Raw genomic sequence first — 288358 nt, forward strand, 5'->3', positions numbered from 1 at the left:
TGCCCGGGTAGGCCGGGTGCTGACGCCGGCCCTGGGTGGACGCCTCAGAGGTGGGGACGGTATTGTCGTCACAGGGACCTGCCACTTTAACCAACTTAAGACCTTGTGCCTTATTCTCGATGAAATTCTCTTCTGCGGAAAAGAATTATGATGTAGGTAACCGAGAGTTATTGGCCATTAAGCTAGCATTTGAAGAATGGAGGCATTTTTTTGGAGGGGGCGGTCCATCGAATCACTTTGATTACAGATCATAAGAATGTGGCTTACATCGTGTCTGCCAAGAAGTTGACACCAAGACAGGCGAGATGGTCACTTTTTTTCTCACGGTTTCAATCCTCTATTACCTTTTGGCCCGTTTCTAAAAATGTCAAGGCTGATGCCTTATCCCATAGCCTGGACCCGATATCACCTCTGGAACCTCCTTCCTCCATTCGTCAGCATGGTGTGGTTGTGGCTGGGGTGTCCTCGGTGTTGGAACGAGAGATTCATAAGTCTCAGTCTCTTGATCCTCCGTCATTGACTGTTAATAAGCTCATTTAGTTTAATTTCAGGATACCTCAGGAGTTTCATGATTCTGCCCTGAGTGGACACCCTGGAATCTCGGCTACCCATAAAGCTGTTTCTAGGCTTCTTTGGTGGTCCTTGTTGGCTTGGCTTCGGATGTGGTTAAGTTTGTGTCATCCTCTTATGTATCGTGCTAAAAGTGCCTATATCCGGCTGGCTGTAGAATTGGTGCCCTTGCCAATTCCTGATAGGCCATGGACTCATCTATCCATGGATTTTATCACAGATATTCCTTCTTCTAGTGGTAAAACAGACATTTGAGTGGTGGTGGACAGATTTAGTAAGCATGTGCATTTTGTACCTTTGACAGATCTACCTACTGCTGAGACGTTAGCTAAATTGTTTGTTGAACATGTGGTATGGTTGCATGGTGTGCCTGTGAGTGTGGTTTCTGACAGGGGAGTGCAGTTTGTGTCCAAGTTCTGGAGGGCCTTTTGTAAAAGGTTGGGCATCTGTTTGACCTTTTCTTCAGCATATCATCCTGAGTCTAATGGTCTGACAGAGAGAACCAATTAGTCCTTGGAACAAATCTTGCCTTGTTTGACCACTACCTGCCAGGACAATTGGTGTTCCTCTTTGCCTGTGGCTGAATTTGCTTTTAACAATTGCATTAATCAGTCCACGAGTACCTCCACTTTCTTCTGCAATTATGGGTTTCACCCTCATTTTGGGGAGTTTCCCCGACTGGATTCAGGGTGCCCTGGGGTTGATCTAGCTGTGCAATGTTTGGGGGAGGTGTGGCAGGAGGTTCAGAGGTATAAATTATTTGCTGACAAAAGGTGATCTGTGGGGCCAGTATTCCGGGTTGGGGATAAGGTTTGATTGTGCACCAGGAATATTAATATTAAGCTTAAAGTTCCTTCTGCTAAATTGGGGCACAAGTTCATTGGCCCTTATGAGATTGTGGAGGTAGTCAATCCTGTGGCCTTCCGTTTGCACCTTCACCCATGTTTACGAATTGCCAATGTGTTTTATAAGGCTCTTTTGAAACCATTGGGGTCTTCCTCTGGGGAATCTCCATCTCCTCCGCCACCCATTTCGTTGGATGGCCAGAATGAGTATGAGGTAGAATGGATTGTGGACTCTCGCATGGTCTGTCGCTAATTCCAGTATCTGGTCCATTGGAGGGGCTACGGTCCAGAGGACCGGGCTGGGTTCCGGCGCAATTGGTCCATGCGGATCGGTAGGTCTGGACCTTTCATGCTCGGTATCCTGGGAAGCTTGGGGGACCGGTGGCCCCCCTTGAGAGGAGGGTACTGTCATGATCCAGGTCGGGGTTTGCTTTTCTTTCCCCGGCCTGGTCATGGAGGGGTTAACTTTTCCTGCCTCTCTTTGGTTCTTGGGTGGCTATTTATTGGTGTTATTTTTGGTAGTCTTTGCTTTAATGATAGTTCTGGTCCTTGGCTGGAGCACCTGATCCATATACGCTAGTGATCCTTCTGCCTCTGACTTCCTGTGTGTGTGTTTGACCTGTTCCCTGTTCCTGACTCGGTGTACGTTTGGTGATTTCCCTACAGTGTATGACTCGGCTTGAACTCTGAACGCCGCCTCCGATTTTTCTGTCTCTGGTACTGCGTACTGGTACTCTTGCTTTAGACCCTCTGGCTTGTACCTTGACTCCTCTTTCCATCTCACATTTTGGATACCGCGCTCCAATCTGGCTCTGACTTTTGACTCGTCTCTGACCTCGTGCTTTGCTGTGACCTCTGGTACTTCATCTCACTGTTTGTTGCTGACTTCGGCCTGTCTGACCACTCTGCCGCCTCCAGGTGGCGGCCTGCACTTCTGCACCGAAGTGGTTCACAGTAAGTGCAACCCTTTTTCCTGTAACATTGCCCCCTGGTGGTGGCTAGGCGAAACTGCTCCGCAGTTGCATTACAGCAGTATTATAGTAGTTATATTGCGGTACATGGGGGCAGAATTATAGAGACAATTATATAGTAATTATGTTCTGATAGATTGTTGTTATGGACATTACAATGTGTTAATTTTTTTATAAATCAAAATACTATTATTATTATTTATTTATATAGCACCATTAATTCCATGGTGCTGTACATGAGAAGGGGTTACATTCAGAGTTATAGATATCGCTTACAGTAAACACATTTACCATGACAGACTGGTACAGAGGGGAGAGGAGAAATATTAAACTTTGTGTCATGACTCATGATAAATCTTTTAACTATTAAATTGTAAAGAAAATTGCTGTAAGCAGCATGGTTGGCGGTCTGTAGTTAGTAGGTGATGAGGGGGATGGTGCAGCTCTCAAGATTGGGCAGAGGACTTGATTATGGCTGATTTCTGTGGCATGGTCGCCCTCTAGTGGTTTTCTATATTATGCATGTGGTGATGTCATTGGTTGTTGGGGATTGTACATGAGACATGGCATTATCTGGTGAAGGTACCACTGCATCGCCGGTGTCTGCAGCGCATCGCCGGTGTCTGAAGTGCATCGCCGGTGTCTGAAGCACATCGCCGGTGTCTGCAGCTCAGCTCCGGTATCACACACAGAAGCCACAGATCAGACTTCACAACTTGTGAGAAGTAAAGTCCTGGAGATTGTGAACTGCAGAAAGTAATAATAGCACGTCGGATTTACAAACGTTTACCATTTATCTATGGGATATATTGTATACAACTTTACTGTATGATCCCGGGTAGCCATGGGACATACAGTTGTGCTCAAAAGTTTACATACCCCGGCAGAATTTTTATTTTCTTGGCCTTTTTTTCAGAGAATATGAATGATAACACCAAAACTTTTTCTCCACTCATGGTTAGTGGTTGGGTGAAGCCATTTATTGTGAAACTGCTGTGTTTTCTCTTTTTAAATCATAATGACAACCCAAAACATCCAAATGACCCTGATCAAAAGTTCACATACCCCATTTCTTAATACCGTGTATTGCCCCCTCTAACATCAATGACAGCTTGAAGTCTTTTATGGTAATTGTGGATGAGGTTCTTTATTTTCTCAGATGGTAAAGCTGCCCACTCTCCTTGGTAAAAAGCCTCCAGTTCCTGTAAATTCCTGGGCTGTCTAGCATGAACTGCGCGCTTGAGATCTCCCCAGAGTGGCTCAATGATATTGAGCTCAGGAGACTGAGATGGCCACTCTAGAACCTTCACTTTGTTCTACTGTAGCCAATGACAGGTTGACTTGGCCTTATGTTTTGGATCGTTGTCTGTTGTGAATTTACCTTTTGGCTCCCTCTAGTGGCTACTAGTGATTTGACTCTGGGTATGTAATTCATTCCTTGTATGCTCACCTGGGTCGTTAGGTCAGGGGTGTTGCTATATAAGCTCCCTGGACCTTCAGTTCAATGCCTGGCAACGTTAATATCAGAGCTAATCTGTAGTGCTCTTGTCTTCTGATCCTGGTTCCTGCTTGATTAAGCTAAGTCTGCTTCCTTGCTTTTTGCTATTTGTTTTTGTTTGCATTTTTGTCCAGCTTATATATAATCTATATCCTGACCTTGCTGGAAGCTCTAGGGTGGCTGGTGTTCTCCCCCCGGGCCGTTAGACGGTTCGGGGGTTCTTGAATCTCCAGCGTGGATTTTGATAGGGTTTTTGTTGACCATATAAGTTATCTTACTACATTCTGCTATTAGTAAGTGGGCCTCTCTTTGCTAAAACCTAGTTCATCTCTGTGTTTGTCATTTCCTCTTACCTCACCGTTATTATTTGTGGGGGGCTATTATCCTACTTTTGGGGTCTATTCTCTGGAGGCAAGAGAGGTCTTTGTTTTCCTCTTCTAGGGGTAGTTAGTCCTCCGGCTGGCGCGAGACATCTAGCGACCAACGTAGGCATGTTCCCCGGCTACTGCTAGTGTTGGCGTTAGGAGTAGATATATGGTCAACCCAGTTACCACTGCCCTATGAGCTGGATTTTTGTACGTCGCAGACTTACTTGTTTCTCTGAGACCCTCGCCATTGGGGTCATAACAGTTGTCATGTTAGAACATCCAAGTACGTCCCATGCGCAGCTTCCGGGCTGATCAGTGGAAATTTGCCTCTAGTATTTTATGATAACGTGCTGCATTCATCTTTCCTTCAACTTTGACCAAGATTCCTGTGCCTTTGTAGCTCACACATTCCCAAAACATCAGTGATCCACCTCCATGCTTTACTGTAGGAATGGTGTTCCTTTCATCACAGGCCTTGTTGACCTCTCTCCAAATGTAACGTTTATGGTTGTGGCCAAAAAGATCAATTTTGATCTCATCACTCCAAATGACCTTGTTCCAGAAGTTTTGAGGCTTGTCTCTGTGCTGTTTTGCGTATTGTAGGAGAGATACTTTGTGGCATTTGTGCAGTAATGGCTTTCTTCTGGTGACTCGACGATGCAGCCCATTGTTCTTTAAGTACATCCTTATTGTGAATCTTGAAACAGCCACACTGCTAGTGTTCAGAGAGTCCAGTATTTCAGCTAATGTTATTTGTGGGTTTTTCTTTGCATCCCAAACAATTTTCCTGGCAGTTGTGGATGACATTTTTGTTGGTCTACCTGACCATGGTTTTGTTTTTACAGAGCCCCTGATTTTCCATTTGTTAATCACAGTGTGAATGCTGCTGACTGGCATTATCAATTTCTTGGATATCTTTTTGTATCCCTTTCCTGTTTTATACAGTTCAACTACCTTTTCCCGTAGATCCGTTGTAAATTCTTTTGCTTTCCCCAAGACTTACAATCCAGAAACGTCAGTGGCTGGATGAAAGATGCAAGAGTCAGTCTGGATCCCAGAAACTCACTCAGCTTTTATGCACACACAATGATTACAAGCAAACAGGTCACAGGTGAGGATGTTACCTTTAGTAGCCATTCACACCCATCTGTGTCAACTTCTGTGCATGTTATCAGGCCAAAATCACCAGGATTCCTGTAGGATCCTGGGTATCTATGGGATATTACGGGATTCCTGTATGATCCCAGGTATCTATGGGATATATGGGCAGCACGGTGGCGCAGTGGTTAGCACAGCAGCCTTGCAGCGCTGGAGTCCTGGGTTCTAATCCCACCTTGGACAACATCTGCAAAGAGTTTGTATGTTCTCTCCGTGTTTGCGTGGGTTTCCTCCGGGCACTCTGGTTTCCTCCCACATTCCAAAGACATACTGATAGGGAATTTAGATTGTGAGCCCCATCGGGGACAGTGATGATAATGTGTGCAAACTGTAAAGCGCTGCGTAATATGTTAGCGCTATATAAAAATAAAGATTATTATTATATACTGTATATGGGATTCCTGTATGATCCTGGGTATTTATGGGATATATACAGGATTCCTGTATGATCCCGGGTATCTATGGGATATATAGGAGATTCCTATATGATCCTGGGTATCTATGGGATATATACGAGATTCCTGAATGATCCTGTGTATCTATGGGATATATATGAAATTTGCAAATTTGCAAATTGACAGCTGCCAGATGTGAACAAGGGGGACTTAAAGAATGAGAGTGATGGCACCAAAGAGTATGTACCGTACAGTTGCAAAGCTGGGGCCCCGACATGGGATACTCACCACACTCGGGGATATGAACACACACACAATGCGCCACACACTACCACATGCTTGAACACATATACCACCCTCAGCACACATTTCACCACACATACACCAACCTCGCCACATAAAAGTCGAAACACAAAAGTCATACAGGAGGAGATGACTTACAGGTATATACTATATACAGGAGGAGAGGACATACAGGTATATATTATATATAGGAGGAGATGACATATAGGTATATACTATATACAGGAGGAGATGACACACGTATATACTATATACAGGAGGAGATGACATACAGGTATATACTATATACAGAAGAGATGACATACAGGTATATACTATAACAGGAGGAGATGACACATAGGTATATACAATATACAGGAGGAGATGACATACAGCAGGTATATACTATTTACAGGGGAGATGACATACAGGTATATACTATATACAGGAGATGACATACAGGTGTACTATATATAAGGGAGATGACAAACATGTCTATACTGAGGGGAAAATGAGAGGTGTGAGTGAAAAATGAGAGGAGTGAGGGAAAATAGCGGCGTGATCGGAAAATGACAGATGTGAGGTCGAAATGACAAATGTTAGGGGGGAATGAGAGGAGTGAGGGGGGAATGAGAGGAGTGAGGGGGAAAATGAGAGGAGTGAGGGGGAAAATGAGAGGTGTGAGGGAGAAAATGAGAGATGTGAGGGGGAAAATGAAAGATGTGAGGGGGAAAATCAGAGGCGTGATGGGAAAATAAGAGAAGTGAGGTGCTATAACTAACCACAGATATTTACTATGCCCAGGCAACGCCGGGCTCTTCAGCTAGTAGGATATATATACGGTATTCCTGTAGGATTCTGGGTATCTATCGATATATAGGAGATTCCTGTATGATCCCAGGTATCTATGGGATATTATGGGATTCCTATATGATCCCGAGTATTTATTGAAAGAGATGGAAAGAGAGGAGAGGGGAGACAGAGGAGAGGGGAGAGGAAAAAAGGGGAGAAGAGAAAAGAGGAGGGGAAATGTCAAGAAGGGGAAATGAAGTCAACTCCTCATGAAGCTCAGACTTCCTGCAGTGCCCAAGTGACTGAAAGAGGGTATCTACTGTAGGGAGACAGCCATAGATTCTAAGATTTGGGAGGAAGGGAAGTGAATATCTAACACCTTTAGAGATAACTATTGTTACCCTCAGAGGAAACTGGATGTCTGCAACTAGTTCGTTCGGCACTGATGGAAAGTTATTAATATTGGGGTTTGCATAGATCAGATATTGATGAGACATACTGTGATGACACAGCATTTCTTCTTAATTATGCCAGGCGTAACTTGTGTAGGCCCAGAATCATAAACTGTTGTCTGACGTATTGACTCTTCTTGTAGGATGAATATTTATGACTAATATTATCTCCTACAGTAAAGTATTTGCTGTTATCTTTGCAAAGCCGTAATTCATGGCTGCTGAATAATGATGTTTGCTGATATGTTGATTAGGTACAATGTCCATGCCAGTTTGTTTTTGTTCTCCAGAGGAGGAAAACTATGCAAATAGATTATATAATCGAACAATGGAGATTGGCCTCATTCACATCTCTCTCTGACCTCTCGATGCTGGTTGAAGGCCAATTATGAACTATATAAAGCGACTTTTTCTCAGGTGACTCTACAGGATCTCAGCTTAGGGGACTACGGCCCCGGCTGGAAGAACACAAGACCGTCACTGAAACCTCAGAGATGTCTTAAAGAATCCTGGTTGAGGCAATTGGTTCACCTGGCCACATACCTCACTGCACTCGTTTAGCTTCCTAAGCTTGTTGTTACCTCCTCTCTGTGGGGGGCCTGCCAAAAGTGGAGAGCCACTGGTGGGGGTATTCAGCACTGGAAGCAGCTCTAATACTGGCAAGTCAGCGGAAGGTTCAAACTCCGTAATTTGAGGAAACCACCCACTGACCCCGTGTCTCCACACATACATTTTCAACTTCAAGAATAATTGGGGAATAATATGCATATTTTTTCATAACTGTGACACCTGTCTATAAGCCCTAAATTAATAGTGGAGAGATCACTGACAAAAGCGATGCCATGTTTCCGATATATGAAAAGGTAGAATCCCAATAAAGAATATGACAATGATATCAAACTCCTGTGAATGTTGGGAATATCATAATCTTCTTAAGCCACATTCCGTGACTATCCCTGCTATGAGTCTTAAAGGGGAGGTGTGTGGGTGTAACATAGGTGCTGATAAAAAAGCCAAGGTGAACTATGGTCTGTGTTCAATGCTAAGCAAGATATATATTAGTGTAGGCTTGATCTAAGTTAACCAGATGTTTTCAATCAAATTGCTTCCATATGCTAAGCTGAGCCATCTCTGTGCCCAGGGTAGTCATTTTCTCCGTTAATACTGCATATTTTATGTAATTGTATATGCTGTATTGTTTTGTCCTCTTTGTAAAATCTTTTGTATATTTTTCTTCATAAACACTGCCTATTGTTCTGGATTAAATATAACATTTAATAGCTCTGTTCCTTTTGTTCTGTAAACCACACTCCTGAAAGCCATAAGCTACCAGAAACCAGGTGCCCGATCGACCTGTAAAAAATGTTTGGTGGTAGCAGCGAGTAGTTCTTGGCTATTGCGGAGTTAGCAGTGACTGTACAGGGGTATATATATATTCCATGCGTTGGAGTCAAAGGTGTATATACTATACTCTCACTGTAAGTTCTCCAATAACTGACCCATTAGTGGTAACAGCCATAGCCTCTTCCATTGAGCGTCGGTCAATTGTGTAATTGACCTGACGATAAGGGGCAGTAGAGAGCTATTGGTGCCAAAAAGATAACAGTGTGGTGGGTCAGCGTGACCCCCTGGCTGCAATCTTTGACAACTGGTGGCAGTGGTGGGATTTGCGTGATCTGTCTGGTGTCATCCTTGACAGGATGGAAGTGAGGAGAGGAGGGGAGAGGAGAAGAATAGAGGAGAGGGGAGGAGAGAGAAGAGGAAAGAAGGAGAGAACAGAGGAAAAGTTAGCGGAGAGATGAGGGGAGAGGAGAAGAATAGAAGAGAGGTAATACGTGAGGAGAGGAAAGAAGGGGAGAAGAAAGGATGGAGAAGAGATGAGGGGAGAGGTGAAGGATAGAAGAGAGGGGAGAAGAGAGGAGAGGAAAGGAGGGGAAAAGAGAGGAAAGAAGGGGAGAGGAAAGGATGGAGAAGAGATGAGGGTCGAGAAGGATAGAAGAGAGGGGAGAAGAGATGAGGGGCGAGGAGAAGGATAGAAGAGAGGGAAGAAGAGATGAGGGGCGAGGAGAAGGATAGAAGAGAGGGGAAAAGAGAGGAGGGGAAAGGAAGAGAGGAGGGGAAAGGTAGAGAGGAGAGGAGGGAAGAAGTGAGAGGAGGGGAAAGGAAAACAACACAACATCCACTAGGGGGCGCTAGAGTTCAGTCTTCTTCCTCTCTGAAGTGGCTGCTTCCATATGATGGGATTACATGCAGCGACCGGTGTGTAACAGTCACCACACGGGGGAGCCAAATTCATGTTCTTCTGTAACCTACAGAAGGTGCAGTAATGGGAAAGAGCGATGGAAGCAGCGGTGGCCCAGATAGGATCCAGGACCTGAAGTCAGTGCACTTAAAGTGAATGTTGTGCACTTAAAGTGAATATTGTTTATTACAAACATTTATTTTTAAAACAAAATATAATTTACTGCATTAAAAAAGAGAATTCATTTTGTCATCACTTATTGGAGATTCGGTCAGTGTAACGCCTCATTCAGACATGAAGCAGGGACATCGGGATGAGGCGTTACTGCTGCCTGTACAAAGCGCGTCAGAGGAGATGACTGTGTCATTGGCTTCAGTGTACGGAGCGCGGGAACCAGTGACCGTCTCATCAGCAGCGCTCTGCAGAGGCAGACGTAAAGGCTCATCCTGACGGCTGCACTCCAGAGGCATCTGAGTGAGGCTTTACCCTAACTGAGCAGAGCGCAGCTGCAGGGAGCATCTGAGTGTGGGGCAGCTGACATCAACGGAGCTGAGGAACGGCATCAGCAGTCAGTACCACACAGGAGAAGATTAGATACACGGCTCAGCAGTCAGTATCACACAGGAGAGGATTAGATACACAGCTCAGCAGTCAGTATCACACAGGAGAGGATTAGATACACGGCTCAGCAGTCAGTATCACACAGGAGAGGATTAGATACACAGCTCAGCAGACAGTATCACACAGGAGAGGATTAGATACATGGCTCAGCAGTCAGTATCACACAGGAGGGTATTAGATACACGGCTCAGCAGTCAGTATCACACAGGAGAGGATTAGATACACGGCTCAGCAGTCAGTATCACACAGGAGAGGATTAGATACAGCTCAGCAGTCAGTATCGCACAGGAGAGGATTAGATACACGGCTCAGCAGTCAGTATCACACAGGAGAGGATTAGATACAGCTCAGCAGTCAGTATCGCACAGGAGAGGATTAGATACATGGCTCAGCAGTCAGTATCGCACAGGAGAGGATTAGATACACGGCTCAGCAGTCAGTATCACACAGGAGAGGATTAGATACACAGCTCAGCAGTCAGTATCACACAGGAGAGGATTAGATACACGGCTCAGCAGTCAGTATCACACAGGAGAGGATTAGATACACAGCTCAGCAGACAGTATCACACAGGAGAGGATTAGATACATGGCTCAGCAGTCAGTATCACACAGGAGGGTATTAGATACACGGCTCAGCAGTCAGTATCACACAGGATAGGATTAGATACACGGCTCAGCAGTCAGTATCACACAGGAGAGGATTAGATACAGCTCAGCAGTCAGTATCGCACAGGAGAGGATTAGATACACGGCTCAGCAGTCAGTATCACACAGGAGAGGATTAGATACAGCTCAGCAGTCAGTATCGCACAGGAGAGGATTAGATACATGGCTCAGCAGTCAGTATCACACAGGAGAGGATTAGATACAGCTCAGCAGTCAGTATCGCACAGGAGAGGATTAGATACACGGCTCAGCAGTCAGTATCACACAGGATAGGATTAGATACACAGCTCAGCAGACAGTAACACACAGGATAGGATTAGATACACGGCTCAGCAGACAGTATTACACAGAATAGGATTAGATGCACGGCTCAGCAGTCAGTATCACACAGGAGAGGATTAGGTACACGGCTCAGCAGTCAGTATCACACAGGAGAGGATTAGATACACGGCTCAGCAGTCAGTATCACACAGGAGAGGATTACATACACGGCTCCGCAGTCAGTATCACACAGGAGGGTATTAGATACACGGCTTAGCAGTCAGTATCACACAGGATAGGATTAGCTACACGGCTCAGCAGTCAGTATCACACAGGAGAGGATTAGATACACGGCTCAGCAGTCAGTATCACACAGGATAGGATTAGCTACACGGCTCAGCAGTCAGTATCACACAGGAGAGGATTAGATACACGGCTCAGCAGTCAGTATCACACAGGATAGGATTAGATACACGGCTCAGCAGTCAGTATCACACATGATATGATTAGATACACGGCTCAGCAGACAGTATCACACAGGATAGGATTAGCTACACGGCTCAGCAGTCAGTATCACACAGGAGAGGATTAGATACACGGCTCAGCAGTCAGTATCACACAGGAGAGGATTAGATACACAGCTCAGCAGTCAGTATCACACATGATATGATTAGATACACGGCTCAGCAGACAGTATCACACAGGATAGGATTAGATACACGGCTCAGCAGTCAGTATCACACAGGATAGGATTAGATACACAGCTCAGCAGTCAGTATCACACATGATATGATTAGATACACGGCTCAGCAGACAGTATCACACAGGATAGGATTAGATACACGGCTCAGCAGTCAGTATCACACAGGAGAGGATTAGATACACGGCTCCGCAGTCAGTATCACACAGGAGAGGATTAGATACACGGCTCAGCAGTCAGTATCACACAGGATAGGATTAGATACACAGCTCAGCAGTCAGTATCACACATGATATGATTAGATACACGGCTCAGCAGACAGTATCACACAGGATAGGATTAGATACACGGCTCAGCAGTCAGTATCACACAGGAGAGGATTAGATACACGGCTCCGCAGTCAGTATCACACAGGAGAGGATTAGATACACGGCTCAGCAGTCAGTATCACACAGGAGAGGATTAGATACACAGCTCAGCAGTCAGTATCACACAGGATAGGATTAGATGCACGGCTCAGCAGTCAGTATCACACAGGAGAGGATTAGATACACGGCTCAGCAGACAGTATCACACAGGATAGGATTAGATACACGGCTCAGCAGTCAGTATCACACAGGAGAGGATTAGATACACAGCTCAGCAGTCAGTATCACACAGGATAGGATTAGATGCACGGCTCAGCAGTCAGTATCACACAGGAGAGGATTAGATACACGGCTCAGCAGACAGTATCACACAGGATAGGATTAGATACACAGCTCAGCAGTCAGTATCACACAGGAGAGGATAAGATACACGGCTCAGCAGTCAGTATCACACAGGAGAGGATAAGATACACGGCTCAGCAGACAGTATCACACAGGATAGGATTAGATACACGGCTCAGCAGTCAGTATCACACAGGATAGGATTAGATACACGGCTCAGCAGTCAGTATCACACAGGATAGGATTAGATACACGGCTCAGCAGTCAGTATCACACAGGATAGGATTAGATACACGGCTCAGCAGTCAGTATCACACAGGATATGATTAGATACACAGCTCAGTAGTCAGTATCACACAGGATAGGTTTAGATACACGGCGCAGCACAGTATCACACAGGATAAGATTAGATACACAGCTCCGCAGTCAGTATCACACAGGAGAGGATTAGATACACGGCTCAGCAGTCAGTATCACACAGGAGAGGATTAGGTACACAGCTCCGCAGTCAGTATCACACAGGAGAGGATTAGATACACGGCTCAGCAGACAGTATCACACAGGATAGGATTAGATACACGGCTCAGCAGACAGTATCACACAGGATAGGATTAGATACAAAGCTCAGCAGACAGTATCACACATGATAGGATTAGATACACGGCTCAGCAGACAGTATCACACAGGAGTGGATTAGATACACGGCTTAGCAGACAGTATCACACAGGATAGGATTAGATACACGGCTCAGCAGTCAGCATCACACAGGATAGGATTAGATACACGGCTCAGCAGTCAGTATCACACAGGATTGGATTAGATACACAGCTCAGCAGTCAGTATCACACAGGATTGGATTAGATACATGGCTCAGCAGTCAGTATCACACAGGATAGGATTAGATACATGGCTCAGCAGTCAGTAACACACAGGATAGGATTAGATACACAGCTCAGCAGTCAGTATCACACAGGATTGGATTAGATACATGGCTCAGCAGTCAGTATCACACAGGATAGGATTAGATACATGGCTCAGCAGTCAGTAACACACAGGATAGGATTAGATACACAGCTCAGCAGTCAGTATCACACAGGATTGGATTAGATACATGGCTCAGCAGTCAGTATCACACAGGATTGGATTAGATACATGGCTCAGCAGTCAGTATCACACAGGATAGGATTAGATACACGGCTCAGCAGTCAGTATCACACAGGATAGGATTAGATACACAGCTCAGCAGTCAGTATCACACAGGATTGGATTAGATACACGGCTCAGCAGTCAGTATCACACAGGATAGGATTAGATACACGGCTCAGCAGTCAGTATCACAGGATTGGATTAGATACATGGCTCAGCAGTCAGTATCACACAGGAGAGGATCAGATACACGGCTCAGCAGTCAGTAACACACAGGAGAGGATTAGATACACGGCTCAGCAGTCAGTAACACACAGGATTGGATTAGATACACGGCTCAGCAGTCAGTATCACACAGGATAGGATTAGATACACAGCTCAGCAGTCAGTATCACACAGGATAGGATTAGATACACGGCTCAGCAGTCAGTATCACACAGGATAGGATTAGATACACAGCTCAGCAGTCAGTATCACACAGGGTAGGATTAGATACACAGCTCAGCAGTCAGTATCACACAGGATTGGATTAGATACACGGCTCAGCAGTCAGTATCACACAGGAGGGTATTAGATACACGGCTCAGCAGTCAGTATCACACAGGATAGGATTAGATACACGGCTCAGCAGTCAGTAACACACAGGAGAGGATTAGATACACAGTTCAGTGAACTATTACTGTGATCTGAGTGGAGCCGTCATGTCATTGCGCTTGTAGTCCTTAGATTACAGTAGCTACTAGTGACTAGTGAGCGATCGTCTTCTCTGGGTACCAGGGCTGTGGCGATGACTTCATACAGTGGTGAGCACAAGTCACTGAGTGAAATCCTGGATCTAGTGAGCGCTCACCAGTAACGACTGATTTGAACACTGCAGTGACATGACGGATCCGCTCAGATCTTGGTCATTACAGGTGAGAAAGAGAAAACGTAGCTAAGTGATAAAGCAAAAATAACAGTGGCACTATTTAAATTCATTCTCCGACACATTCCCTGTTAGAAATGTGCAGTGTCGGACGCAGGCCACCAGATGGTGCACAGCTACTGTGACAGAGGAGATCCCATGAGTAAGGCTGCTTTCACACTAGCCTCGTGTGTCGTACGTCGCAATCCGTCATTTTGTGAAAAAAACGAATCCTGCAAATGTGCTCGCAGGATGCGTTTTTTTCCTATACACTTGCTTTAGCGACGCATTGCGACGGATTGCCACACGTTGCATCTGTCTGTCGTTTTGGCGGACCGTCGCCACAAAAAAAGTTACATGTAACGTTTTTAGTGCGTCGTGTCCGCCATTTCCAACCGCGCATGCGCGGCCGGAACTCCGCCCCCTCCTCCCTGGACATTACAATGGGGCAGCGGATGTGTTGAAAAACTGCATCCGCTGCCTCCGTTGTGCTTTTATTTCACAGTATGCGTCGGCCCGACGCACTGCGACGGACCCGTACCGTCGCTAGTATGAAAGTAGCCTTAGGATGAACCATGCTGGAGGAACTTATGGGTAAGATCAGGCAGAGCATCTGTTATAACGGGCTCTGAGCGGCTGATGGAGAGGACCCCAAATATACAAGGACAGTGATTCCTACTGAATCCGACCACCTGAGGTCACCTCACACTGCTGACAACCCTCCTGTATACATGTAGGAAAGGTTGTCAGCCTGCCCCCTAGTGGTGACATCACTGATATATTACAATGACGTGCTGCAGCTCCTCATCCTTTCTCTTACCTTCACCAGTGATGGATGTGACTCTCTCCATCCTCTTATACTTCTGGTATTTATACTGAACTCCCCTCTCATCCCACACAAGACGTGTGCTATATTTGGGCAACAATGAGGAGTTACTGGGTGTAATATAAAGCCAATAACAAAATAACACCGCCAAAGCCTGCACCGAGGTCGTCTGCAACCGCCGAGGATGTAGAGAACGGACTGACTGGGTTACAAAAGGTTAATAATAGAAATAGAAGGAGAGGACGACTTCTACATGACGGGCAGTATGATAGTAGTCATATTCTTACTAGATGGTGGTCCGATTCTAACGCATCGGGTATTCTAGAATATGTATGTAATTTATTTATGAAGATTTCAGAATAATGTAATGAATACACAGGAGCCGGCCGAGCGCGACCAATTAGCAAAGCGTGGTTCAAATCCCGCGCAAATTCGAGGCTGGACTGCGTCTGTCGCTGATTGTTCGCGGCCGGCCGGGCGAGACCAATCAGTGAAGCCAGGGCCAGCTCCAGGTTTTTGAGGGCCCCGGGCGAAAAAGACTCACAACTCACGGAGCATATAACACAGCCCATGTAGTATATAGCACAGCCACGTAGTATATAGCACAGCCACGTAGTATATAGCACAGCCCATGTAGTATATATCACAGACCACATAGTATATAACACAGCTACATAGTATATAGCACAGTCACATAGTATATAGCGCAGCCACGTAGTATATAACAAAGCTACGTAGTATATAGCACAGGCCACATAGTATATAACGCAGCACACAAAGTATATAGCACAGCCCACGTAGTATGTTGCACAGCCACATAGTAAACAGCACAGGCACGTAGTATATAACACAGCTACGGAGTATAGTATATAGCACAGGCACATAGTATATAGCACAGCCTACGCACTATATAACACAGCCCACGTAGTATATTGCACAGCCACGTAGTATATTGCACAGCCACGTAGTATATAGCACAGTCACGTAGTATATAACACAGCCCACGCAGTATAAAGCACAGCCCACGTAGTATAGAGCACAGCGATGTAATATATAACACAACCCACGTATTATATAGCACAACCCACGCAGTATACACCACATCCCATGTAGTATATAGCACAGCCCACGCAGTATATAACACAGCCCACATAGTATATAACACAGCCACGTAGTATATAGCACAGCCACGTAGTATAATGCACAGCCACGTAGTATATAACACAGCCCATGTAGTATATAACACAGCCATGTAGTATATAGCACAGTCACGTAGTATATAGCACAGCCATGTAGTATATTGCACAGCCATGTAGTATATTGCACAGCCACATAGTATATAGCACAGCTCACGCAGTATATAACAGCCCACATAGTATATAACACAGCCCACGTAATATACAACACAGCCCACGTAGTATACAACACAGCCAAGCAGTATATAGCACAGCCATATAGTATATTGCAGAGCCACGTAGTATATAGCACAGCCACGTAGTATATAGCACAGCCCACACAGTATATAACACAGCCCACGTAGTATATAACACAGCCATGTAGTATATAGCACAGCCACGTAGTATATAGCACAGCCCACGTAGTATATAGCACAGCCACATAGTACATAGCACAGCCATGTAGTATATTGCACAGCCACATAGTATATAGCACAGCCACATAGTATATGGCACAGCCACGTAGTATATAGCACAGCCCACACAGTATATAACACAGCCCACGTAGTATATAGCACAGCCACGTAGTATATTGCACAGCCTATGTAGTATATAACACAGCCACATAGTATATAGCACAATCACATATATAACACAGCCCACGTAGTATATAGCACAGCCATGTAGTATATAGCACTGTCACGTAGTATATTGCACAGCCCACATAGTATACAGCACAGCCACATAGTATATAGCACAGTGTTATGATCCTAGTGGCAAGGATCGCAAATCTGACTAGCTAAGAAACTGAACCGACAACTAGCTCTGGGGAAGTGGTAACTGAATTGACCGCAACCTGATCCTATCCGCAAACAACTATAAGTAGCCGTGGAACATTACCTGGAAATCCTAGACGTCTCGTCACGGCCTGAGAAACTGACTATTCCTAGAGAGAAAGTAAGTCCTCACTTGCCTCAGAGAAATGACCCCCAAAGATATAGAAAAGCCCCCCACAAATATTAACGGTGAGTTAAGGGGAAAGCACATACGCAGAGATGAAATAGATTTAGCAAATGAGGCCCACTAACACTAGATAGCAGAAAATAGGAAGAGAACTGTGCGGTCAATGAAAAACCCTATTCAAAATATCCACGCAGAGATTGCTCGAGCCCCCGCACCAACTAACGGTGCGGGGGAAGCAACTCCGTACCCCAGAGCTTACCAGCAGCAAGAAATCACATATTAGCAAGCTGGACTAAACTCATCATAAGCAGAAATCATATTGCAGACAGATGAGCAAAAAATAATCAAAAAGCACTTAGCTTCTCATGAAGAGACAGAAAACCAAGATAGTCAGGAGTAATCAGAATAGCACTGAATACATCGACAGCCGGCAACAAGTGGAGGTGAAGCAGAGCTAAATAGGAACCTCCCTAGAGAATAACGAGGCAGCTGATCCAGCCACAGACCCGCAAGATAACAAACAAAGCCACCAGGGGGAGCCCAAAAATAAAACTCACGCAATACCACCTGTGACCACAAGAGGGAGCCCGAAAACAGAGTTCACAACAGTACCCCCCCCTTGAGGAGGGGTCACTGTACCCTCATCAAAACCCCCAGTGCGATCAGGGTGAGCCACATGGAAGGCACGAACCAAATCGGCCGCATGAACATCAGAGGCGACAACCCAGGAATTATCCTCCTGACCATAGCCCTTCCACTTAACCAAATACTGAAGCCTCCGTCTAGAAACACGAGAATCCAAGATCTTCTCCACCACGTATTCCAATTCACCCTCAACCAGCACAGGGGCAAGAGGCTCAACCGAAGGAACCACAGGCACCACATTCCTCCGCAACAACGACCGATGGAATACATTATGAATAGTAAACGATGCTGGGAGGTCCAGACGAAATGACACAGGGTTAAGGACTTCCAAAATCTTATAAGGACCGATAAACCGAGGCTTGAACTTAGGAGAGGAGACCTTCATAGGAACAAAGCGAGAAGACAACCACACCAAGTCCCCAACGCGAAGTCGGGGACCCACACAGCGACGGCGGTTGGCAAAGCGCTGAGCCTTCTCTTGTGACAGCTTCAAATTGTCCACCACATGATCCCAAATCTAATGCAACCTATCCACCACAATATCCACTCCAGGACAGTCAGAAGGCTCCACCTGACCCGAGGAAAAACGAGGATGAAACCCCGAATTACAAAAAAAAGGAGAAACCAAAGTAGCAGAACTAGCCCGATTATTAAGGGCAAACTCGGGCAATGGCAAAAAAATGACCCAGTCGTCCTGATCAGCAGAAACAAAACATCTTAAATAAGTTTCCAAGGTCTGATTAGTTCGCTCGGTTTGGCCATTCGTCTGAGGATGGAAGGCCGACGAAAAAGACAAATCAATGCCCATCTTAGCAAAAAAGGTCCGCCAAAATCTAGACACAAACTGGGATCCTGTGTCGGAAACAATATTTTCAGGGATCCCGTGCAAACGAACCACATTTTGAAAAAACAGTGGAACCAACTCGGAGGAGGAAGGCAACTTAGGCAAGGGCACCAAATGGACCATCTTAGAAAAACGATCACACACCACCCAGATGACAGACATTCTCTGAGAGACAGGGAGATCTGAAATAAAATCCATGGAAATGTGCATCCAAGGCCTCTTCGGGACAGGCAAAGGTAACAACAAACCACTGGCACGATAACAGCAAGGCTTAGCCCGAGCACAAATTCCACAAGACTGCACAAAGGAACGCACATCCCGCGACAAGGAAGGCCACCAAAAGGACCTGGCCACCAAATCTCTGGTACCAAATATTCCAGGATGGCCCGCCAACACCGAAGAATGAACCTCGGAAAGGACTCTACTGGTCCATCTATCTGGGACAAACAGTCTATCCGGTGGTCAACGGTCAGGTCTATCCGCCTGAAACTTCTGCAACACTCGTTGCAAATCTGGGGAGATGGCGGACAAAATCACCCCTTCTCTGAGGATACAAGCCGGCTCTGAATCTCCAGGAGAGTCAGGCACAAAACTCCTAGAAAGAGCATCAGCCTTCACATTCTTCGAACCAGGCAGGTACGAGACCACGAAATCAAAACGAGAGAAAAACAACGACCAACGAGCCTGTCTAGGATTCAGCCGCTTGGCCGACTCGAGATAAATCAGATTTTTGTGATCAGTCAAGACCACCACAAGAGGCTTAGCTCCCTTGATCCAATGTCGCCACTCCTCAAATGCCCACTTCATAGCCAACAACTCCCGATTACCGACATCATAATTCCGCTCGGCAGTCGAAAACTTTCTTGAAAAGAAAGCACATGGCTTCATCACAGAGCTCCAATCTCAGAAGCATCAACCTCGACCTGGAAAGGAAGAGAGACATCTGGCTGACATAAGACCGGAGCAGAAGAAAACCGGTGCTTCAGCTCCCGAAAGGCCTCCACAGCCGCAGGAGACCAATTAGTAACATCAGAACCCTTCTTGGTCAAATCCGTCAAAGGCTTAACAACACCAAAAAAATTAGCGATGAAGCGACGGTAAAAATTAGCAAAACCCAAGAACTTCTGAAGACTCTTAACAGATGTAGGCTGAGTCCAGTCATGAATAGCCTGAACCTTGACTGGGTCCATCTCAATAGTAGAAGGAGAAAAAATGAAACCCAAAAAAGAAACCTTCTGGACTCCAAAAAGACATTTTGAGCCCTTCACAAATAAAGCATTGGCACGCAGGACCTGAAACACCATCCTGACCTGCTTAACATGGGACTCCCAATCATCAGAAAAAAACAGAATATCATCCAGATACACAATCATAAATTTATCCAGATATTCGCGGAAGATGTCGTGCATGAAGGACTGAAAGACAGAAGGAGCGTTAGAAAGTCCAAAAGGCATCACCAAGTACTCAAAGTGGCCTTCGGGCGTATTAAATGCAGTTTTCCATTCATCACCCTGCTTAATACGCACAAGGTTATAAGCACCACGAAGATCTATCTTGGTGAACCAACTAGACCCCCTAATGCGAGCAAACAGATCAGATAACAATGGCAAAGGATACTGAAATTTGACCGTGATCTTATTTAGAAGGCGATAATCAATACAAGGTCTCAGGGAACCATCCTTCTTAGCCACAAAAAAGAACCCCGCACCAAGAGGGGAGGAGGAGGGGCGAATAAGTCCTTTCTCCAAAGACTCCTTTATATAACTCCGCATAGCAGCATGCTCCGGCACTGACAAATTGAAGAGTCGTCCCTTAGGAAACTTACTACCAGGAATCAAATTTATAGCACAATCACAATCCCTATGAGGAGGTAGAGAACTGAGTTTGGGCTCATCAAATACATACTGGTAGTCCGACAAAAACGCAGGGACTTCAGAAGGAGTGGATGAAGCAATTGACACCACAGGAGCGTCGCCATGAATTCCCTGGCAACCCCAACTTGACACAGACATTGCTTTCCAATCCAGGACTGGATTATGAGTCTGCAACCATGGCAGACCCAACACGACGACATCATGCAAATTATGCAGTACAAGAAAGCGAATCACCTCCTGATGAACAGGAGTCATGCACATGGTCACTTGCGTCCAGTACTGAGGTTTATTCATAGCCAATGGTGTAGCATCAATTCCCCTTAGTGGAATAGGGAATTTTAAAGGCTCCAAAACAAAACCACAGCGCCTGGCAAATGACAAATCCATCAGACTCAGGGCAGCACCTGAATCCACAAAAGCCATAACCGGGTAAGATGACAGGGAACAAATCAGGGTAACAGACAAAATGAACTTAGGCTGTAAAGTACCGATGGTGACAGACTTATCAATCTTTTTTGTGCGCGTAGAGCATGCTGAGTTAACATGAGCTGAGTCACCACAGTAAAAGCACAACCCATTTTGCCGTCTATAATTTTGCCGTTCACTTCTGGTCAGAATTCTATCACATTGCATAGACTCAGGTGTCTGTTCAGAAGACACCGCCAAATGGTGTGCAGGTTTGCGCTCCCGCAAACGCCGATCAATCTGAATGGCCAGAGTCATTGACTCATTCAGACCTGCAGGCGTAGGGAACCCCACCATGACATTCTTAATGGCTTCAGAAAGACCTTTTCTGAAATTTGCAGCCAGGGCACACTCATTCCATTGAGTAAGCACCGACCATTTCTGAAATTTCTGGCAATACACCTCTGCTTTATCTTGCCCCTGAGAGAGGGCCAACAAAGCTTTTTCAGCCTGGTTCTCAAGATTAGGTTCCTCATAGAGCAATCCAAGGGCCAGAAAAAACGCATCCACACTGAGCAATGCAGGATCCCCTGGCGCCAATGCGAAGGCCCAATCTTGAGGGTCGCCGCGCAAGAAAGAAATAATAATCTTAACTTGCTGAACGGAATCACCAGAGGAACGAGGTTTCAAAGAAAGAAACAACTTGCAATTATTCTTAAAAGTCAGGAACCTAGATCTATCTCCAGAAAACAACTCCGGAATAGGTATTCTAGGCTCTGACATAGGACTGTGAACAACAAAATCCTGAATACTTTGTACCCTTGCAGCAAGATGATCTACACTGGAGGCCAAACTCTGGATATCCATGTCAGCAGCTGAACTCAGAGCCACACCAAGATTAAGAGGAGGAGAGAGGCTAGACACACAGCAGCTAGACACACAGAAACAAAAAAAACAAAAAAAACTCAAGGCTTCTCTTCTCCTGCTTCTGCCATGCAATTAACACTTTATAGGCCGGCTGTACTGTTATGATCCTAGTGGCAAGGATCGCAAATCTGACTAGCTAAGAAACTGAACCGACGACTAGCTCTGGGGAAGTGGTAACTGAATTGACTGCAACCTGATCCTAGCTGCAAACAACTATAAGTAGCCGTGGAACGTTACCTGGAAATCCTAGACGTCTCGTCACGGCCTGAGAAACTGACTAATCCTAGAGAGAAAGTAAGTCCTCACTTGCCTCAGAGAAATGACCCCCAAAGATATAGAAAAGCCCCCCACAAATATTAACGGTGAGTTAAGGGGAAAGCACATACGCAGAGATGAAATAGATTTAGCAAATGAGGCCCACTAACACTAGATAGCAGAAAATAGGAAGAGAACTGTGCGGTCAATGAAAAACCCTATTCAAAATATCCACGCAGAGATTGCTCGAGCCCCCGCACCAACTAACGGTGCGGGGGAAGCAACTCCGTACCCCAGAGCTTACCAGCAGCAAGAAATCACATATTAGCAAGCTGGACTAAACTCATCATAAACAGAAATCATATTGCAGACAGATGAGCAAAAAATAATCAAACAGAACTTAGCTTCTCATGAAGAGACAGAAAACCAAGATAGTCAGGAGTGATCAGAATAGCACTGAATACATCGACAGCCGGCAACAAGTGGAGGTGAAGCAGAGCTAAATAGGAACCTCCCTAGAGAATAACGAGGCAGCTGATCCAGCCACAGACCCGCAAGATAACAAACAAAGCCACCAGGGGGAGCCCAAAAATAAAACTCATGCAATACCACCTGTGACCACAAGAGGGAGCCCGAAAACAGAGTTCACAACAGCACAGCCCACGTAGTATATAACACAGCCACGTAGTATATAGCACAGCCACGTAATACATTGCACAACCACATAGTATATAGCATAGCCCACGTATATTCTAGAATATGTATGTAATTTATTTATGAAGATTTCAGAATAATGTAATGAATACACAGGAGCCGGCCGAGCATGACCAATTAGCGAAGCGTGGTTCAAATCCCGCACCAATTCGAGGCCGGACTGCATCTGTCGCTGATTGTTCGCGGCCGGCCGGGCGCGACCAATCAGTAAAGCCAGGGCCAGCTCCAGGTTTTTGAGGGCCCCGGGCGAAGAACACTCACAACTCACGTAGCATATAACACAGCCCACGTAGTATATAGCACAGGCACGTAGTATATAGCACAGCCACATAGTATATAGCACAGCCCATGTAGTATATAGCACAGCCATGTAGTATATGGCACAGTCACATAGTATATTGCACAGCCCACGTAGTATACAGCACAGCCACGTAGTATATAGCATAGCCCTTGTAGTATATAACACAGCCACGTAATATATAGCACAGCCCATGTAGTATATAGCACAGCCACATAGTATATAGCACAGGGCATGCAGTATATAACACAGCCCATGCAGTATATAACACAGGCCACATAGTATATAGCACAGCCCACAAAGTGTATAGCACAGCCCACGTAGTATATAGCACAGCGCACGCAGTATATAACACAGCCCACATAGTTTATAGCACAGCCACGTAGTATATAGCACAGCCCACATAGTATATAGCACTTTGCAGGCAGTACATAACACAGCCCATGCAGTATATAACACAGCCCACGTAGGATATAACACAGCCAGGTAGTATATACACAGCCACATAGTATATTGCACAGCCACATAGTATATAACACAGCCCACGTAGTATATAACACAGCCACATAATATATAGTACAGCCCATGTAGTATATAGCACAGCCACGTAGTATACAGCTGTTGTGAATTCCGCTCTTGGGCTCCCTCCGGTGGTTGTAACTAGCACTTTTGTGAATTCTGCTTTTGGGCTCCCTCCTGTGGTTTTGAGTGGTATAGCTGCTTCTTGGATTTAGCATTAGCAGCTGTTTCCACAGATCTTCTTTCTGCTCGGCTATTTTAGTCTCCTTTATCCCTCAATCAATGCCAGTTGTCAATTGTCCTGCTTGGAGGCACGGCTCTTGGATTTCCCTGACTCTCTGACCCGTTCAGCAAAGATAAGTCCTGCTTGTCCTTTTGCAGTCCACTTGTTGTGGACTTATTGTTCAGCACATTTATGTTTTGTTCATTTGTCCAGCTTATCAGTGTTTAGCTTAGCTGGAAGCTCTGGGCTGCAGATTTTGCCCTCCACACCTTTAGTCAGGTGTGGAGATTTTTGCATATCTCTGCGGTGGACTTTTTCTAGTTTTTATTACTGACCGCACAGTGTTTCTTTCCTTACTGTCTATCTAGCTAGAATTGGCCTCCTTTGATAAATCTTGTTTCACACTACGTATGTCATTTCCTTCTCCTCTCACAGCCAATATTTGTGGGGGGCTGTCCTATCCTTTGGGGATTTTCTCTGAGGCAAGATAGCTTTCCGTTTTCTACCTTTAGGGGTAGCTAGTTCTCCGGCTGTGACGAGATGTCCAGGGAGTGACAGGAACATTCCACGGCTACTGCTAGTGTTGTGTTAAGATCAGGAACTGCGGTCTGTATAGTTACCACCTGCCCAGAGCTAGTCGCATGTCGCTCCTAAATTACCAGTCCATAACAACAGCACAGTCACGTAGTATATAGCACAGCGCACGCAGTATATAACATCGCCCACGCAGTATATAACACAGCCATGTAGTATATAGCACAGCCACGTAGAATATTGCACAGCCACGTAGTATATAACACAGCCCATGTAGTATATAACACAGCCACGTAATATATAGCACAGCCCATGTAGTATATAGCACAGTCACGTAGTATATAGCACGCAGTTTATAACACCGCCCACGCAGTATATAACACAGCCCAAGTAGTATATAACACAGCCCACGTAGTATACAACACAGCCACATAGTATATAGCACAGCCCACATAGTATATAACACAGCCACATAGTATATAGCACAGCCATGTAGTATATTGCACAGCCACGTAGTATATAGCACAGGCAAGTAGTATATTGCACAGCCACATAGTATATGGCACAGCCCACACAGCATATAACACAGCCCATGTAGAATATAACACAGCCATGTAGTATATAGCACAGCCAAATAGTATATTGCACAGCCCACGTAGTATATAACACAGCCACGTAGTATATAGCACAGCCACATAGTATATTGCACAGCCCATGTAGTATATTGCACAGCCCCGTAGTATATAGCACAGCCACGTAGTATATTGTAAAGCCACGTAATATATAGCACAGCCCACACAGTATATAACACAGCCCGCATAGTATATAGCACAGCCATGTATTGTATAGCACAGCCACGTAGTAGATTGCACAGCCCATGTAGTATACAACACAGCCACGTAGTATATAGCACAGCCCACGCAGTATATAACACAGCCAACATAGTATATAACACAGCCATGTAGTATATAGCACAGCCACGTAGTATATTGCACAGCCACGTAGTATATAACACAGCCCACATAGTATATATCACAGCCATGTAAGAAATAGCACAGCCCATGTAGTATATAGCACAGCCACATAGTATATAGCAAAGGGCACGCAGTATATAACACAGCCCATGCAGTATATAATACAGCCCACGTAGTATATAGCACAGGCCATGAAGTATATAGCACAGCTCACGCAGTATATAACACAGCCCAGGTAGTATACAGCACAGCCACGTAGTATATAGCAGTCACATAGTATATAGCACAGCGCAAGCAGTATATAACACTGACCATGCCGTATATAACACAGCCCACGTAGTATATAGCACAGCCCATGCAATATATAACAGCCCACATAGTATATAGCACAGCCACATAGTATATTGCACAGCCCACATAGTATATAGCACAGCGCACACAGTATATAACACAGCCCACATAGTATATAGCACAGCCACGTAGTATATAGCACAGCCCACAAAGTATATAGCACATTGCACGCAGTACATAACAAAGCCCATGCAGTATATAACACAGCCCATGTAGTATATAGCACAGCCCATGTAGTACATAGCACAGCCCACATAGTATATAACACAGCCACATAGTATATAGCACAGCCATGTAGTATATTGTACAGCCACATAGTATATAGCACAGCCATGTAGTATATAGCACAGGCAAGTAGTATATAGCACAGCGCACACAGTATATAACACAGCCCATGCAGTATATAGCACAGCCCATGCAGTATATAACAGCCAACATAGTATATAGCACAGCCTACATACTATATAGCACAGCCCACGCATTATATAACACAGCCCATGTAGTATATAGCACAGCCACGTAGTGTATAACACAGCCACGTAGTATATAGCACATCCATGTAGTAAATTGCATAGCCACGTAGTATATAGCACAGCTAAGTAGTATACTGCACAGCCATGAAGTATATAGCACAGCCCATGCAGTATATAACACAGCCCACATAGTATATAACACAGCCATTTAGTATATAGCACAGCCACGTAGTATATTGCACAGCCATGTAGTATACAGCACAGCCCACGTAGTATATAGCACAGCCCACGTAGTATATAGCACAGCCCACGGAGTATATAGCACAGCCCACGCAGTATATAACACAGCCCACATAGTATATATCACAGCCCACGATGTATATAGCACAGCCCACGTAGTATATAGCACAGTGCACGCAGTATATAACACAGCCCACGTAGTATATAGCACAGCCACATAGTATATAGCACTGCTCACATAGTATATAGCACTTTGCACGCAGTACATAACACAGCCCATGCAGTATATAACACAGCCCACATAGTATATTGCACAGCCTATGTAGTATATAGCACAGCCCACGAAGTATATAACACAGCCACATAGTATATAGCACAGCCATGTAGTATATTGCACAGCCACATAGTACATAGTGCAGCCATGTAGTATATAGCACAGCCACATAGTATATAGCACAGCACACGCAGTATATAACACAGCCCATGCAGTATATAGCACGGCCCATGTAGTATATAACACAGCCAACATAGTATACAGCCCACGCAGTATATAACACAGCCCACGTAGTATATAGCACAGCCACGTAGTATATAGCACATCCACGTAGTATATTGCATAGCCACGTAGTATATAGCACAGCTAAGTAGTATACTGCACAGCCACGTAGTATATAGCACAGCCCATGCAGTATATAACACAGCCCACGTAGTATATAACACAGCCATGTAGTATATAGCACAGCCACGTAGTAGATAGCACAGCCCACGTAGTATATAGCACAGCCATGTAGTATATAGCACAGGGCATGCAGTATACAACACAGCCCATGCAGTATATAACACAGCCCATTGTTATGATCTGGTGGCCTAAGAGCAGCATGAGACGTACTCTGGAGAAGGTGGTACCTGTACTGACCGCAGACCCTGAACTTAACACCGCAACTAGAAGTAGCCATGGAATGTACCTAGCACTCCCTGGACATCTCGACACAGCCGAAGGACTAATTACCCCTAGAAATAGAAAAGGGAAAACTATCTTGCCTCAGAGAAAATTCCCAAAGGACAGACAGCCCCCCACAAATATTGACTGTGAGAGGAGAGGGAAAAAACATACACAGACTGAAATCAGAATTTAGCAAAGGAGGCCACTTCTCCCTAAATAGAAAGGATAGGACAGAGTACTATGCGGTCAGTATTAAAACACTAGAAAATATCCACCACAGAAAATACAAAAACTCCACAGCTAACTAAAGATATGGAGGGTATATCTGCATCTCCAGAGATACCAGCTTGGCTAAACAAATCCTTATACAGACCAAGCTGGACAAGACAAAAACATGGAAAAGAACTGAACAATAAGGCCACAGCATGTGGACAGCAAAAAATCAAGGCCAGAACTTATCTTTGTTGAAAAGAACTGCAAAGCAGGAGAGACCAGGCAGAGATGTGAATCCTCCAGGAACAATGGACAACTGGCACTGACTAAAGGGTGAAGCAAGACTAAATAGCCCAGTCAGATTTGCAAAAAGTGAACACACCTGATAAATGCTGCGATTCAGAGACAGCAGCGCTACCACTTACAACCACCGGAGGGAGCCCAAGAACAGAATTCACAACAGTACCCCCCCCTTGAGGAGGGGTCACCGAACCCTCACCAAAGCCCCCAAGCCGATCCGGTCGAGCCAAATGAAAGGCACGAACCAAATCATCAGCATGAACATCGGAGGCAACAACCCAAGAATTATCCTCCTGGCCATAACCCTTCCATTTGACAAGATACTGAAGCTTCCGCCTCGAAAAACGAGAATCCAAAATCTTCTCAACCACATACTCCAACTCCCCATCAATCAACACCGGGGCAGGAGGATCAACAGAGGGAACAACGGGCACCACATATTTCCGCAACAAAGATCTATGAAAAACATTATGGATGGAAAAAGAGGCTGGAAGGGCCAAACGAAAAGACACTGGATTGATAATCTCAGAAATCCTATAAGGACCAATAAACCGAGGCTTAAACTTAGGGGACGAAACCTTCATAGGGACATGACGGGAAGACAACCAGACCAAATCCCCAACCCGAAGCCGGGAACCAACACACCGACGACGGTTAGCAAAACGCTGAGCCCCCTCCTGAGACAACACCAAATTGTCAACAACATGAGCCCAAATTTGCTGCAACCTGTCAACCACAGAGTCCACCCCAGGACAATCAGAAGGCTCAACCTGCCCCGAAGAAAAACGAGGATGAAAACCAGAGTTACAAAAGAAGGGTGAAACCAAGGTAGCAGAACTAGCCCGATTATTAAGGGCAAACTCGGCCAATGGCAAGAAAGCCACCCAATCATCCTGATCAGCAGACACAAAGCATCTCAAATAAGTTTCCAAAGTCTGATTAGTTCGCTCGGTTTGGCCATTTGTCTGAGGATGAAATGCGGAAGAAAAAGACAAATCAATGCCCAGCCTAGCACAAAAGGCCCGCCAAAACCTCGAAACAAACTGGGAACCTCTATCGGACACAATATTCTCCGGAATGCCATGCAAACGAACCACATGCTGAAAAAACAACGGAACCAAATCAGAAGAGGAAGGCAACTTAGGCAAAGGTACCAAATGAACCATCTTAGAAAACCGGTCACAAACCACCCAGATAACTGACATCCTCTGGGAAACCGGAAGATCCGAAATAAAATCCATAGAAATATGCGTCCAAGGCCTCTCAGGGACCGGCAAAGGCAAAAGCAACCCACTAGCGCGGGAACAGCAAGGCTTGGCCCGCGCACAAGTCCCACAGGACTGCACAAAAGAACACACATCCCGTGACAAAGAAAGCCACCAAAAGGACCTACCAACCAAATCTCTGGTACCAAAAATCCCCGGATGACCAGCCAACACAGAACAATGAACCTCCGAAATCACTTTACTAGTCCATCTGTCAGGAACAAACAATTTCCCCACTGGACAGCGGTCAGGTTTATCAGCCTGAAATTCCTGAAGAACCCGTCGTAAATCAGGGGAGATGGCAGAAAGAATCACCCCTTCCTTCAGAATACCGACCAGTTCCAGGACCCCAGGAGAATCAGGCAAAAAGCTCCTAGAGAGGGCATCAGCCTTAACATTCTTAGAACCCGGAAGATACGAGACCACAAAATCAAAACGGGAGAAAAACAGGGACCATCGGGCCTGTCTAGGATTCTGCCGTTTGGCAGACTCGAGATAAATCAGATTCTTATGATCGGTCAAGACCACAATACGGTGCTTGGCCCCCTCAAGCCAATGTCGCCATTCCTCAAATGCCCACTTCATAGCCAACAACTCACGATTGCCGACATCATAATTGCGTTCTGCAAGCGAAAACTTTCGAGAAAAGAAGGCACACGGTTTCATCAAGGAACCATCAGAATTCCTCTGAGACAAAACGGCCCCTGCCCCAATCTCAGAAGCGTCAACCTCAACCTGAAAAGGAAGAGAAACATCCGGCTGACGCAACACAGGGGCAGAAGTAAATCGGTGTTTAAGCTCCTGAAAGGCAGAAACAGCCGCAGAAGACCAATTCGTCACATCAGCGCCTTTCTTCGTCAAATCGGTCAGGGGTTTAACCACACTGGAGAAGTTGGCAATGAAACGGCGATAAAAATGAGCAAAGCCCAAAAATTTCTGAAGGCTCTTCACGGATGTGGGCTGGATCCAATCATGAATGGCCTGAACCTTAACCGGATCCATTTCTATAGATGAGGGAGAAAAAATGAAGCCCAAAAAAGAAATCTTCTGTACTCCAAAGAGGCACTTAGACCCCTTCACAAACAAGGCATTATCACGAAGGATCTGAAATACCATCCTAACTTGTTTCACATGAGACTCCCATTCATCTGAAAAAATCAAAATATCATCCAAATATACAATCATGAATTTATCAAGATAATTCTGAAATATATCATGCATGAAGGACTGAAATGCAGATGGAGCATTAGAGAGTCCGAATGGCATTACAAGGTATTCAAAATGGCCTTCGGGCGTATTAAACGCAGTTTTCCATTCGTCACCCTGCTTAATACGAACAAGATTATATGCCCCTCGAAGGTCAATCTTAGTAAACCAACTAGCCCCCTTAATCCTAGCAAACAGATCAGAAAGCAAAGGCAAAGGGTATTGGAATTTGACCGTGATCTTATTCAAGAGGCGATAATCAATACAGGGTCTCAAGGAGCCATCTTTTTTGGCAACAAAAAAAAAACCTGCTCCCAATGGTGAAGAAGATGGCCGAATATGCCCCTTCTCCAAGGACTCCTTAACATAGCTCCGCATGGTGGTATGTTCTGGCACAGACAGGTTAAAAAGTCGGCCCTTAGGGAACTTACAGCCTGGAATCAAGTCAATAGCACAATCACAGTCCCTATGCGGTGGAAGGGAACTGGACTTGGGCTCATTGAATACATCCTGGAAATCTGACAAAAACTCAGGAATTTCAGAAGAGGGGGAGGAGGCAATTGACATCAAAGGAACGTCACCATGAACCCCCTGACAACCCCAACTAGTCACAGACATAGATTTCCAATCTAATACCGGATTATGCACCTGTAACCATGGGAAACCCAGCACAATAGCATCATGCAAATTATGCAACAACAGAAAACGACAATCTTCCTGATGGGCTGGCGCCATGCACATGGTCAGCTGTGTCCAAAACTGAGGTTTATTTTTAGCCAACGGTGTAGCATCAATGCCCCTCAAAGGAATAGGACTCTGCAAAGGCTGCAAGGGGAAACCACAACGTCTGGCAAATTCCAAGTCCATTAAGTTTAGAGCGGCGCCTGAATCCACAAATGCCATGACAGAAAATGACGATAATGAGCAGATCAGGGTCACAGATAACAGAAATTTAGGTTGTACAGTACTGATGGTAACAGAACTAGCGATTCTCTTGGTACGCCTAGGGCATTCAGAAATAACATGAGCAGAATCGCCGCAGTAAAAACACAACCTATTCTGACATCTGAATCCTTGTCGTTCAGCTCTAGACACAATCCTATCACACTGCATAGGCTCAGGACTGTGCTCGGAAGACAACGCCATGGTGTGCACAACTCTGCGCTCGCGCAAGCGCCAATCAATCTGAATGGCCAGAGACATAGAATCACTCAGACCAGCAGGCGTGGGGAACCCCACCATAACATCTTTAACGGATTCAGAAAGACCCTTTCTGAAGATTGCCGCCAAGGCATCCTCATTCCATTTAGTCAGTACAGACCATTTTCTAAACTTCTGGCAATATGATTCTGCCGCTTCTTGACTCTGAGACAGGGCCAACAAGGTCTTCTCAGCATGATCCACCGAATTAGGTTCGTCATACAATAACCCAAACGACTGAAAAAAGGTGTCTACATTAAGCAATGCCGGATTCCCAGGTTCCAGGGCAAATGCCCAATCCTGGGGGTCACCACGCAGCAGAGATATTAGTTAACCCCTTCAGATGGATTACTTCGTGGGACGTGATAGGACATCAGAAGGTATGTATCTTGTGCGTTTATTATTTTGCCAAGCGAGGGTCTGCAAATGGATTGAGAGAGCAATAAATTATTAAAACAACCGCTGTGTTTATTTCATTAAACTACTTTTTAATCATGTGTGTGTTTGTTTTTTAACCCTTTCCTACAATTGGATTAATAATGGATAGGTGTCATAATTGACGCCTCTCCATTATTAATCTGGCTTAATGTCACCTTACAATAGCAAGGTGGCATTAACCCTTCATTACCCCATATCCCACCGCTACAGGGAGTGGGAAGAGAGTGGCCAAGTGCCAGAATAGGCGCATCTTCCAGATGTGCCTTTTCTGGGGTGGCTGGGGGCAGATGTTTTTAGCCACGGGGGGGGGCCAATAACCATGGACCCTCTCCTGGCTATTAATATCTGCCCTCAGTCACTGGCTTTACCACTCTGGCGGAGAAAATTGCGCAGGAGCCCACGCCAATTTTTTCCGCCATTTAACCCTTTATTTCAGCAGCTACAGCGCTGAAATTTTGCACATACACACTACTAACATTAGTAGTGTGGAATATGCAAAAAAAATGGGGATATGAGATGGTTTACTGTATGTAATCATGTCTCATATCCTGTCGGGTTTGTGCAGGAGAAATGAAAAGCCGGCAATTGAATTGCGCTGAATGAAATCTAAATACAGAATATATATATATGTGTCTCGATGACATATATATATATATATATACTGTGTATATGTTTTCCCGAACATTTGAGCACATAAATCCATTAGATGTCGGTTTTGCAAGCCTGCGCGAAAATCTCGCAGTACGGATGCCATACGGATTACATACGGAGGATGCCATGCGCAAAATACGCTGACACACCCTGACTACGGATCACTATTTTGGGAACATTTCTCCGTATTACGGCCGTAGTACGGACGTATAATACGTGGCGTATTGTCTTACGCCATGTGTGACCCCAGCCTAATCCCTGTGGGTTGCGTTTCTCGGATCAGTCCCTGTGTCATCATCAGTTCTGGAGATGTGAGAGACGCGAGGAATCTGCTCTTTGATTGGTTTACTAAGTGTCAACATTAATTACTTGATGGATATTTTGTGAGATGAAGATTTAGTTTCCCAGATGCCGATCCTGTGAGTCAGTCAGGTGAAAGGGTCACTGTATCCACAATAGGAATAATTCTGAATTGTTACCTGGTTGCTTTTATATTTGTGAATTTCATCTGATGTGCAGAGTGGTGTCAATTATTGTATCTCATAAGACCAGCACGCTGCTCTCCTGAAATACTCTGTGCTGCTGTCACCCTGCTCCTTCCTCCATATATCTCCCTCTGTGACCCCCATAGACCAGCACACTGCTCTCCTGAAATACTCTGTGCTGCTGTCACCCTGCTCCTTCCTCCATATATCTCCCTCTGTGACCCCCATAGACCAGCACACTGCTCTCCTGAAATACTCTGTGCTGCTGTCACCCTGCTCCTTCCACCATATATCTCCCTCTGTGACCCCCCATAGACCAGCACACTGCTCTCCTGAAATACTCTGTGCTGCTGTCACCCTGCTCCCTCCACCATATATCTCCCTCTGTGCCCCCCATAGACCAGCACACTGCTCTCCTGAAATACTCTGTGCTGCTGTCACCCTGCTCCTTCCTCCATATATCTCCCTCTGTGACCCCCATAGACCAGCACACTGCTCTCCTGAAATACTCTGTGCTGCTGTCACCCTGCTCCTTCCTCCATATATCTCCCTCTGTGACCCCCATAGACCAGCACACTGCTCTCCTGAAATACTCTGTGCTGCTGTCACCCTGCTCCTTCCACCATATATCTCCCTCTGTGACCCCCCATAGACCAGCACACTGCTCTCCTGAAATACTCTGTGCTGCTGTCACCCTGCTCCCTCCACCATATATCTCCCTCTGTGCCCCCCATAGACCAGCACACTGCTCTCCTGAAATACTCTGTGCTGCTGTCACCCTGCTCCTTCCTCCATATATCTCCCTCTGTGACCCCCATAGACCAGCACGCTGCTCTCCTGAAATACTCTGTGCTGCTGTCACCCTGCTCCTTCCTCCATATATCTCCCTCTGTGACCCCCATAAACCAGCACACTGCTCTCCTGAAATACTCTGTGCTGCTGTTACCCTGCTCCCTCCACCATATATCTCCCTCTGTGACCCCCATAGACCAGCACACTGCTCTCCTGAAATACTCTGTGCTGCTGTCACCCTGCTCCTCCACCATATATCTCCCTCTGTGACCCCCATAGACCAGCACACTGCTCTCCTGAAATACTCTGTGCTGCTGTCACCCTGCTCCTCCCACCATATATCTCCCTCTGTGACCCCCATAGACCAGCACACTGCTCTCCTGAAATACTCTGTGCTGCTGTCACCCTGCTCCTCCCACCATATATCTCCCTCTGTGACCCCCATAGACCAGCACACTGCTCTCCTGAAATACTCTGTGCTGCTGTCACCCTGCTCCTCCACCATATATCTCCCTATGTGACCCCATAGACCAGCACACTGCTCTCCTGAAATACTCTGTGCTGCTGTCACCCTGCTCCTCCACCATATATCTCCCTCTGTGACCACCATAGACCAGCACACTGCTCTCCTGAAATACTCTGTGCTGCTGTCACCCTGCTCCCTCCTCCATATATCTCCCTCTGTGACCCCCATAGACCAGCACACTGCTCTCCTGAAATACTCTGTGCTGCTGTCACCCTGCTCCTCCTCCATATATCTCCCTCCGTGACCTCCCATAGACCAGCACACTGCTCTCCTGAAATACTCTGTGCTGCTGTCACCCTGCTCCTCCACCATATATCTCCCTCCGTGACCCCCATAGACCAGCACACTGCTCTCCTGAAATACTCTGTGCTGCTGTCACCCTGCTCCTCCCCCCATATATCTCCCTATGTGACCCCATAGACCAGCACACTGCTCTCCTGAAATACTCTGTGCTGCTGTCACCCTGCTCCTCCACCATATATCTCCCTCTGTGACCCCCATAGACCAGCACACTGCTCTCCTGAAATACTCTGTGCTGCTGTCACCCTGCTCCTCCCCCCATATATCTCCCTCTGTGACCCCCCATAGACCAGCACACTGCTCTCCTGAAATACTCTGTGCTGCTGTCACCCTGCTCCTCCACCATATATCTCCCTCTGTGACCCCCATAGACCAGCACACTGCTCTCCTGAAATACTCTGTGCTGCTGTCACCCTGCTCCTTTCTCCATATATCTCCCTCTGTGACCCCCATAAACCAGCACACTGCTCTCCTGAAATACTCTGTGCTGCTGTCACCCTGCTCCTCCACCATATATCTCCCTCTGTGACCCCCATAGACCAGCACACTGCTCTCCTGAAATACTCTGTGCTGCTGTCACCCTGCTCCTTCCTCCATATATCTCCCTCTGTGACCCCCATAGACCAGCACACTGCTCTCCTGAAATACTCTGTGCTGCTGTCACCCTGCTCCTTCCTCCATATATCTCCCTCTGTGACCCCCATAGACCAGCACACTGCTCTCCTGAAATACTCTGTGCTGCTGTCACCCTGCTCCTCCACCATATATCTCCCTCTGTGACCCCCATAGACCAGCACACTGCTCTCCTGAAATACTCTGTGCTGCTGTCACCCTGCTCCTCCACCATATATCTCCCTCTGTGACCCCCATAGACCAGCACACTGCTCTCCTGAAATACTCTGTGCTGCTGTCACCCTGCTCCTCCTCCATATATCTCCCTCCGTGACCTCCCATAGACCAGCACACTGCTCTCCTGAAATACTCTGTGCTGCTGTCACCCTGCTCCTCCACCATATATCTCCCTCCGTGACCTCCCATAGACCAGCACACTGCTCTCCTGAAATACTCTGTGCTGCTGTCACCCTGCTCCTCCACCATATATCTCCCTCTGTGACCCCCATAGACCAGCACACTGCTCTCCTGAAATACTCTGTGCTGCTGTCACCCTGCTCCTCCCCCCATATATCTCCCTCTGTGACCCCCCATAGACCAGCACACTGCTCTCCTGAAATACTCTGTGCTGCTGTCACCCTGCTCCTTCCCCATATATCTCCCTCTGTGACCCCCATAGACCAGCACACTGCTCTCCTGAAATACTCTGTGCTGCTGTCACCCTGCTCCTCCACCATATATCTCCCTCTGTGACCCCCATAGACCAGCACACTGCTCTCCTGAAATACTCTGTGCTGCTGTCACCCTGCTCCTTCCTCCATATATCTCCCTCTGTGACCCCCATAAACCAGCACACTGCTCTCCTGAAATACTCTGTGCTGCTGTCACCCTGCTCCTCCACCATATATCTCCCTCTGTGACCCCCATAGACCAGCACACTGCTCTCCTGAAATACTCTGTGCTGCTGTCACCCTGCTCCTCCACCATATATCTCCCTCTGTGACCCCCATAGACCAGCACACTGCTCTCCTGAAATACTCTGTGCTGCTGTCACCCTGCTCCTCCCCCCATATATCTCCCTCTGTGACCCCCCATAGACCAGCACACTGCTCTCCTGAAATACTCTGTGCTGCTGTCACCCTGCTCCTCCACCATATATCTCCCTCTGTGACCCCCATAGACCAGCACACTGCTCTCCTGAAATACTCTGTGCTGCTGTCACCCTGCTCCCCCACCATATATCTCCCTCTGTGACCCCCATAGACCAGCACACTGCTCTCCTGAAATACTCTGTGCTGCTGTCACCCTGCTCCCTCCCCCATATATCTCCCTCTGTGACCCCCATAGACCAGCACACTGCTCTCCTGAAATACTCTGTGCTGCTGTCACCCTGCTCCTTCCCCATATATCTCCCTCTGTGACCCCATAGTCCAGCACACTGCTCTCCTGAAATACTCTGTGCTGCTGTCACCCTGCTCCTTCCCCATATATCTCCCTCTGTGACCCCCATAGACCAGCACACTGCTCTCCTGAAATACTCTGTGCTGCTGTCACCCTGCTCCTCCACCATATATCTCCCTCTGTGACCCCCATACACCAGCGCACTGCTCTCCTGAAATACTCTGTGCTGCTGTCACCCTGCTCCTCCACCATATATCTCCCTCTGTGACCCCCATAGACCAGCACACTGCTCTCCTGAAATACTCTGTGCTGCTGTCACCCTGCTCCTCCCACCATATATCTCCCTCTGTGACCCCCATAGACCAGCACACTGCTCTCCTGACATACTCTGTGCTGCTGTCACCCTGCTCCTCCACCATATATCTCCCTGTGTGACCCCCATAGACCAGCACACTGCTCTCCTGAAATACTCTGTGCTGCTGTCACCCTGCTCCTCCACCATATATCTCCCTCTGTGACCCCCATAGACCAGCACACTGCTCTCCTGAAATACTCTGTGCTGCTGTCACCCTGCTCCTCCCCCCATATATCTCCCTCTGTGACCCCCATAGACCAGCACACTGCTCTCCTGAAATACTCTGTGCTGCTGTCACCCTGCTCCTCCACCATATATCTCCCTCTGTGACCCCCATAGACCAGCACACTGCTCTCCTGAAATACTCTGTGCTGCTGTCACCCTGCTCCCTCCACCATATATCTCCCTCTGTGACCCCCATAGACCAGCACACTGCTCTCCTGAAATACTCTGTGCTGCTGTCACCCTGCTCCTCCACCATATATCTCCCTCTGTGACCCCATACACCAGCACACTGCTCTCCTGAAATACTCTGTGCTGCTGTCACCCTGCTCCTCCCCCCATATATCTCCCTCTGTGACCCCCCATAGACCAGCACACTGCTCTCCTGAAATACTCTGTGCTGCTGTCACCCTGCTCCTCCTCCATATATCTCCCTCTGTGACCCCCATAGACCAGCACGCTGCTCTCCTGAAATACTCTGTGCTGCTGTCACCCTGCTCCTTCCTCCATATATCTCCCTCTGTGACCCCCATAAACCAGCACACTGCTCTCCTGAAATACTCTGTGCTGCTGTCACCCTGCTCCTCCACCATATATCTCCCTCTGTGACCCCCATAGACCAGCACACTGCTCTCCTGAAATACTCTGTGCTGCTGTCACCCTGCTCCTCCCACCATATATCTCCCTCTGTGACCCCCATAGACCAGCACACTGCTCTCCTGAAATACTCTGTGCTGCTGTCACCCTGCTCCTCCACCATATATCTCCCTCTGTGACCCCCATAGACCAGCACACTGCTCTCCTGAAATACTCTGTGCTGCTGTCACCCTGCTCCCTCCTCCATATATCTCCCTCTGTGACCCCCATAGACCAGCACACTGCTCTCCTGAAATACTCTGTGCTGCTGTCACCCTGCTCCTCCACCATATATCTCCCTCTGTGACCCCCATAGACCAGCACACTGCTCTCCTGAAATACTCTGTGCTGCTGTCACCCTGCTCCTCCTCCATATATCTCCCTCCGTGACCTCCCATAGACCAGCACACTGCTCTCCTGAAATACTCTGTGCTGCTGTCACCCTGCTCCTCCACCATATATCTCCCTCTGTGACCCCCATAGACCAGCACACTGCTCTCCTGAAATACTCTGTGCTGCTGTCACCCTGCTCCTCCACCATATATCTCCCTCTGTGACCCCCATAGACCAGCACACTGCTCTCCTGAAATACTCTGTGCTGCTGTCACCCTGCTCCTCCACCATATATCTCCCTCCGTGACCTCCCATAGACCAGCACACTGCTCTCCTGAAATACTCTGTGCTGCTGTCACCCTGCTCCTCCACCATATATCTCCCTCTGTGACCCCCATAGACCAGCACACTGCTCTCCTGAAATACTCTGTGCTGCTGTCACCCTGCTCCTCCCCCCATATATCTCCCTCTGTGACCCCCCATAGACCAGCACACTGCTCTCCTGAAATACTCTGTGCTGCTGTCACCCTGCTCCTTCCCCATATATCTCCCTCTGTGACCCCCATAGACCAGCACACTGCTCTCCTGAAATACTCTGTGCTGCTGTCACCCTGCTCCTCCACCATATATCTCCCTCTGTGACCCCCATAGACCAGCACACTGCTCTCCTGAAATACTCTGTGCTGCTGTCACCCTGCTCCTTCCTCCATATATCTCCCTCTGTGACCCCCATAGACCAGCACACTGCTCTCCTGAAATACTCTGTGCTGCTGTCACCCTGCTCCTCCACCATATATCTCCCTCTGTGACCCCCATAGACCAGCACACTGCTCTCCTGAAATACTCTGTGCTGCTGTCACCCTGCTCCTCCACCATATATCTCCCTCTGTGACCCCCATAGACCAGCACACTGCTCTCCTGAAATACTCTGTGCTGCTGTCACCCTGCTCCTCCTCCATATATCTCCCTCCGTGACCTCCCATAGACCAGCACACTGCTCTCCTGAAATACTCTGTGCTGCTGTCACCCTGCTCCTCCACCATATATCTCCCTCCGTGACCTCCCATAGACCAGCACACTGCTCTCCTGAAATACTCTGTGCTGCTGTCACCCTGCTCCTCCACCATATATCTCCCTCTGTGACCCCCATAGACCAGCACACTGCTCTCCTGAAATACTCTGTGCTGCTGTCACCCTGCTCCTCCACCATATATCTCCCTCTGTGACCCCCATAGACCAGCACACTGCTCTCCTGAAATACTCTGTGCTGCTGTCACCCTGCTCCTTCCTCCATATATCTCCCTCTGTGACCCCCATAAACCAGCACACTGCTCTCCTGAAATACTCTGTGCTGCTGTCACCCTGCTCCTCCACCATATATCTCCCTCTGTGACCCCCATAGACCAGCACACTGCTCTCCTGAAATACTCTGTGCTGCTGTCACCCTGCTCCTCCACCATATATCTCCCTCTGTGACCCCCATAGACCAGCACACTGCTCTCCTGAAATACTCTGTGCTGCTGTCACCCTGCTCCTCCACCATATATCTCCCTCTGTGACCCCCCCATAGACCAGCACACTGCTCTCCTGAAATACTCTGTGCTGCTGTCACCCTGCTCCTCCACCATATATCTCCCTCTGTGACCCCCCATAGACCAGCACACTGCTCTCCTGAAATACTCTGTGCTGCTGTCACCCTGCTCCTCCACCATATATCTCCCTCTGTGACCCCCATAGACCAGCACACTGCTCTCCTGAAATACTCTGTGCTGCTGTCACCCTGCTCCCCCACCATATATCTCCCTCTGTGACCCCCATAGACCAGCACACTGCTCTCCTGAAATACTCTGTGCTGCTGTCACCCTGCTCCCTCCCCCATATATCTCCCTCTGTGACCCCCATAGACCAGCACACTGCTCTCCTGAAATACTCTGTGCTGCTGTCACCCTGCTCCTCCACCATATATCTCCCTCTGTGACCCCCATAGACCAGCACACTGCTCTCCTGAAATACTCTGTGCTGCTGTCACTCTGCTCCTCCACCATATATCTCCCTCTGTGACCCCATAGACCAGCACACTGCTCTCCTGAAATACTCTGTGCTGCTGTCACCCTGCTCCCTCCACCATATATCTCCCTCTGTGACCCCCATAGACCAGCACACTGCTCTCCTGAAATACTCTGTGCTGCTGTCACCCTGCTCCTCCACCATATATCTCCCTCTGTGACCCCCATAGACCAGCACACTGCTCTCCTGAAATACTCTGTGCTGCTGTCACCCTGCTCCTTCCCCATATATCTCCCTCTGTGACCCCCATAGTCCAGCACACTGCTCTCCTGAAATACTCTGTGCTGCTGTCACCCTGCTCCTTCCCCATATATCTCCCTCTGTGACCCCCATAGACCAGCACACTGCTCTCCTGAAATACTCTGTGCTGCTGTCACCCTGCTCCTCCACCATATATCTCCCTCTGTGACCCCCATAGACCAGCACACTGCTCTCCTGAAATACTCTGTGCTGCTGTCACCCTGCTCCTCCCACCATATATCTCCCTCTGTGACCCCCATAGACCAGCACACTGCTCTCCTGAAATACTCTGTGCTGCTGTCACCCTGCTCCTCCACCATATATCTCCCTCTGTGACCCCCATAGACCAGCACACTGCTCTCCTGAAATACTCTGTGCTGCTGTCACCCTGCTCCTCCCCCCATATATCTCCCTCTGTGACCCCCATAGACCAGCACACTGCTCTCCTGAAATACTCTGTGCTGCTGTCACCCTGCTCCCTCCACCATATATCTCCCTCTGTGACCCCCATAGACCAGCACACTGCTCTCCTGAAATACTCTGTGCTGCTGTCACCCTGCTCCTCCACCATATATCTCCCTCTGTGACCCCCATAGACCAGCACACTGCTCTCCTGAAATACTCTGTGCTGCTGTCACTCTGCTCCTCCACCATATATCTCCCTCTGTGACCCCCATAGACCAGCACACTGCTCTCCTGAAATACTCTGTGCTGCTGTCACCCTGCTCCTCCCACCATATATCTCCCTCTGTGACCCCCATAGACCAGCACACTGCTCTCCTGAAATACTCTGTGCTGCTGTCACTCTGCTCCTCCACCATATATCTCCCTCTGTGACCCCCATAGACCAGCACACTGCTCTCCTGAAATACTCTGTGCTGCTGTCACCCTGCTCCTCCCACCATATATCTCCCTCTGTGACCCCCATACACCAGCACACTGCTCTCCTGAAATACTCTGTGCTGCTGTCACCCTGCTCCTCCCCCCATATATCTCCCTCTGTGACCCCCCATAGACCAGCACACTGCTCTCCTGAAATACTCTGTGCTGCTGTCACCCTGCTCCTCCTCCATATATCTCCCTCTGTGACCCCCCATAGACCAGCACACTGCTCTCCTGAAATACTCTGTGCTGCTGTCACCCTGCTCCTCCACCATATATCTCCCTCTGTGACCCCCATAGACCAGCACACTGCTCTCCTGAAATACTCTGTGCTGCTGTCACCCTCCTCCTTCCACCATATATCTCCCTCTGTGACCCCCATAGACCAGCACACTGCTCTCCTGAAATACTCTGTGCTGCTGTCACCCTGCTCCTCCACCATATATCTCCCTCTGTGACCTCCCAAAGACCAGCACACTGCTCTCCTGAAATACTCTGTGCTGCTGTCACCCTGCTCCCTCCACCATATATCTCCCTCTGTGCCCCCCATAGACCAGCACACTGCTCTCCTGAAATACTCTGTGCTGCTGTCACCCTGCTCCTCCACCATATATCTCCCTCTGTGACCCCCATAGACCAGCACACTGCTCTCCTGAAATACTCTGTGCTGCTGTCACTCTGCTCCTTCCACCATATATCTCCCTCTGTGACTCCCATAGACCAGCACACTGCTCTCCTGAAATACTCTGTGCTGCTGTCACCCTGCTCCCTCCACCATATATCTCCCTCTGTGACCCCCATAGACCAGCACACTGCTCTCCTGAAATACTCTGTGCTGCTGTCACTCTGCTCCTTCCACCATATATCTCCCTCTGTGACTCCCATAGACCAGCACACTGCTCTCCTGAAATACTCTGTGCTGCTGTCACCCTGCTCCTCCTCCATATATCTCACTCTGTGACCCCCATTGACCAGCACACTGCTCTCCTGAAATACTCTGTGCTGCTGTCACCCTGCTCCTCCACCATATATCTCCCTCTGTGACCCCCATTGACCAGGACACTGCTCTCCTGAAATACTCTGTGCTGCTGTCACCCTGCTCCTCCACCATATATCTCCCTCTGTGACCCCCCATAGACCAGCACACTGCTCTCCTGAAATACTCTGTGCTGCTGTCACCCTGCTCCTTCCACCATATATCTCCCTCTGTGACCCCCATAGAACAGCACACTGCTCTCCTGAAATACTCTGTGCTGCTGTCACTCTGCTCCTCCACCATATATCTCCCTCTGTGACTCCCATAGACCAGCACACTGCTCTCCTGAAATACTCTGTGCTGCTGTCACCCTGCTCCTTCCACCATATATCTCCTCTGTGACCCCCATAGACCAGCACACTGCTCTCCTGAAATACTCTGTGCTGCTGTCACCCTGCTCCTCCACCATATATCTCCCTCTGTGACCCCCATAGACCAGCACACTGCTCTCCTGAAATACTCTGTGCTGCTGTCACCCTGCTCCTTCCCCCATATATCTCCCTCTGTGACCCCCATAGACCAGCACACTGCTCTCCTGAAATACTCTGTGCTGCTGTCACCCTGCTCCTCCTCCATATATCTCCCTCTGTGACCCCCATAGACCAGCACACTGCTCTCCTGAAATACTCTGTGCTGCTGTCACCCTGCTCCTCCTCCATATATCTCCCTCTGTGACCCCCATAGACCAGCACACTGCTCTCCTGAAATACTCTGTGCTGCTGTCACCCTGCTCCTCCACCATATATCTCCCTCTGTGACCCCCATAGACCAGCACACTGCTCTCCTGAAATACTCTGTGCTGCTGTCACCCTGCTCCTTCCCCATATATCTCCCTCTGTGACCCCCATAGACCAGCACACTGCTCTCCTGAAATACTCTGTGCTGCTGTCACCCTGCTCCTTCCTCCATATATCTCCCTCTGTGACCCCATAGACCAGCACACTGCTCTCCTGAAATACTCTGTGCTGCTGTCACCCTGCTCCTCCACCATATATCTCCCTCTGTGACCCCCATAAACCAGCACACTGCTCTCCTGAAATACTCTGTGCTGCTGTCACCCTGCTCCTCCACCATATATCTCCCTCTGTGACCCCCCATAGACCAGCACACTGCTCTCCTGAAATACTCTGTGCTGCTGTCACCCTGCTCCTCCACCATATATCTCCCTCTGTGACCCCATAGACCAGCACACTGCTCTCCTGAAATACTCTGTGCTGCTGTCACCCTGCTCCTCCACCATATATCTCCCTCTGTGACCCCCATTGACCAGGACACTGCTCTCCTGAAATACTCTGTGCTGCTGTCACCCTGCTCCTCCACCATATATCTCCCTCTGTGACCCCCATTGACCAGGACACTGCTCTCCTGAAATACTCTGTGCTGCTGTCACCCTGCTCCTCCACCATATATCTCCCTCTGTGACCCCCATAGACCAGCACACTGCTCTCCTGAAATACTCTGTGCTGCTGTCACCCTGCTCCTTCTACCATATATCTCCCTCTGTGCCTCCATAGACCAGCACACTGCTCTCCTGAAATACTCTGTGCTCCTGGGAAGACCCTGCTCCTTCCACTCTGTAACTTGCAGTCTGGGACTTCCCACAAGATGATCACACTCCTGTGCTGAAATACTCTGTGCTACTTTTAAAGAGATAGGATAAAAATGAAACACGTTTATAGAAAATTGCGATATGGAAGAACATAAATTGATTTCCGGTGAAATTGAACACTGATCCTTTCTTTCTCAATCCGATATCTTGGGCTGATCTTGACAATCCCTGACGACCTCAGTTATTCCAGATATGATGCAGCGCGAACTCCCATAATCCCTCAGTGACAGCTATATTGCTTGCTCTGGGGTCTCAGAGCGAGCGGGCAGTGCAGCCCATACATCGGCATCCTATAGCGCCCCAGCTGGGATCTTCTCAGCTGCCCGGCCCCGTACACCACAAGTGGATTAAAATGTCACTATTTTCGTCCTTCGCGGCAAATCGCAGGGTTTTTTCCTACACCCGTGTAGCATTCAAGTGTCGTGGTTAAGCCCTGAGTCATCCGAGCTCCAGACACTTCTCGGGGCTAAATTGAGATCTCTTCTTTGATTCCGGAGAAAATGAAAAAAAAAACGTGAAGTGTCGCCATCTGTTCTCCCGAAATCACGAAACAACAGAACAGGTGTGAATGCAAATGACGAGCGCTCGAGCGTGCTGACATTACAGGAGCCTGCAGTCACTAAAGGGTAAACTTAGGGCAAAAGGAACCAGAACACCCAAGAACCTTTCCCATTATTCAATTGTAAAAATCAGTTTTTCTACAAAAAAAAAAAAAAAAGAATACTGACGCGTTTCGGGTAACAATCCACAGTCCTGGTTGTGACTCAGTACAAGCAGCTAAATGGTCAAAAATTCATAAAACAAAAAGATTTTACTAATTTACTCTGCTGAAGTAAATGTAAGTTTAAGCATCACATCTCTATCGCGTTTTTGATTTCAGTCCTCGGTGAAATTCAGTGCTTCATGTTAAATGGAAGAATTCCCAATTTGTGCTAATCTAATGATTGAGGGACATTATTGATCAGTTCCTCTTCTCTGGAGTAGGAGAGACTGGGCACACTTAAGGCCGCTCCTCACGAGAGTAAGAGAGACTGGGCACACTTAAGGCCACTCCTAACAGGAGTAGGAGACACAGGGCACACTTAAGGCCGCTCTTCACGGGAGTAGGAGACACTGGGCACACTGAAGGCTTCTCCTCATGGGAGTAGGAGAGACTGGGCACACTTAAGGCCGCTCCTCACGAGAGTAGGAGAGACTGGGCACACTTAAGGCCGCTGCTCACGAGAGTAGGAGAGACTGGGCACACTTAAGGCCACTCCTAACAGGAGTAGGAGACACTGGGCACACTTAAGGCCGCTCTTCACGGGAGTAGGAGACACTGGGCACACTTAAGGCTGCTGCACATGGGAGTGGGAGTAGGAGAGACTGGGCACACTTAAGGCCAATTCACATTGGAGTAGGAGAGACTGGGCACACTTAAGGCCGCTTCTCACGGGAGTAGGAGACAGTGGGCACACTTAAGGTCACTCCTCACGGGAGTAGGAGACACTGGGCACACCTAAGGCCGCTTCTCATGGGAGTAGGAGACACTGGGCATACTTAAGACCACGCCTCACGCCTCATGGGAGTAGGGGACACTGGGCACACTTAAGGCCACTCTTCTCTGGAGATGGAGAGACTGGGCACACTTAAGGCCAATCCTCACGGGAGTAGGAGTGACTGGGCACACTTAAGGGCAATCCTCATGGGAGTAGGAGAGACTGGGCACACTTAAGGCCAATCTTCTCTGGAGAAGGAGAGACTGGGCACACTTAAGGCCAATTCTCACGGGAGTAGGAGAGACTGGGCACACCTAAGACTGCGCCTCATGGGCCTCATGGGAGTAGGAGACACTGGGCATACTTTAGGCCACTCTTCTCTGGAGAAGGAGAGACTGGGCACACTTAAGGCCAATCCTCACGGGAGTAGGAGTGACTGGGCACACTTAAGGGCAATCCTCATGGGAGAAGGAGAGACTGGGCACACTTAAGGCCAATCTTCTCGGGAGAAGGAGAGACTGGGCACACTTAAGGCCAATTCTCACGGGAGTAGGAGAGACTGGGCACACATAAGGCCAATCCTCATGGGAGTAGGAGAGACTGGGCACACTTAAGGCCGCTGCTCACAGGAGTAGGAGACACTGGGCGCATTTTTTTAGGCCACTCCTCATGGGAGTAGGAGACACTGGGCACACTTAAGGCCGCTTCTCACGGGAGTCGGAGACACTGGGCACACTTAAGACTGCGCCTCATGGTAGTAGGAGACACTGGGCACACTTAAGGCCGCTGCTCACGGGAGTAGGAGAGACTGGGCACACTTAAGGCCACTCTTCTCCTGAGAAGGAGAGACTGGGCACAGTTAAGGCGAATCCTCATGGGAGTAGGAGACACTGGGCACACTTAAGACCGTGCCTCATGGGAGTAGGAGACACTGGGCACACTTAAGGCTGCTGCTCACGGGAGTGGGAGTAGGAGAGACGGGGCACACTTAAGGCCAATCCTCACAGGAGTAGGAGAGACTGGGCACACTTAAGGCCAATTCTCATGGGAGTAGGAGAGACTGGGCACACTTAAGGCCGCTTCTCACGGGAGTAGGAGACACTGGGCACACTTAAGGCCTCTCCTCATGGGAGTAGGAGACAGTGGGCACACTTAAGGTCACTCCTCATGGGAGTAGTAGACACTGGGCACACCTAAGGCCGCTTCTCACACGAGGAGGAGACATTGGGCACATTTAAGGTCACTCCTCATGGGAGTAGGAGACACTGGGCACATTTAAGGCCACTCCTCATGGGAGTAGGAGACACTGGGCACACTTAAGGCCACTGCTCACGGGAGTAGGAGAGACTGGGCACACTTAAGGCCAATCTTCTCTGGAGAAGGAGAGACTGGGCACACTTAAGGCCAATTCTCACGGGAGTAGGAGAGACTGGGCACACATAAGGCCAATCCTCATGGGAGTAGGAGAGACTGGGCACACTTAAGGCCGCTGCTCACAGGAGTAGGAGACACTGGGCGCATTTTTTTAGGCCACTCCTCATGGGAGTAGGAGACACTGGGCACACTTAAGGCCGCTTCTCACGGGAGTCGGAGACACTGGGCACACTTAAGACTGCGCCTCATGGGAGTAGGAGACACTGGGCACACTTAAGGCCGCTGCTCACGGGAGTAGGAGAGACTGGGCACACTTAAGGCCACTCTTCTCTGGAGAAGGAGAGACTGGGCACACTTAAGGCCAATCCTCATGGGAGTAGGAGACAGTGGGCACACTTAAGGTCACTCCTCATGGGAGTAGGAGACACTGGGCACACTTAAGGCCTCTCCTCATGGGAGTAGGAGACAGTGGGCACACTTAAGGCCTCTCCTCATGGGAGTAGGAGACAGTGGGCACACTTAAGGTCACTCCTCATGGGAGTAGGAGACACTGGGCACACTTAAGGCCTCTCCTCATGGGAGTAGGAGACAGTGGGCACACTTAAGGCCTCTCCTCATGGGAGTAGGAGACAGTGGGCACACTTAAGGTCACTCCTCATGGGAGTAGGAGACACTGGGCACACCTAAGGCTGCTTCTCATGGGAGTAGGAGACACTGGGCACACTTAAGACCGCGCCTCACGCCTCATGGGAGTAGGAGACACTGGGCACAATTAAGGCCGCTGCTCACGGGAGTAGGAGAGACTGGGCACACTTAAGGCCACTCTTCTCTGGAGAAGGAGAGACTGGGCACACTTAAGGCCAATCCTCATGGGAATAGGAGAGACTGGGCACACTTAAGTCTGCTCCTCACGAGAGTAGGAGACACTGGGCACACTTAAGGCCTCTCCTCACGGGAGTAGGAGACAGTGGGCACACTTAAGGCCTCTCCTCACGTGAGTAGGAGACAGTGGGCACACTTAAGGCCTCTCCTCATGGGAGTAGGAGACAGTGGGCACACTTAAGGCCTCTCCTCATGGGAGTAGGAGACAGTGGGCACACTTAAGGTCACTCCTCATGGGAGTAGGAGACACTGGGCACACCTAAGGCTGCTTCTCATGGGAGTAGGAGACACTGGGCACACTTAAGACCGCGCCTCACGCCTCATGGGAGTAGGAGACACTGGGCACAATTAAGGCCGCTGCTCACGGGAGTAGGAGAGACTGGGCACACTTAAGGCCACTCTTCTCTGGAGAAGGAGAGACTGGGCACACTTAAGGCCAATCCTCATGGGAATAGGAGAGACTGGGCACACTTTAGTCTGCTCCTCACCAGAGTAGGAGACACTGGGCACACTTAAGGCCTCTCCTCACGGGAGTAGGAGACAGTGGGCACACTTAAGGCCAATCCTCATGGGAATAGGAGAGACTGGGCACACTTAAGTCTGCTCCTCACGAGAGTAGGAGACACTGGGCACACTTAAGGCCTCTCCTCACGGGAGTAGGAGACAGTGGGCACACTTAAGGCCTCTCCTCACGGGAGTAGGAGACAGTGGGCACACTTAAGGCCTCTCCTCACGGGAGTAGGAGACACTGGGCACAATTAAGGCCGCTGCTCACGGGAGTAGGAGAGACTGGGCACACTTAAGGCCACTCTTCTCTGGAGAAGGAGAGACTGGGCACACTTAAGGCCAATCCTCATGGGAATAGGAGAGACTGGGCACACTTTAGTCTGCTCCTCACCAGAGTATGAGACACTGGGCACACTTAAGGCCTCTCCTCACGGGAGTAGGAGACAGTGGGCACACTTAAGGCCTCTCCTCACGGGAGTAGGAGACAGTGGGCACACTTAAGGCCTCTCCTCACGGGAGTAGGAGACAGTGGGCACACTTAAGGTCACTCCTCATGGGAGTAGGAGACACTGGGCACACCTAAGGCCGCTTCTCATGGGAGTAGGAGACACTGGGCACACTTAAGACCGCACCTCACACCTCATGGGAGTAGGAGACACCGGGCACACTTAAGGCCGCTGCTCACGGGAGTAGGAGAGACTGGGCACACTTAAGGCCACTCTTCTCTGGAGAAGGAGAGACTGGGCACACTTAATGCCAATCCTCATGGGAATAGGAGAGACTGGGCACACTTAAGTCTGCTCCTCACCAGAGTAGGAGACACTGGGCACACTTAAGGCCGCTCTTCACGGGAGTAGGAGACACTGGGCACACTGAAGGCCTCTCCTCATGGGAGTAGGAGACACTGGGCACACTTAAGGTCACTCCTCACAGGAGTAGGAGACACTGGGCACATTTAAGGCCACTCCTCATGGGAGTAGGAGAGACTGGGCACACTTAAGGCCAGTTCTCATGGGAGTAGGAGAGACTGGGTACACTTAAGGCCGCTTCTCACGGGAGTAGGAGACACTGGGCACACTTAAGGCCTCTCCTCATGGGAGTAGGAGACAGTGGGCACACTTAAGGCCTCTCCTCATGGGAGTAGGAGACAGTGGGCACACTTAAGGTCACTCCTCACGGGAGTAGGAGACACTGGGCACACTTAAGGCCACTCTTCTCTGGAGAAGGAGAGACTGGGCACACTTAAGGCCAATCCTCATGGGAATAGGAGAGACTGGGCACACTTACGTCTGCTCCTCACGAGAATAGGAGACACTGGGCACACTTAAGGTCACTCCTCATAGGAGTAGGAGACACTGGGCACATTTAAGGCCACTCCTCATGGGAGTAGGAGACACTGGGCACACTTAAGGCTGCTGCTCACGGGAGTGGGAGTAGGAGAGACTGGGCACACTTAAGGCCGCTGGGAGTAGGAGAGACTGGGCACACTTAAGGCCAGTTCTCATGGGAGTAGGAGAGACTGGGTACACTTAAGGCCGCTTCTCACGGGAGTAGGAGACACTGGGCACACTTAAGGCCTCTCCTCATGGGAGTAGGAGACAGTGGGCACACTTAAGGCCTCTCCTCATGGGAGTAGGAGACAGTGGGCACACTTAAGGTCACTCCTCACGGGAGTAGGAGACACTGGGCACACTTAAGGCCACTCTTCTCTGGAGAAGGAGAGACTGGGCACACTTAAGGCCAATCCTCATGGGAATAGGAGAGACTGGGCACACTTACGTCTGCTCCTCACGAGAATAGGAGACACTGGGCACACTTAAGGTCACTCCTTATAGGAGTAGGAGACACTGGGCACATTTAAGGCCACTCCTCATGGGAGTAGGAGACACTGGGCACACTTAAGGCTGCTGCTCACGGGAGTGGGAGTAGGAGAGACTGGGCACACTTAAGGCCGTTTCTCACGGGAGTAGGAGACACTGGGCACACTTAAGGCCTCTCCTCACGGGAGTAGGAGACAGTGGGCACACTTAAGGTCACTCCTCACGGGAGTAGGAGACACTGGGCACACCTAAGGCCGCTTCTCATGGGAGAAGGAGACACTGGACACACTTAAGACCGCGCCTCACACCTCATGGGAGTAGGAGACACTGGGCACACTTAAGGCCAATCCTCATGGGAGTAGGAGACACTGGGCACACTTAAGACTACGCCTCATGGGAGTAGGAGACACTGGGCACACTTTAGGCCACTCTTCTCTGAAGAAGGAGAGACTGGGCACACTTAAGATCAATCCTCACGGGAGTAGAAGTGACTGGACACACTTAAGGGCAATCCTCATGGGAGTAGGAGAGACTGGGCACACTTAAGGCCACTTCTCACGGGAGTAGGAGACACTGGGCACACGTAAGATCGCTTCTTATGGGAGTAGGAGACACTGGGCACACTTAAGGCCGCTCCTCACTGGAGTAGGAGAGACTGGGCACACTTAAGGTCACTCCTCATGGGAGGAGGAGACACTGGGCACATTTAAGGCCACTCCTCATGGGAGTAGGAGACACTGGGCACACTTAAGGCCGCTGCTCACAGGAGTAGGAGAGACTGGGCACACATAAGGCCACTCTTCTCTGGAGAAGGAGAGACTGGGCACACTTAAGGCCAATTCTCACGGGAGTAAGAGAGTCTGGGCACACTTAAGGCCAATCCTCATGGGAGTAGGAGAGACTGGGCACACTTAAGTCCGCTTCTCACGGGAGTCAGAGACACTGGGCACACTTAAGACTGCGCCTCATGGGAGTAGGAGACACTGGGCACACTTAAGGCCGCTGCTCACGGGAGTAGGAGAGACTGGGCACACTTAAGGCCACTCTTCTCTGGAGAAGGAGAGACTGGGCACACTTAAGGCCAATCCTCATGGGAATAGGAGAGACTGGGCACACGTAAGGCCGCTGCTCTCGGGAGTAGGAGACAATGGGCACACTTAAGGCTGCTCCTCATGGGAGTAGAAGAGACTGGGCACACTTAAGGCCACTCTTCTCTGGAGTAGGAGAGACTGGACACATGTAGGGCATCTTTACTCTGGTGTATGAGAGACTGGGCAAAATTAGGGCTGCTATTCTTTTTAGGTGAGAATGACCGCACGTAGGACAACTCTTCTCTGGACGAAGAGACAATGGGCACATGTAGGACCGCTCCACACATAAGGCCACTTTTATATGTACTAGGAGAGACTGGGCACACATAGGGCCACTCTTCAAAAGAGGGGAGAGACTGCGCAAATGTAAGGTGGCTCTACTCTAGAATAGGAGAGACTGGGCACAAGTAGGGCAGCTATACTCTGGAATAGGTGAGACTGGGCACACTTAGGGCTGCTGTTCTCTGGATGAAGAAACAAAGGGCACACCTGGGGCCACTCTTCATGGGAGTAGGAGCGACTGGGCATACTTAGGGCTGCTGTTCTCTGGACTAGTAGAGACAGGGCACATTTAGGGCTGCTCTACTCTGGAGTATGGGAGACTGGGCACATGTAAGGCCGTTCTTCATGGTAGTAGGAGAGACTCGTGCAGGACCTCTCTACTATGGTCTAGAGAGACTGGGCACAAGTAGGGCAGCTATACTCTGGAATAGGTAAGACTGGGCACACTTAGGGCTGCTGTTCTCTGGAGGAAGGGACAATGGGCACATGTAGGGCCGCTCTTCTCTGGAGTAGGAGAGACCGAGCACAGGTAAGGCCACTCTCTTCTGGAGTAGGAGTCTGGACACTAGTGTTGAGCGATACCTTCCAATATCCAGAAGTATTGGTATCGGATTGGATCGGCCGATATCCAAAAAATATCGGATATCGCCGATACCGATACCCGATACCAATGCAAGTCAATGGGACACAAATATCGGAATGTAAATAAGCCCTTTCTGTCCTTCTACATCCTGTTCTGGAGGGGGGGAAGAGTGTGGGCGGTGCGTGGGTGGACACTGTGCGTGTCTGTGTGTGCGGGCGGGGTCTGTGCGGGCCTGCAGCGGATCTATACGGGCCTCTCGGGGGTCTGTGCGGGCTGCCGGGGGTCCACTGCTAACAATGTGATGAAAACACACACAAGGTTATTGACCTCTTAGTTTACCGCAGGGGCTTATTTTAGTTATCCCACTGCTCTACAATATACCACGAACTGCAGGGATTTATGTATATCCCGCTTTACAGTTCCACTTCAGAACTTGCAGCTCTCTGGTGCCCCCCTTACCCTCAGGTCAGACTAGGTACTGCACCAAATTCGGGCTAGTTGAGACACACAGTTCCAGAGAAATCCGTACTTTGTACCAGTTGGGGTTAGAGGCTCATGCTTACAGTGGCTGACAGATCCGCCGATGGAGATTCGCAACATGGACTTATTATTTTCCTAGCCTAAATCGGTGACCCAATATCTTATCATATTAGAACAAAGACCCTCATGGATTTTGGGAGGCCTAGACCAGTTTTAGCTGGTACAACTGTCTATTGCAGCTACAGCGGTCGTAAAAATTCTTTTGGTAGGGGGAATGAGTAAGTTGCTCAGAACCTGGCATTTCAGCTAGAAGCAATAAAACCTCTTCTACACACACATTCCAGCATGCATAAACACAAGGAGAAGGGGGGTTTTAGCCCACAGCATGGGTGCTAACAGGTAAACTACAAAATCATATTACATTTCATACATTATCGTGACACATACATACAACAAATGTATCAAAAAGCTTGGCACTCAAAAATGCTTATAGAAAATAAAGTCATTTATTTTACATCTGGACAAACAGATCAGCGGTAGCTCGTTTCTTGCTAAACGTTTTCGGTCCTTTGTGGACCTTCCTCAGAGCAAGTTTATCTACTGGAGCATAGGATGTGGACTTATAAGCAGATGTATGAGTATATTGGCAATATATGTGGAGGCAAATTTCAGAGGCAGTAATGGAGACTGGTGACTGTGAGCAGGATAAGCTGCTTGGGCATGCTGTGTGCCCACACTGTGTGCGTTCTGTTGCCTGGAGCGCTGGTGGCGTGCTGAGATGCTGAGTGCATTTTTGAGTGCCAAGCTTTTTGATACATTTGATTTAAGGGGCTGGAAACCCTACTTGAGCACCTCTACTCACAAATTTATAGAGTGCCGTGTAACTTGTTCTTGTTACATACATACAACATACATACTACATACATACAACATACATACTACATACATACAACATACATACTACATACATACTACATGCATACAACATACTACATACATACTACATATATACAACATACTGCATACATACTACATACAACATACTACATACATACTACATACATACATACATACTACATGCATACTACATACATACAACATACATACTACATACATACATACAACATACTACATACATTCTACATACAACATACTACATACATACTACATACATACTACATGCATACTACATACATACTACATACATACAACATACTACATACATACTACATACATAATACGTACAATACATTCATGAATTACATACAATACATACATATAGACATACAGTACATATAACATTGAGTACATACTCACCATTACTTGTCATTTTGATCCCCGAAGCCAGTGTCATCTGTAAAAAATATTAAAATAACAAACAACCAATATACTCCCTGTCCGCAGAAATCCACGAGTGTCCCACGACAATCTCCCATGGAGAACAGTAGCATCAGCTGATGCGACCGCTCTCTAGGGGCTCCAGGAACACAAGCATACTAGCATGTAGTATGTATGTATGTAGTATGTATGTAGTATGCATATAGCATGTTTGTAGCATGTAGTATATATGTAGAATGTATGTAGTATGTATGTATGTAGAATGTATGTAGTATGCATTTAGTATGTAGCATGTATGTAGCATGTATGTAGTATGTATGTAGTATGTAACATGTATGCAGCATGTATGTAGTATGTATGTAGTATGTAGCATGTATTTAGCATGTATGTAGCATGTATGTAGCATGTAGTATGTGTGTAGTATGTATGTATGTAATATGCATGTAGTATGTAGCATGTATGTAGCATGTATGTAGTATGTAGCATGTATGTAGTATGTATGTAGTATGTAGCATGTATGTAGTATGTATGTAGCATGTAGCATGTATGTAGTATGTATGTAGCATGTATGTAGTATGTATGTAGTATGTATGTAACATGTACAGTACAGACCAAAAGTTTGGACACACCTTCTCATTTAAAGATTTTTCTGTATTTTCATGACTATGAAAATTGTACATTCACACTGAAGGCGTCAAAACAATGTGGAATTATATACTTAGCAAAAAAGTGTAAGACAACTGAAAATACGTCTTATATTATAGGTTCTTCAAAGTAGCTACTGTCACGATGATACAAGGAGGGCGAGAGCTAATAACCCGGGCCCCTGCAATTTCCCTCAGACTAGGGAAACCCTGTCTGACCCTCTACCTGAAGTTTACACTGAAGGTGTGCATGTTCAGGCCTCCACCCTCACCCTGACTCCTGATTGAGCCCTAGACTGAACTCCACCGCCCACCACCCAGTGAATGCAATAGACCAATACCCACAGTTATAACAAACAAGGATAAAGGAAAATATACACCACGCCGCAGTCAATCAGGAATACACTATAACGGTGCAGGGCAAAATAAATACAAATATAGGAAGGAGTAAATAAGACAAAGGAAAATACACCACCAGCAACGATTCTCCAACAACCAGCTCTCCACTCCGGACCGAGATAACTACGGATAAGACAGAAGCTATAATCGGCGACGCCCAAAGATCAGGAGAACCATTTAAAGGAAATGGGCATGGCCCAGCTTCCAATCCGAGGATCAGATAAATTAACCCCGGAGCAGCCAGACGAAAACTAGCCGACGCCAATGAGCAAACAGTGGTCAAACGCGGAATTACCGCTGCCTGTCAGACGACCTGGTCTGAACCGTGTCCGACATGACAGCTACCTTTTGCTTCGATGTCTGCTTTGCACACTATTGCCATTCTCTTGATGAGCTTCAAGAGGTAGTCACCGGGAATTGTTTTCCAACAATCTTGAAGGAGTTCCCAGAGATGCTTAGCACTTGTTGGCCCTTTTGCCTTCACTCTGCGGTCCAGCTCACCCCAAACCATCTCGATTGGGTTCAGGTCTGGTGACTGTGGAGGCCAGGTCATCTGGCGTAGCACCCCATCACTCTCGTCCTTGGTCAAATAGCCCTTACACAGCCTGGAGGTGTGTTTGGGGTCATTGTCCTGTTGAAAAATAAATGATGGTACAACTAAATGCAAACCGGATGGAATAGCATGCCGCTGCAAGATGCTGTGGTAGCCATGCTGGTTCAGTATGCCTTCAATTTTGAATAAATCCCCAACAGTGTCACCAGCAAAGCACCCCCACACCATCACACCTCCTCCTCCATGCTTCACAGTGGGGACCAGGCATGTAGAGTCCATCCGTTCACCTTTTCTGCGTAACACAAAGACACGGTGGTTGGAACCAAAGATCTCAAATTTGGACTCATCGGACCAAAGCACAGATTTCCACTGGTCTAATGTCCATTCCTTGTGTTCTTTAGCCCAAACAAGTCTCTTCTGCCTGTTGCCTGTCCTTAGCAGTGGTTTCCTAGCAGCTATTTTACCATGAAGGCCTGCTGCACAGAGTCTCCTCTTAACAGTTGTTGTAGAGATGTGTCTGCTGCTAGAACTCTGTGTGGCATTGACCTGGTCTCTGATCTGAGCTGCTGTTTACCTGCGATTTCTGAGGCTGGTGACTCGGATAAACTTATCCTCAGAAGCAGAGGTGACTCTTGGTCTTCCTTTCCTGGGGCGGTCCTCATGTGAGCCAGTTTCTTTGTAGCGCTTCATGGTTTTTGCCACTGCACTTGGGGACACTTTCAAAGTTTTCCCAATTTTTCGGACTGACTGACTTTCATTTCTTAAAGTAATGATGGCCACTCATTTTTCTTTACTTAGCTGCTGTTTTCTTGCCATAATACAAATTCTAACAGTCTATTCAGTAGGACTATCAGCTGTGTATCCACCAGACTTCTGCTCAACACAACTGATGGTCCCAACCCCATTTATAAGGCAAGAAATCCCACTTATTAAACCTGACAGGGCACACCTGTGAAGTGAAAACTATTCCCGATGACTACCTCTTGAAGCTCATCAAGAGAATGCCAAGAGTGTGCAAAGCAGTCATCAAAGCAAAAGGTGGCTACTTTGAAGAACCTAGAATATAAGACATTCAGTTGTTTCACACTTTTTTGTTAAGTATATAATTCCACATGTGTTAATTCATAGTTTTGATGCCTTCAGTGTGAATGTTCAATTTTCATAGTCATGAAAGTACAGAAAAATCTTTAAATAAGAAGGTGTTTCCAAACTTTTGGTCTGTACTGTATGTAGCATGTATGTAGTGTGTATGTAGTATGTATGTAGTATGTAGCATGTATGTCGTATGTATATAGCATGTATGTAGTATGTATGTAGCATGTATGTAGCATGTATGTAGTATGTATGTTGTATGTATGTCTGTAGTATGTATTTAGTATGTAGCATGTATGTAGTATGTATGTAGTATTTATTTTTATTTTTTTACATTCAACACATTAGCCGGATGATGGGACTACTACTGTCCGATCATTGGCTAATGTGTCAATCACTGTCATTGTAGCAGGCATAGCCCGATGGGACTTGTAGTCCCATCGGATGATGCCTGCACAGAAGCAAAGACCCCTGGCAGCCCGCACAGAGCCCCGGCAGCCCGCACAGAGCCCCGGCAGCCCGCACAGAGCCCCGGCAGGCCGCACAGACCCCCCGGCAGGCCGCACAGAGCCCCTGCAGGCCGCACAGAGCCCCGGCAGCCCGAACAGAGCCCCGACAGGCCGCACAGGGCCCCGGCAGCCCGCACAGAGCCCCAGCAGCCCGCACAGAGCTCCGGCAGGCCGCACAGACCCCTGAGAGGCCGCACAGATCCCCGGCAGGCCGCACAGACCCCCGGCAGGCCGCACAGACCCCCCGGCAGGCTGCACAGACCCCCGAGAGGCCGCACAGACCCCGCCCACACAGAGACACGAAGTCTCCGCCCACATACTGCCCACACTCCAATATAGTGCATCATTGCACTATGGGAACTTCCGATTCCGGTATCCGATATCGCAAAAGTATCGGAACTCGGTATCGGAATTCTGATACAGCGAATATCGTCCGATACCCGATATTTGCAGTATCGGAATGCTCAACACTGGTGATGAACTTTTATATGTCCTTGGTTTTTCGCTATGAAAACATTTTTTTTTTTTTACCCGCTACATGTGCATGTGACGTGGATGTTGGACTTGTTGCTGCTTGCATTATAGTTTTTGCTTTGAGGTCCCAAATATCTCTTCTTTTTTTCCTTTCTCTGCTTACTGATCTCATCTGTCAGTAGAATATCAGCAGCCACGGATTTACACAAGCCCAGTACAACTAGCCCAGGTGTTCAGTGATGATGTGGACGCTATTCCTGATACACCAGGATTAGAAGACATTTTTTCAGAACTCGGATAAGCTTTTTGATCAGGAACTGAAATTAAATTTGAAAGAATTTTTTTTTTCTTTGGATTATTAACTTAAAAATAACTTTTTTTTAAATGTTTGACTGCCATTTTTACTTACAGGTGCCGGGAGCCGCAATGGGCTCGAAATGAACCCCAACCCTGGCCATTTTCTTTTTGGCATGGTGGGAAGAAATGCATATTTTTACCATATTGATAATCCTCTTTTTCATAATATCATCTGGTACAGTCATTATGTGGATGACCTCCTCCTTGTTTGGAGGGAGCACACAATCTGTATTTGGGATTTTTGGATTATTTAAATAACAATTTTTATCATTTAAAATTGACTCTCAATCAGCATCTGAACAGGTTAATTTTCTAGATGTGCTGCCAAACAAAAAACAAGTGTGGGAATGCACTTTTTTTTTGCAATTTCGCCGTACTTGGAATTTGTTTCCCGTTTTCTGGTACACAACATGGTAAAACCAATGGTGTCGTTCAAAAGTACAACTCGTCCCACAAAAGATAAGCCCCCACATGACCATATTGATGGAAAACGGGGCGTTCTCCTCTGCACACTGATCTCTACAGGTCAGTGGCGGAATAGTCCGCAGAATATCCCACTATGAGTCAGTCACTTTATGGTTTGTCGCCCTCTGGTGGGCACATTTCACAGCTGAGGTTTCAGGTCATTGTTACTGCTGTCACATGTGGATTTACAGATCTCTGCTGCCACCTGGTGTCAAGCATACGGGATAGCAGTCCTATGGGAATTCATTGACTCCAGATCATCGAATAATCAATGACATCTTCACCTCGTCCTCAGAAATCAAGACTCGTCCGAGCACGGAGAAGGAGGAATAAAGAAAGTACTGCTCCCGGAAGAAGGAGGAAAATGGCTCGCACATGATGAGGTTAAAGATCTCTGCATGCTGTCACTGAACGAAGCGATGGTCCTATCCTCTGCACTGATACATTGTAACGACCCATCAGCTTTAACAAGAGCAACTGTGGGGTCAGTGATGTGGCTGAGGACCCCTACACCGAGCCCTCCGCATGCACCGTGGCTGAGATACAGATGCTGAGATGCAGCCAGTAATCAGTGATTTCCTCTTCTGTGGGAACAATGGGGATAATTGTGATGATGGCGAGAAATCCTCGTCCTCCTCGTGCCCCCGATCCCCCCGATCCCCCGCTCATATTTATTACTTCGGATTGTTATTTTTGCCCGTTCTCTGCCAACCGGATCCGACGGCCAAAAATTAATTATCAGCTATGGAGAACAAATCACAACATCTGCTGCCGAGAGCGGCGTCAGCAAGTGTATAAATACACCACTGCACTGTATCTAAGCCCGTCATGTGTGATACTGACTGCTGAGCCGTGTATCTAAGCCCGTCATGTGTGATACTGACTGCTGAGCTGTGTATCTAATCCTATCCTGTGTGATACTGTCTGCTGAGCCATGTATCTAATCCTATCCTGTGTGATACTGACTGCTGAGCTGTGTATCTAATCCTCTCCTGTGTGATACTGACTGCTGAGCCGTGTATCTAATCCTCTCCTGTGTGATACTGACTGCAGAGCCGTGTATCTAATCCTGTCCTGTGTGATACTGACTGCTGAGCCGTGTATCTAATCCTCTCCTGTGTGATACTGACTGCTGAGACGTGTATCTAATCCTCTCCTGTGTGATACTCACTGCTGAGCCATGTATCTAATCCTATCCTGTGTGATACTGACTGCTGAGCCGTGTATCTAATCCTCTCCTGTGTGATACTGACTGCTGAGCCGTGTATCTAATCCTCTCCTGTGTGATACTGACTGCTGAGCCATGTATCTAATCCTATCCTGTGTGATACTGTCTGGTGAGCTGTGTATCTAATCCTCTCCTGTGTGATACTGACTGCTGAGCCATGTATCTAATCCTCTCCTGTGTGATACTCACTGCTGAGCTGTGTATCTAATCCTATCCAGTGTGATACTGACTGCTGAGCCGTGTATCTAATCCTCTCCTGTGTGATACTCACTGCTGAGCCATGTATCTAATCCTATCCTGTGTGATACTGACTGCTGAGCCATGTATCTAATCCTCTCCTGTGTGATACTCACTGCTGAGCCATGTATCTAATCCTATCCTGTGTGATACTGACTGCTGAGCCATGTATCTAATCCTCTCCTGTGTGATACTGACTGCTGAGCTGTGTATCTAATCCTCTCCTGTGTGATACTGACTGCTGAGCCGTGTATCTAATCCTATCCTGTGTGATACTGACTGCTGAGCCATGTATCTAATCCTATCCTGTGTGATACTGACTGCTGAGCCATGTATCTAATCCTCTCCTGTGTGATACTGACTGCTGAGCCGTGTATCTAATCCTATCCTGTGTGATACTGACTGCTGAGCCATGTATCTAATCCTATCCTGTGTGATACTGACTGCTGAGCCGTGTATCTAATCCTATCCTGTGTGATACTGACTGCTGAGCCGTGTATCTAATCTTGAGCTGAGCCCTCTCCTGTCCTCCCCGGGTTCCCTCTCCTCCCTCACCTCACCCATCCTCTTGTCTCCTTTCCTCATTCCCTCTCCTTTCCTCTCCACTCCTCGACTGGCTCTGCAGCCTCTTCTCTTTGGGTTCCCTCTTCTCTTCTCCCTGTGTTCCCTCTCCTCTCCTTCTCGGATTACCTCTCCTTCCTGGGTCTCCACTCTTCTCCAATCCGTGTTCCCTCGCCTATCCTTCCCAAGTTCCCTCTCCTCCCTGGCTTCCCTCTACTCTTGTCTCCTCCCCGGGATCCCTCTCCTTTCCTCTACGTGTTCCCTCTGTTATGCTCCCCAGGTTCTCTCTCCTCTCCTTTCTGGGATCACTCTCCTTATTTCTCCTCTCCTCTCATTCACCTCCCCGGGTTCCCTCTCCTTCTCAAGATCCCTCTACTCTCCTCTCCTCTCCGGGTTCCCTCTCCTCTCCTCCCTGGGTTCCATCTTCTCTCCTTTCCGGGTTTTCTCTCTTCTACTCTCTGATTTCCCTCTCCTCTTCTCTCCTCCCCAGGTTCCCTCTCTTCTCCTCTCCGGGCTCCCTCTCTACTCCAGGTTCCTTCTCATCTCGTCTCCTTCTTAGGATCCCTCTTGTCTTCTCCCCGGGTTCCCTCTCCATTGCGTGTTCTCTCTCCTCCCCGGGTTCCCTCTTCACTGTGTGTTCCCTCTCCTCTCCTCTGCAGCCTCTTCTTTCCTCTCATCCCGTTTCCCTCTCCTCTCCACATCAGGTTCCCTCCCCTCTCGTCTCCTCCCCAGGTTCCCTCTCCTTTCCGAGTTCCCTCTCCTCTCCTCCCCTGTCTCGTCTCTTCTCCTGCCCGGGTCTCCTATCTTCTTTTCTCCGTGTTCCCTCTCCTTTCCAGGTTCCCTCTCCTCTCCTACCCGGTCTCGTCTCCTCTCCACCCCAGGTCTCCTCTCTTCTCCTTTCCTCTCCGTGTTCCCTCTCCTCCCCGGTTCCCCTCTCCTCTCCTCCCTGGTTGCCCCTCCTCTCCTCCCCAGGTCTACTCTCTGGGTTCCCTCTTGCTTCCTCCTTGGGTTCCCTCTCCTCTCCTCCCTGGGTCTCCTCTCTTCTCCTTTCCATGTTTCCTCTCCTCCTCAGGTTCCCTCTCCTCTCTGGGTTCCCTCTTATCTCCTCCTTGGGTCTCCTCTATTTTCCTCTCCTCTCCGCGTTCCCTCTCCTCTCCAGGTCCCCTATTCTTTACTCCCCATTTCCATTCTCTTCCCCTCTCCTCTCCTCCCTGGGTCCCCTCTCCTCTCCTCCCCAGGTTCCCCTCCTCTCCTTGTCCCCTCTCTTCGCTGGGTCCCCTCTTCTCTTCGGGTTCCCTCTCCTCTACTCCCCAATTCCCTCTCCTCTCCGGGTCCCCTCTTCTCTTCGGGTTCCCTCTCCTCTACTCCCCGATTCCCTCTCCACTCCTCCCTGGGTCCTCTCCTCTCAAGGCCCCCTATCCTCTCCGGATACCCTCTCCTCTCCGGGTCCCCTCTCTTCCCCTATCCTCTCCTCCCTGGGTCTCCACTCTTCTCCTCTCTGGGTTCCCTCTTCTCTCCTCCCTGGGTTCTCTCTCCTCTCCGGGTTCCCTCTCCTCTCAAGGTCCCCTCTCCTCTTCTCGTTCCCTCTCCTCCTTGGGTTCCCTCTCCTATCTGGGTCCCCTCTCCTCTTTGGGTCCCCTCTCCTCTCCTCGTTTTCTCTCCTCCTTGGGTTTCCTCTCCTCTCCGGGTCCCCTCTCCTCATTCCCTCTCCTCTCCGGGTTCCCTCTCCTCCACGGTCTCCTCTCTTTTCCTTTCCTTTCCATGTTCCCTCTCCTCCCTGGGTTCCCACTCCTCCCCGGGTCTCCTCTCTTCTACTCTCCGTGTTACCTCTCGTCTCCGTGTTCCCTCTTCTCTTGTCTCCCCCCCAGGTTCCCTCTGTTCTCATTCCCAGGTTCCCTCTCTTCTCCTCCCCGGGTCTCCTCTCCGCTCTGGGTTCCCGCTCGTCTCTTACCTGGTTCCCTCTCTTCTACTCCCCGGGTCCCCTCTCCTCTCCACTCCTCCCTGGGTTCTTTCCTCTCAAGGTCCCCTATCCTCTCCGGTTCCCCTCTCCTCTCCTCGTTTCCTCTCCTCCTTGGGTTCCCTCTCCGGGTCCCCTCTCCTCTCCTCATTCCCTCTCAAATCCTCTCTTCTCCTTTCCATGTTCCCTCCCCTCCCCGGGTTCCCACTCCTCCCCGGGTCTCCTCTCTTCTACTCTCCGTGTTCCCTCTCATCTCCGTGTTCCCTCTTCTCTTGTCTCCTCCCCAGGTTCCTTCTCCTTTTCTCTACGGGTTCCCTCTGTTCTCATTCCCAGGTTCCCTCTCTTCTCCTCCCTGGTTCTCCTCACCGGGTTCTCGCTCATCTCCTACCTGGTTCACTCTCTTTTACTCTCCAGGTCCTCTCTCCTCTCCACTCCTCTTTGGGTCCTCTCCTCTCAAGGTCCCCTATCCTCTCCGGGTCCCCTCTCCTCATTCTCTCTCCTCCTTGGGTTCCCTCTCCTATCCGGGTCCCCTCTCCTCTCCGTGTCTCCTCCACAGGTTCCTTCTCCTTCCCTCCACAGGTTCCCTCTGTTCTCATTCCCAGGTTCCCTCTCTTCTCCTCCCCGGGTCTCCTCTCCGGGTTCCCGCTCGTCTCCTACCTGGTTCCCTCTCCTCTTCTCCCCAGGTTCCCTCTCCTTTCTTCTCTTCCCCGATCCCCTCTCCTCCCTAGCTCTCCTCTCCTCTTCTCCTCGGATTCCCTCTCCTTTCCACCCTGGTCTCCGCTCCTCCTCGGGTTCCCTCTCCTCTCTGCGTTCCCTCTCTTCTCTGGGTTCCCTTGCCTCTCCTCTCCGGGACACCTCTCTTCCCCTCTCCTCCCCAGGTTCCTTCTCCTTCCCTCCACGGGTTCCCTCTGTTCATTCCCAGGTTCCCTCTCTTCTCCTCCCCGGGTCTCCTCTCCTCTCCGGGTTCCCGCTCGTCTCCTACCTGGTTCCCTCTCCTCTTCTCCCCAGGTTCCCTCTCCTTTATTCTCTTCCCCAATCCCCTCTCCTCCCCAGCTCTCCTCTCCTCTTCTCCTCGGATTCCCTCTCCTTTCCACCCTGGTCTCCGCTCCTCCTCGGGTCTCCTCACCTCCCTGGGTCCCCTCTCCTCTCCGGGTTATCTCTCTTCTCTCCTCCCTGGGTCCCCTCTCCTCTGATACCCTCTCCTCTTCTCCCTGGTTCCCTCTCCTCCTCGGGTCCCCTCTTTTCTCCTCCCCGGGTCCCCTCTCTTCTCTGGGTTCCCTCTCCTCTACAAGTGCCCTCTCCTCCCCCAGGTCCCTTCTCCTCTCCTCCCTGGGTTCCCTCTCCTCTCCGGGTCCCCTCTCCTCACCTCCCCAGGTCCCCTCTCCTCTGCTATCCTCTCCAGGTTTCCTCTCCTCTCCGTGTTCCCTTTTGTCTCTTCCCTGGGATCCCTCTCCTCTCCGTGTTTCCTCTTCTCTCCTCCCCCTGGGTTCCCTCTCCTCTCCGTGTTCCCTGTCCTTTCTGTGTTCCCTCTTTTCTCCTCTCCATGTTTCCTCTCCTTTCCTCATCGGGTTCCCTCTCCTTTCTGTGTTCCCTGTTCTCTCCTCCCTGGATTCCCTCTCCTCTCCATGTTCCCTCTTCTTTCCTCCCCAGGTTCCCTTTTCTCTGTGTTCCCTGTCCTCTCCTTTCCGGATTCCCTCTCTTCTCCACCCCAGGTTCCCTCTTCTCTCCTTCCCGGGTTCCCTCTCCTCTGTGCTCCCTGTCCTCTCTTCCCTGGGTTCCTTCTCCTCTATGTGTTTCCTCTTATCTCCTCCCTGGGTTCCCTCTCCTCTCCATATTCCCTGTCCTCTCCTTTCCGGGTTCCCTCTTTTCTCCTCTCTGGGTTCCCTCTTCTCTTCTCTCCTCCCCGAATTCCCTCTCCTCTCCGTGTTCCCTATCCTCTCCATGTTCCTTGTCCTCTCCTCCCCGGGTTCCTTCTCCTCTCCTCTCTGGGTTATTATTATTATTATTATTATAGCACCATTTATTCCATGGCGCTTTACATGTGAGGAGGGGTATACAAAATAAAAACAATACAAGTCATAACTGGTACAGGAGGAGAGAGGACCCTGCCCGCGAAGGCTCACAATCTACAAGGGATGGGTGAGGATACAGTAGGTGAGGATAGAGCTGGTCATGCAGCGGTTTGGTTGATCGGTGGTTACTGCAGGTTGGAGGCCTGTCGGTAGAGGTAGGTCTTCAGGTTATTTTTGAAGGTTTCGATGGTAGGTGAGAGTCTGATATGTTGTGGTAGAGAGTTCCAGAGTAGGGGTGATGTGTGAGAGAAATCTTGTATACGATTGTGGGAAGAGGAGATAAGAGGAGAGTAGAGAAGGAGATCTTGTGAGGATCGGAGGTTGCGTGCAGGAAAGTACCGGGAGATGAGGTCACAGATGTATGGAGGAGACAGGTTGTGGATGGCTTTGTTCGTCATGGTTAGGGTTTTGTTCTAGAGTCTCTAGGTAATGGGGAGCCAGTGAAGGGATTGACAAAGGGGAGAGGCCGGGGAATAGCGGGGGTACAGGTGGATTAGTCGGGCAGCAGAGTTTAGAATAGATTGGAGGGGTGCGAGAGTGTTCGAGGGGAGGCCACAGAGCAGGAGGTTACAGTAGTCGAGGCGGGAGATGATGAGGGCATGGACTAGGGTTTTTGCAGATTCTTGGTTTAGGAATGTTCGGATTCGTGAAATATTTTTGAGTTGAAGTCGGCAGGAAGTGGAAAGGGCTTGGATATGTGGTTTGAAGGAGAGATCAGCGTCAAGGATTACCCCGAGGCAGCGAGCTTGCGGGACTGGGGAGAGTGGGCAGCCATTTACTGTAATGGATAGGTTAGTTGGGGGCGTCACGTGAGATTGGGAAAAGATGATGAATTCTGTTTTGTCCATGTTAAGTTTTAGAAATCTAGCAGAGAAGAAGGATGAAATAGTGGACAGGCATTGAGGGATTCTGGTTAGTAGGGAGGTTATATCTGGTCCAGAGATGTAGATCTGTGTCATCAGCATAGAGGTGATACTGAAAGCCATGAGATTCTATGAGATGTCCCAGGCCAAAAGTGTAAATGGAGAAGAGCAGGGGCCCTAGGACTGAACCTTGTGGGACTCCGACAGATAGGGGGCGAGGTGAGGAGGTGGTGTGTGAACGGGAGACGCTGAATGTTCGGTCATTTAGGTATGACGAGATCCAGGATAGGGCCAGGTCTGTGATGCCAAGGGATGAGAGGGTCTGTAATAATAGGGAATGGTCCACTGTGTCAAAGGCAGAGGACAGGTCCAGGAGGAGGAGGATAGAGTAGTGTCGCTTGCTCTTGGCGGTTAATAGGTCATTGGTGACCTTAGTTAGGGCAGTTTCAGTGGAGTGGTGTGACCGGAAGCCTGATTGTAAGCAGTCGAAAAGGGAGTAGGAAGATAGATGGGAGGACAGTTCAAGGTAGACGTGTTGTTCCAGTAGTTTTGAGGCATAGGGGAGAAGTGATATAGGGCGATAGCTAGATACAGAGGATGGGTCAAGAGAGGGCTTTTTGAGGATAGGTGTGATTTAGGGGAAAACACCAGTTGCTAGTGATAGGTTGAAGAGATGGGTTAGGGTTGGGATGAAGACTGTGGCGAGGTTTGGGATGAAGTGGGATGGGATCGGGTCAAGTGCACTGGTGGTGAGATGCGATTTTGAGAGTAGAGTGGAGAGTCGATCTTCTGTAATAGTGGAGAAGTTGGTTTTGGAGGTGGAGGGCTGGGTAGTTGGGAGGAAGGGCTCTGGGGGTTGTCGACTAAAAATGTCTCTGATGTTATCAATCTTCTGCTTGAAAAATGAGGCAAAGTCTTCAGCTGAGATGGGTGGGGAGGGAGGAGGTGCTGGGGGACAGAGGAGATAATTGAAGGTGTTGAATAACTGTTTAGGGTTGTGAGACAGGGAGGATATGAGAGATGAGAAGTAGATTTGTTTAGCTGTGGCAAGTGAGGCCTTGAAAGCAGTGAGGGACTGTTTGAACACGATGAATATGTTTTGTTTTGCACGTATATTTTTTGCAGGGTGCAGTTGGGCCCAAATGGTTCTGTACACTGTGGCCTCTGTTCACACAGGATGCATTTTAGCACTGGGCAGCCCGCCATAGGGCGTCATTAATAGGCTGGAGCCAGATGCTTGCATTCCCTGTGTGAACACGCCACATACAGAGTTTTTATCTTAGTGCACTGGTGTACCACACGGCCAAACCCTGATTGAAGGCTGGCTGTTTCATTAGGTATTGCACCTGTGCATTTGCTATTTTATTTGGGTCCGCTGCACCCTGCTTGTGCATTAGTATTGAGGCCTATTCAGATAGGTAAGCATCTCTACCTGTTTTTGGTGTATTTTCCACAGGTTCCCAAGAGTCTTCCTCAGGGGGATATCACTGCCATCTTATCAGATATTGGAGCCGATTCCTGCGAATCCTGGAATCAACAATTTCCTCCACCACAAATTGTTCTTGCCCATCAATCACCACAGGCTGCAGAGGTGGCACAACACGTCCCTGGAAGGTATTAGGAGATACAGGCTTTAGTAAAGATACATGAAAAACTGGGTGTACCTTCATTGTCCTAGGTAGCTTCAGCCGGCAGGCCACAGAGCTCACAATACCGTTGATCTTGAAAGGGCCAATGAATTTCTGTCCACGTTTTTGTGAAGGAACGTTTAACTTCAGATTCTTAGTTGCTAACCACATGGAATCTCCTACCTTGAACATGGGTGCCGGTTTACGGAATCTATCAGCCGATCTCTTGTAACGTTCTTGCTCTGTGGTCAGGGATTCCTTCAGAATCTCCAGATTTTGCCTCATCGCAGTCAGCCTTTCCTCCACTGCCGGAACCGGAGAATTAATTGGAGACCTAGGTAAGATACACGGATGATAACCCAGATTGGCAAAGAAAGGTGTAAATTTAGTGGAGGCGCTCTGAGAATTATTATATGAAAATTCGGCTAACGGCAACAACTCCAACCAATCATCCTGGAGATGGCTGACATAGCATCTTAGATATTGTTCCAGCGTCTGGTTGGTACGCTCAGTCTGACCATTTGTCTGGGGATGGTAAGCAGAAGAGAGACAGACATTAATATTGAGTGCAGAGCAAAACCCCTTCCAGAATCTTGAAGTGAACTGTACTCCACGGTCAGAGATGATCTCATCCGGAACCCCGTGCAACCGAAAGACATTCTGTATAACCAAGTTCACTGTATCTTTAGCTGAGGGGAGGCCGGTGCACGGAACAAAATGAGCAGCTTTAGTCAGGCGATCAACTACCACCATGATTGTATTCATGCCCCCCGATGTAAGCAGCTCCACAATAAAGTCCATTGATATAGACCCCCAAGGGCGGGACGGAACAGGTAATGGTTGTAGAAGACCCGTAGGTGCCACATGAGGAGTCTTGTAACGAGCACATACCTCGCAAGAGAGAACAGTCCTTGGTATCCTTCTGGCAAGTTGGCCACCAGAAGAATCGGCTCAGGAACTCTTGTGTCTTCTGTACCCCCCTGTGACCAGCCAACTTGGAGTCATGTACCAACTTGAGGATCTGCAGACAGATGACCTCAGGGACGTAGATATGTCGATCTCTGAACCACATGCCACCCTTAAAGACAAGATTAATATCCACAGGTGGGTTGGCCAGAAATACATCACCATCATAGGCCTCCCTGCACTCCTTCCACAAGTCCTGATCGTGTATAACTCCGATGAAATTGGCATTAGATAGAATGGTCTTGGACGGGGCTCCAGGTACGGAATCCGCAGCATGGATTCGGAATAAAGCATCAGCCTTTTCATTACGAGAACCTGGACGGTACGAGATAAAGTTAAATTGATTTAAAAATAAGTTCCAACGAGCCTGACGAGGAGAAAGACATCTAGCGGATCTAAGGAACTCTATAGATTGCGATGGTCAGTTAGCACTATGATCTGTTGTGCAGCTCCTTGCAGATGATGCCTCCATTCTTTGAAAGCCGCAATAATAGCCAGCAATTCCTTGTCTCCCACGTCGTAATTCTTCTCTGCTGAGGTTAGTCTACGGGAAAAGAAAGCACAAGGATGTAGCAGACCCTTCTCTCCAGTTCTTTGGGAGAGAATAGCCCCCAAAGCATTATCAGAAGCGTCCACCTCCACAATGACAGAAAGTGTTGGATCTGGGTGTATCAACAGCGGTGCTGATGTGAAACAGATCTTATGCCGATCAAAAGCTTCTTGAGCCTGTGATGACCACTTAAAGGGCTTTTCCTTCTTTGTCAAGGAAGTAATGGGACGGACAATATCAGAAAAATTTCGAATGAAGCGTCTGTAGAAATTTGCAAAACCAATAAAACGTTGGACCTCCTTAACGTTCTTGGGTACCAGCCAGTCAAGGATAGCCTGAATCTTACCAGATTCCATGTTCAGCCCCTGGGGAGAGATGATATAACCTAAGAACTGTATCTCAGAACGATGGAACTCGCATTTCTCCGGCTTAATATACAGATGGTTCTCTTTCAGACGTCTTAAAACAGTTTTGACATGTTCTTCATGTTCCTGTAGAGAGTCAGAAAAGATTAGTATATCGTCCAAATAGATCACTACAAACTGATCAAACAAATCTCTGAAAATGTCATTAGCAAGGTGTTGAAACGTTGCAGGGGCGTTACAAAGCCCGAAGGGCATCACAAGAGATTCAAAGTGTCCATACCGGCATCTGAATGCTGTCTTCCATTCATCCACTGGACGAATACGCACCAAATTATAAGCCCCACGAAGATCCAGTTTAGAGAACACCTTAGCATGGCGGACTCTTTCCAGTAATTCGGGAATCAGAGGCAAAGGGTAACGGTTTCGTACGGTTACCTTATTGAGTTCCTGATAGTCAACACAGGGTCTCAGGGTCCCATCCTTCTTTTTTACAAAAAAGATCGGTGCCCCTGCTGGTGAGGAAGAAGGACGTATGAAGCATTTGGCCAGATTTTCATCAATATACTCCTTTAAGGCTTGAAGCTCAGGTGCCGCCAAAGGGTATACGTTACCAAAAGGAATGGCTGCCCCAGGAAGCAGCTCAATGGGGCAGTCATAATGCCTGTGTGGAGGAAGCTGATCTGCATTCTTCTTGTCACAGAGGTCAGAGAACTCTTTATATGCTGGAGGTAAAGAAAATACCTGTACATGTGGTTCCGTAGCCGTGGACTCAGGGACAGCTTCTGTTAACGCTGAGTTGCTCCTTGTTGGAAAGATAATCTCCTTGGTCTCCCTAGTTGATAATTGGGTTCTGAGAACGCAACCAAGGAATGCCTAAAATCACAGGAAAATGAGAAGAAATTAGCAAGAAAGAAAGTTGCTCCTGATGATTAGGCAGCAACAAAATTTCAAGGGGTGCGGTCTCCTACAGGCCCAGAAATTAAAGGTGACCCATCCACTGTTTCCATGGTAATTGGAGAGGCTCTTTGCTGAATTTCAATACCATGTTCCTTGGCAAATGCGATATCCATGAAATTGCCACCTGCACCAGAGTCAATCATAGCTGCACTGGAAATCCACTGTCCTGAACACAGGATCTTAATAGGGAGAGAACAGTGAGAGTTCTTTTCCTTCAGCTCCTTGGGGGGTGAAGTCATAGAAAGTGAATGGAATACAGCGTTTAAAAGCAGGCTACATTCAGAGATGTCAGATTCATCATCACAGTTGTCATACTCCCCTACTGCTGCTAGCACCTTGCTAGGCCGTCTAGGACACTTAGGACAATTGATCAAGAAGTGGTCAGACTGGCCGCAGTAGAAACATAGACTTTCACGAAGGCGATACTCCCAACGCTCATTGATCTCGCGCCTCTGAACAGAATCAATTTGCATAGGCACCTCCTCCACCTCCCGAGATGTTTTACCTGCAGGCTCTTTGGAAGGAAGGGAAAAGTTAGAAATACGGTTATAAGCAGCAAACTTCTCCTGCCTACGCTCAGTAAGGCGAATGTCACACAAATACACAATGCTGTATAAATGTCTCTAGCTCTTGTGGTGACTCAGAGCGGGCTACTTCATCTTTTATAATACTAGACAGACCCCTTTTAAAAATAGGCAATTGTGCATAACTGTCCCAATTGGTATCTACCACTAATCTCCTGAATTCAGTAGCATACTCAATAACAGAACGTTTTGCCTGGCGTAAAGACAATAAAGCAGATTCAGCGGTTGCACGGTGATTAGGATCATCAAACATTAATGCCATAGCGGCCAAGAAATCATCCAAGTCATTTAACCGTGGGTCACGAGTCTCAATCATCGGATTCGCCCAGGCGAGCGCTCGTGCGGTCAGCAGCATTACACACAATACTTTGGATCTATCATTAGGAAAACGGTCGGCATGCACATCAAAATATAGCATACATTGATTCACAAAGCCACGAAATTTGTCGCGATCACCATTAAATCTGAATGGGGGCAACTTAGGTGGGCTAGCTGGTGGCGGTTGCCCAGAGGGTAAAGTCACTTGTGCAGCTATTTGCGTGCTTATGTCCTGAAAAGCCCGTCCATACTGGGACTCTATGCCAGCAAGTTTGTTTTCCTGGGCTGCCATGCGATTGCTTAAGTCCTGCAAAGTTTGTCCAAACACTTGTTGATTGTGTTCAAAGCTTCCAAACTTCTTTTGCAGACCTTCCACATCTTTCTGCAGTGATCTAATTATGGAAAACACCTGCTCTAGTCTGCTTTCTGCAGTCATTGTTCCAGCAGTCTCCTTTTTTTTTTAGGCTAGAGTATCCTGTAATAATTATAGGGGATAACTCAGGAGACTCTTTGCGTGGAACAAGACAACTACAGGACACAGTTTTATAAGTGGTAAAGTCTATATTATCACATGGTGATTCAAACAGGTGCAGAGAGAAACTCAAGTCCACAACACTTGGTGCAAATATCAAATGCAGCTCAGCAGTCTATAGGAAACTTCAGAGGAAAATGCAATCATGCAGAAAGTCTATGAAGCACAATTATTCTTGAGGATACTTGACACGAATAAGTCCTTGCTTAGTCCAAAACACAGATAGATATGCTTATAAGGCAGTTCAAATAATATCTTAGCTCAACCAGGGAGGTCTGGGTAATAGTCTCAGGTTCTTGCAAAGCAGAAACAGCTTACATGTCCAGCAAATGCAGATGGAAGTAAACACGAGCAGCAGATGAAGGAGGATTACTGGAACTGGTGTATGCAGCAGGAACTCAGAGCAGAGTAGCAGGATCTCCACACAGGTTCACAGGAGCAGGTGTATAGCCAGGGAGTAATCAGAGGTCAGGAGCTGGATGCAAGGCAGAATACTCTAGCACAGACTGAAGGCTGGGGTGGAGTTTTATAGCAGGAAGACAGTGCACATGAGACCAAAGACGCCATCTTGGAAAAGGGCAGTAATGCACAAAAAGGTAATAAAAAATGTTCAGAGTCCTGACACCTCTCCTCCCCAGGTTCCCTCTCCTCTCCTCCCTGGGTTCCCTCTCCTCTCCGTGTTCCTTTTTCTCTTCTCCCCGGATTCCCTCTCCTCTCCGTGTTCCCTGTCCTCTCCTCCCCGGTTCCCTTCTCATCTCCAGGTTTCATCCCCTCTCCCCGGGATGCCTCTCCTCTCTTTTGTTCCCTGTCCTATCCTCCCCGGGTACCCTCTCCGGGTTCCCTCTCCTCTTTGTTTCCTCTTCTCTCATCGCCGGGTTCCCTATCCTCTCTGTATTCCCTGTCCTCGCCTCCCAGAGTTCCCTCTACTCCCTGGGTTCCCTCTTCTCTCCATGTTCTCTGGGTTCCCTCTTTTCTCCCCTCCGGGTTTCCTCTCCTCTCTGTGTTCCCTGTCTTCTCTTCCCCAGGTCCCCTCTTCTCTCCTCCCCTGGTCCCTTATTTTCTCTGTGTTTCCTCTCCTCTCCGGGTTCCCTCTCCTCTCCGTGTTCTCTGTCCTCTCCTCCCCGGGTCATCTCTCATCTCCGAGTTTCCTCTTTTCTCCTCTCTGGGTTTCCTCTCCTCTCTGTGTTCCCTGTCTTCTCCTCCCCAGGTCCCCTCTCCTCTCTGTGTTTCCTCTTCTCTCCTCCCTGGGTTCCCTCTCCTTTCTGTATTCTCTGTCCTCTCCTCCCCAGGTTCCCTCTCCTCTCCTCCGTGGGTTCCCTCTCAACTCCGTGTTCCTTCTTCTCTCCTCCCCGGATTCCCTGTCCTCTCCTCCCCGTGTCCCTTCTCATCTCCTGGTTTCCTCTCCTCTTCTCCCCGGGATTCCTCTCCTCTCTTTTGTGCCCTGTCCTCTCCTCCCTGGGTTACCTCTCCTCTTTGTGTTCCCTGTCCTCTCCTCCCCGGGTTCCCTCTCCACTCCTCCCTGGGTTCCCTCTCCTCTCCGTGTTCCTTCTTCTCTTCTCCCCGGATTCCCTATCCTCTCCGTGTTCCCTGTCCTCTCCTCCCCGGTTCCCTTCTCATCTCCAGGTTTCATCCCTTCTCCCCGGGATGCCTCTCCTCTCTTTTGTTCCCTGTCCTATCCTCCCCGGGTACCCTCTCCGGGTTCCCTCTCCTCTTTGTTTCCTCTTGTCTCATTGCCGGGTTCCCTCTCCTCTTTGTTTTCCCTGTCCTCACCTCCCAGAGTTCCCTCTACTCCCTGGGTTCCCTCTTCTCTCCATGTTCTCTATGTTCCCTCTTTTCTCCCCTCCGGGTTTCCTCTCCTCTCTGTGTTCCTTGTCTTCTCCTCCCCAGGTCCCCTCTTCTCTCCTCCCCTGGTCCCTTCTTTTCTCCATGTTCCCTCTCCTCTCCGGGTTCCCTCTCCTCTCCGTGTTCTCTGTCCTCTCCTCCCCGGGTCATCTCTCATTTCCGGGTTTCCTCTTTTCTCCTCTCTGGGTTTCCTCTCCTCTCTGTGTTCCCTGTCTTCTCCTCCCCAGGTCCCCTCTCCTCTCTGTGTTTCCTCTTCTCTCCTCCCTGGGTTCCCTCTCCTTTCTGTATTCTCTGTCCTCTCCTCCCCGGGTCCCCTCTCCTCTCTGGGTTTCCTCTCCGTGTTCCCTCTCCTCTCTTCCCCGGGTTCCCTCTCCTCTCCTTGTTCTCTATCCTCTCCTCTCCGGGATCCCTTTCATCTCCGTGTTCCCAGTTCTCTCCTCCCCGGGTTCCCTCTTCTCTCTGTGTTCCCTCTTCTCTCTCCCATGGGTTCCCTGTCCTCTCCGTGTTCCCTGTCCTCTTCTTTCCGGGATCCCTTTTTTCTCCTCTCCGAGTTTCCTCTTCTTTACTCTCCTCCCCAGGTTCTCTCTCCTCTCCATGTTCCCTGTCTTCTCCTCCTCGGATTCCCTCTCCGTGTTCCCTCTCCTCTCTGTATTCCCTGTCCTCTCCTCCTATCTCTCCTCCCAGGGTTCCCTCTCCTCCCCTCCCAGGGTTCCCTCTCCTCCCTGGTGTAACAGGCCAGATTAACCCCCCGCCCAGAATATACCCGGGGTTAAAGTGGCCTAGGCCAGATTATACCCCGGGTATATTCTGGCCTAGCCCAAACTATACCCCGGGTGATATAATCAATAACGGAGCTCCAGGCAGCAAACGGGGCCCCAGGCAGTGCGCAGGGCCCAAGGCAGCGCACAGGGCCCAAGGCAGCGCACAAGGCCCCAGGCAGCGAACAGGGCCCCAGGCAGCACACAGGGGCCTCAGGCAGCACACAGGGGCCCCTGGCAGAACACGGGGCCCCTGGCAGAACACGGGGCCCCAGGCAGCGCACAGGGGCCCCAGGCAGCACAGAGGGGCCCCAGGAAGCGCACAGGGCCCCAGGAAGTGTACGGGGCCCCAGGCAGTGCACGGGGCCCAAGGCAGCACACAGGGCTCCAGGCAGCACAGAGGGGCCCCAGGAGGAGCACAGGGGCCCCAGGCAGCGAACAGGGCAACAGGCAGCACAGAGGGACCCCAGGCAGCACAGAGGGGCCCCAGGAAGTGCACGGAGCCCCAAACAGCGCACGGTGCCCCAGACAGTGCACAGGACCCCAGGCAGCCCACAAGGCTCCAGGCAGCGCACAGGGGCCTCAGGCAGCACACGGGGCCCCTGGCAGAACACAGGGCCCCAGGCAGCGCAAGGGCCCCAGGCAGTGCACAGGGGCCCAAGGCAGCGCACAGGGCCCCAGGCAGCAGAGGGGCCCCAGGAAGAGCACAGGGGCCACAGGAAGTGCACGGGGCCCCAGGCAGTGCACGAGGCCCCAGGCAGCGCACGAGGACCCAGGCAGAGCCCAGGGGCCCAGACAGCACACAGGGGCCCCAGGCAGAGCACAGGGCCCCAGGCAGCACACGGGGCCCCAGGCAACACACGAGGTCCCAGGCAGCACACGAGGCCCCAGGCAGCACACAGAGTGGCAGAGACAGTGCACAAGGGAGGGGGAAGTGACAACGTGCAAGGGGGGAAGAGAGAGTGAACTGGGACCCAGGCAGCACACAGGGCCCCAAGCAGCGCACAGGGGGGCAGAGACAGTGCACAAGGGAGGGGGAAGTGACAGTGTGCAAGGGGGGAAGAGACAGCGCGCTGGGCCCCTGTGCGCTGTCTCTGCCCCGTGCGCTGTCTGGGATCCCATGTGCACTGTCTGGGATCCCATGTGTGCTGTTTGGGACCCCCTGTGTGATGTCTGTGGCCCCGTTCTTGAGTATATTAAAGATTAAAGCATATTAAAGATCAGATTTTTCACGCTTATGAGAACTATTGAGTGATGTACTCAAGAAAGGGGCCCCAAACATCGCCCAGGGGCCCCAGACATCACACAGGGGCCCTAGACATCTTAGGCTAGTTTCACATTTGCGCACGGCTGTGTACGTTTAGTGAAGCCCCGCCCACTGCCGCTCCCGTCAGTTAAGCTCCGCCCAGGTACGCATGCGGCCGCATGTGGCCTGTGTACCCTATCTTTATCATTGGGTACGCAGGCCCTAAGGAAGTTTGCGTTTGCGTCCGCATGCGTAGTTTTGAGGATTCGGTGAACGCAAGAAAATCCAACTTGTTGCCTTCGCCGCGGGTTGCAGCACCGTCAGAAGAACGTGGGCGGGGCTTAACCGGCGGGGCGCAGCAGTGGTCAAGGCTTCACGTACGCATGCGCACGGCTGTACGCAAATGTGAAACTAGCCTTACAGGATTGAGTGATATACTCAAGAGCAGGGCCCCAGACATCGCAAAGGGGGTCCCAGACAGCGTACAGTGGGTCCCAGATAGCGCACAGGGGGGCCCAGACAGCGCACAGGGGACATGCGCTCTGTCTATTTCCCCCCCTTGCGTGCTATCTCTTCCCCCCTGTGCGCTATCTGGGACCCCCTGTGGGCTGCCTGGGGCCCCATGGGCTGCCTGGGGTCCCTGTGCGCTGCCTGTGGCCCCACACGCTGTTTGGGGCCCCTAGCACTTCCTGTGGCCCCTGTGCTCTTCCTGTGGCCCCTCTGTGCTGCCTGTTGCCCTGTGCACTGCCTGGGGCCCCTGTTCTCTTCCTGGGGCCCCTCTGTGCTGCCTGGGGCTCTGTGTGCTGCCTTGGGCCCCTGTGCGCTGCCTGGGGCCCCGTGTTCTGCCAGGGGCCCCGTGTGCTGCCTGAGGCTCCTGTGCGCTGCCTGGAGCCCTGTGGGCTGCCTGGGGCCCCTGTGGGCTGCCTGGGGTCCTGTGCACTGTCTGGGGCACCGTGCGCTGTTTGGGGCTCCGTGCACTTCCTGTGGCCCCTGTGCTCTTCCTGGGGCCCCTCTGTGCTGCCTGGGGCCCCTCTGTGCTGCCTGGGGCCCTGTGCGCTGCCTGGGGCCCTGTGCGCTGCCTGGGACCCCTGTGCTCCTCCTGGGGCCCCTCTGTGCTGCCTGGAGCCCTGTGTGCTGCCTTGGGCCCCTGTGCACTGCCTGGGGCCCTGTGCTCTTCCTGGGGCCCCTCTGTGCTGCCTGGGGCCCCTCTGTGCTGCCTGGGGCCCCTGTGCTCTTCCTGGGGCCCCTCTGTGCTGCCTGGGGCCCTGTGTGCTGCCTGGGGCCCTGTGTGCTGCCTGGGGCCCCGTGTTCTGCCAGGGGCCCCGTGTGCTGCCTGAGGCCCCTGTGCGCTGCCTTGGGCCCCGTTTGCTGCCTGGAGCTCCGTTATTGATTATATCACCCGGGGTATAGTTTGGGCTAGGCCAGAATATACCCGGGTATAATCTGGCCTAGGCCACTTTAACCCCGGGTATATTCTGGGCGGGGTGGTTAATCTGGCCTGTTACACCAGGTCTCCTCTCCTCTCGGTGTTCCCTCTCCAGGTTCCCTCTCCTCTCCGGGTTCTCTGTCCTCTCCTCTCCGGGTTCCCTTTCCTCCCCGGGTTCCCCCTTCTCTCTTCCCTGGGTTACCTGTCCTCCCCTTTCCCTCTCCGAGTTTCCTCTCCTCTTCTCTCCTCCCCAGGTTTTTTCTCCTCTTCATGTTCCCTGTCCTCTCCTCCTCTGGTTCCCGCTCTTCCCTGGGTTCCCTCTCCTCCCCGTGTTCCCAGTCCTCTCCTCCCCGAGTTCCCTCTCCTCGCTGGGATTACTCTCCTGTGTTCCCTCTTCTCCCCTTCCCAGGTTCCTTGTCCTTTCCATGTTCCCTCTCTTCTTCTCTCCGTGTTCCCTGTCCTCTCTGTGTTTCCTCTTCACTCCTCCCCGGGTTTCCTCTCTTTTCCGTATTTCCTGTCCTCTCCTCCCCAGGTTTTTTCTCCTCTTCATGTTCCCTGTGCTCTCCTCCTCTCGTTCCCTTTCTTCCCTGGGTTCCCTCTCCTCTCCGTGTTCCTTGTCCTCTCCTCCCCAGGTCTCCTCTCTTCCCCTCTACTCTCCTCTGATTGGCTGGTTCTGCAGCCTCTCCTCTCCTCCCCGGGTTCCCTCTCCTCTTCTCTCCGTGTTCCTTGTCCTCTCCGGGTTTCCTCTCCTCCCCGGGTCTCCTCTTCTCTCTTCCCCTCTCCTCTGATTGGCTGGCTCCGCAGTCTCTCCGTGTTCCTTGTCCTCTCCTCTCTGTGTTCCTTGTCCTCTCGTCCCCAGATCTCCTCTCCTCTCTTCCCCTCTCCTTTCCGGGTCTCCTCTCCTCTCTTTCCTGGGTTCCCTCTCCTCCCCGGGTGTCCTCTCCGTGTTCCTTGTCCTCTTCTCTCTCCTCTCCGTGTACCCTCTGCTCCACGGGTCTCCTCTCCTCCCCTCTCTTCTGATTGTCCTCTCCTCCCCGGGTCCCCTCTCCTCTCCTCCCCGGGTCTCCTCTCTTCCCCTCTCCTCCCAGGGTCTCCTCTCCTCTCTTCCCCTCTCCTCTCCTCCCCAGGTCTCCTGTCTCCCTCTCTCCTCTCCTCTGATTGTTCTCTCCTCCCTGAGTCTCCTCTCTTCCCCTCTCCTCCCCGGGTCTCCTCTCATCCCCTCTCCTCCCTGGGTCTCCTCTCTTCCCCTCTCCTCTCCGTGTCTCCTCTCCTCACCTCTTCTCTCCTCCCCGGGTCTCCTCTCCTCTCTTCCCCGGGGTCTCCTCTCTCCCCTGATTGTTCTCTCCTCCCCGGGTCTCCTCTCCTCTCTTCCCCTCTCCTCCCGGGTCTCCTCTCTTCCCCTCTCCTCTCCTCTCTTCCCCTCTTCTCCCCGGGTCTCCTCTCTTCCCCTCTCCTCACCTCTTCTCTCCTCCCCGGGTCTCCTCTCTTCCCCTCTCCGCCCCGGGTCTCCTCTCCTCCCCGAGAATCCTCTCCTCACCTCTTCTCTCCTCCCCGGGTCTCCTCTCCTCTCTTCCCCTCCCCTCTCCTCTCCAGGTCTCCTCTCTCCCTCTCTCCTCTCCTCTGATTGTTCTCTCCTCCCCGTGACTCCTCTCCTCTCTGGGTCTCCTCTCTTACCCGGGTCCCCTATTCTCTCCTCCCCGGGTCTCCTCTCTTCCCCTCTCCTCCCTGGGTCTCCTCTCTTCCCCGGGTCTCCTCTCCTCTTCGGGTCTCCTCACTTCCCCTCTCCTCCCCGGGTCTCCTCTCTTCCCCTCTCCTCCCCGGGGTCTCCTCTCTTCCCCTCTCCTCCCCGGGTCTCTTCTCCTCTCCTCCCCGGGTCTCCTCTCTTCCCCTCTCCTCTGATTCGCCAGCTCCGCAGCCTCTACTCTCCTCCCCGGGTCTCCTCTCCTCCCCGGGTCTCTTCTCCTCTCCTCCCCGGGTCTCTTCCCCGGGTCTCCTCTCCTCCCCGGGTCTCTTCTCCTCTCCTCCCCAGGTGTCTTCTCCTCTCCTCCCCGGGTCTCCTCTCCTCCCCGGGTCTCTTCCCCTCTCCTCCCCGGGTCTCCTCTCCTCCCCGGGTCTCTTCTCCTCTCCTCCCCAGGTCTCTTCTCCTCTCCTCCCCGGGTCTCCTCTCCTCCCCGGGTCTCTTCCCCTCTCCTCCCCGGGTCTCTTCTCCTCTCCTCCCCGGGTCTCCTCTCTTCCCCTCTCCTCTGATTCGCCAGCTCCGCAGCCTCTACTCTCCTCCCCGGGTCTCCTCTCCTCCCCGGGTCTCTTCTCCTCTCCTCCCCGGGTCTCTTCCCCGGGTCTCCTCTCCTCCCCGGGTCTCTTCTCCTCTCCTCCCCAGGTGTCTTCTCCTCTCCTCCCCGGGTCTCCTCTCCTCCCCGGGTCTCTTCCCCTCTCCTCCCCGGGTCTCCTCTCCTCCCCGGGTCTCTTCCCCTCTCCTCCCCGGGTCTCCTCTCCTCCCCGGGTCTCCTCTCTTCCCCTCTCCTCCCCGGGTCTCCTCTCTTCCACTCTCCTCTGATTGGCCGGCTCCGCAGCCTCTCCTCTCCTCCCCGGGTCTCCTCTCCTCCCCAGGTCTCTTCTCCTCTCCTCCCCGGGTCTCTTCTCCTCTCCTCCCCGGGTCTCCTCTTCTCCCCGGGTCTCTTCCCCTCTCCTCCCTGGGTCTCCTCTCTTCCCCTCTCCTCCCCGGGTCCCCTCTCTTCCCCTCTCCTCTGATTGGCCGGCTCCGCAGCCTCTCCTCTCCTCCCCGGATCCCCTCTCCTCTCTTCCCCTCTCCTCCCCGGGTCCCCTCTCTTCCCCTCTCCTCTGATTGGCCGGCTCCGCAGCCTCTCCTCTCCTCCCTGGGTCCCCTCTCCTCTCTTCCCCGGGTCTCTTCCCCGGGGCTCTTCCCCTCTCCTCCCCGGGTCCCCTCTCTTCCCCTCTCCTCTGATTGGCCGGCTCCGCAGCCTCTCCTCTCCTCCCCGGGTCTCCTCTCCTCTTCCCCTCTCCTCCCCGGGTCTCTTCCCCTCCCCTCCCCGGGTCCCCTCTCTTCCCCTCTCCTCTGATTGGCCGGCTCCGCAGCCTCTCCTCTCCTCCCCGGGTCCCCTCTCCTCTCCTCTTCCCCTCTCCTCTCTTCCCCTCTCCTCCCCGGGTCCCCTCTCTTCCCCTCTCCTCTGATTGGCCGGCTCCGCAGCCTCTCCTCTCCTCCCTGGGTCCCCTCTCCTCTCTTCCCCGGGGCTCTTCCCCTCTCCTCCCCGGGTCCCCTCTCTTCCCCTCTCCTCTGATTGGCCGGCTCCGCAGCCTCTCCTCTCCTCCCCGGGTCTCCTCTCCTCTTCCCCTCTCCTCCCCGGGTCTCTTCCCCTCCCCTCCCCGGGTCCCCTCTCTTCCCCTCTCCTCTGATTGGCCGGCTCCGCAGCCTCTCCTCTCCTCCCCGGGTCCCCTCTCCTCTCCTCTTCCCCTCTCCTCTCTTCCCCTCTCCTCCCCGGGTCCCCTCTCTTCCCCTCTCCTCTGATTGGCCGGCTCCGCAGCCTCTCCTCTCCTCCCCGGGTCCCCTCTCCTCTCTTCCCCTCTCCTCCCCGGGTCCCCTCTCTTCCCCTCTCCTCTGATTGGCCGGCTCCGCAGCCTCTCCTCTCCTCCCCGGGTCCCCTCTCCTCTCTTCCCCTCTCCTCCCCGGGTCCCCTCTCTTCCCCTCTCCTCTGATTGGCCGGCTCCGCAGCCTCTCCTCTCCTCCCCGGGTCCCCTCTCCTCTCTTCCCCTCTCCTCCCCGGGTCCCCTCTCTTCCCCTCTCCTCTGATTGGCCGGCTCCGCAGCCTCTCCTCTCCTCCCCGGGTCCCCTCTCCTCTCCTCTTCCCCTCTCCTCTCTTCCCCTCTCCTCCCCGGGTCCCCTCTCTTCCCCTCTCCTCTGATTGGCCGGCTCCGCAGCCTCTCCTCTCCTCCCCGGGTCCCCTCTCCTCTCTTCCCCTCTCCTCCCCGGGTCCCCTCTCTTCCCCTCTCCTCTGATTGGCCGGCTCCGCAGCCTCTCCTCTCCTCCCCGGGTCCCTTCTCCTCTCTTCCCCTCTCCTCCCCGGGTCCCCTCTCTTCCCCTCTCCTCTGATTGGCCGGCTCCGCAGCCTCTCCTCTCCTCCCCGGGTCCCCTCTCATCTCTTCCCCTCTCCTCCCCGGGTCTCTTCCCCTCTCCTCCCCGGGTCTCTTCCCCTCTCCTCCCCGGGTCTCTTCCCCTCTCCTCCCCGGGTCCCCTCTCTTCCCCTCTCCTCTGATTGGCCGGCTCCGCAGCCTCTCCTCCCCGGGTCCCCTCTCCTCTCTTCCCCTCTCCTCCCCGGGTCCCCTCTCTTCCCCTCTCCTCTGATTGGCCGGCTCCGCAGCCTCTCCTCCCCGGGTCCCCTCTCCTCTCTTCCCCTCTCCTCCCCGGGTCTCTTCCCCTCTCCTCCCCGGGTCCCCTCTCTTCCCCTCTCCTCTGATTGGCCGGCTCCGCAGCCTCTCCTCTCCTCCCGACACCGCGCTCTCAGTCCTGTGCTGGCGGCTGCCCGGAGAGGAGCTCCGCACCATGGAGGGTTAGTGGGCGGCTGCCCAGCTGCTCCGGTGTCTGCCGGCCGGGGGTCTCCTCCTCCTCCTCCGCCCCGGACATGTCGGCGGCGCTGTGCCGGAGCCTGTACGCCTTCTCCGGGGAGCAGCACCGACAGGGGCTGAAGTTCTCGGCGGGAGAGCTGATCACGGTGCTGCAGGTGGCGGACGGCGGCTGGTGGGAGGGCGAGAAGGACGGCGAGAGGGGCTGGTTCCCGGCCAGCTACGTGCAGCTGCTGGAGGTGAGTGCCCCGAGGGCTTGTCATAGGGACACCATGGACCTGGTGGTACAGTGATGTTTCCGTGTGTCTGCTCACATTGCGTCACCGACAGCTCAATGTCAGGAGGCGGCTGCAGCTGCTGGAAGCTCAGCGTTTGTGTCCAACCATTGTAATGCCTGGGACTCATCAGCTTCTCGCTGGGATCTGTAGTGCCCCTGCTATGATGTGGGCTGTGTGGCCGCTGTCTCCATGGTTTGGCCACCAGGTGGCGATCAGATTTGGAGCAGATGTTTCGGATGATTAATAAGGCAGTGATGGTGTTGGGGTGCCGGGGCGAGTCCCTGAAGCAGTCCCCTGACCTCGGCTCTAATCCTGTCCCTGACCTCGGCTCTAATCCTGTCCCTGACCTCGGCTCTAATCCTGTCCCTGAAGCAGTCCCCTGACCTCGGCTCTAATCCTGTCCCTGAAGCAGTCCCCTGACCTCGGCTCTAATCCTGTCCCTGAAGTAGTCCCTGACCTCGGCTCTAATCCTGTCCCTGAAGCAGTCCCCTGACCTCGGCTCTAATCCTGTCCCTGAAGCAGTCCCCTGACCTCGGCTCTAATCCTGTCCCTGAAGCAGTCCCCTGACCTCGGCTCTAATCCTGTCCCTGAAGTAGTCCCTGACCTCGGCTCTAATCCTGTCCCTGAAGCAGTCCCCCACCTCGGCTCTAATCCTGTCCCTGAAGCAGTCCCCTGACCTCGGCTCTAATCCTGTCCCTGAAGCAGTCCCCTGACCTCGGCTCTAATCCTGTCCCTGAAGCAGTCCCCTGACCTCGGCTCTAATCCTGTCCCTGAAGCAGTCCCCTGACCTCGGCTCTAATCCTGTCCCTGAAGTAGTCCCTGACCTCGGCTCTAATCCTGTCCCTGAAGCAGTCCCCCACCTCGGCTCTAATCCTGTCCCTGAAGTAGTCCCTGACCTCGGCTCTAATCCTGTCCCTGAAGCAGTCCCCTGACCTCGGCTCTAATCCTGTCCCTGAAGTAGTCCCTGACCTCGGCTCTAATCCTGTCCCTGAAGCAGTCCCCTGACCTCGGCTCTAATCCTGTCCCTGAAGCAGTCCCCTGACCTCGGCTCTAATCCTGTCCCTGAAGCAGTCCCCTGACCTCGGCTCTAATCCTGTCCCTGAAGTAGTCCCTGACCTCGGCTCTAATCCTGTCCCTGAAGCAGTCCCCCACCTCGGCTCTAATCCTGTCCCTGAAGTAGTCCCTGACCTCGGCTCTAATCCTGTCCCTGAAGCAGTCCCCTGACCTCGGCTCTAATCCTGTCCCTGAAGTAGTCCCTGACCTCGGCTCTAATCCTGTCCCTGAAGCAGTCCCCTGACCTCGGCTCTAATCCTGTCCCTGAAGCAGTCCCCTGACCTCGGCTCTAATCCTGTCCCTGAAGCAGTCCCCTGACCTCGGCTCTAATCCTGTCCCTGAAGCAGTCCCCTGACCTCGGCTCTAATCCTGTCCCTGAAGCAGTCCCCTGACCTCGGCTCTAATCCTGTCCCTGAAGCAGTCCCCTGACCTCGGCTCTAATCCTGTCCCTGAAGCAGTCCCCTGACCTCGGCTCTAATCCTGTCCCTGAAGCAGTCCCCTGACCTCGGCTCTAATCCTGTCCCTGACCTCGGCTCTAATCCTGTCCCTGAAGTAGTCCCTGACCTCGGCTCTAATCCTGTCCCTGAAGTAGTCCCCTGACCTCAGCTCTAATCCTGTCCCTGAAGCAGTCCCTGACCTCGGCTCTAATCCTGTCCCTGAAGCAGTCCCCCGACCTCGGCCCTAAGCCTGTCCTTGAAGCAGTCCCCAACCTCAGCTCTAACCCTGTCCCTGAAGCAGTCCCCCACCTCGGCTCTGAGCCTGGCCTCCGAACGATCCCCATCCTCAGCTCTAAGCCCTGCCTCAGAGTGGTCCCCGACCTCGGCTCTAAGCCCTGCCTCGGAGCGGTCCCCGACCTCGGCTCTAAGCCCTGCCTCGGAGCGGTCCCCGACCTCGGCTCTAAGCCCTGCCTCGGAGCGGTCCCCGACCTCGGCTCTAAGCCCTGCCTCGGAGCTGTCCCCGACCTCGGCTCTAAGCCCTGCCTCGGAGCGGTCCCCGACCTCGGCTCTAAGCCCTGCCTCGGAGCGGTCCTCGACCTTGGCTCTAAGCTCTGCCTCGGAGCGGTCCCCGACCTCGGCTCTAAGCCCTGCCTCGGAGCGGTCCCCGACCTCGGCTCTAAGCCCTGCCTCGGAGCGGTCCCCGACCTCGGCTCTAAGCCCTGCCTCGGAGCGGTCCCCGACCTCAGCTCTAAGCCCTGCCTCGGAGCGGTCCCCGACCTCGGCTCTAAGCCCTGCCTCGGAGCGGTCCCCGACCTCGGCTTTAAGCCCTGCCTCGGAGCGGTCCCCGACCTCGGCTCTAAGCCCTGCCTCGGAGCGGTCCCCGACCTCGGCTCTAAGCCCTGCCTCGGAGCTGTCCCCGACCTCGGCTCTAAGCCCTGCCTCGGAGCGGTCCCCGACCTCGGCTCTAAGCCCTGCCTCGGAGCGGTCCTCGACCTCGGCTCTAAGCTCTGCCTCGGAGCGGTCCCCGACCTCGGCTCTAAGCCCTGCCTCGGAGCGGTCCCCGACCTCGGCTCTAAGCCCTGCCTCGGAGCGGTCCCCGACCTCGGCTCTAAGCCCTGCCTCGGAGCGGTCCCCGACCTCAGCTCTAAGCCCTGCCTCGGAGCGGTCCCCGACCTCGGCTCTAAGCCCTGCCTCGGAGCGGTCCCCGACCTCGGCTTTAAGCCCTGCCTCGGAGCGGTCCCCGACCTCGGCTCTAAGCCCTGCCTCGGAGCGGTCCCCGACCTCGGCTCTAAGCCCTGCCTCGGAGCTGTCCCCGACCTCGGCTCTAAGCCCTGCCTCGGAGCGGTCCCCGACCTCGGCTCTAAGCCCTGCCTCGGAGCGGTCCCCGACCTCGGCTCTAAGCCCTGCCTCGGAGCGGTCCCCGAATTCGGCTCTAAGCCCTGCCTCGGAGCGGTCCCTAATCTCTAGTGAAATGTTGTGCCCCAATAGACTTTGGTCCCCAGGTTTCCCTCCTCTCCGCCTTCCCAACATCAGGTGGGCTCATACTTATGAAGGAGTCTGGGGGCGGTGATCACCGGACCATCCAGACCCCGCTGTGACTTCATCACCATTAACTATGTACAATTGTCATACAACACGTAAGTACTGCACAACACGCACCAGATACGGCACAGTGTTACACCGCTGTACATCCTGCTGAGCATTACCCCCTGAGCGCTCTAGATCTGCAGAGCGATACCCACTGAGCGCTCTAGATCTGCAGGCGTTACCCCCTGAGCGCTCTAGATCTGCAGAGCGTTACCCCCTGAGCGCTCTAGATCTGCAGAGCGTTGCCCCCTGAGCGCCCTAGATCTGCAGAGCGTTGCCCCCTGAGCGCCCTAGATCTGCAGAGCATTGCCCCCTGAGCGCTCTAGATCTGCAGAGCGTTGCCCCCTGAGCGCTCTAGATCTGCAGAGCGTTGCCCCCTGAGCGCTCTAGATCTGCAGAGCGTTGCCCCCTGAGCGCTCTAGATCTGCAGAGCGTTGCCCCCTGAGCGCTCTAGATCTGCAGAGCGTTGCCCCCTGAGCGCTCGAGATCTGCAGAGCGTTGCCCCCTGAGCGCTCGAGATCTGCAGAGCGTTGCCCCCTGAGCGCTCGAGATCTGCAGAGCGTTGCCCCCGAGCGCTCGAGATCTGCAGAGCGTTGCCCCCTGAGCGCTCTAGATCTGCAGAGCGTTGCCCCCTGAGCGCTCGAGATCTGCAGAGCGTTGCCCCCTGAGCGCTCGAGATCTGCAGAGCGTTGCCCCCTGAGCGCTCGAGATCTGCAGAGCGTTGCCCCCGAGCGCTCGAGATCTGCAGAGCGTTGCCCCCGAGCGCTCGAGATCTGCAGAGCGTTGCCCCCCGAGCACTCGAGATCTGCAGAGCGTTGCCCCCCGAGCGCTCTAGATCTGCAGAGCGTTGCCCCCCGAGCGCTCTAGATCTGCAGAGCGTTGCTTCTTGTAGCCCCTGATGTGTGAATTATCTCAGGCCATGGTCTCTTCTCCTGAATTGTCCTCACTTCTGGGTTGCTGCTTAGCATTGTTCACTTGGCACCGATTGTGATCTGCTGACCCTGGCGGTGCGGAGTCATTGTGTGATCGTGTGTTACCATTGTCACCGGCATCAACTGGAGCATTGTGAGCGGCCGCTGCGTCACCGGCCCCCGGACAATGAGCCGCTCTCCGGTCAGCTGTGACCATGCATTGTGCTAGGAGCCGCCTGTCACCTTGTGTGTCCTGTATGAAATGTCCATCATTGTTCGCTCTTGGTTGACACTTTCGTGGTATCTCCTTGATCTTTAGGTCTTGACCCTCAGATGTTCGCTTTCTATCTCTACATATGTTTTGGTAATACAGTTCTTTGCCCTAATTGCTTTCTTTAGTTGTCTACTGACGTCTGTGTCCTGCTTGTCCTTCTTTGATGATCTTTAGGGTCTCTTCTGTTGACCGTGGCTGTGAGGGTCTCTTCTGTTGACCGTGGCTGTGAGGGTCTCTTCTGTTGACCGTGGCTGTGAGGGTCTCTTCTGTTGACCGTGGCTGTGAGGGTCTCTTCTGTTGACCGTGGCTGTGAGGGTGTCTTCTGTTGACCGTGGCTGTGAAGGGTGTCTTCTGTTGACCGTGGCTGTGAAGGGTGTCTTCTGTTGACCGTGGCTGTGAGGGTGTCTTCTGTTGACCGTGGCTGTGAGGGTGTCTTCTGTTGACCGTGGCTGTGAGGGTGTCTTCTGTTGACCGTGGCTGTGAGGGTGTCTTCTGTTGACCGTGGCTGTGAGGGTGTCTTCTGTTGACCGTGGCTGTGAGGGTGTCTTCTGTTGACCGTGGCTGTGAGGGTGTCTTCTGTTGACCGTGGCTGTGAGGGTGTCTTCTGTTGACCGTGGCTGTGAGGGTGTCTTCTGTTGACCGTGGCTGTGAGGGTGTCTTCTGTTGACCGTGGCTGTGAGGGTGTCTTCTGTTGACCGTGGCTGTGAGGGTCTCTTCTGTTGACCGTGGCTGTGAGGGTCTCTTCTGTTGACCATGGCTGTGAGGGTCTCGTCTGTTGACCGTGGCTGGCATCTCCTGCCTTTGTTTGCCTTTCTGCCTTCTTTAGTAATATCATTATAAGTCCATAATTCCTCAGGTTTTCTTTCATCCATGTCCAGTGCTATGAATCGGTTGTGTAGACCATCCAAACAACTTTAGGTATGTTGGTCAATTGGAAGTTGGAGACATCCAGTTGTCGAGAAGTTCATGATCAGCTCCACAGTCAGTTACTGGCCTTGGTTGTGCGGTAATGATCGAATCCAGGGCTGTGGAGTCGGTAGCCAAACCTCCAACTCCGACTCCTCAATTTTCTTGACACTGACTCCGGCTCCACGACAATGGGCTCCGACTCCACGACTCCAACTCCCCAGCCCTGTCGATGACCTCCATCTTTGACGAGGACATATGTAGTCAATTTGATTCCTATAGGACCCGTTCGGTCATTTGTGATTTTGGAAGAAAGTGGTCATGGTGGACAGATGACTTGTCGTGCAAAAGTCTATGAATCTTCCTCCAGCCTCGCTTTGTTCAACCAAGTCCAGAGTTTCCAACAACTGTTCCCTGTTTGCCGAGGTCCACTTTCGCATTCAAGTCTCCCGTAGTAATGAGTAAGTCTTGGTTTGGTGTCTTCTCGATTTCTTCTTGATGGTAGAGTAGTTCTGCGTCCTCCTCCTCGGCACTTGGTGTGTAGACTTGTAGAACTGTCTGGATTACGTCCATCTTAATTCTCTAATTCTGAGCCTGTTTGACCGTCCCGGCTTTGATAATGTTGAGTTTCTTAGGTCATAATTTGTACATTCCAAGTGCCGAACTCTAAGATATTAAGATATCTCTGCAGCTTTTGATCTTCCCTTTCGACCAAGCGATATCAGCACCAAGGCGTCCTTGTGGTCCATCATGAGCATTGGTCATACTGAGGTTGACCATCGACTCTTCCCCAGTAGCTTGTCGAGTGCCTTCCGACCTATGGGAGCATTGTCCAGCACTATATAAATTTCCATTATTAGATTGGTAATACTTGGGCACTATATGTCAGTATTACATGGACACTGTATATCAGTAATATAGATAGTTACATTCTTGTACATAGGAGCAGTATTATAGTAGTTATATTCTTGTACATAGGGGGCAGTATTATAGTAGTTACATTCTTGTACATAGGAGCAGTATTATAGTAGTTATATTCTTGTACATAGGAGCAGTATTATAGTAGTTATATTCTTGTACATAGGGGACAGTATTATAGTAGTTATATTCTTGTACATAGGAGCAGTATTATAGTAGTTATATTCTTGTACATAGGAGCAGTATTATAGTAGTTATATTCTTGTACATAGGAGCAGTATTATAGTAGTTATATTCTTGTACATAGGAGGCAGTATTATAGTAGTTATATTCTTGTACATAGGGGCGGTATTATAGTTGTTACATTCTTGTACATAGGAGGCTGTATTATAGTAGTTATATTCTTGTACATAGGGGGTAGTATTATAGTAGTTATATTCTTGTACATAGAAGCAGTATTATAGTAGTTACATTCTTGTACATAGGAGCAGTATTATAGTAGTTACATTCTTGTACATAGGAGCAGTATTATAGTAGTTATATTCTTGTACATAGGAGCAGTATTATAGTAGTTATATTCTTGTACATAGGGGCAGTATTATAGTCGTTATATTCCTGTACATAGGGGCAGTATTATAGTAGTTATATTCTTGTACATAGGGGCAGTATTATAGTAGTTATATTCTTGTACATAGGAGGCTGTATTATAGTAGTTATATTCTTGTACATAGGGGGTAGTATTATAGTAGTTATATTCTTGTACATAGAAGCAGTATTATAGTAGTTACATTCTTGTACATAGGAGCAGTATTATAGTAGTTACATTCTTGTACATAGGAGCAGTATTATAGTAGTTATATTCTTGTACATAGGAGCAGTATTATATTAGTTATATTCTTGTACATAGGGGCAGTATTATAGTCGTTATATTCCTGTACATAGGGGCAGTATTATAGTAGTTATATTCTTGTACATGGGGCAGTATTATAGTAGTTATTCTTGTACATAGGAGCTGTATTATAGTAGTTATATTCTTGTACATAGGGGCAGTATTATAGTAGTTATATTCTTGTACATAGGGGCAGTATTATAGTAGTTATATTCTTGTACATAGGGGGCAGTATTATAGTAGTTATATTCTTGTACATAGGAGCAGTATTATAGTAGTTATATTCTTGTACATAGGAGCAGTATTATAGTAGTTTTATTCTTGTACATAGGGGCAGTATTATAGTAGTTATATTCTTGTACATAGGGGCAGTATTATAGTAGTTATATTCTTGTACATAGGAGCAGTATTATAGTAGTTATATTCTTGTACATAGGGGCAGTATTATAGTAGTTATATTCTTGTACATAGGGGGCAGTATTATAGTAGTTATATTCTTGTACACAGGGGCAGTATTATAGTAGTTATATTCTTGTACATAGGGGCAGTATTATAGTAGTTATATTCTTGTACATAGGGGCAGTATTATAGTAGTTATATTCTTGTACATAGGAGCAGTATTATAGTAGTTATATTCTTGTACATAGGGGCAGTATTATAGTAGTTATATTCTTGTACATAGGAGCAGTATTATATTTATACTCTTGTACATAGGAGCAGTATTATATTTATACTCTTGTATATAGTGGCAGTGTGGCCATTTATATCTTTCTCTGGTTTATCTCCTGGTTCCAGTGATTCTCTGATGCTGAGTTTATGGTCGGTGACTATCCTCCTCCCGTGGCGACGTGCTGCGGGTTCGCTGTATATTATGTGGGCAGTGTTGTGCAGTACTTTATGTTAACGGCCTCGTTAATCTCCCGGTGGATCTAGGGGACAATCACCAGGAAGAACATATGTTGTGACTAATAGATAATTACTGGCCCTTCTGGTGATCGGAGCTGGTCCTCACGTGACTCGCAGTCCTGTCATCCATGTTAAAGCCTATAAAATAATATAAAACATTAAGTGTAGCTTTGGGATCTGGTTTTCCCCACAATACCTTTTGAGTGGACGCTCCGGTCCCTGTGACATGTCCCGATGGTTGCGTGCACTTCGTCTCCAGCGGCTCCAGGTTCGCCTCCTGATAATGCCGCATTGTCACTTGTATTTCTGATGTCCACAGTGAATCATCTATTTTATGATCTGATTATGTTCCGCTCATGTATTAACTCTGTAGAATAATTAGGAAATTATGGAATTGTCCAGAAATCACCAGGTTCAGTCACGCTCAATATTATGCGTCCAGAGGAACCTCCAAAGAAAGGCCAGAAGCAACCTCACGAGGACCTATAGAGGATAGACGAGTGTCACCTCGTAGGGACCTCCACAGATCTCTACCAGGTCCTGTTCATCCACCTCTTGAAGGCCTATAGTGTCACCCCAGGTGGGAGGAATCCCCTGTGTCTGCACTCGTGGTGACTTCCGAAGGAAGGGTATCTCCGAGAGGAGCCCGATCGCCTCAGAGGGAGGTTACTTTGATGGAAGATATCCTTTGAGGGTGGGATCTCAGAAGGGGAGCCTGACCACTGCCCCAGAGAAGGACCTCTGAAAGGGGGGTGGGCTTCTAGAGAATCCTGGCGGACATCTGAAGGTGGTGCCTCAAACAGGACCCCTTGGGGGTTATCGCCAAAGGGGGGTATCCTAGAGGAGACCAGCCGCCATCCCAGATGAAGGATATCCGAAGGGGGGCCTCCCAGAGGAGCCTGGCTTCTGTCCCAGAGGAAGATCCCCAAAGGAAGCTACCTCTTAGAGGAGCCCAGTTTCAGCCTCAACGGGGGACCTCTGACTCTGAAGGATGCCCTACAAGAGGAGTTCGGCCACAGGTCCAGAGAGAGAACTCTGAAGGGTCACTTAGAGGAGCCCGGTCACCACTCCAAAGGGGTACAGATGCAGGAGGGCTCCCGAAGAGGAGTCCGAATGTCACCCAAGACTGGGTCTCTGAAGGTGGGGCCTCCTAGAGGAACTTGGCCACCACCCCAGAAGGGCTTTGGGGGTGGCTTCCTAGAGGAGTCTGACCTCTGCCCCAGAGGGTGGACCTCTGAATGTGATGCCTAAAGTAGGAGCCCAGTTGTCCTCTTGGAGCAATCTCCGAAGGGGAGTCTGTTAGTACTGTCATCTCAGAGGGGTATCTCTGAAGCGGGAGCCTAACTGCTCTCCCAGATGGGCCTCTTAGAGGAGCTTTGTCTCTGCCCCAAAAGTGGACCTCTAAAGATGTTTGAGGGGTGTTTTAGTGGTGGATGACCTCCTAAAATGGGATGGGAGCACAGCCTCCACTCTTCCGTTCAATGGAGGGGGTGGGTTGGCAGACCTTCAAGGAGCCTGACTGCTGCCCCACAAGGGGTTGTGAAGAGGGTCCTCCAGAAAATTAATATTTCATGTTTGGTATACTGACATTCTCTCGAAGAGACAGTTGGTGAGCTGCAGCTTTGGCGCAGTGTCTCTGATATTTGCGCCGCTCCATCAACCCCAGGGGTTAAGCATGCTCTCAGAAGAAGTGTTTGCGTTCTATTGCTCTATTACGGCTGCATTTCACAAGTTGCAAAGTGACAGTGGTGACGTGAGAAAAATGTCTATTTTAAGGAAGTTTGAAGGTGATAATGGCGTTCGTGTTAGCTGAGGAATCGCTCCATGTCCTGAGTAGTGGCAAATGTGAGAAAACGCTTCCAGCAGAGGAGGCGAGCAGGATCTGAAGGCTGGGAGCACTATAGATAGTCTGCATACAAGCTCCTCCCCTATTTGGGCAGGTTTAGCCAATGAGTGCTGGAATCACAAGGACACTCCCCTGCAGAGCCTTGTTTTCTCCAAAGTCAGCTGGGAGTGGGCGTTATTCTGGCCCCTGATTGGCTGGTCTCATGTTTTCCAGGAAGGATTAATGAGGGTCACAGGACGCACTGTAATGTCCTCCTCCCAATTGGTCAATTTCCTCCTCTGTCCACAATACAGAACAGGCTTTATGGTAATGGAATATTTCACATTCTTGTAGAGACGGGCGATGCTAGTGTGTGCACGGAGGAGTGGGGGAGTGGGAACGGGCCGCCATCATTTCCACGTGGGTCACATGATATTGCCAGGCGAGAATCCTCAGAGATCAAAGCCCCCCCTTATGCTCCGTCTTCTGGGGTTCGGCATCTTTTACTGTTGGTGGTTAATTCAACGAGAAGATCGCGGTTCCTACAAGTCGTAATTATCACTTCAAAGGAAAATTGTTTTAAAATATTCAAATTTTCATTAGAAGGATGTGGGGGATGGGTATTGCTGTATATACAGTGGTACTGCGCAGTGTCCATGTATACAGGTACTGAGAATGACACCCAGTGTAGAGGGCAGGAGAGGTGGCACTGTGCAGTCTATATACAGGAGACGTGTTACTGTGCAGTGTATATATACAGGAGACGTGGTACTGTGCAGTGTATATATACAGGAGACGTGGCACTGTGCAGTGTATATATACAGGAGACGTGGCACTGTGCAGTCTATATACAGGAGACGTGTTACTGTGCAGTGTGTATATATACAGGAGACGTGGTACTGTGCAGTGTATATATACAGGAGACGTGGTACTGTGCAGTGTATATATACAGGAGACGTGGTACTGTGCAGTGTATATATACAGGAGACGTGGTACTGTGCAGTGTATATATACAGGAGACGTGGTACTGTGCAGTGTATATATACAGGAGACGTGGTACTGTGCAGTGTATATATACAGGAGACGTGGTACTGTGCAGTGTATATATACAGGAGACGTGGTACTGTGCAGTGTCTATATACAGGAGGAGTGGTACTGTGCAGTGTATATATACAGGAGGAGTGGTACTGTGCAGTGTATATATACAGGAGACGTGGTACTGTGCAGTGTATATATACAGGAGGAGTGGTACTGTGCAGTGTATATATACAGGACAGGAGGAGTGGTACTGTGCAGTGTATATATACAGGACAGGAGGAGTGGTACTGTGCAGTGTATATATACAGGAGACGTGGTACTGTGCAGTGTATATATAGAGGAGGAGAGGTACTGTGCAGTGTATATATACAGGACAGGAGGAGTGGTACTGTGCAGTGTATATATACAGGACAGGAGGAGTGGTACCGTACAGTGTATATATACAGGAGACGTGGTACTGTGCAGTGTATATATACAGGAGACGTGGTACTGTGCAGTGTATATATACAGGAGACGTGGTACTGTGCAGTGTATATATACAGGAGGAGTGGTACTGTGCAGTCTATATACAGGAGGAGTGGTACTGTGCAGTGTATATATACAGGAGGAGTGGTACTGTGCAGTCTATATACAGGAGAGGTGGTACTGTGCAGTGTATATATACAGGAGGAGCGGTACTGTGCAGTGTATATATACAGGACAGGAGAAGTGGTACTGTGAGGTGTATATATACAGGAGGAGTGGTACTGTGCAGTGTATATATACAGGACAGGAGGAGTGGTACTGTGCAGTGTATATATACAGGACAGGAGGAGTGGTACTGTGCAGTGTATATATACAGGACAGGAGAAGTGGTACTGTGCAGTGTATATATACAGGAGGAGTGGTACTGTGCAGTGTATATATACAGGACAGGAGGAGTGGTACTGTGCAGTGTATATATACAGGACAGGAGGAGTGGTACTGTGCAGTGTATATATACAGGAGGAGTGGTACTGTGCAGTGTATATATACAGGAGGAGTGGTACTGTGCAGTGTATATATACAGGAGGAGTGGTACTGTGCAGTGTATATATACAGGAGGAGTGGTACTGTGCAGTGTATATATACAGGACAGGAGGAGTGGTACTGTGCAGTGTATATATACAGGAGTGGTACTGTGCAGTGTATATATACAGGACAGGAGGAGTGGTACTGTGCAGTGTATATATACAGGACAGGAGGAGTGGTACTGTGCAGTGTATATATACAGGACAGGAGGAGTGGTACTGTGCAGTGTATATACAGGAGGAGTGGTACTGTGCAGTGTATATATACAGGAGGAGCGGTACTGTGCAGTGTATATATACAGGACAGGAGGAGTGATACTGTGCAGTGTATATATACAGGAGGAGCGGTACTGTGCAGTGTATATATACAGGACAGGAGGAGAGGTACTGTGCGGTGTATATATACAGGACAGGAGGAGTGGTACTGTGCAGTGTGTATATACAGGACAGGAGGAGCGGTACTGTGCAGTGTATATATACAGGACAGGAGAAGTGGTACTGTACAGTGTATATATACAGGACAGGAGGAGTGGTACTGTACAGTGTATATATACAGGACAGGAGGAGTGGTACTGTGCAGTGTATATATACAGGACAGGAGGAGTGGTACTGTGCAGTGTATATATACAGGACAGGAGGAGTGGTACTGTGCAGTGTATATATACAGGACAGGAGGAGTGGTACTGTGCATTGTATATATACAGGACAGGAGGAGTGGTACTGTGCAGTGTATATATACAGGACAGGAGGAGTGGTACTGTGCAGTGTATATATACAGGAGGAGTGGTACTGTGCAGTATATATATACAGGAGGAGTGGTACTGTGCAGTGTATATATACAGGACAGGAGGAGAGGTACTGTGCAGTGTATATATACACAGGACAGGAGGAGTGGTACTGTGCAGTGTATATATACAGGACAGGAGGAGTGGTACTGTGCAGTGTATATATACAGGACAGGAGGTGTGGTGCTGTGCAGTGTATATATACAGGACAGGAGGTGTGGTGCTGTGCAGTGTATATATACAGGACAGGAGGAGCGGTTCTGTGCAGTGTATATATACAGGACAGGAGAAGTAGTACTGTGCAGTGTATATATACAGGACAGGAGGAGTGGTACTGTGCAGTGTATATATACAGGACAGGAGGAGTGGTACTGTGCAGTGTATATATACAGGACAGGAGGAGTGGTACTGTGCAGTGTATATATACAGGACAGGAGGAGTGGTACTGTGCAGTGTATATATACAGGACAGGAGGAGTGGTACTGTGCAGTGTATATACAGGAGGAGTGGTACTGTGCAGTGTATATATACAGGACAGGAGGAGAGGTACTGTGCAGTGTATATATACACAGGACAGGAGGAGTGGTACTGTGCAGTGTATATATACAGGACAGGAGGAGTGGTACTGTGCAGTGTATATATACAGGACAGGAGGTGTGGTGCTGTGCAGTGTATATATACAGGACAGGAGGTGTGGTGCTGTGCAGTGTATATACAGGACAGGAGGAGTGGTACTGTGCAGTGTATATATACAGGACAGGAGAAGTAGTACTGTGCAGTGTATATATACAGGACAGGAGGAGTGGTACTGTGCAGTGTATATATACAGGACAGGAGGAGTGGTACTGTGCAGTGTATATATACAGGACAGGAGGAGTGGTACTGTGCAGTGTATATATACAGGAGGAGTGGTACTGTGCAGTGTATATATACAGGACAGGAGAAGTAGTACTGTGCAGTGTATATATACAGGACAGGAGGAGTGATACTGTGCAGTGTATATATACAGGAGGAGTGGTACTGTGCAGTGTATATATACAGGACAGGAGGAGAGGTACTGTGCAGTGTATATATACAGGACAGGAGGAGTGGTACTGTGCAGTGTATATATACAGGACAGGAGGAGTGGTACTGTGCAGTGTATATATACAGGACAGGAGGAGTGGTACTGTGCAGTGTATATATACAGGACAGGAGGAGTGGTACTGTGCAGTGTATATATACAGGACAGGAGGAGTGGTACTGTGCAGTGTATATATACAGGACAGGAGGAGTGGTACTGTGCAGTGTATATATACAGGGCAGGAGGAGTGGTACTGTGCAGTGTATATATACAGGACAGGAGGAGTGGTACTGTGCAGGATCCATAATTACTGAATAGATCCAATTGTTTAACCCTGTAAATTTCTTGGATTCCTTCTGTCACTCGCTCGTTGTCTCTCCGTGGTACATTGTTTCCTTAGGTAATGTGACTACTTTGTCCTTCAGAGATCTTCTTTTTCTCGCAGAGCGAGCGGCTGACGCATCTTCCCCGCACCTACAGCGCAGCCCACAAGTGCCTAGCGATAAACACGGTAAGATCCAGAATATTGAGTCACCCTCTGATTCTGCGGTAATAGATCCGAGGCCGTGTGTACGCTGCAGGGCCAGCAGGGGGCAGAGTCTCTGCGTTGTGTTATATCCATTAATTCTCACAATTCGCCATTATTCACTGTCTCCCACATGGCGGGACTGGTTGTAGTAGGAGTACCTCCCTTTACTTCCTACAGTCGCGTTTGATTAATGTATGTAGCTGGGTTTAGGCCAAGGTTGTGCCCCACCTACACTAAGCGGGGGCGGGGCCTGTGAGAAAATCCAACTTCATGCTGGATGGCACGGGGAGCAGTGGGGCTTTATAGGCAGCCAGGTACCTATAATATGGCAGCGCCGGGTGTGCAGCCGGGCGCCCCTGATGGTGTGATTAGAAATCTGTGATTAGGGGAGGAGTGACTTGGCTCCGCCCCCGAGGAACCATTTTAGTGTTTTTCTCTGTGTTGCTCCTAATTGACGGGTATAATGGTTGTTCTGGGTGTCTGAATCTAATGGGAAGGAGATTTTGCTACATTCCTGCTGTTCTGGTTCCTTGTGACCCGGTGTCCTGACACCGCCTCACTAATGTGCTAATTTATGCGCATCCGTTCATTATCGATTCATAAATAATGAGACCAATGACTTGTGATTGGGCCGTGCCTGCCCCGGGGGATGGGATCTGTACGCGCAGAGCTCGGAGGCGCGCTCCTGGGAATATGGACGCCGAGCTCGGATACATTCCTGGCCGGATGAGATACTGCCCTGACTAATCAGTTTTGGTTGTAGGAAGCCTTGAGGAGCAGACGAGAGCAGGTGGATCCGGTGGTGTATCTAATCCTACCACGTGTGATACTGACTACTGACCTGATGTATCTCAGCACAGGATTAGATGCATAACTCCGCTATTCTCATGTGTGAGACTGCTGAATCTTGGGCATGGGATTAGATACTCAGCAGAGAGTATCACACTTTTTAGGTTAAGATACTGTGGTTTAGCAGATGGCATCACAAGTTTTAGGATTAGATACGCAGCTCATCCTGTGCGATAATGTCTGCTGAGCCACTGTATCTCAGCCTATGATATATACTGAGCTATGTTAGATACTACTAGCTGAGCAATGTATCTAATCCTATCATGTATGTTTCTGAGCTGTGCATCTAATTCTACCGTATGTGATACGACCTGCTGATCTGTGTATCTAAGCCTACGCTACAGGATGAGATGCAGCAGCTCATGATTGGACTGGCAGTATCTGATTATGCTTTTTGCTGACCGGTGTATCTAAGCCCTTCATGTGGGATACCAGGAGTTGCATCTGATCCTGTGTGTGCCGCTGAGCTGCGTATCTAGGCCTCCCAGGAGCTGGATCTTGTTCCGTGCTCATCGCTGTTTGCTTTGGCCATGGCGTTTCTCGTGTTTGCGCCAATACAGGGTCCTCCGGGCGCCGCTCTCCTCGGCTCTGACTGGTGGGATGGAGCGATGAGCCCACCGTGAGTCATCCGGTGCAGCTTCGGGACACGGCAGGGCGAGCCGCCTGCTTACAAGCTGCTTGGGAAAAGTTCAAAAAGTTTGGCACGAAAGTCTGTGGTATGTGGAATAAAGGAGCTGGAATGACACATTGTGACAGAAACCTGACATGAAAGGGAAGATGCAGAAAGTGGGAATCCCTCTCCTAATGCTGATGGCACACTGAAAAACATGCGCCCCGGTGCGGCATAGCCGAGTGTACGGGCAGGCGCCCCGGTGCGGCATAGCCGAGTGTGCAGGCAGGCGCCCCGGTGCGGCATAGCCGAGTGTGCGGGCAGGCGCCCCAGTGCGGCATAGCCGAGTGTGCGGGCAGGCGCCCCGGTGCGGCATAGCCGAGTGTGCGGGCAGGCGCCCCGGTGCGGCATAGCCGAGTGTGCGGGCAGGCGCCCCGGTGCGGCATAGCCGAGTGTGCGGGCAGGCGCCCCGGTGCGGCATAGCCGAGTGTGCGGGCAGGCGCCCCGGTGCGGCATAGCCGAGTGTACGGGCAGGCGCCCTGGTGCGGCATAGCCGAGTGTACGGGCAGGCGCCCCGGTGCGGCATAGCCGAGTGTACGGGCAGGCGCCCCGGTGCGGCATAGCCGAGTGTGCGGGCAGGCGCCCCGGTGCGGCATAGCCGAGTGTGCGGGCAGGCGCCCCAGTGCGGCATAGCCGAGTGTGCGGGCAGGCGCCCCGGTGCGGCATAGCCGAGTGTGCGGGCAGGCGCCCCGGTGCGGCATAGCCGAGTGTACGGGCAGGCGCCCTGGTGCGGCATAGCCGAGTGTACGGGCAGGCGCCCCGGTGCGGCATAGCCGAGTGTACGGGCAGGCGCCCTGGTGCGGCATAGCCGAGTGTACGGGCAGGCGCCCCGGTGCGGCATAGCCGAGTGTACGGGCAGGCGCCCCGGTGCGGCATAGCCGAGTGTGCGGGCAGGCGCCCCGGTGCGGCATAGCCGAGTGTGCGGGCAGGCGCCCCAGTGCGGCATAGCCGAGTGTGCGGGCAGGCGCCCCGGTGCGGCATAGCCGAGTGTGCGGGCAGGCGCCCCGGTGCGGCATAGCCGAGTGTACGGGCAGGCGCCCTGGTGCGGCATAGCCGAGTGTACGGGCAGGCGCCCCGGTGCGGCATAGCCGAGTGTGCGGGCAGGCGCCCCGGTGCGGCATAGCCGAGTGTACGGGCAGGCGCCCCGGTGCGGCATAGCCGAGTGTACGGGCAGGCGCCCCGGTGCGGCATAGCCGAGTGTGCGGGCAGGCGCCCCGGTGCGGCATAGCCGAGTGTGCGGGCAGGCGCCCCGGTGCGGCATAGCCGAGTGTGCGGGCAGGCGCCCCGGTGCGGCATAGCCGAGTGTGCGGGCAGGCGCCCCGGTGCGGCATAGCCGAGTGTGCGGGCAGGCGCCCCGGTGCGGCATAGCCGAGTGTGCGGGCAGGCGCCCCGGTGCGGCATAGCCGAGTGTACGGGCAGGCGCCCCGGTGCGGCATAGCCGAGTGTACGGGCAGGCGCCCCGGTGCGGCATAGTCGAGTGTACGGGCAGGCGCCCCGGTGCGGCATAGCCGAGTGTGCGGGCAGGCGCCCCGGTGCGGCATAGCCGAGTGTGCGGGCAGGCGCCCCGGTGCGGCATAGCCGAGTGTACGGGCAGGCGCCCCGGTGCGGCATAGCCGAGTGTGCGGGCAGGCGCCCCGGTGCGGCATAGCCGAGTGTACGGGCAGGCGCCCTGGTGCGGCATAGCCGAGTGTACGGGCAGGCGCCCCGGTGCGGCATAGCCGAGTGTGCGGGCAGGCGCCCCGGTGCGGCATAGCCGAGTGTACGGGCAGGCGCCCCGGTGCGGCATAGCCGAGTGTACGGGCAGGCGCCCCGGTGCGGCATAGCCGAGTGTGCGGGCAGGCGCCCCGGTGCGCCATACCTGAGTGTGCGGGCAGGCGCCCCGGTGCGGCATAGCCGAGTGTACGGGCAGGCGCCCCGGTGCGGCATAGCCGAGTGTACGGGCAGGCGCCCCGGTGCGCCATACCTGAGTGTGCGGGCAGGCGCCCCGGTGCGGCATAGCCGAGTGTACGGGCAGGCGCCCCGGTGCGGCATAGCCGAGTGTACGGGCAGGCGCCCCGGTGCGGCATAGCCGAGTGTACGGGCAGGCGCCCCGGTGCGGCATAGCCGAGTGTGCGGGCAGGCGCCCCGGTGCGGCATAGCCGAGTGTACGGGCAGGCGCCCCGGTGCGGCATAGCCGAGTGTGCGGGCAGGCGCCCCGGTGCGGAATAGCCGAGTGTGCGGGCAGGCGCCCCGGTGCGGCATAGCCGAGTGTGCGGGCAGGCGCCCCGGTGCGGCATAGCCGAGTGTGCGGGCAGGCGCCCCGGTGCGGAATAGCCGAGTGTGCGGGCAGGCGCCCCGGTGCGGCATAGCCGAGTGTACGGGCAGGCGCCCCGGTGCGGCATAGCCGAGTGTGCGGGCAGGCGCCCCGGTGCGGCATAGCCGAGTGTACGGGCAGGCGCCCCGGTGCGGCATAGCCGAGTGTGCGGGCAGGCGCCCCGGTGCGGAATAGCCGAGTGTGCGGGCAGGCGCCCCGGTGCGGCATAGCCGAGTGTGCGGGCAGGCGCCCCGGTGCGGCATAGCCGAGTGTGCGGGCAGGCGCCCCGGTGCGGAATAGCCGAGTGTGCGGGCAGGCGCCCCGGTGCGCCATAGCCGAGTGAGGCTGACAACCCTCCCAAATTGTCCAATGTTTTGGAAGGTGAACAGACTGGGTTGTCAGCTGTCATGTGATTGATAGTAAAGCTGCTTGCATCTACAGGTCCACACCTACCATGGAGTTAAGCAGTGGCATCTATACTGCCGTCCAGGTGACCTTGCGCACTTCTTATCGACCTGTGATCTATCTGTCATTCTTCCTCAAAGTTTTTATTTATGACCACAGATATCTGGTCATGTGATCTCACTTAACTCCACCCATGAGGAACTCAGAATATTATTCTCCCATATCACAAAGTGACTGGCGTCATAAAGAAACATATATATTTTGTGACACAGAGGCGTCTAGTTCTTCAGGGGTGGGGTTATAATTATACCTGGTCCAGTGGTCAGATTTCATTATAACCCCACCCATAAGTAACTCAGAAGGTGATTTTCCCATATCACAAAGTGGCTGTGGTAATCAGGAAAGCTGTATACTTTCATACAGCGACTTATAAGTTCCTCAGGGGTGGGGTTATGATTATAGCTGAGCTAATTTTACCACAACCCCACCCCTGAGGAATCTAGGAGCGATTTCTCCTTCTGTTACAAAGTATATGTTTCTTTATAACCACAATTGGATATATGGTCATGTGATCACTTAATTACCTTAAGCCCACCCCCGAGGAGCTCAGAAGGCTTTTGCCTCTGAATTACGAAGTGTACATCATCTTATCCTTTATTTCCTGCTACTTTGTGTCCTGCGTTAGTCACACCAGAGATCATTACGGTAAATTAACCTCTTCTCATCTGCCTCCTATATACTAGAACACGCTATTATCATCCATATCCTCGTGCAAATGGCGTCACGTTATTAGCGTTCGTAAATGACCTCAATGATAAGTTACACTGGGCTGGGTTATTGTACAATCGCCCGCTGTTATCTGCCATTAGTCTCTGGGCAAATGTCCTAGAGCAGAGGTTGGACGGGCACCAAAGGGATTCCTGCAGAGAAATGCCAAGAGCAGAGATAAGCGGACAAGGAGCGGTTCTGTAATAAGTCCGTCATCACCGCGTGTGCGCGAAAATAAAGGAGCAGCGCACACACAGTCTGCCATTAATAGGAGAGATGTCTGGTAAAGAGCAGAGATAAGCGACACATTGTAGCGAAGACACATCAGTAATAAACACATAGGAGGCAGTATTATAGTAGTTATATTCTTGTACATAGGGGGCAGTATTATAGTAGTTATATTCTTGTACATAGGGGTAGTATTATAGTAGTTATATTCTTGTACATAGGGAGCAGTATTATAGTAGTTATATTCTTGTATATAGGGGCAGTATTATAGTAGTTATATTCTTGTACATAGGAGCAGTATTATAGTAGTTATATTCTTGTACATAGGAGGACGTATAATAGTAGTTATATTCTTGTACATAGGGGCAGTATTATAGTAGTTATATTCTTGTACATAGGGGCAGTATTATAGTAGTTATATTCTTGTACATAGGGGCAGTATTATAGTAGATATATTCTTGTACATAGGGGCAGTATTATAGTAGTTATATTCTTGTACATAGGGGCAGTATTATAGTAGATATATTCTTGTACATAGGGGCAGTATTATAGTAGTTTTATTCCTGTACATAGGAGGCAGTATTATAGTAGTTATATTCTTGTACATAGGGGCAGTATTATAGTAGTTATATTCCTGTACATAGGGACAGTATTATAGTAGTTATATTCTTGTACATAGGGGCAGTATTATAGTAGTTATATTCCTGTACATAGGGACAGTATTATAGCAGTTATATCCTTGTACATAGGGGCAGTATTATAGTAGTTATATTCTTGTACATGGGGCTGTATTATAGTAGTTATATTCTTGTACATAGGGGCAGTATTATAGTAGTTATGTTCTTGTACATAGGGGGCAGTATTATAGTAGTTATATTCTTGTACATAGGGGGCAGTATTATAGCAGTTATATTCTTTTACATAGGAGCAGTATTATAGTAGTTATATTCTTGTACATAGGGGCAGTATTATAGTAGTTATATTCTTGTACATAGGGGGCAGTATTATAGTAGTTATATTCTTGTACATAGGGGGCAGTATTATAGCAGTTATATTCTTTTACATAGGAGCAGTATTATAGTAGTTATATTCTTGTACATAGGGGGCAGTATTATAGTAGTTATATTCTTGTATATAGGGGCAGTATTATAGTAGTTATATTCTTGTACATAGGGGGCAGTATTATAGTAGTTATATTCTTGTACATAGTAGGCAGTATTATAGTAGTTATATTCTTGTACATAGGAACAGTATTATAGTAGTTATATTCTTGTACATAGGGGCAGTATTATAGTAGTTATACTCTTGTACATAAGGGCAGTATTATAGTAGTTATATTCTTGTACATAGGAGCAGTATTATAGTAGTTATATTCTTGTACATAGGGGGCAATATTATAGCAGTTATATTCTTGTACATAAGGGGCCGTATTATAGTAGTTATGTGTTGTACACAGAGGGTAGTATTATAGTGTTTACAGAGCTCCTACAGTGATTTCTCCTGTATTTGGGTGTTTTCTCGCTTTCGCTCATTTGCTGACTGCCGTGACCTTAAACACATTTTTTTCCAAAACAAGATGCATAACAAGCTGTTGCTGCCAACTTTTGATTTTACACAGGGAGGATTGTTTGTGGGATGAATCACTCGGGGCCGTTTTATCTTTATTTTGGGCAGGGGAAGGGTGCCGTATTGGGGGTATGGGTATTACGTTGGACGCACACATTGCGGGTCGCCTCTGATTTGTCGATCCGGCAGCTTTTTCGGATAATGGATATATACGGTTTCCTCCCCAGCTCCACCCCAGGATTGTTCCTGGACGGGTCGGTGTGAGGATGACCCTGGAGGGACGGTATGTTAGCACTCAGTGAGTGGTTTATTACTGCGTGGTATGATGGCTTTATTTGGGTATTGAGTTGTAGTGGTATTGTGGTGCAGATATCTGTGTTACTCATTGTATGGCGGTAATATTTGAGTTTTGGGGGATTTTTTGTCATTGTATGTACGTTTTTTATTTCGCTGTTGAATTGAAGTATTGTGTGTTAAATATACAGTATTGCTGTGTGTGCACTGTATGGCGGTTTTATGTGTGTACTGTGTGGCAGTATCATGTGTTCACTATGGCGGTGTTATGTTTTCGCGGTACTAAGTAGGCGCTGTATGGCGGTGTTATGTTGTTGTACGGCAGTATTATGTAGGCGCTGTACTGAGGTATCATGTGTGCCACTGTATGATGGTATTACGTTTTCACTGTATGGCGGTGTTATGAAGGCACTGTATGGTGGTATGTAGACGCTGTATGGCAGTATATAGGTGCTGTATGGCGGTGTTATGTAGGCACTGTATGGCTGTATTTTGTTGGCACTGTATGGCGGTATTATGTAGGCACTGTATGGCTGTGTCATGTAGGCGCTGTATGGCGATATTATGTAGGCACTGTATGGCGGTATTATGTAGGCACTGTATGGCAGTATTATGTAGGCGCTGTATGGCGGTATTATGTAGGCGCTGTATGGCGGTGTTATGTAGGCTCTGTATGGCGGTGTTATGTAGGCTCTGTATGGCGGTGTTATGTAGGCACTGTATGGCAGTATTATGTAGGCGCTGTATGGCGGTATTATGTAGGCGCTGTATGGCGGTGTTATGTAGGCTCTGTATGGCGGTGTTATATAGGCACTGTATGGCGGTATTATGTAGACGCTGTATGGCGTTATGTAGGCTCTGTATGACGGTGTTATATAGGCACTGTATGGCGGTATTATGTAGGCGCTGTATGGCAGCATTATGTAGGCACTGTATGGCGGTGTTATGTAGGCACTGTATGGCGTTATGTAGGCGCTGTATGGCGTTATGTAGGGGCAGTATGGCGGTGTTATGTAGGCGCTGTATGGCGTTATGTAGGGGCAGTATGGCGGTGTTATGTAGGCGTTGTATGGCGTTGTTATGTAGGCGCTGTATGGCGTTATGTAGGCACTGTATGACGGTGTTATGTAGGCGCTGTATGGCAGCATTATGTAGGCGCTGTATGGCGGTGTTATGTAGGCGCTGTATGACGGTGTTATGTAGGTGCAGTATGGCGTTATGTAGGCACTGTATGGCGTTATGTAGGTGCAGTATGGCGGTGTTATGTAGGCGCTGTATGGCGGTGTTATTTAGGTTTTTCATTACACCCTCCTGATCTCACAGATTCATTTTCATAAGATTTTATTTCTGAATCTCCATAATGGGTGCAGCGGTTTCCTCGGCTTTTTTCTCAGATGATGATTTCTCTGCCGCTCATGAGGAAGTTTCTCTGGCGGATACTAAGAATTTGGGAAGGAAGTCAGTGGCCGGCGATGGTGGAGGCCGAGCTGCTGCTGTCATAATCCTCATTCTGAGGTCTGTTCTTGGTGACCAGAACAGGAACCATCAGATGGAGGAGACAGTCAGGAGGTAGGAGGGGCAGGGGTCCGACATCTCAGCTATGAGGCCCCCTCATAATCCCCCAGGGAGAGCACAGAACAATCACAGCAGGAAGCAGCGCAGGTTATAGGGGCGAAACCCGAAAATGACCCCAATGTCATCTGTCACTGCTCAATGGCTACATCAGGGGACCAAAAATACCCAGAATCCCCCACTGAGCCGTGTATCTAATCCTACCCTGTGTGATACTGACTGCTGAGCCGTGTATCTAATCCTATCCTGTGATACTGTCTGCTGAGCTGTGTATCTAATCCTATCCTGTGTGATACTGACTGCTGAGCCGTGTATCTAATCCTATCCTGTGTGATACTGACTGCTGAGCTGTGTATCTAATCCTATCCTGTGATACTGACTGCTGAGCCGTGTATCTAATCCTATCCTGTGTGATACTGACTGCTGAGCCGTGTATCTAATCCTATCCTGTGATACTGTCTGCTGAGCTGTGTATCTAATCCTATCCTGTGTGGTGCTAACTGCTGAGCCGTGTATCTAATCCTATCCTGTGTGATACTGACTGCTGAGCCGTGTATCTAATCCTATCCTGTGATACTGTCTGCTGAGCTGTGTATCTAATCCTATCCTGTGTGGTGCTAACTGCTGAGCCGTGTATCTAATCCTCTCCTGTGTGATACTGACTGCTGAGCCGTGTATCTAATCCCATCCTGTGTGATACTGTCTGCTGAGCCGTGTATCTAATCCCATCCTGTGTGATACTGACTGCTGAGCTGTGTATCTAATCCTATCCTGTGTGATACTGACTGCTGAGCTGTGTATCTAATCCTCTCCTGTGTGATACTGACTGCTGAGCTGTGTATCTAATCCTATCCTGTGTGATACTGACTGCTGAGCCGTGTACCTAATCCGTGTGATACAGCTGTGACTTTGCACCTTGTGGTTGGGAGGATGAGGCTTTTGGCCTCGGTGATGCTGGGAGTTGTGGTTCTTCTCGCTCTGACGTCACTTCTGCCTTTTTCTGATTTGGGCTCTATTGTTGCTGAAGGGAAAACGAGAAGGTTCAGACAAAAGTGAAATTCTGAGGTCGTATCACCCCCGGAGCGTTATAAGAGGCTGATAAGTCATACAATGCCTTGAAAAAGTTTTCACACCCTGTGAACTTTTCCACATTTTTTCCACTCATAAACTTAAATGTATTTTTGTGGATTTTCTGTGATACCGACACAAAGTAACAAGTACGTGACATGTAAAGGAAATGATACAGGGTGTACGAAATATTTTACCTTTCTAAATCTGAACATAGTTCTGTGCATTAGTATTCACTCCCTGTAGTCTGATGCCCCTGAATGAAATCCTGAATGACCAATCGCCCCCAGAAGCCACATCATTAGCACATTGCGTCCCCCTGCGTGTGATTCCTTCTCAGTATAACTACAGCTGTTCTGTGATGACCTCAGAGGTTTGTGTGAGAACATCAGGGATCAATCACCATCATGAAAACCAAGGAGCTCACCAGTCATGTCAGGGATAAAGTGGTGGAGAAGAGGAAAGCGGGGTTAGATTGTGGAGAAGAGGAAAGAGGGGTTAGGTTATGGAGAAGATGAAAGCGGGGTAAGGTTATGGAGAAGAGGAAAGCGGGGTTAGGTTATGGAGAAGAGGAAAGTGGGGTTAGGTTACGGAGAAGAGGAAAGTGGGGTTAGGTTATGGAGAAGAGGAATGCGGGGTTAGATTGTGGAGAAGAGGAAAGCGGGATTAGGTTATGGAGAAGAGGAAAGCAGGGTTAGTTTGTGGAGAAGAGGAAAGCGGGGTTTGGTTATGGAGAAGAGGAAAGCCGGGTTTGGATATGGAGAAGAGGAAAGCGTGGTTAGATTGTGGAGAAGAGGAAAGAGGGGTTAGGTTATGGAGAAGAGGAAAGTGGGGTTTGGTTATGGAAAAGAGGAAAGCCGGGTTTGGTTATGGAGAAGAGGAAAGCGGGGTAAGGTTATGGAGAAGAGGAAAGCGAGATTAGATTGTGGAGAAGAGGAAAGCGGGGTTAGGTTATGGAGAAGAGGAAAGCGGGGTTAGATTATGGAGAAGAGGAAAGCCGGGTTTGGTTATGGAGAAGAGGAAAGTGGGGTTAGGTTATGGAGAAGATGAAAGCGGGGTTAGATTGTGGAGAAGAGGAAAGAAGGGTTAGGTTATGGAGAAGAGGAAAGCGGGGTTAGGTTATGGAGAAGAGAAAAGCGGGGTTAGGTTATGGAGATGAGGAAAGTGAGGTTAGGTTATGGAGAAAAGGAAAGCTGGGTTAGGTTATGGAGAAGAGGAAAGTGGGGTTAGGTTATTCAGAAAAGGAAAGCGGGTTGGGTTATGAAGAAGATGAAAGCGAGGTTAGGTTATGGAGAAGAGGAAAGCGGGGTTTATTCATGGAGAAGAGGACAGCGGGGTTAGGTTATGGAGAAGATGAAAGCGGGGTTAGGTTATTAAGTAGAGGAAAGCGGGGTCTGGTAATGAAGAAGAGGAACATGGGGTTAGGTTATGAGAAGAGGAAAGCAGGATTGGGTTATGGAGAAGAGGAAAGCGGGGTTAGGTTATGGATAAGATGAAAGCGGGGTTAGGTTATTAAGTAGAGGAAAGCGGGGTCTGGTAATGAAGAAGAGGAACATGGGGTTAGGTTATGAGAAGAGGAAAGCAGGGTTAGGTTATGGAGAAGAGGAAAGTGGGGTTAGGTTATGGAGAAGAGGCAAGTGGGGTTAGATCATCAGCTCGGGGAGAATCTGTCCAGAGGACGACTATTAATCATATACTCCACAAATTTGGCCTTTATGGAAGAGCGACCAGAGGAAAGACCTTTTTGAAAGCAATATGAAGTCCCATGTAAATGGGACATAGTGAGCATGTGGAAGAAGGTTCTCTGGTCAGATGAGGCCACAGGAGAACTTTTTAGGCTAAATGCTATGTGACAGAAAACTAACTCTGCACATCACCCTGAAAACACCATCCCCGCCGTCACACATGGTGGAGGCAGCATACTGCTGTGGGGAAGCTTTTCTTCAGCAGAGGCAGGGAAGCTGGTCAGAGAAGACGGATGGAACTAAATACTGGACAATCTATTAGGAAAGCCTGATAGAAGGAATTTAAAAATGTGGAAAAATTTCACGGGTGTGAAGACTTTTTCCGGGCACTGTATGATCTGATGTCCGGAGGTTGTAACAGGGGCCGGTGACTATAATCTTGGTTGTATTATATGGGGGAAACTATTCCGACAAACAGGAAGAGGAAACATATTTCATTGTATGGCCGTATTGTATTCTTACTAATGCATTAACGCAAGGACCGAGTCGCCGTCCTATGGAATATCCTGAGCCGAGATTTACATCGCCACCTAGTGTTACTATGTAAGAACTGCACAACGCTGTGAAAACTCACAAAAAGGGTCTACAATGGGGGGATTTAAAGAAAATGCCATCATTTAATAAAGACTTGTCACCCCGCTTTCCCAGAAAGGTGTTACACAATTCTCAGCCCACGGTGGAGTTCCCCTTTAAGCGAGGGTAAGGTATGTGAGATGACACCAAAAGGACTGATTGCAATACCATCAACGGACAAGGGTGGAGCTGCCTTTGGATCAAAGCGATTTTGTTTCTGTAATCTGACACTACCCCTTTAAAAGGAAGCGTGTGGAGTCTTTGCTGGTTTGAGCCCCACTTTAATTCCAGTAGTAAATCAGTCCTGATGTGAGCGGCTGCTTCCTGTCCTGCTGTGGTGGGAAGTTCAGGGATCACTCCAGGCCCAACATCATGTGCGGATCCAGAAATATCTAGCTGCTGTCCTCTGTCGACCCCTAGATAGAGGTAAATAATAATAAAGGGCTTGTAACAATTGTATCCAGTGTAGACCATGCTCTGTGAGCTGAAGATTCAGGGAAATATATTGTATCCATGGTAAACAATGCTCTGTGAGCTGAATATACAGGGAGATACATTGTATCCATGGTAAACAATGCTCTGTGAGCTGATTATCCAGGGAAATATATTGTATCCATGGTAAACAATGCTCTGTGTGCTGAGTATACAGGGAGATACATTGTATCCATGGTAAACAATGCTCTGTGAGCTGAAGATTCAGGGAAATATATTGTATCCATGGTAAACAATGCTCTGTGAGCTGAATATACAGGGAGATACATTGTATCCATGGTAAACAATGCTCTGTGAGCTGATTATCCAGGGAAATGTATTGTATCCATGGTAAACAATGCTCTGTGTGCTGAATATACAGGGAGATACATTGTATCGATGGTAAACAATGCTCTGTGTGCTGAGTATACAGGGAGATACATTGTATCCAGTATGAAAAATGCTCTGTGAGCTTAACATCTAGGAAGATACATTGTATCCACTGTAGACAATGCTCTGTGAGCTGAATATCCAGGAAGACACATTGTATCCAGAATAGACAATGCTCTGGGGGCTGAATATCCTGGAAGATGCATTGTATCCAGTGTAGACATTGCTCTGTGAGCTGAATATCAAGGGAAATATATTGTATCCATGGTAAACCATGCTCTGTGAGCTGAATATCCAGGGAGATACATTGTATCCAGTGTGAACAATGCTCTATGAGCATAATATCTAGGAAGATAACTTGTACCCTGTGTAGACAATGCCCTGTGAGCTGAATATCCAGGAAGATACATTGTGTCCAGTGTAGACAATACTCTGTGAGCTGAATATACCGGAAGATACATTGTGTCCAGAGTAGACAATGCTCTGTGAGCTGAATATCCCAGAAGATGCATTGTATCCAGTGTAGACAATGCTCTGTGAGCTGAATATCCCAGAAGATGCATTGTATCCAGTGTAGACAATGCTCTGTGAGCTGAATATCAAGGGAAATATATTGTATCCATGGTAAACCATGCTCTGTGAGCTGAATATCCAGGGAGATACATTGTATCCAGTGTGAACAATGCTCTATGTGCATAATATCTAGGGAGATAACTTGTACCCTATGTAGACAATGCCCTGTGAGCTGAATATCCCAGAAGATATTGTGTCCAGTGTAGACAATGCTCTGTGAGCTGAATATCCCAGAAGATGCATTGTATCCAGTGTAGACAATCCTCTGTGAGCTGAATATCTTGGAAGATGCATTGTATCCAGTGTAGACAATGCTCTGTGAGCTGAATATCTTGGAAGATGCATTGTATCCAGTGTAGACAATACTCTGTGAGCTGAATATACCGGGAGATACATTGTGTCCAGAGTAGACAATGCTCTGTGAGCTGAATATCCCAGAAGATGCATTGTATCCAGTGTAGACAATGCTCTGTGAGCTGAATATCCCAGAAGATGCATTGTATCCAGTGTAGACAATGCTCTGTGAGCTGAATATCAAGGGAAATATATTGTATCCATGGTAAACCATGCTCTGTGAGCTGAATATCCAGGGAGATACATTGTATCCAGTGTGAACAATGCTCTATGTGCATAATATCTAGGGAGATAACTTGTACCCTATGTAGACAATGCCCTGTGAGCTGAATATCCCAGAAGATATTGTGTCCAGTGTAGACAATGCTCTGTGAGCTAAATATCCCAGAGGATACATTGTATCCAGCGTAGACAATGCTCTGTGAGCTGAATATCCCAGAAGATGCATTGTATCCAGTGTAGACAATGCTCTGCGAGCTGAATATCTTGGAAGATGCATTGTATCCAGTGTAGACAATACTCTGTGAGCTAAATATCCCAGAGGATACATTGTATCCAGCGTAGACAATGCTCTGTGAGCTGAATATCCCAGAAGATGCATTGTATCCAGTGTAGACAATGCTCTGTGAGCTGAATATCCCAAAAGATGCATTGAAGATTCAGGGAACTATATTGTATCCATGGTAAACAATGCTCTATGAGCTGAATATCCAGGGAAATACATTGTATCCAGTAGGAACAATGCTCTGTGAGCTTAATATCTAGGAAGATAACTTGTACCCTGTGTAGACAGAACATGCAGGAATGTGAAGAGCAAAGAAATAATAGGAAATTGTTCTCTGTGTTGTGAAATCTCAGGATCTAGAAAGAATGAGCTCATGGGGCGACCGGTTCCCAAACTGCTGCCAGTGACTCACTAGGTAAACAGCGCACCGGCCGCACCCGGGGGGATATGGAGGTGCAGAAATACTGGGGAGACCAGTCCGAGGGGCGGGGCTGACAACCACTGACACATGGATGCGGTCTGGGTGTCAGCAGGGATAGATGAGGGGCTGTGAGGGTCTATTCTGCTTCACCTCAATGTACTGCTGACCCCAAATACCTCCAGAAAGGCCGCCCTCCAAGATATGGGGAAGAAAAGCTCCCTGTCCTCTAGGGATCCTCCTCCTCCACCCTGCAGAGTACCACTCCTCCTGTATATACACACTGCACAGTACCGCTCCTCCTGTCCTGTATATATACACTGCACAGTACCACTCCTCCTGTCCTGTATATATACACTGCACAGTACCACTCCTCCTGTATATATACACTGCACAGTACCACTCCTCCTGTATATATACACCGCACAGTACCACTCCTCCTGTCCTGTATATATACACTGCACAGTACCACTCCTGTCCTGTATATATACACTGCACAGTACCACTCCTCCTGTATATATACACTGCACAGTACCACTCCTCCTGTCCTGTATATATACACTGCACAGTACCACTCCTCCTGTATATATACACTGCACAGTACCACTCCTCCTGTATATATACACTGCACAGTACCACTCCTCCTGTCCTGTATATATACACTGCACAGTACCACTCCTCCTGTATATATACACTGCACAGTACCACTCCTCCTGTCCTGTATATATACACTGCACAGTACCACTCCTCCTGTCCTGTATATATACACTGCACAGTACCACTCCTCCTGTCCTGTATATATACACTGCACAGTGCCACTCCTCCTGTCCTGTATACACTGCACAGTACCACTCCTGTCCTGTATATATACACTGCACAGTACCACTCCTCCTGTATATATACACTGCACAGTACCACTCCTCCTGTCCTGTATATATACACTGCACAGTACCACTCCTCCTGTCCTGTATATATACACTGCACAGTACCACTCCTCCTGTATATATACACTGCACAGTACCACTCCTCCTGTATATATACACCGCACAGTACCACTCCTCCTGTCCTGTATATATACACTGCACAGTACCACTCCTGTCCTGTATATATACACTGCACAGTACCACTCCTCCTGTATATATACACTGCACAGTACCACTCCTCCTGTCCTGTATATATACACTGCACAGTACCACTCCTCCTGTATATATACACTGCACAGTACCACTCCTCCTGTATATATACACTGCACAGTACCACTCCTCCTGTCCTGTATATAGACACCGCACAGTACCACTCCTCCTGTATATATATACACTGCACAGTACCACTCCTCCTGTATATATACACTGCACAGTACCGTTCCTCCTGTCCTGTATATATACACTGCACAGTACCACTCCTCCTGTATATATACACTGCACAGTACCACTCCTCCTGTATATATACACTGCACAGTACCGCTCCTCCTGTCCTGTATATATACACCGCACAGTACCTCTCCTCCTGTATATATACACTGCACAGTACCACTCCTCCTGTATATATACACTGCACAGTACCACTCCTCCTGTCCTGTATATATACACTGCACAGTACCACTCCTCCTGTCCTGTATATATACACTGCACAGTACCCCTCCTCCTGTCCTGTATATATACACTGCACAGTACCACTCCTCCTGTCCTGTATATATACACTGCACAGTACCACTCCTCCTGTCCTGTATATATACACTGCACAGTACCACTCCTCCTGTATATATACACTGCACAGTACCACTCCTCCTGTCCTGTATATATACACTGCACAGTACCACTCCTCCTGTCCTGTATATATACACTGCACAGTACCACTCCTCCTGTCCTGTATATATACACTGCACAGTGCCACTCCTCCTGTCCTGTATACACTGCACAGTACCACTCCTGTCCTGTATATATACACTGCACAGTACCACTCCTCCTGTATATATACACTGCACAGTACCACTCCTCCTGTCCTGTATATATACACTGCACAGTACCACTCCTCCTGTCCTGTATATATACACTGCACAGTACCACTCCTCCTGTATATATACACTGCACAGTACCACTCCTCCTGTATATATACACCGCACAGTACCACTCCTCCTGTCCTGTATATATACACTGCACAGTACCACTCCTGTCCTGTATATATACACTGCACAGTACCACTCCTCCTGTATATATACACTGCACAGTACCACTCCTCCTGTCCTGTATATATACACTGCACAGTACCACTCCTCCTGTATATATACACTGCACAGTACCACTCCTCCTGTATATATACACTGCACAGTACCACTCCTCCTGTCCTGTATATAGACACCGCACAGTACCACTCCTCCTGTATATATATACACTGCACAGTACCACTCCTCCTGTATATATACACTGCACAGTACCGTTCCTCCTGTCCTGTATATATACACTGCACAGTACCACTCCTCCTGTATATATACACTGCACAGTACCACTCCTCCTGTATATATACACTGCACAGTACCGCTCCTCCTGTCCTGTATATATACACCGCACAGTACCTCTCCTCCTGTATATATACACTGCACAGTACCACTCCTCCTGTATATATACACTGCACAGTACCACTCCTCCTGTCCTGTATATATACACTGCACAGTACCACTCCTCCTGTCCTGTATATATACACTGCACAGTACCCCTCCTCCTGTCCTGTATATATACACTGCACAGTACCACTCCTCCCGTCCTGTATATATACACTGCACAGTACCACTCCTCCTGTCCTGTATATATACACTGCACAGTACCACTCCTCCTGTATATATACACTGCACAGTACCACTCCTCCTGTCCTGTATATATACACTGCACAGTACCACTCCTCCTGTCCTGTATATATACACTGCACAGTACCACTCCTCCTGTCCTGTATATATACACTGCACAGTGCCACTCCTCCTGTCCTGTATACACTGCACAGTACCACTCCTGTCCTGTATATATACACTGCACAGTACCACTCCTCCTGTATATATACACTGCACAGTACCACTCCTCCTGTCCTGTATATATACACTGCACAGTACCACTCCTCCTGTCCTGTATATATACACTGCACAGTACCACTCCTCCTGTATATATACACTGCACAGTACCACTCCTCCTGTATATATACACCGCACAGTACCACTCCTCCTGTCCTGTATATATACACTGCACAGTACCACTCCTGTCCTGTATATATACACTGCACAGTACCACTCCTCCTGTATATATACACTGCACAGTACCACTCCTCCTGTCCTGTATATATACACTGCACAGTACCACTCCTCCTGTATATATACACTGCACAGTACCACTCCTCCTGTATATATACACTGCACAGTACCACTCCTCCTGTCCTGTATATATACACTGCACAGTACCACTCCTCCTGTCCTGTATATAGACACCGCACAGTACCACTCCTCCTGTCCTGTATATATACACTGCACAGTACCACGTCTCCTGTATATATACACTGCACAGTACCACTCCTCCTGTATATATATACACTGCACAGTACCACTCCTCCTGTATATATACACTGCACAGTACCGTTCCTCCTGTCCTGTATATATACACTGCACAGTACCACTCCTCCTGTCCTGTATATATACACTGCACAGTACCTCTCCTCCTGTATATATACACTGCACAGTACCGCTCCTCCTGTCCTGTATATATACACCGCACAGTACCTCTCCTCCTGTATATATACACTGCACAGTACCACTCCTCCTGTATATATACACTGCACAGTACCACTCCTCCTGTCCTGTATATATACACTGCACAGTACCACTCCTCCTGTCCTGTATATATACACTGCACAGTACCACGTCTCCTGTATATATACACTGCACAGTACCACTCCTCCTGTCCTGTATATATACACTGCACAGTACCACTCCTCCTGTCCTGTATATATACACTGCACAGTACCACTCCTCCTGTACTGTATACATACTCACCGGCCACTTTATTAGGTACACCATGCTAGTAACGGGTTGGACCCCCTTTTGCCTTCAGAACTGCCTCAATTCTTCGTGGCATAGATTCAACAAGGTGCTGGAAGCATTCCTCAGAGATTTTGGTCCATATTGACATGATGGCATCACACAGTTGCCGCAGATCTGTCGGCTGCACATCCCACAGATGCTCCATACAAGGCAGGATGGATCCATGCTTTCATGTTGTTTACGCCAAATTCTGACCCTACCATCCGAATGTCGCAGCAGAAATCGAGACTCATCAGACCAAGCAACGTTTTTCCAATCTTCTACTGTCCAATTTCGATGAGCTTGTACAAATTGTAGCCTCAGTTTCCTGTTCTTAGCTGAAAGGAGTGGTACCCGGTGTGGTCTTCTGCTGCTGTAGCCCATCTGCCTCAAAGTTCGACGCACTGTGCGTTCAGAGATGCTCTTAGGCCTACCTTGGTTGTAACGGGTGGCGATTTGAGTCACTGTTGCCTTTCTATCAGCTCGAACCAGTCTGCCCATTCTCCTCTGACCTCTGGCATCAACAAGGCATTTCCGCCCACAGAACTGCCGCTCACTGGATTTTTTTTCTTTTTCGGACCATTCTCTGTAAACCCTAGAGATGGTTGTGCGTGAAAATCCCAGTAGATCAGCAGTTTCTGAAATACTCAGACCAGCCCTTCTGGCACCAACAACCATGCCACGTTCAAAGGCACTCAAATCACCTTTCTTCCCCATACTGATGCTCGGTTTGAACTGCAGGAGATTGTCTTGACCATGTCTACATGCCTAAATGCACTGAGTTGCCGCCATGTGATTGGCTGATTAGAAATTAAGTGTTAACAAGAAGTTGGACAGGTGTACCTAATAAAGTGGCCAGTGAGTGTATATACACTGCACCAGGGCCGGCCTGAGAGATTACGGCGCCCTAGGTGAAACTATTTTGTTGCGCCCCTACTACTTTTAACATACCTCCCAACTTTTGAAGATGGGAAAGAGGGAGAAAGTTAGCGGCGCGCGAAACGCGTCGCGGCAAATTTTAGGCCACGCCTCTGACCACACCCATTCATAACTAGCCACACCCATATCCACGTCCCAACCACACCCATTTAGCACTGCTGATCACACTGTTTCATAAAGAATAATTATAAACAAAAAATATGGCCACACAGTGCTCCATACTGTATAATGACCACACATGATGCTCCATACTGTAAAATGGCCGCACATGATGCTCCATACTGTATAATGACCACACATGATGCTCCATACTGTATAATGAACGCACATGATGCTCCATACTGTATAATGGCCGCACATGATGTTCCATACTGTATAATGGCCACACATGATGCTCCATACTGTATAATGGCCGCACATGATGCTCCATACTGTATAATGTCCACACATGATGCTCCATACTGTATAATGACCGCACATAGCTACTCCTACACACGCGGCTGCGCTCCGTACGCACGCGCTCCGCTCCATACACCTCGTACACATTTAGCTCCACTCCATACACCTCATACACACACACGACTCTGCTCCGTACACCTCATACACATGGCTCCGCTCCATACACCTCACACATTCAGCCCCGCTCCATACACCTTTTGCCTTTTGAAAAGATTTTTTATAATTTTTTCTATTTTTTCTCTGACGCCCCCTTAGAGTCGGCGCCCTAGGCGGCCACCTAGTTCGCCTATACGTTCGGGCCGGCCCTGCACTGCACAGTACCACTCCTTTTTTGTATAATATTCGGAACATCTTGGAAAATAATTCCAGAAATCTCCTTCTAATTAAATCCATCTGTGTTGCGTCCCCTGGATGATACGGAAGTATCGAGGGTCCGGTCAGCTGGAGGGCAGCCATGTTTCGCAGATTATCATGAGACCGTCTGTTATAAGGAGTAGTTGTTTACAGTGCTGTTACAGTTGTGACTGGAGATGCTGGGAGTTGTAGTTCTCCAAGCTGTATGACCCTTTTTGGTGACCCTGATTCTTGGATCTGAGATCTGGGGAGCTGATACTGTACACGTCTCGGTACAGGACAATGTATACAGCGCCTTGTATCTCGGCTTCCCGGACTGTGACCGATGGGCACTGTTATGAGATGATCTGCAGCGCCATGTAACGGATCAGGAATTCTGGATTATCGGAATGTTCTGCTCTTCTTGATGTGGAGCAAAATTCTCAGGAGTTGACTCTTCCTCCTCTCTTGGCACATGGACATTTTTCCCCCATTAAGGTTTTCGTTCCTGCACAGATGGAGCCCAGCTGCCTATAATGTCAGCCCAACACGGGCGTCTCCCAGTATCATCGGTGAATCCTGAGTGTGCACCAGATCCGACCCAACATCTGTGGCCTCCAGCTCCCCTCCTGTCACCCGGGAGGACCCCAAAATAATCACTGCGAAACATGAGAGAAGGGAACTAACCAGGACATCAAAGGAGTACAGTATATACTGCCTGTATCAGCTGGGGGCACACTACTGAGTAATCCGACATGTGAGCTGTTATAGTACTGCCCCCTATGTACAGGAATATAACTACTATAATACTGCCCTATGTACAAGAATATAACTACTATAATACTGCCCCCTATGTACAAGAATATAACTACTATAATACTGCCCCTATGTACAAGAATATAACTACTATAATACTGCCCCTATGTACAAGAATATAACTACTATAATACTGCCCCTATGTACAAGAATATAACTACTATAATACTGCCCCTATGTACAAGAATATAACTACTATAATACTGTTCCTATGTACAAGAATATAACTACTATAATACTGCCCCTATGTACAGGAATATAACTACTATAATACTGCCCTATGTACAAGAATATAACTACTATAATACTGCTCCAATGTACAGGAATATAACTACTATAATACTGCTCCTATGTACAAGAATATAACTACTATAATACTGCCCCTATGTACAAGAATATAACTACTATAATACTGCCCCTATGTACAAGAATATAACTACTATAATACTGCTCCTATGTACAAGAATATAACTACTATAATACTGCCCCTATGTACAAGAATATAACTACTATAATACTGCTCCTATGTACAGGAATATAACTACTATAATACTGCCCCTATATACAGGAATATAACTACTATAATACTGCTCCTATGTACAAGAATATAACTACTATAATACTGCCCCTATGTACAAGAATATAACTACTATAATACTGCCCCTATGTACAAGAATATAACTACTATAATACTGCTCCTATGTACAAGAATATAACTACTATAATACTGCCCCTATGTACAAGAATATAACTACTATAATACTGCTCCTATGTACAGGAATATAACTACTATAATACTGCCCCTATATACAGGAATATAACTACTATAATACTGCCCCCTATGTACAAGAATATAACTACTATAAGACTGCCCCATGTACAAGAATATAACTACTATAATACTGCCCCTATGTACAAGAATATAACTACTATAATACTGCCCCTATGTACAAGAATATAACTACTATAATACTGCCCCATGTACAAGAATATAACTACTATAATACTGCTCCTATATACAAGAATATAACTACTATAATACTGCTCCTATGTACAAGAATATAACTACTATAATACTGCTCCCTATGTACAAGAATATAACAACTATAATACTGCCCCTATGTACAAGAATATAACTACTATAATACTGCTCCTATGTACAAGAATATAACTACTATAATACTGCTCCTATGTACAAGAATATAACTACTATAATACTGCCCCTATGTACAAGAATATAACTACTATAATACTGCTCCTGTGTACAAGAATATAACTACTATAATACTGCCCCCTATGTACAGGAATATAACTACTTTAATACTGCCCCTATGTACAAGAATATAACTACTATAATAATGCCCCTATGTACAAGAATATAACTACTATAATACTGCCCCCATGTACAGGAATATAACTACTATAATACTGCCCTCTATGTACAAGAATGTAACTACTATAATACTGCCCCCATGTACAGGAATATAACTACTATAATACTGCCCCTATGTACAAGAATATAACTACTATAATACTGCCCCCTATGTACAGGAATATAACTACTATAATACTGGCCCTATGTACAAAAATATAACTAGTATAATACTGTCCCTATATATACATAGGAGCAGTATTATAGTAGTTATATTCTTGTACATAGGGGCAGTATTATAGTAGTTATATTCTTGTACATGGGAGCAGTATTATAGCAGTTATATTCTTGTACATGGAGGACAGTATTATAGTAGTTATATTCTTGTACATAGGGGCAGTATTATAGTAGTTATATTCTAGTACATAGGGGCAGTATTATAGTAGTTATATTCTTGTACATAGAGGACAGTATTATAGTAGTTATATTCTTGTACATAGGGGCAGTATTATAGTAGTTATATTCTTGTACATAGGGGCAGTATTATAGTAGTTATATTCTTGTACATAGAGGGCAGTATTATAGTAGTTATATTCTTGTACATAGGAGCAGTATTATAGTAGTTATATTCTTGTACATAGGATCAGTATTATAGTAGTTATATTCTTGCACATAGGGAGCAGTATTATAGTAGTTATATTCCTGTACATAGGGGCAGTATTATAGTAGTTATTTTCTTGTACATAGGGGCAGTATTATAGTAGTTATATTCTTGTACATAGAGCAGTATTATAGTAGTTATATTCTTGTACATAGGGTCAGTATTATAGTAGTTATATTCTTGTACATAGGGGCAGTATTATAGTAGTTATATTCTTGTACATAGGGAGCAGTATTATAGTAGTTATATACTTATACATAGAGGGCAGTATTATAGTAGTTATATTCTTGTACATAGGAGCAGTATTATAGTAGTTATATTCTTGTACATAGGTTCAGTATTATAGTAGTTATATTCTTGTATATAGGAGGCAGTATTATAGCAGTTATATTCTTGTACATAGGAGCAGTATTATAGTAGTTATATTCTTGTACATAGGTTCAGTATTATAGTAGTTATATTCTTGTATATAGGAGCAGTATTATAGTAGTTATATTCTTGTACATAGGGGCAGTATTATAGTAGTTATATTCTTGTACATAGGGGCAGTATTATAGTAGTTATATTTTTGTATATAGGGGGCAGTATTATAGTAGTTATATTCTTGTACATAGGGGCAGTATTATAGTAGTTATATTCTTGTACATAGGAGCAGTATTATAGTAGTTATATTCTTGTACATAGGAGCAGTATTATAGTAGTTATATTCTTGTACATAGGAGCAGTATTATAGTAGTTATATTCTTGTACATAGGGGGCAGTATTATAGTAGTTATATTCTTGTACATAGGGGCAGTATTATAGTAGGTATATTCTTGTACATAGGGGGCAGTATTATAGTAGTTATATTCTTGTACATAGGGGCAGTATTATAGTAGTTATATTCTTGTACATAGGGGCAGTATTTTAGTAGTTATATTCTTGTACAGAGGAGCAGTATTATAGTAGTTATATTCTTGTACATAGGGGCAGTATTATAGTAGTTATATTCCTGTACATAGGGGGCAGTATTATAGTAGTTATATTCTTGTACATAGGAGCAGTATTATAGTAGTTATATTCTTGTACATAGGAGCAGTATTATAGTAGTTATTTTCTTGTATATAGGAGCAGTATTATAGTAGTTATATTCTTGTACATAGGGGCAGTATTATAGTAGTTATATTCTTGTACATAGGAGCAGTATTATAGTAGTTATATTCTTGTACATAGGGGCAGTATTATAGTAGTTATATTCTTGTACATAGGAGCAGTATTATAGTAGTTATATTCTTGCATATAGGAGCAGTATTATAGTAGTTATATTCTTGTACATAGGGGCAGTATTATAGTAGTTATATTCTTGTACATAGGGGCAGTATTATAGTAGTTATTTATTATATGTCTGTTTTCTATGATATCTGGAGTCTTCTGGTAATGTGTCTTGATCTTTTTTTTATATTGAGTTACATTTAGGAATTTTTCATCTCCATTGTGTGTAATGTGGATTTAGCCGCTGTCGTTGGCTCTGACCTTCGCAGATAACTTTCCGTGAGCCGCTCCTTCTAAAAGCAGGAGGAGGAGAATAACTGGAGCGGCTCATAGCTATATCTATTAATTACACACATTAGTAAGCCATTGTGGTCTATCTTATACAATGCCTGACAGGCTGTGGTACTTTCTAGTCCCTTTTGACCACCCACTATTGTGGGTCTCCGGCTGGGATGTTTCTGCTCGTTGCTCGCAGACCCCACAGATGTTCCTTCTCTCCTTTATCCTCTGATGATGGGACACTGTATAATATGTGATGCATGAAGGATGACTTCGGGGTCCTGTGGTGGGGGGTCTCTCGTTTATGGTTCTTCTCTCCATTCGACAACTTTTGACATTTAGACTATTCCTACTTGGGCCTCAAAGACATAACATCTGGTCATGTGTCTCTCATGGGGGTCTCTGACTGTAGAGATAGGTGGTCTGCATTTGTTTTCTGGATGCTTCTCCGTCATCTATTGATGCCCAAATCGATGATGGACTTTTTTTTTTTTTGAAGAACCGGAATAAACCTTTCAGGAACTTTCCACTGTCCGTGCCATGAGTGTCTGCACCGTGCTGCTGCGTCCGCACCGAGGCTTAAGGGATAATAACCTGTTTCTTTGCCTGACCAGAGGTGCGGGGAACACGCTGATCTCCTCCATGTTTATAAAGCTGTCAGGGTAAAGCTGGCAGAAGCCATTAATGGGAGCTTGTTCTTCTCTCCTGGAAAAATGAACACCTCACATTCCACCTTTTTCACTGTAGTCGCGTACGACCATATACTGTCAAAACTGCGTTCACTGTAGGACACTATGCGAGACTGGGCAGCAGTGGCACAATGATTTCTATATATCCATAGACCACCATGGCCTGTGTAGACCAGATGTTTCCCCGTGCCCATCCCCCTGACCGCTGCGAGTGCTATTGGGAACGGTGTCCTGTCTTCTTTAAGTCACAGTCTATATATAAAATGCCGCTTTCTCGACGTCTCCGCTCAGCGCCACCGGCATTAATGATCTCGATCATAGAAACACAGACGCAGCAACAGCTGAAAGTGAAATTTGCAGAGCGGAAACAGCTGCTCTTGTTTTGTGATAAAATTAAAGCATTAAGTCGGAGCCGCTCTAATGAGCTCGAGAAATTAGCATAAATAAATAAATATGATGACATCACCTCTCTGCAGCGCAGGAACAGAGATGGGACCTGATCTGCGCACAGGAAAGCACTGGGTCCCGGAGCGTGAGACTGATATATCCATGTAGTGATGATACAAGATGGCATCCAGGGCCGGTACCAGCTCTCAGCCAATGGAAACAGCGATTTTATTCATAAAAAATCTTAAACACTCCTTATAATTGTGTTATTTTTAGGTCAATTACAAAGAAGGACCTTAGAACTCTCTTTATTAGAATGCTCACAGCGCCCTGTCCTCTTTATTATAATTAGTGCCCTGTTCTCTATGCTCCATATTGGAATGCTCTGTGCCCTATATTTAATTAGAATGCCCTATGTTCTCTATTAGAATGCCCTATGCTCACTAATATCCCGTGTCTGTTAGAGTGCCCTGTGCCCTACTTTTTATTAGAATGCCCTATGTTCTCTATTAGAATGCCCTATGTTCTCTATTAGAATGCCCTATGTTCTCTATTAGAATGCCCTATGCTCACTAATATCCCCTGTGTCTATTAGTGCCCTGTGCCCTACTTTTTATTAGAATGCCCTATGTTCTCTATTAGATTGCCCTATGCTCACTATTAGAATGCCCTATGCTCACTAATATCCCCTGTGTCTATTAGTGCCCTGTGCCCTACTTTTTATTAGAATGCCCTATGTTCTCTATTAGAATGCCCTATGTTCTCTATTAGAATGCCCTATGTTCTCTATTAGAATGCCCTATGCTCACTAATATCCCCTGTGTCTGTTAGAGTGCCCTGTGCCCTACTTTTTATTAGAATGCCCTATGCTCACTATTAGATCCCCTTGTGCTTGATATTAGAATTCTCTGTGCCTTACATTTTATTGGAATTCCCTATGTTCTCTATTAGAATGCACTATGCTTGAGATTAGAATGCCCTATGCTCACTATTAAAATCTCCTGTGCTCAAAATTAAAATGCTCTGTGCCCTACATTTTATTAGAATGCCCTATGCTTATTATTAGTATCCCTTGTGCTCAATATTAGAATGTTCTGTACCCTACATTTTATTGGAATACCCTATGTTCTCTGTTAGAATGCCCTGTGCTTGATATTAGAATGCTCGGTACCCATTTTATTACAATGCGCTATGTAGTCTATTAGAATGCCCTATGCAGATTCTTATAACCCCTTGTACTTGATATTAGAATCATCTATGCCCATTGTATTCGCATGCCCTATGTTCTCTATTAGAATGCCCTATGCTCTCTATTAGAATGCCCTATGCTCTCTATTAGAATGCCCTATGTTCTCTATTAGAATGCCCTATGTTCTCTATTAGAATGCCCTATGTTCTCTATTAGAATGCTCTATGCTCTCTATTAGAATGCCCTATGTTCTCTATTAGAATGCCGTATGCTCTCTATTAGAATGCCCTATGTTCTCTATTAGAATGCCCTATGTTCTCTATTAGAATGCCCTATGCTCACTCTTAGAATCCCCTGTGCTCGATATTAGAATGCTCTGTGCCCATTGTATTAGAATGCACCATGCTCACAATTGTCATGTGCTCTTTGCTTGCCATTAGAATGCCCAGTGCACCACGCTTGTTTTTTAGAATCCTCTGTACCGTATGCGATTTATTAGAATGCTCTGCTTCCTACACTTTTTATAAGAATGCGCTCTATAAATCCATCATTAGACCATTCTGGTAACAAGTTTATGAAGCCACAAACTTTCCTAATACTGATTCTGTCTTAATGAGCTCATTCTGAAAGTTCTTGGCACCGAGCCTACCAATGACTTATTCATGGTACAGAGACCGCGCTGATCTCCAGCTTACAGCACCGAGCATTCTATGTATTCTAAGCTTCTCAGTCGAGTGCACCCCCGATCTGCCCTGCAAATGCTTTATGCCTCATGAACGGGTAGTTAGAAGAGTCTGTGTGTTGTAAATGATTAGAGTGCCCTTATTATTGCACAGAGGTCGATTTCTTGTCCGGCCTTTAAGAAACAGATCTTTCGAGTGCTCTTTTTATTTCAGCTTTCTTAGAATGCTTTTTATATTGGAGGCGGACAATGCATGTGGAGCATTAGAAAGCTATCTAGATATAGTTTGTTCCATCCAATGTTAGAAACAAAATTAATTTTGTATCACAAACTGGGTATAAAAATGGTCTACCTATTATACATTGATCATTAGAATGCGCTCGTGTTTAGTCTGATCTCTGAAACTTCCATCAGTCCTTAGAATGCTCTGCATCCTTCGCTGTTGCCTGTGAATCAGACCTTAGAATGTTTGTGTCCTAATCTGGCCATGAGCCTGTATTGCTGGCTGCCCATTAGAATGCTCTCTAAATTGTGAAATAAATCTATTGTTACAAGGGTCTGTGTATTGTGAATGAATCGCCTGAATGCTCTCAGTATTGACGGCTGGCCATTAGAGTGCTTTCTGTCTCATAAACCGATCTTAGAGTGCTCTCTTTATCATCATGTTATATTAGAATGCTTTGGATACTGTAAGTTGAGGATTGGAGAGCTGTTGGTATGATGCACAGTTCATAAATAATCCTGGCGCAGTACACGTGTCCCTAGAGTGCTCCGTTTCTTACATGGATTATTAGAATGCTCTCTGGTATTAGAATGTTTTTTCCACTTTGAAGTTATAAAAAGTGTAATTTTATATTGACTATAAGAATGCTTTCTGCTTCATCATCTGGTAATAGATCGTCCTCGAGATCATGGAGTGGTTATTCGAGTGCTCCTTTTAATTTTTTAGAGCATTCTAATTCCAAATTCATTCTATTTTTTTTTTTTTTTTAATAGAGTGGAGCATTTGCCTTTCTATACAGTATGAATATCTGGTGGTGTATGTGTCGTGTACGTGTTTATTTGTAGTTTATACATCTCTTTTCTCTATCTTTGTAGATAAAAATACTTTTTTTTGGTGTCCACTATTTTGGATGAACCATGTGTCGAAAGTAGAACACTCAGTGTTATAAGCTCCTGTCAATTCACGTGTGATACTGTCTTCTGAGCTCCTGTCTGATGTGTAATACTGTCTTCTGAGCTCCTGTCTGATGTGTAATACTGTCTTCTGAGCTCCTGTCGAATCATGTGATACTGTCTTCTGAGCTGCTCTTGAATCGTGTGTGATACTGTCTTCTGAGCTGCTCTTGAATCGTGTGTGATACTGTCTTCTGAGCTCCTGTCGAATTGTGTGATACTGTCTTCTGAGCTTCTCGAATCGCATGTGATATTGTCTTCTGAGCTCCCGATGAATCACGTGTGACACTGTCTTCTGAGTTCCTGTCGAATCATGTGTGATACTGTCTTCCGAGCTCCTGTCAAATTGCATGTGATACGGTCTTCTGATCACCTGTCGAACTGCGTGTGATACTGTCTTCTGAGCTCCTCTCGATTCGTGTGTGATACTGTCTTCTGAGCTCCTGTCGAATCACGTGTGATACTGTCTTCTGAGCTCCTGTCGAATCACGTGTAATACTGTCTTCTGAGCTCCTGTCGAATCACGTGTGATACTGTCTTCTGAGCTCCTGTCGAATCATGTGTGATACTGTCTTCCGAGATCCTGTCAAATTGCATGTGATACGGTCTTCTGATCACCTGTCGAACTGCGTGTGATACTGTCTTCTGAGCTCCTCTCGATTCGTGTGTGATACTGTCTTCTGAGCTCCTGTCGAATCACGTGTGATACTGTCTTCTGAGCTCCTGTCGAATCACGTGTAATACTGTCTTCTGAGCTCCTGTCGAATCACGTGTGATACTGTCTTCTGAGCTCCTGTCGAATCATGTGTGATACTGTCTTCCGAGATCCTGTCAAATTGCATGTGATACGGTCTTCTGATCACCTGTCGAACTGCGTGTGATACTGTCTTCTGAGCTCCTCTCGATTCGTGTGTGATACTGTCTTCTGAGCTCCTGTCGAATCACGTGTGATACTGTCTTCTGAGCTCCTGTCGAATCACGTGTAATACTGTCTTCTGAGCTCCTTTCGAATCGTGTGTCATACTGTCTTCTGAGCTCCTGTCGAATCACGTGTGATGCTGTCTTCTGAGCTCCTGTCGAATCACGTGTGATGCTGTCTTCTGAGCTCCTGTCGAATCGTGTGTCATACTGTCTTCCGAGCTCCTGTCGAATCACGTGTGATACTGTCTTCTGAGCTCCTGTCGAATCGTGTGTCATACTGTCTTCTGAGCTCCTGTCGAATCACGTGTGATACTGTCTTCTGAGCTCCTGTCGAATCACGTGTGATACTGTCTTCTGAGCTCCTGTCGAATCACGTGTGATGCTGTCTTCTGAGCTCCTGTCGAATTGTGTGTCATACTGTCTTCCGAGCTCCTGTCGAATCACGTGTAATACTGACTTCTGAGCTCCTGTCGAATCGTGTGTGATACTGTCTTCTGAGCTGTGCATCTGAGCCAAACACATATTCTATACGGAGACCTTTCCTCTCTTTTCCGCCACTTCTACTGACTCCTCCTCTCCACTTACCACTCCAATTACTGCAATTGTGGGTTTATTTTAGGTATTTCGGGAAACCAAGCAACTTAAGAGCGCTTTTCATCAAAACTGACCAAAAACCTCAGCAATATGGAGAGGAATCTCTGTGGCTTGGTCTTTAAAGAGTTCAATGGCCCAAAGCAAATATTAATGTATAACAATCTGTCACCACCAGAAATATCTAAAAATTACCTCCCCCCCCGCCATACAAACAGAATATCCACGATCCCAACCCTGAATATAGTGTGTAACATAACAAAGTAACAGTTATCAAGGCCGAAAAAAGCCATTTGTCCATCCAGTTCAGCCTATATTCCATCATAATAAATCCCCAGATCTACGTCCTTCTAAAGAACCTAATAATTGTAAGATACAATATTGTTAGGCTCCAGGAAGACATCAGGCCTCTCCTGAACCCCTCGACTGAGTTCGCCATCACCACCTCCTCAGGCAAGCAATTCCAGATTCTCACTGCCCTAACAGTAAAGAATCGTCCGTCAGTCGTCTTTTTTTCTAGACTAAATAATCCTAATTTTGCTTATCTCACTGGGTATTGTAGTCCGCCCATCCCCTTTATTAATGTTGTTGCCCTCCTTTGTACTCGCTCTCGTTCCATTACATCCTTCCTGAGCACTGGTGCCCAAAACTGTACACAGTACTCCAGTGCGGTCTAATCAGGGATTTGTACAGAGGCAGTATAATGCTCTCATCATGTGTATCCAGACCTCTTTTAATGCACCCCATGATCCTGTTTGCCTTGGCGGCTGCTGCCTGGCACTGGCTGTTCCAGGTAAGTTTATTATTAACCAGGATCCTCAAGTCCTTCTGCACAAATAATAAGTCACTATCAAAAGTATTCATAGAGGAGCAGTATTATAGTAGTTATATTCTTGTACTTAGGAGCAGTATTATAGTAGTTATATTCTTGTATATAGGGGCAGTATTATAATAGTTATATTCTTGTACATAGGAGAAGTATTATAGTAGTTATATTCTTGTATATAGGGGCAGTATTATAGTAGTTATATTCTTGCACATAGGGGCAGTATTATAGTAGTTATATTCTTGTACATAGGAGCAGTATTATAGTAGTTATATTCTTGTACATAGGGGCAGTATTATAGTAGTTATATTCTTGTTCATAGGAACAGTATTATAGTAGTTATATTCTTGTATATAGGGGCAGTATTATAGTAGTTATATTCTTGTACATAGGGGCAGTATTATAGTAGTTATATTCTTGTACATAGGGGCAGTATTATAGTAGTTATATTCTTGTACATAGAGGCAGTATTATAGTAGTTATATTCCTGTACATAGGGGCAGTATTATAGTAGTTATATTCTTGTACATAGGAGCAGTATTATAGTAGTTATATTCTTGTACATAGGGGCAGTATTATAGTAGTTATATTCTTGTACATAGGGGCAGTATTATAGTAGTTATATTCTTGTACATAGGAGCAGTATTATAGTAGTTATATTCTTGTACATAGGAGCAGTATTATAGTAGTTATATTCTTGTACATAGGAGCAGTATTATAGTAGTTATATTCTTGTACATAGGGGGCAGTATTATAGTAGTTATATTCTTGTACATAGGGGGCAGTATTATAGTAGTTATATTCTTGTACATAGGAGCAGTATTATAGTAGTTATATTCTTGTACATAGAGTACAGTATTATAGTAGTTATATTCTTGTACATAGGGGGCAGTATTATAGTAGTTATATTCTTGTACATAGGAGCAGTATTATAGTAGTTATATTCTTGTACATAGGGGCAGTATTATAGTAGTTATATTCTTGTACATAGGAGCCGTATTATAGTAGCTATATTCTTGTAGATAGTGGCAGTATTATAGTAGTTATATTCTTGTACATAGGAGCAGTATTATAGTACTTATATTCTTGTACATAGGGGGCAGTATTATAGTAGTTATATTCTTGTACATAGGAGCAGTATTATAGTAGATATATTCTTGTACATGGGGGCAGTATTATAGTAGTTATATTCCTGTACATAGAGGCAGTATTATAGTAGTTATATTCTTGTACATAGGGGCAGTATTATAGTAGTTATATTCTTGTACATAGGAGCAGTATTATAGTAGTTATATTCTTGTACATAGGGGCAGTATTATAGTAGTTATATTCTTGTACATAGGAGCAGTATTATAGTAGTTATATTCTTGTACATAGGAGCAGTATTATAGTAGTTATATTCTTGTATATAAGAGCAGTATTATAGTAGTTATATTCTTGTACATAGGAGCAGTATTATAGTAGTTATATTCTTGTACATAGGGGCAGTATTATAGTAGTTATATTCTTGTACATAGGAGCAGTATTATAGTAGTTATATTCTTGTACATAGGAGCAGTATTATAGTAGTTATATTCTTGTATATAAGAGCAGTATTATAGTAGTTATATTCTTGTACATAGGGGCAGTATTATAGTAGTTATATTCTTGTACATAGGGGCAGTATTATAGTAGTTATATTCTTGTACATAGGGGCAGGATTATAGTAGTTATATTCTTGTACATAGGGGCAGGATTACAGTAGTTATATTCTTGTACATAGGAGCAGTATTATAGTAGTTATATTCTTGTACATAGGGGCAGTATTATAGTAGTTATATTCTTGTACATAGGAGCAGTATTATAGTAGTTATATTCTTGTACATAGGGGCAGTATTATAGTAGTTATATTCTTGTACATAGGAGCAGTATTATAGTAGTTATATTCTTGTACATAGGAGCAGTATTATAGTAGTTATATTCTTGTATATAAGAGCAGTATTATAGTAGTTATATTCTTGTACATAGGAGCAGTATTATAGTAGTTATATTCTTGTACATAGGAGCAGTATTATAGTAGTTATATTCTTGTACATAGGAGCAGTATTATAGTAGTTATATTCTTGTACATAGGGGCAGGATTATAGTAGTTATATTCTTGTACATAGGGGCAGTATTACAGTAGTTATATTCTTGTACATAGGGGCAATATTATAGTAGTTATATTCTTGTACATAGGGGGTAGTATTATAGTAGTTATATTCTTGTACATATGCTTAAGCGGGTCATATATCTACCTCGTGTTTATACTTAAATGAGCACCAATGTCGTGGTGAGCATAATGAGAATTTTGTCGTTCTTCCATGAGGATCATACGGCAAGATATGGCTAGAGATGGTTTTCCATAACTTTGGAAAAGGGGAGTATTCAGCCTCCAAGTGAGGTCGCCATAGGGGGAGTGCCTTGGTTTTGGGCACAAGTATAAGATGGTGAAACCTCAGTTTGCTGCAGTCTGTGTCCAGGGTCTAGCTGAGAGTCAAATCTGTACTGCATCTTAATGTATCGCCCCTCCCCCCAGCCGCATGGTCAGCCATGATATGAAAGAACTGAAAGTCTATTTTCTTCTGTTAATCCCTTTTTATTTGTAATCTTTCTGTACATACGATACTTGTCTCATTTTATAATATCTTTTTACACTTTTGTAAAACGCTGCCTACCTTTTGGAGTAAAATATATAAAATTACTAACTTCGCTCCTCCTTACTCTATAACGTACTGTCACGTCCTCTGAAGTGAATTACGTTACTAATTGTGGGTGGCTCCTGACCCGTTATTAATTAAGAAATCGGAGCTGGTGGCAGCGGAAATTGTCCTGCGCTTTTGGGGAAAGTGGCAGCGACAGACGGCGGAGTTGATAATTATTGTTCCCGCCCGAGTGGGAGTAGTTATATCGCCCTCGCTGCAGTGTGCCCTTAGCCAGTACATAGCAGGCAGCCTTTCTGGTGACTAATTATCCTAGGTGCAGTACCCTGTCTGACCTGAGGGTAAGGGGGGCGCCAGAGAGCTGCAAGTTCCAAACCGGAACTGGGAAGTGGGATATAGATAAATCCCCTTCAGAAAGAACCAAGGGCAACCAAACAGCCCCGGTTCAGGACATATTGCCGTGAGTGGTGGGGATGATACAACTATCTCCCTGTGATTCGTGACAGCCACCATACTTTATTTCTTTATTTCCTTTGTGCGTTTTTTCAGCCTCATCCTTGTTGATCCAGGCATCGTATTGTGTTTTTGTCCCTCGTTACCTTGAGATGATGATGATGGTGGTGGTTGTCGTTGTTGCTTTGTAGCCATGCTCAGATTTATATATAAATTCTTTTGTCACTCGGTGAATAATCTCCATAGTAACAGAAGCCGCAAACACTGTAAGACGCTGCTGAACTTTTGGGCACAGAGATTCACAAAACCATAGAAACCAAATATTATTCTGTCATATATGAACGTAAAAAAAAAAAAGTTACAGGATGAAGAAAGTGTAAAAAGCAGAACATGTGTCAGCTGCACCAAACCGCAGATGTCAGGACCTTAGTCACTTGCGGAAACTCCAGATCTTGAGCCTCTTACACACTCGCCTTCTCTGGGATTCCTGTAAATGTTAATATTCCTGCCAGAATAAGTTGCTGCGTCCAGGACACCACATCATACGTTGGCCTTAAATGCTTTCGTCTAGCTCATTATGCCCTAATTACCCCTGATTACCTCCAGAGCGGCGCTCACACTCCAGTCTCCATCCTGAGAGCTAACAGAAGGGCAGCAGAATTCCTGGAATACAGATCTGATGACGTAGTGATGTCGTGTTCTCTGATGACGTCTCCTTCTGGTCACAAAATTCCACCATGTTGATAGTCACGTTATCAGGAGGACACTTAAAATACTTCCTTCCTTCCTTCATGGTTTCCTTTAAAAGACATAAGAAGGCTATGAGAAGTAAATTCTGTAAGAACTAGATGCCCTCTCTCGAGTCTTAAGAGATGAAAGATGCCATCTTGAACGCGGTTGGTGGGAGATTGGACCTACCTCCAAAATCTTGATCCCTACCTTCTCATTTCAGAACAGAAGGAGTCCTCACAAGTAAATTTCCAAACAAATAGTAATTCAAGGCCACCAACATGGCCAATACTTGATAACTTGCTTGATGTAGGAGTTTTAAGTGATGGCGACAAGTTAAAGTATCTCCAGAGTTTACTGGAGATCGGGGACAGTTGGTCGGATACAGTAGTAGATTGGTTTGATATTGGTCTTTTTTGGTTGCCAAGAGTCAAGGTATCTCCAACCCTAGTCCCCTCCCTCCATCATCACTACATTGAGTGACCATGAAGGTGGTCAACTGGAGAAGGTACTTCTAAGCAACCAACATGGACCATTATCAGACCAATTACCATCAGTTTTGAATCTGAAAATTTCAGTCAATATATCTGTCTTCCTCCATTCTTGCCTCCTAGGTGACCGTTAGGGAGGTCAACTAGCATAATCTCTCTTCTGTTTTTACCCCTTGGGTTGATGGTTCTTAGAGGACTTGTTTACTTGTCAGAGTATGGTCCATTACAAGCTTTTCTGATACTTTTTAAGGTAATGTCTTATTTCCGGCATAATCTTGTGTGGTGACACTACTGACATATTACAGCCTTCATCTCAATCTTGAGCCATGGTGGGATGAATGCTCTGTAGGTAGATCTAACTTGTGAATGCCTAGGTTGGTCCACCAGGGTCTTCACCACCTTTATCTTGATAACTCTGACATCGAATGTCTCCTCTATCCACTTATTCATGAGTCTCCGTCCAAGCGTGAAGAGACCCATGTATCCCTGAAAGTAGGAGTTTAATTTTGTTGGGTCCTCTTTTTAGCCCTCTTGTATTACATTTAATTGGTTTTAAAGGTCCCACCCATCTGTATCGTCTTAAAAACAATACAAGTCCATCAATAGACTGAATTACTTCACGTACTCTCCAAGATCTTCTTGATTCTTCCGAGTGACAAGTTCCTGTATCTTTGTACAGCATTCCTCTTGCTTATAAACATGTCACTTACAGTTCTAGGCTTGTGGTGCTCAAGGAAGGAAACCGGATGGTTTTGTCCAGTGTATGGAAGTCGTCTCCTGTGCCCTTCGGCTTCCTAAAGGCCTGTATTGTGAGCGTCTAATCCTTTCTCACAGCAGGAGGACAATGTTAGAGAGGCGTGCTCCACACTGATACACAGTCCCCTCATCGTTCTCATAGATTATCTATGTCTGAGGCACAGCGGTGACCACTAAACTAGCGTGAGGCTTACTAGCTCCTAGTAAGTGCGTCTCTCCATTTTGGATGTCCCATCCTGACCAAAATCCTGTTAACTCTGTTATGATCGGTCATTTTATTCTAAGGTGGGATGAAGGAGAACTTGGTTTATGGATCGCATGGGTTATGGATCGGAAGATATCAGTAGACTGATGAGGCTGAGATGCTCATCTCCAGGTTGTCACAGACTTAGCCTCTGCAAAGCTAATCAAATAGGTGGGGGAGAGTGGACCTCAAGGAGATGGAAAAAAGATAAGTCTAGATATGGGATGGATAGAGATGGGACAGATGTCTCTGGATAGTGGGATGGATAGTGGGATGGATAGTGTTGGGATGGAGTCTGTATGGGATGGATATCTATGGGCTTGAGGTCACAAAATATGGGAAAGATAGCGATGGGATGGAGATCTCTGGATATGGGATGGAGGTCCTGGATATGGAATGGATAGAGACAGGATGGAGGACTCTGGATATGGGATGAATAGAGACAGGATGGAGGACTCTGGATGTGGGATGGATAGAGACAGGAAGGAGGTCTCTGGATGTGGCATGGGTAGTGATGGAGTAAAGGTCTCAGGACATGGGATGGATAGAGACAGGATGGAGGTGTCTGGATCTGGAATGGATAAAGACAGGACAGATCCCTGGATATGGAATGAATAGAGACTAGTTGGAGGTCTCTGGATATGAGATGGAAAGCGATTGGACAGAGGTCTCTGGATATGGGATGGATACTTATAGGATGGAGGTCAAATAATATGGCATGGGTGGTGGTTGTGTAAGCGCTCTGCCATATGACCTGTGTCTCTGTCCTTCCAGTATTTTGGGGGCCAGATACTGATGGATCTGCCCTGAGGACATGAAGAAGAGATGACCATCCAGACAACAGAGCTGCCTCACATTCCTCCTGATAGGGCTCTTTGTAGATGTGCATGGATTGGGCTCACGTCCAAGGTCATGTACTACAATCCTTTCTTTCTCTTCCCCTAAACTTGACCACAAGTATCCGCTGTGTCCTCCGTATGATCTAACCGGCGGTACAGACTGGAGAGTGTGTAGGGGACGGAAGGAGGGAGGACTTGGTGACTATTTCGTCTTTGCTTTTCCTCTAATTGACAAAAGTGTGAATGAAAGTTTTGAATGGTTGGTGATGGGCAGGAAAGAGTCATCCACATTGCCCCATCCCTCGCCCTTGTGTTACCCTTCTGTTTCTGTAATCACTTCCTGCAAGCATACTGATCACTAGTAGTGCAAGCGGAGACTTCCAGAGCTGCGATCCGAGGAGCTGAGGACACGCGGTAAGGACTGCTCATGGTCCCTGAGGCTTTGAATAGTCATTTTTGTGGGCAACTTTCATAATTACCTCCAAAAACCACAGTCTGCACATACGAAGGGGTTTTTGGAACCGACTAATGTGGACCTATCGGTGATGGTCTGGCTGACCTTTTGGGACCCTGTTATTAACAGGTGTTGTGTGTCTCTCACTGCTGAGTTTTCGGGCATTACCTGAATCCCTGACTGCTTGCTGTACTGCTACCTGGCACTAATCTAAGTTACATATCATAATGTTTTAGTGTCTTTTCCATATTACTTTGGATAAAAATACATTCTAAGGAGCACCTGTCAACAGGTCTGAGCACCTGTCATGTCAGCAGGTCTGAGAATCAGTCACGTCAGCAGGTCCGGGCGCCTGTCACGTCAGCAGGTCCGGGCGCCTGTCGCGTCAGCAGGTCCGGGCGCCTGTCGCGTCAGCAGGTCCGGGCGCCTGTCGCGTCATCAGGTCCGGGCGCCTGTCGCGTCATCAGGTCCGGGCGCCTGTCACGTCATCAGGTCCGGGCGCCTGTCACGTCAGCAGGTCCGGGCGCCTGTCAGCAGGTGAGAAGTATTATTATTTTATTACCATTTTACCATTGATTAATTTGTTTTTTCTTTTCTTAAAAGCCGCCATACGGTTCCAAAGATATGGGAGTTTTTACTTAGCACTACTTTATAGTTATTACTAAGGGGCGTGGCTCAGAGGGTAATTATGCGGTACAGTCTAAACACACGCCCCAGAGGATCCCGTGAGCCACGCCTCCTTTATAAAGGTCATGAAAGTAAGCACTAAATATAAATGCCTATAACTCTGGAACCGTATGGCAGATTTTAATGATACAAAAAATGGAATAATCAGTGGAGCACCAGGAATAAAACAAGATTAGTCACTGGACACTAATGACCCAGTGACAAGTTCTCTTTAAATTCAAGAAGTGATTGTGTTAAGGCTGCGAAACGCCAGAAAGCAGATTGATGGCGGAACGTTGTTGGTTAATAACTCGTTCATCGCTTATTTGTCTCTTCCCGGCTGCATGTGTGACAATAATAGGTGACACGGAGGCCTCTGCCAGTACTGCCACGTAACTCATTATTCTCCAGCACAACAAACTCGCTGCCAATGCCGGAGTGAAAGCGACAAATGATATTCTATCGTGTGTGCAACTGCAGAGTGATTCACATGTTTGGCTCAATTTCATCGATGAGACGTAGGAAGGGTTCTGCAGGAGGTCCGAGAAGGGGCGAATCACACTGGTATAACCTGGGCATGCAACTGGTATAGGTCGTCTTCTATATATGGACTGTACTGGTATAACCTGGGCATCTCTATATATATCTACCGTATATAGTTATATATGTACAGCTGCTATAACCTGGGCATCTCATGTGTATAATATATTTTATTCTATAATATAGAACAGCCTCCTCGCTTTGCTTCCAGTGACTTATTTTCCTATTGTTTTTTTCAGGGTTATTTTTGTGGGTTTTGCTTTGGTGCCGGATGATGACCTGTCGTGTAGATGTATAATTCTGGTTGTCAATGTTTGTGAGGAGGCTAAGAAGTGAGAAGATCTGGATCTCAGAAAAGCTGTGGTCATTGTGAAGACAGACTTCTCGTAACCAGGGTGTAAAGACCCCTACGTAGCAGATGTCCTGACAGAGCTAAGGAAGTGGTATCAGAATTGTGGTAGACGTTTTCAGGTGGGCAACTCAAGACAGTGTTGGATTTCGTGAGAATATGAGGTGTTTTGTCCTTAGTGCTGGAAGGACGTTCTCATCTTTTACACTCTGCTGAGTTCATCTTCTGTTCTTTATCCCCCTTGAGGACTCCCCCGTAGAGATGTCACTGTCAGAGGTTGAAGGTCCATGTCTGACATTCGGTCGCCTCTCGCTGTTGGCTCCATGTTTAAATTCATTTTCCGCTTTCCCTGCTTTTTTTTGTCCAGAACTACGAATACTAAATACCTCCTGTTTTCTTAAAGCAGATAATTTTTTAAGAATTGTCCCATCAACTTAGAGTTATGCACCTCTTCGATAGGGGCCAAGGATTTCTTGAGGGCCAAAAGTTTTGTGGGTTTTTATAATTGCTTTTGAGTTTGTATGATGTTTGAGAAACAACTTGGTCCCGGGAAGCATTGGATCCTGGTGGCCAAGTTGTACAGTCCCTCCGTAGCAGCCCTGCGGTCATGATGTCTTGGAAGAGCTGATGATGACATCTGTGGACCTTTGGTTTTATGATATCCTCCCTCTAGGCTCAGTCAGTCTTTTCGAGCCTAAATAATAATGATGGGGTGGTGTGTTCTCGTTATTTTTCAGTCTGACATTGCAGGCCATGATCACAATCTTTCTCCCACAGAAGACTCTGGATATTTTGAAGGACTTTTTTTATGTGTACCGTAATTGTACTTTTTATTGATCTTCTCTTTAGACAACATTGAGCTGTTCTATAGGTAACGTTGGTGGGAGGTCGGTGAGTTGGGACCTCTCTGTCCCCCCACTTTGATTTCCAAGAAGGCAACTTTTTTTTTGTTGGACAGCATCTCAAAGTCTGATACAAAGTTTTTTCCAGAAGCTCTAAAGTCCATGGAGTCACTGAGGAGTGAGGGTCAAGAAGAAAAGTCTGATAGTTTCTTCTGAAGAGCCCTTGACCTTGGTATAGTCCCACTGTTAGTGTGCTGCCACCATCAGCGGCCCATTGACTCTCGGACTACACAAATCTCTTTCCTCCAAGATGTCAGTGAGCTTTGGATTCACTACCAAGCTTCTTTTCCTTCGCCTTTCTCGAATCTGTGGAATTTCTATCTCCTACCAATGTGGCCAAGAATGGATTTTCTTTCTAATAATCCAGTCTCTTTTCATGTTTCCAGCCGGCGTGGGATATTGCAGTGTAGAAACATCTGGCCAACGTCAGGACCTCCTGTGGCGTGAGATTTGAACGTCTGCTTCAAGAAATGGCCAAGATAATGCTCTGCAAAACGATACAATACCGGGCCACGACGCTACATCCATGCCAACATCTCATCGCTGATTTTTAGGAGGTCTGGACTGTCTCCAGCTCCCCATCATCTAGTAGCCCAGGAGACCTCATTAGATGTTTGCAACTCTCCTAATCGCCCTTTTATCCACCTCTTTCCTCCGAGACACATGGGTCTAATCTGGGGTTTGGCAGCTCGTCTGCCGCGTCTGGCAGAGGTCAGAAGGATTGGAGATGTTTGTCGTGTTAGTTTCTTCTTGCCCGTGTCGGAATGAGAATGGTTTATTGGAGGAACCTTCAGACCTGATTGAGGGACCTGAAGGCGATCCAATATTTGAAGATGAGGAGTGTTGGGAGGCACCACATTATGTGAGGTGCTGACCTGGAGCAACCGTTGAGTCCTGCATCTCCAAACATAAAGACTGAGACATGGAGCCAATCCTGAGGGTCCGGAAACCTCTTCTGCTACGTTCTGCTGTATCTTGAGCTGCTTCTTTAGCAGCAATTGTAATTCTGGAGATAAAGTTGTTGCTGTCATGACAGTGACTGCCGGGGAAATTTAGAAGATACATAAATTCATTGAAGCCCTTAGGTGAAACGTTGCGGTATTATATTGTCAGGCTTTACTTGCAGCTTACTGACATTGACATGAAGCTTTATATATGTGGTTTTCTCCTCGAGTTGGGGCAGCGGTGATTCTCATATTTCCCCATTTTTATTTTTTTTTTCCAAATCCTTTTTTCATTGAGATTCCGTCAACCGTCAGCCTTTACAAGCGGGAAATTCTTTGATCCAGACTTAAAAGGTGCCGTGAATGAAAGGCTTCCCCCGGGCACCCATCGTCTGGCGCGTCCCTTTCTCCCGTCGTTTTGTTTCTTTCCTGCGATTTCACCGATTGCTGTCACCGAATCACAGTAGATCTATCTATTAATGAGCGATATCAAAAGATTCCAGCCTGACCGAGAAACGCGCGTCGAGGATGAGCGTTGTCATGGAGACATACAATGTATCTGCCTAGATACAGAATACTCTCATTTACTGTTTACACTCGCCAGGTTCTCTTCCCTGGTTCCTCAGGAGCTGGAGACAGATCCCAAATGATCGCTGCCTTCAAAGGGGTTATTGGACGACTTTCCACCACTCCTGACTGACCCATACCATCTCCATTATGTGAAGCTGCATCCCCCCCCTGCTCTTTCTTCCATAGCATTCCTCACTGAACAATGTTACAATATTAACACCTTTAATTTATTTTTTTTTTTAAAGTGGTACACACCCAAATATTAGAGACTTAAGTCTAATTTGTATCTGAATCTTCCTGTAACGTCCATCTCCTTGAGATATTATTTTTTTTGTTTTTTTCCTTCCCTTTTGATCGTCCCCGTCAGGTCATTCTCTGACCATAATGTTGCAGAGAGGACGTTCACACTTTTTTTTTTTTTTTTTTCTTTTGCTACATTTTGTTACTTTGTTTATGATTTATTCTTTATTGCTTCCTTGTGTAAATTGATTTCAGCCTCCTGATTCCTGCCCCGAATTTACTTAACCCTCTCCTATCTGGTCCAGCATTTAACGGGAAACTCCGGATTTGGAAAATAATGCTGGTTGCCCATTAGTAAAAACCTCCTTGGCTGATCTGACCCATAAATAGTTAATTTTTGCTTCCGTCCGCAACACTTTCATGTAACGCTGACGTCGTAAGCGAGTGACAATTAAAAAGTAACGCGATAAATCCGGGCAGTGACACAGGTCTAGATACTGTCCACCGGTAGGGCGGAGGTTGACCAGCAGCACAGAGTATTTCAGGAGAGGATGGCGCCGAATTGCAAGTCCCCCAGCAGCACAGAGGATGTTTTGCCCCTCGGCTCACGGGGTGTGTCATGTGGAGGTGTTGGAATTGGGGCTATGTCAGGAATGTGCTCCCATCACACACAATCCTGCATTGTATTCTGTGGAGAATGAGGCCATTGTGCCGGATTCCTGCTCCGCTGGGCGGACGGGAGCGAAGTCCAGGCGACTACAGGCCTCCCCAAAGAAGAAGCTGGCGCTTAAGGAGTTAAATGATCAGACGGAAATGTCTATAATGTACAGATAATTACTGAGGAAACCGAGTATCTATCATAACTGTATCCATCTATGCATCACTCATCGTATATCATCTCACTTTATCTATTCTCCATCTCCCTCTGTTTATCTCTAGATCTGTAGCTCTTTCTATATATTTCTGCAATGACATCAATGACCCCTAGAGGTGTTAAATGGAATAGCAGGACGGCCTCTCCATTTATTGCTGTAACAAGGAAATTTGGGGGAAATATACAGCGTGTGCAACCCTCGGAGGTTGGGTTAGGAGGTGAACTGTGCAGCCCTCGGAGGTTGGGTTAGGAGGTGACTTGTGCTGCCCTGGGAGGTTGGGTTAGGAGGTGAACTGTGTAGCCCTCGGAGGTTGGGTTAGGAGGTGAACTGTGCAGCCCTCGGAGGTTGGGTTAGGAGGTGAACGGTGTAGCCCTCGGAGGTCGGGTTAGGAGGTGAACTGTGCAGCCCTCGGAGGTTGGGTTAGGAGGTGAACTGTGCAGCCCTCGGAGGTTGGGTTAGGAGGTGACTTGTGCTGCCCTGGGAGGTTGGGTTAGGAGGTGAACTGTGCAGCCCTCGGAGGTTGGGTTAGGAGGTGAACTGTGCAGCCCTCGGAGGTTGGGTTAGGAGGTGAACTGTGCAGCCCTCGGAGGTTGGGTTAGGAGGTGAACTGTGCAGCCCTCGGAGGTCGGGGTAGGAGTTGAACTGTGCAGCCCTCGGAGGTTGGGTTAGGAGGTGAACTGTGCAGCCCTCGGAGGTTGGGTTAGGAGGTGAACTGTGCAGCCCTCGGAAGTCGGGGTAGGAGGTGAACTGTACAACCCTCGGAGGTTGGGTTAGGAGGTGAACGGTGTAGCCCTCGGAGGTTGGGTTAGGAGGTGAACTGTGCAGCCCTCGGAGGTTGGGTTAGGAAGTGAACTGTGCAGCCCTCGGAGGTTGGGTTAGGAGGTGAACTGTGCAGCCCTCAGAGGTCGGGGTAGGAGGTGAACTGTGCAGCCCTCGGAGGTTGGGTTAGGAGCTGAACTGTGCAGCCCTCGGAAGTCGGGTTAGGAGCTGAACTGTGCAACCCTCGGAGGTTGGGTTAGGAGGTGAACTGTGTAGCCCTCGGAGGTTGGGTTAGGAGGTGAACTGTGCAGCCCTCGGAGGTTGGGTTAGGAAGTGAACTGTGCAGCCCTCGGAGGTTGGGTTAGGAGGTGAACTGTGCAGCCCTCGGAGGTCGGGGTAGGAGGTGAACTGTGCAGCCCTCGGAGGTCGGGGTAGGAGGTGAACTGTGCAGCCCTCGGAGGTCGGGTTAGGAGGTGAACTGTGCAGCCCTGGGAGGTTGGGTTAGGAGGTGAACTGTGCAGCCCTCGAAGGTCGGGTTAGGAGGTGAACTGTGTAGCCCTCGGAGGTCGGGTTAGGAGGTGAACTGTGCAGCCCTCGGAGGTTGGGTTAGGAGGTGAACTGTGCAGCCCTCGGAGGTTGGGTTAGGAGGTGACTTGTGCTGCCCTGGGAGGTTGGGTTAGGAGGTGAACTGTGCAGCCCTGGGAGGTCGGGTTAGGAGGTGAACTGTGCAGCCCTCGGAGGTTGGGTTAGGAGGTGAACTGTGCAGCCCTCGGAGGTTGGGTTAGGAGGTGAACTGTGTAGCCCTCGGAGGTTGGGTTAGGAGCTGAACTGTGCAGCCCTGGGAGGTTGGGTTAGGAGGTGAACTGTGCAGCCCTCGGAGGTTGGGTTAGGAGGTGAACTGTGTAGCCCTCGGAGGTCGGGTTAGGAGGTGAACTGTGCAGCCCTCGGAGGTCGGGTTAGGAGGTGAACGGTGTAGCCCTCGGAGGTTGGGTTAGGAGGTGAACTGTGTAGCCCTCGGAGGTTGGGTTAGGAGGTGAACTGTGTAGCCCTCGGAGGTTGGGTTAGGAGGTGAACTGTGCAGCCCTCGGAGGTTGGGTTAGGAGGTGAACGGTGTAGCCCTCGGAGGTCAGGTTAGGAGGTGAACTGTGCAGCCTTCGGAGGTCGGGTTAGGAGGTGAACTGTGCAGCCCTCGGAGGTTGGGTTAGGAGGTGAACTGTGCAGCCCTCGGAGGTTGGGTTAGGAGGTGAACTGTGCAGCCCTCGGAGGTCGGGTTAGGAGGTGAACTGTGCAGCCCTCGGAGGTCGGGTTAGGAGGTGAACTGTGCAGCCCTGGGAGGTTGGGTTAGGAGGTGAACTGTGCAGCCCTCGGAGGTCGGGTTAGGAGCTGAACTGTGCAGCCCTTGGAGGTTGGATATTATTTTGGTAGATCTGCTTTCTCTTTTTGATTGTCCGCAGGCGATTCATTTTCGATATGTGCGGTATACTGTATAGTCCACTGTGTATCTGGTCTCCAGGCTGCGTCCCGTCATACAGGAAATGTTTGTTTATTGCATAGAAAAACCACAGAAGCAATAAAAAGATAATCTTATCTCGCTGAACAGCGTGATCGGAAAACTCTGCAGCCGAACCGCCATCATACCCGGATAGTCAGAGGTCATAGATGACGCCGAGTCTTAAAGAGGAAGTACACAAAACAAATAATAGACTGGAACATACCCTGAACCAACGGCTATTACTGGCTAACAATGCCTGAAAATCAGTGCTTATTATACATCATTAACTGGGAAAACTGATATTTTAAATATAAATATATATATATATATATATATATATATATATATATATATATATATATATATATATATATATTTATATGGAATTGCTAAATTTATTTATTTTTTTTCTCACAGAAACCAGGAATGATGAACCCACAGAGAATAGAAGATACAAGCCAAGGCTCTCTACCCCTGGGGTGGCAGTGTTATATGTCCCCACAGGGTCGTAGGTACTATGTCAATACGAACACCAATGGTGAGTATGAGCAATGTCTACTATTAAGTGTGCTACTGTAATACTGCCCCCTATGTACAAGAATATAACTGCTATAAAACTGCTCCTATGTACAAGAAGATTACTACTATAATGCTGCCCCCTATGTACAAGAATATAACTACTATAATACTGCCCCTATGTACAAGAATATAACTACTATAATACTGCCCCCTATGTACAAGAATATAACAACTATAATACTGCCCCTATGTACAAGAATATAACTACTATAATACTGCCCCTATGTACAAGAATATAACTACTATAATACTGCCACCTATGTACAAGAATATAACTACTATAATACTGCTCCTATATACAAGAATATAACTACTATAATACTGCCCCTATATACAAGAATATAACTACTATAATACTGCTCCTATGTACAAGAATATAACTACTATAATACTGCCCCTATGTACAAGTATATAACTACTATAATACTGCTCCTATGTACAAGAATATAACTACTATAATACTGCCCCCTATGTACAAGAATATAACTACTATAATACTGCCCCTATATACAAGAATATTACTGCTATAATACTGCTCCTATATACAAGAATATAACTACTATAATACTGCCCCTATGTACAAGAATATAACTACTATAATATTGCTCCTATGTACAAGAATATAACTACTATAATACTGCCCTTATATACAGGAATATAACTACTATAATACTGCCCCTATATACAGGAATATAACTACTATAATACTGCTCCTATGTACAAGAATATAACTACTATAATACTGCCCCTATGTACAAGAATATAACTACTATAATACTGCTCCTATATACAAGAATATAACTACTATAATACTGCCCCTATGTACAAGAATATAACTACTATAATACTGCCCCTATGTACAAGAATATAACTACTATAATACTGCTCCTATATACAAGAATATAACTACTATAATACTGCCCCTATGTACAAGAATATAACTACTATAATACTGCTCCTATATACAAGAATATAACTACTATAATACTGCCCCTATGTACAAGAATATAACTACTATAATACTGCTCCTATATACAAGAATATAACTACTATAATACTGCCCCTATGTACAAGAATATAACTACTATAATACTGCTCCTATATACAAGAATATAACTACTATAATACTGCTCCTATGTACAAGAATATAACTACTATAATACTGCCCCTATGTACAGGAATATAACTACTATAATACTGCTCCTATGTACAAGAATATAACTACTATAATACTGCTCCTATGTACAAGAATATAACTACTATAATACTGCTCTTACAGTAACCACTTTAATAAGTTCACGTTGAAGGTTCTGTTACTCGCACGAATGATTTTGATGATTCTAGTCTAAGTTTATGAAAATCAGCGACAATATTAAATAATCAGCAGAACTTGAACATCTTGATCCTTTGTGTAAGTGGCGCATGATTAATCCTGGCGTGAATGGCGGCTTTTATTATCTCCAGAAGAAATGTGCTGTGGGGACAGAAATGCAACATCTGCAAGGTTCGAGTGTTGTCAATGGATCGGGGCAGGGAGGGGCAGAGACTCCGTTTTCTCAAGTGGCTCCAGCTGTGAAGTTACAAGGCCAAGAGGCTCTGCGGAAACACGAGGCTGAGACTTTTAGACAGAGTGAGGAGGAAATCATATGTAGTTGATTTTTTTCCCATAACACATTACCATGGGGCCACTTTGCCTACTTTTATATCTGCAGGGGTTTATTTACCTTGAACTATTTAAATTTAGACAGAGCATCTCCTAAATAGAGATTAAGATCCGCCCCCGAGGATCGGTGAATGACTATAAGTGGAGTAAACGCACCTTTCGGTCATGTAATGGGTCCTAAACCAGCCCATTATGAGACAAGCAGAGAGTGACCAATGGTTTTTACTGGTTAGAGGCCGGGATGTTGCAATTAGTTGTAAAGGATTGGATGAGGAAATAATTGTTACCGACATTCTAAATGTTGGCGCTCTCGAACTTCACCCAAGCTTTAATACCTTGAGGTGTGATACTGTACCTCACTCCCTTTTTTTTCCCCTTATTTTGAATGCTGCTCTGGATGTGACTGGAGTATGAACATATCCCCCCGAACTGTTCTTTACTCCCCTGTGTACATAAATATATCCTCGGTGACCTCGGAGTGACAGTTTATGGCTTGGCGCCATTTATGATGGTCACATGGCGGCACTGTTTACACTGGAATGTTTGCAAGCTGTCGGCTGTGTCATCTGATGGGGTCACTTCCAGTTAACTCTCAGGTCACTGTCCTTCCCTTAGGTACTTCATCAGATCCATGCTGTCTAACAAAGTAAAAGTTTCTAAAGAGCCCTTAAATTGAGGAGCCGTAGCTTAATATGCCCCATATTTACTGGAATTGTTAAAGCAGGGGCGGAGCATCATAGTGCTACCAAATAAGGAGAGGCAGGTCCGCCCCTGAGGACCTGAGATTGGAGAAAAGAAGGGCTAACACACGCCTTCCTGTGTTGGGATGGGCAAAGAGTTATGGGGACCTGAACTAATCTCATGAAAAAGAGGAGGGAGAACGTTATAATTGTTGGAGCTTCATCAAATATTATTTTTTTAGGGAGAAATTAAAGGGCATCTCTGAAAATTATAATCATGATGTTTCCTAAAAGGTAGATGAACTGAGATCAGTGAAGTGTGTGTGGTTGGGTTAGTTGAGGAATGAGCCTTTAATTCTGCTTTTTGATGACCAAATAATGTCCGTGAAAGTTATAAAAACAGAGGTCCGTCCTAAAAGGAAATATCCACCATAAAGGGCCTCTCCAGGTAGGATCATGGATGAACCAGTTCAGTGGAGACCTAGACTCTGCAGTGGCCATTTACTAAAAAGTTACTGTGTTTGGTCTTATTGTATGAAAAACTGAGGTTTCCCGAAAACCCAGAAAGAGGTAGAGTCTGTAATGACGGAGGATCTGTGCAGAAACCGAAGAACATCTGCTACCGCCCGACACTCCGCGTTCTCCATGTAACCGTCACTTTACATATTCCTGGTGGACGCAAGCCAAGTCTAATCCAATGTAAGCACAGGAATCCCGCAACAAGCAGAAGTGGACCCAAAATGTGTTTCCTGTTACATCTCACATTGTACTGACTCCCTGTAATTTCTGCCATGTGGGCGGAGGGCGAGGCAGCAGATAATGACTTAACCCGTCATTGTAGGAGAGAATGTCGGCGGAGAAAGCCTGTATATCTGTGGATTACATGGAAACAAGACTACAACTAATATAATTCTGCCCCACATGGATATAACTATAATACTGCCCCTATGTGCAAGAATATAACTACTATAATACTGCCCCTATGTACAGGAATATAACTACTATAATACTGCTCCTATGTACAGGAATATAACTACTATAATACTGCTCCTATGTACAAGAATATAACTACTATAATACTGCCCCTATGTACAAGAATATATCTACAATAATACTGCCCCTATGTACAAGAATATAACTACTATAATACTGCCCCTTTGTACAAGAATATAACTACTATAATACTGCCCCTATGTACAAGAATATAACTACTATAATACTGCCCCTATGTACAAGAATATAACTACTATAATACTGCTCCTATGTACAAGAATATAACTACTATAATACTGCCCCTTTGTACAAGAATATAACTACTATAATACTGCCCCTATGTACAAGAATATAACTACTATAATACTGCTCGCTATGTGCAAGAATTTAACTACTATAATACTGCCCCTATGTACAAGAATATAACTACTATAATACTGCCCCTATGTACAAGAATATAACTACTATAATACTGCCCCTATGTACAAGAATATAACTACTATAATACTGCCCTCTATGTACAAGAATATACCTACTATAATACTGCCCCTATGTGCAAAAATATAACTACTATAATAATGCCCCCTATGTTGAAGAATAGAACTACTATGTTCACCCTCTCCTCTTTGCCTCTTCGCCCCTGGCGATTCCCTCACCTCTGCGCCCCTGGCGATTCCCTCACCTCTGCGCCCCTGGCGATTCCCTCACCTCTGCGCCCCTGGCGATTCCCTCACCTCTTCGCCCCTGGCGATTCCCTCACCTCGTCGCCCCTGGCGATTCCCTCACCTCTTCTCCCCTGGCGATTCCCTCACCTCTTCTCCCCTGGCGATTCCCTCACCTCTTCTCCCCTGGCGATTCCCTCACCTCTTCTCCCCTGGCGATTCCCTCACCTCTTCTCCCCTGGCGATTCCCTCACCTCTTCTCCCCTGGCGATTCCCTCACCTCTTCTCCCCTGGCGATTCCCTCACCTCTTCTCCCCTGGCGATTCCCTCACCTCTTCGCCCCTGGCGATTCCCTCACCTCTTCGCCCCTGGCGATTCCCTCACCTCTTCGCCCCTGGCGATTCCCTCACCTCTTCGCCCCTCGCGATTCCCTCACCTCTGCGCCCCTGGCGATTCCCTCACCTCTGCGCCCCTGGCGATTCCCTCACCTCTTCTCCCCTGGCGATTCCCTCACCTCGTCGCCCCTGGTGATTCCCTCACCTCTGCGCCCTTGGCGATTCCCTCACCTCTTTGCCCCTGGCGATTCCCTCACCTCTTCGCCCCTGGCGATTCCCTCACCTCTTCTCCCCTGGCGATTCCCTCACCTCTTCGCCCCTGGCGATTCCCTCACCTCTTCGCCCCTGGCGATTCCCTCACCTCTTCGCCCCTGGCGATTCCCTCACCTCTTCGCCCCTGGCGATTCCCTCACCTCTTCGCCCCTGGCGATTCCCTCACCTCTTCGCCCCCGGTGATTCCCTCACCTCTTCGCCCCTGGCGATTCCCTCACCTCTTCTATGAGGCATTGTATAGACTTTTTCTCATCTCTGTGGAGTGGACACTGAGGACTTTGTGTGGGTGGTAATGTCTTCACTGCGGGAAGATCTTTGCCAGTGTCTCCTCTCTGGGGTTGATGTCGTGCAGCTGTTCTCGGGCGTCACCCCTTTTTCTTGGATAAATGAAATGCAGATGTCTTCCTCTATCACAGAATATCAGACAATTGGAGGGAGGGTGTACTTACTTTACTCTGCGACCTCGATGACCTAGGAGACCATTTGGAATCTCATGTGCCCCGGACTCTTCCATTGGTCGCATTGTCACTTTCTGAAATTTTCTCTGGTAATTCGGGGCCTAATGGGTCACACGAGTTTGTGGTGGTGAAAACAGAGAAAATGCAAGCTCCCGAAATACTGCCCTGGTCAATAATCCTATATATGCAGTAAATATAAAAAGTTTACAATAAAAGTAAAATTCGAGGTTTGTGTCATGTTAAAAAAATCACTTCATAACTTTTTACCCTTTTAATGTCTCCCTTAATTTGTACAAATTCAATGAGAAATAAGCTGAAACATGGGTCAGAAAAGGAAATTAAATAAGAAAATAATGTGGTTTCATAAATATGCACACCCTTTAAAGTAGACCTGGGCAAAGTACCACCTGTGGACCGGGACCGACAAAGACTGGAACCAGTGGTGCCACCGCACTACGCGCCACTCTCCACCTGGCGTCTCAATTTCATCCTGGGGATGAGCATCATGATGGAACAGGGAACCGTCAGCTCCCTGTTCCACCATTGAGCCTGAGCTTCTGGGAGCGCAGCCGGCACGATGACGTCGCCATATCACTCCTACTGTGCCTCAGTGCATAGTACAGACTAAGGCAGCCTGGGAAAGGAGTTAGGGGAATTGAATTGAAAAACTGGGGTGCTGTGGGGACATCATATTGTGTGAAGGGACTGTGGGGCATCAAACTGTGGGAACATCATACTGTATGAGCGAGCTGAGGGGACTTAGTGTGAGGAGACTGTGGGTATGTCATATTGCGTGTGGGGACTTCATACTGTGTGAGGGGACTGTAGAGAAATAATGTATTAGGGGACTATGGTGACATCATACTGTTCGAGGGGACTGTGGGGATATCATACTGTATGGGGGCACTGTAGGGACATCATACTGATGGGAGGGGACTTTGGGAACATCATACCATCTGAGGGCACTGTGGTGACATCATTCCATATGGGGGACTGTGGGATCATACTGTGTGAGGGGACTATGGGGACATCATACTGTATGAGGGGACAATGGGGACATAATGTGTGAGGAGACTGGGAATGTCTTACTGTGTGAGGGGACGATGGGGACATAATGTGTGAGGAGACTGGGAATGTCTTACTGTGTGAGGGGAATGTAGGGATATAATGTATGCAGGGAATGTGGGCACATCATACTGTGTGAGGGGATTGTGGGGACATTATATATTGTGCGGGGACTGAGGGGACATTATACTGTGTGAGGGGACTGGGAGGACGTTATACTGTATGAGGAGACTGTGGCGACATCATACTGTATGAGTGGACTTTGGGGACATCATACCGTATGAAGGGGACTCTTGGAACATCATACTGTATGAGGGGACTGTGGGGACATCATACTATATGAGGTGACTGAGGACATACTGTGTGAAGGGACTGTGGGAATGTCATACTGTGTGAGGGGACTGTGAGGACATTATACTGTGTGAGGGGACTGTGGGGACATTATACTGTGTGAGGGGACTGAGGACATTATACTGTGTGAGGGGACTGTGGGGACATTATACTGTGTGAGGGGACTGTGGGGACATTATACTGTGTGAGGGGACTGTGAGGACATTATACTGTGTGAGGGGACTGTGAGGACATTATACTATTTGAGGGGACTGTGGGGACATTATACTGTGTGAGGGGACTATGAAGACAACATGCGTGATTCTGTGTGAGGAGACTGTGGGGATGTCCTATTGTCTTGGCAGTTGTTGATCAAGGTATTTAATTCTGCACAATGTTAAGTGATAAAAACAGTCAAGGCCTCTCATGTGGCCCCTTGGGACAATTAATTGCCTGCTCTTGCCTTTAAATTAATACTATGTTGCAGTTCCCAGTAAATTGACAACATTTTGTCTTTTTGGGTCAGGATCTAACAGCGTTGCACATCTACTCATAGAACTGGTGATCTTTCCTGCCTTCTTCTTGCAGCAGATCCACATCTTTCAGATTGTGGGGCCTCTCCTGTGTGCAGCGCCGTCTTCAGGTCACCACAGATTGCCTCTTGGGTTCAGGTCTGGGTTGGGCCATTCTGGAGAATTTGTTCTTTTGGTGATTTGGAGGTCACTTGGGGTCGTCTGCTGAAAGTGAAATTTCTCTTCATCTTCATTCTTTTAGCAGAGACCTGAAGGATTTGATGTAAAATTTTCTGATATTTGCTCTGTCCATAATTCCCTGCTGGACTAAAGCCCCAGTTCCAGCTGCCAAAAATACAGCACTAACGTATAATGCTGCCCCCATCATGCCTCACTGTGGGGATGGTGATCTTCTGGTGATGTACTTTATCGGCTTTGCATCTTGTGGAATCAAACGTTTCCTTCTTCTTGCCAACGTGATGGAGGTTGTGGCAGAACATCACCAGGCCGGTGATGTTGTCTTTGTAAGAAATGGCTTCCGTCTGGCCCCTCGACCCCACAGGCCAGACATATGAAGAATGGGGGAGATTGTGGTCAAGTGCAGGACACAACCAGGACTGGCCAAAAATCCCTGCAGCTCCTTTAATGTTGCTGACGGCCTCCAGCACCAATCTTCTTGTCTTTTCATCTATATTTGAGGGACGCCCTGTTTTCAGTAATGTCACTGTGGTACCATGAGATCCTTTGCTGTGTTGTCAGCTGTTGACGGATGAGAAAATGTCAGGAAAATCCTCCGAGAACAGCGGCACTTGTTTTTTTTTTTTACATGAGAACCTGCAATTTTGCCAGGGGCGTGAAGACTTTTTATATACCGATGTAGCATTGCCCAGAGATGATACGGCTGCAAATGCCGATTAATTGCGAGCGTTGTCCTGACTTTGTCTTGTAGATCGAGGACGCCATGGCTCATCTGTACATGATACGTTGTCGGTGTGGCGTAACATTGTAAGGTGTCACTGGGAACCCGTTTTGATAGAATAAGACTCATCATTACACTCCTCTACTGAAATACTCAGTGCTGTGGGGAGCCCACTCATTCCTCTGTATTTCCGCTCTTCTCCCAGTACCTGAGTCTGTAATGCGAGGTTTTGTTCTTGCAGAATAATTAGGGATTTTCCTCCTTGCAGAGTGGCTATTATCCTGCGCTCTTGGGCCGGGGAGGATTTCTGTAATTTCATCATTTTGCTAATTACTGTTAGAACTGCTCCGTGATTTGTTTTACCGCTCTGCGCCTGATCCCACGAATGTTCTCACCGAGAGCTGGAGGAATCGTGCAGGAATGTGAAGCACCAGCTATAGACACTAGGGGGCAGCAGAGGGGTGAGCTAGTCCTGCTCAGCTGTGGGGTGGTCACAGCAGCGGCACCAAGCTTTGTCCTGGCTTTATGGTGGGATACATTGTACCAGAGCGGAGCACTGACCAGTAATGCAGATATAGTTACATTGTGTCATCTGAGCTGCACTGGCCACTAATGGGATCTCGGGCAGTGATGCCCAAAATGTGGCCATAAGAAGGAATGTCTGGCATGCCAGTAAATGGAGGAATGTGCAGTAATTACTTGTCAGTATGCCACTTGCGGTGGCGAGTGCCCTGGAATAAGCCTGGTAAGGGGACGAGTGCCCTGGAGTAAGGCCGATGCAGGGGCGAGTGCCCTGGAGTAAGCCTGGTATGGGGGCGAGTGCCCTGGAGTAAGCCTGGTACGGGGGCGAGTGCCCTGGAGTAAGCCTGGTAAGGGGGCGAATGCCCTGGAGTAAGCCTGGTACGGGGGCGAGTGCCCTGGAGTAAGCCTGGTACGGGGGCGAGTGCCCTGGAGTAAGCCTGGTACGGGGGCGAGTGCCCTGGAGTAAGCCCGATGCAGGGACGAGTGCCCCGGAGTAAGCCCGGTATGGGGGCGAGTGCCCTGGAGTAAGCCCGATGCGGGGGCGAATGCCCTGGAGTAAGCCTGGTATGAGGCGAGTGCCCTGGAGTAAGCCTGGTATGAGGCGAGTGCCCTGGAGTAAGCCTGGTATGGGGGCGAATGCCCTGGAGTAAGCCTGGTAAGGGGGCGAATGCCCTGGAGTAAGCCTGGTACGGGGGCGAGTGCCCTGGAGTAAGCCTGGTAAGGGGGCGAATGCCCTGGAGTAAGCCTGGTAAAAGGGCGAATGCCCTGGAGTAAGCCTGGTACGGGGGCGAGTGCCCTGGAGTAAGCCTGGTAAGGGGGCGAATGCCCTGGAGTAAGCCTGGTACGGGGGCGAGTGCCCTGGAGTAAGCCTGGTAAGGGGGCGAATGCCCTGGAGTAAGCCTGGTACGGGGGCGAGTGCCCTAGAGTAAGCCCGCTACGGGGGCGAATGCCCTAGAGTAAGCCCACTACGGGGGCGACTGCCCTAGAGTAAGCCCGATACGGGGGCGAATGCCCTAGAGTAAGCCCGATACGGGGGCGAGTGGCCCCGGATTAGGCCCGGTGCGGTGAGGCGAATGCCTGGGAATAGGCCCGATGTGGTGGGGCGAATGAACAGGATTAGGGGGGTGGAATGAATGGCCGGGTGTAAGCCGGGGGCGATGGGACGATTGCCCGGGAAAAGGCCAGAAAATAAGTGCTTGTTAGTGTGCACAGAAGTGACAGATCCGTTAGTGACCGACGTGCGGCCTCTTCATACATTATTGCTGTATTTTAACAAACCCCGGATGGCCTGCAGTTCACACCACAAGAACTAGGTGGCGACATCTAGAAACACAGCATTAACCTCTCTTGACAGCGTGTCGGAAAATCAGGTTTTATCGTAAGTTTGTCATTGCTCACCTCTGGATGAGGCTGGAGGAAGGGAGGACACCTCTGGTCTCGGCCTCCAGATCTCTCTTCATTCTATTTCCACCCACGTTCCAAAAGTTGAGATCTCAATAGGTGCGTTGTGCGGCATCATTCCTCGAAGAGCTCCATGAATCCCATCTCTCCGGAGACGTAATGAGTAGTTGTTTCCTGCTGTGTTGTGCACCTGTGCGGAGACGACGACGTGTCTGATTAAACCTGGGCTCGTTAGCTGCCGCTCATTAGCAGGAGCTGATTGAAACCAATGAGTCCCCGACACCTGCACCGCGCGCCGAATGTTGTAATCGCAGGAGGCCATTATCTCCCCAGCTTTCTCCTCGCTGAAGATCTGATGTGGTCCAGATCACCACCACAGATTAGGTGGGAGAAATGTATTTTTTGTTCCTCTTAATGAGGACGTTATACATAATTTTGTGTTTTACACTAATTTTCTTTAATTTCTAGTCCGTATGTGTGATGCACATGGTCGTCGATCAGTTACCGAGAATATCGGCTTGCCAGCGGGAGACAAGGTGCTGAATGGCGTAACGGCGGGAGGCAGGGTGCTGAATGGTGTGCCGGCGGGAGACAAGGTGCTGAATGGTGTGCCGGCGGGAGGCAGGGTGCTGAATGGTGTGCCGGCGGGAGGCAGGGTGCTGAATGGCGTGCCGGTGGGAGGCAGGGTGCTGAATGGCGTGCCGGCGGGAGGCAGGGTGCTGAATGGCATGCCGGCGGGAGTCAGGGTGTTGAATGGTGTGCCGGCGGGAGGCAGGGTGCTGAATGGCGTGCCGGCGGGAGGCAGGGTGCTGAATGGCGTGCCGGCGGGAGGCAGGGTGCTGAATGGCGTGCCGGCGGGAGGCAGGGTGCTGAATGGCGTGCCGGCGGGAGGCAGGGTGCTGAATGGCGTGCCGGCGGGAGGCAGGGTGCTGAATGGCGTGCCGGCGGGAGGCAGGGTGCTGAATGGCGTGCCGGCGGGAGGCAGGGTGCTGAATGGCGTGGCGGCGGGAGGCAGGGTGCTGAATGGCGTGCCGACGGGAGGCAGGGTGCTGAATGGCGTGCCGGCGGGAGACACGGTGCTGAATGGCGTGCCGGCGGGAGACACGGTGCTGAATGGCGTGCCAGCGGGAGGCAGGGTGCTGAATGGCGTGCCGGCGGGAAGCAGGGTGCTGAATGGCGTGCCGGCGGGAGGCAGGGTGCTGAATTGCATGTTGGCGGGAGGCAGGGTGCTGAATGGCGTGCCGGCGGGAGGCAGGGTTCTGAATGGCGTGCCGGCGGGAGGCAGGATGCTGAATGGCGTGCCGGCGGGAGGCAGGGTGCTGAATGGCATGCCGGTGGGAGGCAGGGTGCTGGGTGGAGTGCCATCAGGACCCAGGGTGTTGGGCGGCGTGTCATCGGGAGGCAGAGGGTGCTCTTGGCCTTCTTGGCTCAGCACCTTACAGTAGCTTCAATCTTTGGATGAAATGTAGACCTGCCATCTTCTTCCTCTGGGCACTGTATGGTTGACCCCTTGACGTGTTCTCCATGATTCCTCCTGCACAGTACTTCTCTGGGGCATCATTACAATATTTTTGTGGTGAAGTCGCCATTACACGAGGCTCACGCCAAGTTGACCTCGTTACACTCCAAGTCCTCGAGTGTTCAGTGTAAGGCGACCCATCATCTTCCGTTGGGCTCTGGCTCAGAAGACTCATTAATTCTCCCCCAATCCTTGAGTATCAGCAGTTTGGAGCTCGGAGCTGCCCCAATGCCATTATTCAAGACTCCGAGAACTTATCGGGCGATAGATCAGTCAGCGAGACTGCAGCATTATCTCTTCCCTTCTTCCCGCATCCTTGTAAACAACATTATTAATTCATGGCAATAGATCAGTCCCTTGTGCAAATTGTGGTTTTAATTTTGAGGTTGTTTTTGTTTTTGATCGTGCCGGGTCAAATATCGCGCAGAATTTAAAGGTACAGGACGTCATCTTCTGATGATGGGGCCACCATGACCTGCTGACCTCATGAGGATCTAGATACACATAGGAGAATCTGCTAGTGTATGTGGCCTTAAAATTATTGTTTAGTTTTAGAACGCCATTGATTCCCGATTCTGTACAAGAGGTTACAATGACTGACCAGGTACAGAGGGGAGAGGCCCTGCCCTCGGGTCTTACAGTCTCTACAGGATAATGTGGGGGCGACAGTAGGTTGTGGGTTGCGGCAGAATCGGTGCTGGTGAGGTGGGAGCTTCGGTGGTGGCAGCTCTGGTGGTGGTGAGATGGGAGCTGTGGTGGTGACAGCTCTGGTGTTGGTGAGGTGGGAGCTTCAGATGGTGGCAACTCTAGTGGTGGTGAGGTGAAACTTCGGTGGTGACAGCTGTGGTGGTGGTGAGGTGGGAGCTTTGGTGGTGGCAACTCTGGTGGTGGCGAGTTGGTGGCAGCTCTGATGGTAGTGAGGTGGTGGCAGTTCTGGTGGTGGAGAGGTGGGAGCTTTGGTGGTGGCAGCTCCGGTGGTGGTGAGTTGGTGGCAGCTCTGATGGTAGTGAGGTGATGGCAGCGCTGGTGGTGGTGAGGTGGTACATGTTGTGGCAGGCAATTTCAGGCAACTGGATTCTCGGGAAAAGTTTTGCAGGGAATTGGATGAGGAACGTATAAGGGTGAAGGAGAGAAGGGGGTCTTGGGAAGATCGGAGATTTACCTGTGAGCAGATCTTAGGAGATAGATATTCGGAGGAGACATGGACGGCTTTGTAGGTCAGTGTTAGCAGTTTGAAGTGGATATGTTGGGGAATTGGGAGCCAATGAAGGGATTTGCAGAGCGGAGGAATAGCGAGGACAGAGATGGATTGGTCAGGCAGCAGGATTAAGGATGGACTGGTGAGGTGTGAGTGTTTTTAACGGGGAGGCCACATGAGGATGTTGCAGTAGTCGAGGTGGTAGATGATGAGGGCATGCACAAGCATTTTAGTAGATTGAGGATTGAAAAAAGTACGGATTCTGGAAATATTTTTGAGGTGACGAGAGCTTGGATGTGTGGTTTGAGGACACGAGACTTCCAGTACAGAGGAAAGCATGATGTCGTTCATTGTGATAGATGGGGTAGGGGAATTAGTTGAGATGGAGGAAAGATGAATCAGTTCAATTTTGTCCACTTTTAGCTTTAGGAAGTGTGATGAGAAGATGGAGAATTTGGCTGATAGACTCTGCGATTCTGAAATCAGTGCCGGAGTGGTAGATCTGAATCTGAACGTCATCAGCATATAGGTGGTCCTGGAAGCCATGGGACTTTATGAGCTGTTCTAGTCCAAGTTATAGATGGAGAAGAGTAGGGGTCGTAGGACAGAGCCTTGAGGGACACCAACAGAGAGAGGGTGGGAAGAGGAGGTAGTGTGGGAGTGGGAGACGCTAAATCTGCGGTTCGAAAGGTATGAGGAGATCGAGGAGAGGGCAAGATCTTTGACGCCAAGGGAAGAGAGGATTTGTAGTAAGAGGGAGATGTTGACTGGGTCGAAGGCAGAGGACAGGTCTAGAAGGAGGATTGCAGAGAATTGTCTTAGCTTTAGCAGTAAGTCGTTAGTAATTTTGGTCAGGACAGTTTTGGTGGAATGATGGGGACGAAAGTTGGATCGGGTCGTTATGGAGTCAGTTAGATGAGATATGGGACCAAAGTTCGGCATGGACAGTCTGTTCGAGAAGTCTGGAGGCAAACTGGAGCTATCATATGGGGCGATGGCTGGATGTAGAGGTTGGGTTGAGGGATGGTTTATTTAGAGTAGGCGTGATTGTGGCATGTTTAAAAGCCGAGGGGAAGCTACCAGAAATTATCAATAGGTTGAAGAAGAGATGGGTTAGGGCTTGGAATAAGCCTTGTGGTTATGTTGGGGAAGAGGTGGGATGGGGTCAAGTGCACAAGTGGTGAGGTGCGATTTAGAGAGGAAATAATTGAGCTCTCATTCAGGGATGGTGGGGAAGAAGGATATGGGGAGAAGCCTTGTTTGGTCGATCTTGTTTTAGAAATGTGCAGCAAAGTCTTCTGCAGAGTTGCAGGTCTTAGGGGGCAGAGGAGGGCATTAAAGGTGTAGAACAAGTGTTTTGGGTTGTGGAATACAGAAGATATGAGGGTTATGGAGTTGTCCTGTTTAGCAGAGGTGGGGTGAAGTCTTTCTTCGAGTGTTGTTTCTTCCTCAGCCTGTACATTTGCCAAAAATTTTGTGTGAGGTTTAAAATTAATTCTTAATTTGTATAGTCTTCGTCCCCTGACGAAGCCTCATTCGGGAGGCGATACGCGTGGGGCTATGACTTACTAATCCTCCTGGATCCTCCAGCCTGTTTTCTTCAAGTGTTGGTTTGTATTAAATCACAGCGCTTTCAACCATTGCATGGTTTTCATGTTGGTGTCCACATGTTCTTAGATACCCCATGAGCCATTAGGCAGGGCGGTTTGACTTTATATGTTGTGCACACTATTGTGTTATGTAACAGGCTGTATATAGAGATACGGTACATAGGGGTTCATATTATATACCCAGGGTAATTGTAAGTGGCATAGTGATTTTAATTGTGTTTTAAAATATGTGCCAATAAAGTGTATTTTGTTATATGATTATTGGGTGGTGTGCATATTGTAGTAGTGTCTTTTCTTCTTTTTTCTTGTTTAGTTCATTTCTACTACTTGCACCCCATATATATATATATATATATATATATATATATATATATACCTTTTGTATGGCTGTGCGCCGATTGTCTTGAATTATACCTCCAAGGGGTCAGACATTGCTGTACAGTGTATAGGGTCACAATCTGGATTAATCTGTAGTACCACATCCAGCCACTAGATGCTGCGACGGTGCCAGATCTGTAGTCTGCCCGATCATGTCCACCCCCTCGCACTGCCCCGCTTCTGTCACTTTAAGAGAGTGTTCTGTGTGTCCATCTGCTGACATGTGATGTCCCGTATCACACGCTTGTAAATCTCATGTGTTTCTTTTAAAGAGACGACGTGGGAAAGGCCAAACACGTCACCTGTCAGCATGAAAAGTCCTCTGGTGAAGAAGACGTCACTGCCCCAAGGTGAGACTGATGACCTTCTGTATCTAAGCCAGTACTGTGTGATACTGACTGCTGAGCCGTGTATCTAATCCTCTCCTGTGTGATACTGACTGCTGAGCCGTGTATCTAATCCTATCCTGTGTGATACTGACTGCTGAGCCGTGTATCTAATCCTATCCTGTGTGATACCGACTGCTGAGCCATGTATCTAATCCTATCCTGTGTGATACTGACTGCTGAGCCGTGTATCTAATCCTATCCTGTGTGATACTGACTGCTGAGCCATGTATCTAATCCTATCCTGTGTGATACTGACTGCTGAGCCATGTATCTAATCCTATCCTGTGTGATACTGACTGCTGAGCCGTGTATCTAATCCTCTCCTGTGTGATACTGACTGCTGAGCCGTGTATCTAATCCTATCCTGTGTGATACTGACTGCTGAGCCGTGTATCTAATCCTATCCTGTGTGATACCGACTGCTGAGCCATGTATCTAATCCTATCCTGTGTGATACTGACTGCTGAGCCGTGTATCTAATCCTATCCTGTGTGATACTGTCTGCTGAGCCGTGTATCTAATCCTCTCCTGTGTGATACTGACTGCTGAGCCGTGTATCTAATCCTATCCTGTGTGATACTGACTGCTGAGCCGTGTATCTAATCCTATCCTGTGATACTGACTGCTGAGCCGTGTATCTAATCCTATCCTGTGTGATACCGACTGCTGAGCCATGTATCTAATCCTATCCTGTGTGATACTGACTGCTGAGCCGTGTATCTAATCCTATCCTGTGATACTGACTGCTGAGCCGTGTATCTAATCCTATCCTGTGTGATACCGACTGCTGAGCCATGTATCTAATCCTATCCTGTGTGATACTGTCTGCTGATCCGTGTATCTAATCCTCTCCTGTGTGATACTGACTGCTGAGCCGTGTATCTAATCCTCTCCTGTGTGATACTGACTGCTGAGCTGTGTATCTAATCCTATCCTGTGTGATACTGACTGCTGAGCCGTGTATCTAATCCTCTCCTGTGTGATACTGACTGCTGAGCCGTGTATCTAATCCTCTCCTGTGTGATACTGACTGCTGAGCTGTGTATCTAATCCTCTCCTGTGTGATACTGACTGCTGAGCCGTGTATCTAATCCTCTCCTGTGTGATACTGACTGCTGAGCCGTGCATCTAATCCTATACTATCCTGTGTGATACTGACTGCTGAGCCGTGTATCTAATCCTCTCCTGTGTGATACTGACTGCTGAGCCGTGTATCTGATCCTCTCCTGTGTGATACTGACTGCTGAGCCGTGCATCTAATCCTATTCTGTGTAATACTGTCTGCTGAGCCGTGTATCTAATCCTATAGTAATCCTATCTTCTACTTATAAGGTTTGGTATATGCCTGTGAGACTGCACCCAGTTTTCTGCTGTGCTTAAATCTCTTTTTTCTAATCCTATAGTATATATACTTGCCACACTCGAGTGGGTGTGATAAAAGAAATTTAATGTGATGTGAAATACATACAGTAGTCACAACAAACGTTTCGGTCTTTCAAGACCTTGATCAGCGTACTATAAGAATTAGTGAGAGGATATGTGGTTTAACACACTCGCTAAGATGGTGATCAATATATGGAATATGCCAGATGAACTGGTGGTCAGGAGCCAGTTACTGGCGTATCAAAAGATATGGAGGGGGGGGGGGGGATGTGTCCTAGGACGCGGTATCCACCGCAAGTCTAGAAGGTATCTCGTTCTGTGGCGACGTCCCCTCTGGGGACCCACCTGTGTGGCGGCATCCCATCTGGGGCCCACCTGTGTGGCGACGTCCCTTCTGGGGCCCACCTGTGTGGTGACGTCCCTTCTGGGGCCCACCTGTGTGGCGACGTCGCCTCTGGGGCCAACCTGTGTGGAGACGTCTCATCTGGGGCCCACCTGTGGTGACGTCTCTTCTGGGGCCCACCTGTGTGGCGACGTCCCCTCTGGGGCCCACCTGTGTGGCAACGTCCCATCTGGGCCACACCTGTGTGGCCACGTCTCCCCTCTGGGGCCCACCTGTGTGGCGACGTGTCCCCTCTGGGGCCCACCTGTGTGGCGACGTCCCTTCTGGGGCCCACCTGTGTGGTGACGGCCCACCTGTGTGGCGACGTCCCCTCTGGGGCCCACCTGCGTGGTGACGTCCCCTCTGGCGCCCACCTGTGTGGCGACGTCTCCCCTCTGGGGCCCACCTGTGTGGCGACGTCCCTTCTGGGGCCCACCTGTGTGGTGACGGCCCACCTGTGTGGCGACGTCCCCTCTGGGGCCCACCTGCGTGGCGACGTCCCCTCTGGCGCCCACCTGTGTGGGGACGTCCCTTCTGGGGCCCACCTGTGTGGCGACGTCCCCTCTGGGGCCCACCTGTGTGGCGACGTCCCTTCTGGGGCCCACCTGTGTGGCGACGTCCCTTCTGGGGCCCACCTGTGTGGCGACGTGTCCCCTCTGAGGCCCACCTGTGTGGCGACGTCCCTTCTGGGGCCCACCTGTGTGGCGACGTCCCTTCTGGGGCCCACCTGTGTGGCAACGTCCCATCTGGGCCACACCTGTGTGGCGACGTCTCCCTTCTGGGGCCCACCTGTGTGGCGACGTGTCCCCTCTGGGGCCCACCTGTGTGGCGACGTCCCTTCTGGGGCCCACCTGTGTGGTGACGGCCCACCTGTGTGGCGACGTCCCCTCTGGCGCCCACCTGTGTGGCGACGTCTCCCCTCTGGGGCCCACCTGTGTGGCGACGTCCCTTCTGGGGCCCACCTGTGTGGTGACTGCCCACCTGTGTGGCGACGTCCCCTCTGGGGCCCACCTGCGTGGCGACGTCCCCTCTGGCGCCCACCTGTGTGGGGACGTCCCTTCTGGGGCCCACCTGTGTGGCGACGTCCCCTCTGGGGCCCACCTGTGTGGCGACGTCCCTTCTGGGGCCCACCTGTGTGGTGACGTCCCATCTGGGCCACACCTGTGTGGCGACGTCTCATCTGGGGCCCACCTGTGTGGTGACGTCCCTTCTGGGGCCCACCTGTGTGGCGACGTCGCCTCTGGGGCCAACCTGTGTGGCGACGTCTCATCTGGGGCCCACCTGTGTGGCGACGTCCCTTCTGGGGCCCACCTGTGTGGCGACGTCCCCTCTGGGGCCCACCTGTGTGGCGACGTCCCATCTGGGCCACACCTGTGTGGCGACGTCTCCCCTCTGGGGCCCACCTGTGTGGCGACGTGTCCCCTCTGGGGCCCACCTGTGTGGCGACGTCCCTTCTGGGGCCCACCTGTGTGGTGACGGCCCACCTGTGTGGCGACGTCCCCTCTGGGGCCCACCTGCGTGGTGACGTCCCCTCTGGCGCCCACCTGTGTGGCGACGTCTCCCCTCTGGGGCCCACCTGTGTGGCGACGTCCCTTCTGGGGCCCACCTGTGTGGTGACGGCCCACCTGTGTGGCGACGTCCCCTCTGGGGCCCACCTGTGTGGCGACGTCTCCCCTCTGGGGCCCACCTGTGTGGCGACGTCCCTTCTGGGGCCCACCTGTGTGGTGACGGCCCACCTGTGTGGCGACGTCCCCTCTGGGGCCCACCTGCGTGGCGACGTCCCCTCTGGCGCCCACCTGTGTGGGGACGTCCCTTCTGGGGCCCACCTGTGTGGCGACGTCCCCTCTGGGGCCCACCTGTGTGGCGACGTCCCTTCTGGGGCCCACCTGTGTGGCGACGTCCCTTCTGGGGCCCACCTGTGTGGCGTCGTGTCCCCTCTGGGGCCCACCTGTGTGGCGACGTCCCTTCTGGGGCCCACCTGCGTGGCGACGTCCCCTCTGGCGCCCACCTGTGTGGGGACGTCCCTTCTGGGGCCCACCTGTGTGGCGACGTCCCCTCTGGGGCCCACCTGTGTGGCGACGTCCCTTCTGGGGCCCACCTGTGTGGCGACGTCCCTTCTGGGGCCCACCTGTGTGGCGACGTGTCCCCTCTGGGGCCCACCTGTGTGGCGACGTCCCTTCTGGGGCCCACCTGTGTGGCGACGTCCCTTCTGGGGCCCAACTGTGTGGTGACGGCCCACCTGTGTGGCGACGTCCCCTCTGGGGCCCACCTGCGTGGTGACGTCCCCTCTGGCGCCCACCTGTGTGGCGACGTCTCCCCTCTGGGGCCCACCTGTGTGGCGACGTCCCTTCTGGGGCCCACCTGTGTGGTGACGGCCCACCTGTGTGGCGACGTCCCCTCTGGGGCCCACCTGCGTGGCGACGTCCCCTCTGGCGCCCACCTGTGTGGGGACGTCCCTTCTGGGGCCCACCTGTGTGGCGACGTCCCCTCTGGGGCCCACCTGTGTGGCGACGTCCCTTCTGGGGCCCACCTGTGTGGCGACGTCACTTCTGGGGCCCACCTGTGTGGCGACGTCACTTCTGGGGCCCACCTGTGTGGCGACGTCCCTTCTGGGGCCCACCTGTGTGGCGACGTCCCCTCTGGGGCCCACCTGCGTGGCGACGTCCCCTCTGGGGCCCACCTGTGTGGTGACGTCCCTTCTGGGGCCCACCTGTGTGGCGACGTCCCCTCTGGGGCCCACCTGTGTGGCGACGTCCCTTCTGGGGCCCACCTGTGTGGCGACGTCCCCTCTGGGGCCCACCTGTGTGGCGACGTCCCCTCTGGGGCCCACCTGTGTGGCGACGTCCCTTCTGGGGCCCACCTGTGTGGCGACGTCCCTTCTGGGGCCCACCTGTGTGGCGACGTGTCCCCTCTGGGGCCCACCTGTGTGGCGACGTCCCTTCTGGGGCCCACCTGTGTGGCGACGTCCCTTCTGGGGCCCACCTGTGTGGCGACGTCCCCTCTGTGAAGTCATCCTCTTGCAGGGTCCCTATTTGTGGAGGATCCTTCTCTCCCCTTCCTATAATATTGACACTATAATCATCGCTCTCCTTTATTGAGGGAGGGGAGGAGCCGCCATTTTTACTAGTCTCCCGGCAACCAAAAAAAAAATGGCTGAATAGGGCTAAATGTGGGCGCCCCCTGCGCGTTCCTGTCTTGTACTTTTGCGCGTCGTCGTCCTCTGCTTTCTGCATCTCGCTGCCTCGAACACTCGGAAATCCAGTTGCTAAGGCAACCGAGCTGCAGGAAGACGTCTTGAGAACCTTGGAAGAGGCCATTTAGTCTTGTATCTGACTTCTGTAAATAAGAAAAAATCCCAACACCGAGAACCCGAACCATGGGCACGACACACGGGGGCCGCTGGGGCGAGAGAGGGGCCGAGCCGCAGCTTATATCACCTGGTGATATGGTATATTTGATGGGCATGTGGCAGCCATATTGGAGCCACGTTGTGAGGCCTGGACTACACGGAGTCATTCAGTGACTTTACATCAGTAGGGGGCAGTAGTGAGACCAGTGTGACATGATGTACTGCCCATCCGGCCTCCGTGTTGGAGAAACGACGGCTGCAGCTATGGCGGAGGGACAGCGGATGGCGCCGTGTTCTTAACGTTTGCTAATAATGTATTGCATTGACCTCTCTGGTTTCTTTAGTCTTGTTCTTCCTGTTATCCTCCATACTGTGATGATGCCGAGAATGGTTATCACCTGTAAAGTTGTTCATCCTCCCGCAATGTGTGAAAGCTGTGACAGTGCTAGAAGTGATGGCACACCTAAGATCAGTGGGTGAGGATGTAAAAGACGGCTATCTCGCAGCTGTCTTCTATATCCTCACCCAATGTCTGGTCTAGAAATATGGACCCAGACAGACCTAATATTAGAATCTGACCAGGATAATATATAAAAATCAGATAAGAAAGTAGCATATATAGGAGTCCATAGAAGGTGAGAGTGCAATCATTCAAATAGCCATATAAAGAGCTTGTATATGTAGCTGTAACGCTCTGGTCGGGAGAGCCGCGGCCAGTCCGAGCACTGTGGTCCGATCTCAGTCCGATTTATATGGCCATCTTTATAGCCGGATATAAGAAAAACTACAATGGCAGGCTTTAGGGACTAAATAAAGCTACGATCAGAGGATGGCACATCGAGTGTGAAGCAGCAAGTCGCTTGACGAGTGATAGAGGAATTTTCACAGAGTTTACCAAGTCGGTTATGGAAGTAGAATAAATGCAGAAGGTCCTGGACGTGGAGTCCTCATGTGTCCCAGTAAAAATGGACAGAGCTAACCAGTAAATGACATGTTGTATGTTCCTAGCCTAGGAGGAAGGCTCATATCCATAAAAAATGACAGCTGAAGGACTTCCATGGTGACCAATGTGCTATCCTGGATGTAAAGCGGATGGTGGCCATTACCAAACTCCAGTAAACGATGTGTTGTATGTTCCCAGCCTAGAAGGAAGGCTCGTATCCATAAAGAGTGACAGCTGAAGAACTTCCAATGTGACCAATGTACTATCCTGGATGTAAAGTGGATGGTGGCCATTACCAAACTCCAGTAAACGACGTGTTGTATGTTCCCAGCCTAGAAGGAAGGCTCATATCCATAAAGAGTGACAGCTGAAGAACTTCCAATGTGACCAATGTACTATCCTGGATGTAAAGTGGATGGTGGCCATTACCAAACTCCAGTAAACGACGTGTTGTATGTTCCCAGCCTAGAAGGAAGGCTCATATCCATAAAGAGTGACAGCTGAAGAATTTCCAATGTGACCAATGTACTATCCTGGATGTAAAGTGGATGGTGGCCATTACCAAACTCCAGTAAACGATGTGTTGTATGTTCCCAGCCTAGAAGGAAGGCTCATATCCATAAAGAGTGACAGCTGAAGAACTTCCAATGTGACCAATGTACTATCCTGGATGTAAAGTTGATGGTGGCCATTACCAAACTCCAGTAAACGACGTGTTGTATGTTCCCAGCCTAGAAGGGAAGGCTCGTATCCATAAAGAGTGACAGCTGAAGAACTTCCAAGGTGACCAATGTACTATCCTGGATGTAAAGTGGATGGTGGCCATTGGTAAACTTGAATAAGAATTTATGTCTTCTCAAGGTAGTAAAGGATCAGATGACGGACACAATGATGTATGTACACATGACATAGGGTTACAGATGTTCAAAAAGCAAATATTAAAGGATGTCATGTCATAATGTAATGACCACAGGGAAAAAGAACTGAAGGGAAAGAGAACAGTGGTCAGACGACTTCTGGAAAAAATGGCCGATGTCAGAACAAGTCCAAACTCACCAAAAGATCAGACACAGTCGAAGCTAAAGTCCAAAGGGAAAATGAAGGTGAACCACCTGTACGTCTGTCATACAAGGAACAGAGTATGTGAACCCACATCTTGAGAAGATGAATCTCAGCTCTCGGAAGGGAAAAACGATAAATGGGTAAAGGCTGACGAGGGAAAAAGAAGACGACCGTGAAAAAAGAGTGAAGTCGTGAAGATCTGTCGAAGGATCTGTCGCCTCTTGGATACAAGAAACCCAGTATATACATGTGAAGGAGGGAAGCAAAATGACCGGCAATGAAGGCTAAACTTATAGCCGCCAAACTGAAAGACGATCGTCCGCTACAGTAGTGAAACTGTTCAGAGACGAATCTAGAGGGGCACATGAATGCAGTGAGATCAGTGGGTGAGGATATAGAAGACGGACGTGTCATTTGTATGTAGGGTGGAGTTCCCCTTTAAGAGGTGCCTTTCCTAGTCTTTTCTTTTCTACTCTTCATATCATTTTTTTATCCTCTTTTATTTCTCATCTTTGCAGATTCCAGAACAATAGATTTGATTAATATCTGATTATTCTTCTCTGCGTTTGTGACCTCGGATTCGCCAGAATCTTCCATTTCTCGTGTTTTTGTGATAATGTCATGTAATGTCGGCGGAATCTGGAAATTGTTGGGTCATTGAGTAACATTGTGTGATGTCAATTGAATCTGCGGCTCTGATGGGCTGTGATGGACGCGTCGGGGGGACGACATCCAAATGCAGCAACGGCCCACGCTCTTGTGGCTGTCTTTAATTAAAGGGATTGTCTGTAAATGTCACTTTAATTATTGAACAGTGAAGTTTTCGAACTTTCTCAGATGCTTTGTGTATCAGTGAATATATGCCCAGTACTGAGGGTTTGTAACAGTGTGTCTAATCTAGACGATAATGTCAGCTAAACTCTTGTTTCTGTAGGTTCGTTACAATGTATCGGTACAGATAACTGGTCATTCCAGAGCCCACCAGATCAGAGGATTGCCTACACTGGATGCAATTGTAACAGATTTTTTTTTTCTTTTATAGTAAATGGATTCCATCCCTCAGGATCCCCCTCACATCAGCACGACGCGAGTCATGTGGCCATCCGAAAACCCAGCGGTGACCCCCAGGTGAGCGAACGTCCATCAGTGTTCTTGAGTTCCCCTTTAAGTCTTTTCTTCCGTCCTTGTGGCCGTACAAAAACCCATCGGTGACCCCAGGTGATCGAGCATCCATCACAAGTGTTCTGGAGTTCCCCTTTAAGTCTTTTCTTCCATCCTTGTGGCCGTACAAAAACCCATCGGTGACCCCAGGTGATCGAGCATCCATCACAAGTGTTCTGGAGTTCCTCATTAAGTCTTTTCTCCCGTCCTTGTGCCTGTCCGAAAACTCAACTGTGACCCCTAGGTAAGCGACAATCCATCACAAGTGTTCTGGTGTTCCCCTTAAAGTCTTTTCTCCCATCCTTGTGGCTGTTCAAAATCTCGGCTTTGACCCCCAAGTGAGCGAGCGTCCATCACAAGTGTTCTGGAGTTCCCCTTTTAAGTCTTTTCTCCCGTTCTTGTGGCCGTCCGAAAACCCATTGATGACCCCAGGTGAGCGAGCATCCATCACAAGTGTTCAGGAGTTCCTCATTAAGTCTTTCTCACGTCCTTATGGCCGTCTGAAAACCCATCGGTGACCCCCAGTTGAGCGAGCGTCCATCACAAGTGTTCTCGAGTTCCTCTTTAAGTATTTTCACCAGTTCATGTGGCCGTCCAAAAACCCATCGGAGAACCCCAGGTGAGCGAACGTTCATCACAAGTGTCCTAGAGTTCCCCTTTAAGTCTTTTCTCCCGTCCTTGTTCTTTTGCCCACTTGAGTCTCTGCCATTTCCCATCATGGACTTGGTCCAGCCAGCCCCGTAAGGAAACATCTGTTCTCCGGAGACCCCGTTGTCCTCTGCAGCTCACTGTGGGCACAGAGGGGAGCATGCGGTGGGGGGGGGGTCATGGACTTTACAGATGTGACGTCACCCCAAATGCATGCAGCTCCCTTTGTCTTCATAGGTGTCAGTGCACACTGTAATACCGGCATTGTATTCATGAGCTAGAAAGCCAGGGATGTGCAGTGCCGCAGGATCCCCCACCCCATGGATGATCTGCTACAGTGCATGGAATTATGCAGGGTCTCCGGGAATAGTCCCCCCGTAGGACCTGTGATGTGGGTACACTGCCAGTCATCGGGGCATCCACCATCACCGTCCTATCGGGTCCCGCAGCGTTCCGCAGTCCCTGCTCTTCCCCCTCCTTATGCGGCATCTCCTCGTCTGCAGTTATTTGCCGGAGTTTTGTGGAGTGTAAAAAAAATTGCAGCAATCTTGTATCATCGGCCATAATGGCTCTGTTAAATCAGCGGCGGCTTCGAAGGCAGAGCCCTTTAATGATCTGTCTTCTTAACCCCTGCTGCCCCAAAAATACCAATCTTCAATTCACTTTATAACTTTTACTCTTCGTTTTATTATATTTTTGTAGGTATTATTGTCATTATTTTTCATTTTTGTTTTTGTATTTTTTTTTTTGTATTTTTATTGATTTTTATTTAGGTTTTACTCTGTATTTTGTTGGGAAAATAAAGCCTCCATGCTGGTGGCGATCATCTCAATTTTACATCCCAGCATAAGATACTTTCGCGAGGCCGAGGATCAATAGTAATTCTCACCCTAGAAGAGTATTTTTCTCAACATCTAGAGCCCAATGTAAAATTTGGCAATTGACGAAGATCTAGTGGCGGTCTTCCAATAAGAGAGGAGGCCTCTTCTTGATGGAGCGTTGAAGAAGATAAGGAAACATTTTGGTGCCTTTTATGACAAATATTTGGCTTCTAGAAGAAATCAAGACCAAATCTTCCACCAGACCAAAGCTGATGTTCCGAGGATCCAAGAGGCAGATTCACAACTAGATCACGAGGCTTCCAGGCCCACAGCGTACTGCCGGGGGACTCCAGGAGCTAGACTCCTGATCACTGGAGAAAATCCAGGAGCTGGGCCCACAACTTATTAGCCATTGGTCCAGATCCTAGAACAACAGTTATCACCGGTGGGTTCCTGGAGCTGGGTGCACGACTGATCACTGAGGTTCTAGGATCTGGACCCATGGCTTATCACTGGTGGGTCCTGGAGCTGGGCCCACAACTGATCACTGAGGTTCTAGGATCTGGACCCATGGCTTATCACCGGTAGGTTCCTGGAACTGGGCACACGACTGATCCCTGAGCTTCTAGGATCCGGACCCATGGCGTATCACAGTTGATTCCTGGAGCTGGGCCCACAACTGATCACTGAGGTTCTAGGATCTGGACTCATGGCTGATCATCGGTGGGTTCCTGGAGCTGGGCCCACAACTGATCACTGAGGTTCTAGGATCTGGACCCATGGCTTATCACCAATGGGTTCCCAGAGATGGGCCCACGAATGATCAATGAGGTTCTAGTATCCGGACTCATGGCTGATCACCGGTGGATTCCTGGAGCTGGACCCGTGACTGATCACTGTGGTGATGGGTTGGTAGGTAGAGGGTTCCTGAAGCATAATTCACAACTGATCACTGTGGTGGTGATGGATGTTTTCCAGAAGCCGATTACTGAAGGGGGTTTCCAGGAGTCGGACCCACGATTGACCACATGAAGAGGAGCGTTGTTGGAACCAGAACTGTGGCTTGATCACCAAAGGGGTTTCAAGGAGACAGACCAACAATTGACCACAGGCGAGGGGTTCTAGGAGCTGGACCCACGGCTGATCATTGGAGGGTTTCTAGTAGCTGGTTTCTAGGAGTTACACCCACAACTTACCGCCGGGGGGGATTTTGGGATTGAATTTTCTTAAACAATTATGGACCTTAGGACATATATGAGAACATCAACCAGAGCAAAGAGGAGAAAGCAACATATGACACAAAATGGGCAGCAACTTCGTTTACAGCCTGCCCAAATGCGGTTATCACTCAGTTTACTCTACACGGTAGTAGATTGGGGCGAGGGATAACTTTGCCCTAGTTTTCTGCAACCTCAAAAAATAAAAAAACAGGAGGAATAGGGGATAATTTTTAGGAAGGACACTGATAACCTCTTTCCTCTTTTTGGTGGAGTTGACTTTTAGATGAATTCCTCTCCTAATCTACATAGAAAGATGGGGCCAAACATGTAAGCAAAATTTCCTGAATTTCGGCATTTTCTCACTGTACGTCCTCGTGACATTTGGAGATGAGGAGGCGGCAGGTTCCTCCTTTGGGCCTCCGTTGACCTGACACCAGATAATTAACCATCATGACTCCATCAATACCACAGCTGATTCCCATTTATTGCTCGTGATGGAATCCATTTATATTCCCGTGACCCCATAACCTCAAAGCTAATTAAGCCGCCAACACGACAATGGAAGCTGCCAAGGACGGGACAGAAGCTTGGATTTCAGTACAATATTTCTGAATTAAATTTCGTTGTTCAGATTTTTATATTTTAATAGAATATTTTAACTTTGTACATTTTAGAAAAAAACCTGATAGATTATAGTAGATAAGTAATGTAAAAATGTCCAATCACAACAAACTGTCAAAGTCATAGGCCGGTGATAGAAGGTAACATCACTGCCCGGTTAGAATTGGCTATAACCATACTCCATGGGTGTCTGTTCAAGGAACTTAAAGGGAAAGTCTAGATTCCATAAATTACTTGGCTATCTTCATTGCCTGTTGTCCCACTCGACTCCTCGTGGGCGGTTCTTTACAGCCAAGGAATAATCTTGAAAGAAAGTGAGACACCAGTGCCTTTTTTTGGGGTTTCTAAAATCCACATTGATCTAATTGAGATCAAAGTGGTAATTTATGTAGACTGGAATACCCCTTTAATTATTGTCCTCGTTATGTCAATATAGATCTCATAGTGGATGGTCCTTAACCTTTTGTGTTAGCAAAGTAACCTCAGTTCCCACCATGTGTGACTCCGCTTGGCCCATGCAGTTCCTTTGGGGTTCTTAGAGACAGTTGGGTCCATCCCTGGTTGGTCCTAACCCTTTTCTCTCGGGTGGTAGAATCTGTGTAGTAGTCGCCTCTGCAGAGGAACTACATTGTTGGCAATTATGAGGATGGATATTTTAACAAAAAGTTATGGTTTTAGACAATGAAGACAAAAATTAGGCTTTTTTTTGTCCTGGTGAGCTGGGGGTAGGGTGGGGGGCTCATTTTGAAATTCCTGGACCCGCAACTAACCACAGGGGTGGTTCCAGGAGACAAACCCCTATCTTGACACTTTGGGGTTCCAGGAGCTGGGCCTGCAGCTGATCATTGGATGTTCCTGGACTTGCAGATAATCACTGGAGAGTCCAGGAGCCAGACCCTTAGCTGACCCCTGGGAGTACCATGAGCTGTATCCCCATTAATTCCTGGGGGGTTCCAGAAGTCAGGCCCGCAGCTGATCACTGAGGAGTTCCAGGAGTGAGACCCTTAGCTAACCACTGGATGGTTCCAGGAGTGAGACCTTTAGCTGACCACTGGATGGTTCCAGGAGCTGGAACCTTAGCTGGTCACTTGGGGTTCCAGGATCTGGACCCTTAGCTGGTCACTTGGGGTTCCAGGAGCTAGACTCTTAGTTGATCACTTGGGCTACCAGGAGCTGGACCCTTAGCTGATCACTTGGGCTACCAGGAGCTGGACCCTTAGCTGATCACTTGGGCTTCCAGGAGTTAGACCCTTAGCTGATCACTTGGGATTCCAGGAGCTGGACCCTTAGCTGATCACTTGGGATTCCAGGAGCTGGACTCTTAGCTCACCACTTGGGGTTCCAGGAGCTAGACCCATAGCTGACCACTTGGGCTTCCAGGAGCTGGACCCTTAGCTGATCACTTGAGCTTCCAGGACCTGGACCCTTAGCTGATCACTTGGGATTCCAGGAGCTGGATCCTTAGCTGACCGACTGGGATTCCAGGAGCTGTACACTTAACTGATCACTAGGGGTTCCAGGCACTGGACCTTTAGCTGACGAAAAATTGGGGTTCCATGAACTGAACCCTTAGCTGATCACTAGGGAGGTTCCAGGAGTTGTTCTCGCAGCTGATGAATCTCTGCGGCAGCTATCCATGACCCAACCCCTAAAACTCCTCTCCACCCTATACTTCTGACCACTGGACCAGATGTGGCCATTTTCCTATATTTAAGATTTTATTTTTTATTCCATGACATCAATCTTTATTGACCTCAACAATATCTAGATTTTCTTTTTTTTTGGTTGTGATGAATATCTATAGTCCTGGGCTTCGTACATTATTATCATCTCTTCTATCATCGCTGCCTGACGTGCATTACGCCACTATAATATATAACGGTGACAAGAGGCAGCGAGGATGTCAGCATCCAGATATTAATGGCCGAGATGAGGAGGCAGCATCCTCACTAGTATAAAATGAAATGTTTTTAGATCCTATAGTTGATTTATCTTTGCTGTAAATTACCATTTTATTGGATGTGATTTAATACGATCGTTGAAGAAAGTGTTCAAAAGAAATAATAATAAAAATAATAATAAAATAAATATTATTAATTTGGAGTTCAAAAGGCATAAAGGGTGTATTTTGCTCACGTGTGCAAATATAATGTGTAATTTTTAGGATTCTAATGTTCCATCTTTTGCTTTCTATATTTTTATTTTTGGGTCAATTATTTTATTAGATTTGTTAATGCTGGATATGAATTGGATTTTTCCTTTTTTCTTAACCTTTCATTCAGTCTCCAGTTTCCAGCTCGTTCTGGGGTTTCCCTGCGCTTTTAGAATTTTTATAGATTTTTGTGTGTGAGCAGCTGTGATTAACCCTTCAGTCCACGCTCCTGTGGGAGGAGGGAGGTGTGTGCGCGCGTTTCTGCTCGGCGTGCTGCTTGACTGGGCAGAGTACATGAGCTTCATGTGGCAAACGATCGTCGCTGATACCTCCAGGACACGGTGACAGAATTAATGCAGCTCCCTGCGAGCGCGGAGGGCTAATGTGCAGCTCCTGAGCTCCTCACCGCAGCAGATACATCGCCATCTCCCCCCCACAAAAAAAAATGTCAGACATTGAGACCAGCTTTGACGATGCTTCTTGCCTCTCTCCGCAGAGTCCGGGGTCCCCGTCACCCACCAGAAAGCAGAACAAGGAGACCACCATCACGGTGAGTGTCCTCAGCCTTGTTACTATGACAATGTAGCAGCAAGAAGCTGCAAATATGGAGACGACGCGGCTCGTTACATTGCATCCAAACTCAAAAAAAAAAAATGGATTCCTGCAGCCCCTGTAATTATTATTGAGGATGGGGGGGGGCATAAAAAAATCACTCTCTCCATTACCTGATTATTTGTTAAATTTTTCATTTATGTTCCTTTCTTAATTTTTCCTCTTGTGTCAATCTCTAGCCATGGGGTGGAGGGAGGGGGACACTTGCTCAAAATGATCTTTGATCTTAGGGGTTAATATATATATTTTTTTTATCATCACCATTTTTTTTTTCTTTTTTTTTTTTCCAGCAGTTTGGAAGCAAAAATAAATTATTATTATTTTAATTCTTCAAGATTGATCCAAAAATAGTGTAGAATTTCCATCAGTCTATAAAATATATATAAAAAATGTTTAATCAGCTGTTTACATCCCTGGAAGCAACAGGCAAAAAAAAAAGCCTCTCCTGTCGACAGCGCTGCGCCATCTGTTCGAAAGGGCAAAAAAAATTTAAAAAAAAAATGGAAATAATTCATCTTTTCTTCTGTATTCTTGTTTTTCTTTTCGCCGCCCCTTCTGTGCAGGTAAATAGGGGGGTGATTGACAGCGAGTAGGAGAGACTCTGTGTGGGTATGATGGGGGGCTTTGGAGGGGTGGGCTCATGCCCAGCAGATGAGATGCATACGCTGCTCCGTGGTGGATGGAATTCCCTCCGAGCGTTTGTCATGTGAACACTGCAGCAATCCAAATTATGTAACCTCAATCCCCGGATCCAAATTAATAGATTTTTTTTTTTAATATTTAGTCCAATTTATTTTTGATCAATTTTTAACAATTTACTGCAATTTTTTTTAATGGAAATTTATGAAAGAAAATGAAAAAATAAGAACTAAATAGGCTGGTGGAAAACCGAAGAACTAGGACTGTATCCAATCCACAACAGTCTTCTGCCTCCTCCTTCCCGATCATTGCTAGTAATGACTTTGCCGTTATCTCAAGTTGTGATTTTCAGTCCTCGGAGACGCTGTCATCTTGGAAGCAAAGAGAATTTTTGGCGAATTTTTTCTGCTATTAATGATGGTCCAGGTTCCTAGTGATGGTGCTCTGTTCAGAATGGTAAGGGACTCTACATTGACAAGTTTGAGCCCCCTGAAACAGAATGTTTCTTGGCCGCTTCCCCTACTCTGTAAGTAACAGTAGACATCTTGAGCTCTAGAAGAAGGTTGTCCTGAAAAAAAAGCTCCAGATGATTGGTTGTAGAGTTGGGGAAGGTGTCACGGGGATGTGATCTGCTGGATCAGCACATGGCTATGGTGGGATCTATGTGCCGGGAACCTTACAAGTTGCAAGAATGATCCTTCTATTACTTTGATTTATGTGTCCTCTTGCCCAGAACTCAAAATGTTGTGGTTCTTCTATCTATCAAAAGGTGAACAATGAGAACTTGAGAGTGATTTGGGAAAATGCAGTTTTTTAAAAGATTGATCACTCCACCACTCCTCCTTCCTAATACTAAAACAGGATAGATGAGAACATGTCCTTCATGAGCAAAGACTTGTTTATTCATGGTTTCGCCTCTGCTTCTTCTTGGCCATTAGGCATCTATTATCTTCAGGTGGGTAGGTGAGGCACCATACCCGAGAAAGGAGCTGAGGCAAAACTCTGATTCAGTAGGTGTTCGCATCTCAGGTTGGTGGAGCTTCCTCTAGATCTCATGTTGGGGGAGCTGTCTCTACATCTTAGGTCAGTGGAGCTGCCTCTATATCTCAGGTCGGTGGAGCTGCCTCTATATCTCAGGTCGGTGGAGCTGCCTCTATATCTCAGGTCGATGGGCATGTCCTGTTTTCTTTTTTTAAGGATTGGGAAGGAGGAGTGGTACATCTGTCAGCCATGTGCTGGCACCAAGGTGTGCATGAAATATCAAATCAAGTATCCTTTGTTTCCAGAATGGAAAATCAGCGATGTTTTCACACCCATCTATAAGTAATAATTTTCTCTGATTCAGCGTTTGCAGGAGTGAGGACTTTGATGAGAAGAGTGGCGAATTCTAAACATCTAGAGTATCAAAAAACATAATCTTTCATTGATTTCTGCTCTTACACCGATTTTCCTGATCTTCTTGGACCATTGATTTTTCTTAATCTCTAGCTCCTTGATCAGGTCAGAGATTGAGAGTAACATCTGCATCTTCTGCTTTTAGTTATCAACCAGTTCTCTTGACTATCCAGTTGTCTCCTGGTGGAGTTTCTTAGCCTGTCCATTGCATGTTCTGTTTTCAGAGACTTCAATGCTCCAGGTGTTCTCCATCCATTCTTCTCCTTAGATACTCTAATAGACCTTCTCAGCAGAGTATTTTCTGTTCTCCTTGTTGGTGGATTCACATATGTTGTCTTCTGCTGACTTTCAGTGAATTCTCAGGCGGTTATCACACCGAAAAGCTGGTACAATCATGACAAGAATAAAAAATCCTGACATCTCCTGGTCTTGGGCAAGCAAAGTCGAGCAGTTCGACATTATTACTGCTCCTAAACTTCAACATTTTGATAGACACAGCTTCTGAATTTGAGACCTTTTCTGGTCACGGGAGCGGTCTCTATATCTCAGGTCGGTGGAGCTGTCTCTATATCTCAGGTTGGGGGAGCTGTCTCTAGATCTCGGGTTGGGAGAGCTGCCTCTATATCTCAGGTCAGGAGAGCTGCCTCTATATCTCAGGTCGGGAGAACTGCCTCTATATCTCAGGTTGGGAGAGCTGCCTCTATATCTCAGGTCGGGAGAGCTGCCTCTATATCTCAGGTCGGGAGAGCTGCCTCTATATCTCAGGTCGGGAGAGCTGCCTCTATATCAGGTCGGGAGAGCTGCCTCTATATCTCAGGTCGGGAGAGCTGCCTCTATATCAGGTCGGGAGAGCTGCCTCTATATCTCAGGTCGGTGGAGCTGTCTCTAGATCTCGGGTTGGGAGAGCTGCCTCTATATCTCAGGTCAGGAGAGCTGCCTCTATATCTCAGGTCGGGAGAGCTGCCTCTATATCAGGTCGGGAGAGCTGCCTCTATATCTCAGGTCGGTGGAGCTGTCTCTAGATCTCGGGTTGGGAGAGCTGCCTCTATATCTCAGGTCAGGAGAGCTGCCTCTATATCTCAGGTCGGGAGAGCTGCCTCTATATCTCAGGTCGGGAGAGCTGCCTCTATATCTCAGGTCGGGAGAGCTGCCTCTATATCAGGTCGGGAGAGCTGCCTCTATATCTCAGGTCGGGAGAGCTGCCTCTATATCTCAGGTCGGGAGAGCTGCCTCTATATCTCAGGTCGGGAGAGCTGCCTCTATATCTCAGGTCGGGAGAGCTGCCTCTATATCTCAGGTCAGGAGAGCTGCCTCTATATCTCAGGTCGGGAGAGCTGCCTCTATATCTCAGGTCAGGAGAGCTGCCTCTATATCTCAGGTCGGGAGAACTGCCTCTATATCTCAGGTTGGGAGAGCTGCCTCTATATCTCAGGTCGGGAGAGCTGCCTCTATATCAGGTCGGGAGAGCTGCCTCTATATCTCAGGTCGGGAGAGCTGCCTCTATATCTCAGGTCGGGAGAGCTGCCTCTATATCTCAGGTCGGGAGAGCTGCCTCTATATCTCAGGTCGGGAGAGCTGCCTCTATATCTCAGGTCGGGAGAGCTGCCTCTATATCTCAGGTCGGGAGAGCTGCCTCTAAATCTCAGGATGGGGCCAGCTGTCTCTATATCTCAGGTCAGTGGAGCTGTCTCTATATCTCAGGTCGGGAGAGCTGCCTCTATATCTCAGGTCGGGAGAGCTGCCTCTAAATCTCAGGATGGGGCCAGCTGTCTCTATATCTCAGGTCAGTGGAGCTGTCTCTATATCTCAGGTCGGGAGAGCTGCCTCTATATCTCAGGTCGGGAGAGCTGCCTCTATATCTCAGGTCGGGAGAGCTGCCTCTATATCTCAGGTCAGGAGAGCTGCCTCTATATCTCAGGTCGGGAGAGCTGCCTCTATATCTCAGGTCGGGAGAGCTGCCTCTATATCTCAGGTCGGGAGAGCTGCCTCTATATCTCAGGTCGGGAGAGCTGCCTCTATATCTCAGGTCGGGAGAGCTGCCTCTAAATCTCAGGATGGGGCCAGCTGTCTCTATATCTCAGGTCAGTGGAGCTGTCTCTATATCTCAGGTCGGGAGAGCTGCCTCTATATCTCAGGTCGGGAGAGCTGCCTCTATATCTCAGGTCAGGAGAGCTGCCTCTATATCTCAGGTCGGGAGAACTGCCTCTATATCTCAGGTTGGGAGAGCTGCCTCTATATCTCAGGTCGGGAGAGCTGCCTCTATATCTCAGGTCGGGAGAGCTGCCTCTATATCTCAGGTTGGGAGAGCTGCCTCTATATCTCAGGTTGGGAGAGCTGCCTCTATATCTCAGGTCGGGAGAGCTGCCTCTATATCTCAGGTCGGGAGAGCTGCCTCTATATCAGGTCGGGAGAGCTGCCTCTATATCTCAGGTCGGGAGAGCTGCCTCTATATCTCAGGTCGGGAGAGCTGCCTCTATATCAGGTCGGGAGAGCTGCCTCTATATCTCAGGTCGGGAGAGCTGCCTCTATATCTCAGGTCGGGAGAGCTGCCTCTATATCAGGTCGGGAGAGCTGCCTCTATATCTCAGGTCGGGAGAGCTGCCTCTATATCAGGTCGGGAGAGCTGCCTCTATATCAGGTCGGGAGAGCTGCCTCTATATCTCAGGTCAGGAGAGCTGCCTCTAAATCTCAGGATGGGGCCAGCTGTCTCTATATCTCAGGTCAGTGGAGCTGTCTCTATATCTCAGGTCGGGAGAGCTGCCTCTATATCTCAGGTCGGGAGAGCTGCCTCTATATCTCAGGTCAGGAGAGCTGCCTCTATATCTCAGGTCGGGAGAACTGCCTCTATATCTCAGGTTGGGAGAGCTGCCTCTATATCTCAGGTCAGGAGAGCTGCCTCTATATCTCAGGTCGGGAGAGCTGCCTCTATCTCAGGTTGGGAGAGCTGCCTCTATATCTCAGGTCGGGAGAGCTGCCTCTATATCTCAGGTCAGGAGAGCTGCCTCTATATCTCAGGTCGGGAGAACTGCCTCTATATCTCAGGTTGGGAGAGCTGCCTCTATATCTCAGGTCAGGAGAGCTGCCTCTATATCTCAGGTCGGGAGAGCTGCCTCTATATCTCAGGTTGGGAGAGCTGCCTCTATATCTCAGGTCGGGAGAGCTGCCTCTATATCTCAGGTCGGGAGAGCTGCCTCTATATCTCAGGTCGGGAGAGCTGCCTCTATATCAGGTCGGGAGAGCTGCCTCTATATCTCAGGTCGGGAGAGCTGCCTCTATATCAGGTCGGGAGAGCTGCCTCTATATCTCAGGTCGGGAGAGCTGCCTCTATATCTCAGGTCGGGAGAGCTGCCTCTATATCTCAGGTCAGTGGAGCTGTCTCTATATCTCAGGTCAGTGGAGCTGTCGCTATATCTCAGGTCAGTGGAGCTGTCTCTATATCTCAGGTCAGTGGAGCTGTCTCTATCTCTTAGGTTGGTGGTGCTGTCTCTATATCTCAGGTCAGGCAAGCTGCATCTATATCTCAGGTTGGTGGAGCTGTCTCTATATCTTAGGTTGGTGGAGCTGTCGTCTCTATATCTTAGGTTGGGAAAGCTGTCTCTATATCTCAGGTCGGGCGAGATGTCTATATCTGTGGTCAGGCATGCTGCCTCTATCTCAGGTCGGGCGAGCTGTCTCTATATCTTAGGTTGGGGGAGCTGTCTATATTGCAGGGCGGGCGAGCTGCCTCTATATCTTAGGTTGGTGGAGCTGTCTCTATATCTTAGGTTGGTGGAGCTGTCGTCTCTATATCTTAGGTTGGGAGAGCTGTCTCTATATCTCTGGTCAGGCGTGCTGCCTCTATATCTCAGGTCGGGCGAGCTGTCTCTATATCTTAGGTTGGGGGAGCTGTCTATATTGCAGGGCAGGCGAGCTACCTCTATATCTTAGGTTGGTGGAGCTGTCTCTATACCTTAGGTTGGGGGAGCTGTCTCTATACCTTAGGTTGGGGGAGCTGTCTCTATACCTTAGGTTAGGGGAGCTGTCTCTATATCTTAGGTTGGGGGAGCTGTCTCTATATCTCAGGTTGGGGGAGCTGTCTCTATATCTTGGGTTGGAGAGCTTTCTCTATATCTTAGGTCAGGGGTTCAGAGTTTCTGACAGATGCAGCTGTTTTAGCTGGTGAATGAGTCTAGTATTGCACAAGTTCAATGGTATGACTGGTTTCGAAGTTGATCTTGGTGGTATCTCTATCCTAGACCTCTCTACTGATGACCTTCATGTCATATTCTTGAAGGGAAAACTTCAAAAACACTCAATAAAGGAGTTTTTTAAGCTAATAGGTATCCATGTTGTCTTGGGACTTTTGACTTGCACCTTCTACTCACATCCCTCTGCCATTTCTTTGGCCACATCTTCTCTGTTTTCCGTACTGCCTTGTCCTGATGAAGGGTCTATATTTTAAAAAAATGTATCCAAGAAAATTTCTTGTCTTATACAAGGTTCCATACGTCCTATAGTGGATTCATCTGTATCTCTTGTATCTCCTTTACTTTTTTGGCCACACCACCTCCCAAACAGAACTTCCACTGAGCATGAAAATTATGGGCCTAACAAAAGGTAGCATCATTGATGGGACCACCATCTTTCAGACCCTCAAGTACAGCCATACAGTGGCCACCGCAGCACCCAAATCAATACAGAATAGACATGGTCACCTCACGTGAATACAAAGATTTAGCTTAAGAGCAGCCAGGAACAGCATCTGGAAATTACTCTGAATGAAATCTTACTCAACCAAGAGGTCCAACATGATCTTCTAACTCAAGACCCTACAGAGAAACCACATTGTTGTACCCAAACGTTCTACATCGTGAGCATGAGGAAAAGCCATGAGATAAGTCTCCTCAATGTCCTAGACTTATACTTGGTGGGTCAAGGCCTCAATTTATACCTGTTGTCTGGGTGGAGTTGAGTTGTCCTCTCCGTCCCACATGAGGTTCACGTGCAATATGTCTGGTACTGAAGGCTTCACACCACAGCTAATTTTCTTGTCCTCAGTATCTTCACAAGAAGCAGCCATCTCTTCTGATTAGTTTTTAAGATAGGTGGCCACCTTCTGAGGGTCCTTCTATGAGGAAGTCTGAAGGTCGAAGGTTTTCTAGGGATGGTGATTAGTCACATGAGAATCCTGACCAGACCTGGTCAGAGACAACATAGGACATTAGAGTGAAGGATAAGTCCATGGTGCCACCGCCGCCATCTTTATACTGTATAGTAATTTAGGGCAAAAAATAAGGGAAAAAAGATTTTTCTTTTTTAATTTTAAAATGTTTTTGTCTTGTACAGATAAACTGTGTGACGTTTCCTCATCCCGACACCATGCCGGAGCAGCAACTACTGAAGCCGGGAGAGTGGAGCTACTGCGACTACTTCTGGGTAAGGGCCTTAGCTCTGTACTGTACGGTGATGAGGAGCATGCCGCTATAACCTGGGCGTCTCCTCTATGTAATTATATATGTACAGCTGGTATAACCTGGGTATCTCCTGTATACAATTAGATATATATATATACTAGATGGTGGCCCGATTCTAACGCATCGGGTTTTCTAGAATATGCATGTCCACGTAGTATATTGCCCAGCCACGTAGTATATTGCCCAGGCACGTAGTATATTGCCCAGTCACGTAGTATATTGTCCAGCCACGTAGTATATTGCCCAGGCACGTAGTATATTGTCCAGCCACGTAGTATATTGCCCAGGCACGTAGTATATTGTCCAGCCACGTAGTATATTGCCCAGGCACGTAGTATATTGTCCAGCCACGTAGTATATTGTCCAGCCACGTAGTATATTGCCCAGGCACGTAGTATATTGCCCAGTCACGTAGTATATTGCCCAGCGACGTAGTATATTGCCCAGCGACATAGTATATTGCCCAGTCACGTAGTATATTGTCCAGGCACGTAGTATATTGTCCAGGCACGTAGTATATTGTCCAGCCACGTAGTATATTGCCCAGTCACGTAGTATATTGTCCAGGCACGTAGTATATTGCCCAGTCACGTAGTATATTGCCCAGCGACGTAGTATATTGCCCAGCGACATAGTATATTGTCCAGGCACGTAGTATATTGTCCAGGCACGTAGTATATTGTCCAGGCACGTAGTATATTGCCCAGCCACGTAGTATATTGTCCAGGCACGTAGTATATTGCCCAGCCACGTAGTATATTGCCCAGCCACGTAGTATATTGCCCAGCGACATAGTATATTGCCCAGTCACGTAGTATATTGCCCAGCCACATAGTATATTGTCCAGGCACGTCGTATATTGCCCAGCCACGTAGTATATTGCCCAGCCACGTAGTATATTGCCCAGCGACATAGTATATTGCCCAGTCACGTAGTATATTGCCCAGCCACATAGTATATTGTCCAGGCACGTCGTATATTGCCCAGCCACATAGTATATTGTCCAGCCACGTAGTATATTGCCCAGCCACGTAGTATATTGTCCAGTCACATAGTATATTGTCCAGCCATGTAGTATATTGCCCAGCCACGTAGTATATTGCCCAGCCACGTAGTATATTGCCCAGCGACGTAGTATTTTGCCCAGCCACGTAGTATATTGCCCAGTCACGTAGTATATTGCCCAGCCACGTAGTATATTGCCCAGCCACGTAGTATATTGCCCAGCCACGTAGTATATTGTCCAGGCACGTAGTATATTGCCCAGCGACGTAGTATATTGCCCAGTGACGTAGTATATTGCCCAGCCACGTAGTATATTGCCCAGCGACGTAGTATATTGCCCAGCGACGTAGTATATTGCCCAGCCACGTAGTATATTGCCCAGCCATGTAATATATTGCCCAGCCACGTAGTATATTGCCCAGCCATGTAGTATATTGCCCAGCCACGTAGTATATTGCCCAGCCACGTAGTATATTGCCCAGCGAAGTAGTATATTGCCCAGCGAAGTAGTATACAGCACAGAGCCACGTAGTATATTGCCCAGCCACGTTTGTCACAGGTTAAAAAATAAAAAATAAACATATACTCACCCTTCCGAGGGCCCCTTGTAGTCCATGGCAGCTTCCGGTCCCAGGGTTGGTCTGAGCGCAGGACCTGTGATGACGTCGCGGTCACATGACTGTGACGTCACATCAGGTCCTTCTGCCATACCATCTTTGCCACTGCAACGGAAGATGGCGGGCGGCGCGAGCGGCTCAGCGGACTACAGAGGGTGAGTATAGCCGGTTTTTTTTTTTATTTATTATTTTTAACATTACATTTTGTACTATTGATGCCGCATAGGCAGCGTCAATAGTACAAAGTGGGGGACACACAGGGTTAATAGCGGCGGTAACGGCGTGCGTTACCCGCGGCATAACGCGGTCCGTTACCGCCGACATTAACCCTGTGTGAGCGGTGACCGGAGGGGTGTATGCGGGCGCCGGGCAGTGAGTGTGGGGAGTAAGGAGCGGCCATTTTTTTCCGGACTATGCGCGTCGCTGATTGGTCGCGGCAGCCATGACAGGCAGCTGGCGAGACCAAGCAGCAAACGAATAACCGCGACAGACAGAAGGACAGAAAGACGGAAGTACCCCTTAGGCAATTATATAGTAGATATACAGCTGGTATAGCATGGTCATCTGCTGTGTATAATTATATATGTACAGCCGCTATAACCTGGGCGTCTCCTCGATGTAATTATATATGTACAGCTGGTATAACCTGGGCATCTCCTGTATATAATTATATATGTACAGCTGGTATAACCTGGGCATCTCCTGTATATAATTATATATGTACAGCTGGTATAACCTGGGCATCTCCTGTATATAATTATATACATACAGCCGGTATAACCTGGGCATCTCCTGTATATAATTATATATGTACAGCTGGTATAACCTGGGTATCTCCTGTATATAATTATATATGTACAGCTGGTATAACCTGGGCATCTCCTGTATATAATTATATATGTACAGCTGGTATAACCTGGGTATCTCCTGTATATAATTATATATGTACAGCTGGTATAACCTGGGCATCTCCTGTATATAATTATATATGTACAGCTGGTATAACCTGGACATCTCCTGTATATAATTATATATGTACAGCAGGTATAACCTGGGTATCTCCTGTATATAATTATATATGTACAGCTGGTATAACCTGGGCATCTCCTGTATATAATTATATATGTACAGCCGGTATAACCTGGACATCTCCTGTATATAATTATATATGTACAGCAGGTATAACCTGGGTATCTCCTGTATATAATTATATATGTACAGCTGGTATAACCTGGGCATCTCCTGTATATAATTATATATGTACAGCTGGTATAACCTGGGCATCTCCTGTATATAATTATATATGTACAGCTGGTATAACCTGGGCATCTCCTGTATATAATTATATATGTACAGCTGGTATAACCTGGGTATCTCCTGTATATAATTATATATGTACAGCTGATATAACCTAGGTATCTCCTGTATATAATTATATATGTACAGCTGGTATAACCTGGGCATCTCCTGTATATAATTATATGTACAGCTGGTATAACCTGGGCATCTCCTGTATATAATTATATATGTACAGCTGGTATAACCTGGGCATCTCCTGTATATAATTATATATGTACAGCCGGTATAACCTGGGTATCTCCTGTATATAATTATATGTACAGCTGGTATAACCTGGGCATCTCCTGTATATAATTATATGTACAGCTGGTATAACCTGGGCATCTCCTGTATATAATTATATATGTACAGCTGGTATAACCTGGGCATCTCCTGTATATAATTATATATGTACAGCCGGTATAACCTGGGTATCTCCTGTATATAATTATATATGTACAGCCGGTATAACCTGGACATCTCCTGTATATCATTATATATGTACAGCTGATATAACCTGGGTATCCCCTGTATATAATTATGTATGTACAGCTGGTATAACATGGTCATCTCCTGTATATAATTATATATGTACAGCTGGTATAACCTGGGCATCTCCTGTATATAATTATATATGTACAGCTGATATAACCTGGGCATCTCCTGTATATAATTATATATGTACAGCCGGTATAACCTGGGTATCTCCTGTATATAATTATATATGTACAGCTGGTATAACCTGGGCATCTCCTGTATATAATTATATATGTACAGCTGGTATAACCTGGGCATCTCCTGTATATAATTATATATGTACAGCTGGTATAACCTGGGCATCTCCTCTATATAATTGTATATGTACAGCTGCTATAACCCGGGCATCTTCTGTATATAATTACGGTATATGTGTAATAATTACGGTATATGTGTACAGATGGTATAACCTGGGCATCTCCTGTGTATAATTATATATGTACAGCTGGTATAACCTGGGCATCTCCTGTATATAATTATATATGTACAGCCGGTATAACCTGGGTATCTTTGTGGATGACATCCTGTATGACTGATGTTGCGTATTATTCTCCTATAATAGGCTCCGTACACCCGCGGCTTTGTAGAACAGTCCATTAACCCTGTGATGGTGTCCCTTCTCGTCCCTCCTTTGTGCGGAGTCTTATCATGGTCGTCCATGTGTCAGGGTCTCCCCCCGGGTCGCCGCCTCGGGCTCCATTATCTTCCTCTCTCTATGGATGTTAATGATTGGCAGGTGCTGCTGGCAGCGCTGTATCGCGGCTGACGATAGTGATCTGCGTACATGTGAGCGATGGAGGATGGAGGACAGGAAGGAAGGCAGAAAATGAATGTGTTCTCTGGCATAGACGCAGTAATACTGCCATATAGTGTCCGAGTACCTCACACTATACGGTGGTATACAGGACACTATATGGCTGTATTATTTGGGCACCCTCTGTTAGTATTACTGTGTAGATGTAGAAGCTTATTTTGTGGCCTTGTGAGGACATTATATGGCGGTATTATTTGGGCACGCTCTGTTAGTATTACTGTGTAGATGTAGAAGCTTATATTGTGGTGTAAGGACACTATATGGCGGTATTATTTGGGCAGCTCTGTTAGTATTACTATGTAGATGTAGAAGATAATTGTTTGATGTTATGAGGACACTATATGGCGGTATTATTTGGGCAGCTCTGTTAGTATTACTGTATAGATGTAAAGGCTTATTTTGTGGTGTTGTGAGGACACTATATGGTGGTATTATTTGGGCACTCTCTGTTAGTATTACTGTGTAGATGTAAATGCTGATTTTGTGGTGTTGTGAGGACACTATATGGCGGAATTATTTGGGCACTCTGTTAGTAGTACTGTGTAGATGTAGAAGCTTATTTTGTGGTGCTGTGAGGACACTATGGCGGTATTATTTGGGCAGCTCTTTTAGTATTACTATGTAGATGTAGAAGCTTATTTTCTGGTGTTGTGAGGACACTATATGGCGGTATTATTTGGGCATGCTCTGTTAGTATTACTGTGTAGATATAGAAGCTTATTTTGTGGTATTGCAAGGATACTATATGGCGGTATTATTCGGGCACCCTCTGTTAGTAGTACAGTGTAGATGTAGAAGCTTATATTGTGATGTGAGGACACTATATGGCGGTATTATTCGGGCACCCTCCATTAGTAGTACAGTGTAGATGTAGAAGATTATATTGTGATGTGAGGACATTATATGGCGGTATTATTTGAGCACCCTCCGTTAGTAGTACTGTGTAGATGTAGAAGCTTATATTGTGATGTGAGGACACTATATGGCGGTATTATTTGGGCACTCTCCGTTAGTAGTACTGTGTAGATGTAGAAGCTTATTTTGTGGTATTAGGAGGACACTATATGGCGGTATTATTTGGGCACGCTCTGTTAGTATTACTGTGTAGATGTAGAAGCTTATTTTGTGGTGTTGCGAGGACACTATATGGCGGTAGTATTTGGGCACGCTCTGTTAGTATTACTATGTAGATGTAAAAGCTTATTTTGTGGTGTTGTGAGGACACTATATGGCGGTATTGTTTGGGCACCCTCCGTTAGTATTACTGTGTAGCTGTAGAAGCTATTCTTGTACATTGCGGTATTTTCTTCACGGATTTCCCCTTGTATTACAGGCGGATAAGAAGGATCCTCAGGGTAACAGCTCGGTGACCGGATTTGAAGAACTCCTTCAGAAACAGCTTAAAGGAAAACAAATGCAGAAGGAGATGGCAGAATTCATCCGTGAACGGTAATCCTGCAGCTTCCCCCAATAATCGCGGCCCCCCGCTCCCCTGGGCTGTAACCTACTTCTCTTACAGTGTGATCCTAATGGAGAATTCCCCAGACTCATCTGGTAAATGATATTGCTGAATATTAATGAGAAATTACATCGTTCCGATATCATTTTCTTCCATGTTGGATGTTTTTGGGGGCAGTAAGTCGGGGTCTTCATTCTCAGGGGCTTTTTCCCCCTTTATTCGAAGGTGGAATGTATTTTCCTCTTCATATATCAGATATCACATCTCATTTCTACATTTTTTTCCACCTCCTGATTATTGTGAGCGATATAACCTGCTTTATGATAAAGGGGAGGAGTCAGAGTTAAGCAGGGGTGGAGCTTGAATTTCTTCTTTGTCCAATAGAAACGGTCTTGACTGTCGGATACATTGTATAACTGTCACAAATCCATGGACGCCGAATCCCTGGTCTGTGGGAACCCCACAGTCCTACCCACTGCACGATAGCGCCCCCTATCTCCAGGTTCACATCAGTCCTTACTCTCTGTGATATTTTCCTTCATCCCGTTTTATTTTGCTTTTCAGGATGAAGATTGAAGAGGAATATGCAAAAAACCTGGCAAAACTGTCCCAGAATTCTCTGGCGTTCCAAGAGGAAGGGTGAGGGGACATTACCATAAATTAAAAGGTGGGCGGGGCTGACAACCTGATACATGCAGGTTGTCAGCAGTGTTGGATGAGGAGCTGGTGCTGTATCCGTACCATACACCCCTATCTGTAGACCTGTGCTGCCCTCTAGTGGCCGCCCTGTAAGATTACAGCCTGTGGTGTGGATAATTCAGCAGATCAGGGGGTCAGAGGAAATAATGTGACCCGGGAATCCCCCCGAACACCTCCCTAAAGAGAAGCTGGGGAGCCATTAACTGATTGTTGCCCGGGAGGACGACGTTCTTGATTTCTGCAGTTATTTATTATTCCATTGCTTTATAAGATGGCGCACAAATATAAACGGGAATTACAATAAAATACACCTGCAAAAGAAATCCCTCCACGGAGCCTCATCACTGACTATCCATGGGCTCAACGATATCGTTATGGTACAGTGATCTATTCATATCCCTGGTGTCCAGTGGTCCCGTAATAACCCTGGTGTCTAGTGGTCTAATAGTATCACTTTTGTCTAGTGTTCTACTAGTGTCCCTGGTGTCTAGTGGTCTACAAGTATCCCTGGTGTCTAGTGGTCTACTAGTGTCCCTGGTGTCTAGTGGTCTACTAGTGTCCCTGGTGTCTAGTGGTCTACTAGTGTCCCTGGTGTCTAGTGGTCTACTAGTGTCCCTGGTGTCTAGTGGTCTACTAGTGTCCCTGGTGTCTAGTGGTCCCGTAATAACCCTGGTGTCTAGTGGTCTAATAGTATCACTTTTGTCTAGTGTTCTACTAGTGTCCCTGGTGTCTAGTGGTCTACAAGTATCCCTGGTGTCTAGTGGTCTACTAGTGTCCCTGGTGTCTAGTGGTCTACTAGTGTCCCTGGTGTCTAGTGGTCTACTAGTGTCCCTGGTGTCTAGTGGTCTACTAGTGTCCCTGGTGTCTAGTGGTCTACTAGTGTCCCTGGTGTCTAGTGGTCTACTAGTGTCCCTGGTGTCTAGTGGTCTACTAGTGTCCCTGGTGTCTAGTGGTCTACTAGTGTCCCTGGTGTCTAGTGGTCTACTAGTGTCCCTGGTGTCTAGTGGTCTACTAGTGTCCCTGGTGTCTAGTGGTCCCGTAATAACCCTGGTGTCTAGTGGTCTAATAGTATCACTTTTGTCTAGTGTTCTACTAGTGTCCCTGGTGTCTAGTGGTCTACAAGTATCCCTGGTGTCTAGTGGTCTACTAGTGTCCCTGGTGTCTAGTGGTCTACTAGTGTCCCTGGTGTCTAGTGGTCTACTAGTGTCCCTGGTGTCTAGTGGTCTACTAGTGTCCCTGGTGTCTAGTGGTCTACTAGTGTCCCTGGTGTCTAGTGGTCTACTAGTGTCCCTGGTGTCTAGTGGTCTACTAGTGTCCCTGGTGTCTAGTGGTCTACTAGTGTCCCTGGTGTCTAGTGGTCTACTAGTGTCCCTGGTGTCTAGTGGTCTACTAGTGTCCCTGGTGTCTAGTGGTCTACTAGTGTCCCTGGTGTCTAGTGGTCTACTAGTGTCCCTGGTGTCTAGTGGTCTACTAGTGTCCCTGGTGTCTAGTGGTCTACTAGTGTCCCTGGTGTCTAGTGGTCTACTAGTGTCCCTGGTGTCTAGTGGTCTACTAGTGTCCCTGGTGTCTAGTGGTCTACTAGTGTCCCTGGTGTCTAGTGGTCTACTAGTGTCCCTGGTGTCTAGTGGTCTACTAGTGTCCCTGGTGTCTAGTGGTCTACTAGTGTCCCTGGTGTCTAGTGGTCTACTAGTGTCCCTGGTGTCTAGTGGTCTACTAGTGTCCCTGGTGTCTAGTGGTCTACTAGTGTCCCTGGTGTCTAGTGGTCTACTAGTGTCCCTGGTGTCTAGTGGTCTACTAGTGTCCCTGGTGTCTAGTGGTCTACTAGTGTCCCTGGTGTCTAGTGGTCTACTAGTGTCCCTGGTGTCTAGTGGTCTACTAGTGTCCCTGGTGTCTAGTGGTCTACTAGTGTCCCTGGTGTCTAGTGGTCTACTAGTGTCCCTGGTGTCTAGTGGTCTACTAGTGTCCCTGGTGTCTAGTGGTCTACTAGTGTCTCTGGTGTCTAGTGGTCTACTAGTGTCCCTGGTGTCTAGTGGTCTACTAGTGTCCCTGGTGTCTAGTGGTCTACTAGTGTCCCTGGTGTCTAGTGGTCTACTAGTGTCCCTGGTGTCTAGTGGTCTACTAGTGTCCCTGGTGTCTAGTGGTCTACTAGTGTCCCTGGTGTCTAGTGGTCTACTAGTGTCCCTGGTGTCTAGTGGTCTACTAGTGTCCCTGGTGTCTAGTGGTCTACTAGTGTCCCTGGTGTCTAGTGGTCTACTAGTGTCCCTGGTGTCTAGTGGTCTACTAGTGTCCCTGGTGTCTAGTGGTCTACTAGTGTCCCTGGTGTCTAGTGGTCTACTAGTGTCCCTGGTGTCTAGTGGTCTACTAGTGTCCCTGGTGTCTAGTGGTCTACTAGTGTCCCTGGTGTCTAGTGGTCTACTAGTGTCCCTGGTGTCTAGTGGTCTACTAGTGTCCCTGGTGTCTAGTGGTCTACTAGTGTCCCTGGTGTCTAGTGGTCTACTAGTGTCCCTGGTGTCTAGTGGTCTACTAGTGTCCCTGGTGTCTAGTGGTCTACTAGTGTCCCTGGTGTCTAGTGGTCTACTAGTGTCCCTGGTGTCTAGTGGTCTACTAGTGTCCCTGGTGTCTAGTGGTCTACTAGTGTCCCTGGTGTCTAGTGGTCTACTAGTGTCCCTGGTGTCTAGTGGTCTACTAGTGTCCCTGGTGTCTAGTGGTCTACTAGTGTCTCTGGTGTCTAGTGGTCTACTAGTGTCCCTGGTGTCTAGTGGTCTACTAGTGTCCCTGGTGTCTAGTGGTCTACTAGTGTCCCTGGTGTCTAGTGGTCTACTAGTGTCCCTGGTGTCTAGTGGTCTACTAGTGTCCCTGGTGTCTAGTGGTCTACTAGTGTCCCTGGTGTCTAGTGGTCTACTAGTGTCCCTGGTGTCTAGTGGTCTACTAGTGTCCCTGGTGTCTAGTGGTCTACTAGTGTCCCTGGTGTCTAGTGGTCTACTAGTGTCCCTGGTGTCTAGTGGTCTACTAGTGTCCCTGGTGTCTAGTGGTCTACTAGTGTCCCTGGTGTCTAGTGGTCTACTAGTGTCCCTGGTGTCTAGTGGTCTACTAGTGTCCCTGGTGTCTAGTGGTCTACTAGTGTCCCTGGTGTCTAGTGGTCTACTAGTGTCCCTGGTGTCTAGTGGTCTACTAGTGTCCCTGGTGTCTAGTGGTCTACTAGTGTCCCTGGTGTCTAGTGGTCTACTAGTGTCCCTGGTGTCTAGTGGTCTACTAGTGTCCCTGGTGTCTAGTGGTCTACTAGTGTCCCTGGTGTCTAGTGGTCTACTAGTGTCCCTGGTGTCTAGTGGTCTACTAGTGTCCCTGGTGTCTAGTGGTCTACTAGTGTCCCTGGTGTCTAGTGGTCTACTAGTGTCCCTGGTGTCTAGTGGTCTACTAGTGTCCCTGGTGTCTAGTGGTCTACTAGTGTCCCTGGTGTCTAGTGGTCTACTAGTGTCTCTGGTGTCTAGTGGTCTACTAGTGTCTCTGGTGTCTAGTGGTCTAATAGTATCACTTTTGTCTAGTGTTCTACAAGTATCCCTGGTGTCTAGTGGTCTACTAGTGTCCCTGGTGTCTAGTGGTCTACTAGTATCCCTGGTGTCCAGTGGTCCCGTAATATCTCTGGTGTCTAGTGGTCTAATAGTATCACTTTTGTCTAGTGTTCTACAAGTATCCCTGGTGTCTAGTGGTCTACTAGTGTCCCTGTTGTCTAGTGGTCTACTAGTGTCCCTGGTGTCTAGTGGTCTACTAGTGTCCCTGGTGTCTAGTGGTCTACTAGTGTCCCTGGTGTCTAGTGGTCTACTAGTGTCTCTGGTGTCTAGTGGTCTACTAGTGTCCCTGGTGTCTAGTGGTCTACTAGTGTCCCTGGTGTCTAGTGGTCTACTAGTGTCCCTGGTGTCTAGTGGTCTACTAGTGTCCCTGGTGTCTAGTGGTCTACTAGTGTCCCTGGTGTCTAGTGGTCTACTAGTGTCCCTGGTGTCTAGTGGTCTACTAGTGTCCCTGGTGTCTAGTGGTCTACTAGTGTCCCTGGTGTCTAGTGGTCTACTAGTGTCCCTGGTGTCTAGTGGTCTACTAGTGTCCCTGGTGTCTAGTGGTCTACTAGTGTCCCTGGTGTCTAGTGGTCTACTAGTGTCCCTGGTGTCTAGTGGTCTACTAGTGTCCCTGGTGTCTAGTGGTCTACTAGTATCCCTGGTGTCCAGTGGTCCCGTAATATCTCTCTGGTGTCTAGTGGTCTAATAGTATCACTTTTGTCTAGTGTTCTACAAGTATCCCTGGTGTCTAGTGGTCTACTAGTGTCCCTGGTGTCTAGTGGTCTACTAGTGTCCCTGGTGTCTAGTGGTCTACTAGTGTCCCTGGTGTCTAGTGGTCTACTAGTGTCCCTGGTGTCTAGTGGTCTACTAGTGTCCCTGGTGTCTAGTGGTCTACTAGTGTCCCTGGTGTCTAGTGGTCTACTAGTGTCCCTGGTGTCTAGTGGTCTACTAGTGTCTCTGGTGTCTAGTGGTCTACTAGTGTCTCTGGTGTCTAGTGGTCTAATAGTATCACTTTTGTCTAGTGTTCTACAAGTATCCCTGGTGTCTAGTGGTCTACTAGTGTCCCTGGTGTCTAGTGGTCTACTAGTATCCCTGGTGTCCAGTGGTCCCGTAATATCTCTGGTGTCTAGTGGTCTAATAGTATCACTTTTGTCTAGTGTTCTACAAGTATCCCTGGTGTCTAGTGGTCTACTAGTGTCCCTGTTGTCTAGTGGTCTACTAGTGTCCCTGTTGTCTAGTGGTCTACTAGTGTCCCTGGTGTCTAGTGGTCTACTAGTGTCCCTGGTGTCTAGTGGTCTACTAGTGTCCCTGGTGTCTAGTGGTCTACTAGTGTCTCTGGTGTCTAGTGGTCTAATAGTATCACTTTTGTCTAGTGTTCTACAAGTATCCCTGGTGTCTAGTGGTCTACTAGTGTCCCTGTTGTCTAGTGGTCTACTAGTGTCCCTGTTGTCTAGTGGTCTACTAGTGTCCCTGGTGTCTAGTGGTCTACTAGTGTCCCTGGTGTCTAGTGGTCTACTAGTGTCCCTGGTGTCTAGTGGTCTACTAGTGTCTCTGGTGTCTAGTGGTCTACTAGTGTCCCTGGTGTCTAGTGGTCTACTAGTGTCCCTGGTGTCTAGTGGTCTACTAGTGTCCCTGGTGTCTAGTGGTCTACTAGTGTCCCTGGTGTCTAGTGGTCTACTAGTGTCCCTGGTGTCTAGTGGTCTACTAGTGTCCCTGGTGTCTAGTGGTCTACTAGTGTCCCTGGTGTCTAGTGGTCTACTAGTGTCCCTGGTGTCTAGTGGTCTACTAGTGTCCCTGGTGTCTAGTGGTCTACTAGTGTCCCTGGTGTCTAGTGGTCTACTAGTGTCCCTGGTGTCTAGTGGTCTACTAGTGTCCCTGGTGTCTAGTGGTCTACTAGTGTCCCTGGTGTCTAGTGGTCTACTAGTGTCTCTGGTGTCTAGTGGTCTACTAGTGTCTCTGGTGTCTAGTGGTCTAATAGTATCACTTTTGTCTAGTGTTCTACAAGTATCCCTGGTGTCTAGTGGTCTACTAGTGTCCCTGGTGTCTAGTGGTCTACTAGTATCCCTGGTGTCCAGTGGTCCCGTAATATCTCTGGTGTCTAGTGGTCTAATAGTATCACTTTTGTCTAGTGTTCTACAAGTATCCCTGGTGTCTAGTGGTCTACTAGTGTCCCTGTTGTCTAGTGGTCTACTAGTGTCCCTGGTGTCTAGTGGTCTACTAGTGTCCCTGGTGTCTAGTGGTCTACTAGTGTCCCTGGTGTCTAGTGGTCTACTAGTGTCTCTGGTGTCTAGTGGTCTACTAGTGTCCCTGGTGTCTAGTGGTCTACTAGTGTCCCTGGTGTCTAGTGGTCTACTAGTGTCCCTGGTGTCTAGTGGTCTACTAGTGTCCCTGGTGTCTAGTGGTCTACTAGTGTCCCTGGTGTCTAGTGGTCTACTAGTGTCCCTGGTGTCTAGTGGTCTACTAGTGTCCCTGGTGTCTAGTGGTCTACTAGTGTCCCTGGTGTCTAGTGGTCTACTAGTGTCCCTGGTGTCTAGTGGTCTACTAGTGTCCCTGGTGTCTAGTGGTCTACTAGTGTCCCTGGTGTCTAGTGGTCTACTAGTGTCCCTGGTGTCTAGTGGTCTACTAGTGTCCCTGGTGTCTAGTGGTCTACTAGTATCCCTGGTGTCCAGTGGTCCCGTAATATCTCTCTGGTGTCTAGTGGTCTAATAGTATCACTTTTGTCTAGTGTTCTACAAGTATCCCTGGTGTCTAGTGGTCTACTAGTGTCCCTGTTGTCTAGTGGTCTACTAGTGTCCCTGTTGTCTAGTGGTCTACTAGTGTCCCTGGTGTCTAGTGGTCTACTAGTGTCCCTGGTGTCTAGTGGTCTACTAGTGTCCCTGGTGTCTAGTGGTCTACTAGTGTCCCTGGTGTCTAGTGGTCTACTAGTGTCCCTGGTGTCTAGTGGTCTACTAGTGTCCCTGGTGTCTAGTGGTCTACTAGTGTCCCTGGTGTCTAGTGGTCTACTAGTGTCTCTGGTGTCTAGTGGTCTACTAGTGTCTCTGGTGTCTAGTGGTCTAATAGTATCACTTTTGTCTAGTGTTCTACAAGTATCCCTGGTGTCTAGTGGTCTACTAGTGTCCCTGGTGTCTAGTGGTCTACTAGTATCCCTGGTGTCCAGTGGTCCCGTAATATCTCTGGTGTCTAGTGGTCTAATAGTATCACTTTTGTCTAGTGTTCTACAAGTATCCCTGGTGTCTAGTGGTCTACTAGTGTCCCTGTTGTCTAGTGGTCTACTAGTGTCCCTGTTGTCTAGTGGTCTACTAGTGTCCCTGGTGTCTAGTGGTCTACTAGTGTCCCTGGTGTCTAGTGGTCTACTAGTGTCCCTGGTGTCTAGTGGTCTACTAGTGTCTCTGGTGTCTAGTGGTCTAATAGTATCACTTTTGTCTAGTGTTCTACAAGTATCCCTGGTGTCTAGTGGTCTACTAGTGTCCCTGTTGTCTAGTGGTCTACTAGTGTCCCTGTTGTCTAGTGGTCTACTAGTGTCCCTGGTGTCTAGTGGTCTACTAGTGTCCCTGGTGTCTAGTGGTCTACTAGTGTCCCTGGTGTCTAGTGGTCTACTAGTGTCTCTGGTGTCTAGTGGTCTACTAGTGTCCCTGGTGTCTAGTGGTCTACTAGTGTCCCTGGTGTCTAGTGGTCTACTAGTGTCTCTGGTGTCTAGTGGTCAACTAGTGTCCCTGGTGTCTAGTGGTCTACTAGTGTCCCTGGTGTCTAGTGGTCTACTAGTGTCTCTGGTGTCTAGTGGTCTACTAGTGTCCCTGGTGTCTAGTGGTCTACTAGTGTCCCTGGTGTCTAGTGGTCTACTAGTGTCTCTGGTGTCTAGTGGTCTACTAGTGTCCCTGGTGTCTAGTGGTCTACTAGTGTCCCTGGTGTCTAGTGGTCTACTAGTGTCCCTGGTGTCTAGTGGTCTACTAGTGTCCCTGGTGTCTAGTGGTCTACTAGTGTCCCTGGTGTCTAGTGGTCTACTAGTGTCCCTGGTGTCTAGTGGTCTACTAGTGTCCCTGGTGTCTAGTGGTCTACTAGTGTCCCTGGTGTCTAGTGGTCTACTAGTGTCCCTGGTGTCTAGTGGTCTACTAGTGTCCCTGGTGTCTAGTGGTCTACTAGTGTCCCTGGTGTCTAGTGGTCTACTAGTGTCCCTGGTGTCTAGTGGTCTACTAGTGTCTCTGGTGTCTAGTGGTCTACTAGTGTCCCTGGTGTCTAGTGGTCTACTAGTGTCCCTGGTGTCTAGTGGTCTACTAGTGTCCCTGGTGTCTAGTGGTCTACTAGTGTCCCTGGTGTCTAGTGGTCTACTAGTGTCCCTGGTGTCTAGTGGTCTACTAGTGTCCCTGGTGTCTAGTGGTCCCATAATAATAATTGCGCTGGTGGGCCAGGAGTCCTCAGGTCTAGTAATATCCTGAGTGTCTCGCTGTGTAATATCCCTGGAGGTCGTTCTCACATTGTCCCTGGTGGTTAGTGTTGAAGAATGAGCCCCATGTATCTCCATCGCTGATTTTTGGGCTCCTTGTGCTTGGTTAGTCCTGATCCTGGTTGACCTTTGATTTCTTGGGCTATTGGACCCTCACAGTGGATTCTTTCCCCGTGTTCCCCGTGTCCGGCTCCACCGTGTTACCAGGGGTCGTGTAGATTGTTGCGGTCCCCATGGTTCAGCACTGGATTTCTGGTGGTCTCGCTGTCAGCAGAGTGGCGAACCCTCCAAACATCATGTATTATTAATGGGGCAGATGGAGGGGCTCATCCATATTCATGGCGGAAGTGTCTGGATGCCGTCACCTCGGTGATACGTCCCTGATACAATGTATCTCACAGGTTGTGTCTTAAAGGGGCGTGCGCCACATTTACCTGGAGGCGTACACTCACGTAACTTATCACAGTGGTCTCTTTGGTTGGCAGGACCCTGGGGGAAGCGTGGGCCCAAGTCAAGAAGAGTCTCGCCGATGAATCCGAGGTTCATCTCAAGTTTTCTGCAAAGGTAAATAAAACCACTTGTAAAATGTCTACATGGTGGGTCCGAGGTGGACGGTGGATCCGAGGAGCGAGGTGGGCGGTGGGTCTGAGGAGCATGGTGGCCGGTGGGTCTGACGCCTGAGGCGCGAGGTGTGTGGTGGGTCCAAAGAGCGAGGTGGGCGGTGGGTCTGAGGAGCGAGGTGGGCGGTGGGCACCACGCCTGGGAACGTATCTGGGGCCACAACTCCCATCATCTCCACGTTGCCTCCACAGTTACAGAGTGAAGTGGAGAAGCCGCTGCTGAACTTCAGAGAGAACTTCAAGAAGGACATGAAAAAGTATGACCACCACATGGCCGACCTCCGGAAGCAGCTGGCCAGCCGGTACGCCTCCGTGGAGAAGGTGAGACCTCGCTGACGTGGAATACGGCCACACTGTGCTGAGTGTAGAGGGGTACACCGCCCACACATAAAGGGGATGTCATCACCAGGGGCTGACAACCTCACACACCATATACAGGATGATGGCGGACATTCCATACTGTGGTCGGACTTCCCCTTTAATTCTTGTCCCTTCCCATATTTACCTTCAGGCCCGGAAATCTTTGACCGAGAGACAGAAAGATCTGGAAGTGAAGACGCAGCAACTGGAAATAAAACTGAGCAACAAGACTGAAGAAGACATAAAGAAAGCGCGGAGGAAGTCCACCCAGGCGGGTGAGCGGCCATCTTGTCAGGATGGGGGCTGAGCGGGTCTGTAGGACAATGATGCTTTGGTGACCACTGAGCCCCCGTTCCCTCCTACTGTCTGCTGGGTTCGGGCTGTGACTAGTGTGTGATGATACGGACGTCCCTGCCTTCATATTGGGGTCATCATTGTCTACCTTATGGATTATGAAGCTGTGAGTTTTGCCGGTGCCTCCCTCTCAGCCGCACCCCTTCCCTCCTGTACTCATGACCGGCACTCCCCTCTCGACCTTTCACTTTGGCCAGGGCACCCCTCCCCTCCTTAAGGCAGGCACCTCTTCCATCCCTTCCTCTCGGCCGGCGCCTCTTCCCTCCTCTCGGCCGGCGCCTCTTCCCTCCAACTCGGCCGGCATCTCTTCCCTTCTCTCGGCCGGTACCTCTTCCCTCCTCTCGGCCGGTGCCTCTTCCCTCCTCTCGGCCGGTGCCTCTTCCCTCGTCTCGGCCGGTGCCTCTTCCCTCGTCTCGGCCGGCGCCTCTTCCCTCCTCTCGGCCGGCGCCTCTTCCCTCCTCTCGGCCGGCGCCTCTTCCCTCCTCTCGGCCGGCGCCTCTTCCCTCCTCTCGGCCGGCGCCTCTTCCCTCCTCTCGGCCGGCGCCTCTTCCCTCCTCACGGCCGGCGCCTCTTCCCTCCTCTCGGCCGGCGCCTCTTCCCTCCTCTCGGCCGGCGCCTCTTCCCTCCTCTTGGCCGGCGCCTCTTCCCTCCTCTCGGCCGGCGCCTCTTCCCTCCTCTCGGCCGGCGCCTCTTCCCTCCTCTCGGCCGGCGCCTCTTCCCTCCTCTCGGCCGGCGCCTCTTCCCTCCTCTCGGCCGGCGCCTCTTCCCTTCCTTTCGGCCGGCGCCTCTTCCCTTCCTTTCGGCCGGCGCCTCTTCCCTTCCTTTCGGCCGGCGCCTCTTCCCTCCTCTCGGCCGGCGCCTCTTCCCTCCTCTCGGCCGGCGCCTCTTCCCTCCTCTCGGCCGGCGCCTCTTCCCTCCTCTCGGCCGGCGCCTCTTCCCTTCCTTTCGGCCGGCGCCTCTTCCCTCCTCTCGGCCGGCGCCTCTTCCCTCCTCTCGGCCGGCGCCTCTTCCCTCCTCTCGGCCGGCGCCTCTTCCCTCCTCTCGGCCGGCGCCTCTTCCCTCCTCTCGGCCGGCGCCTCTTCCCTCCTCTCGGCCGGCGCCTCTTCCCTCCTCTCGGCCACGGCCTCTTCCCTCCTCTGTCGCCCTCCACCACTGATCTATAATTTGTACGTCTCCTCGCTGTCTTTTCTCGCTGTCTCTCTTGACATTAAGTTGATCTGTGATTCCGCAGCTCACAGGGATCGGACCTGATCCCTGATCTGCAGCGCGGAGCAATCTGTGATTCTGTGATTCCGCAGCTCGCGGGGATCGGAGCTGATCTCTGATCTGCAGTGCGGAGCGATCTGTGATTCCGCATCTCGCGGGGATCGGTGCTGATCTCCAATCTGCAGTGTACAGCGTTCTGTGATTCCGCAGCTCGCAGGGATCGGACCTGATCCCTGATCTGCAGCGCGGAGCAATCTGTGATTCCGCATCCCGCGGAGATCGGACCAGATCTCAGATCTGCAATGCGGAGCGATCTGTGATTCCGCATCTTGCGGGGATCGGAGCTGATCTCTGATCTACAGTGCGGAGCGATCTGTGATTCCGCATCTTGCAGGGATCGGAGCTGATCTCTGATCTGCAGTGCGGAGCGATCTGTGATTCCGCATCTTGCAGGGATCGGAGCCGATCTCTGATATGCAGTGCGGAGCGATCTGTGATTCTGTGATTCCGCATCTCGCGGGGATCGGATCTGATCTGCAGTGTGCAGCGATCTGTGATTCCGCATCTCACGGGGATCGGACCAGATCTCTGATCTGCAGTGCGGAGCGATCTGTGATTCCGCATCTTGCAGGGATCGGAGCTGATCTGCAGCGCGGAATGATCTGTGATTCTGTGATTCCGCAGCTCGCGGAGATCGGAGCTGATCTCTGATCTGCAGCGCGCCGAGCGATCTGTGATTCTGTGATTCCACAGCTCGCGGGGATCGCACCTGATCTCTGATCTGCAGCGCGGAGCGATCTGTGATTCTGCAGCTTTTGGGGATCACACCTGATCTCTGATCTGCAGCGTGGAGCGATCTGTGATTCCGCATCTCGCGGGGATCGCACCTGATCTCTGATCTCCAGTGTGGAGCGATCTGTGATTCCGCATCTCACGGGGATCGGACCAGATCTCTGATCTGCAATGCGCAGCGATCTGTGATTCCGCAATTCGCGGGGATTGGAGCTGATCCTCTGATCTGCAGTGCGGAGCGATCTGTGATTCCGCATCTTGCAGGGATCGGAGCTGATCTGCAGCGCGGAATGATCTGTGATTCTGTGATTCCGCAGCTCGCGGAGATCGGAGCTGATCTCTGATCTGCAGCGCGCCGAGCGATCTGTGATTCTGTGATTCCACAGCTCGCGGGGATCGCACCTGATCTCTGATCTGCAGCGCGGAGCGATCTGTGATTCTGCAGCTTTTGGGGATCACACCTGATCTCTGATCTGCAGCGTGGAGCGATCTGTGATTCCGCATCTCGCGGGGATCGCACCTGATCTCTGATCTCCAGTGTGGAGCGATCTGTGATTCCGCATCTCGCGGGGATCGGTGCTGATCTGATCTGCAGTGCACAGCGATCTGTGATTCCGCATCCCGCGGAGATCGGACCAGATCTCTGATCTGCAATGCGGAGCGATCTGTGATTCTGCATCTTGCGGGGATCGGAGCTGATCTCTGATCTGCAGCGCGGAGCGATCTGTGATTCCGCAGCTCGCAGAGATCGGAGCTGATCTCTGATCTGCAGTGCGGAGCGATCTGTGATTCTGTGATTCCGCAATTCGCGGGGATTGGAGCTGATCTCTGATCTGCAGCGCGGAGTGATCTGTGATTCCGCAGCTCGCGGGGATCGGAGCTGATCTGTGATTCCGCATCTTGCAGGGATCGGAGCTGATCTCTGAGCTGCAGCGCGGAGCGATCTGTGATTCTGTGATTCCGCAGCTCGCGGGGATCGGAGCTGATCTCTGATCTGCAGCGCGGAACGATCTGTGATTCCGCAGCTCGCAGGGATCGCACCTGATCTCTGATCTGCAGTGCGGAGCGATCTGTGATACTGCAGCTCGCGGGTATCGCACCTGATCTCTGATCTGCAGTGCGCAGCGATCTGTGATTCTGTGATTCCGCATCTCGCGGGGATCGGACCTGATCTCTGATCTGCAGCGCGGAGCGATCTGTGATTCCGCAGCTCGCGGGGATCGCACCTGATCTCTGATCTGCAGTGCGGAGCGATCTGTGATTCTGTGATTCCGCAGCTCGCGGGGATCGGACCTGATCTCTGATCTGCAGCGCGGAGCGATCTGTGATTCCGCAGCTCGCGGGGATCGCACCTGATCTCTGATCTGCAACGCGGAGCGATCTGTGATTCTGTGATTCCGCATCTCGCGGGGATCGGACCTGATCTCTGATCTGCAGCACGGAGCGATCTGTGATTCTGCAGCTCGCGGGGATCGCACCTGATCTCTGATCTGCAGCGTGGAGCGATCTGTGATTCTGTGATTCCGCATCTCGCGGGGATCGGACCTGATCTCTGATCTGCAGCACGGAGCGATCTGTGATTCTGCAGCTCGCGGGGATCGCACCTGATCTCTGATCTGCAGCGTGGAGCTCACTGAATGAAATGTGTCCTCGCTCCCAGAGCCTCTCCCAAGACCACCATGGATGATCAGTCATCAATCACATATGACCAGTTTTACACATTATCATCATCCTCCATCATCACCGATTATTTGTGATCAATGACTGTTAAAGGGACGGGCCACTATGGACCGACCCCTTATGAATGGCCCCAGGGTTGGTAGATAAATAATGAAAGAAAACCCTTCTCCTCATCTCCTGGACTGGTGCAGCTCCTCCGAGCTCACCCATGTTCATCCTCACGGCGATCAATAAGGTGTCGCCCCGTAGAGGCCGCCCCTTTAATCATCATTAGTGATGATGCAAGTATATTGATTATGATTGGTGCAGGAAATAATGGACGGTGATTGGTTAGTGATGGATGATTGGCGGAACTGGGCGATCATGAGCCATGATAATGAGTGATGATCAGTAATGATGAACGACCGATGATGATGACTGCAGGAGCCGCTGAGTAGTCTCCCTGTATAACTGATCATACAAGACCACGGAGTCCAGAAATGTTAGAGATTGTCGCCCTCTAGTGGCCACAGGAGGGATCACCTCATTCCCGAGACCATGGGGACAACAAAGAAATAGTGTAGACCTCCATAAACTGCTCATATATAATAGTGCCCATCCTGTGCCTTGTATATTACACCCCTCATATAATAGTGCCCATCCTGTGCCTTGTATATTACACCCCTCATATAATAGTGCCCATCCTGTGCCTTATATATTACAGCCCTCGTATAATAGTGCCCATCCTGTGCCTTATATATTACAGCCCTCGTATAATAGTGCCCATCCTGTGCCTTATATATTACACCCCTTATATAATAGTGTCCGTCCAGTGCCTTATATATTACACCCCTTATATAATAGTGCCCATCCTGTGCCTTATACATTGCAGCCCTCGTATAATAGTGCCCATCCTGTGCCTTGTATATTACACCCCTCATATAATACTGCCCATCCTGTGCCTTATACATTACACTCCTCATATAATAGTGCCCATCCTGTGCCATATATATTACACCCCTCATATAATACTGCCCATCCTGTGCCTTATACATTACACTCCTCATATAATACTGCCCATCCTGTGCCTTATACATTACACTCCTCATATAATACTGCCCATCCTGTGCCTTATATATTACACCCCTTATATAATAGTGCCCATCCTGTGCCTTATACATTGCAGCCCTCATATAATAGTGCTCATCCTGTGCCTTATATATTACACACCTCATATAATAGTGCCCATCCTGTGCCTTATATATTACATCCCTCATATAATAGTGCCCATCCTGTGCCTTATACATTGCAGCCCTCATATAATAGTGCCCATCCTGTGCCTTATATATTACAGCCCTCATATAATAGTGCCCATCCTGTGCCTTATATAGTACACCCCTCATATAATAGTGCCCATCCTGTGCCTTAAACATTGCAGCCCTCATATAATAGTGCCCATCATGTGCCATATATAGTACACCCCTCATATAATAGTGCCCATCCTGTGCCTTATATATTACATCCCTCATATAATAGTGCCCATCCTGTGCCATATATATTACACACCTCCTATAATAGTGCCCATCCTGTGCCTTATATAGTACACCCCTCATATAATAGTGCCCATCCTGTGCCTTATATAGTACACCCCTCATATAATAGTGCCCATCCTGTGCCTTATATATTACATCCCTCATATAATAGTGTCCATCCTGTGCCTTATATATTACTCCACATATAATAGTGCTCATCCTGTGCCTTATACATTGCAGCCCTCATATATTAGTGCCCATCCTGTGCCTTATACATTGCATCCCTCATATAATAGTGTCCATCCTGTGCCTTATATATTACAGCCCTCATATAATAGTGCCCATCCTGTGCCTTATATATTACTCCACATATAATAGTACCCATCCTATGCCTTATATATTACATCCCTCATATAATAGTGCCCATCCTGTGCCTTATGTATTACAGCCCTCATATAATAGTGCCCATCCTGTGCCTTATATATTACACCCCACATATAATAGTGCCCATCCTGTGCCTTATACATTACATCCCTCATATAATAGTGCCCATCCTGTGCCTTATACATTACAGCCCTCATATAATAGTGCCCATCCTGTGCCTTATATATTACACCCCTTATATAATAGTGCCCATCCTGGGCCTTATATATTACACCCCTCATATAATAGTACCCATCCTGTGCCTTATATATTACACCCCTTATATAATAGTGCCCATCCTGGGCCTTATATATTACACCCCTCATATAATAGTGGCCATCCTGTGCCTTATACATTGCAGCCCTCATATAATAGTGCCCATCCTGTGCCATATATATTACACCCCTCATATAATAGTGGCCATCCTGTGCCTTATACATTGCAGCCCTCATATAATAGTGCCCATCCTGTGCCTTATATATTACAGCCCTCATATAATAGTGCCCATCCTGTGCCTTATATATTACACCCCTTATATAATAGTGCCCATCCTGTGCCTTATATATTACACCCCTCATATAATAGTGCCCATTCTGGGCCTTATATATTACACCCCTCATATAATAGTGCCCATCCTGTGTCTTATATATTACACTCCTCATATAATAGTGCTCATCCTGTGCCTTATATATTACAGCCCTCATATAATAGTGCCCATCCTGTGTCTTATATATTAAACTCCTCATATAATAGTGCTCATCCTTTGCCTTATATATTACACCCCTCATATAATAGTGCCCATCCTGTGCCTTATATATTACAGCCCTCATATAATAGTGCCCATCCTGTGCCTTATATATTACTCCACATATAATAGTACCCATCCTATGCCTTATATATTACATCCCTCATATAATAGTGCCCATCCTGTGCCTTATGTATTACAGCCCTCATATAATAGTGCCCATCCTGTGCCTTATATATTACACCCCACATATAATAGTGCCCATCCTGTGCCTTATACATTACATCCCTCATATAATAGTGCCCATCCTGTGCCTTATACATTACAGCCCTCATATAATAGTGCCCATCCTGTGCCTTATATATTACACCCCTTATATAATAGTGCCCATCCTGGGCCTTATATATTACACCCCTCATATAATAGTACCCATCCTGTGCCTTATATATTACACCCCTTATATAATAGTGCCCATCCTGGGCCTTATATATTACACCCCTCATATAATAGTGGCCATCCTGTGCCTTATATATTACACCCCTCATATAATAGTGCCCATCCTGTGCCTTATATATTACATCCCTCATATAATAGTGTCCATCCTGTGCCTTATATATTACTCCACATATAATAGTGCTCATCCTGTGCCTTATACATTGCAGCCCTCATATATTAGTGCCCATCCTGTGCCTTATACATTGCATCCCTCATATAATAGTGTCCATCCTGTGCCTTATATATTACAGCCCTCATATAATAGTGCCCATCCTGTGCCTTATATATTACTCCACATATAATAGTACCCATCCTATGCCTTATATATTACATCCCTCATATAATAGTGCCCATCCTGTGCCTTATGTATTACAGCCCTCATATAATAGTGCCCATCCTGTGCCTTATATATTACACCCCACATATAATAGTGCCCATCCTGTGCCTTATACATTACATCCCTCATATAATAGTGCCCATCCTGTGCCTTATACATTACAGCCCTCATATAATAGTGCCCATCCTGTGCCTTATATATTACACCCCTTATATAATAGTGCCCATCCTGGGCCTTATATATTACACCCCTCATATAATAGTACCCATCCTGTGCCTTATATATTACACCCCTTATATAATAGTGCCCATCCTGGGCCTTATATATTACACCCCTCATATAATAGTGGCCATCCTGTGCCTTATACATTGCAGCCCTCATATAATAGTGCCCATCCTGTGCCATATATATTACACCCCTCATATAATAGTGGCCATCCTGTGCCTTATACATTGCAGCCCTCATATAATAGTGCCCATCCTGTGCCTTATATATTACAGCCCTCATATAATAGTGCCCATCCTGTGCCTTATATATTACACCCCTTATATAATAGTGCCCATCCTGTGCCTTATATATTACACCCCTCATATAATAGTGCCCATTCTGGGCCTTATATATTACACCCCTCATATAATAGTGCCCATCCTGTGTCTTATATATTACACTCCTCATATAATAGTGCTCATCCTGTGCCTTATATATTACAGCCCTCATATAATAGTGCCCATCCTGTGTCTTATATATTAAACTCCTCATATAATAGTGCTCATCCTTTGCCTTATATATTACACCCCTCATATAATAGTGCCCATCCTGTGCCTTATATATTACAGCCCTCATATAATAGTGCCCATCCTGTGCCTTATATATTACTCCACATATAATAGTACCCATCCTATGCCTTATATATTACATCCCTCATATAATAGTGCCCATCCTGTGCCTTATGTATTACAGCCCTCATATAATAGTGCCCATCCTGTGCCTTATATATTACACCCCACATATAATAGTGCCCATCCTGTGCCTTATACATTACATCCCTCATATAATAGTGCCCATCCTGTGCCTTATACATTACAGCCCTCATATAATAGTGCCCATCCTGTGCCTTATATATTACACCCCTTATATAATAGTGCCCATCCTGGGCCTTATATATTACACCCCTCATATAATAGTACCCATCCTGTGCCTTATATATTACACCCCTTATATAATAGTGCCCATCCTGGGCCTTATATATTACACCCCTCATATAATAGTGGCCATCCTGTGCCTTATATATTACACCCCTCATATAATAGTGCCCATCCTGTGCCTTATACATTGCAGCCCTCATATAATAGTGCCCATCCTGTGCCTTATACATTGCATCCCTCATATGATAGTGCCCATCCTGTGCCTTATATATTACACTCCTCATATAATAGTACCCATCCTGTGCCTTATATATTACAGCCCTCATATAATCGTGCCCATCCTGTGCCTTATATATTACACTCCTCATATAATAGTGCTCATCCTGTGCCTTATATATTACAGCCCTCATATAATAGTGCCCATCCTGTGCCTTATATATTACACCCCTCATATAATAGTGCCCATCCTGTGCCTTATACATTGCAGCCCTCATATAATAGTGCCCATCCTGTGCCTTATACATTGCATCCCTCATATGATAGTGCCCATCCTGTGCCTTATACATTACAGCCCTCATATAATAGTGCCCATCCTGTGCCTTATATATTACACCCCTCATATAATAGTGCCCATCCTGTGCCTTATATATTACACCCCTCATATAATAGTGCCCATCCTGTGCCTTATATATTACAGCCCTCATATAATAGTGCCCATCCTGTGCCTTATATATTACACTCCTCATATAATAGTACCCATCCTGTGCCTTATATATTACATCCCTCATATAATAGTGCCCATCCTGTGCCTTATATATTACACTCCTCATATAATAGTGCTCATCCTGTGCCTTATATATTACAGCCCTCATATAATCGTGTCCATCCAGTGCCTTATATATTACACCCCTCATAATAGTGCTCATCCTGTGCCTTATATATTACTCCTCATATAATAGTGCTCATCCTGTGCCTTATATATTACAGCCCTCATATAATAGTGCCCATGCTGTGCCTTATATATTACTCCACATATAATAGTGCTCATCCTGTGCCTTATATATTACATCCCTCCTACAATAGTGCCCATCCTGTGTATTATATATTACATCCCTCCTACAATAGTGTCCATCTTGTGCCTTATATATTACACCCCTCCTATAATAGTGCCCATCCTGTGCCTTATATATTACACCCCTCCTATAATAGTGGCCATCCTGTGCCTTATACAGTGCAGCCCTCATATAATAGTGGCCATCCTGTGCCTTATACAGTGCAGCCCTCATATAATAGTGCCCATCCTGTGCCTTATACAGTGCAGCCCTCATATAATAGTGCCCTGTTATGATCCTGGTGGTAGGATCTCAAACTGACCTGACACATATACCCTGCATATATAGGACAAGTTCTGGGGATGTGGAAGCTATACTGACCGCAATCCTGATCCTATCCAAACACACTAAAGGCAGCTGTGGAGCGTTACCTGAAAACCTAGACGTCTCGTCACAGCCTGAGAAACTGACTACCCCTAGAGAGAAAGCAAAGACCTCACTTGCCTCAGAGAAATATCCCCAAAGTTTTAGATAACTCACCGTTATTATTTGTGGGGGGCTAAGGGGAAAACACAAACGTAGAGATGAAACAGGTTTAGCAAATGAGGCCCGCTAATACTAGATAGGCAGATAAAGATAGGTGTCTGTGCGGTCAGTACAAAAACTATCAAAAGTAAACCACGCAGAGAATACAAGAACCCCCACACCGACTCACGATGTGAGGGGCGCATTCTGCACCCCAGAACTAACCAGCAAGCAAAAAAATCACATGAAAGCAAGCTGGGCTGGACTCATAATATAATGAGAAACGTTTTCAAGGAAATAATGAGAAACTGAACAAGCAAACTTAGCTTCTCATAGCAGAAGACTGGTCACAAGGAATATTCAGGAGAGCACAGGATCCGGACTGAATACACCGACAGCAGGCAACAAATGAAGGTCCAGGTGAGTTAAATAGGCCCAGCCTAGCAGGAGATGAAACAGCTGAGCCCAGCAATATCGCTAAAGGCCACCAGAGGGAGCCCAAGAACAAACTCACACAGTAGCACTCATGACCACAGGAGGGAGCCCGAGAACGGAATTCACAACAGTACCCCCCCCCCCCCTTGAGGAGGGGTCACCGAACCCTCACCAGAGCTCCCAGGCCGATCAGGACGAGCCAAATGAAAGGCACGAACCAAATCGGCCGCATGGACATCGGAGGCGACAACCCAGGAATTATCCTCCTGACCATAACCCTTCCATTTCACTAAGTACTGAAGTCTCCGTCTCGAAATACGAGAATCCAAGATCTTCTCCACCACATATTCCAACTCCCCCTCGACCAAGACCGGAGCAGGAGGATCAACAGAAGGGACCACAGGCACCACATATCTCCGCAACAATGACCTATGGAACACATTATGAATGGCAAAAGATGCCGGGAGGTCCAAACGAAAAGACACAGGGTTGAGGATTTCCAAAATCTTATAAGGACCGATGAAACGAGGCTTGAACTTAGGAGAGGAAACCTTCATCGGGACATAACGAGAAGACAGCCACACCAAATCCCCAACACGAAGTCGGGGACCCACACAGCGACGGCGGTTAGCAAAGCGCTGAGCCTTCTCTTGGGACAAAGTCAAATTGTTCACCACATGGTTCCAAATCTGCTGCAACCTATCCACCACAGAATCCACCCCAGGACAGTCAGAAGGCTCAACCTGACCCGAGGAGAAACGAGGATGAAAACCAGAATTGCAAAAGAAAGGTGAAACCAAAGTAGCAGAACTAGCCCGATTATTGAGGGCGAACTCAGCCAATGGCAAAAAGGTCACCCAATCATCCTGGTCAGCAGAAACAAAACATCTCAAATAAGTTTCCAAGGTCTGATTAGTTCGTTCGGTTTGACCATTCGTCTGAGGATGGAAGGCCGACGAAAAAGACAATTCAATGCCCATCTTAGCACAAAAGGATCGCCAAAATCTGGACACAAACTGGGATCCTCTGTCAGACACAATGTTCTCCGGAATACCATGTAAACGAACCACATTCTGAAAAAACAATGGCACCAAATCGGAGGAGGAAGGCAACTTAGGCAAGGGTACCAAATGGACCATTTTGGAAAAACGATCACAAACCACCCAGATGACAGACATCTTCTGAGAGACAGGAAGATCCGAAATAAAATCCATGGAAATATGCGTCCAAGGCCTCTTCGGGACAGGCAAAGGCAACAACAAGCCACTGGCACGAGAACAGCAAGGCTTAGCCCGAGCACAAATTCCACAAGACTGCACAAAGGAACGCACATCCCGCGACAAGGAAGGCCACCAGAAGGACCTAGCCACCAAATCTCTGGTACCAAAAATCCCAGGATGTCCTGCCAACACCGAAGAATGAACCTCGGAAATAACTCTGCTGGTCCATCTATCTGGGACAAACAGTCTCTCCGGTGGACAACGGTCAGGTCTATTGGCCTGAAACTCCTGCAACACCCGTCGCAGATCAGGAGAGATGGCAGACAAAATCATCCTCTCTTTGAGAACACCAGTCGGTTCAGAAACTTCCGGGGAGTCAGGTACAAAACTCCTAGAAAGGGCATCAGCCTTCACGTTTTTCGAACCCGGAAGGTATGAAACCACGAAATTGAAACGAGAGAAAAACAACGACCATCGAGCCTGTCTCTGATTCAACCGTTTGGCAGACTCGAGATAAGTCAAATTCTTGTGATCCGTCAAGACCACCACACGATGCTTGGCTCCCTCAAGCCAATGTCGCCACTCCTCAAATGCCCACTTCATTGCCAACAACTCACGATTACCAACATCATAATTCCGCTCGGCAGGCAAAAACTTTCTTGAAAAGAAGGCACATGGCTTCATCACAGAGCCATCAGAGCTTCTCTGCGACAAGACAGCCCCTGCTCCAATCTCAGAAGCATCAACCTCAACCTGAAAGGGAAGAGAGATATCGGGCTGGCGCAAGACAGGAGCCGAAGAAAACCGACGCTTAAGCTCCTGAAAGGCCTCCACGGCCGCAGGAGACCAATTCGTCACATCAGAACCCTTCTTGGTCAAATCCGTCAAAGGCTTAACCACGCTAGAAAAATTAGTGATAAAGCGACGGTAAAAATTAGCAAAACCCAAGAACTTCTGAAGACTCTTAACAGACGTGGGCTGAGTCCAGTCACGAATAGCCTGGACCTTGACTGGATCCATCTCAATAGTAGACGGAGAAAAAATAAAGCCCAAAAAATAAATCTTCTGGACTCCGAAGAGACATTTAGAGCCCTTCACAAACAAGGCATTAGCACGCAGGACCTGAAATACCATCCTGACCTGCTTCACATGAGACTCCCAGTCATCAGAAAAGACCAAAATATCATCCAGGTACACAATCATAAATCTATCCAGATACTCTCGGAAGATGTCGTGCATGAAGGACTGAAACACAGAGGGAGCATTAGAAAGCCCAAAAGGCATCACCAAGTACTCAAAATGGCCTTCGGTCGTATTAAATGCTGTTTTCCATTCATCGCCGTTTTATGCGCACAAGATTATACGCTCCTCGAAGATCTATCTTGGTGAACCAACTGGCCCCCCTAATCCGAGCAAACAGATCAGACAACAGTGGCAAGGGGTACTGAAATTTGACCGTGATGTTATTTAGAAGGCGATAATCTATACAGGGTCTCAGAGAACCATCCTTCTTGGCCCCAAAAAAGAACCCCGCACCCAAAGGGGACGAGGACGGGCGAATGTGCCCCTTCTCCAAGGACTCCTTTATATAACTCCGCATAGCGGCATGTTCTGGTACAGACAAATTAAAAAGTCGTCCCTTAGGGAACTTACTACCAGGAATCAAATTTATAGCACAATCACAATCCCTATGAGGAGATGGGCACCGGATCTGGGCTCATCAAATACATCCTGGTAGTCTGACAAAAATTCAGGGACTTCAGAAGGAGTAGAAGAAGCAATTGACACCAAAGGGGCATCGCCATGAATCCCCTGGCAACCCCAACTTGACACAGACATTGCTTTCCAATCCAGGACTGGATTATGAGCCTGCAGCCATGGCAGACCCAACACGACAACATCATGCAAATTATGTAGCACAAGAAAGCGAATCACCTCCTGATGTGCAGGAGTCATAGACATGGTCACTTGAGTCCAGTACTGAGGTTTATTCTTGGCCAATGGCGTAGCATCAATTCCCCTTAGTGGAATGGGGAATTGTAAAGGCTCCAAGATAAAACCACAGCGCCTGGCAAATGACAAATCCATCAGATTCAGGGCGGCACCTGAATCCACAAAAGCCATAACTGAGTAAGATGACAGAGAGCAAATCAAAGTAACAGACAAAATGAATTTAGGTTGTACAGTACCAATGGTGACAGATTTGGTAAACCTTTTTGTACGCTTAGAGCATGCGGAGATAACATGAGCAGAATCACCACAGTAAAAGCACAACCCATTCTGACGTCTGTAGTCTTGCCGTTCAACTCTGGTCAGAATCCTGTCACATTGCATAGGCTCAGGTTTCTGCTCAGAAATTACTGCCAGATGGTGCACAGGTTTGCGCTCCCGCAAACACCGATCAATCTGAATGGCCAACGACATTGACTCATTCAGACCCGCAGGCGTGGGGAACCCCACCATGACATCTTTAAGGGCTTCAGAAAGACCCTTTCTGAAAATCGCTGCCAGGGCACACTCATTCCATTGAGTGAGCACTGACCACTTCCTAAACTTCTGACAATAAACCTCTGCTTCGTCTTGACCCTGAGAGAGAGCCAGCAAAACCTTCTCTGCTTGGTCTACCAGATTTGGTTCCTCATAAAGCAATCCAAGCGCCAGAAAAAACGCATCCACATTTAGCAGTGCCGGATCTCCTGGCGCCAGAGAGAATGCCCAATCTTGAGGGTCGCCACGTAACAAAGAAATAACAATTTTAACTTGCTGAACAGGGTCACCAGAGGAACGAGGTCTCAGAGAAAGGAATAACTTACAATTATTCTTAAAGTTCAAAAACCTAGATCTATCTCCGGAGAACAGTTCAGGAATTGGTATTTTAGGCTCTGACATAGGACTGTGAACTACATAATCCTGAATGCCTTGTACCCTAGCAGTGAGATGATCCACACTAGAAGACAGACTCTGAATGTCCATATCTGCAACTGAATTCAGAAAAACCCAAAGATTAAGGGGAGGGGAGAGGTTAAACACAGTGCAGATGAAAAAAAAAAAATGACTTCAGGATTTCTCTTCTCCCTCTTCTGCTGCATTAACACTTTGTGGCCTGCTGTACTGTTATGATCCTGGTGGTAGGATCTGAAACTGACCTGACACATATACCCTGAATATATAGGACAAGTTCTGGGGATGTGGAAGCTATACTGACTGCAATCCTGATCCTATCCAAACACACTAAAGGCAGCTGTGGAGCGTTACCTGAAAACCTAGACGCCTCGTCACAGCCTGAGAAACTGACTACCCCTAGAGAGAAAGCAAAGACCTCACTTGCCTCAGAGAAATATCCCCAAAGTTTTAGATAGCCCCCCACAAATAATAACGGTGAGTTAAGGGGAAAACACAAACGTAGAGATGAAACAGGTTTAGCAAATGAGGCCCGCTAATACTAGATAGGCAGATAAAGATAGGTGTCTGTGCGGTCAGTACAAAAACTATCAAAAGTAAACCACGCAGAGAATACAAGAACCCCCACACCGACTCACGATGTGAGGGGCGCACTCTGCACCCCAGAACTAACCAGCAAGCAAAAAATCACATAAAAGCAAGCTGGGCTGAACTCATAATATAATGAGAAACGTTTTCAAGGAAATAATGAGAAACTGAACAAGCAAACTTAGCTTCTCATAGCAGAAGACTGGTCACAAGGAATATTCAGGAGAGCACAGGATCCAGACTGAATACACCGACAGCAGGCGACAAGTGAAAGTCCAGGTGAGTTAAATAGGCCCAGCCTAACAGGAGATGAAACAGCTGAGCCCAGCAATATCGCTAAAGGCCACCAGAGGGGAGCCCAAGAACAAACTCACACAGTACCACTCATGACCACAGGAGGGAGCCCGAGAACGGAATTCACAACAGTGCCCATCCTGTGCCTTATATATTACACCCCTCATATAATAGTGCCCATCCTGTGCCTTATATATTAAATCCCTCATATAATAGTGCCCATCCTGTGTCTTCTATATTACACTCCTCATATAATAGTCCCCATCCTGTGCCTTATATATTAAATCCCTCATATAATAGTGCTCATCCTGTGCCTTATATATTAAATCCCTCATATAATAGTGCCCATCCTGTGCCTTATATATTAAATCCCTCATATAATAGTGCCCATCCTGTGTCTTATATATTACACTCCTCATATAATAGTGCTCATCCTGTGCCTTATATATTAAATCCCTCATATAATAGTGCTCATCCTGTGCCTTATATATTACATCCCTCATATAATAGTGTCCATCCTGTGCCTTATATATTACACCCCTCATATAATAGTGCCCATCCTGTGTCTTATATATTACACTCCTCATATAATAGTGCTCATCTTGTGCCTTATATATTAAATCCCTCATATAATAGTGCCCATCCTGTGCCTTATATATTACACCCCTCATATAATAGTGCCCATCCTGTGCCTTATGTATTACACTCCTCATATAATAGTGCTCATCCTGTGCCTTATATATTACAGCCCTCATATAATAGTGCCCATCCTGTGCCTTATATATTACACACCTCATATAATAGTGCCCATCCTGTGCCTTATATATTACACACCTCATATAATAGTGCCCATCCTGTGCCTTATATATTACACCCCTCATATAATAGTGCCCATCCTGTGCCATATATATTACACACCTCATATAATAGTGCCCATCCTGTGCCTTATATATTACACCCCTCATATAATAGTGCCCATCCTGTGCCTTATATATTACACCCCTCATATAATAGTGCCCATCCTGTGCCATATATATTACACACCTCATATAATAGTGCCCATCCTGTGCCTTATATATTACACCCCTCATATAATAGTGCCCATGCTGTGCCTTATATATTACTCCTCATATAATAGTGCCCATCCTGTGCCTTATATATTACACCCCTCATATAATAGTGCTCATCCTTTGCCTTATATATTACAGCCCTCATATAATAGTGCCCATCCTGTGCCTTATATATTACACCCCTCATATAATAGTGCCCATCCTGTGCCTTATACATTACACCCCTCATATAATAGTGCCCATCCTGTGCCTTATATATTACACTCCTCATATAATAGTGCCCATCCTGTGCCTTATATATTACACCCCTCATATAATAGTGCCCATGCTGTGCCTTATATATTACTCCTCATATAATAGTGCCCATCCTGTGCCTTATATATTACACCCCTCATATAATAGTGCTCATCCTTTGCCTTATATATTACACCCCTCATATAATAGTGCCCATCCTGTGCCTTATACATTACACCCCTCATAATAGTGCCCATCCTGTGCCATATATATTACACACTTCCTATAATAGTGCCCATCCTGTGCCTTATATATTACACTCCTCATATAATAGTGCTCATCCTTTGCCTTATATATTACACCCCTCATATAATAGTGCCCATCCTGTGCCTTATATATTACACCCCTCATGTAATAGTGCCCATCCTGTGCCTTATATATTACACCCCTCATATAATAGTACCCATCCTGTGCCTTATACATTACATCCCTCATATAATAGTGCCCATCCTGTGCCATATATATTATACCCCTCATATAATAGTGCCCATCCTGTGCCTTATATATTACAGCCCTCATATAATAGTGCCCATGCTGTGCCTTATATATTACACCCCTCATAATAGTGCCCATCCTGTGCCATATATATTACGCCCCTCATATAATAGTGCCCATCCTGTGCCATATATATTACACCCCTCATATAATAGTGCCCATCCTGTGCCATATATATTACACCCCTCATAATAGTGCCCATCCTGTGCCTTATATATTACACCCCTCATAATAGTGCCCATCCTGTGCCATATATATTACACCCCTCATATAATAGTGCCCATCCTGTGCCTTATATATTACACCCCTCATAATAGTGCCCATCCTGTGCCATATATATTACACCCCTCATATAATAGTGCCCATCCTGTGCCATATATATTACACCCCTCATATAATAGTGCCCATCCTGTGCCTTATATATTACACCCCTCATAATAGTGCCCATCCTGTGCCATATATATTACACCCCTCATATAATAGTGCCCATCCTGTGCCATATATATTACACCCCTCATATAATAGTGCCCATCCTGTAATAATGCCTACATAGTGCTTACATGATTGGACCATGGTGTCTATATAACAGTGACCACTTCTGTGTCTTAGGCCATAGTGTAATAGTCAGAATTAAAAATCGGCTTGATCTCACCAACATAAGCAAACGGATATCCACAGTGGGTTCCTTACGACAATTTTGACAGAAATAACAGAGGTCCAAATAACAGGGTGGGGTAGGGGGTGCGGGGTTGCTTCCCTAAACCCCTGTCGTGCCCCTGTCCTAACAAGGACAGGCCCCAAGTGAGCCCTGCTATGGACACCCTCCAAAACAGGAATAGGGTCATAAATCTCCCTACGCCTTTCCTCCCCAATAAAATATTTTCTTTGTGGTCTATTAGGACATTTTGGGATTGGGATCATTATCCTTCCCCCATACAGGTCTCCCCTTCCTTTTTGCACTGTATAGATATTGATGTCCACATTGCTGGATAATGGACTGACCAATTCTATCAGTGTCTGGGGATATTGTCTGTTTTTATATTTCTCTTTCTTGGACATCTGTCCTTTTTTAAAGTCCTGGTGTATCCATAGTCCCCGAAGTTTTCGATGCCGCTTGTTATGTGGTGTGTACTTAGATGGCAGGAGCATCTCTAATGTGTGGACGTTTAGCCATGTACCCCAACCCTTGGTACACTGGAACCGGACATGGTGATTGCCACATGGCGCGGGCACTTCCGGCCGTTGTGCGTCCCATTTGTGGAACGTAATCGTATTGTAAGGTTATATTTTCATTAGTGGGATACTCTCCAAGCTATATTGTACCGTAATCCTGAGGGTGTTATAACAGTGTTGACAATTGCACACTGTAGCTACGGTATTTTCTTCCATAGTGCCCTCCACCGCACCGGACATATTACAGCGCCTACATGGAGGCGCCAATCATTTGGCCTTACACAGTTCTTATGTAATTGTACCATTCGTAGTGCCCACATATATTTTTGAGGAACGTCTAGATCACGTCTCCCACTCTATCTTCTTTCTGCAGGTGATGACCTCATGAGATGCGTCGACCTCTACAACCAAGCACAATCCAAGTGGTTTGAAGAGATGGTGACCACCACCTTGGTAAGTGGCCGGTCACTGTCGGAGAACCTTCTAAGGCCTCAGGTCCCTCTTACTTTACCCTGAACGTCCCATGGATGGTGGAAGCTCACATTTCATATTCCTATGGCTCCTTGGATCTGGGTATTGTCGGATCTTCCAGGTTGGACTGTCTCTCATGTGGTTTTCTGCTCTTTAGGAACTGGAGAGACTGGAGGTTGAGCGGGTGGAGATGATACGTCAACACCTCTGTCAGTACACACAGCTACGACACGAAACGGACATGTTCAACCAAAGCGTAAGTACCGGCTTCTTCTCAGTGCACCTTACACCATCCTAAAAAATTCGGAGTAACCCTCCATGTTTGCTCCCTCCCTGCAGACGGTGGAACCTGTGGACCAGCTGCTCCAGAAAGTCGATCCTGCCAAAGACAGGGAATTGTGGGTGAAGGAGCACAAGACGGGCGACATCCGGCCCATCAACATGGACATATAGACTGTTTTTGACATATTTTGGATCCTTGGTTCGGAGAGTTCTTTATACGCCTGCTGCCCGGATATTGTACATTGCTGTAAAATATACAAGGTCATTCCTTGCCAACTTACCAAATCATTATTTTTGGAATAGGGGACATTGGGATCTGTTTGTCTCTGGGTCCGTGCATTGACCGGCATCACGTGCTGTGTCTCGCATGGCGCCAACCAGCTTAGCTTCTCCTACGGTACCTGGCTGGGGACTTCTTAAGGCTTCTGCCACACTGGACGATGCTGAATAAATGCCATGTGAAAATAGCATAAAGTTATTAAAAAAAAAAATATCCGGACAGGTATCATAGTAATGTCAAAGTCAAGAACATTTATTCCACCCCTTTAGGACATCTTATGGTTACCCTAAACTAGCAATGGCACCCATGTCATGGTCCCCTAAACCTGGGGACCCTTGGTCAACTGCTTTGGAAGCTTTCCTATTTGGATAGGAATCAACTAGGCACATAATAATTTATCTCGGTGTTATAGAGTAGACCCAACTTACCCAAGAAGACGACCATCAATGATCCTCCCTTGTTCAGAAATGTCATGTTTCTCGTGTTAATTTTCGATCTTGATGGACCAGGAAGCCCTGATTGGAATCATTGTTCTTATATCATTCCTTGGCTCCAATTACAAACCCTTGACCTTGATCTACAGTACGAGCAGAAGATCTACTCAACATAGAGAGGTCCAAATGTGGTGCCAAAGAACAAGATGACATGGCCCTAAATTCTGGTCATTCAAGGCCAACCATTAAAAATCATAAATAAATATAAACCCTTTAGGCCATTTGGCAGATACTGAAAAATGTTAATGTAAAAAAAATTACCAAAGTTATGGAGAAGTCCACCCTTTAGGACATCTTATCGTTGTCAGTTTATCTCTGAATTGTAGAGTGGACCCAACTCAACCATGAAGACGACCATCAATGGTGTCCTTTCACGTGTTCATATTTTATCTTGCAGGAGTTGGCCGATTGTTCTTATATCATTCATGGCATCGCTTTTTTTAACTCCTGACTTTGTTCTACGAGGCCTGGAGAAGTCCAAATGTGGTGTTCAACAACAAGGCAACATGGTCACCAAATTCTGTCCCGGAAGAGCATTTAAAAATCACATTTTAGAGCCCACCTTTGGTAAATATTTACAAAACTTTGTAATACAAAATTTTGGTAAAATTTTAAGTTTCTACTCGTGCCACTACCAGGTGTCACGTCCAGGTAAAGCAAAGCCACCATAAGTGACTGTTTGCTCTTTTTTAAGGTCGTTGAGATACATAAGCCTTGTATCTGAAAGGAGCCTCCAAAGGGACCACCGTAGACCCCGAAGAACAGTAGTCATTAGAATTTGGGGTATTTTTCTGGAGGTTATTTACAATTTTTTACATTTTTAAAAATGTTTAATAGAAGAATTCCCGAAATACGTGAATTTCTGTAGAGACGGGATGGACTATGATCAGGTGTCTTCCATATTCCCAATCCGGTTCCGCCGCGCGTCCGTTCTTCTGCTTGACTGTTCCCCTATGAGAAGCAGCGCCACCTAGTGATCTACTACTATGAAAAAGGTTACATTTTGTACATTTTTTCACTATTTTCCAAACTAAATCTGAACAGACCAGATTCTCCCCCGAGTTCCTGTCGATACATCTGGTTGATGTGATTTTTCGTCCTCGTGTATATGGTCGGTTCCTGTGTAAATTCTCGCCCGTGTTCCTCCCCGTATTCTAGCAGCTGACACCCGCTCCTCAGCGCCAGCCTAACCCCAGCTCCCCTCCCCCGCCACCTTTTTGTACAGATATATTGTAAAAGACAAGAAAACTTTACAGAGTCTATAAAACTAATTTAATGGGATGAAGCGGAGAATTGTGTCCGATGTTTCACATTTGTGTAAAGTTGTGACTTCATTGTAACGAGACTGAAAATTTATGGGAAAAAAAGAAACATCCAGAAAAATGAACGGAGGAGATTCCCGCTGTGTATCCAGAGCTCTAATAAATCATCTATATACCCAGACCTTGCTCAGCGGCATTATTTATCATCACGTCAATGGAGAGGTGGGACTGTGCAGTGTATGTATGTATGTATGTGTGTGTATATATATAATTGTCTAAGGGTCACTTCCGTCTCTGTCTGTCGCAGATATTCATTGGTCGCGGCCTCTGTCTGTCATGGAAATCCAAGTCGCTGATTGGTCGCGGCAAAACGGCCACGACCAATCAGCGACGGGCACAGTCCGGCGGCAAAATGGCCGCTCCTTACTACCCGCAGTCAGTGCCCGGCGCCCGCTCCATACTCCCCGCAGTCAGCGCTCACACAGGGTTAATGGCAGCGGTAACGGACCGCGTTATGACGCGGTGTAATGCACACTGTTACCGCTGCTATTAACCCTGTGTGACCAACTTTTTACTATTGATGCTGCCTATGCGGCATCAATAGTAAAAAGATCTAATGTTAAAAATAAAAAAATCGTTATATACTCACCGTCTAGGCATGAGTAAGACCTACATGGGTCGAAACGCGTAGCCGTATTCACACTATCACCTGTTTGGTCTGCCTTATGTAAGGAATTTTTTATTGCCATGTTGGAGTCATAAATAAATTTAGTCTTTTTACCCATCTTGCTGGAGCTGGAATATCTATTTTGTTTGGAGTTTGTGTTATACACTACGTGGCCTGTGTTATACACTACGTGGCCTGTGTTATATACTGCGTGCGTGGGCTGTTATATACTACGTGGCTGTGCTATATACTCCGTGGGCTGTGCTATATACTCCGTGTCTGTGCAATATATTACGTGGCTGTGCAATATACTATGTGGCTGTGCTATTTACTACGTGGGCTGTTATATACTACATGGCCGGCCGTGAACAATCAGCGACAGGCGCAGTCCGGCTGCGAATTGGCGCGGGATTTGAACCACGCTTCGCTAATTGGTCGCGGCCGGCCGAATCCTGTGTATTCAATGTATTATTCTAAAATCTTCATAAATAAACTACATACATATTCTAGAATACCCGATGCGTTAGAATCGGGATACCATCTAGTGTATATATATATATATATATATATATATATATATATATATATATATATATATATATATATATATATATATATATATATATATATATATGAGAGATGGCACTGTGCAGTGTATATATACAGGAGGAGTGGTACTGTGCAGTGTATATATACAGGACAGGAGGAGTGTTACTGTGCACAGTCATCCCTCTTTCCTCACTGCTGACTTTGCTTGTTTCCTCCGGTATCACATCAGTGCAGGAGACAGCGCACACATCACTCTCTCATTGCTGACATTGCTTGTTTCCTCCACTATTGCATCAGTGCAAGAGAGCACACACATCACTCTCCCCTCACTGCTGACATTACTTGTCTTCTCTATCACTTCAGTACAGGAGAGAGCACACACATCACCGTCCCCTCACTGCTGTCATTACTTGTCTTCTCTATCACTTCAGTACAGGAGAAGGCACACACATCACCGTCCCCTCACTGCTGTCATTACTTGTCTTCTCTATCACTTCAGTACAGGAGAGAGCACACACATCACTGTCCCCTCACTGCTGTCATTACTTGTCTTCTCTATCACTTCAGTACAGGAGAGAGCACACACATCACTCTCCCCTCACTGCTGACATTACTTGTCTTCTCTATCACTTCAGTACAGGAGAGAGCACACACATCACCGTCCCCTCACTGCTGTCATTACTTGTCTTCTCTATCACTTCAGTACAGGAGAAGGCACACACATCACCGTCCCCTCACTGCTGTCATTACTTGTCTTCTCTATCACTTCAGTACAGGAGAGAGCACACACATCACTGTCCCCTCACTGCTGTCATTACTTGTCTTCTCTATCACTTCAGTACAGGAGAGAGCACACACATCACTCTCCCCTCACTGCTGACATTACTTGTCTTCTCTATCACTTCAGTACAGGAGAGAGCACACACATCACCGTCCCCTCACTGCTGTCATTACTTGTCTTCTCTATCACTTCAGTACAGGAGAAGGCACACACATCACCGTCCCCTCACTGCTGTCATTACTTGTCTTCTCTATCACTTCAGTACAGGAGAGAGCACACACATCACTGTCCCCTCACTGCTGTCATTACTTGTCTTCTCTATCACTTCAGTACAGGAGAGAGCACACACATCACTGTCCCCTCACTGCTGTCATTACTTGTCTTCTCTATCACTTCAGTACAGGAGAGAGCACACACATCACTCTCCCCTCACTGCTGTCATTACTTGTCTTCTCTATCACTTCAGTGCAGGAGAGAGCACACACATCACTGTCCCCTCACTGCTGTCATTGCTTGTCTTCTCTATCACTTCAGTACAGGAGAGAGCACACACATCACTCTCCCCTCACTGCTGACATTGCTTGTCTTCTCTATCACTTCAGTACAGGAGAGAGCACACACATCACTGTCCCCTCACTGCTGTCATTACTTGTCTTCTCTATCACTTCAGTACAGGAGAGAGCACACACATCACTCTCCCCTCACTGCTGTCATTACTTGTCTTCTCTATCACTTCAGTACAGGAGAGAGCACACACATCACTGTCCCCTCACTGCTGACATTGCTTGTCTTCTCTATCACTTCAGTACAGGAGAGAGCACACACATCACTCTCCCCTCACTGCTGTCATTACTTGTCTTCTCTATCACTTCAGTACAGGAGAGAGCACACACATCACTGTCCCCTCACTGCTGACATTACTTGTCTTCTCTATCACTTCAGTACAGGAGAGAGCACACACATCACTCTCCCCTCACTGCTGACATTGCTTGTCTTCTCTATCACTTCAGTACAGGAGAGAGCACACACATCACTCTCTCCTCACTGCTGTCATTACTTGTCTTCTCTATCACTTCAGTACAGGAGAGAGCACACACATCACTCTCCCCTCACTGCTGTCATTACTTGTCTTCTCTATCACTTCAGTACAGGAGAGAGCACACACATCACTCTCCCCTCACTGCTGTCATTACTTGTCTTCTCTATCACTTCAGTACAGGAGAGAGCACACACATCACTGTCCCCTCACTGCTGACATTACTTGTCTTCTCTATCACTTCAGTACAGGAGAGAGCACACACATCACTCTCCCCTCACTGCTGACATTGCTTGTCTTCTCTATCACTTCAGTACAGGAGAGAGCACACACATCACTGTCCCCTCACTGCTGTCATTACTTGTCTTCTCTATCACTTCAGTACAGGAGAAGGCACACACATCACTGTCCCCTCACTGCTGTCATTACTTGTCTTCTCTATCACTTCAGTACAGAAGAGAGCACACACATCACTGTCCCCTCACTGCTGTCATTACTTGTCTTCTCTATCACTTCAGTACAGGAGAAGGCACACACATCACTGTCCCCTCACTGCTGTCGTTACTTGTCTTCTCTATCACTTCAGTACAGGAGAGAGCACACACATCACTGTCCCCTCACTGCTGACATTGCTTGTCTTCTCTATCACTTCAGTACAGGAGAGAGCACACACATCACTGTCCCCTCACTGCTGACATTACTTGTCTTCTCTATCACTTCAGTACAGGAGAGAGCACACACATCACTGTCCCCTCACTGCTGTCATTACTTGTCTTCTCTATCACTTCAGTACAGGAGAGAGCACACACATCACTCTCCCCTCACTGCTGTCATTACTTGTCTTCTCTATCACTTCAGTACAGGAGAGAGCACACACATCACTCTCCCCTCACTGCTGTCATTACTTGTCTTCTCTATCACTTCAGTACAGGAGAGAGCACACACATCACTGTCCCCTCACTGCTGACATTACTTGTCTTCTCTATCACTTCAGTACAGGAGAGAGCACACACATCACTCTCCCCTCACTGCTGACATTGCTTGTCTTCTCTATCACTTCAGTACAGGAGAGAGCACACACATCACTGTCCCCTCACTGCTGTCATTACTTGTCTTCTCTATCACTTCAGTACAGGAGAAGGCACACACATCACTGTCCCCTCACTGCTGTCATTACTTGTCTTCTCTATCACTTCAGTACAGAAGAGAGCACACACATCACTGTCCCCTCACTGCTGTCATTACTTGTCTTCTCTATCACTTCAGTACAGGAGAAGGCACACACATCACTGTCCCCTCACTGCTGACATTACTTGTCTTCTCTATCACTTCAGTACAGAAGAGAGCACACACATCACTGTCCCCTCACTGCTGTCATTACTTGTCTTCTCTATCACTTCAGTACAGGAGAAGGCACACACATCACTGTCCCCTCACTGCTGTCGTTACTTGTCTTCTCTATCACTTCAGTACAGGAGAGAGCACACACATCACTGTCCCCTCACTGCTGACATTGCTTGTCTTCTCTATCACTTCAGTACAGGAGAGAGCACACACATCACTCTCCCCTCACTGCTGTCATTACTTGTCTTCTCTATCACTTCAGTGCAGGAGAGAGCACACACATCACTGTCCCCTCACCGCTGACATTGCTTGTCTTCTCTATCACTTCAGTACAGGAGAAGGCACACATATCACTCTCCCCTCACTGCTGACATTGCTTGTCTTCTCTATCACTTCAGTACAGGAGAAGGCACACACATCACTCTCCCCTCACTGCTGTCATTACTTGTCTTCTCTATCACTTCAGTACAGGAGAGAGCACACACATCACTGTCCCCTCACTGCTGTCATTACTTGTCTTCTCTATCACTTCAGTACAGGAGAGAGCACACACATCACTCTCCCCTCACTGCTGTCATTACTTGTCTTCTCTATCACTTCAGTACAGGAGAGAGCACACACATCACTCTCCCCTCACTGCTGTCATTACTTGTCTTCTCTATCACTTCAGTACAGGAGAGAGCACACACATCACTCTCCCCTCACTGCTGTCATTACTTGTCTTCTCTATCACTTCAGTACAGGAGAGAGCACACATATCACTCTCCCCTCACTGCTGTCATTACTTGTCTTCTCTATCACTTCAGTACAGGAGAGAGCACACACATCACTGTCCCCTCACTGCTGACATTGCTTGTCTTCTCTATCACTTCAGTACAGGAGAAGGCACACACATCACTGTCCCCTCACTGCTGTCATTACTTGTCTTCTCTATCACTTCAGTACAGGAGAGACCACACACATCACTCTCCCCTCACTGCTGTCATTACTTGTCTTCTCTATCACTTCAGTACAGGAGAGAGCACACACATCACTGTCCCCTCACTGCTGACATTACTTGTCTTCTCTATCACTTCAGTACAGGAGAGAGCACACACATCACTGTCCCCTCACTGCTGTCATTACTTGTCTTCTCTATCACTTCAGTACAGGAGAGAGCACACACATCACTGTCCCCTCACTGCTGACATTACTTGTCTTCTCTATCACTTCAGTACAGGAGAGAGCACACACATCACTCTCCCCTCACTGCTGACATTGCTTGTCTTCTCTATCACTTCAGTACAGGAGAAGGCACACACATCACTGTCCCCTCACTGCTGTCATTGCTTGTCTTCTCTATCACTTCAGTACAGGAGAGAGCACACACATCACTCTCCCCTCACTGCTGTCATTACTTGTCTTCTCTATCACTTCAGTACAGGAGAGAGCACACACATCACTGTCCCCTCACTGCTGACATTGCTTGTCTCCTCTATCACTTCAGTACAGGAGAGAGCACACACATCACTCTCCCCTCACTGCTGTCATTGCTTGTCTTCTCTATCACTTCAGTACAGGAGAGAGCACACACATCACTGTCCCCTCACTGCTGTCATTACTTGTCTTCTCTATCACTTCAGTACAGGAGAGAGCACACACATCACTCTCCCCTCACTGCTGTCATTACTTGTCTTCTCTATCACTTCAGTACAGGAGAGAGCACACACATCACTCTCCCCTCACTGCTGTCATTACTTGTCTTCTCTATCACTTCAGTACAGGAGAGAGCACACACATCACTGTCCCCTCACTGCTGACATTGCTTGTCTTCTCTATCACTTCAGTACAGGAGAAGGCACACACATCACTGTCCCCTCACTGCTGTCATTGCTTGTCTTCTCTATCACTTCAGTACAGGAGAGAGCACACACATCACTGTCCCCTCACTGCTGACATTGCTTGTCTTCTCTATCACTTCAGTACAGGAGAGAGCACACACATCACTGTCCCCTCACTGCTGTCATTACTTGTCTTCTCTATCACTTCAGTACAGGAGAGAGCACACACATCACTGTCCCCTCACTGCTGACATTGCTTGTCTTCTCTATCACTTCAGTACAGGAGAAGGCACACACATCACTGTCCCCTCACTGCTGTCATTGCTTGTCTTCTCTATCACTTCAGTACAGGAGAGAGCACAGACATCACTGTCCCCTCACTGCTGACATTACTTGTCTTCTCTATCACTTCAGTGCAGGAGAGAGCACACACATCACTGTCCCCTCACTGCTGACATTACTTGTCTTCTCTATCACTTCAGTACAGGAGAGAGCACACACATCACTGTCCCCTCACTGCTGTCATTACTTGTCTTCTCTATCACTTCAGTACAGGAGAGAGCACACACATCACTGTCCCCTCACTGCTGACATTACTTGTCTTCTCTATCACTTCAGTACAGGAGAGAGCACACACATCACTGTCCCCTCACTGCTGACATTACTTGTCTTCTCTATCACTTCAGTACAGGAGAGAGCACACACATCACTGTCCCCTCACTGCTGACATTACTTGTCTTCTCTATCACTTCAGTACAGGAGAGAGCACACACATCACTGTCCCCTCACTGCTGACATTACTTGTCTTCTCTATCACTTCAGTACAGGAGAGAGCACACACATCACTGTCCCCTCACTGCTGTCATTACTTGTCTTCTCTATCACTTCAGTACAGGAGAGAGCACACACATCACTCTCCCCTCACTGCTGTCATTACTTGTCTTCTCTATCACTTCAGTACAGGAGAGAGCACACACATCACTCTCTCCTCACTGCTGACATTACTTGTCTTCTCTATCACTTCAGTGCAGGAGAGAGCACACACATCACTGTCCCCTCACTGCTGACATTACTTGTCTTCTCTATCACTTCAGTGCAGGAGAGAGCACACACATCACTGTCCCCTCACTGCTGTCATTACTTGTCTTCTCTATCACTTCAGTGCAGGAGAGAGCACACACATCACTGTCCCCTCACTGCTGACATTACTTGTCTTCTCTATCACTTCAGTACAGGAGAGAGCACACACATCACTGTCCCCTCACTGCTGACATTACTTGTCTTCTCTATCACTTCAGTACAGGAGAGAGCACACACATCACTCTCCCCTCACTGCTGACATTACTTGTCTTCTCTATCACTTCAGTACAGGAGAGAGCACACACATCACTGTCCCCTCACTGCTGTCATTACTTGTCTTCTCTATCACTTCAGTACAGGAGAGAGCACACACATCACTGTCCCCTCACTGCTGTCATTACTTGTCTTCTCTATCACTTCAGTACAGGAGAGAGCACACACATCACTGTCCCCTCACTGCTGACATTACTTGTCTTCTCTATCACTTCAGTACAGGAGAGAGCACACACATCACTGTCCCCTCACTGCTGACATTACTTGTCTTCTCTATCACTTCAGTACAGGAGAAGGCACACACATCACTGTCCCCTCACTGCTGACATTACTTGTCTTCTCTATCACTTCAGTGCAGGAGAGAGCACACACATCACTCTCCCATCACTGCTGTCATTACTTGTCTTCTCTATCACTTCAGTACAGGAGAGAGCACACACATCACTGTCCCCTCACTGCTGACATTACTTGTCTTCTCTATCACTTCAGTACAGGAGAAGGCACACACATCACTGTCCCCTCACTGCTGTCATTACTTGTCTTCTCTATCACTTCAGTACAGGAGAGAGCACACACATCACTGTCCCCTCACTGCTGTCATTACTTGTCTTCTCTATCACTTCAGTACAGGAGAGAGCACACACATCACTGTCCCCTCACTGCTGTCATTACTTGTCTTCTCTATCACTTCAGTACAGGAGAGAGCACACACATCACTGTCCCCTCACTGCTGACATTACTTGTCTTCTCTATCACTTCAGTACAGGAGAGAGCACACACATCACTGTCCCCTCACTGCTGACATTACTTGTCTTCTCTATCACTTCAGTACAGGAGAAGGCACACACATCACTGTCCCCTCACTGCTGACATTACTTGTCTTCTCTATCACTTCAGTGCAGGAGAGAGCACACACATCACTCTCCCATCACTGCTGACATTACTTGTCTTCTCTATCACTTCAGTACAGGAGAGAGCACACACATCACTGTCCCCTCACTGCTGTCATTACTTGTCTTCTCTATCACTTCAGTACAGGAGAGAGCACACACATCACTCTCCCCTCACTGCTGTCATTGCTTGTCTTCTCTATCACTTCAGTACAGGAGAGAGCACAGACATCACTGTCCCCTCACTGCTGACATTACTTGTCTTCTCTATCACTTCAGTACAGGAGAGAGCACACACATCACTCTCCCCTCACTGCTGTCATTACTTGTCTTCTCTATCACTTCAGTACAGGAGAGAGCACACACATCACCGTCCCCTCACTGCTGTCATTACTTGTCTTCTCTATCACTTCAGTACAGGAGAGAGCACACACATCACTCTCTCCTCACTGCTGACATTACTTGTCTTCTCTATCACTTCAGTACAGGAGAGAGCACACACATCACTGTCCCCTCACTGCTGACATTACTTGTCTTCTCTATCACTTCAGTACAGGAGAGAGCACACACATCACCGTCCCCTCACTGCTGACATTGCTTGTGTGAGGGACAGGCAGGGCAGTAGTCGTGGCAACCAGCATATGTAACAGTGTGCCCTGGCCTCCCATCACATAAACACGCTGCCCATCACACAGCATACCTGCAGCGTCTGCTCCAGCTCCTTCAGGGACCTCAGCACCTTTCAGGAGGTCCTCTGGATCCACTTTGGAATAAACAGAGTCACAGTCCATTCCAACTTTAACAAGAACTTCTTTACTAGGACTTGTGCACAGCATGAACATATTCTTCACAGTATCATCACCATCAGGGTATACAGCAGTAAACTCTCCTGTCCCTTTCCTTCTCTTTCTACCGCTAAGCTTGCTTCCGGGACGGGCCGTACCTTTCGATCTGTGTCCCTTGTCCAGTTTGCTTGCCTTATGTGGGGGTTCCCTAAACAGCTGCTTCACCTCAGCTCCGAGGGCATCAGCCCACGCAATCATCTGCCACATGATGAGCGACCTGCCCATACTGCTTAGCCTTCTACCAGGAACTGCAGACCCACTTAACTGCACTGCCAGCACTGCTGCTATATCTCCCCCGTGAGACAATCAAGGTCCTGAATATCTGCTGGGTTCTGTGCCTTGTTAACGTTGCATGGCACGGTGTTGCCCAGGGCTATCCAGCCCTGCTAAGCTAATGGGCGCCCTCGCCCTGACTGACTACAATCAGGAAGTATCCTACAACTTATCCCACCATGCCCCTCCTATATTAACCATTTCTAAACTGTGTACTACAGTTCCCCCCATTTAGTGGCCCATCTGAGACAATGCTCCCCTTTTACTTTGTGCCCCATCTAGTGACCGACCCGGGGTAATACTTTCCCTAAATATAACATGCATATTATACACGATAGCAGTAGCATTAAACGTACACACCATAGCAGCATGGCAAACATACTTAAAGGGGTTGGGGAAAAGGTGTTACATGTATTACCACCCCTTACACGTTTCCTCCGCTATCACTTCAGTGCAGTAGAGCGCACACACATCGCTCTCTTCTCGCTGCTGACATTGCTTGTCTCCTCCACTCCTCCATTCCTGCCTGACTTTCCATTTATGGTATTTTATGACTTAGAATAAATTCAACATCGCGCAGAACTTTTCGCAGCCAATGAAAATGCTTAAATACTGTCTCCGTCATCCCCCCAAAGGGATGGTACAATGGGGTCTCCCTGAGAGATGTCGGAGCTCTGCTCGTTTCTCCATATGATGAGCTGTAAGTTCCTTTCTCGGGCATGCGCAGTTTGCGCTGCCCTTCGACCCCCATCACATGATGGGAACTTACAGCGCAGACGCCGAGGACGTTAATGAAGGCAGAGGAGGTGGCGGCCGGCGCATGGAGGGGCTGATGGATGACTGGGAGGAGTTTGTGTCCGGGGGGAAAAGACGTGCCCCTTGGACAGACTACAGGTATGGTGGGCTAATTAAAAAAGCGAATATTGCAGCATTAGACGGGACCCCAAATAAGAGACTACTTGACAGAATGCATCATTAGTGCTGCACAAGGTGGCTCTTTTAGTTAAAAACACCAGGGGGGTGACAGGTTCCCTTAAATACTTTGTTGCGCCACCTTTTGCTGCGATTACAGCTGCCAGTCTCTTGGGGTATGTCTCCATCAGTTTTGTACATCGAGAGACTGAAATTCTTGCCCATTCTTCCTTGGCAAACAGCTCGAGCTCAGTGAGGTTGGATGGAGATCGTTTGTGAACAGCAGTTTTCAGCTCTTTCCACAGATTCTCGATTGGATTGAGGTCTGGAATGTGACTTGGCCATTCTAACACCTGGATACGTTTATTTGTGAACCATTCCATTGTAGATTTTGCTTTATGTTTGGGATCATTGTCTTGTTGGAAGACAAATCTCTGTCCCAGTCTCAGGTCTTTTGCAGACTCCAACAGATTTTCTTCAAGAATGGTCCTGTATTTGGCTCCATCCATCTTCCCATCAATTTTAACCATCTTCCCTGTCCCTGCTGAAGAAAAGCAGGCCTAAACCATGATGCTGCCACCACCATGTTTGACAGTGGGGATGGTGTGTTCAGGGTGATGAACTGTGTTGCCTTTACGCCAAACATATCGTTTAGCATTGTTGCCAAATAGTTTGATTTTGGTTTCATCTGACCAGAGCACCTTCTTCCACATGTTTGGTGTCTCCCAGGTGGCTTGTTGCAAACTTTAAACAACACTTTTTATGGATATCTTTCGGAAATGGCTTTCTTCTTGCCACTCTTCCATAAAGGCCAGATTTGTGCAGTGTATGACTGATTGTTGCCCTATGGACAGACTGTCCCACCTCAGCTGCAGATCTCTGCAGTTCATCCAGAGTTATCATGGGCCTCTTGGCTGCAGCTCTGATCAGTCTTCTCCTTGTTTGAGATGAAAGTTTAGAGGGACGGCCGGGTCTTGGTAGATTTGCAGGGGTATGATACTCCTTCCATTTCAATATGATTGCTTGCACAGTGCTCCTTGGGATGTTTAAAGTTTTGGAAATCATTTTGTATCCTAATCCGGCTTTAAACTTCTCCACAACAGTATCACGGACCTGCCTGTTGTGTTCCTTGGTCTTCATGTTGCTCTCTGTGCTTCAAACAGAACCCTGAGACTATCACAGAGCAGGTGCGTTTATACGGAGACTTGATTACACACAGGTGGATTATATTTATCATCATTAGGCATTTAGGACAACATTGGATCATTCAGAGATCCACAATGAACTTCCGGAGTCAGTTTGCTGCACTGAAAGTAAAGGGGCCGAATAATATTGCACGCCCCACTTTTCAGTTTTTGTATTTCCACAAAAATTTAAAATAACCAATAAATTTCGTTCAACTTCACAATTGTGTTACACTTGTTGTTGATTCTTCACCAAAAATTTACATTTGGTATCTTTATGTTTGAAGCATATGTGGGAAAAGGTTGAAAAGTTCCAGGGGGCCGAATACTTTCGCAAGGCACTGTAGAAAAAAGGAAAATGGAAAGAGGAAAAATCAACAAAGAAAAATGAAAGCGGAAAAGTCAAAGAAGAATGAAAGTAGAAAAGGAAAAATCAAAGATAAAAGGAAAAGACAAACAACCCACTCTGCTCATCTTCTGACCAGTGAACACATGGCCTGTGGAGGTGTCAAAGTTGGTGCTGGACTGGGAACCAAAGGAGACCAAACAGCTTGTGGCCGACTGCACACCTGAGGTGCGAAAGTCAGTTGTTGCCAGCTGGAAAGGGGGTAAGCCAACAACCAGGCATGGATGAGATGCTGGATAGCTTATCCAATGTCCGGTACTTGACAATCATGGACCTGATCGAAGTTACTGGCAGATTCCTATGTCCACGGATTCACAGGAGACGTCAACTTTTATTACCTCATTCGGGCTGTATGAATCCCTCGTCATGCCCTTTGTCATGAGAAATGCTCCTGCCACTTTCCAGTGATTAGTGAACCAGATGTCGAGGGATTAGGGTTTGCTGTTGCTTACCTGAAAGACATTGCCATCTTCAGTCCCATCTGTGAGGAACACCTGGGACACTTGGAGAAGGTGCTCAGGTGGGTCCAGGGTGCTGGTTTGACTATAAAGCCCAGAAAATGTCAGATAGGCATGACGGAGGTGCTGTACTTTGTTTACCGAGTGGGTGCCAAACTCTGAACCCAGAACCCTAGGAAGATTGATGCCATTACCTCCTGGAGTTACCCCCATGACCAAGAAATGGGCGATGTCTTTCTTAGGTACCGCAGGTTACTATAGAAAAGTTCATCCCCAACTATAGTGCCCATGCTAAGCCTCTGACGGACCTCACCATAAAGAAACTACCGCAAACAGTCAACTTTACAGCTGACTGAGCGGTCCTTCAGAGCGCTAAAGGCTGCTCTTGCCAGTTCCCCAGTTCTAAAAGCCCCAAACTTCACTTGGTGTTTCATTTGGTCTGGGTGCAGTGCACAGCCAGGTAAATGGCTAGGGGGAAAAGCATCCGGTGATGTTCCTCAGCCGCAAGATCTTAGGAAATGGACTATGCCACTGTGGAGAAGTGTCTTGCTATAGTGTGGGCTTTGCCAAGGGGATAAGTAACAGAAAAGCGTGTGCACAGCAACTAAAAGGTGCATGGGTAGGTTCCCAAACCGTAGTAATCAATTCAACAAAACCCAGCACTCAACTTTGTGGTGAGTAATTATAGAATTTATTGATCCCAATGCGTGATAAAGACGTTTCGGTCCCTACACGGGGCCTTCATCAGTAACTGAAAAATTGCATACAGAAATATACAATATCACAACTAACATAAACAAAATAAAACAGCAAGTCAAAGGGAATAATAAGAAAAACAAAAGTATATACAAGCGAGTATCACAAAACCATACTAGTAGTGGCAGAATTGCAGACAAGGATACATTTGCTATAGAAAGCTGTAACAAATCATGGCACAACGCAACATATTTAGTATAGAACATACCGTACAGAGGGATGTGTGGTGAGAAGGACGGCTATGGAAGCCTGTGAGAGAAAGATGATGGTGGTTTTTGAACGCCTATGAGTGAGTCAGAGTCGTGAAAAAAAAAAAAAAAAAGGGGGTGGTGTGGTCTTACCTAGTAGCATGGATGTAACAGAGAAGCGAGGGTTACCACTTAAGGTAGGGACAAAGCCTGTATATGAGGTGTATTAGCAAGGATTAAAATATGGCGCACATTAATGCACATATATGTACTGTATTAGTTATGGCGCGTATAGAAGCCGGGTTGTGCATACCTGTGTCCTGCGGTATCGCGGTATCCACCGCTGTGGAGAGGACACGAGGAGATGGGCTTATTTATGCCGTGGTGTGGAAGATCCGGCCGGAATATGGTTTCCGGTTTCAGACGCAGGTCGGGTTATACTGCGCATGTGCGGAAGTGACGTCCCTATGGAGCTGTCACTCCTTGCGTCCAACCGTTGAGAGGTCTATGTGTACTGAATAGCGTGGGCTGGGCTATACTGCGCATGTGCGGAAGTGACGCATGCATGGGGGTGTTACTACTTGCGTTCCACCGCCGAGTGGATATTGCGTTCCACACTAAATAACATGGGCCGAACGGTTCCATGCATATGTGGGAGTGACATATGGAGTTGCCACTTAGTATGTTAAGAGATATATGTGTGCCACTTAAGTATAGCGGGCGTATGTGCGCCTTGTAACTAATGGAGCAGATAGCTGTTAGGTGGGCATAATAGGGTGGCATGACCATGTAGGTAGATTATAGTGTGGAGAAACCGAAAGAAATAAAAAGAGAAAAACTAGGCTAGGTACATGATGACCAGGTGCACTTATCAGGTAGAGAAGTGTTGCAAACCGGTACATAATAGACCCATGGGTGAGTGAAGAGATGCTAGACGTGCAGGATTCTATTCAGTGCACAGCAGTGTCCGTGGGTCAATATAGGTGACTCTAGGGAATAAAGAAGAGGTATTAGTATATGCACAGACAAGCAATCTAAACACTTTACAAAAATGCCATCAGGTCATAATCTTTATTTAATCCCTTGGGAGAAAGAGTTTCTAAGACTTTCTCTCACAGGCTTCCATAGCCGTCCTTCTCACCACACATCCCTCTGTACGGTATGTTCTATACTAAATATGTTGCGTTGTGCCATGATTTGTTACAGCTTTCTATAGCAAATGTATCCTTGTCTGCAATTCTGCCACTACTAGTATGGTTTTGTGATACTCGCTTGTATATACTTTTGTTTTTCTTATTATTCCCTTTGCCTTGCTGTTTTATTTTGTTTATGTTAGTTGTGATATTGTATATTTCTGTATGCAATTTTTCAGTTACTGATGAAGGCCCCGTGTAGGGACCGAAACGTCTTTATCACGCATTGGGATCAATAAATTCTATAATTACTCACCACAAAGTTGAGTGCTGGGTTTTGTTGAATTGATTACTACGGTTTGGGAACCTACCCATGCACCTTTTAGTTGCTGTGCACACGCTTTTCTGTTACTTGTACTTCCTATACGTGTAGCACGCACCTGTGGCAATGTCTTCGGCCACCTTCTCTTATAACATAGAGGAAAGCTCTACTATCTTGGCACAATCCACATACTCTAGTGAGTTTTTGAAGGTTCCCCCCAGTGAAACACGGGGACGTGACCTAGAACGGGCACTGAGGCATCAGGTGAACATTGAACTCCACTGCGCCACACTCTCTGAATATCTCAGAGTTAAAAGAATTCCACGTGGTCTAAGGGTCCCTCTACGTCCCACTCTCTTTCACGATTCCCCTGAGTTTTGTTGTAAGTTCGAACAGATACTTAACAAGTGCTCTTTTGATCTGATAACACTCACCCTAGAGCATCTCCACAAAGCCATCGAGTCAAACGCGGCACAGATCAAGAATATCGAGACGCAACTCGCCACTGTTGGCACACCTGACGAACTTCAATCTTTGAAAACTCAAATCCAGGACCGCATCAACTTGCATAAAAGGGACACTGAGAACCGCAAACGCAGCAAATTCTCCAGGGATACGATAGACTACGAGACCAACCAAGTGTATCGATGGCAGGGCAACTCTTCATCAAGACGTCAATTTTCACGCAACCCAAGATCCTCTACGGACTACTCCACATCGGGTTCGGAGCCGGACAGGAGCTCACTCCCCTCCACTTCTGCTCCTTTTTTAGGACCTCGACGTCGCTTCCCCAGAAGAAGACCAGACGGGGCCACGGAAAGAAAAACCGCTCCGGACTTTACAAGGATCACGAGATCCAAGGTATAGAATCGATTGTTGTTAACATTTCGTCCAGGTCTCTGAGTATTGCCGAATTATGTGTCCTTCAAAAGGGTCTATCCTTTTGTCCCTCATATCAGTGTAAAACATTTCAACTTGAAATGGATCTACAGCGTTTCTTTCGTCTTCTCAGACTTAAAGCTCACTTTGCTGTATTACCTACCTCTGACACTGTTACTACCAACATCAATCCCATGTCCATCTCTAATTTGGGTCTCCGTAACAAAAGTTCTTTTCGCCCACCCCAGACGTCCCACGCGGTAGAAACATTCGTAAGCTTCATTCAAGATTCATTCCATGCTATACGTAATGATATTGAAAAGAATCGATTATTCTTTCCCCATAATCTGTCTTCTACTGAGCTACAAGCGTTGTCATCACTACAAAAGGATGACAGCCTTGTTATCAAACCGGCGGATAAGGGCGGAGCCCTTGTAGTGATGGACAAGGCGACATATATATCTGAGATTAATAGACAACTAGGTGACACTACGGTATATACTAGACTCACTAAGGATCCCACTTCGGAGATCCGTGCGAAAATTGAGTCCATCCTGTCTAAATACTCTTCGCTTGGCATCCTAGACACCAAGACTCATCAATTTCTAAAAAAGGAGAACCCTACAACACCGGTATTTTATACCTTACCTAAAATTCACAAAGACTTACACAACCCTCCGGGGAGACCCATAGTTGCTTCCACCGACTCTATCCTGTCCCCATTGTCCATCTATTTGGAGAAAGTATTGACCCCCATTACTCAGACCTCACCATCATTTCTTCTTGATACAGGGGGATTCCTACAGTGCATTTCACAAATCCAACAAGTTCCAACCGATACCCTATTGGTCACTTTCGATGTCAAAGACCTCTATACCTCTATCCCACATATCAATGGTATTAACTCAGTACACCATTCACTTACCAGATCCGGCTTTGACACCGATCAAATTAACCTCTGTGTGGACCTTCTGACGACTGTGTTGTTTAACAACTTCTTTCTATTTCAGAGTAACTTTTTTCTGCAGACCCGTGGGACCGCCATGGGCTCCAATGTAGCGCCCCCCTATGCTAATACCTATATGTCTGAATTCGAATCTTCTATCAACATCCCCTATACATCAATAACGTTTCCCTCTGGAAACGTTATATTGATGATATATTCTGCATTTGGGGGGGCTCATTGGAGTCCCTACATGAGTTTTTCACATTTCTTAATGGTGCCTGGCCAGGGATTAAATTCACCATGAATTATGACCGTCACGCCATCAACTTTTTGGACACTATGGTCCTCAAGGACAGTGAGGGCTTACTATCCACTGATCTGTATATTAAACCAACGGATAGGAACAGCATACTTCACTTTCAAAGTTTCCATCCTCCTCCGGTTAAACGTTCTATTCCTAGATCCCAGTTTCATAGAGTCAAACGCATTGTCCCGGATGGCCCTCTAAGAAACAAACGACTCCAGGATATGACCGATAAATTTGAAAAGAGAGGTTACTCTCCTGAGGTCTTAAAACAATCAAGGGACCCCCCACTCACCACCCCTGTCAGAAATGCGGACAAACGGATTCCGTTTGTCCATCTCTACCATCCTGCTTCGTATATACTACATAAGTCCATCAGGAAACACTGGCACTTGTTAGCCACTGCCTACCCCACCGTGCCGGAATTCAGGGTACCATTCTTACCCTGCTTCAAGAGACCGCCTAATCTTAGGGACAATTTAGTTAGGGCCGACATTGGCCCAGGCATCCCTCAAAAACAACGTTTTCTAGCCAAACCCAAAACAGGCACATTCCCTTGTTTGCACTGTGCCCAGTGCAACAATATCCAAAGAGGTAACACATTCCGTCACCCCAGGTCTGGTAAAACCTTTTACATCAAAGATTTCTTCACGTGCGATTCTTCCTTTGTAGTATATATGATAAAATGCCCATGTGGCCTCCTCTATATCGGTGAAACCACGCAGCCCATTAGAAACAGGATCTCTAAGCACAAATCCACAATCCGGTGCAATAATCTGTTATTACCAATTCCCAATCATTTTCAGTCACATGGGCACTCGGTATCACAGCTTAGGTACCAAGTCATCGATTCAGTTCCACCTCCCAGGAGAGGTGGTGACAGGGTTACTTTATTGAGAAAACGGGAAGCCTTTTGGATCCACACATTAGAAACTCTTTCTCCCAAGGGTTTAAATAAAGATTATGACCTGATGGCATTTTTGTAAAGTGTTTAGATTGCTTGTCTGTGCATATACTAATACCTCTTCTTTATTCCCTAGAGTCACCTATATTGACCCACGGACACTGCTGTGCACTGAATAGAATCCTGCACGTCTAGCATCTCTTCACTCACCCATGGGTCTATTATGTACCGGTTTGCAACACTTCTCTACCTGATAAGTGCACCTGGTCATCATGTACCTAGCCTAGTTTTTCTCTTTTTATTTCTTTCGGTTTCTCCACACTATAATCTACCTACATGGTCATGCCACCCTATTATGCCCACCTAACAGCTATCTGCTCCATTAGTTACAAGGCGCACATACGCCCGCTATACTTAAGTGGCACACATATATCTCTTAACATACTAAGTGGCAACTCCATATGTCACTCCCACATATGCATGGAACCGTTCGGCCCATGTTATTTAGTGTGGAACGCAATATCCACTCGGCGGTGGAACGCAAGTAGTAACACCCCCATGCATGCGTCACTTCCGCACATGCGCAGTATAGCCCAGCCCACGCTATTCAGTACACATAGACCTCTCGGCGGTGGAACGCAAGGAGTGACAGCTCCATAGGGACGTCACTTCCGCACATGCGCAGTATAACCCGACCTGCGTCTGAAACCGGAAACCATATTCCGGCCGGATCTTCCACACCACGGCATAAATAAGCCCATCTCCTCGTGTCCTCTCCACAGCGGTGGATACCGCGATACCGCAGGACACAGGTATGCACAACCCGGCTTCTATACGCGCCATAACTAATACAGTACATATATGTGCATTAATGTGCGCCATATTTTAATCCTTGCTAATACACCTCATATACAGGCTTTGTCCCTACCTTAAGTGGTAACCCTCGCTTCTCTGTTACATCCATGCTACTAGGTAAGACCACACCACCCCCTTTTTTTTTTTTTTTTTCACGACTCTGACTCACTCATAGGCGTTCAAATACCACCATCATCTTTCTCTCACAGGCTTCCATAGCCGTCCTTCTCACCACACATCCCTCTGTACGGTATGTTCTATACTAAATATGTTGCGTTGTGCCATGATTTGTTACAGCTTTCTATAGCAAATGTATCCTTGTCTGCAATTCTGCCACTACTAGTATGGTTTTGTGATACTCGCTTGTATATACTTTTGTTTTTCTTATTATTCCCTTTGCCTTGCTGTTTTATTTTGTTTATGTTAGTTGTGATATTGTATATTTCTGTATGCAATTTTTCAGTTACTGATGAAGGCCCCGTGTAGGGACCGAAACGTCTTTCACGCATTGGGATCAATAAATTCTATAATTACTCACCACAAAGTTGAGTGCTGGGTTTTGTTGAATTGCCAAGGGGATAGTCTCCCAACCCTACCTGGAAATCAGTCTCCCATGCAATCTCTAAAATGGGAGGTGTCATAAAGAAAATTAAAATCCTTAGAGCTGAGAGAATAAGCTTGTCATCTACAAGCTAACTTCACATGACCCAGGAATGCAGCTGGTCCCCTCCTTTGGAAACAAGTAATTAAGGAAACTCCTAAAGGCTAGCAGATGTGACGCCAATCTAGCTTCAATGCTCAGGAATGTGGAGGGCAGATTTACGACAGAGAGATAACAACTTGGACACATGTAAAGATCTCTATTTCCGCATGTGGAAACTATGATTTTTAGGAACTGCCTCGATATAATAGATAGCAAAGTCATATTTTTGGAAACGTGATGAAATGACAAATGCAAAACATGGTTTCATGTAGCTGAGTGATGGCCAGCATACTGCCAACTGGATATCGGCCAGATAGATGACTTTCTATTCCATGTCTACTATCTATGAACACATAAAATCAAGATCAAAAATGTTACAATGATTTCTCCTGATGTGGACCTTGGAGCAGGTATCACAAAAGTTGAGATTGTAATAATTTCTTAAGACTAAGACACATCCTATAGCTCTCTGAAGTCCATCCTTGTTATGAGTAACCAGAGGAGAGGTATGTGGGTGTGCTGATACAAAAGGCAGGGCAAATTATGATCTGTATTCAATACCAGGGAGATACATATCAGTGTAGGCTTGATCCACGTTTCACCGATTGTTTCTCAATTGAAGTGCTCCCCTTCGCTAAGCTCTGAGCCATCTCGGTGACCTGCCTTTAGTACATTTCTTTTGTTAATCCTTTTAATATTATGCTATTTTATATTTTTATATATTGTATTGTTTTGATCCCTTTGCAAAATCTTTTTCCATAAAAACAGCCTATCGTTCTGGCTTAAATATATCATTTAATAGCTATGATCCTCTTGCTCTGTAAACCGCACCCCTGAAGCCATACACTACCTATAACGTGTCCAATCGGCCTGTAAAACAAATGGTGATGGCAGCTAATAATCTTTCTTGGCTTATCGTGGAGTTGGCAGGGACTGTACCAGGGTGTGTGTGTGTGTATGTATATATGTGTGTGTATATGTATATATATATATATATATATATATATATATATATATATATATATATATATATATATATATATATATATATATATATATATATATATTATATATTGTGTGAGTGTATATATATATATATATATATATATATATATATATATATATATATATATATGTGTGTGTGTGTGTGTGTGTGTGTGTGTGTGTGTGTGTATATATATATATATATATATATATATATATATATATATATATATATTCATTCCATGTGTTGGAATCAGTTATATATACACAATGTGCTCACTGTGAGTTCCCCAATAACGGGCCTAGTAGTGGAAACAGCCGAGGTCTCCATTAATCGTTGGTCAATTGTGTAATTGTTCTGACAATAGGTGACAGCAGAGGGCTGTTCATGACAGGGTGCCTATCCATCCAGGGTTTTAGTAGGTTGCAATAATACATAGGAAAGGCCTTCCTTTTTCCCTGGTCGGTGTACTTTATAGTTGACCTCGCCCATCTTTTCCACCACCTCATAGGGTCTCTGCCACTTGGTAATGAATTGGCTCCCCGCTCTGGGCACTAACAGAAGTACCCAATGGTATAAAATTCTGTGACACACTTGTGGTGTCAAGAGGATCACTTATAACTTCCTTATAACTTCCTACCCAAAAAAAAATGTTTCCAAAATTGTGCTGATGTAAAGTAGACACACAACAGCTGACCTGCAGTCACCTGTGTCTCGGGCTCTTCATCTACAAAACTGTGAATAGAGCTGGTCTAATGCTGACTGGCTGACATGCAATCTAAAGGTGACACAAGGTGGGGGTCCCCCATAGAAAATTTCTACCTTCCTGTGGGCCCCACTGTTTCACTTTTAATTTACTGTGGGCCCCCTCTCCCACCGTTTCGCCTCGGGGGAAGGGGGCCCTCAGGAAATTAGGTGACACAGTGGGGAAGGGGGTCCTCAGGTATTTGACCCCTTCATGACATCCGCCTTACATGTATGGCACATGTTAAATGTCACTGTCAATCTCTGACAGCAACATTTGACATGTGGCGCCGACATGCGTGCGCATCATTCTTTTGCCCATCGGCGCACCTGTTACATGATCGCGGGTTGCCGTGACAGCATGCGACATTTTGCAAAACCTACGGTTTTGTACAAAATACTGGGGACAAAAAAAACAACCTGTGTGCATGAGATTTCAGAAATCTTACAGACTTTGCTCCTACTGTAAAACACAGCCAAAATTTTACTTTAAAAAAAAAAAACATTAAAAAACAAAACAAGAACAATGTGTGAACGTAGCCTAAACTGAAAAAAATCAAGAATGCGAATTTTCCTTTTTTCTGGTTGCCACAATTCCACAAAAAAGCGATCAAAAAGTCACATCTATCCTAAAATTGTACTAATAAAAACGTCATCTAGCCCTGCAAAAAATAAGCAATCACAAAAAAGCAGAAAAATAAAAAAAAGTTACCCTCAAAAAACATTTTTTCCCAAATTTCAATTTTTTTACACTACTAAAATAATAATAAAAAATCTGGTAGTGTTTGGTATCGCCGTAATCGTACTGATGAGCAGAATGATATTACAAGGTCATTATTACCACAACATGCTCACCGTAAAAACAATTCCAAAAATCAGTGTCAGAATTTTTTTTTTTCACAATTTCACTGAACTTGGAATTTGTTTCCCTTATTTTTTTGTACATCCCATCAAATATTTCTCTTGGGTACAAAAAAATGATTTGAAGTGACCAAAAAGATTCATATAAAACATTGACATTTTTATTAATTCACTCAAAAAAAGTGTTGTGGGTTTTTTTCAGGAACAAAAAGGTAACTGGAAAAATGGAGGTTACTCTACAAAAGTCCCCATCGTAATATTTGTATGGCAAAAAGACATTAAGTATTGTCTGCAATTGATAACAATATATCTAAACTAGATTACCATAAGGATATATATATATATTGTAATATTGTAAAAAAGCGACAAAATAAAGTGCTTAGTGCAAAAAGTCAGACAAAAGTGCAAAAAAGCATCAAAAAGTAATATCACTGTACTATATCACTGGACCACTAGCTGGCAGTATTGCTTAATTTAAAGCCAATAGAGGCCAAATCGGTGACCAAAAAGATGCCCACAAGAAAATTGCTCACATGGAAAACTGTCAGTTGAATTCCAACCAGAGGACACCTCATTCTACTTAATGTGCTTCTGATTAGGTGATCACCAGAACCAAATCTTATTTAACGAAGGAAAGTATAAAAACCCTGCTGTGGTGTTCACAATCCTCTTGCAATAGGACACGCTGGATGGTAGAACAAGCGCTAGTAATATCTCAAAGGTAAGGCCGGAGTCACACTACAGTGAGATAAGGCCGGCGAGTCTCGCAGGTTAAAAACAAGTTCTGGCACCGGCACTCTGGAGCAGAGTGTGCAGCTCCATGTATTGCTATGCGGCCACACGCTCTGCTCCGGAGTGCCGGTGCCAGAGCTTGGTTTTAACCTGTGAGACTCGGCCGTATCTCGCGGTGTATGATCCCGGCCTAATAGGAATGAAAAAATAACTGTTAACCATGCCAAAGGAGCTGAAAAGAAAAGTTGAGTGAGGAAAAGAAGGGCTCAATTCTGGCTTACTAGCAGTCATGTTGCCTCCATCCTTAAAATTACTAAGACGGGAGTCCATTACAACAAGGTCAAGCAGCAGAGTTGGGGACAACAAAGCTACAGACCGGCCGAGGGCGAAAACAACTGTCCATTGACCGGGATGACCGTCATCTTATTTGAATGTCACTCAGCAAACGCAGGATGACATCAAGTGACCTACTAAAGGAATGTCAAATGGCAGCTGGGGTGAAGAGCACGGCAAGGCCAGTTCATAACAGGACTCAAGTCACGTAAAGCTGGAAAAAAGCCTTTTATCAATGAGAAGGAAAGGAGAGCCAGGCTGAATTTTGCTAAAGACCATAAGGATTGGACCATAGAGGACTGGAGTAAGGTAATCTTCTCTGATGAGTCTAATTTTCAGCTTTGCCCAACACCTGGTCATCTAATGGTTAGACGGAGACCTGGAGAGGCGTACAAGCCGCAGTGTCTTGCACCCACTGTGAAATTTGGTGGAGGATCGGTGATGATCTGGGGAGGCTTCAGCAAGGCTGGAATTGGGCAGGTTGTTCTTTGCAAAGGACGTATGAATCAAGCCGCATACAAGGTTATCCTGGAAAAAATAGTTGATTCCTTCAGCTCAGGCAATGTTCCCCAACTGTGAGGACTGTTTTTTCCAGCAGAACAATGCACCATGCACACAGCTAGGTCAATCAAGGTGTGGATGAAGGACCACCACATCAAATCCCTGTCATGGTCAGCCCAATCTCCAGACCTGAACCCCACTGAAAACCTCTGGAATGTAATCAAGAGGAAGATGGATAGTCACAAGCCATCAAACAAAGAAGAACTGCTGACATTATTGTACCAGGAGTGGCATAAGGTCACCCAAAAGCAGTGTGAGAGACTGGTGGAAAGCTGCCAAGACGCTGGGAATAAACATCATGGTTATTCCACTAAGTATTGATTTCTGAGCTCTTCCTGAGGTTAAACATTAGTATTGTTGTTTCTAAATGATTATGAACTTGTTTTCTTAGCATTATTTGAGGTCTGCAAGCCAGGGGTGGACATACTGCTGGTTAAACCGATGCAGCTGCATCGGGGCCCTGAAGGAGGGGGAGCCAAAACAACTACTGACATAGAGACAGCGGCAGCAGGAACACTGAGGAGAGGCAGGGGGCTGTCATTTGCAGGAGGGGGTCCTCTCTGCTTCACTCTAATGCCAGCGTCAAGGGCCTCTGCACCTCCTGTTAGTCTTGGCACCGCGGCTCACAAGAGCTGTGCAGGGAGAGCTTTATGTGCAGTCCTGTGATTGACTGACACTTGATAATGGACAGGTGTCTGCCTTGCCATGTATTCACACCAGGCACTAGTGGACAGGTTCATCTATCTATTATCTATCATCTATCTATTTTCTATCATCTTTCTATATTATCTATATATCATCTATCTATTATATATCTATCCCATATCTATATATTATCTATTTTACACGCTGTGTGTTCTCCCCAGGTTGTGCATGCAGACGGATGAAGTCCATAGGTGTGCATGGGAGTCACTGTGATACAGTGATGCAGGACACCCACGAGAACTAGAGAGGGCTGGCGTGTGTAGTGTCTGCAACATATGAGGCTGTGTGTATGGAGACTGTGATATGGTGTGCGGTCGCCCAGGGGAACTGGACAAGGGAAGCTGGCCTGTTTAGGGACCGCAAATCTAAAGCCATATAATATGTAATGCTATTAACTGGTGTGAACTGAACACTGATAATATACACTGAACTTATATGCATTTGTGTGAATTGGACTTTAATGCTGTGAGGAAACACATTAAAGAGACTTTTGTGTTGGAACTTTGTGGGTCACTGCCTCTTCACTGCGTACGATGATAATGCAGCCTTACATATGGTGGAAAGAATGCAGGCAGTGTGAACTAAGGCATACCCCAAAGCGTGCTGAATAGCGTTGTGCAAAATCTGCTGGAAAAATTTTTTCAAGACAGCTTGCTGTGGCTCGGCCGCAAAGACTGAAGGCTTCTGCCGGTAACTCAGTGGGGTTATGAAGATTTGCTGTGGATCGGCGGGTCCACGAAGTCTGCGCAGCAGGAGCTGTAGTTCTGGCAGCAGCAGCAAGAGGTGCTGCAGTTGCAGCAGGGAATGTGTTTATGTACTGTGTTGGATGTAGAACCCGAAAATGTTGAGATACCTGTCATAGGGGTCGCCAAATTAGGGTCAGAGTGTAATTCCGATAGGCCCCCCCTAGAGGTATTGGCAGGAGAAACTGAAAATGTTGTTTTGGGTGGGGATGTCACAGGGTCATACGGATGCCCTATCTCGCTCCCATTTGGGGTAACAAGTGTTCAACCCCACAGGTATGAACAAGGAGGAGGATATGTGAGGCAGTGACCCCTGCTACAGCTAGGGGGCGCTTTGTGCTCCCCAGAATGCGCACAGAGGCGTATGAAGGCCATAGGTGTGCATGGCAATCGCAGGTGTAGCTGTGATTGCAATGTGAGGCAGTGACTCATGTCACAGGTAGGGGTCACTGTGTGTTCTCCCCAGATTGTGCATGCAGACAGATGAAGTCCATAGGTGTGCATGGGAGTCACAGATTTCCGATCCAGGTTTTCCATGTGGCTGAAGGCCACAGGTTTGTGTGTGTTAAAAGCCCTGCAGTAATAGGTATGGATGTGTCAGGTGTGTGAGGTGCAGGTCAGTGTCAGTCTGGTGTGCAGAGCAGAGGCCTGCAGAGCACTGGCTGAGTGCATGGAGGCACAGGCCAGCGGAGCCAGCACCCAGGGCAGATGAATAGCCTGGCACCTGCAGCGTATACAGCAATGCAAGTCGTCCATGGTACTGGTCTCAGATGTGGACAGTCCTGTGCCCGGAGGTGGATGTCCTGTGCCCAAAAGAGGACTTGCATGTGTAACGATTGCAAATAGGTGGATATGGTGCCCGGCTGCTATCCGAAGGATATCCTGGGCTGTGTACGGCTGTGTGAGTAAAGAGACTGTAAGAGACTGTGATACAGTGATGCAGGACACCCACGGGAACTAGTCGGAGGGGGCTGGTATGTGTAGTGTCTGCAACATATGAGGCTGTGTGTATGGAGACTGTAATATTGAATGCGGTTGCCCAGGGAAACTGGACAAGGGAAGTCTGGACTGCCCATCTAAAGCCATATGATATGTATTGCTATGAACTGGTGTGAACTGAACACTGATAATATACACTGAAGTTGTATGCATTTGAGTGAATTGGACTTTAATGCTGTGAGGAAACACATTAAAGAGACTTTTTGTGTTGGAACTTTGTGGGTCACTGCCTCTTCACTGCGTACGATGCTACTGGTGACTTACAGTGTGTTCCAGAAGACCTTGTATGTGTGGGTTCCAGTATCAGTTGTATGTGTGGGTTCTATGAGACATTATATGTGTGGGTTCCTGTATCAGTTGCATGTATGGGTTCCAGAAGTCATTGTATGTTTGGGTTCCAGTATCAGTTGTATGTATGGGTTCCAGGAAACATTGTATTTGTGGGTTCCAGAAGACATTGTATGTTTGGGTTCCAGAAGTCATTGTATGTGTGGGTTCCAGTATCAGTTGTATGTGTGGGTTCCTGTATCAGTTGCATGTATGGGTTCCAGAAGTCATTGTATGTGTGGGTTCCAGTATCAGTTGTATGTGTGGGTTCCTGTATCAGTTGCATGTATGGGTTCCAGAAGTCATTGTATGTGTGGGTTCCAGTATCAGTTGTATGTGTGGGTTCCTGTATCAGTTGCATGTATGGGTTCCAGAAGTCATTGTATGTGTGGGTTCCAGTATCAGTTGTATGTGTGGGTTCCTGTATCAGTTGCATGTATGGGTTCCAGAAGTCATTGTATGTGTGGGTTCCAGTATTAGTTGTATGTGTGGGTTCCTGTATCAGTTGCATGTATGGGTTCCAGAAGTCATTGTATGTTTGGGTTCCAGTATCAGTTGTATGTATGGGTTCCAGACGATATTGTATGTTTGGGTTCCAGACGTCATTGTATGGGTGGGTTCCAGACGTCATTGTATGGGTGGGTTCCAGACGTCATTGTATGGGTGGGTTCCAGACGTCATTGTATGTGTGGGTTCCAGACGTCATTGTATGGGTGGGTTCCAGTATCAGTTGTATGTGTGGGTTCCAAAAGACATTGTATATGTGGGTGCCAGAAGTAATTGTATGTGTGGGTTCCAGTATCCGTTGTACACTGCTCAAAAACATAAGGGGAACACTTAAACAACAGAATATAAATCCAAGGAAATCAAACTTCTGTGAAATCAAACTGTCCACTTAGGAAGCAACACGGATTGACAATCAATTTCACATGCTGTTGTGCAAATGGAATAGACAGCAGATGGAAATTATTGGCAATTATCAAGACACCCTCATTAAAGGAGTGGTTCTGCAGGTGGGGACCACAGACCACATCTCAGTACCAATGCTTTCTGGCTAATGTTTTGGTCACTTTTGAATGTTGGTAGCATGAGATGGACTCTACAACCCACACAAGTGGCTCAGGTAGTGCAGCTCATCCAGGATGGCACATCAATGCGAGCTGTGGCAAGAAGGTTTGCTGTGTCAGTCAGCGTAGTGTCCAGAGGCTGGAGGCGCTACCAGGAGACAGGCCAGTACACCAGGAGACATGGAGGGGGCTGTAGGAGGGCAACAACCCAACAGCAGGACCGCTACCTCAGCCTTTGTGCAAGGAGGAACAGGAAAAGCACTGCCAGAGCCCTGCAAAATGACCTCCAGCAGGTCACAAATGTGCATGTGTGATGTACTGTACACAGTCTATTTAGAGTCTTGCGCTTGGGTGCGAGGAAGACACAGGTTTAGTTATGACTTGCTTGTATTACTTCATACAAGTACGCCACAGAGAAACAGGTTTTACACAATTGCAGGTACAGAGGCAGGAGACACGGCGGGCGACACAGCAGCCCAGAGTTAACCTTAAGTTCAGCATTAAGCACAAAACAGGTTCAGAGTCTCTCTGTTACTTCCCTGGTAAATGTTGATTAGCATGCAGCAGAGTTCTAGTGTCCACAAGTGTCCCAGAGATGCACAGTAGGAGATGGCTGGATTACTAAGTCCAAGACTTCCATGAGCAGGTCACACAGGCTGACTGCAGACATGATTCAGAAGCACTGATTGAACAGCTGAGGCTGCTAAAAAAAAAAAGGCAAGAGGCAGAGAACAGGGTGGAAACATAGAAGCTACAAACTCCATACTGACTCAGGGCAAAGGTAGCTGCAGCAGGACAAAGCAAAATGGCAGCCGGAAAAACTAGGTTTCAATAACAGTAAATAACAGCAGATATAGAAAAGAGACTGAGAACCTTACAGCATGTGTCTGTACAAACGGTTAGTAACTGACTCCATGAGGATGGCCTGAGTGCCCGATGTCCACAGATGGGGGTTGTGCTCACAGCCCAACACCGTGCAGGACGCTGGCATTTGCCACAGAACTCCAGGATGGGCAAATTCGCCACTGGTGCCCTGTGCTCTGCACAGATGAAAGCAGGTTCACACTGAGCACATGTGACAGACGTGACAGAGTCTGGAGACGCCGAGGAGAGCGATCTGCTGCCTGCAACATCCTTCAGTATGACCGGTTTGGCAGTGGGTCAGTAATGGTGTGGGGTGGCATTTCTTTGGAGGGCCGCACAGCCCTCCATGTGCTCGCCAGAGGTAGCCTGACTGCCATTAGGTACCGAGATGAGATCCTCAGACCCATTGTGAGACCATATGCTGGTGTGATTGTCCCTGGGTTCCTCCTAATGCAGGACAATGCCAGACCTCATGTGGCTGGAGTGTGTCAGCAGTTCCTGCAAGATGAAGACATGAAGCTATGGACTGGCCCACCCGTTCCCCAGACCTGAATCCGATTGAGTACATCTGGGACATCATGTCTCGCTCCATCCACCAACGTCACGTTGCACCACAGACTGTCCAGGAGTTGACTGATGCCTTAACCCCTTCACCCCCAAGGGTGGTTTGCACGTTAATGACCGGGCCAATTTTTACAATTCTGACCACTGTCCCTTTATGAGGTTATAACTCTGGAACGCTTCAACGGATCTTGGCGATTCTGACATTGTTTTCTCGTGACATATTGTACTTCATGTTAGTGGTAAAATTTCTTCGATATAACTTGCGTTTATTTGTGAAAACAACGAATATTTGGCGAAAATTTTGAAAATTTCGCAATTTTCCAACTTTGAATTTTTATGCCCTTAAATCACAGACATATGTCACACAAAATACTTAATAAATAACATTTCCCACATGTCTACTTTACATCAGCACAATTTTGGAACCAAAATTTTTTTTTGTGACGGAGTTATAAGGGTTAAAAGTTGACCAGCAATTTCTCATTTTTACAACACCATTTTTTTTTAGGGACCACATCTCATTTGAAGTCATTTTGACGGGTCTATATGATAGAAAATACCCAAGTGTGACACCATTCTAAAAACTGCACCCCTCAAGGTACTCAAAACCACTTTCAAGAAGTTTATTAACCCTTCAGGTGTTTCACAGGAATTTTTGGAATGTTTAAATAAAAATGAACATTTAACTTTTTTTCACACAAAATTTATTTCAGCTCCAATTTGTTTTATTTTACCAAGGGTAACAGGAGAAAATAGACCCCAAAAGTTGTTGTACAATTTGTCCTGAGTACGCTGATACCCCATATGTGGGGGTAAACCACAGTTTGGGCGCATGGCAGAGCTTGGAAGCAAAGGAGCGCCATTTGACTTTTCAATGCAAAATTGACTGGAATTGAGATGGGACGCCATGTTGCATTTGGAGAGCCCCTGATGTGCCTAAACATTGAAACCCCTAACAAGTGACACCATTTTGGAAAGTAGACCCCCTAAGGAACTTATCTAGATGTGTGGTGAGCACTTTGACCCAACAAGTGCTTTACAGAAGTTTATAATGCAGAGCCGTAAAAATAAAAAATCATATTTTTTCACAAAAATGATCTTTTCACCCCCAATTTTTTAATTTTCCCAAGGGTGAGAGAAGAAATTGGACCCCAAAAATTGTTGTGCAATTTGTCCTGAGTACGCTGATACCCCATATGTGGGTGTAAACCATTGTTTGGGCGCAGGGCAGAGCTCGGAAGGGAAGGAGCGCCATTTGACTTTTCAATGCAAAATTGACTGGAATTGAGATGGGACGCCATGTTGCATTTAGAGAGCCCTTGATGTGCCTAAACATTGAAACCCCTAACAAGTGACACCATTTTGGAAAGTAGACCCCCTAAGGAACTTATCTAGATGTGTGGTGAGCACTTTGACCCACCAAGTGCTTCACAGAAGTTTATAATGCAGAGCCGTAAAAATAAAAAATCATATTTTTTCACAAAAATGATCTTTTCACCCCCAATTTTTTATTTTCCCAAGGGTAAGAGAAGAAATTGGACCCCAAAAATTGTTGTGCAATTTGTCCTGAGTACACTGATACCCCATATGTGGGTGTAAACCATTGTTTGGGCGCAGGGCAGAGCTCAGAAGGGAAGGAGCGCCATTTGACTTTTCAATGCAAAATTGACTGGAATTGAGATGGGACGCCATGTTGCGTTTGGAGAGCCCCTAATGTGCCTAAACATTGAAACCCCCCACGAGTGACACCATTTTGGAAAGTAGACCCCTTAAGGAACTTATCTAGATGTGTGTTGAGCACTTTGACCCAACAAGTGCTTCACAGAAGTTTATAATGCAGAGCCGTAAAAATAAAAAATCATATTTTTTCACAAAAATGATCTTTTAACCCCCATTTTTTTATTTCCCCAAGGGTAAGAGAAGAAATTAGACCACAAAAGTTGTTGTGCAATTTGTCCTGAGTACGACGATACCCCATATGTGGGTGTAAACCATTGTTTGGGCGCATAGCAGAGCTCAGAAGGGAAGAAGCGCTATTTTACTTTTCAATGCAAAATTGACTGGAATTAAGATGGGATGCCATGTTGCGTTTGGAGAGCCCCTGATGTGCCTAAACATTAAACCCCCCCACAAGTGACACCATTTTGGAAAGTAGACCCCCTAAGGAACTTATCTAGATGTGTTTTGAGAGCTTTGAACCCCCAAGTGTTTCACTACAGTTTATAACGCAGAGCCGTGAAAATAAAAATTATTTTTTTTTTCACAAAAATGATTTTTTAGTCCCCAGTTTTGTATTTTTACAAGGGTATCAGGATAAATTGGACCTCAAAAGTTGTTGTCCAATTTGTCTGGAGTACGCTGATACCCCATTTGTGGGGGGGGGACCACTGTTTGGGCGCATGACAGAGCTCGGAAGGGAAGGAGCGCCATTTGGAATGCAGACTTAAATGGATTGGTCTGCAGGCGTCACGTTGCATTTGCAGAGCCCCTGATGTACCCAAACAGTACAAACCCCCCACAAGTGACCCCATATTGGAAACTAGACCCCCCAAGGAACTTATCTAGATGTGTTGTGAGAACTTTGAACCACCAAGTGTTTCACTACAGTTTATAACGCAGAGCCGTGAAAATAATTTTTTTTTTTTTTCACAAAAATGAAATTTAGCCCCCAGTTTTGTATTTTCACAAGGGTATCAGGATAAATTGGACCCTAAAAGTTGTTGTCCAATTTGTCCTGAGTACGCTGATACCCCCTATGTGGGGGGGAACCACTGTTTGGGCGCATGACAGAGCTCGGAAGGGAAGGAGCGCCATTTGGAATGCAGACTTAAATGGATTGGTCTGCAGGCGTCACGTTGCATTTGCAGAGCCCCTGATGTACCCAAATAGTACAAACCCCCCACAAGTGACCCCATATTGGAAACTAGACCTCCCAAGGAACTTATCTAGATGTGTTGTGAGAACTTTGAACCCCCAAGTGTTTCACTACAGTTTACAACGCAGAGCCGTGAAAATAAAACATATTTTTTTTCCCACAAAAATGATTTTTAGCCCCCCAAATTTTTATTTTCCCAAGGATAACAAGAGAACTTGGACCCCAGAAGTTGTTGTTCAATTTGTCCCTAGTACGCTGATACCCCATATGTTGGGGTAAACCCCTTTTTGGACGCACGGGAGAGCTCGGAAGGGAAGGAGCACTGTTTTACTTTTTCAACGCAGAATTGGCTGGAATTCAGATTGGACGCCATGTCGCGTTTGGAGAGCCCCTGATGTGCCTGAACAGTGGAATCTCCCCAATTCTACCTGAAACCCTACCCCTAACCTCACCCCTAACCGTTTACTGAACATTTTCTGACAGTCATAAGTGCCACGTATTTAAGTGCCACGTATTTAAGTGCCACGATATTTCAGTGCCACGATATTTCAGTGCCACGATATTTCAGTGCCACGTATTTCAGTGCCACGTATTTCAGTGCCACGTATTTCAGGCACTGAAAAATACGTGGCACGTAAATACGTGGCACTGAAATACGTGGCACTTAAATACGTGGCACTTAAATACGTGGCCACTGAAATATCGTGGCACTTACATACGTATATACGTATATAAACGTATATTTCAGTGCCACGTATTTCAGTGCCACGTATTTCAGGTTAGGGGTAGGGTTAGGGGTAGGGTTAGGGTTTTTTGTTTTTTTCTTGTTTTCTTGTGTTTTTCTATAAAAACGCATGCGTTTTACCGCGTTTACATGCATTTTTTCACACATGTGGTTTTTTTAAAAAACGCATGCAGATAAAAACGCAAGTGTGAAACCAGACTAAAAGACGCTTTTTATAGCAAAAAAGTTTTTGCGTCTCCACATTTTGAGACCTATAATTTTTCCACATTTTGGTCCACAGAGTCATGTGAGGTTTTTTTTTTTTTGCGGGACGAGTTGACGTTTTTATTGGTAACATTTTCGGACACGTGACCATTTTTTATCACTTTTTATTCCGATTTTTGTGAGGCAGAATAACCAAAAACCAGCTATTCATGAATTTCTTTTGGGAGAGGCGTTTATACTGTTCTGCGTTTGGTAAAATTGATAAAGCAGTTTTATTCGTCGGGTCAGTACGATTACAGCGATATCTCATTTATATCATTTTTTTATGTTTTGACGCTTTTATACGATAAAAACTATTTTATAGAAAAAATAATTATTTTGGCATCGCTTTATTCTGAGGACTATAACTTTTTTATTTTTTTGCTGATGATGCTGTATGGCGGCTCGTTTTTTGCGGGACAAGATGACGTTTTCAGCGGTAACATGGTTATTTATATCCGTCTTTTTGATCGCGTGTTATTCCACTTTTTGTTCGGCGGTATGGTAATAAAGCGTTGTTTTTTGCCTCGGTTTTTTTTTTTTTTTCTTACGGTGTTTACTGAAGGGGTTAACTAGTGGGCCAGTTTTATAGGTTGGGTCGTTACGGACGCGGCGATACTAAATATGTGTACTTTTATTGTTTTTGTTTGTTTTTTTTAGATAAAGAAATGTATTTATGGGAATAATAATTTTTTTTTTATTATTTATTTAGGAATTTTTTTTTTTTTTTTTTACACATGTGGAAATTTTTTTTTTTACTTTTTTACTTTGTCCCAGGGGGGGACATCACAGATCGCAGATCTGATAGTGTGCACAGCACTCTATGAGATCCGCGATCATCCTTTCATCGGAGCAGGCTGCAGCTTTCATCTGCAGCCTGCTCCGACCCGGAAGTGCTCCCTGCAGGACCCGGATACAGCCCCTCGGCCATTTTGGATCCGGGGCCTGCAGGGAGAAGACGTTCGGTACGAGGTGAGTACATCACCTTGTACCGATCGTCTCAGGGAAGCCCGCAGGGAGCCCCCTCCCTGCGCGATGCTTCCCTGTACCGCCGGTACACCGCGATCATGTTTGATCGCGGTGTGCCGGGGGTTAATGTGCCGGGGGCGGTCCGTGACCGCTCCTGGCACATAGTGCCGGATGTCAGCTGCGATATGCAGCCGACACCCGGCCGCGATCGGCCGCGCTCCCCCCGTGAGCGCGGCCGATCGCGTATGACGTACTATCCCGTCGGCGGTCATGGGGGCCCACCCCACCTCGACGGGATAGTACGTCAAATGTCGGGAAGGGGTTAAAGGGAACCTGTTACCCCCAAAATCAAAGGTGAGCTAAGCCCACCAGCATCAGGGGCATATCTACAGCATTCTGGAATGCTGTAGATAAGTCCCCCGATGTATCCTAAAAGATGAGAAAAAGAGGTTAGATTATACTCACCCAGGGGCGGTCCAGGTACGATGGGCATTGCGGTCCAGTCCGGGGCCTCCCATCTTCTTACGATGGCTTCCTATTCTTGTCTTCACGCTGCGGCTCCACCGCAGGAGTACTTTGTCTGCCCTGTTGAGGGCAAAGCAATGTACTGCAGTGCGCAGGCGCCGGGAAAGGTCAGAGAGGCCCAGCGCCTGCGCACTGTAATACTTTGCTCTGCCCTCAACAGGGCAGACAAAGTACACCTGCACCGGTGCGTGAAGACAAGAAGAGGACATCATCTGATGAAGATAAGAGGCGCCGGACCGGACCGCAGCGGGAACGCCCCTGGGTGAGTATAATCTAACTTCTGTTTCTCATCTTTTAGGATACATCCGGGGCTTATCTACACCATTACAGAATACTGTAGATAAGCCCGATGCTGGTGGGCTTAGCTCACCTTCGATTTTGGGGGTGACAGGTTCCCTTTAATCCAGGTCTGGGAGGAGATCAATGAGGATACCATCCGCCACCTCATCAACAGCACGCCCAGGCGTTGTAGGGAGATCATACAGGCACGTGGAGGCCACACATACTACTGAGCATCATTTCTTTGTCTTGAGGCATTTCCACTGAAGTTGGATCAGCCTTTAATTTGATTTTCCACTTTGATTTTGAGCATTATTCCAACTCCAGACCTCCGTGGGATATTAGTTGTGATTTACGTTGATCATTTTTAGGTTTTATTCTTTTCAACACATTCCACTATGTAATGAATAAAGATCTGCAACTGAAGTATTTCATTCAGTGATATCTAGGATGTGGGATTTTAGTGTTCCCTTTATTTTTTTGAGCAGTGTATATAGAGGGGGAGTGATAACCTTGCCATCCTTACAGACAAGCGGTGGACTCTGCGTCTAGCCTTGACACTGCCTCATAAAAAGAAGTGCGGACCTTCCCATATCCGACTTGATGGGCGTACATCTTTGATTAATCAGACTACGCGGCAACGGACTTACCATTTACTACCACTAATCTCTCCACTACGCCAGTACGTAACTGATGAAGGTCTCATATGACCGAAACGTTTGTTGGTACTACAAATAAATTTAAGTGTATCACATATACCTAAGTTGAGGGCCAAGTTCTTTTTATCTATTGGGTCCCTTGAGCAGCTCTACAGTCACGGACTATGCTGCCATCACTGCTCTCCCCGCTGTATATAATATCACTTTCTCTGTGTTTCCCTTATAACAACACAGGGCATACTATTAATTAATGCCATAGGCTTCACCCATTTGCTCCACCAGGTTTCACCTCTCTGCGGCTTCTTCAGGGGCACTGTTATATTAGACACACCCCCTCGTTACCAGTTTGACCACATCATCATGCAAGGCCGGGTGCTTAGTGATGAGTCTCCATGGCAGCCAATCCGCTTCTGATCTGTGTCTTGGTATCCGGTCATGTAATCAGGGCGCTCTGTCATGTAAGGCTGCGACTATCTGCATCCATACTTCATTATTGATCTGTCGCCTTCGTCCATCACAGCGCTGGAATATAATCCGTCCCTTGCATACATTATAGGGGAAGAAAATAGTATAAAATTCAAAGTAAAGGACGAAAAAAAATGTGTAAAATTATTTTAAAATTTGTGATAAGTTTTATTGAAGGAACTTTAGAAGGGCTCATTCCCCGATCTCTACGGTCCTCCTGTATCCCAGTTTCTAGGAGTCAGTGGAGTCTGTATCGGAGGGTCATAATGGCTGACTGACCACCTGTGCCTACAAGTCCTTCACTCTCCAATCCTTCAGCGTTCTCTACACATTCTGCTGACCACTGCAGTCGATCACTGACAGGAGAAGATCACTACTGTGGCCAGTGATTGGCTGCAGACGTCATATGTCCATAATGGGACATCACCTTTGGAATGGGAAGTATGGGGACAAGTGGGCAACCAGGAGGCATCAGAACTACCAGAGATAAAGCCATTAACTCTGTGAGGAGCACCAGGGACGTACCCAATTATTTGTCCACTGACGAAGACCACCATGGATGTGCCCTTATTCTGTACACTAGCGTAGACCACCAGGATTGTATCCATTACACCCCCTCCCCTCATTACCCATTATGTTGGCATGCCTTAAACCATACACAACCCATAGCTACCAAGGATGTCCCCATTATGCCGTATCACTGAAGAACACCAGGGATGTGTGTATCAACCACTCCACAATCCAACACAATCCACAATCCTTGCCTGATCAGCTACCCTAGACCACCTGAGATACTTTGTGAGGTGTGAACTTATTCAGCTCCCTGGATCAGGGGCGGACATACCGCATGTGCAGCCGCTGTGGCAGCATCGAGGCCAGGAAGGTGGAGGGGGGCCCCTGCAGGGCGGCAAATAATGAGGGCAATCTGGCTTTTTTATCCGGCCCTGAGGCTCCGGGGGGTTCCTGGCCAGATTGCCCTCATGTGCGGCAGGCAAGGAGAGATCCCTGCAGCTCCGCTGCCTACAAGAATAAATGGCAGCGGAGCTGAGCTGCAGCGATCAGTCCTGCTTCCTGCCTGCGCTTCCTGTCTCACACAGCAGTGCCACTGGATGACATCATCATTCAGCGCCGTGGTCACTGCCAGTGAGAGGAAGCTACCAGCAACGGTGATGCTGCGGTAGAGCATTCAGAGAGGAGAGAGGTGCTGTCTGCTGTGTTGTGAGTGTGTGTATGCGTGAGTAGCGCTGCAGGGGAATGTGCTGTGTGTGTCTGTGTGTGTAGGTGGAGGAGAGGGCAATGATGGGGTGGTGGGGGATAAAGCAATGATGGAGGTAGTGGAAAGGGCAATAATGAGGGTGGTGGGGAGGAGGAAATGATGGTGGTGGTGGGGGAGAAGGCAATGATGGAGGTGGTGGAAAGGGCAATAATTGGGGTGGTGGTGAGGAGGAAATGATGGAGGTGGTGGAATTGGTAATGATGGGGTGGTGGGAAAAGGCAATGATGGTGGCGGTGGAAAGGACAATAATGGTGGTGATGGAAAGGGCAATGATGGGGATGGTGTTGGAGGAGGAAATGATGGAAGTGGTGGAATGGGCAATGATGGGAGCGGTGGGGGAGAAGGCAATGATAGTGGCAGTGGAAAGGACAATGATTGTGGAAAGGGCAATGATGGGGTGGTGGGGGAGGAGGAAATGATGGAGGTGGTGAAATGGGCAATGATGGGGTGGTGGGGGAGAAGGCAATGATGGGGTGGTGGGGGAGAAAGCAGTGATAGAGGTGATGGAATGGGCAATTATGGGGGTGGTGGGGAAAAGGCAATGGTGGTAGTGTAAAGGACAATGATGGTCGTGGAGGAAAGGGCAATAATGAGGGTGGTGGAATGGGCAATGATGGGGATTCGGAGGAAAAGGCAATGATGGTGGTAGTGGAAAGGACAATAATTGTGGAAAGGGCAATGATGTGGGTGGTGGGGGAGGAAGAATGATAGAATGATGGAGGTGGTGGAATAGGCAATGATGGGGATGGGGAGAAGGCAATGATGGAGGTGGTGGAATGGGCAATGATGGGGTGGTGGGGGAGAAAGCAATGATAGAGGTGGTGGAAAGGGCAATGATGGGGGTGGTGGGGGAGAAGGCAATGATGGAGGTGGTGAAGAGGGCAATGATGGGGGAGAGGACAATGATAGGATGTGTGGGGGATTGGGAGGAAGAGGGATTTATAATGGATTTAGGAACAGGTGAGGTGGAAGAAGACGTTATCGCTTATTGTGTCTAACAGTCCCTTAGTATATAGTGTACTCACTTATTATACATAGCATAGCTCCTTATTATATAGTGTACTCACTTATTATGTATAACACAGTCCCTTAGTACGGTATATAGCGTACTCACTTATGTATAACACCATCCTTAGTTACATAGTTTCCTCTTTTGTTATGTATAACACCGTCCCTTATTACATACCATCCTCTCTAGTTATATATGGTCCGTCTGTTATATATGGTGCCGTCTCTTATTATATTGCTTCCTCTGCTGTTATGTACGGTGCTGTCTGTTGCATAGTGTATTCTTGTTATTTTTGTTATTCACAGCGCTCTCTTTTATTACATATTCCCCTCTATTGTTAGATATAAAATGACTGCTGATGGAGGAGCCGATGACCAGATGACCAGTCCATCAGCTCCTCCATTAGAAAAGAAGCTTTCCCATGCTCCATCAGCCATCAATGCATTATGCAGCAAACAAGACGGTATGTAATAAAAAAACAGGGCTCTATATAATACAATATGTAAGGGACGGTGCTGTACATAACAAGAGAGGGCACTGTATAATAAGGGATGGCAATATACATAATAAAGGAGACAATGTAATATGTATACATGTATGTGTGTGGCTATATATAGATATATATAGATATACACTCACCGGCCACTTTATTAGGTACACCATGCTAGTAACGGGTTGGACCCCTTTTGCCTTCAGAACTGCCTCAATTCTTCGTGGCATAGATTCAACAAGGTGCTGGAAGCATTCCTCAGAGATTTTGGTCCATATTGACATGATGGCATCACACAGTTGCCGCAGATTTGTCGGCTGCACATCCCAAAGATGCTCCATACAAGGCAGGATGGATCCATGCTTTCATGTTGTTTACGCCAAATTCTGACCCTACCATCCGAATGTCGCAGCAGAAATCGAGACTCATCAGACCAAGCAACGTTTTTCCAATCTTCTACTGTCCAATTTCGATGAGCTTGTACAAATTGTAGCCTCAGTTTCCTATTCTTAGCTGAAAGGAGTGGTACCCGGTGTGGTCTTCTGCTGCTGTAGCCCATCTGCCTCAAAGTTCGACGCACTGTGCGTTCAGAGATGCTCTTAGGCCTACCTTGGTTGTAACGGGTGGCGATTTGAGTCACTGTTGCCTTTCTATCAGCTCGAACCAGTCTGCCCATTCTCCTCTGACCTCTGGCATCAACAAGGCATTTCCGCCCACAGAACTGCCGCTCACTGGATTTTTTTTCTTTTTCGGACCATTCTCTGTAAACCCTAGAGATGGTTGTGCGTGAAAATCCCAGTAGATCAGCAGTTTCTGAAATACTCAGACCAGCCCTTCTGGCACCAACAACCATGCCACGTTCAAAGGCACTCAAATCACCTTTCTTCCCCATACTGATGCTCGGTTTGAACTGCAGGAGATTGTCTTGACCATGTCTACATGCCTAAATGCACTGAGTTGCCGCCATGTGATTGGCTGATTAGAAATTAAGTGTTAACAAGAAGTTGGACAGGTGTACCTAATAAAGTGGCCAGTGAGTGTATATGTAGCTTTGTCGCCATAAAAGAAGGAGGGCCCAGACACATTTCTTGCACAGGGGCCCCAAACTGTCAGTGTCCACCCCTCCTCTGGATGATCAGGAATATTACCTTTAGTCTCCTCCAGACCATCAGGGATCCTATTAAGAACTGTTACTAACCCCTAAACCACCCAACGGTAAAGGCTGATGTACAAGTGGAAAGCTGGTATTGTACAAAGGGGCATGACCATCAAAATACATCCATAGGACCGATGTGTCCTTTTTATGGAACAATTGTGTGGCCTTGGGAAATTATTGTCCCAAATATTCATGCTGTTCAATACTGCACTCGTGGCTTGGTACTTAAGTGGTGGACGTTCCTTTGCCAGATTCCTTGTAAATGTTCCACACTCCTTATTTTACCTTGTTATTTCCAATTCGGATCCAAACCTCAGATTTGGAATCATAGAAAAGGCAACCAAAAAAATTTGAGACATAGAAAGCTGGTTGTAGGGGCTCGGTGAAGGTGGTTGTGAAGGTATGAAGATGTTTGATGTGGTCACCAAGCTCATAAAAGGACAACTGACCACCATCATAGTCCAGATAGATTCCATACTTCTGGCTTTGAATATGTATTCGTAACTTATCTACTTGATTGTCGTGGACTACAGCGTGATGAACTAATTTGGACAAAGACCAGGACTTATCGTTGTTTCCAATGTGGGACTCAGTCCCTTTTCTGTCCATGCTGGGGTAACACACTCCGATTCTCCACTCTCCTGATTTGCTTGTCTCCATTTCCCAATAATGTCGCCCTGAGGTGAAACTCTTGGTGCTTAATACTTGATATTCCTTAAATCTTTGTGGTGTGTCTGTGAGGTTCTGGACCGTTTCTGACAAGAACAGAGTTCTCTGATCTTCTGATACTCGTACGTTGGTAGCATTTGTGTTCACGTCAAGCAGTAGGTCTATAGGATCTACCATGAAGATCCACACGTTGACGTTCTTGATCGTATCATGTATCCTGGATTGTACACTCTCCAAGATCGATTGGACATTGAGATCCCCAACATCATGGAATTCAACGTCTTCTTGATCTCCAACACCAGTATGAAAAGTATCCTCACCGTCTGGCACTTGTAAGACAGGTAAAGGATCAGACATGTTACACATCTCCTCTAAGTAATTTATCTTAAATGCCAGCTGAGCTCTCCTTATTTCCAACTGACTGGTCAATTGAAAGACCAGGGATGATACAATCTGTAGCTTCCAGGATATGTTACGTAGGGCGCTCTTCTGTAGGCCCTCAACCTGTTTCTTGACATCTGTGAACAGAAGGTTGAGTCTATCTGTTGCATCTGTTGATTTGTCCGTGACTCGTCTCAAGTGTTCCTGGAGACTCTTTATTTCTTTCTCAGTCTCCATAGATTTGGAGCTCAGTTTCTCTTTGATATCTTTGAGTTTCTCCTTCTTCTTTATGGACATGTCACCCAATGTCACTACCTGGTGCCCCTTGTGATCTCCAACCAGACAGCAGGACACACAGATGCAGGTAGAGTCCTCGGTGCAGTAATATTCAAGAATCTTCTTGTGGATGGAACATTTTCTGCTCTCCAGATTAGTGGTGGGCTCGGACAGGACATGTTCTGCCGCCTTACTGTGAACTTTCAGGTGGTCATCACACAGAGAAGCTTCACATAACACACAGGACTTAACTGCAGGTACTGTAGTGTTAACGCAGTATGTGCATCTGACCTCAAACAGGTTCCATCTTGCCTGGTTAGAGTGGAAACGTCTTGTGATGTTGTCCAGGGCTATGTTCTTCTGCAGTGGAGGACGCTTCTTGGACGTTGCTCTACAGTCGGGGCAGATGTAAGCTCCAGATCCTCGTTGCTTATCCAGCACCTGGGTGATGCAGTCCCGGCAGAAGTTATATATCTCAGTTATATATATCTCAGGTTCACAGGATCGGTGTAGACGTTCAGACAGATGGAGCAGAGCAGCTCGTCCCTCAGATCAGCGGACGCCATCGCTCAGAAAGTACGTAGACACTAAAGGTACCTTCACACGAAGCGACGCTGCAGCGATAGCGACAACGATGTCGATCGCTGCAGCGTCGCTGTTTGGTCGCTGGAGAGCTGTCACACAGACCGCTCTCCAGCGATCAACTATGCCGAGGTCCCCTGGTAACCAGGGTAAACATCGGGTAACTAAGCGCAGGGCCGCGCTTAGTAACCCGATGTTTACCCTGGTTACCAGCGTAAAATCTAAAAAAAACAAACAGCACATACTTACATTCACGTCCCCCTGCGTCCACTTCCTGACTGACTGAGCGCCGTACAGTGAGAGCAGAGCGGTGACGTCACCGCTGTGCTGCTTTCACTTTCACTTTGCGGCGCTGAGTCAGAGGAGGAAGCAGACTGCAGGGGACGCAATGTGAGTATGTGCTGTTTGTTTTTTTTACATTTTACGCTAGTAACCAGGGTAAACATCGGGTAACTAAGCGCGGCCCTGCGCTTAGTAACCCGATGTTTACCCTGGTTACCAGTGTAAAATATCGCTGGTATCGTTGCTTTTGCTTTCAAACACAACGATACACAGCGATCGGACGACCAAATAAAGTTCTGGACTTTATTCAGCGACCAGCGACATCACAGCAGGATCCTGATCGCTGCTGCGTGTCAAACGAAACGATATCGCTAGCGAGGACGCTGCAACGTCACGGATTGCTAGCGATATCGTTATAATGTCGTTTCGTGTGAAGGTACCTTAAGGGTGTGGCGCTGCCTTGTTAACCCATAATTGTCCACTTTTACTTATCAACTTGGATGTGTCATAGTCATATAATGACGGTGTGAAAGGGATCCCAAAAACAGTCCCGTATGATCAGTGCAAGAATTTGTCTCAAAAATGTGAACCCGTAACCAGTGCCAGGGAACTGACTCCATAAATTGTACTGGAGAAGAGACCCCATAACTAGTGATAAAGTGACCCCATGACTAGTACCGGAACAATGACCCCATGACCAGTGCTGGAACAGTGACCCCATGACTAGCGTCAGAACAATGATACCATAAAATGTGCTGGAAACATGACCCTACAACTAGTGATACAGACCCCATAACTAGTGCCGGAACAATGACACCATAAAAAGTGCTGGCAGAGTGACTCCATAAAGAGTGTTATCAGAAAGACCCATAACAGATGCAAGCAATGACCCCCATAACAATTGTTGACAGGGTCACCCTTTAAACAGTGCCAGCACAGTCACCCTATAAACAGTGCCAGCACAGTTACCCCATATACAGTGCCAGCACAGTCACCCCATATACAGTGCCAGCACAGTCACCCCATAAACAGTGCCAGCACAGTCACCCCATATACAGTGCCAGCACAGTTACCCCATAAACAGTGCCAGCACAGTCACCCCATATACAGTGCCAGCACAGTCACCCCATAAACAGTGCCAGCACAGTCACCCCATAAACAGTGCCAGCACAGTCACCCCATATACAGTGCCAGCACAGTCACCCCATAAACAGTGCCAGCACAGTCACCCCATATACAGTCCCAGCAGTCACACCCATATACAGTGCCAGCACAGTCACCCCATATACAGTCCCAGCAGTCACACCCATATACAGTACCAGCACAGTCACCCCATATACAGTGCCAGCACAGTCACCCCATATACAGTGCCAGCACAGTCACCCCATAAACAGTGCCAGCACAGTCACCCCATATACAGTGCCAGCACAGTTACCCCATAAACAGTGCCAGCACAGTCACCCCATATACAGTGCCAGCACAGTCACCCCATAAACAGTGCCAGCACAGTCACCCCATAAACAGTGCCAGCACAGTCACCCCATATACAGTGCCAGCACAGTCACCCCATAAACAGTGCCAGCACAGTCACCCCATATACAGTCCCAGCAGTCACACCCATATACAGTGCCAGCACAGTCACCCCATATACAGTCCCAGCAGTCACACCCATATACAGTACCAGCACAGTCACCCCATATACAGTGCCAGCACAGTCACCCCATATACAGTCCCAGCAGTCACACCCATATACAGTACCAGCACAGTCACCCCATAAACAGTGCCAGCACAGTCACCCCATATACAGTGCCAGCACAGTCACCCCATAAACAGTGCCAGTACAGTCACCCCATAAACAGTGCCAGCACAGTCACCCCATAAACAGTGCCAGCACAGTCACCCCATAAACAGTGCCAGCACAGTCACCCCATAAACAGTGCCAGCACAGTCACCCCATAAACAGTGCCAGCACAGTCACCCCATAAACAGTGCCAGCACAGTCACCCCATAAACAGTGCCAGCAGAGTGTCAGCAGGTGAGAACCTTATCAGTCGCTCTCCACCTGGCACAGGGTCACATCGCATGTAGGCAGGCCTGATCTTTGTCCAGAGCAGAGGGAGCTTACAAGGGTAATTTTATCTGCACAGTGACAAGAGCTGTGTTTGCTGTCAGCAGGGCTGGTTTTAGACAAAGTAGGGCCCTGGGTAAAAGTTTAAAATGGGGCCCCAAATGCTGACATCCCACATCACAGAAGCACTTCAGTTGTGTTTACGTGCGCTGAGTTCAGGCCATTAAAGGAGTGTGATTGTCGGGAAATATGATGTAATGTCGTATTGCTTGAACACACCCTGAGCTCTGCTGCATCTGCCTGCGCGCGTGTGTGTGTGTGTAAGTGACATGTGGCCCGCCAGGAATGCTTCTGTTTGCAGCCATGCGTCCTCCGAGTTGTGTGAGAATTATTCAGGTGGGGACAGAGATATGAAAGTTATATATTTGGGATGTGCAACAATAGGGCTACACACAAGTGCGTTTTCTAAGCGCAGCGCCTAGCAGACACGGAGAAACAGATTACTGCTTAACCGGGGCTCAAATCTACTTCATGTTTGGGCTCAAATTAATGCCCAGCTCATACCCGGAAGAATGGTAGTTCCGTGGTCGCTATATGGGGTGCCATCCCAGAGTCATGCCGGTGAGGAGTTCTCAGTGTGCTTCAGTTCCTCTGAGAAAAGAGGAGTGCATTTCATAACTCAGCCCACTCAGTGATATCATGACCAGAGGGTAGATCTTAAACCTGCTGAGTTATGAGTGAGTATTTGCCCAGGAAGCTAGCTGAGAAACACATCTGTGATGCACTGGGACATATGCTCCCCTCCTCCCCCCAGTCGCATGGTCAGTCATGATATGAAAGAACTGTAAGTCTATTTTCTTCCTTTAATCCCTTTTTACTTTGTAATCATCTGTATATACGTAATTGTCTCATTTTATCATATCTTTTATACTTTTGTAAACACTGCCTACCTTTTGGAGTAAAATATATAAAGGTACTAGCTTTGTGTCTCCTTGCTCTATAACGTACTTTCACGTCCTCTGAAGTAAATTATGCCACTAATTGGGTTGGCGCCTGACCCGTTATTAATTAAGGAATAGGAACTGGTGGCAGCAGACCATACTGAGCTTGTTGGGTAAAGCTGGCAGCAACGGAACGGGGTTTATGTGTATTGCTCGGCTGCAGCTGCAGTGTGTGCCCAATAGCCAGTACATAGCAGGCAGCCTTTCTGGCAACTAATTACCCTAGGCGCAGTTCCCTGACTGACCTGAGGGTAAGGGGGGTGCCAGAGAGCTGCAAGTTCCAAACTGGAACTGGGAAGTGGGGTATAGATAAATCCCCTTCAGAAAAGAACCGGGGGCAACCAAACAACCCCAGTTCATGACATATTGGTGTCAGCGGTGGGGATGATAAAAATATCCCCCCTGTGATTCATGACAGTGATCAACAACATTGAAGTTGTTCAACGTCGTGTTTCTTTACACTGGCTGAGGAAGAATGATGGGGACTGAATGATCACTGATAGATCACTATCAGATCACCATACAGTATCATGTTATCATCAGCAGCACATCTACAGTTTACACCAACGATGTGCTGCTGACAACAAGGATTTCTGTTCCAGCATAAACAATCCAATCACTTGATGAATAGGCAGCATTTTACTCATTTAGTATAATACACCCCATAGTCCTCCATATATTATAATGTTCACCACAGTCCTCCATCTACTATAGAATTGTCTAAGGGGTACTTCCATCTTTCTGTCTGTCCTTCTGTCTGTCTTTCTGCCTGTCACGGATATTCATTGGTCGCGGCCTCTGTCTGTCATGGAATCCAAGTCGCTGATTGGTCTCGCCAGCTGCCTGTCATGGCTGCCGCAACCAATCAGCGACGGCCACAGTCCGATTAGTCCCTCCCTACTCCCCTGCAGTCAGTGCCCGGCGCCCGCTCCATACAGCACACACACACATATATATATATATATATATATATATATATATATATATATATATATATATATATACAGCACACACACACACATATATATATACTGCACACAGTACACATCACACACCACACTGGTGAGCTCGCAGTCTGTCCCACCCTCCGCAGCCGCCGTACATGCCCCTCATCATCCCCGGAGCTGTCTGATCACGCCTCCGGTAATCACCGATCACTGCGCGGTTTTCCCTCTCTCCTGCTATTCATTACATGGTATAATGTCACCGCCAGTGATGATGTCACCAGTGATGATGTCACTCCCCGCAGGCGCCGCACACGCTGTCAGCTCACCTGTACAGATGCTGTCAGCGTGGACGCAGGCTCCCAGGGCGGTGCGGGGACATGGTGATCTCCTCACGGTACCGGAGCCGGTGTCTCGGACTCTTCTGCAGCTGTGGCGGAGACCCGGAGCATGAGAGGCGCCCGGTGATTGGCTGACATTGCTGTTGCTTTGCTGAGAAGGAGCAGGGAGGAGGGAAGCACCGGCCGGAGGAGGCGGCACCGGGGCTGAAGGCTGCTTCTTCCTTACTACTGTGTCTTGCACCTTACTGAAATATATTCCAGCCCATAGTTCTAAATTTGGGAACTACAAGTCCCAGCAGTCTGTCCAGAAGGATGATGGGCATTATAGACTCACACCATACCTTCGTGTTGTGGGGGTTTTTTTTGCTGGGCAATATACTTCGTGGCTGGGCAATATACTACGTGGCTGGGCAATATACTACGTGGCTGGGCAATATACTACGTGGCTGGGCAATATACTACGTGGCTGGGCAATATACTACGTGACTGGGCAATATACTACGTGGACATGCATATTCTAGAATACCCGATGCGTTAGAATCGGGCCACCATCTAGTGTGGTATAATGCACCCCATAATATAATGCACCCCATAATCCTTCATATACTATAATACACCCCATAGTCCTCCATACAGTAAAATGTGCCCCCCATAGTCCTCTATATAGTATAAAGCACTCCCCATAGTCCGCCATATAGTATAATGCACTCCCCATAGTCCTCCATGTAGTATAATACACTCCCCATAGGCCTCCATATAGTATAATGCACTCCCCATAGTCCTCCATATAGTATAATACACTCCCCATAGGCCTCCATATAGTATAATCCACCCCCCATAGTCCTCCATATAGTATAATGCACTCCCAATAGTCCTCAATATAGTATAATACACTCCCCATAGTCATCCATATAGTATAATACACTCCTCATAGTCCTCTATATAGTATAATACACTCATCATAGTCCTCCATATAGTTTAATGTACTCCCCATAGTCCTCCACATAGCATAATGGACCCTATAGTCCTCCATATAGTATAATACACTTCCCATAGTCCTTCATTTATTATATTGCAGCCCCCATAGTCCTCCATATAGTATAATGCAGCCTCCATAGTCCTCCATATAATATAATGCACTCCCCATAGTCCTCCATATAGTATAATGCAGCCCCCATAGGCCTCCATATAGTACTAATAGTACCATACAGCCCCCTTATAGAGTATAACGCAGCCCCCATAGTCATCCAGTATTATGGCCACCACATACTCACTGAATTAAAAAAACAAATACATATAAGGCCATGTTCACACAGTGCGTTTTTTACCGCGGAACCGCAGCGGTTTTGCCGCTGCGGTTCCGCAGCTTTTTTCCATGCAGGGTACAGTACAATGTACCCTATGGAAAACAGGAACCACTGTGCACATGATCCTAAATTAAAAAAAAAAAGCCGCACTGAATAGCTGCGGGAAAAAAGAAGGAGCATGTCACTTCTTTGTCCGAAACAGCAGCGGTTCTGCACCCATAGACCTCCATTGTGAGGTCAAACCCGCAGTAAAACCCGCAGATCAAAAATATATCTGCGGGTTTTATTGCGGTTTGTGGTGCAGAACCGCTGCAGCCGGAAGTGCGGGGAAGCGGCCGGAAGTGCGTGGGCGGAAGTGCTTGGGCGGAGAGACATGGAGGCATAGCGTCGCATGGGGATCGTGTCGGCCGTTTGATTGATTTGGTATGTGTGTGTGTGTGTGTGTGTGTATGTGTGTGTGTCCCCATGCGACGCTAGTGCCACCATTGTGCTAAGTCGCCATATGGGACTACTACTCCCATCCGGTATTAGGATGGGAGAGTTGTCCCTGTGTCCGGCGACTTAGCACAGTTGTAAAGTTACACAAAACACACACAATACACATACATGACACACAGTACATACAACATATAACACAGAGTATATACTCACCAACAGCACACTTGTAGGCGAAGCCCTCGATCCTCCAGGAAAAAATCACAAAATAAAAAATCAAATCCATACTCCCTGTCCGCAGAATCCATAAAACGAGTGTCCTACGCTGATCGGCTGCTCTCCGGCGATACACTGCCAGGAGCGAAGCTCCTAGCAGTGTATCGCGTACTGTTCCGGAGTTCAATGGCTCCGGCGTCTCGGTTAACGGCAGTACAGCTGCGTTGAACTTTCCCACGCAGCACTGCCATTAAGCGAGAGTGCCGGGGTCAATGACCGCCGGTAAACTCGCTCGCGCATGCGCAGTGACACACCGACAGGAACTATGGCTCCTGTCAGTGTGTTGCTGCAGCCGTGGAGAGCAGACATATCTCTGGATGTGTCTGTTCTCCATGGAAGATCTTCGTGGGACCCTCGATGGATTTCTGCGGACAGGGCCAGGGAGTATGAATTTGTTTTTTTATTTTGCCTCTTTTTCAGGTCGAGGGTCTTCTTGACGGATTGAGCGTTTAATAAAATTTGGTCAAAAAGTGTGTGTCTTTATTTCATTAAAATATTTTTTTCTAGTCTTTGTGGGTTTTTTTTTAACCCTTTCATTGGCTTAATAATGGATAGGCGTCTTATTGACGCCTCTCCATTATTGACCGGGATTAATGCCACCTTACAATAGCAAAAATACGTGATACGTGGCACTTAAATACGTGGCACTTAAATACGTGATACGTGGCACTTAAATATGTGGCACTTAAATACGTGGCACTTAAATACGAAATACGTGGCACTGAAATACGTGATACGTGGCACTTAAATACGTGGCACTGAAATACATGGAAGTTAAATACGTGGCACTTAAATACGTGGCACTTAAATACGTGGCACTTAAATACATGTGGCACTTAAATACGTGATACGTGGCACTTAAATATGTGGCACTTAAATACGTGGCACTGAAATACGTGGCACTGAAATACGTGGCACTTAAATATGAAATACGTGGCACTGAAATACGTGATACGTGGCACTTAAATACGTGGCACTGAAATACGTGGCACTGAAATACGTGGCACTTAAATACGTGGCACTTAAATACGTGATACATGGCACTTAAATACGTGGCACTTAAATACATGGCACTTAAATACGTGGCACTGAAATACGTGGCACTTAAATACGTGGCACTGAAATACGTGGCACTTAAATACGTGGCACTTAAATACGTGGCACTTAAATACGTGGCACTTAAATATGTGGCACTTAAATACGTGGCACTTAAATACGTGGCACTTAAATACGTGGCACTTAAATATGTGGCACTGAATACGTGATACGTGGCACTGAAATACGTGATACGTGGCACCTAAATACGTGGCACTTAAATACGTGATACGTGGCACTTAAATACGTGGCACTTAAATACGTGGCACTTAAATATGTGGCACTTAAATACGTGGCACTTAAATATATGACACTTAAATACGTGGCACTTAAATACGTGGCACTTAAATACGTGGCACTTAAATACGTGCAACTGAAATACGTGGCACTTAAATACGTGGCACTTAAATACGTGGCACTGAATACGTGATACGTGGCACTGAAATACGTGATACGTGGCACCTAAATACGTGGCACTTAAATACGTGGCACTTAAATACTAAATACGTGGCACTTAAATACGTGGCACTTAAATACGTGGCACTTAAATACGTGGCACTGAAATACGTGGCACTGAAATACGTGATACGTGGCACTTAAATACGTGGCACTTAAATACGTGGCACTGCAATAAGTGGCACTGAAATACGTGACACTTAAATACGTGGCACTTAGGCTATGTTCACATTTGCGTTGTGCGCCGCAGCGTCGGCGCCGCAACACACAACGCAAACAAAAACGCAGCAAAACGCATGCACAACGCTGCGTCCTTTTTTTGATTGATTTTGGACACAGCGCCCGGATGCGTGCGCTGCAGTGACGCATGCGGCGCAAAACGCAAGTGCGACGCATGTCCATGCGCCCCCATGTTAAATATAGGGGTGCATGACGCATGCGGCGACGCTGCGGCGCCCGACGCTGCGGCGCAGACCGCAAATGTGAACGTAGACTTAAATAGCTGGATAGAGCTGGATCCGCGGGCTGTGATCTGGCCTACGCTCAGCACTCTGCGGAGCGCTGTCATTCAAAACACGTCCACTCATTTTGGTGTTTAGTCCCAAAATGGAGGATGGAAGAAGAAAAGGGTTGGACAAGGAAATGACATCATTTCTTTTTTTTTTTTCCCCACTGCAGTTAAAGCTTTATTTGTGTCAAACACAGACAATCTGCAGAGAAAACTGCATAAAAAACCGCACTAAAAACCGCATCAAAAAACGCACCAAAAACGCACCAAAAACCGCACCTGCGTTTTCTGCCAAGAGCTGCGGTTTTTAGTCCTGAAAAAAAAGGAGGGAAATCAGGAACGTGTGAACATACCCTTATACTTCTTTTCGTTCCCAGGTGTCACGGTTGACACCGTGCTGCCCACACTATGTCACGGATCCCAGCAGTATGTCAGGGATCTCGGTGAGGATATCTTTATCGTCCCCACTACTCACACCAATTTGTCATGAACCAGGGTTGTTTGGTTGCCCCTGGTTCCTTCTGAAGGGGATTTATCTCTATCCCACTTCCCAGTTCCGGTTTGGAACTTGCAGCTCTCTAGCGCCCCCTTATCCTCAGGTCAGATTAGGTACTGCACCTAGGATAATTAGTCACCAGAAAGGCTGCCTGCTATGTACTGGTTATTGGGCATGATGCAGCAAGGGCGATATAACTACTCCCACTCAGGCAAAAACAATAATTATCAACGCCGCCATCGCTACAAAGATTCCCAATTGCACAGAACAAGTATGCTGCCACCAGCTCTGATTAAACGGGTTCTGAAGCCAACCCAAATCAGTAGCGCAATTCACTTCAGAGGACGCAGTTCATATAGAGCAGAAGAGACAAGCTAGCAATTAAATATTTTACTCCATTAAAAAGCAGGCAGTGTTACAAAGTATAAAAAGATATTAGAAAGGAGACAAATCGTATATACAGTGCAGATTACAAAATGAAATAGGATTAACAGAAGAAAAAACACACAGGTTATGTCATGGTACCATCTTGGCTGGCCTGTGGCTTAAGAGGATAAATACATCCAGATGCATGGAAACAGCTTAAAGAGCTGTTGTTAGCTGCTTCCCAGGCCAAGACTGAAGGCTGGGCTAAGAGTATCGTATCTTATATTTCTCAGCTTGTGACATCACTAAAGGGCTGGTTAATGATATGCACTGATCTCAGAGATATTTACGTTTTTAGACTCTGGAGACAAAGGAATTCCTGAGTGAGAGGGTAGGGACCACTAGTGGCTTTACAGGATTGGTCAACTACAGTTTAAAGCCACACCCTGCTCACACACTAGCTTCAAGTTAATCAGTGTCTCCGCCATAGGGCTTGTTTGTTGTATTCAGGGGGGAGAGAGAGAGAGATGGGGCTCAAAGCTGCAGTGTTTTTCAGGACCATGGTCACCTGTGCAAAAATCCCTCAGCTATGGTATTTTACATTATCGTGACACCTCCCCCTTTTGAACTGCGCTACGGAGGCAGAACCTCTCGGTACTCCTCCATGCACACCACAGCAGGTTCACCCTGGCAGGATAACCCATCCACATTGCCATGTTCCCTGCCCGCTTTGTGCTCGATGGTAAAATCGTACTGCTGGAGGGCAAGGCTCCAGTGTAGCAACCTTCCATTTGTTCCACTCACGGCTTGTAGCCAGCGCAGAGGGTTGTGGTCAGTCACCATAGTAAAGGTGCGAATGTACAAGTAGGGCTGCAAGCGTTGCAGGGCTCAGACTATGGCCAGGAACTCCTTCTCGTTGGTGGAATAGGCCACTTCCCTCGGCAGAAGTTTACGGTTCAGGTACAACATGGGGTGCTCCTGGTTCCCCAAGTCGATCCTGGCTGAGTACAGCACCAAGGCCAAACTCGCTGGCGTCGGTCTGCACCAAGAACGGTTGACTGCTTTCAACACAGGGTCATTGCACAGTGCTGTTTTCAACTCCTGGAAGGCCCCCTCACAGCCGTCGGTCCAGTTGACGGTGTGGGGTAGCTTCTTCCTGGAGAGGTCTGTCAAGGGTTTTGCCAGGCTACTATAGTTCTGTACGAAGCGCCTACAGTACCCTGCAGTGCCCAGGAAGGACATCACTTGCTTCTTGGTCCTGGGGGTGGGCCAGGACACGATCGTGCTCACTTTCCCAGGTTCTGGCTTTATGGACTTCCCACCTACCCAGTGCTCCATGTAGTGGACCTCTCTCATGCCCATCCGGCACTTTCCCGGCTTGATGGTCAGACCGGCTCGGTGAAGTCACCTGAGCACCTCCTCAAGATGCTGCAGGTGTTCTTCCCAGGAGGAACGTAAGATGGCAATGTCATCCAGGTACACCGCCGTGTACTTCTCCAGTCCCTGAAGAAGGTGGTTGACCATCCTCTGGAAAGTGGCAGGGGCGCATTCTTCATGCCGAAGGGCATGACTGTGGACTCGTACAGTCCGAAGGGTGTGATAAAAGCGGACTTCTCCTGCGTCTCGGGCTCAGGGGAATCTGCCAGTATCCTCGACTCAGGTCCATTATGGTCCGGTATTTTTCGCCAGCTAACTTATCACGCAGCTCCTTGATGCGTGGCATTGGGTGCGCGTCAGAGGCTGTGATGGCTTTGAGCCCCTGTAGTCCACGTAGAATCGGGTAGTCCAATCCTTCTTTGGCACGAGCAATACATGTGAGGCCCACGCGCTCTTTCACCACTGAATCACCCCCAGCTGTAACATCTCATCGATCTTCTGGCGCAGAACCTGCTGCACCTCGTCGGAGATCCAATAGGGTGTTCGCCGTAGTGGGGCATGATTCCCGTGTCCACCTCGTGGACCGCTCAGTCCTTTCAGGTCGGTTGGAGTACATGGCCCGGAAGGGTTTCAGTGTGGTCCGCAACTGTAACCTCTGGGGTTCGGTTAGCGAGGTGCTTACCTCCATGTCCTCAATGGACTCACTGGCCTTGGCTTGGGCCAGCATGTCCAGGTGGGGTCTTCCTCCCCGTCTTCGGGCAGACTGCAGACCGATAGGACGAAAGGTTCACGTTCGAGATGAGCCTTCATCATGTTCACGTGAAAGGCCTTTCACCTACCCCGAGCGTGGTCAAGCGTGACCACATAGGTGACCGGGTTGAGCTGATGGTGGACGATGTATGGGCCTTCCCAGGCTGCCTGAAGCTTATCCTTTGGTACGGGGACCAGCACCCACACCTTTTGACCCACGTGGTAGGTCCGTTCCCAGGCGTTCTGGTCGTACTGTAGCGCCCCCACTGCCACAGGGCCGAGGGGTACCCGGTACCGGGCCTCTTAGTCTCTGCTCTGGGGTTGTCACGGTGGCTAGGCCCGGTCCGTGACCCTGCTGAGGGGCGTACAGTAATAGATGTGGATGGTGGTGGTGGTGCGGTGCAGTAAATAACGAGGACACCAGGTTGCAGTCTCTTTACCTCTTTACTGAAGGCTTCTGGGTCCTCAGTCCGGAATACGGTCAACCAGGCTGCGCAAGTCCGGCCGGTCCGATGGCACCTCCAGAGTTCCCTTTGCAGGTGGAAATCTGTGCCTTCCTGCTAGCGCTATGTGTTGTGGTCCTCCCCTGCTGTGCTTACGGGATAGTCCCCACAACTGTTGTGTCTGTTTCTGATGTTCCCTCAAAACTCGATTAGATGATGTTCTGCTAATCCGTCCCTCCCTGATGTTACGGTTGGGACGCACCCGTATGACGGGTAGGCTCGGAGCTCTTCCGGGACCCTAGAGTCGCCCCTCTCCACAGGTTGCCCCCTATGTCTTCTTAGGTGATTTGGGTGAGACAGCCCGCCTGTGACTGACTGTCCTGCCGTTGGTTTGAAGTATTGCCTGGAGCTATATATATAGAAATACTTCCTCGGCGTTCCGGCCGCCGGTTGTGCGCCTCAGTAGGATGTTGCCTCGGTCTTACAGCACGACTCCTACTGGTATTCTCCTTCTTGCTTTGATCTCGTTTCTCACTCAGCACAATAAATCTCGCTTCTCGTCCTTCCTTAGGGCACCGCCGCTATACTGTGCAGGCACGGTCCCGTATCCTTCTTTCTCGTTGCCAGGCCTCTGTCAGGGTCCCAAACCTGACAGGGACCCTACTGAATCTTCCCCTACAACACCCTCTGCCACAAGGTGTTGCCTGGTTCCAACCCAGTCAGCGTTCTCTCTAACTTCCTGCCTAACCCCCAGTTTTACCAGACTGTGAGGAGTGGCCTAATGAATAGTACCCTTAGCTCCCCCTGGAGGCCAGACTGTGAAATGTATTGGTGTCTGTGATACCTGGTCAGATGAACTCCTTCAGTGCCATCAGACGTACCATAGCCCCCCTTAGCGGCGGAGCAACAGTACTGCAACGACCAGGACTCTGGGGCGCTGCAGTACCAGTGCTTCTGATCAGCCTGAGCATGCGTCATGTTGTCATGCACCAACTGCATCAAGGTCTGCATCTTGTCACGGAAGCGCATGACATACTCCACTATGGACACTTCAGAAGGGTTTGGCTCCTCTTCCCAGGATTCCCTTACCAAGCCAAGGGGTCCCCGGACTCACCTGCCGTACAGGAGCTCGAAGGGGGAGAACCCCGTCGAGGCCTGCGGAACCTCTCTGTAAGCGAATAGCAGGTGTGGGAGGTACCGCTCCCAGTCGCGCCCTTGGGTCTCAACCAGCATGCGTAGCATCTGTTTGAGGGTACCATTGAAGCGTTCACACAAGCCATTGGTCTGTGGGTGATACGCACTCGATACCAGACGCTTCACCTAAATTCTCTTACAGAGAGCCTCCAATAGGCGAGACAAGAATTGGGTCCCTTGATCAGTAAGCATCTCCCTGGGAAATCCTACACGTGAAAAGATAGCCAACAGGGCATCCGCCACCTTATCTGCCCTAGTTGACGACAGAGCTACTGCCTCTGGGTACCGGGTAGCGTAGTCTACCACAGTGAGGACGCATTGCTTTCCAGAGCTGCTGGGGACGGCCAGCGGGCCCACAATGTCCACCGCAATCCTCTGGAAAGGCTCCTCTATCACTGGCAAAGGAATCAGGGGAGCCTTAAGAGCAGGCCCCGCCTTCCCCACTCTTTGACAGGTGACACAGGAGCGGCAGTAGTTTGTCACATCTGTCCCCATCTTAGGCCAATAGAAGTGTTGAGACAGCCGGGCCTTTGTTTTGCTGATCCCCAAGTGTCCAGCTAGCAGGATCTCATTGACAATCCATAACAACTCACCCAGGAATTGCTGCGGGACGACCAGCTGTCTTTCCCTCAACCACTCCTTTTGTGATTCTCCGGGTACTGTCTCCCGGTACAACCTTCCTCGTTCCCACAACACCCTCTCCTTATCAGTCACGGAGGTGGGCATCTCAGCAAGTTGTCTCAAATTCTCCAGGCTCGCATCTGAGCGCAGAGCAGCCTGGAACTCCTGGCTAGGTGAAGCCAGAAGCGACGTCAGGGTCCCTTCCCCACGGGAATCCTCTGGGACCTGCTCTGGGTCCATCTCTGGTTCAGTCACAACGGTGACTGAGGAGGGTCCGGAAGGCAGAAAATTATCTGCATTCCGGGCACTCTGACTGCGGGTGACAGCAGCTACGTAGGCTGTCTCCCCGGGGATTTCTACAGACCCATCAGCCGGCGCTGCTATGGGATCTACCTCCCCATCCACCCCATTACCTCAGGAGCATTGCTACTTATGGGCCAGTTACCTTCCTCGGTGGCACTGGTCAAATGCATGGCATCACCTTCCTCACGGTTCCCATGCATCTCCCCATTTCCTTGAGCACCGACGCTTGCTACTGTTAGGGGTTCCTCAGCCATCCCACCCCGCGGAGTGACGTGGCTGAGCACTCCTGCACCTGTGGACACATCGACCTTTTCAGAAGAATTGTTATAAGGTTCAGTTGGCACAGGTACAACATTTTCAGCAACATTCCTAGGGAAAAAATGGTTATCAGATGCATCATTACTAGATAAAGCATGGTCAGGTAACACATGCGATTTCCCATCGCTATCATCAGCATTCGATCGTGGAGGAGAGTCAGGGACGTAGTATGCAACAATTCTCCCCAAATCAGTCCCCAATAAAACATCAATGGGCAAATTATCAGACAGCCCCACTTCCTTCACCCCGCTCCCGGCACCCCAATCTGTATACACCTGGGCCATTGGCAAGGGACAGCTGATGCCCCCAATCCCAGTGACAGTTAGGGTTTTCCCCGGAATGATTTCTTCAGGGGCCGCCAGTTTGGGTCGGATGAGGGTCCGTTCAGCCCCGGTGTCCTTGAGGCTTGTAGCAACAACATGGCCCCCCATGGTGACGTGCTGTACTTTGTCACACACCCTCCCAACCGCCCCACCCACCAAAAGAACTGCTGCATTAGGCACTGGGGCCTTGGCTGGGGGTTTCTTCGGCTTGTCTGGACAGTAGGGACTGATATGACCAGTCCGTTTGCAAACATAACACTACCGGTCGGTGGTAGGTCTGATGCTGTTGGCAACAGGGACAGGGCCTCTGGTGAGTTGGCTGGCGGGGGGACTAGCGTTGGTTGCAGGCTTACCCCCTCTCCAGCTGGCGGTGACTGGCTTCCGATCTATGGTTGGCCTCATAGGCATCGGCAATCTGCGTTGCTTTCGTCACGTCTTTGGGTTCTCTGTCCATCACGAACTGTCGCACCTCAGCTGGGCAAAGATGTAAGAACTGGTCTTTGATCCATAGCAGCCGAGAGGTAAGCCACTTCTAGCAGCACGCCACTGGCTGGGGGCCCCTCAGGGAGTGGGGCTCTAGGCAGATGCCTGGTCTGCCTGCCCTTAACGTAGAGAAGGTTGGCCACGTAGAGGTTGGCCATGTAGAGAAGGTTGGCCATGTAGAAAAGGTTGGCCATGCAGAGAAGGTTGTCCACGTAGAGAAGGTTGGCCATGTAGAGAAGGTTGGCCATGTGAACAAGGTTGGCCACATAGAGAAGGTTGGCCACATAGAGAAGGTTGGCCACGTAGAAGTTGGCCATGTAGGGAAGGTTGGCCACATAGAGGTTGGTCACTCTATCACGGTTTTTATACTATGTATTGCAGCATTATTCTGTTACTCTGCTATTTATCCTTTCTATAAAATAATACTACCCCCATTATACCACAGATTACAGGTTATATGAAATGAATTGTCAGATTTGCTGTTCAGGATGTGAAAATCTCAGGATTTTACATCATTTTTGTAGAATTAAATCCTTTGTCCGGGATATTGCGAAGATTTAATCTCTATGGAGCTGATCCTCGAGTGAAAGGTGAACATTAATCTGTGAAAATAACCAATTCCTGCTGATGAGTTCAGAGAACAGACTGTATGGATACAATGTAGCAAAGCCTCAGATGTGATAAGAATTCAACCAGGATGGGTTTTCATTTATTGAAGGTGATGTCTACACTTGTCCACTAGATGGCAGGAGAAAGCAGCTATTTACAGACTACACAGGAAAGAAATCTGCAGCTGCAACTATCACATTCACCACCAGATGGCAGCAACACTCAGCTCACAGAATGCACCAGCAGCCACTGATCGCCTGCAGTCCTATGTAAGAGCATAGTAAGCTCAGCTACAGCTCCTGCACATTATGACTTAGTGATGGATCCGATGCCTACAGCGTAGATTTAGCCGCCTTATTCGCCTCCTCCATCTCCTTCTTTTCCATCTCCGCTTTCCTTCGGGATTTCTGGATGTCGCAGACGCTCCTGGTGATGTCCCGCCACTCCGCAAAGGTCACTGAGCTCATATATAGGAAACCAGGCATTATTCTACTGTGATACCTGTCATGTATTTCCCCATATTACCTGTAGGGGGAGCAATGGTCTCTGACACCAAAGATTCTTAAAGAGACAGTACATGTAAAGTCCATATGTCACCTCCAGAGCTGCACTCACTATTCTGCTGTTACATCGTGTCTTATCCTCCAGTCACCTCCAGAGCTGCACTCACTATTCTGCTGTTACATCGTGTCTTATCCTCCAGAGCTGCACTCACTATTCTGCTGTTACATCATGTCTTATCCTCCAGTCACCTCCAGAGCTGCACTCACTATTCTGCTGTTACATCGTGTCTTATCCTCCAGTCACCTCCAGAGCTGCACTCACTATTCTGCTGTTACATTGTGTCTTATCCTCCAGTCACCTCCAGAGCTGCAGTCACTATGCTGCTGTTACATCGTGTCTTATCCTCCAGTCACCTCCAGAGCTGCAGTCCCTATTCTGCTGGTGCAGTCACTGTAATAAAGCCTCCATTTCTCGTGCGGCGCTCTGAACTTATTACGGGGGTTATTTTTAGGAATACAGCAGTTCTATTGTAGATTTGGTAGCGTGGAGGATTTCAGCTCCGGTAGATGGAGTCATTAATTATCGTCTTCCTTGAGATTGGCGGCGTCTTCGTCCAGGAGCGGTCGGAGCTGGCCGCTTTCCATGAATGAGGTGTCACACAGTAAGGATGTGAAATGAAGAATGATGCGCAGGATTCAGCTTTATGTCCCCAGCTGTCAATCAGGAGCTTGTGTGACCCTGCGGCAGATCCTGGCGATATAACGCCGCGCCATAGTAGCGGTATAACAGCACAGTGTGTCCACGTTACTTATTCATCTTTTATTAGGTGCCAGCATCACCTGAATTTGAATGTAATGCTGTAACAATGGCCAAACACCAGGTGGAGCTGTTCTATTACATATATACACACATAGGAGGGAAAACAGGGCAGTTATACATCAGGCCAGGCAAAATGCCAAATAGAGGGCCCGAGGGGGCGTCGAGGGGTGCCCAGATTCTGCCTTTGGTGTCATTTTCATTTTTATGCAATTCGTCGCTATTTTACATCAAAGTATAATAAATTTTAAATTTTGGTGCAATTTTCCTTTAAGTGGGAGGTCCAGCCAGACAGTTCCCTCCCCCGCTTATCTCGGAAGACGTCATTGTGAGCAGAGGGTGTGAAGTGTCTGACTTCTCCTGTAGAAGTAAAGACTGTTGTTCTATATTTGCCAGGACCATCCCAATTTTTCACCCAAAAATTCCCAGACAGAATTGAAGTCAGCACTTAAAGGGGTTATGTCACCAGTTCCGAGGTGTCCTTTTTTTGCTCCTCTTTTATTCCTGTCTCTTCTTTTAAAATTCCATATTTTGTTTTTCATTAATCCGCCATATGGTTCCAGAGTTATGGGACTTTTTGTTTAGTGCCAAGTTTAATGGTCTTTAAAAGGGGGCGTGGCTCACTGGATAATTATACAGAAAAGCCTAAAGACCCGCCCCTGAGGAACATTTCACAATTCCCCATTTGTAAAGCACATAAAAATTTGCACTAAACAAAAAGAAGGCCCTTATATCTGGAACCATTAAAAAAGAAACAGGAAAACACAGAGGAGCAAGAGGAATCAAATATGGGGATAGGTCCTCCTTAATTGTCCATACGCCACCGACACTAATGGTGGTAACTTGGGACTTGTCATGTAAGGTCTGTTGGATCCTTGGAGGAATTTTCCATAACTTTATTATTAAAGGATAGGTCATCAATATTTGATTGGTGGGAGTGTGTGTGAGGGGTGGAGTGATCAGTAGGATCACCAACGAGCTCCACCACCTCTTCATTGGACCTCCAGCGATCTAGTATTGATGGCCTATTTTAAGTAAATTGGTTCTTTGTGCTCTCCACTGAGAAGTTCTATCTCCATAAAATATGGTCTTTTATACAACGTCCATCAATTACCCCCCACACAAGTGCGAAATATTATAAGAGGGACTCCTGGTGAAGGATCTTCAGGCAGCAGTGTTCTCCACACAACCAGTACCCGATCCCAAAAGCTGCATGGACGGGCTCGGTGAAGGTGGCCGTGACAGTGTGCAGGTGTCTAATGGGGTTACTCAACTCAAAAAAGGACAACTGTCCGGCGTCAAAGTCCAGTAATATACGGAATCTATTACAGGAGAAGGCGTGAGGGCAGGTGGTCACCATGTTGTCATGCATGACCGAATATTGGTTTTTGTACAATCTACGAAGACACCAAGACTTGTCGTTGTCTCCAAAGTAAGACTGATCCCCTGTTCTCTCCATTCTGCTGTAGGCCACACCCAGTCTCCAGTCTCCCGTCTCACTGGTCTCCACCTCCCAATAGTGTTGACCTGAGGAGAAGACTTGGCTGCTTAAGATCTGATTATACTGGAACCTCTTTGGTGTTTCGGGACGATTTTGGTAAACAGCAGACCAGTACATGGTTCTTAGGTCATCTGACACCAGTATGTTATTGGCAGCCGTACTTATATCTAGAACTAGCTCCAGAAGGTCTTTAGATCTTGAGATTTGGTCACCAACATTGTCGTGAAGTTTTTGGCCACATCCGTCCAATTCCTGGTCTTCTTCTCCATCCAAAAAGCCCTTAACCTCCATATCCGTCTCACGTAAGACGGTAACTGGGTCGGGAGAGTTGAAGAGTTCTTCAAGACGACAAATTATTTTGGTCACCTTCTCCTTCTTGATCTGAAAGAGTTGGATCAGGCTGGAGACTGTGTATAAAACCTTCTCACCTCTTAGGTCTGGAAATAGGATGGTGTCCTCTTCGTTCCCGGTTTTTTTTGGTCTACGATTTTCTAGATCTTGGATCTTCTTCTCAATCTTGTCTCGTTTGGAGGAGAGTTTTCTCACAAAAGCTCTAAATGTCTCCTTCTTCTTCTCACAGGCTTCCTCCAGGAGCTCCACCTGATGTCCATGGTGTTCTCCAGCCAAACAACAGGTGACACAGATACAAGAGTCATCTACCATGCAGTGATACTTCAGGATTTCCTTGTGGACAGAGCACTTCTTCTTCTCTGGGGTTTGGGTGGCCTTGGTCAGGATGTGTTCTGCTGACCTTCTGTGAACTCTCAGGTGGTTGCTGCACAGAGAAGCTTCACAGTGTAGACAGGACTGAACAGCAGGAACGGCAGAATACAGACAATAGGAACAGTGGACGTCGCTTCCGCTCTGCTCGGGGTTTGCAGAGGAGAAGATTGTGACGATGTTACACAGGGCGATGTTCCTCTGTAGCTATTCTGACTCATGGGTATGTAGAACGCAGTGGTGCCTGGATAGACCTATTCTTTTGGGCGCTTCCGTATTGACCTGTACTCACGTTCATACCGATTTATCAGATAGCTTAACTCAGCCACGTTCTCATGTAAGAAGACTCCAGGAAAAGAGGATTGCTTTAACCGAAATTCTTGTATTATGATGAAAGTAGCAGGTAAAAAGGAATATTCAACAGAGTACATGCAGTAGGATGCATACAGATATGGTGATGATGACAAAATGGAGAATAAGGGCGTGAACAAACATACATCACAGGACTACAGTGAGAGAGTTGGGACAAAATACAGGGAAAAGCAAACTTCTGCCTAGAAAGAAGGATAAAACACAAACAATGCAAACATTGAATGATTTCCCAAGTCGTGGGACATGACACTCCCCGTCTGAAATCCTTGGATTTCACGATGTCCGTAATTCTTCGAAGTCGTTCGAACCTGAAAAAACAAGAGGAAGAAAATGTGCATGCAATAATAAAACATAAAAGATTTTTAAGTCCAACTCGTTGTTGTTGACCCGTAGATCACACCGAAAGATAAGTTCAAGTATATAAAACCCATCTTCAGATTGGGGAAGCCGCAAACATGCAAACTCTTCCACCAACCCAGAATCCAATGGGAATGTTAAGGGTTCAATCCAATGGAAAATGTCAACATTCAATAAACTGGGGAATGAGGAGGAATGCTCCCCGCCGTGAACAACGTCCAGGAGCATGTTCAGTTCATGTGATGTCCTCCTTTCGTAGAAGCAACACGAGTTCAGTGACCGGGCGGAAGAAGGTTCGGGTAGAGCCCCCTTTTGTCACCTTAACTTCTACCTTACGAGTCTTTCCGTCCTCACCGGGTAGGACATTGGTGATAAGTCCCATTGGCCAGTCATTACGATGAGCCTCTTTGTCCTTTAAGAGAACAAGGTCTCCTTCTTGGAGATTGGGACTGGGCGTCTGCCATTTGTGACGGTTTTGAAGCAAGTGTAAATATTCGGTCTTCCAGCGATGCCAAAACACATTAGCCAGGTGTTGAACTTGTCTCCACTGACGTTTGTAAATGTCCTTGTTATCGAAATTCCCAGGTGGGACTGTAGCGGCTCCAATCTTCTGTGTAAGGAGTGTAGCTGGAGTAAGTATCGTTGGAGCATCGGGGTCGGATGATACTGGAACCAAAGGTCTAGCATTTATTATGGCTGACACTTCTGCGAGGAAGGTGACCAGAACTTCATGAGTAAGGGGAAGTTTATGGTCCAGCAACATGGAGTCGAGGATCCTTCGTGCAACACCAATCATGCGTTCCCAAGATCCACCCATGTGTGAAGAGTGTGGAGGGTTGAATACCCAAGTGCATCCATTGTCGGACAAGAAGTTGTCAAACTGCAGTTCCTTGCAGGCTCCTACAAAGTTTGTGCCGCAGTCGGACCGGAGTTGTTTGGCAGGTCCCCGGATGGAAAAGAATCTTCTTAGGGCATTGATGAAGCTGGAGGTATCCATGGATTCAATAACCTCGATGTGAACTGCACGGATACTGAGACAGGTGAATAGGACAGCCCATCGCTTACTGTTCGCGGCTCCTCCACGGGTTTTCCTGGTAACAACCGACCATGGCCCGAAGACGTCTACACCAACATATGAAAACGGTTGGTCCATGCTCAGTCGATCTGCTGGGAGGTTCGCCATTTGTTGTTGTTGGTGTTTTCCTCGTAACCTTCGACACTTGACACATCTATGGAGAACTGAAGAGACGCACCTCTTCATTCCCATGATCCACAAGCCAGCAGACCTGATGGCACCTTCAGTAAGATGTCTGCCTTGGTGCTGTACTCGTTCGTGATAGTGCCGAATCAACAGAGTAGTGACGTGATGTCGACCTGGAATGATGATAGGGTTCTGCTCCTTATCGTATAGGTCTGATTTACTTAAACGTCCTCCCACTCTTAGAAACTTGAGATGATCGACTACTGGATTCAAGTCGAGTAGAGTGCTGTTTTTGGACACGCTGACTCCCTTGGTAATACTGCCAATCTCATGTGAATATTCTTCTTGTTGCACACACCTGATGATAACTTGTTCAGCATGGTCTATGTCGTCGGCAGTAAGACGACTCTTACACACGTGCCAACCATGGCACCCTGAGGGCTTGTCCTTTGTAAAACAGCGAGCAATGTGAATGAGACGAGCTACAGTTCGTACAACGGAGGACCAGCTTGAAAAGCGTTCAAAACGATGAGACTTCAAACCTTGCCTAGATGTCATTGAAGTATAGTGAGCAGAGATAGTTTGTCTTATCTCCTTGTCAGATTCTGGTTCCACCAGCTCATAAGCATTTTTGGTGTTGTTCGCACAGAAATCTTCGTACAGGAGACTGGGAGGCGTCAACCACATGTTGTCACCAAGCTTAGAAGCAGCTGCGAGTCTTGTACCTCGGTCGGCTGGGTTTAAATCGGTGGAGATGTGATGCCACTGCTCAGGGGTAGAAAAACTTCTGATGCGCTCAACTCTGTTGCTCACATATGTATAGAACTGCTTTGTTTGGTTGTGAATGTACCCGAGTACCACCCTGCTGTCAGTGTAGAAAGTAAAGGAATCAATTGTAATGTCCATTTCGTCTTGTACAACTTCAGCAATTTCTACTGCCAATACCGCAGCACAAAGCTCGAGTCTGGGTACAGAGTGTGCAGGCTTTGGAGTTAATTTGGCTTTACCCAGGATGAAACCACAGTGTACCTTGTTAGCTCCTAAGGTCATCAGATAAGCTACTGCAGCTATGGCTTCTGTAGATGCGTCAGAGAAAATATGGACTTCTCTTCTGATTGCAGTCGAAGGTGATCTTGGAGAATAACAACGTGGGACTTGGAGTTGCTCTAAGAACTTCAGAGACTTCTTCCACGCCTCCCACCTTTGCTGTTTCTGAGTTGGGAGCGGGGTGTCCCAATCCGTGTTCTCGGCCGTAAGCTGTCTTAACAGTATCTTGCCTTGAATAGTGATGGGTGCTACAAACCCGAGAGGATCATAGATGCTATTTATGACAGATAGGACTCCTCGTTTGGTAAAGGGTTTGTCATAGGGTGACACTTGGAAAGTGAAGGTGTCCCGTTTGATATCCCACAGTAGACCAAGGCTGCGCTGTGTTGGAGGAACATCGGAACCCAAGTTGAGGTCCTTTAGGTTTGTGGCATGGTCCTCAGATGGAAACGCGTTCATTACCTCTTGACTGTTAGAGATAATCTTGTGGAGTCTGAGGTTTGATGTGGATAGCATTTCCTGTGTTCTGGAGAGTAGGTCAATTGCATCTTCGCTTGTGGGCAAGGACTTGAGCCCATCGTCCACGTAGAAGTTCTTCTCTACAAATTGCCGAGCATCGGAACCGTACTCTCTCTCACCTTCCTGGGCTGTCCGTCTCAGTCCATAGATCGCCACAGCAGGTGAGGGACTGTTGCCGAAGACATGGACCTTCATCCGGTAGTCTATGACCTGATTGTTGACGTTGTTGTCCTTGTGCCATAGGAACCTAAGATAGTTTCTGTTGTCTTCTTTCACAATGAAGCAATGAAACATCTGCTGAATGTCGGCCATTATGGCAACAGGTTCTTGTCTGAAGCGGATCAATACTCCAAGGAGGCTGTTGTTCAGGTTGGGCCCAGTTAGGAGCAGGTTATTGAGAGAGAGGCCTTCAAACTGAGCACTGGAGTCAAACACCACTCTGATCTGATTAGGCTTGCGAGGGTGATAGACACCAAAGGATGGAAGATACCAACATTCTTCTCCCTCCCTCAGTGGTGGCGCAGGTTCAGCATGATTTCTGTCAAAGATGTTCTGCATAAAGTCAATGAAATGCTTCTCCATCTCTGGTTTCCTCTTTAGGGTACGCTTTAAGGATGAGAACCTTGCAGTTGCTTGCTGCAGGTTGTTCGGCAACCTCACTCTTGGGAAACGAAAGGGTAAAGGAGCTACCCAACTGTTGGAGTCGTCTTGAACAAATTCTTTATCCATAACCTTTATAAATTCTTTATCTTCCCTTGTGGGTGCCAACTTGTTGTCATTACTTGTGGAATCGAACACTGATGACCCGAGGTTTTCTTCCCAGGACTGGAGTGTGTTCATGTTGTTGAAGGATTCCTGTTGCCACTTGGTGTTGCTCACTTTCTCTTTCACCCAGTAGTGATGTGGGCATGGTTGGAAATGGGTGCTGCGACCATTTGACAAGATGTGTGTCTTGTAAGAGGAGATGTTGTTAGGTCTCTTCATCTTGTGTATGCAAACATTGCCTATGATTACCCAGCCTAGATCTAAGCGTTGGGCAAATGGTGCATCGTGTGGTCCATTAATTTGCTGACGCACCTTGTGCAGCCGGAGAATGTCTCTGCCAAGCAGAATCAGGATATCTGCACTGTTGTTGAGGGCTGGTATCTTGTTTGCTATCCCCTTGAGATGTTGGTGATGAAGAGCAGCCTCTGGCGTTGGGATCTCTTCTCGATTGGATGGAATCTGGTTGCACTCGACCAGTGTAGGTAACGGTATCTCGACGGTGTTCTCGAGAGATGTCGCTGTAAGACCACTGGCCCTTCTCCCATAAACCTCTGTAACACCACTGCAGGTACCTAAGGTGTAAGGGTAGGCATTTCCCTTTAAGTTAAACATATCAAAGAGTTCTGACCTTGCAAGTGATCGGTTGCTCTGATCATCCAGAAGGACGTACACCTTCACGGCTTTCTCTGGGTGACCGTTGGGATATACGTTCACCAGGCAAATCTTCGCACAGGACTTGTCCCAGAGGTCTTCTCCGCAGACTTCTGTGCATGAAGAAGATATTGTGGTATGGCTTGCAGTTTGAGCTGCGTCCTCCCCGCCATGGCTCGTGGTGGGGGAAGGAGTAAGTGTAGAGTCAGGACGGAATGGGTGGAGTGCTTGTACGTGGTCCTCACTGTCACACTCCATGCACTTAATTGTAGTTTTACAGTCTTTAGCAAGGTGTTCAGTAGAAGCACAACATCTGTAGCATACCCCGAACCTCTTTAGAAGCTCCTTGCGTTCCTGGAGCGGTTTCTTCCTGAAGCCGATGCACTTTTTTAAGGGATGTGGCTTCTTGTGGATGGGACATTCACGATTTGGGTTCTCTATCTTTTCACCTTTGTTACTCTTGTCTGGGGCTGGTGTTGGTAAGGGAAGAATATCCGTCTTCTTCACTGACACTGGACCTCTGCGGTTTCTGTCGTTCGAGCGTGCGCTGACGTATTTAGAAGGAGGTGAAGCTGGGCCACTGGATTCTTGGTAGGAAAAGCTTGGGTCGTTCTTGCGCTCTGCCACATCTTTTATAAACTCACAGAAGTAGGAGAACGGAGGAAATGACACTTGATGGTCTTTCTTGTATTTTGACCCTAGTGTAGTCCACTTTTCTTGTACATTGTACGGTAGCTTGGAGATAATGGGATTTACTCCACGAGCAGTGTCCAGATAGCTGAGGCCAGGTAGGTGGGTGTCTGCCTTGGCCAGATGGAGCTCTAACAGCAAGTCACTGAGCTCCAGGAACTTTGAACTGTCTTTGCTTGATATCTTTGGAAAACTCTGTAGACGCTTGAACAGTGCATCCTCTATGGCTTCTGGACTGCCAAAGTTTTTCTCTAGTCTTTCCCATGCAGCCATGAGACCAGCCATTGGATTACTGGTATGTACAGACCTGAGTCTCTTGACACGCTCTGTGGATTGTGGTCCTAGCCATCTGATTAGCAGGTCCAGCTCTTCGGCAGCAGTGATGCCGAGGTCACTAGTTACGGTTCTAAAGGCATTTTTCCAACCTCTGTAATTTTCAGGTTGGTCGTCAAACCTTGTGAGACCGGTTTTAGTAAGTTCGCGGCGAATCATGTACCTTGCGAAGTCGGACATGTCTGTTCTTTCTGACTTAGGATGCACGAATGTGGGCTGAGCGGTGTTGTACATAGGAGTGGAGACGTCTTGGCCTTGAAATGTGGGTAAGTATGGAGTGGCATATGCATTTAGTCCAGCAACCGGTTTGGTGGGTATAGTCTCTGCTACATGCGGAGCTGGCACTGTGCGGTTGTCGAGAGTATAATGACCTGCCGGTATATTGGGTTGCGTGTAGATAATAGCCTGTGGAGTTTGATGAGATGCAGGGTCTTGGCGCATACTGGAATACGAAGGAAGTTCAAGTTTGGGAGCATTGTACTGACCTTGAGTGTAGGGTTCTGTAAGTTGATCGGCATCCTGGTGTCCTGGAGAAGCATGAACGCCATCAGAAGTGTTAGTGATGATCTGCTGTTCGCCATTTTGGCTTAGCACGTAGTCTCTTGTGCGTTCAATAGGGTCCTCCGCCTCCACTTCACACAAACTGATGCTGTCTCTTTGACTCCCACTGATAGCTCGCTCCAGGATCCTTAACTCCGCCATGGCTGTTGCGTGCTCACATTCCTTCTCCAGAGCTTCCTTGCGTGCTGCATCCGCATCCATTTCTGCTCTCTTTTGTGCTGTGGCTGCCTCCATTTCTGCTCTCTTTTGTGCTGTGGCTGCCTCCATTTCTGCTCTCTTTTGTGCTGTGGCTGCATCCATTTCTGCTCTCTTTTGTGCTGTGGCTGCATCCATTTTAGACGTTTCTGCCTTAGCACGTGCCCTTATAAGCTGCTGGCTGAGAGTGGAATATTTTGATGAACTTGACCTAGATGAGCGTTTTGAGTGCTTAGACGATTTGGATGAGCGAGATGATGCATCTGGTGTCCGTGCAATTTTAGCCTCTATCTTGGTTTTAATGTCACGTACGGTGCAGTCCCTTTCAGAATTAAGCTGCTGGAAACTTTGCAATTCTTTTAAAGTCTCTGGCAGATTCAGTTTCTTCAGGAGAATAATGTATTGGTCAGTCTTCTCCATATACCTTTGGTATGCTGTGCATAATTGTTCTAGGACTCCCTCTAGTGGTAACTCATGAGAAGCAGGCCTTGATACAGTGTCTATGTGACTCAGCACTTTCTCCCATAGTGAAGACACATCACGATATACGACACCTTTTGCAGTCTCTAAATTCTCCATGACTTTCCATGTAGGTTTAACTGTACGTTTTCCTCTTTCACTAGCTGGTGGATGGGGATCTAGGTCTCTTTCCTGTGTTTGTAAGTCTGGTAGGGACATTGTATACCTCGCTTCAGACATGATTTGTTTGCAGGCAGGATGAGTGGATGATGAGGGTTATACTTCTCACTGTTTATCTGCAGTGTGTGCTTCTATGCACACTGGGGTCTGGCTGGGAACTGGGTTACTGTGTATCTGGGAAATGTCCTTTTCCACTGAGGTTCAGCACAGACCTTGAGTTACTGTCTCTGAAGGCAGGCTATTCCTTTTTACTATTCTGACTCATGGGTATGTAGAACGCAGTGGTGCCTGGATAGACCTATTCTTTTGGGCGCTTCCGTATTGACCTGTACTCACGTTCATACCGATTTATCAGATAGCTTAACTCAGCCACGTTCTCATGTAAGAAGACTCCAGGAAAAGAGGATTGCTTTAACCGAAATTCTTGTATTATGATGAAAGTAGCAGGTAAAAAGGAATATTCAACAGAGTACATGCAGTAGGATGCATACAGATATGGTGATGATGACAAAATGGAGAATAAGGGCGTGAACAAACATACATCACAGGACTACAGTGAGAGAGTTGGGACAAAATACAGGGAAAAGCAAACTTCTGCCTAGAAAGAAGGATAAAACACAAACAATGCAAACATTGAATGATTTCCCAAGTCGTGGGACATGACAGTAGCACAGGCCGTGCCGGGAAGATGGTCCTGCACTCAGGGCAGTTGTAGGGTCCAGTGCCCACCTGTGTATCCAGCATGTGGTCAATACAGAACCGGCAGTAGTTGTGCCCACACGTCAGGTTCACCGGATCCCTGAAGATCTCCAGGCAGATGGGACATTTCAGCTCCTCCCGGAGATCAGCAGACGCCATCACTGCAGAGGAGGCGGGGAGCGAAACTGAAAGTCTGGCCAACAGCCGAGGAAGTGGGTCACAAGTCAGCAGGCGGGGGGATCACATTACAGCCCAGGGGACGGGAACACCCTGCGCCGGCCCTTTAAGGGTATGTGTCCACGTTCAGGATTGCATCAGGATCTGGTCAGGATTTTCCATCAGTATTTGTAAGCCAAAACCAGGAGTGGAACAATCAGAGGAAAAGTATAATAGAAACACGTCACCAGTTCTGCATTTATCACCCACTCCTGGTTTTGGCTACAAATACTGATGTAAAATCCTGACCAAATCCTGATGCAATCCTGAACGTGGACACATACCCTAAGTCTGCCTAGTACTCAAGGGAGAGGCTGTAGGACGGGTGACTACAATCTATTACTCCCTGTTATCAGCCATTACTGGGAACACGGCTCAGCAATCAGTATCACACAGGAGAGGATTAGATACACGGCTCAGCAGTCAGTATCACACAGGATAGGATTAGATACATGGCTCAGCAGTCAGTATCACACAGGAGAGGATTAGATACAAGGCTCAGCAGTCAGTATCATACAGGATAGGATTAGATACACGGCTCAGCAGTCAGTATCACACAGGAGAGGATTAGATACACGGCTCAGCAGTCAGTATCACACAGGAGAGGATTAGATACACGGCTCAGCAGTCAGTATCACACAGGATAGGATTAGATACACGGCTCAGCAGTCAGTATCACACAGGAGAGGATTAGATACAAGGCTCAGCAGTCAGTATCATACAGGATAGGATTAGATACACGGCTCAGCAGTCAGTATCACACAGGAGAGGATTAGATACACGGCTCAGCAGTCAGTATCACACAGGAGACGATTAGATACACAGCTCAGCAGTCAGTATCACACAGGAGAGGATTAGATACACAGCTCAGCAGTCAGTATCACACAGGAGAGGATTAGATACACGGCTCAGCAGTCAGTATCACACAGGATAGGATTAGATACACGGCTCAGCAGTCAGTATCACACAGGAGACGATTAGATACACAGCTCAGCAGTCAGTATCACACAGGAGAGGATTAGATACACAGCTCAGCAGTCAGTATCACACAGGAGAGGATTAGATACACGGCTCAGCAGTCAGTATCACACAGGAGAGGATTAGATACACGGCTCAGCAGTCAGTATCACACAGGAGAGGATTAGATACACAGCTCAGCAGTCAGTATCACACAGGAGAGGATTAGATACACGGCTCAGCAGACAGTATCACACAGGAGAGGATTAGATACACGGCTCAGCAGTCAGTATCACACAGGATAGGATTAGATACACGGCTCAGCAGTCAGTATCACACAGGAGAGGATTAGATACACGTCTCAGCAGTCAGTATCACACAGGAGAGGATTAGATACACAGCTCAGCAGTCAGTATCACACAGGATAGGATTAGATACACAGCTCAGCAGTCAGTATCACACAGGAGAGGATTGGATACACGGCTCAGCAGTCAGTATCACACAGGAGAGGATTAGATACAAGGCTCAGCAGTCAGTATCACACAGGATAGGATTAGATACACAGCTCAGCAGTCAGTATCACACAGGATAGGATTAGATACATGGCTCAGCAGTCAGTATCACACAGGAGAGGATTAGATACAAGGCTCAGCAGTCAGTATCATACAGGATAGGATTAGATACACGGCTCAGCAGTCAGTATCACACAGGAGAGGATTAGATACACGGCTCAGCAGTCAGTATCACACAGGAGAGGATTAGATACACGGCTCAGCAGTCAGTATCACACAGGATAGGATTAGATACACAGCTCAGCAGTCAGTATCACACAGGAGAGGATTAGATACACGGCTCAGCAGTCAGTATCACACAGGAGAGGATTAGATACACGACTCAGCAGTCAGTATCACACAGGAGAGGATTAGATACAAGGCTCAGCAGTCAGTATCATACAGGATAGGATTAGATACACGGCTCAGCAGTCAGTATCACACAGGAGAGGATTAGATACACGGCTCAGCAGTCAGTATCACACAGGAGACGATTAGATACACAGCTCAGCAGTCAGTATCACACAGGAGAGGATTAGATACACAGCTCAGCAGTCAGTATCACACAGGAGAGGATTAGATACACGGCTCAGCAGTCAGTATCACACAGGATAGGATTAGATACACGGCTCAGCAGTCAGTATCACACAGGAGACGATTAGATACACAGCTCAGCAGTCAGTATCACACAGGAGAGGATTAGATACACAGCTCAGCAGTCAGTATCACACAGGAGAGGATTAGATACACGGCTCAGCAGTCAGTATCACACAGGAGAGGATTAGATACACGGCTCAGCAGTCAGTATCACACAGGAGAGGATTAGATACACAGCTCAGCAGTCAGTATCACACAGGAGAGGATTAGATACACGGCTCAGCAGACAGTATCACACAGGAGAGGATTAGATACACGGCTCAGCAGTCAGTATCACACAGGATAGGATTAGATACACGGCTCAGCAGTCAGTATCACACAGGAGAGGATTAGATACACGTCTCAGCAGTCAGTATCACACAGGAGAGGATTAGATACACAGCTCAGCAGTCAGTATCACACAGGATAGGATTAGATACACAGCTCAGCAGTCAGTATCACACAGGAGAGGATTGGATACACGGCTCAGCAGTCAGTATCACACAGGAGAGGATTAGATACACGGCTCAGCAGTCAGTATCACACAGGAGAGGATTAGATACACGGCTCAGCAGTCAGTATCACACAGGAGAGGATTAGATACACGGCTCAGCAGTCAGTATCACACAGGATAGGATTAGATACACGGCTCAGCAGTCAGTATCACACAGGAGAGGATTAGATACACGGCTCAGCAGTCAGTATCAGACACGAGAGGATTAGATACACGGCTCAGCAGTCAGTATCACACAGGAGAGGATTAGATACACGGCTCAGCAGTCAGTATCACACAGGATAGGATTAGATACACGGCTCAGCAGTCAGTAACACACGGATAGGATTAGATACACGGCTCAGCAGTCAGTATCATACAGGAGAGGATTAGATACACGGCTCAGCAGTCAGTTTCACACAGGAGAGGATTAGATACACGTCTCAGCAGTCAGTATCACACAGGAGAGGATTAGATACACGGCTCAGCAGTCAGTATCACACAGGATAGGATTAGATACACGGCTCAGCAGTCAGTATCATACAGGAGAGGATTAGATACACGGCTCAGCAGACAGTATCACACAGGATAGGATTAGATACACGGCTCAGCAGTCAGTATCACACAGGAGAGGATTAGATACACGGCTCAGCAGTCAGTATCACACAGGAGAGGATTAGATACACGGCTCAGCAGTCAGTATCACACAGGAGAGGATTAGATACACG

At 47.8% G+C, this 288358-nt stretch overlaps 2 protein-coding genes and 1 pseudogene across 6 annotated transcripts; 1 reads left to right on the top strand and 2 right to left on the bottom strand.

Moving 5' to 3' along the window:
- The first annotated feature begins 81457 nt into the window (after positions 1–81457).
- GAS7 (growth arrest specific 7) lies at positions 81458–215801 on the top strand. 5 transcript variants are annotated; one of them, XM_077254738.1, is made up of 14 exons: positions 81458–81767; positions 141748–141868; positions 156700–156777; positions 164978–165063; positions 171055–171108; positions 178530–178619; positions 184302–184417; positions 184992–185066; positions 193601–193679; positions 193928–194056; positions 194247–194370; positions 213204–213283; positions 213459–213557; positions 213641–215801. In XM_077254738.1, exons 1-14 carry the CDS (start codon positions 81588–81590, stop codon positions 213752–213754), a joined length of 1425 nt encoding a protein of 474 aa, XP_077110853.1. In that variant the 5' UTR covers positions 81458–81587; the 3' UTR covers positions 213755–215801. The 5 variants fall into 5 exon arrangements, with proteins under 5 accessions (XP_077110853.1, XP_077110854.1, XP_077110858.1 ...); XM_077254740.1 differs by lacking the exon at positions 81458–81767 and adding an exon at positions 102832–103038; XM_077254741.1 differs by lacking the exon at positions 81458–81767 and adding an exon at positions 133912–133953.
- Positions 215802–255579: 39778 nt separating this feature from the next.
- LOC143768266 (E3 ubiquitin/ISG15 ligase TRIM25-like) lies at positions 255580–257195 on the bottom strand. The gene is made up of 2 exons (XM_077256959.1): positions 257130–257195; positions 255580–257070 (listed from the first exon to the last, which is right to left on the bottom strand). The coding sequence occupies exons 1-2, from the start codon at positions 257193–257195 to the stop codon at positions 255580–255582; spliced, it is 1557 nt and encodes a 518-aa protein (XP_077113074.1).
- Positions 257196–274511: 17316 nt separating this feature from the next.
- Positions 274512–285043, bottom strand: LOC143766784 (E3 ubiquitin/ISG15 ligase TRIM25-like; annotated as a pseudogene).
- Between the last annotated feature and the right edge of the window lie 3315 nt (positions 285044–288358).

The sequence above is a fragment of the Ranitomeya variabilis genome, chromosome 4 (genome assembly GCF_051348905.1).
Source record: "Ranitomeya variabilis isolate aRanVar5 chromosome 4, aRanVar5.hap1, whole genome shotgun sequence".
Lineage (NCBI taxonomy): Eukaryota > Metazoa > Chordata > Amphibia > Anura > Dendrobatidae > Ranitomeya > Ranitomeya variabilis.

What these genes read in the sequence shown, in the direction of transcription:
- GAS7 (XM_077254738.1), top strand. Translation starts at nt 81,588, where the DNA reads ATGTCGGCGGCGCTGTGCCGGAGCCTGTACGCCTTCTCCGGGGAGCAG. An exon ending in GCTACGTGCAGCTGCTGGAG is followed by an intron (nt 81,768 to 141,747) that starts GTGAGTGCCCCG and finishes TTTTTCTCACAG; the next exon opens with AAACCAGGAATGATGAACCC. An exon ending in GGTACGCCTCCGTGGAGAAG is followed by an intron (nt 194,057 to 194,246) that starts GTGAGACCTCGC and finishes ATTTACCTTCAG; the next exon opens with GCCCGGAAATCTTTGACCGA.
- LOC143768266 (XM_077256959.1), bottom strand. Translation starts at nt 257,195, where the DNA reads ATGGCGTCCGCTGATCTGAGGGACGAGCTGCTCTGCTCCATCTGTCTG. An exon ending in TGAACGTCTACACCGATCCT is followed by an intron (nt 257,071 to 257,129) that starts GTGAACCTGAGA and finishes TGCATCACCCAG; the next exon opens with GTGCTGGATAAGCAACGAGG.